Below are 213,048 nucleotides of genomic sequence, written 5' to 3' on the forward strand. Positions count from 1 at the left end.
TTAATTAAGGTATATGGTTTAGGGTGGGTTGGGGGTTGGGGTATGGTTTGATGTAAGGATTCAGACCCTTTTGGTCCTCGCCGGAGCAAAGCACACCGGCGATTGTAGTCATCTGAAACTATTGTGATATGATATGCACCGTGAAACAAAAGGGCAACAAGTTGATGTCCGCATATGACCCCGCGCGCCATTCCAGATCAGGCAACAAGTCTTTTTGTCGGGTGCTGTTCAATGACTAGCATAGGCCTGTGTTTTTGTCCGGCGGGAACCAAAAGGTCCGAACCCTTGGATCAGCAGCATAAACGTGCATTCGACCATGATAGACAATCAATTTTAAAAGCCATCATTTAAGCTTAAAGTACAGCAGAACAGCAATGATTCAAACTTCATGCTTTTGACTGTTCTCTCCACCAAAACGAAAAGGACAGCACATGGATGTTCTCTTCAGATGTGTCATTAACTAGATGGCTTAGGATCAGGTCAGCCTAAGCAGTGTTTGAATTTAATTCTTGAAGAGATTAATCAATGTCCGTTCAATCACTTGGTCAAAAGGTTTACTGATATGACACAGCGGCTGTTAGCAGTAAATTATAAATATTTGGGCTACTCTGTTTGGGCCTCTCAATTAGTGTTGATTTGTTAATTTTATGATCACCTCTCGCTCCCCGCAACAGTCATGGTGCTTATATCAATAAATTTTTTTAGACCATACACTTGAAGGAGTTCCAACCACGGTCCGAAGGGCATACATATGAGGGAGTTCTAACTAGGGTCCAAAGGGCATGCTGAGCCGGGTGATTTCTCGGTTAAAAAATTTTCCAAACACGGATATCAAAGATGTAAAACTCAATTTCACTCGTGTAAACAAAACCACGATCTCTTCTAAGGTCACGCTATTTCAAATGTATATGGTGAAGATTGCAAATTTGGTGACTGACGAGTGATCCAATCAATTTGTCCTCCAACTTAATAGGTAGTGAACCCAATTTACAAACTACATACATCACAAAACGATCAAGTTTGAGATTTTAGGAAATCGCAGTACACAAATGGCAGAAGAGATCATGATAGCTTGCACATTTAGTGGGTATACAAGATGACTGTTTTAAGTTTCCTTTTTCCTTCATCCTCCTTTCATCTCGATGCCAGTGACCAAAAGTTCAGGAGAAAAGATGGTAATGCAGAGAACCAGCTAATGAAAGCCATGGCAGTGGCAGTTTCAAACTGCACACAATGATTCTGGCCACAACTACCAAAATCGTTGTCAATAAGGACAGTGATGCCAGCAGAAGCACAAGCTGCCGCAAATGTAAGAGTAGATGTGATCTGCAGGAGAAAAAGGAGTACTTTGATTCATATTTAGTCATGCAGATTAAAAAGTTACTAAAACTTCGCTGAGAGAAAAAATTTTGCAACAAGAAGGAAGCATTGATAAAACAAGGTGGTTTCTTTTTCTTTCTTTTTTCCCCGCAACGAATCAAGTGCAAAATAACACAAGCACTACAATAAGCAAAGTTTCCGGGAGTATCCAGAGGATATTCAAGACTTAAGGAGTGCGAAATTAATATTCCTTGCAATAATACTTGCCAGAGAACTGGAGATGCTAGTCTTTTCCAGTTGTCAGCTGATCGATATTCTATCCAATTATGCAAATATATTGAAGACTATGCTTTGGCGCAAAACCTACGTTAAAACACAAAATAACAGATTCACACTTCTTAATTGTTCACAAAAACTGAATGGTCCTATGAAATTATTTGAAAGGAAAAAAATTCCAGAAAGTTTTAGAAGCATATCGACACAGTTCAGAATGTCCTATAAGCTGCATTCCAACATGCTTCTAAATCCAAGGACTGCCTCACAGACCACTTAAAATATAGAAATTCTAGCAACCAGTTGTAATGTTGTATGGCTGAATCGCTGAGGCAGCCAGCTGTGCAGGAAAATAAATTTGTGGGAATGAGGATCAAATAAAAAAGCAAAAATCAAGTTAACACCCAAGCAAAGGCTGATGCTGACATGCGTTAACACTGTTTAGATAGCATTACAAGTTGTCATTTTATCTTACCCCATCGCCAACAGTGAACAAACTAACAACTTGATAATTCTGCAGGGAACGCCTCACCAGAAGGGCATAGATGTCAACAATGGCTAAGGAAAGGCTCCACAAACTCTGCAAGGCCGCAGCTGCAACAAGGTAGCTGATGCAATACATATATCACAACAATATAAGTGTCATTACATGTAAATATCATGAATACATTAATCCATGACGTAAAATCACATTATTTTCTGCTAGTTATATATGTGTTCAAAAGTTGGCAGCATAGTACAAATTGCAAATACATGCTATTCTGTTGTTGCATGATAGACCAGCCTAGGCACCATCTCTTCTATCCTCTTACTCCTTCCCAAAGCATTTCCATGAACTCAATGATAGTACCATTTGCAGGTTTGCATCATATACAATATATGTCTAACAAACAAAGTTTGAGACAGAATGACACATCAAAAAGATTTAATTGCTCATATTGTCTATCCACATTCCACCGCAAGATAAATATGTGATTTACAACAACATTAAGTAGGGAGACATCAAGGATTCTAATCGGCAGATGCGCCGAGAGCTGGGATGGGAATGTCAAGGCCAGAGCACAAAGAGAACACTAACTGGAAAACAAGAATGTGGTACCCAAAGAACTCTGAATTAGTGTTTTAACATCTCACTAGTAACATTACAGGCTCATGATCTGCATCATATAAATGCTTGACATCTGAGTTTCCAGCATGAAATATAGGAGAGTCCAAACACTGAAGACAATTAGAACATCCAAACTATGGAAAACAACATTGAGGACTTCGAGAGACATGGATCAAACCGGAAAGTGTTTTACCTAATTCAGATAGTACATGGATCAATTAACAACTAATTTTGAAGCTGGCACACATATGTATTCTGGTTCAAGGATTGCTCCTTCACTAATCCACAAACAAAATAAGCAAGGAGACTATTCAATATAGCAATTCCAGCCTAAAGAATTACTCTCCTGGAGGTTTCGTTAGAAACCATGGTTAAAGCCCTGCACAATATTTTGCTGACATTGCAACTCAGCAGATAAGAACAAAACAGCAAAAGTTGTGAAACCCGCCTCCACAACCCAGCTCTAATAGTTAAACCTTTTCAGATCGAAATGGAAAGTGTTTTACCTAATTCAGATGGTACGTACTTTCACTAACACAACCGGCTCTTTTGGTTCTTGTATTGTTTTTCCTCCCGTACTTGAAAACACAAAATATGCAGCAAACTGGGTCGAAACAAAATAGCATATAAGTGGATAAAGCTAATGCATATGTACCAGAAAGCCGTGACGGAAGGAAAGTCGCTGGTGGTGGCCATGACGAGAAGGGCAGCAACCGCGAAAGCAAACTGAGAGAGGCGCAGGACGAGGCCGCCGTGCGTCCCTGGCATGCCCTGCAAATCTTTCATCCTGATTCTGGGAGGATTGTTCCCGCCGCCGCCGCCGTCAGTGGTCGGAGGATCTTCAACCGGATGAATCGACGAGTGGCTCACATTCATCTCTTCCGCCACAAGACGTTCACTACGCTTCAATTCATGGTCTCTTCGTCAGCTCCCTCAAATAATACACAATAATATAAATTCCGTAATGAAACAGGGCTTGAAATCCTAAATTCAGGGGAAGAATGTCTGGAGTTGCCAAGACGGAAAGGGATCTGCAATAGCCGTCGACGTCAAAAACGCAAGGCAATGAAGGAGAAATGAAACCTCTGCTCGGTCAACTGGAGAGCTTTTGGAATGTAATCGCCAAGGTATTTTGTTGATTAGTCTCCATTATAGTTTACTTGCAGTTGCAGGTTCCAGGTTTGGTGAGGGTGTTTTAGGTAACTTTGTCCATTCGGATTTATGTTTTTTTATGGCACAAAGCCCATTCGGATTCATTGTGTTCATATATTGCTATTGAATATTTCCATTAGGCTTAAAATCAAAAAGAAAAGTAGTTAAATGTCGGTTAATATGCAATCAAACCTCTTGGTTTTAGTTTAATTATTCCAATGTTGTAATTTGAAGAAAGAGAATAATAGGTGAGAAGTTAAAAAAAAAAATAGGTCAAACAGATTTTGGGCCTAATCCACATAAAGTATTGTTCACCCTCTGGATTGAAGTCCCGCGTAACTTTATCCTTCTAAAAGACACCTTAAGTATTTGGAAATGAGTTCAAACTTATAAATCTCATGGTTAGTCTTACCAAATTGATGTGAGACATTTTAAGTCTTATACTCCCACGTATTTATGAGATCGATTATGTGATGCCCAGTAAGTGGATTGTACGGGAGGTTTTCAAGATCGAACTTAGGCTCTAATTACATGTTTTAATTTGAAGAAAATTGAGAGGGATGAAAATAATGGGGTAAGAAGTAGAAGGAGATGAAAATATTTTGGCTTTCTAAGCTTAATCACTTAATCCACTTGAGGTATTGTTTATGTTATGGTCTTAAGGCTTGAATAGTTTTATCATTCTAAAAGGTGTTTCAAGTGTTTGGAGATGAACTCAATCTTTATAAACCACATGAGTGGTGATTATCAAACTAATATGGGATATTTTAACTTTTAAAAAGCACGAGTAAAACTAATATGTTATTTGAACCTAATTGGATTAACACATTTCCCCCCTTCACAATTAACATGTGATGAGCTCGATTTGAATTTTTCTTGGCTAATGTTTTTGTTGTTTTGTTCCCCTTTTTGTTTTTATAAATAAATGCGGGCAAATAAATTCAACCTTTAAAGATAGAGAGTTTACTTATATTGATTACGCATGGGTTACATAAATTTTAAAACTTATAACCCACATCGGTTATGTGGTTTATTAATAGATAATCTAATCAAATACTCATGAGAACATAGCATATTTGTGTCAAATCTCCATTCTCATCCCACAACAATAAATTATTGTTTATTGACACATGTATATCAGTATATATAGACAAATATGGAGGAGAATTATTACTAATACAATAAAACGCACATCTATAGTGACTTGCATACATTTTTTAATCTATTAAACAACTAAGCATATTGATTTAGACGTGAAAATTGACAAACAACATTTGATTATAGATACTAAATTGTGACCATACTTGTCCAACGTTTTGGCTGATTTGTCTTTTCTCTGGCTGCCTGCCTGGCCACAAATTTGAGTTCCTCATATTTGACTTTCTTTGCTTGACACGTCATTGGGTTGTTTCTCTCAACCTTTCATGGCCTGCAATTATTTACTGCTAACTCGACCTTTATCTAATTAAATTAATTAACTATTTTCCTGCTAATCCTTTTTATGTTACTTCTTTTCCTTCTGGTGCTCCATCACCAGACGCACCCACCACTGTGACTCACTCACTTGGTAAAGTTCTTACTTTCAAAACCTGGATTTTGTAAGATGCACGTGACGTAACCACCCTTAAAGAAAACAAAATATTGCTATTTATAAAAGGCCTACAGCCGGGGTATTGTCTGGAGGTTGCTTGTCAATTTTTTATCGCACGTGTCACATCACGTGCCAAGAGTGCGCATTTGTGTGATCCATGCGGACTAATGACACCACGCGAGTTTGTTATGCTATGTTAACTTGACCGTCACAGGTGAAAAGCGACACTGGGTCCGTTCTATTACACGTCGTGACAACGTAGACCGGTCATGAGGTTTTTGACGGTCAAGATTTTGCAGCCAAGGTATGAGTATTGAGTTGCACTTGCAAGCGCGATGTGTGGTTTGAGGGAAAAAAATGTGGTGAGTAGGGAGGGGCTAGGGATGGTCTCTAATGGGACCCATTTTCCATTTCAAATATATAAATTATTGTAATTTGGAATCGTTTTGATTTTTTTTTGGAAAATTTATATTGCAAAATATTATCATGAGAAATGTTATGAAATTTAATTATAAGTCCAATTTTTTTTAGAAAACCCTCATTAACCAATAAAATTACAAAATTCCAAATCATTCCCTCCTAACAAGGAAACCAATTTCAGACGGATAACAATTAAACCAAGAAGATAGAAGATTTATGGCTAACATGCCTAGCCATTCTTGTAAGGGTACGAGTGATCTCATTGGCCGAACGAGGAATATGTTGACATTGAGATACACCAAGGTAATACATAATAAATTTAGCCTCTCTTATAGAATGTCCCATTCTACTTTAAAAAATGTCTCATTCTATAGTCTAAATAATCATATGCTTTCAAAGCATAAACAACATTGGAGGAGTCTACCTCAAAGATAAATTCTTGATATCCGCTACCTAAAATATTGCGTAAAGAACAAATCATAACAAGAAGTTCAGCAAATGTTGGATGAACTCTGCCAACTATTCTCTCAAGCAAACATAACGTAAGTCTCCCTAGATGATACCTCAAAATGGCCCCAACCCCCCATCGCATCAATCTATTTGAAAATGGCTCTATCAACATTTAACATTAACCATCCTTAATTAAACATATAGTATTAGTTTATTTTATAATAAAGTGTAAAGTATAACTTACATATAAGCTCGCTCTTATTGTTTAAGGGTGATGAGATAATGTTCATTGTACCTTTTGATATATTTACAAATAATGTATCATCATTCTTTGCGAATTATATTCAAATGGATGCGACCCATTGTTAAAACGATTTTTAAAGAGGTTTATATGGTTCAAATGATAAAGTTATTCATCGAGTTAGAGCGATTGAATTGAATGATTAACTTTCGTGTCAAATCAAAGTTAGAATTGTCATATTAACACTTTACGACTTAGTTAATACTTGGAAGAAAATGAGTTGATTTAAAAACCTCGAGATATAATTAATAGTCAAAATTAGTTCATTAATTAGGGTTACAATAGATAATCCCATAACATATCTTATACTATTCAATGGGAAATTTGACCACTCCAACGAAAATATGATCATTTACAAATCATCCATCGATTCTTTAACATTTGATTAAATGTTCTACTTAATTAAAAATTTCTGATCATTAGTTAACATAAACATAAACATAAACATAAACTAGCCTGTCTTTGACCTCAGAAAGTTACGCTTTGCGGTAACACACTTCACTCTACAAAAGCTGTAGCGCAGTTTAGCACAGGTCACCTAAGATACACAGGAATATACATACATCCCATCAACACAACATAAACAAAATATTTTCGTTAATATTGTAAAATCCGGAGTACTTAATTTGTACTTTCGCATCTTGCTGACTCTCTCCATCATCAGCACACATTAGCCTACCTTGTTCGCTCTCGCAGCTGAGGCGATTTTTTTTGGTGCTGCTCCTCTCGATCTTCACGGCCTGCTTCTCTTTGATCTCCCTCTCTCCTTCTCTCTATTTCCAGGGAAGAATAATTAGGGTTTCGTTCCGAAAAAGGAACGAGCTAGCTCTCTCGAATCTCGGGGATTCAACGGGAAGACCTAGATTCGCTGGTCCTGTTAGGATTCACAGATCTACACGGTTATTTGCTTCGACCGTAGCTAAATCTTCGCCATGTTTTGGAAGCTCACGGCTCTCTCTGCCTCCTCTCCTGTAAGCCAATTTGTTCCCTACCTCTTTATTTTCAGCTTCTCCGCATGCCAATGGAGTGGTTATAATCGTGCTCTACAATATCTCTATCGGATGCTGCTGATTAGTTAGAAGATCAAAACTGTTCTGAATTCGTATCTGCAAATCATGTTCGCATCCAATTTTTATTGTTCAAGTGGCACTTGTTAGTCTCTTTGTAATTTTTTTTGGATTAATGTAATAATAACATTACTTGAAACTTGTTCTGGAGTTAGCAGCCGAGCTATTATTGTTTTTCTGCTGAGATTCACGTACTTAAAAAAAAAAATTAGTGAATTCTGTTTGTGACACAGGTGATGCGAAGAATGCTAGCGGTATATGTGATGTTTTGTTTAGTATCTATACACCTTTATCTTATGCGTCCAATTCGAAGGAGACTTTATGAGTTCCTTGAAATTCCTTTTGATATGCTGGACGTATGGATTTTGTTGCAGTGGTTAAATCTATATTGTAGCTTTGTAAAATAGCTTTATCTCGTTAACTGTTCCCCATAAGTATGCGTCCAATTTGAAGGAAGACTTTAAGAATTCCTTGAAATTCCTTTTGCTATACTGGACCGTCCATTGTTATGGACTTTGTTGCAGTGGTTAAATATATATTGTAAATTTGTAGCTTTGTAAAATAACTTTATCTTGTTAAGTGTTCCCCATAAGTCCGCACTAGACCTACTGGCTGCGTGTAATGTTGAAAACGGTGGAAGTGATATTTACAGTGGACATGCTGAATGTTATACTTTTGGAATTGATGCTTTAATGGAGTAAAAACAACCACACCACATCAAGCCTGTTTTTGTCTTCTGCATCTCATCATACTTTTCTTGTGTTGGCTTTTGTAATGTTAACGATGAGCATTTTAATCACAGATAGAGAGGAAATGCACATCATTGTTTACATTCTATGAATTCCCCCTCTTATGGTTTCCATTTTTGTAGGTGGAGTCACTATTAGACAAGGAAAATTTCACTCTGGAGGAGCTTCTTGATGAAGAAGAAATTATTCAAGAGTGCAAGGCTTTAAACAGTCGTCTCATTAATTTGTATTGTCTCGTCCTTTTCCTTCGTATTTTCTTTCCCTTTTCATTTGTGGATGCTATCAGCATTATTTGTCTATCAATTTATCAATCAGTATTTGAAGTGAATTGGGGTGCAAAGGAAAGTGCATTAGCTGTGCAATCAAGCTGGTGAACCCGTGAATCTAGAAATAATTTGTATTACGGTTGTCCTTCACTGGCGGTAAATGGGAAAAAGGTTTGGAGTCATATTGTTATGAGTGAAGAATAAGTATTGGAATATATAGCATAATTGGGTTGTCAATAAGTTCTCGCATGTAATTTGTTGTTGAAGCTACATAATTGAGCCTTGGCGTGTCAGTGATACCTCATATGGCTGGATGGAAGCCAAAGAGCTCATATGATCAAATAACTTGATTGCGTAGGATAACTAAAATTGATAACCAATGATGTTGGGCAGAAGGTAGTGTCTTTGAAATGAATTAAGATGCCTTCTAGAGTTTGGAGGATCAATTTTTTAATTTTTTCTTTTTTTAAGCTTGGGAGGAGGATTCGTGATGGTTGGGAGGGGAGGGTTCGGGAAGGTTCCAAATGTAAATTTCTATGGAAAGCCTCCCCAACCACCATGAACCTTCCTCCCAAGCTCAGCCTAAGAGTTCTTGTTTTCTTCATCTTTCTGTACCGCATGTGTTAATTTGCACCAGGTAGTACAAAAACTGACTTGAGAAGAGTGAGAAGTGGCCATACACTTGAATTTAATTTTTTTTTAATAGGGTCAAGTGTTTTCAATTTTTCTGGTTCTTTTTATTTAGTTCTCATCCATTTGATGAAAAAAGTGTAAGTTGTTTCTGATGGATGCTTATCTTTCTTGTTGTTCATAGTCTTCGGGACAGAGCTCAAGTGGAGGAATTGTTGCGTTACATTATAGAAGAGCCCCCAGAAGGTGCTGAAAGCAGACGGACATTCAAGTATGCTAGTTTGTGCCATTTCACCCCATTTCCTCCCGCCTCATTATTATGATAACTTTTCCTTGGTTCCATTTTTGATAAATTTGTTTCATTGTTCAGATTCCCTTTCATTTCATGTGAGATATTTACATGTGAAATTGATGTTATTCTCAAAACACTGGTGGAGGAAGAGGAGGTTTGTGCTCAAACTATTTTTTTTATGGCCATGCATCTATATTTTGGAAGTTAAGGTGGCATTGGTTCATCTCTTTAAGTTCATATTTTTCCTTTGTGACTGCAGCTGATGAACTTACTTTTCTCCTTTTTGGAACCAAACCGTCCCCATAGTGCCTTGCTGGCTGGTTATTTCAGCAAGGTATGTTGTGAGGATAGTTTACATGTAAATATGTACTGTACTAGTTTAATTTAAACTTCTTTCTTACTTCATGTTTGGTTAAAATTCCTTCTTTAATTATGTCTTCTGTGAAATGTTAGGTGGTTGTTTGCTTAATGATGCGCAAGACGGTTCCACTAATGAACTATGTTCAGGTAAGTAACTATGGGCATTCTATGAGTGTTTTTAGCCCTATGACAATTGGTATAATGTTTTTGAGGGATTATATGATCTACTGTACCTATAAAGGAAACCTTGTTTAGAAGGTTCCTGCCCTCCCCGGGGTTCGGATAAGGAGAATATCAATGAGTTTCCTCTTCCTCCCAATCCCTCCCTAAATCCTAGCCTAAACCCTATTGTGCATTGCCAACAGCATTGATTATTGAAGATTAGCGTGTAGAAGTTTAAGGATGTCATGAGCAGAAAACATTCTCATGACAGTTGGCTGTTTTATCGTGAAGTTTTGCAGATTACCTGAGGTCTGACCTCTTCGATTTTGTTACAGAAATTCTTTTAATTTCTTCTCTACTTGAGTTCATGCAGGCCCATCAGGATGTCTTTCGCCAACTGGTTGATTTAATAGGAATAACGTCCATTATGGAGGTAACTGAATGTTCCTTGGTTCCTCCCCGCTGCTTTCCATATGAGATATATTTTGTTTGTTACATTTTCTTTTGACTTTTGATACGACACGAGTTCTTTGAACAGGTGTTGGTTCGCCTGGTAGGTGCTGATGACCATGTGTATCCCAATTTTTTGGATGTGATGCAATGGCTGGCTGACAGCAATTTGCTGGAAATGATTGTGGATAAATTGGGTCCATTGGTAAGTGAATAGTTCAATCATAAGTCAATCGAGGAAACAATCTGGGTTATGATCAGTGGATCAGCTTGTGTTATCTAAAAATGTGTAGCTGTTTATTTACTCTTTTTCATGAGTTTTCCATGAGCTGGTTATATTTTCATTGCTTTTGTTGTTACTGATCAGATTCAGTGAAGATCCCTTTGACTTCAATTTATATGCATTTTTCTGAATGCGTATCATCCAGTTCTGATGATTTCGCGTTTTTTGTTTCCTTGTATTACATGAATCATTAAGGCTATGCTGAAGTTAGTTTTTCGATTTTAGTTTCATCATGCCTTTGCTATCTTTCATTTTATTCATATAAATTCTTAAATCGTTATTCCTCCATCAAAACCTTTAGAGAAAATTTAAACATACGTTTCTACAATTATATAAGTCTCTACGGTTATTTTTCTATTTAATAAAAAAAAGTTTCTATAGCTATTTGTTTTGGACACTTCATTTCTAGGTTCTCTAATTTTGTGAGTGGGGAATTATCATCATCTCAAGGATGACATGAGTAGACATTCATTTCACTTTAAAATCTCAAGAATATAGTAGGTTAAAATGTTCACGCACCAGTTCAGGGGTCATGCACTTTGATGGATTATAATCAACATGTATTAATCTTTTCTTTATAGATTCCAGTGTTGACCTCTGATTATTTGGAAAAAGCTGGAGGATAAACAGATAGTTTGTTCTAGAGAGGTAGAAAGAGAAGATGTAAGTCTGAGTAATGGGACCAACATCACTGGGAGATAATTGAACATGCAATTGTACAATCTACAGATCATGAGACTGAAATATTTTGGATTAAACTATTCATGACATTTTGTAGTCAAATATTTGACAACCTTCATTTCATGTTGATCAGAGCCCTCCTGAAGTCCACGCTAATGCAGCAGAAACGCTCAGTGCGATAACTCGAAATTACCCATCAGCCTTGGCAAATAAACTCTCTAGTCCAAGGTTTGTAGGGTTGACTTGCTCTTCAACTTTGAAATCACATATATTTTATTTGTACTACTATAATCTCCTTCCTTTCAGCTACCTCTTTACTCATTTATGCGAATTTTGTTCATTAATTTAAAATTTTTCGTGCAGTTTTGTTGTAAGGATATTTGATCATGCACTAGAAGATTCATGTTCAAAATCTGGTCTCGTCCACTCGCTTTCTGTGTGTATATCTTTACTTGATCCAAGAAGATATGCAGTATCTTCAGCCCTGATGCATTCTTTTCGAAGTCAAAATTTTTACGAGTCTCCAATCCCTGTCAATCCAGATACCATTAATGCAATGCTCCCTAAACTTGGTGAGTAGACTGCATTGCCAGCATCTTTCTTTTCTAGTGTAAAAGAAGTTTCCTTTGCCTTTGCCGTTGCTTGTTGCAAGATTCTTTCTTATATGCACGTTGATATTTCTTTCCACTATATTGTTATCAGTTATGTTTATAAACGTAAAATGTGCATCTATTTGGCATGAGCATTGTTGGAACTTATATTATCACACTTCAGTGCAGCTTGGCAGCTGGGTTCGGAGGGGTAGGGTTGGGATGGGTTTGGAGGAGTTGAGTCTATAAGTACTAACCCTTGTCTGGGAGAGTAGTGGGTTGAGAGGTGTTCGTTAAATTTGTAGTATATATTGCCTGAACCCCAGCCGAAATCCAGCACCGTTGGTTTTGAGGGGTTCAGAAAAGGCCTGTTGGGATGCTGCCAAGCGAGGGTATCAAGGACTCCGTCCAATATGGAGCATTGGACTCAATTGCTCTTCCTTTCTCTCTAGAATTCTCAACTCTTTGTGGTTTATCTTCAAATTTGGCAGTTGTTGATATTTTTGAGAAGTTATGTATTCCTTTTGCACAATATTTGTCCAAGTCGAATTTTCATTCCAAAACAGTGATTGCACAAAATGTATGATTGTGCAGTTCATGAAAGCATTTTGTATTGTTGGTATTTTATTGTGCATTTGTTTTGATGTTTGCAATTCTGTAACGGCTATAAAACCGAGACTCCTCTTCTTGTGGATAGGTGACTTGCTTAGGCTACTGAATGTGTCATCTGATGAGAAAATTTTATCTACAACATATGGGGAACTGAGACCGCCTCTAGGGAAGTATCGTCTAAAGGTGAATTTCATTTTGTTTGTTCTTTATTGAGCTAAGTATAATGTTATGTAAATCAAGATTTAGGGAAGAAGTAGACACCACTGAGATTTAATTCTATATTAAGCTAATGACCGCTCTTCATGTTTGGAGAAATTCGAACTCTGAACTATTCTCAATTCTGATATCCATTTTAGATTGTTGAGTTCATTGCGGTGCTATTAAGAACGGGCAATGAAGCTGCAGAAAAGGAATTGGTCAGCTCGGGAACTGTTCAACGTGTACTTGATCTTTTCTTCGAGTAAGAATTTGTTTCTTCATTGGATTAATGTATAAATTTGGAGTTACTAAAGTGACATCTAGAAAAACCTTGAGGAGATGTAATTTTCATTTTTATTACTTTGGTTTATAATCCGAGTACTTGGGATTAAGGATGATGATTGCATACAACACGTTACTAATTGCTGTAATAATTGCAGGTATCCATACAATAATGCGTTGCATCATCATGTAGAAAGTATTATATTGTCATGTTTAGAGACCAAGAGTGATACAATGGTAGTCCATCTTCTTCGAGAGTGTGATTTGATTGGTAAAATTCTCCAAACAGATAAACACCCCACTATCTCTGACAATACTAATCAGGTACATGCACCTTAATATATGCAATGTGTTCATTGCATGTATGCGTTATTTACTTCTTTTAATTGTGATTTTGCCTTGTGTATCAGCCAACTGTACCTGCTACTGGAAAAAGGGCCCCGCGGGTTGGAAATCTTGGACACATAACACGAATATCAAATAAACTTGTTCAGTTGGGAAGCAACAGCATCCGCATTCAGGAATATCTTCAGGTGGGTTCCTGGATGGATGTATTTTGTTGTATAAATTTTTGAGTGTGAGAAATTCAATCAAACCCGTTGATCTTAAGGTATGAGGTTTACTGTGATGTGTAGTGAGTGAAATTAATTGACTAGGTAGAATATATTCTTCAGATTCGTATTCCTATTAAAAAATGTTAAACGCTTGGTAATGAAATACCTTCTATTTATCTTGGAATTTGATAATGATTTCATTTATTGATTGGTGGATATTTTTATTTTCCTACAGAATATGGCCCATTTTTTGTAGCGTATGCTATCTTCGATGACACTGATGTCTCGTTGCCTTTTTTGTGACCTTGTTTTCTTGCCTTTTTCCTTTCCCATCTCTTCTTGAAGGCAATAACATAAAGGATCATAACAAGTAGTGCTGTACATGTCTAGAAACTAGGAGAGATGGTGAATATATTTTCTTAAGATCTTTGCTGGAATCAGACACCCTTGCAAACTGTTAGGCACATTTCACCCCTGCGCCTCCTTACGTGCTCCAGAGTGACGGTTTAGATGTGCTTTTCTTGTTTGCAATATCCATATGTTCTGATTTTAACTCATTCCTTATGTATTTGCTGTGAACTTTGATATTAACCATGGAACTTTGTCGAACTCTTTTTAGTCTTCAACAGCAATGATATTGTTATAAATGTTGTTTTGAAATTCTTAACCTCTTTGCTGACAAAGCTACTCTTGATTTGTTCATTCTAGGGAAATGCTGAATGGTTGGAATGGCAAACTACTGTTTTGCAAGAGCGGAATGCAGTCGAAAATGTTTCTCGATGGGCTTGTGGGTACGCCACTAGCTCATCTCCGTTATTCATTGTCTATAAATCTGACATTTAGTGACTATAGCCACACACTTTATAAAAAGTTTTTTTGGTTGTGCTTCAGCCTGTGGGTTACTCTATGTAAATTAAGGGGTTTATGTTTAACAGATGAGGTTTACATGGCTGAACGATGCTGACAAGCGATAACGTGTTCTGCTTTATGAACTCACTCATGTGCTTTGATAATCCCATTCTCTCTGTCTTGCTTCACCTCTGAATTAAACGGCATGTTGAGATATATGTATTCTCTTTTATGAGATATATTCTTTTTAGTAAATGTTCTATCTTTATAAGCTATTTTTGTACATTACCATTCACCTTTGTAGTTTATGATGTAATTTCTTTTTTTTTACTGGTGGGGTGGGGTGGTTTTAAGATTAATGTTTCTTTTGGTTGCAGACTTAGATCTGCTTATGGCAGACCACCGTTCTTTTTATCAAACAAATATAGCTGTGAAACTGATGTGCCATGGCTTCTCTCATGATTTCGACCTCCTGTTGTTCTTGTGGGTAAATGTTTTCCCTCTTTTTCTAATTCGCAGGCGCCCGACGGCACTGCAGGATAGGAGAGATAGCGATGAGGATGACCTTCATGACAGAGATTACGATGTAGCAGCTCTGGCTAATAACTTGAGCCAGGCTTTTAGATACAAAATATATGGAAACGAGGATGCTGAAGAGGTATTTATTCGGTCTCTTCTATTAATAGTTTTTTATGTTCCTTCCTGTGTAGAGTTTAGTTGATGAATAATCCTTAATTTACTGGTTACAGGACCATGGAGCTCTTGATAGAGATGATGAGGTAATTATATGAAATTATATTCCATCTTCATAGAAGTCTTAATGGGTAATGATTGTAATTTCTCAGAATGTTTATCATTCAAAATAAAATTGAAATTTTCAACTCTTTTTGTTTTGTATTTTTACATTGGTTGTATTGTTTTTATTGTACAGGATGTTTATTTTGATGATGAGTCTGCTGAAGTTGTTATATCGTCCCTGAGGCTTGGAGATGATAAAGGGAGGTGAGTTTCTTATCCATTATCTGGTGGTGTTGATTATTAATATGAAGTTTGTTGGAAGAATTTCATTGGCCTAGTTGAGTTGTTTGATATTATACATGTGATATGCACCCCTAATTTCCCCGAGCCACTGTTTAAGTGTAGGTGAACATATTATTTTGTTTAAGCTTGACTTAGATTTTTTATGCTCATTTTTTAGCCAGGACCAGAAGGGATGCATTTAGATTTTAGAGGAAATGGCCATGCCAGCCTGCAATATGCCACACTGTTCTCAAAAGCTCTTAAGAATTTAATGTATATCTGTTGGCCTGGTAGGATAGGTTGCTGATATGGTTAGACGTGGTTAGTACTTACTACTTAGTATTAAAGTTTGGAGACGGTTTTGTAGGTCTAGGACTTCCCAGGCTGCCTTACATCTTTTTGTCTGTATAAGGTGAGGAAGTACTAGGACTCAAGTTTGTGATTGATTGGGCAGGGGTTTGAATCCCCGTCCCCATTTAGCAATATAAAATAGGAAGTTTGTGATTGAGTGTGACTACAGGGCTTAGTTATTCTCTGGCCTACATGTTTTTTGTGTTGAATTTTTGGTCTAAGTTGCTTCTTAGCTAGTAGTTAGACTGGGTCGCTTATAAAATTTGCATGGCAGGTGTACTGCAAAATTCTAGAAGTCTTATCAAATTTCTTGACCTTTACTTTTCAAGTTTTTTTGGTAAGGCAAATTTGTTACATTACTTATGAAAGAAAATATTCAATCTTTGCTCAATGCAGCAGCCTCTTCACTAATTCCGACTGGTTTGCGTTCCAAGATGAGAGAATGGATGATTCCCCGGTGAGCACATCACCCTCAGAAACGATGGATGAGATAAATTTGAATGGAAATGCAAATGGTGGTAATAGCAGTAGTGACGATGAAGTAGTGGTTGGTGAGGATGATGAGCTGACTGAAAGCAAAGATTCCTCGAATGGCACATCTACTTCCACTGCAAACCTCCTCAATGGGTTCCCAGAAAGTGGTTCAGCTAACATTGGCGACTTGAATCCACAGAGTGAAAAGGTAAATGCTTCCCAAGATATGGGGGAATTCTTCAGGTTTGAGACACCAGAAAATGAGGACTTGTTTGGAGAGAGGCCTTTACCTGAATGGGTTGGATGGGGCGAATCATCAGATTTGCAAGTAGGTGGATCTAGTGTCAATCCTTTTGAAGATCATGGAAATCCTGATCACTCCCATAAAGTTGAGGCATTGGCAGCTGATGTTAATTCCACTTCAAGTGGGGAATCCTTGCTTCCCAATGGGTCTCCAACTAGCATGGGGTCTAGTGATGGATCAGGGAGCAGTGATTCTTGTCAGAAATCTGTAGCTGTGCCCTCACTTTTTGAAGAGGATGTTGAATTTGTAGGTGTCGAATTGGAAGGGACTGAGAAGGCGATGGAACAGGCTCTCAAGGAGGGAATAGTTGGGGAAGCAGGACCCCTAAAGAGAAACATGATTCCGAAGGTTCCAGAAAAAGATAATCCTGATGATGGTGGGGCTGGAATTAAGGAATTCAATGATGCAAACTACTGGAGAGTTGATCAAGAGGTAGCTGTTTTGGAGTGATGGTAGATCCTTATTGGGTTGGCTGAACCTGACGCTTGGATACCACAATCAGAGACACCCAGTTTTGGTTGGTGATGGCTTATGCAGCAGACTTATGTACAGTATATTTTTGTTTCAAAATGGGACTAGATGGTATGTTGTGATTAAGATTTTACGTTTTTCTAGTTATTATTACTCTCATTGCTTATTCAGGGTTTTGTTTCTTCCTGTTACTGACTTAGTAGGGTTTTGTACTCTCCATTCGTATTTCTGTTGTGCCGCATCAAGTATCATTCTTGTTTTTACTTGGTTACAATAATTTATTTTGGTCTACTCAATTTACTAGCTCCTTGCCTTCTGCCTGCCCTTACGTTCTAGGTCTGTAATCTATCTCCATTGTCTCCATCCATTGTCACTGTTGGGTGAGTGTAAGTTGATGATGTTCACCTTCATTTAATCCATGTGGTGATGTTGCATGATATGATGGTTTATGTTTTGCTTTCTGGAAAATCTCTAATCATGATTTGTGTTCACTTTCAGAGATCTTACCCTGCTTACTTAAGGGCTAGGGTCGTATCTTCTCAGGTATGAGCTTGAGATTTTTTTTTGGGCGGTGAATGTGGTCTGCTTAAGGATTTCCAGGATTTATTTATGGTGGCCAAACGGTCATCCACTTGAGCAAAGGTAGTCATCACATGTTATTGGAAATTTGTGAACAATAAGAAAAAAATGGAGATGGAGGAAGTGATGCGTCTTTGCACAATGTGCGTTTCTGAAATGGTAAGGTGATGGTTGGGAACTTGGGATGACGGAAATCTGGAGGGGAAATGATTGCAAGGGAAATTGGTTTCTCCCCGCCTTTTCTTTTTCCTTAATGTAGGTGTGTTGCAAGGGGTGTGCATAACGCTAGGCAAATGAGACTTGCAGCGTTTATGGGCTGGAGAAAGGTAAGCGTAAGCTGTATAGCATTCACACTGCTGTCATCCCCCCTTGATGATTTATTGGTCTTCTGCAATGCTTAATCCTTTTGATTTCGTTGGACTTATGTTATTTGTCATGTCTAGGTCAAGCTAAGGTGTAGCCCGCTGTTATTTTATGGTTTATGAGGGAGGCTATGTTGATTTAGAACTTGTGGGAGACTGGCCTCGAACTCAATTTCTGCTTGGTAGCCTATCATTGGGCAGAGTTTTTTTGGCCTTTTCTTCACCCCTACTCCATCCATCTTGATCCAGAATGAATGATATAAACGGTAATTAAGCTCAACTGCGACAGCGGCCCCGTCCTCCTTTCTGGTCCTGGTCCAAGTTTCCGGTGATGAGATGTTTGGAAAAATCTTTATAGTCGACATCATCTAAAGCCTTCGGGTCAAGTTCAGCCGAACAATATTCATAGTTGTGAACATAATCATGTATGTTTATGGGGTTGCGAAAAGACTACTTAAAAAAGGTTAAATGTCAGAGGAGAGGCCGATCAATTTACAGACTCACATTGTAGGATAAAATTACCGAAAGGACACAGCACAAAACACGTAAAAGATAAATTAACCACAAAGTTGGATCATTCAAGAACAATCAAATAGTGTACATAATTTTAAAGACTTGACAGCTCCCCTAAGCTCCTCTGCCTCACTTCCATGACTTCTCCAACTTGGTACTGCTCCCTTTTCCTAAAGGGTTAAAACAAGTTAAGCATCATAATAGGGTTAAGAAACAGTTACCCTAATTCGAACATATATCTTTAATTCTCTAGCTATTTCAAATAATTTCTGGACTTCTCCCTGCTGCCAAATATGGGGCCATCTAAGAATCCTAGCTCTTATTCGATTAATGTACATGAAACAAATCAACCTAAAATTGAATAGAAACTAAAACAGGAGAAACAAGAAAACTCCCAACTACAAAGCTCACAATCCTACTAAGAATTAAACAAAGTGCTATCCAGATGAAGCCATTGTAGTCGGTAGCTGACAAGCTTTAGTTCTCATCTGAACGACCTTTCTATGGGAGTTGGAGTGCAACGACGGGACAAAGGTTGGACTTGCAACAGGACGATACTCAGGAAGGAGGCTACCAGACCTGTAACGAACCCCACAAGCATTGCAAAGAGTTTTTGGCCCAAGTGGCCCCTCCCTCCATTGTGGGGTCTTTGTCACCTCACAATGAGTGCATTTTCTGGTTGGACCTGGTGGCTGAGAGGAAGGTCGTCGTGAAGAGGACTTCTCAAGCTCTATTGTACATGAAAGCAGAGTCAGGTTCTTCTTCTTCTTCTGTTTCTTCTTGGCAACATCCAATGTTTTCTCCACATGATAGGTTTCAGATTCTGACTCAGAAGCAGCCAAAGAATGAGATCTGGAAGCTAAGAAAGTGGAGGTGATAAAAGGGATCATACGACACGGATTGAAGGTTAAAGGCCGCGGACGCTTGTTTCGCGGACGCTTCACTGGGATAAATTTTGGGTGATAGGATATGGGATTCTCAACCAAGGAAGAGCTGCTGTTTTCAAGGACAGACACTGGACTGGAGGTCTGAAAAACGCGTGAATGTTTTTCATCAGAAGCATCACTTTGGAGGTCAATGCTTTGGCGGGAAGAGGATTCAGAAGTCCCCAACCATGGTTTTACCTTAGGTTCATTTCCCTGACCAGCCACATAAAGGAAATTAGATTAATGAGCAATATGAAACAGGCCCAACAGGAAAAAGAAAAAGTGAAAACAATATGATATGGGAAGCAAATATCCTATAATTGTTACAAGAAACTAGAACCTTTTTGTTTCACAGATTTTCCAGTGAAACATAGCAAGGTACTATTATGGTGACAAGTAAGCGTAAAACCAATTTAATAAGGAAACTTGAAAGAAGGTTTGCTGCAATTCACTAAATACAGAAAATAGTTTACCTTACAATATACATACCAACAAAAGGCGTAAAGGCCTTTGAGCCCTCGAAGCCAAATGTATGTATCAATCAACTTGCATTTTCATGTTTTTACAGTCAGAAACACAAGGTAACAAATTTCATTCGAGAGTTGCAAGAGGTTCTACAACTGAAAATATGACATCAAAAGACAAAAACCCAACAGCTAAGGCAAGATAACAAAGATAAGTAACTATAATGATCGTAAACAGTGGAAAAAAGATATAGACGAGACTAATAGAATGTTCATGGTGGAGGTGCAAGTGTTACACATATAACCAATGCTATGTTTCATTTGACCTATCGAGCACAAGTGCCATTCTGGAAGCAACCAAACATGCACCTCAATCCTACTTTGTTTTATCTTAGGACGATCAAGCAATTTAGTACCTATGTTATGTCCATGCTGTTTCAAGATACATATACTTTGATATTTCCTCCAATGCAACAATTCTCTCATAACGCAATATTTACAACCAAGGATATTTTCCGCTTATGCTTTGGTCAATAATAACACTTAAATGTCAACACACTAGGTGGCACAGAAACTTAAGTATGTTTCTAAGGTTTATTCCACATTGACCAAATAATAAGATTATAAACAATTGAACCTCCACAGTACATATTCAATTGATATAATTGTGGGTGTAGTGTAGATAGTTAATGGAAGGCAGAGCGCGTTGGACAACATATCACCTCTAAACCTACATGCACAGAATCAAGAACAGTGTCTTTATCAGGTCTTAACTCACCGATCTTTCTGAAACTTGAAAAGCATCCTCACAAAAACCATTGGACAAACTTGCCAAAATATTCGCAGGTGGGGGTTCAAGACTTTGGAATTCAACTTCCCAGTCTTCTCCTTCATTGTTTGGCTCCAGGCCTTCCAAGGGAAAATCAGTTTGTTTAATGAGGTCATCAAAGAACTCATCTGGAACACCATTGAAATTTTCGTCGAAGAACCAAGAACCATTCATAGTCTCTGAATGCTTTGGAGCCAAACCATATAAGAAACAAAGCAAGGTTAAGAAAGGTACAATTTTGGCAGGATAAAACGTCATAGCATTTAAGGACTGTTGTTTAAATGGGAAAAAGATCGAGAATACAGAGTAACTAAGGATTGAGTAATATTACATTTTCATAACAATCAACAACGATTTACTTATATATATAGCTGCTTTCAAAGCAACAGAATCCCCAGGAATAACTCTTCAAAGCAAAAATCCAAAACAGTCGAATGCAGAATCGAATTATCTGATAAGATTTTATTACTTATTTATTAAAAGATTAAATAATTAATATCCACACACGAGAAAAAAAAAATTCGCGCTTAAAATGAATACGCGTTTTCTCCACGTTTGGAATTAAATATCAACCAATGAAAAAGCAGAATGTGGTAGCCTTAACAACATAATCAACCTAACGTAGGCCTGTTTGGCAACTAAGAAAACGAAGGCAAACTGGCAAAATCCCAATGGTAAACGTTTCGAGTTAATTTTCAAAAAATAAAATAAATAAGGAAACCGAGCTGGAGGCGAGTATCTTCTGCTTTGACTACTTGAATTATTTCATTTTTAACAAAACGCCCAAACCTCTCGTCCATTTCCACATAGAACAACACTGAATGCAAGCAATGTAAGGAAATAAAAGCAAAACCAAACACAACCGTAAAGAGTACCAGAGCCATAGCACGAACCTTAGGCGTCATAAACCCTAATTGCGAGGAATCAACCCATACAACCCGTTTTCACATCAACTCCCAAAAGCGCACGAGAAACCACAGAGCTTGTCGCAGTACGAGAGAGGGGAGGAATAGAGAGAACGAGAGAGGAACGCGAAGAGAGAGATTGAGAGAAGACGAAGGTTGAGATCTTGTCCGAGCTAGGGATTTTACTTTTTCGGCGAGCGAGAGAGAAGGGAGAGAGTGAGGATTATTAATTATTATATGAAACCGTGGTGATTACGAAGGGATGGTGTGGGGTCTCACCATTTGTCACGCATTTGCAGACTGTATAATGCCAAATGCATGTGTGTTAAATAGGAAACTCCATTATTTTTCTACCCAAAACAGAGAAACACTGATTGATAAGAAGAAAGGATTTGATCAATTTGACGAAATCAGATTATATTAACTTTGTTAACAAAAAATAAAGGATACGTATTACCAACTAAATGAATGAAACTAGATATTAATTGAATCCTCCATGCTCTCTCTGATTTAAATTATCTAAAAAGGGAAAAAAAAATATAATTGGAAAATCAATATTGGATTTGGGGGTGGAAATTTTATAACAGTAACATATTATAGAACCATCACATCACATTAATTAGAATTTGATGCAGGCAGCTACGACAGAACAGTATTAATTAAGCTTTTGTGATGTTGCTATTGTTTAGGTGTGAGAAGGTAGATCCAGATTGAGATAGATCTGCATGAGCATGACTGACCATGTGATTCCGCTGCAGATGCTGAGAATTAAGAATGCACCGACGATCTGAAAGAGCTGTTCATGATTTTCTTTTGCTGCCTGGGTCCCAATTCTTCTTTCAGGGCTTCGGTGGTCAACAAGATATTATTTGCCACAGCCCCCACAACTAGAGATTCATAATTGCAAAATGAGAGATTCTTATAATCTTTGATTAACATGCATCATAGTCATTCAGAAATATATTTGCGGGCTTAATGAGCTGCAGCCATTCATGGCCGCATTCTCTTGTCCTTTTTGGAGTAAAAGAATAATAATATATTTACAGTGAGCAGCTTTAGAAATTCGATGTGCAGAAAAAGCACATTCACAGAGTCAGAGACTGGCTTTGTAACTAACATAATCCTAATTTTGCTTCCGCTGTTTCAAAGGACCCAGCACCAGTAGAAGAATGAAGCAACACGTATTAATAGGTTCAAATTGTAATCTACAATGCACATGGAAAACAGCACATATAGCCAGTCCAACCAAATGGCTTCTACCATATAATCTGTAATGAAACTTCATTCATATCTTAACTTTCAAAGTTGTTCTTCTTGCATTTACGAATACAATGCCGACTACAAAGATTATAACAATGGAAAAGGCGAAGGCGAGTTCCCAGAGTGTGAAGCCACCTGAATCACCGAACATGTTCTCCAACCTCTCCTGCAATTTAATAAATGAAACATGAATAAATCACTTTAGACAGTTCAAGCCTCTCCTAAGAGGAACCAAAAGTAGACAGGAAATATTAAGCAATCAAAATTTTCAAGCATCATCCAAATTCACACTTTTCTTTTCTTTTCTTTTTTCTCACGACTAAAAAGATGGAGCCTGCCTGGCAGCTTTTACATGGAATTTTAACCAGCTTTTTAGCTTCCATCAACTCAAGTCACATGTAAAAATCTAAAGTTCATTCTAACCAACTCACAGTCCCAGTTTGAATAAGTGCAGATGTCAGAAAATGTAGCTGCGTATGAGAAAGCTTTGGCATGGAATTTTAACCAGCATTTTAGCTTCCATCAAATCAAATGTAAAAAATCTCAAAGTTCTTCTCGACCAACTTCCAGTACTAGTTCGAATAAGAGGTGTCAAAAAAAGAAGCTGGATATGACAAAGAAAGAGAGGGACTTACTATGGAACTCAACTTTTGCAGGGAATTTTCATGCTGTTTTCTAAAAATAACTTGGGCATACTTGTAGAGCTCCAAGTCGAGGTTGTTAAGTGATCTTATTTGCTGGAGCACCACCTCAGGAACCTGACGACGAGCCTGGAAATTTTTTATGAACCACAAATTGGCATCAGGGGCAAGTAGACTGTAGAGACCGAGTTCATCTAAGCTACCATTATAAGGCATAGAAGCTTCCAATTCAAGTATAGCAAATGATAGCAAGAGTTCTATGTCAGTAACACATTGTGTTGCAGTGACTGCAAGTCAATACATAAGCCTCAAAGAAATGGCAAGGGGTCTACAATTTCCCTTTCTTTTATCTTCGATTAAAATAACCATTTAAGACGGGTAAAAAGTAACAAACAAAACAAAATGGTCAAAGCGGTCGAATATCCTTTCTGGCTGTCTACAAGAATGACTTAAATCCAGGCGTGGAATAGGAAAAAAAAAGGAATCAGACTGGTGTGAATCACTACCAGTCCACCTGATTGATGAACCAACTTGATGCATGGCGTACTAGCACAATATTCATACAGATCAGGAAATCTACATCTTACAACCCATTATACAACATTTAATAACGCATTATATTACAGGGGATGAAAAACAAGACTTTGTCAAACATAATAAGCTTAATAGAGAAAACTTCTAATTTCCAGAGCATACCTCTTTTGAAAATTTTACAGGGGAGATTCTCTTCAGAGAATTAGTTCGACGTTGTGATTGGGCCTTCCGTAGATTAGAAATGCAGGATTCATAAGCCCCCATAAGTTTCTCCACAGTCATCTAATATCGTGAAAGAGATAATTACTTTATTATCCCTTCAAATTAGGGAATGGTTCATTTCTACATGAAAATAAACAAAATATATGTCACTCAAAATAGCTTACATTTTCTTTATCTGCTTCGGCATCTGTAGAATTCTCCCTTCCAATATGCTCTATAGAGCCACTCTGTCTCTGTCACACAGGCAAAGGGGACAAGTTACCAGATGAGTAAAACCTCGTTACCAAGCCTCTCAATTAGCAGCCAAAAGGGTCCAAAGTCCAAACTGCTTACCTTATGACCATTAATACTAACGTCAGCAGCGGAAAAAGAAGAGATTTGTGCTGAAGAAGCAGTAAAATTAATCTTCCTTCAGAATTTCTATTCACCTCTAAAACACAAGTTTATAAAGGCCAAAGTTTCGGACAACATGAACCTGATTTCTTGTCAGTTATGCTCTCCATACTAGAGTTTGACGCTTCCAGCTGAGAAATTACCTGTGCACCAACAACATTTGCAAACATCGTTGCAGATTCTCTATGGTCTTCAGTAAGACCAACATACAACATATTGTCCAACCTCTTCTGCAAGATTTACAAGCATTTACCATGAAGAAAACCATAAAGTGCGAAAATAATATCACGGAATCAATTTACAACAAATGTCATTGACTATACTGAACACCTAAATTTGAGTACCTTTGCAACTTGAAGTACGTAGTCCCCAAGAATCCTATGTTTCTGCACACAATGGCGCACTTCATGTGACTCAGCAAAATAAGAGTTGTTTGTCAATCCTGCAACCTTATAAGCCAAAAAAATCAACCTGGAAGTTAATGATTCCACGTAAATCACGGACAATGACAAGTGCAGAAAGAAAATTTCCTGATTCAGTGATCCAAATTTACTGGGAGAACAGTTGCCTATATAATTAGATTCAGCAAGGCAGTCTAGGGACATCTTCACCAGCTGAAGGTTGCATCCATTTAGCTTATTGCCCAGTGAATTAACTAGGCATCACAGGTCAGCCACTTGGAAAAAGTAAGCAATCTCAATTACACACTATATCTTCTAGGATTAATTGGCTCGTGGCAGGAGTCAGTAAGATATCATGCTAAGAATACCTGGGACTTCCAGAAGAAGATGTCATTCTTTTGATGGGAAATAAGAAGGAATATCAAAGTAATAAAGGAAAAAATTGTTGCCCCAGAGGAATGGGTTTCCACAGTATAAAGGAGATTTGACTTCTGAAGATTGAGATTAGCAAGGATGAAAGGTCATGGTTATAGGCAAATTTTTCATATACACACTGAAACTCAGAAAAGAAGGGAAAAAATGATGAAAAAGAATGTTGCAACAACAATATGACAACACATTGGATAGGATATGGTTATTGCATACATCAAAAACCAATAAGAATAGAAAGAAAAACAGAAAGGAGGCGCAAGTTGAAAAGAGAAAACACAAGCAAATATATGGAGAATCACTCTATTGCGAACGACGTCAAAAAAGAAACCTAACATCAACTAGAATAGAAAGAATATAACCCACAAGAGCAGCAAGTTTAAAAGGTGAAAACATGTGCAAATACCTGGTACGTTGCTCCATTGTGAACAATGTCAAGTGCAGTAGGGTCAGTGATGTATTCATGCAATGGCATCACAACTTCCTTCATATCATAGGAATCATTACTCCTTACATCATTTGAACCTCTTTGCTTTCTAGCACCTCTCTACCCATAAAAAACACAAAAAATCATTCCATGCAGAATAGAATATAGTTACTCCAAGTACTGCATATCTAGTCACTCAAAGTACTGAATATCTAGTCATTCCATGCATTATTAAATCGCATGGACATAGGGATGACTTGAAACAATGTTGTACTTATCATCAAGAATAGAATCATACAGAATTGATCCCGTAGACCATAGTATGCATTTGATAATGTACAATGGATAAAAAGAACACAAATCTAAGAAGAGAGAGCATCTCACGGCTTTAGAATCCGAAAAAAGAAATAAAACATTCCAATGAAATTCATACCCGAGCAAACAGATCTTCTCTCATCCAAGGAATCAAATACTTCCAAGGCCATATGTCCAGTGTACTAATTCCATTAGTCTTAGGGCCCAAGCGTCCAAACATCCGGGTGGCGGAAGTTAAATTAGGATGCACCAAAAACCTTGCTGCTACCTCAACTGAAAATTCATAGGTACTAAATACACGGTCAACTGGATCTCTAAGTATTGTCACCACTGAAAGTTTTTCCCTTGGAAATTTAGACATCATGCTATAGTCATCATGAGTAACCAACAACCTGCACTTTGGTTTGCTGCACGAAAAGGCAATCACATAACCAATTAAAATGTCCTAAAGAAGTACATAAATTGACAAAGAGTCCTCCTCCATGCTTTGTTTAAAATTATATAAATAAGATAGTCTAAGCTAAGAATTTTTTTGAACACAACGCATATAACAGAATATTAATACATGAACTGCAATTCGATTAGTTTTACTTTACATTAAAAGAAGTTCTTTAAAAAACTAGTATGAAATATGGAAGTTCATCCTCCCCTGCATGTAACATAAAACTTCAATAATAATGAGCCAGTAATAGCTTAAATAAGATATCAAGAAAAAAGAAACGCTACCTAGGATCGAATCGTAGCTTATCGTAAGATCTGGGACATTCCTGAGAACTGGAGTACAACTTTCTCAAGAAACTGCAAATGAAAAATACAGCAGAGGAAGAAGCTTAAGTGGTTAAAAAAACTGCAGGAACTCAATCATTAGTTTACCGTATAGTGTATAGTACAAGTTAAAAAAAATTGAATGCAGGAGAAATTTTATTGAGGGCCACCTAGGAGGTGTGAAACCCAAAGAGAGAGAAATTACAAAGTCTATCAAAGAGAAACTTTAAGTGCCACCAAGTGAATTGTGTCTATGAAGTTGTTACAGATTCTAGAAAGCAGAAACCTGCTAGTAGAGAGTATATTATCTATAGAAAAAGTCTACAAAGCAGAAAACTGCGAGTATAGTACAAGTTAAATTACCAGTGGAAGTATGTGCGCCCTCCAGTTCTTGGGACATGGAGGAAAAACAAAAAATCTTGAAGTGTATGTTTGTCATCTTTAACTTCTAAATCAACAGCAGAAGAAGCCCACCTTTTGACAATTCTTTCACACCGCCCAAAATCACTATTGGTAGCAGAGGCACTTGCTGATACAGGTACCAAGGGAAGAGGCAGGAAAATCACAACCACAAACCAATTGAATAACACATTAAGTTCAAAAGGAAAAGAGCTGATCCAGATAACCAAGTTACATTCACAATGCATGAAGCTCATCTCCATACTATTTAGTACCCAATCACGACATGCCGTATCAATCAGCCTAGCTTCATATTTGACATTGACAACATAATAACATGCTGCCGACACAAAATCAACACAACTGGCTATCATCGAGTCTGATATAATATCATGGAGGTTACAGAAATATCATTCTTTCAATAGAAGAGAGATACCATTTCAAAAACGTAACCATTTTAAAAAAAGAAAAAAAAAAGCTGAAAAGAAGGATTCAGAAATGGTAGCACATACCAAACCTAAGAAACATCAGTATAACAGCACATTTTAGAGTGAGATCCATCCACTTAGTTGCGACTCCAACCATCGCTACAGAAAAAGAAAAAACAACGGAAAGGCAAATGCAAAATTTACTGATACCAGTATACAAAGGTAATAATAAGAACATGCTGAGGACATAATAGGTCGAAAGCACAAATACATGAAACTTTCTGCTAACCAAGTTAACTAGGGAAAGAACACAAAAAAGGATAGGGAACAGGCCAAAAAGCATGAAATGTGCAACTAAATATTGCAGACATATATATCGCATCGTTTTTGTAGGATGTCAAAAAGCAATCATCCTCTGGCCAAGAACTCAGTAAGTCCTTTGACCATCTTCCATTACAGCCCAATGTCAAGTCCTTACTGCAAAGATAAAAATTAAAACAACTGAACCAAAGGTGCATAACGAAAAAATTAAAGAAATTACCCGCACCAGAATTTTATTTCAAATCACTTACCAGAAGCCGAAGAGAAAGGTTTCAAAGCTCACAGAAATGTACCACCACCAACAAGGAAAGCACTAGCCAGGGAAAAGACAGGTTGGAACAAAAAAACACCAAGTTAAAGAAGAGAAACAGAGATTGTTACATGAATCGATTGCATTCAATTCCATTATAAACAAAATTACAACACTATCGAACTGAGTGCCCTACCTGTATCGGGTCCCGGGATCTCGTGCTCATAAACCTCTAACTGCTGTTGGAGTTCCACCCGACAGCCCTAGCGGTTAATTAGGTCCCACTACAAAGCCCGATCAGAACATTCCAGAAGCGGTCATTCGAAAATTTCCCGCACCGTCACAGTCCGCGGGTATCAATTTTCCCGGCAGAGAGTAAACCCTAGGTTCACTCGCTTGACCTGTGACGACTCTGTGCTCTCCAGACGAAAACAGAATCGAGAGGAACCGGCGGTTTAACGACCGCAAGACATGGTGGGAAATAGGAATTAGGAATTGGCGTTTTATCATTTATGTTGTAGTTAAAGGGGTAAAAGGGTAAAACTAGTTTTTGAAAAAAATAAATTGTCATTTCTATACTCCTTTTTTGAAAATAAAAAAGTGAAATGTGGAAATTTACTCAATGACGGAAATACCCTTAGACGATGTGGTCAGTGGACAGTGGCTCAGTGCCTCTTTTTGGACAAAATGTGGAATGTGGGCTTTTGAGTTTTTCGTTACTCTTCGACTTTGGAGGACTACTATACGGACAACTGACCCAACAATAAGTCACCAAATTCTGAGTCTAGACATGTGGTGGGCCCATAGGCCCACAAGCATAAAGCATTGTTCGTTCGTGCTTAGACATTGCTGGTTGGTTGCTACTTCCTACCCATTTTCTCCCGGATCCGGGTGAGGTCGGTTGGATCCGGTGTTTTTCAACACTCGAGTCCTTTTTCCCCTACTTGCTATTGCAAACTACAAAGATCTGGCATAACAGTCTGAATGAGGAGACCACGGCGTTGAAACTTGTGAGCCAGTCGCTCATTGAATTTTGACAAGTTATCAACGAAACCATGCATAAAGACCCAATAATATCCCCAGCAAAGTGAATTCTCAGAACTCAGAAGGCTCCCAATATCACGTGACTACCGAATGATAATTGATCACTAATTAACAACATCGTCTTTACAACAATGGGTCTTCTTCCATCCTAGTGATATATACAAGCCGTATATAAAAATATTAATCTGATTGAATAAAAGAATCGACCTTTCGCAAGTTGGAGCATACACATCCTACCATGACCCTCGATGTGATTTATCTTTGAAGACTATGCAAACCCAACTTCCGGTTGAGTCTTCACCAAGTGACACATGATTGAAAGATATCATGGTCTCAACAAAATTGATTTAGCGGCATCTAGATGATTAAGCCGGCAGGTTCCCAGTAGGTACTCTGGAAGTTCCTCTTGAGTATTAGCCTATGAAAAACAGTGACAAGTAAGCAAAGGCGCTGGGTTGATAATGAGTTGACATAGTTGGGGACATTATTTTGAGGTGAATATATTTGAGAAAGAGAAATTATAGAACCTATGTCATCATTTTAAACGATAAATGGCATACCTGAATCAAAAATGACATTTCAATAACCAAATTGTTGAGGTAACCAAGAACAAGACTAACCACACCCCTTGCAACTGTTGATGATCCAATATCAATCCCAAGCTGAAACAATAACCAGAAAATTTGAAATTAGCAACACTAAAACTCAAAAATATGCTGAAAACTTTGAAGAATTTTAACTCAATGGTTTCAGAATTAGATTCATAGCATGACTTTTCACCAACATGGTAATGACAATCTAGTAAGCTAAACCAGGTAAAGTTGAACGATCGATGAAAACAGAGACAAGCTAAATTTTGAAAAGGGCAGGCCAAAAACTTCTTTCTTTCTGACCATAACAGAGGTATCCCACACACCTTATGCAAGCTCCTTCCAGTAATATTTTCTGATTTTCTTCAATTAGCTTGTTATTAGTGAATTAACATTACCACGAGCTTAGTGATGCAAAAGCTAGATCACTAATGTATTGGTAATCTATGTTAAAACGAAATATATTACTATCCCTTGTTGATAAAATAGAGAAGACAACTGTAAAATTGAGGTATTTGTTCAGCCACTCTTGTTTCACTTTCATATACAGGAAGTTTTCGGCTCAATACTCAAAGGTTTCCCCTTTTTTCCTTTTCCAGAAAGTTTTCAGCTTAGGGAGCTTGCCACCAGGGCAACATATATAAGAGATGTGCATTAAAATGTCAATGCGTTATCTTAAGAGCTGATAGTGATCACAACAAACAGTAGTTGTTGGTCTCTTCAAGACATTTTCAACATTACCAATTCCCATAAAATGTTAAATTTAAATTTCCACTTAAGTTTACCTCCAGGTAGTTCTTTCCATGAAAATAATTAATTTCCAAAGCTTGACCTATCAGGCATGCTTTCTTGCCCACACTCTGCCTTACTATCCATGAGCCCTGAGAAAGTAAATGAATCACGCGAATACAATTAAGAACACAGCAGATTGCAAACTAGAAGACTCGCTGTCCAGAAACAGAGCCGGGAAAAAAAGCTGGTGAAAATTGAACATACCAGTGTGTGTACATATATATATATATATATATATTTCCCATGTTCTATATTTTACATCTTTTAGCAGTACTGTAAGAAGACTTAACCTATCAGTAGATGTAATAAATGCATAGCCATCCAAAATGCAGCAACAAGAGGTACCAACCTTAGATATGTAAGGTATGAGCTTAAACCTTGAATTTCTATAAGCATCATCTCCCTTGATAAAGCTCTCCAGCAATGGGGCATCTTCCACGGGTGAATTCATCATATAATATAGTGCAAGGCTATATGTTGTTGAACCTGGGACCTGATACATAATAGATTATCTTATGTTTACTGTTATCCACAAGCAAATTGTAGCAGTCAATGGGATCAAAGGTTGGTTGAGGAAAATCAAAAGACTTAATTTTACCTGTATGTTTATAATAAAGAAGAACTCTGGTCCACCCTGTGCTGCATATTTCTGAAGAAAAAGTTAAGGATTATTTTCAGCCACAACTCAAAAGTATTACCAGGATCTCCTTTATGATTAATGAACTTGATTACAGAAAAACATTGCAAGACACTATAAGAAGTTAACCTGAACAATGCTCCCAGGACGACCTCCAAGATCATCTTCTCGCTTGTCAGATCTAAGCCAGTCTGCAGCAACCATTTGCATCAACGTGCCCTTTGCCTTGACCTGGAGTGGACAAGGTAAAAGAACAGAGAGTTATACCACAACTGGAAATGGAAACAAAGTGACTTAAAATTAACAGGTGAGTTGGATTGAAAACTTCTGCCTGCCATTATAACAATATGGTCTTCGTTAAGTATTCACTTCCACAAATTAGTATAACTTAGAAGTTAGAAGTATAATCTTACTTTTACAGGACACAGCGGTAAGAGTTGTCTCATGCCTTCGTTTATTATTTAAGACATACTACATGGGCTGATAGAAGAAGAAACAACTTACAACAAACACTCATTATTGTTAAGTGAACAAAAGAGATAATATACATATCACAATTCCTCGTCGCGTTCTTAAGCAAAGTTGCCATCTAATTGTTTCTGGCTTCTTTGTTGGTGGGTATTTGCCATGGGGAAATATGGGGAAAAAACCCTGTAGAACCACAAGCAAATACAAAAAATGCAACTTTTAATTGCTAAGAATAGCCATTCACACCTTTAGACGGTCTTTAAGGTAAGTCTTTCCACGAATTAAAAAGCTGGAAGGATCAGCCATTGCCCAACTGGAAGGTACTGAACAGGTAGGATCTTTAGGAAGAGTGGTCCCATAGCAGTATGAAATACTGTCTTCCCTTGCCATATCTTGAACTAAGTCCATGTAACCTCTCTTCTGAACTGCAGCATGGGTAATTAAATCATTCAAGAAGACAGATTTCTATATTGCAGAAGTTATAATTGTTTTTTTGTTGATCATGTTTGCACTGATTAGCCAAATTATAGGTACCTGCAAGGTCATGCAACTTCTTGACAAAACCAGCAGCTGTCGATAACTTTGGTGGACGAGTATCCTGCAACTCACAGCGACACAATAATCAAGTGAAGAAAACAAATGCAAAGTTGCAAACAACATATGAAATGCAAAAACATTAATATAAGCAGAGAAATCACATCGCTTATAAAAGAACGAAGCAAAAGGCAAACCCAAGACATGTAAGATTGGTATTACGAATGCTGCCAAAGCGAGTGACAAGAGATAAACACCCGCAGACTTGCCTCGACACTGGACAATCAAAACCGTTGGTCGTATGGCATTTTAAACCCAACACCTAATCCAGGCTGTTCTGCAAAGAAAAACCAATTACCGTATCCATAAATAGCTGACATGTGCTCCTGGACTTTTTTTTTGTCCTATTTCCTTTATTTGGCTGTCTAAGATGTGATGTTTCACACACAACACTTCCAAACCCCAAAAGTCTAACTTCTGTCTTTCTTCTTGATGACTAACGACAGTTTAAAAACATCTGATTTTGTTTTAACGTGCATGGACTGAAATTTCACATCTTTACACAACCTACTAAGTGAAAAAGTAACCTATGGTTTCAGTTTCCGAGACAAAACCTGCATTAATCTGGTCTCAACTTAGACCGTGCTGGCAGTTTCAAAGGGGGGTATTATTTACATTTACAGAAACACCTATCAGTTCTGAGACAAACTGGTCGAAATTGCCCTATTATGCACTTGATGAGGCTTACCTGGTTCAAACCTTAAGTACAAAGGTTTAAATTGAGAAAGATTTCCACCAAACCTAATTTATATAAGCAGAACACTATCCGGCCCAATTTTGTAGATGAATACATCAAACAGACTAAAGGAGGGGACATGGAGAGAAAAGTGCCCAGCCACCCATAATCACTCATATGCTAGAAACTTAGAACGTCATATCAATGCCCACTGAGTTTCATGCCTTCCAAAGCAGTTCATATCATTGAGAATCACACAAATGCCCAACTGTCTTCAACAAGTAACAAGAACTCAAACCACTTATACCTGAGAGTGAATATCTGAAACATGCTCATAAGTCCAACCATCTTCTGAATGGTCATAGTCAGATGGTTCGGGAAAGTCAAAAAACTCATCAGCAGCATCATTTAAGCCAACAAGGCTTGCATGGTCTGAAGGCTTTCTATCCAACTCCACACTTACAGATTCCTTAGTGTTCCCCTCCGCAGGCAGTATTTGGCCATTAACCTTGCATGCCTCTTCACCTTGGTCCAACCTAAAACTTCTGGCCAACTCCCGTGATGGATCAGAGGAATGACAATTTCCTAGTTTTGCCTTAAACAACTCGCGCAATGCTGCAAAAAAAAAGGGTATTATTTCAGTTCACGAATCACAACCAGGAAGAACATACCAATCGAAAAAAAATATATGGTATTAGACACATCCATCTCTAATTAGCAGTTGTCAATTACCAGCTACTCTCCCAAGCATTCGGATAGTAATAGATCTAGCCGAGGAAGGTTTAAGATACGATTTCCAGCATTTCCAATCAATAGCAAGCATGTGCTTTACCACTGATTGTCTGCCTTGGCTCACAGGAGATATAACGTATCCGCCACCTGCAAAACCTTCCAATATGTTATGCAGTGCTACCCAAGTGCCACCCAGAAAAGGAAAATAAATGGTGTCTTTCCAATCACTATCACTTAAGTGATCATAGTGAACACACATAGCAATGATTGCATGCCACAACTCTTAGCAAGTCCGATGATGGTAAAAATAGCAGTAGTTAAATCGTGGTGTAGAAACAAAAGAAATACAAAGAAATGCTCTGGATTATACATGACACACGCGCACTGAGATATGTAAACAACATCAGATCAGTATTTATGCATGTGCTGGATATTTCTTTCAAGATGGCCCACAGAAAGACAGAAAAACAAAAGAAAGAAAAAAATTTATCTTGTACTTCTAACTGTTAAGCATTACTTTTAAGGCAGGCACGGACATAGCCTTTCTGCGGCAGACACTTCTTGTGAAACAGCGAATGGTAGAGGATAACTGGGACAGACAAAAGACACAGAAAACTAGAAAAGTTTAGTCTTCAGTTTTAATGGATTGTAGGCAAAATGATTGATAGGTATTTTCTCTAGATCAGTACTACCATATGTTCCATCATCTTCCCTTCGCCAATAGCGTCGCAAAAGAAGGTCTCTACGTTTCATTCCCCTGTAAAATACCACAGATGGGAACTCCTTGTAAGTTTAAACTTAAATTTTTCATTAGAAAGACAAGAATAAGTGTTTAAGGTCTAGAATCTAGATGTTACCATGGTAACCAATCACTATATAACTGTTTGTGAATAATATCCGTGTGACCATCAAGGTGCTCAACCACACTCCCTTTGAGAAAACAGAAGTCCCATCTGTAAGGACACAATTGTATTAGCCTCAAAATGCTCCTACTGTAAAACAACATAAATCATGAAATTTAAAGAACAGAAAAGCTTTGATGCATGCATGAATAATAGGTAAACTTACTCTGATCTTGAGGGACCAAGGGATATAAGTGTTCGAAAAATGGCTTCTGATGTTCCATCAACCACACCCACAGCCATTATTGCCGGATGATCATCCCACTGCCAAGGTAAAAACATATTAGTCAACATGTTCTCATTCTAAAACCAGTATATGGTAAACTAATAACTCTACTGACCTTCCCATGAGAATCCCTGTACTTCGCTTCTTTAAATAGACGAAGACCTGCAGACACTCATGATATGAGAAATGGAACATCAACCAAATCCCACAGCTCATTAGTAATTCTGTGCCTACCATTCTGACACCCAAAGATAGTCCATCGTGAAGGTGCAACAACATCAGATGTCAAGGGATCAATGCGAGTGGAAGAACAAAGAGTCCAATCTATTGAATTTGAGGGATTTTCCCTAGCGAAGCCACTCAATCTGTATTCATGGAAAACTAGTAAGAACTCAAAAAACATGGACACTACAAGAATAAATCACAATTCATGACCACCATTTTTTGCAAATAAATGCAAGACCTGTTTCTGTGGAAAGGCGTAGGGTTCAAATTGAAATATATTACACGAATGTTCCGAGAAATTGAAAATATATGTAACAAGAATGCTTATTAACGACACAGTATTATACCTAAAGGACTGCCAGCTGCTCTTCGAACAACCAGCATTATTTCCTGGGTTGGGAGCACCCTACGTATAACCTTAAGAGTCAGCCTCTTTGTTTAAAAAATAATGGTCATGCGGTTTATTAACAACAGAAAGAATTTGGAACCTTCAAGGCTGTTTCCTGAAAGGAATGAATCCACCTTGCTGCTTCTTCAGGACTGCTTGCTCCCAGCTATCATATTTAGATTTGATAACTCAAACATTAAAATTTATTCAAAGTCATTGATGCTTTATAAAATAGGCACCTCACCTTCAATTGATCATTGTGATTAGAAGTATTATAAAGCGTGAATATGAAGAAAACCTGCAAGTGCATAAGGATTGGTAAGAAAATATAATGCCGCAAACAGATAACAAAAATTAAATTTGAAAAATATAGCTATGACTTTCCATTTCTCATACTTTTCTATGAATGCTCTCTCTCCCATTGTCCATAACTCGAATGCAGGAATCTATAATTGCACTTCTGACAGGATCCTGAGAAGCACGAGAACCAAAAAAATTTCCATGATACTTTATCTACACAACATGTCTGAATCTATGAAACAAAGAGATAACAAAACTATGACAGCCTTCCTAAATAAAATAGGCTACGAACCTGACACAAACAGATTGCAATAAAGAAAAATGAACTTGCGAGCTCACTCATGATAGACATGATCAATTCTGGATAAGTTAGTACACTGATATCACTATAATCGTATCAAGAACTCCATTGATATCACTCCAACAAGAGAACACAATATCTGTATATCTACCAGATAACAGGAGTTAAGTTAAAATCAACCATGTCTTATAAACACTGTGACAGCAGATTCCTAACATAGTGCAGATAGTGGCAAATGGCAACATCAAAGCCTTTCCAAATTCAACAAACATGAAAATTACAATATCCTGCATCGTTAGATTATCAAAGATGTAAGTATAGTGACTGTAAACAACTACGAGAGGATCAAGGAAAATAATGGAGAAAAAGACTCTTCCGCATTTTATTTTTATAATCTTTGATAACTTCATCGAAAAAAAAAAATTTAAAAAAAAGATAAAATAACGATACATGTGAAAAAACTGATGCAATAAAACCTAACACCACTATTATAAGATCCAATAAAAAAATTTAAAAAAAAAAAACCAAGAAGAAGAAGAAGAAAATCAGAAGACAAGAAGCGAATTATATACATGGCCAAACAAGGTCGCAGGAAGCCAAACACAAACAAAAATTCACTACCGTCCGCAACAATGGAACGCATGCGAAGGGATTAATGTAGAGAACCTTATCATTAGAAACAGGCATTGATTTGAAGCTCCTGAGGACGTGATCTTGAAGAACGAAGTACCGTTTTCTCGAGTACTGCAATCCAATCCGGTTAGAACGAATCAAATACAGCCATCCCTCCATCCTCCCATCGTTCTCGTTCTCATACATCTTTCTCCTTCATATAAAAACAACAATCCAAATTTCTCAAGAATCTCCAACAACAATTTCACAGAAAAATTAGTGAATGCAAGTTAGTATGGGATACAGTGACGGTGATTAATCCTCTGATCCCTGTGAAAGGGATTCAGAGGAGTCGCGATCGCCTCTTCAAAAGCAAAATTAGCGACTCTTTGGTAATGGAGAAAGAAAACATACACTACTCTTCCTCTCCCACTCTGTTTATTCTCTGTTTGTTTCCCTCCCCCAAAGCAAACCATATTGGTGCGCGTACGAGACAAGGATTGGCGGACGATTGGTTACAAGTGTAATGACGGTATTGCCCCTCCTTTTGGGTTACTTTTTGTTTTTCTTTCTCTTGCATTTAATCAAAGTTTAATTCCGACCGTTGGCAAAATAAATGTGATCCATCATCTCAATTGCCTTTTTGGCATGTCTTCTTAAGCTGTCATCATTAATTAGTTTAATTGGATTTTAGAATTATAGAGAGTAGTTGCATTGCATGTATAGCTTTTAATATTGGGAAATCGGTGTTATCTATCCAAAGAGTAGTTATTAGGGGAAATGTTACTTACAAGTTACAATGACGCATATCAATTTAGCAGTAATAATATATTGCAAAATGCAGGTTATTGAGAAATTTTTTATACAATAAAAGCTAAACCAAACCATCCAGATAGGCATGGTGGGGGAGCTGCCTTCTATAGAGCCTTGTCAAACAAACTTTTCTACGTTGTCTTTCTAAGTTAATGAATAAAGCAATATGTGTGTGATGTAGGCAACACAAAACCACACTCATGTTTATAAAAAAACAAAACAAAACAAAACAAAACAAAACCACACTCATTAATCAAAGTGGTTAACAATTGTACTATTATATATAATCAACAATAGGGCGCCAATCCCAATTGACATGTCGCGGGGCATAATGGTAAATTCGGACGCTGTTTGAATTTAAGTATTTACAATTGCGCAAGACGTTGTTTTTCAGTGCATTTCTTCAATAAAAGATGGGATGGGATGGGATGGGTTGAGTTGAGTTGAGGTGAGGTGAGGTTCAACAATTATATATTTTTATTTTATTTTTCTATGACTTTTTAAAATCCATAATTTCGTATGAAGGGAGACGTAATTGCATTGGATAAGGAAAATATATTACAAATAAAGAAAAAAAAGAGTTATGAGTAATAATGGAGTGGTTAACAATTAATTAATTAATTTTATTTTGATAGAAATTGTTTTCGTGGTTGCTAAACTTGTGGGGACGTTATGATTGAGGCCCACGCACACTGAATCGTAGATTTACAAAGTAGTCGCGACATAAAAAGCGGTAGGATGTGCGCACAAGCAATGAATGCATGTGGTCTGTAGTATTGGGTTAGGCTGAGCTTCAAAGGAAACTACTTTCGGCTCTCAAACTTCTAAGTTGGCATTGTCTCTGCCCCATCAATCGTCACCTTAATTGTGATTTTTTTTTAATAATTGTCAACGAGACAAAATAAATTTGTCATTTGAATATTCGATATAAGTCTAAACTCTTGTTATCATGCACATTTAAATGGTAAATTGTGAATTTTATAAGTTTGCCCTTTAACACTCCTTTAATTAAAGTCTGAATTTTCTTTTATACATGTTCCCATGTAGTCTTATAGATATATAATATGTTGGACGACAGGACATGCATAACCCTCATTCGCGAATGCAAAGCAAGTGTGACATAGATTGGATAGTAAAAGGATTCAAGTTTCAGGAAGACGTTCCCAAAATACTACCTAATCTAGGTGGGTGTATATAGACTGGAATTAATATCCCTTCTAACAAACTATATTAAAATCTAAAAAATAGTATTTTTGAATGCCGCCTAACCACCAGTAACCAGACGACTTCTACAGAGTACTACTTGACCTGAATGGCAATAATAATTAGTTAATTAATTCACTTTTTCCCAAGTAATGAATAATTACATGTCAGCGAAAGTGCCGATGATGAATTAATTACGAATTACCATGTCATGAAATTGCCCACGTAGCCCAAGTTAGAAGATCCGGGCCAACGCCCAAAGGGTGCAATTGATGGGCCCGTCAGTGTGTCCATGTGTAATGGGCCCAACTCATAAGCTGTCGTCACTCTCTTTTAGGTTGAACGCTAAGGCCCATGGATGCAACTGACGGGCCCGGTAATGGTCCATTTGTAACCTGGCTCTATCCATAATCTATCTATCTAATCGAGCTCCGATATGGGATCGGCAAATTTACAAAGTTTAGTGAACTAAAAATGAGTATTTTTCTTATTTATAAAGAATGGAATCCATGTACACAAACAAAATGTCTTATGATAAAGATTACCAAAAAGCAACCTTAATCTGGCACAGCCAGTTCTTAAGCAAGAGATTTCTTTGGATCGTGACTTTCTACATCTTGATGTCCCAAAAGTGGTGAAGTGTCCTTATCTTTCACCTGAATTAAAAAGAAAAGAAGAACAATCGTACATATTAACATACCCATCTCAACTAAAAATTTTAATAAAAAATCAAGAAGAGAAAAAAGTAGTAATAGTACCTGAGGCCCAAGAGAAAGGTCAAGAGATTGTTTCTTTTTGTTATCTTGGGTGCAGAAATAGGAGTACAAGACCATTCCACCCATAGCAACAAGGATTCCAATAATGTTTCTTACAGTGAAAGGGTCATGCAGCAATGTGTATCCAAATCCAAGAACAAGGCATGTCTTGAGGTGTCCAAGCACTTGATATGTAACTGGAGATGTCTTCCCAATAACCATGAATGTGCTGAAGTTCACAAAAACGGATATAATGCATGATAGGATGATAAATGCCTGCACATTTGATTTCCACATACGTTGTATTATAAACAAAATTCATTGAATGAGAAGATCATTAATCAATGTTAGAGAGAAAATTAATGGAGGTGGTTGAGTAGGTACCAAGACTATAGTTGAATACTTGTAAGCAAAGACATTTTGTTTGGTGAGGAACTTATCTACTATAGGGCCAGAGACAAACAGAATTGCTGCTTGAAATGGGGCTGACTGGTAAAGCAGCTGCGTCGACGAGACGTTCAGCCTCTTTTGTATTGTGTTTGTCAGCTGAGTTAGGCATTCAAGTTAAGGAGTGACAGATAAATAAGCAATCATAGGAAGAGATCAGTTTTAATTCAAAAGAAAAAGTGAAATAATTTGATATGGTAGATGGTTTATATGAGAAGGATACAATTTGACCAACACAGGTGGTTATAATGGCCAGAATGGAAACAACTGTTCCAACAAAATTGAGCTGCAGATCAGTTATGGAGGCAATCCCTACTCCAATGAGCAAGATTAGGAGAGAAAACTTGATCTTCTCACTGCAAGAATCACAATAAGAACACACTATTATGAAAATTATGTTTGAAGTAGATTAATCTCAAGTACCATACTCAACCTGAACTGCTTCTTCAGGAAAAGAGTCTCCACTAATACAGTGAAGGGTATGATTGCAAGTTTGGTCATCTGCAACAACAGGCTGTTAAAACTGAGAGCCTATAAAGAGATGTCTGAATCTGTTCTTCCAAGTCTAAACTAGAACTTTTTCTGTAGTAAGAAAGCAACCAGAGAAAGTAATTTTCTGTCTATTATTTTCTTCTGTTCTCATTCACTTCTATATATCTTCAGTACAAAGCTAAGAGTTCTTACATAGATATTTCAAAAGAAGTCTCTGGAAGTTGTACTTCCAGTAGACTAGACAGTTCTAATAAACTTGGTCAACGATAGACAGCACCATTGACCAAGTCTAAACAAAAGTAAATCTTAACAAAATAAACCACATATCTTTACTCTAATAAAACTAATATGTAGCTAACCAGAAAGAGCATTACAACACTTCATCATTCTCAACACTCCTCCTTAAGGCACTTTCTGGTCACTCCAATTCTGGTTCTGAGCAATTCAAATTTCTTCTTTGGCAAGGCTTTAGTAAGGATGTCTGCAAACTGGTCCTCAGACCTGCAATACACCAATTTGATCTCTTCATTCTGGATTGCTTCTCTGATAGCATGAAACTTTACTCTCATATGCTTGGTTCTCCCATGTTGGACAGGATTCTCCCCAATTGCTATTGCTGATTTGTTATCACTAAAAATAACTGTGGCCTCCTCTTGCTTCTGCCCAACATCTTCTAATAATTTTCTAAGCCATAAGGCTTGATTTGAAGCTGAGGCTGCTGCCACATACTCAGCCTCAGCAGTAGATTGTGCTGTAATTTCTTGTTTCTTGGAACTCCAAGAAAACACACCTGATCCAAAAGAAAACAAGTAACCTGAGGTGCTTTTAGAATCATCAATATTACCAGCCCAGTCACTGTCTGTGTAGCCTTCAAGGTCACCACCTTCACATCTTCCATACCACATTCCATAGTCTGTTGTGCCCTTGAGGTACCTTAAAACCCTTTTTGCTGCCCCAAAGTGTATGCAACTAGGAGCTTTCATAAACCTGGACAACAAACTAACACAATACATCAGATCTGGTCTTGTTGCTGTTAAATACAGTAGACTTCCAATCAAGCTTCTGTACTTAGCAGCATCTGTAGGTTCAGCACCATCATCAACAGAAAGCTTCACATTCACTGCTAGGGGAAAGGCTGTACTCTTGCAATTATCCATATGAAATTTCTTGAGAATGTCTAAGGCAAATTTTCTTTGTGACAAGAAAATTCCTCCATTCATCTGACAGATCTCCATCCCTAAGAAATACGACATTTCCCCAAGGTCTGACATCTCAAACTCTGTCTTCATAACTTCTTTAAACTGCTGCACCTCTTCTGAATTGCTTCCTGTAATGAAAAAATCATCCACATACAATGAAACAATCAGTTTTTGCTTCCCTTCCTTGATATACAAGGTAGGTTCATTCATACTCCTCCTAAAGCCATGCTCCACCAAATAAGAATCAACTCTACTATACCAGGCTCTAGGAGCCTGTTTTAGGCCATAGAGGGCCTTGCTCAACCTGTACACAAAATTTTCTCTGCCAGGAACCACAAATCCTGGAGGTTGCTCTACATATATCTCTTCATCAAGAAAGCCATTCAAAAAAGCTGATTTGACATCCAAGTGATAAATTCTCCACCCTAGCCTTGCTGCCAATGCAATCAACATTGTAACTGTATCATGTCTGGCCACAGGTGAAAAAGTCTCTCCATAATCAGTTCCAGGCATTTGAGCATAACCCTTGACCACCAATCTTGCTTTATGTTTGTTCACTGACCCATCAGGGTTCAATTTGGTCCTATAGACCCATTTCAAACCTATAACATTCTGATTTTGTGGTCTAGCAACCAGCTGCCAAGTCTCATTCTTGTTAATCATCAGAATTTCGTCATTCATGGCTTGTTGCCACTCTTTGAATCTGCACGCATCTTCATAGGTTACTGGTTCTGCTAAAGCCACATTGCAGCTCTCATAAACATCAGCCACTGACTTGGACTTCTTTACAAAATTATCATCAGTTGTATCAACAACTCTTTGTTCATTCTCATCAGTAGTGTTTATGCTAGAGCTAGATGTTGTCAGAGACTGAGTAGTCCTCACCACCTGATTATTGTCCCAATCCCAGTGAGCACCTTCATCAATTTCTAAGTCTCTACTCACCATCACCTTCTTGTTTTTTAAGTTGTACACTCTATAGCCCTTTGATCTAGCTGAGTATCCCAGAAACACTCCAACCTCGGCCTTTTCATCAAGTTTACTTCTTTTTACATCTGGAATATGAGTGTAACAAACTGATCCAAAGATCTTTAGGTGTTTTGCTGATGGTTTAGTACCAAACCAGGCTTCTGTGGGTGTCACTCCATCAACAGCTCTAGTGGGAAGTCTGTTGAGGAGATATACAGCAGTGTAAACTGCTTCTGCCCAAAAAATCTTTGGCAGTTTCTTCTCCATAAGCAAACATCTTGCCATCTCCATTACTGTTCTGTTTTTCCTTTCTGAAACTCCATTTTGCTCAGGTGAGTAGCCAACAGTAAGCTGATGCACAATACCAACTTCTTCACAAAATTGATTAAAACTTGAAGAGGTATATTCCTTCCCATTGTCTGATCTAATAGTTTTGATCTGGCTGCCACATTGAGCTTCCACCATAGCCTTGAATTTTTTGAAAACATTGAAAACATGAGATTTACTGCTCAAAAAATACACCCAGGTCATCCTTGTATAATCATCTATAAACAATATAAAATATTTATTCTGACTGAATGATTCCACACTCATAGGTCCACAAAGGTCTGTGTGAACCAATTCTAGCTTCTCCTTGGCTCTCCAAGCAGAGTTTGAGGGGAATGCTTTTCTATGAAGTTTGCCTAGTTGACAAGCTTCACAAACAGCCTCACAAGCATCAAATTCTGTCAAATCCCTTACAAACCCTTTCTCCTTTGCCAACTTCAACCCTTTCAGATTAAAATGGCCATATCTTTTGTGCCATAACCAGGTATCATCCACCCTTACAGCATAAGTAGATTGACCTACTGATGTACATTTGAGTGGAAAAGAGTTGTCTGACATCTGCACCTTAACTATCTCCATTCCACCAGAATTAAAAATAGTACAACAGTAGTCTTTGAACACCAATTGGTATCCCCTCTTCAACATTTGTGGAACACTTAGTAAATTCTTATGCAAATGAGGAATATATAAAACATCATGGATTAGCTTCATACCTTTTCTGGTTGATACGGCAACAACACCCCTGCCTTGAGCCTGAACAACCTCCCCATTACCAAGTTTGACTTTTGTTTTCACTGATTCATCCAATGAAGCAAACAGTCCAATGTCCTTAGCCATATGACAAGTACACCCACTGTCAATGAGCCAGACATTAGATTCATTGGATTGTGCTGAGTGTTGTGCCATAAACAAATGATCTTCACTTTTCTGCTCATCAGTGCAATGTGCTTGCTGTGTAGTCTGTTTGCCAGACCCTTGCTGCTTCTGTCTACAATTTTTCTCTATATGCCCTATCTTATTGCAAAACCAACACTGCAATTGAGACTTGCCTTTGAATCTGCAGTCCTTCTCCAAATGGTTAGTCTTTTTACACACCCCACAAGGAGGATATTTTCCCTTCTTAGAGGCCTGCTCAGGATTCTCAGCAGATTTCCCTTTGCCTTTATCCTGATTTGAAGTCTTTCCTGCCTTTGAAGAAGGTCCCTGTTTCCAGTTCTTATGCTTGGCTTGAAATGCACCTTCAGAAACATCTTCACTTCTCATTGATGCCCTCTGCTCCTGTGCCTGCAACTTACTGCACAGTTCTGAGACAGTGAGCTTCTTGAGGTCACAAGATTCCTCAATGGCTGAAACCTTGGCCTCAAACCTCTCTGGTAGACTTATTAACACCTTTTCTACAACCTTTTGATCTGTAATCACCTCACCATACAACCTCATCTTATTAACTAACTCAACCAGCTTATCTGAGTACTCTTTTACAGTTTCATTTTCCTTCATTCTCTGAAGTTCAAATTCTCGCTTGAGAGTCAGTAATTTCACTGACCTCACTCTTTCACTGCCTTGGAACTCCTCCTTGAGCTTGTCCCAGGCCTCTTTGGCAGTCTTTAAACCAACTATTCTTGCAAAAATTACCTCAGATACAGCTGCATGTAAAAAAGAGAGGGCTTTAAAGTTCTTGGTGTGATTCTCCTTCTGCTGCTTGATCTGGTTCACTGTAGAATTTTCTGTAATTTCTATGGGTGTATACCCATTTTCAACTGTAGACCACAAGTCATGAGCTTGCAACAGTGCCTCCATCTTCACTAACCAAAAATCAAAGCCCTCACCAGAAAATACAGGAGGTGTAGGTAAGCCTGATGAACTTGTTGCCATCTTTCTCCTCTTCACAGGTCCTCCAAGATCTGATCTGCTCCGATACCAATGTTAAAACTGAGAGCCTATAAAGAGATGTCTGAATCTGTTCTTCCAAGTCTAAACTAGAACTTTTTCTGTAGTAAGAAAGCAACCAGAGAAAGTAATTTTCTGTCTATTATTTTCTTCTGTTCTCATTCACTTCTATATATCTTCAGTACAAAGCTAAGAGTTCTTACATAGATATTTCAAAAGAAGTCTCTGGAAGTTGTACTTCCAGTAGACTAGACAGTTCTAATAAACTTGGTCAACGATAGACAGCACCATTGACCAAGTCTAAACAAAAGTAAATCTTAACAAAATAAACCACATATCTTTACTCTAATAAAACTAATATGTAGCTAACCAGAAAGAGCATTACAACACTTCATCATTCTCAACACAGGCACCGTAAAACTGAATATACACAAACAGAAGGGGAAAAAAAAAACTGAGTAACTAATTATTGAGAAATGCAGTGTACCTGGTAGAATCCAACAGAGTTGAATCCAAGGCTCAGATTAAGAAGTCCAATGGACACGCCATTTAGGATGCCAAAGAGCATGACAGTCTTCATGTCAATGGATTTGGACTCAAACAAACTGAAGCGCTGAGCGGCATGAAGGGTGCAGAATGTCACCATAAGATGCCAACTGGTTAGAGTTGTGGCTGCACCCACATACGCAAGAGAAAATAACTAAAGCATCAACACATGACTAATTTAATTAATTGGCTCTTAAACAAATCAAAATTGCTAGCTACAGGGCATAAAATGTATCTATGTTAAATAGAACTATAATTAATCAAGGAGTCACCGAAAGGAAACCCAAGATTGCTCATCAAAGCTTTGTTGCAGATGACAATCGAGACAGATGATGCCACTGAAAGAAAGAGCGCGCCAATGACGCCAATCTGGAAGCTCGACATCTCCCCCATCTTCAACAGAAGCAGTTGAGGAAAAAGAAACATTTTTAGAGACAGATTATTAGAACTTAATTTAGCTGAGAAATTATGATTGGAATCGCATCCTTCATGCACAAATCCTCATTATCTAATTAATCAGGTAAGCAGGAACTCATACTGATATAATGCTAGTCAAATTGAATCTGAACTTTGCTTATATAGTTATATATACATACCTTTGATGGATGTACAAGTGTTTTGACTTCAAAGAGAGCTTGAATTCAATGCACAGACCTTAATATTGTACAAAGAGTTCTATAACAGGGTAGAGGAAAATTCCTACAGCTACATCCAACCACTGGAGTTGGCAAGACGAATCACTGCAGCAGAAGATGTTGGGGGGGAGAGAGAGAGAGGTTGTTATTGGGTTATATGAGAATGGAGTTTGAGGCACCCTTTTTTATTTGTGAGTGGCAAGAAGTTGGTGCCTAAGGCAGTTATATTTATTTAAGGAGCAACAGACAGTTTGGTCCTTGTTTAATTTAATGATGTGTGTTTTTCAGTCCTCACGTGTTTAAGCTCCCGAAAGCAGTTGACGATTAATTTAAGCAAGTATTTTAGATTGTCAAAGATGGTAGAATTTCCATCTCAACTGACAACCAACACAATTTTATACTCTGATTTGTGTACAGAGCAGTTCTAGATCTTACGACTTTCTAGTTTCTACTCTCTTGTTGTTTGTTCATGATTAATACATTATAAAACCTATGGATTGGAGACTGGCAGAAGAAGTTATGTCTTGTGTCTCCAGTACAATACAGAGATAGATATAGATGTTTTAGTTAGTAGCTTTCACCAACTCAAACTCAAAGGAGTCTTGACAAACAAGCCTGGAAGGTGAGATGAGTATTTCTATCATAGTCTAAGTGAGGGTGAGGGTATCTGCCATTGCAAGCAAAACACCTTGCCTTCCTCAAACTCAAATTAGTGTGTTTGGTGACAAGAAAGCCTTCAGTTCCACTCAAGAGAAGTCGTCCTTTTGTTTCTTGATATTCTCTGAAACATCACCATCCCCAGTAACCGGGCGTAGTCCAAATTACAACGAAAAAATATTATTTTTATTGAATGATAATCAATTCCAACTTACGAGATACCTTTAAAAACAAAATTATTTAATTCATTCTTATAATTAGTAACTTTTACCAGACTTCAAAAGTCCAAGGTTGTCCATCTCTGGTGGCCGTGATGGCTTACCTGAGCATCTACGATTTGACATCAAATGGGCAGCTGCAAAGTATGTTTTTAATTCAATACTTTAGTGCAACACCGTTTGGGGAGATGCGTAGAAATTGTAAAATCTCCTTTCTCATCTATAACTAATAATATTTATTTATAAAATACACAAAATGAGGCTTAGAAGATAATCACACCGCCTCGCGCAAACCCTCATGAAGAACCGGCCTCTAAAGACACACATCAAGGCTATGTTAAGATCAAATCGAGACGTAGAATACTCATTCAAGTCTAAGCCACAGATGTACAAAAATTGAGCCAACATTTGATCCATAGATTACCCCTTCCCAGTCTGAGACAGGTATGCACGGTCTGCATTGGCAAGTCGATTCTGGAATAAGGACCACTCGTTTCTGCACCGTTCTCTCACCTGAAATTTGGAAATAAATCATATAGACCTCAGGCATGTGCTCTGCTACCGCCTTTTTTTACCAGAAAATAAGAAATAAGAGAAATTAAAAAAACTAGAGAAAAACAAGTAACTAGACTTTTAGACATACCCCCTCCCATGGAGCTTTCCCCTTCTCTCCCTTCCCCTGAGAATTTTAGACGACAAGTAATCAGACTACGAACAACAAGTGAAAATTTTGAATATGACGGAGAAAGAAACATGTAATGAATCACAGCAATCCAAGTCTACTACTACCTATGATGGCAGCTGGGACCTTATAATATTGATCCCAAACTAGATCCTTTAACAAAGATCTTCACTGTAATGATATCCTAATAATTGTTATTACATTATTACCGAAAGTTGCCTCTCATCCGTCCATCAGATACACATGTAATAGTAAAAATGCAATTTGGAAAATCTTGCATTCAAAAATATACTTGCATGAGTACATGCAAGTGGGTGATGACTCACCTAAATAAGTCCAATGAAATTTCTCTCTCTACAAAGCTCTCTCATTTTCAATGGCAGTGTGGGGAGGAGTAAAGATCTGACCCTTCTCCTCCTCCCCAGATGTAGATCTACCACTCTGTCATATTTTTGTTGTATTTTTCTTTTTTAGGGCAACTATAGGTTTGCTAAACAATGCTTTGATGGTGGGTTTCTTAAACCAGTGGCCTCCTGTGGAGGTGAACTCTAGACCTCTTAGCGAGATGCTCTCCCCTGCGGAGATCTGTTGGTTCTAGGGGAAGCTTGGCCACCCACCATTGAGCTCCCGTCGTTGCTCTTCATACATGGTGCAAGAAGTAATCCTATCAGTCTTACAACAGATTATTTGATCTCTTGTTGCTTCAAGAATTGACCTGACTCTATATTCTATTTCTTTTTCTAGTTGTGTTTCGGCTGTGGTCATGCTGTATCTGCTTCAGTGGAACGGTGGCCATCTGAAACCCATTTCAATGGCCGGCCTATGTTTAGGTCAAAGGGCCCGCACTCCCAGTGAGTTACATTGTCCTTGTATTCCAATATTTTTCATATTTGGGGTTCCGCAATTCCTTAGCATCTACAATTCATATCCAATGGTAAAGAAAAAGTCATACAAATTTTAAAAATGAAAAAACAAAAATGTGATGTGATGTGGCACATCTCTCAAGCCATTGGATTTCAATTGTAGACTCTACAATTTAAAACTAATTGCGGAGACCCCTAATCCATATTTTTCGTTGGGTTTTATCTTGTATGTTCTCTCGTGGTTTGGGCAGCCCAATGGTGGACTGTATTCTTGTATCCTTTTATTTCCCATTGAATGAATCTCTATTTTCGTGCCAAAAGAAAAAGTAGGCGATGACTCACCTGACCACCTAGAGAAGGAATTACTTGATGAATGATCCACTGTGAATCAACTACTCCAATTTTCTCATGGGCAGGCTGCGAGGCAGGACAAGAACAATTAAGATTTTAAGGTTCAAATAGATAGAAGAAACATAAACCATCAGAAGTATGCAAGACTTTCAATCTAACGCATGAAGGTTTCACAAGAAAAGGGGAGAAAAATTTAAAAAAAAGAAGAAGAAGCCTACTACCAATATTAAAACATTGTCCAGAAACAAAGAAATTGCTAACCTCTACACATCTTCTAAGAGCAAAATCCAATCCCCATCCATGAACCAAATCATTCTGCAAGAATAGACCGTCAAAGCATTACGTTTAGTATCTTAAAAAATGAAAATTCCCGTAGAAGGTGAAAATATAATAGACCAGGCCAAATGCTCATTGTGTCAGTATCTCTCTTCCAAAAACTTTTGTTTAATGGAGAGGCACTGAATGGAGAAGATTTATATTAATACTGGTGGATGAACTGAAAGCATTCAATGTTACTCTTGCGTGGTGAACATGGAGATGGATATATCTCAACAACTACAACAAACAACAATCCCTGTACAAGACTCCTGCATTGAAAGAAGGGTCTAGGCATGACGAGATGTACACAGTCTTACCCTCACATTGTGAAGAGGCTGTTTCATTTTTGTTTGCACAAGAGACAATTTGGCTGGAGCGAAGCAACTAATTGAACTGTGAAACCCAGGTTTACCCTACACGCAAAGCCGAAAATTTCAACGCACCTGAATCATATGCCACACACAATGCCACGCATCCCGAGAAAATACAGAGGCCATAATTTCCACGAAGCTGAAAAGACCCAAGAAACATTATAAGCAAGAAAAGGAAATTATTTTATAGCATAAATGATTAAGCTTATTGTAGCATAAATGGTCATGTGCATCCACAAGAGAGAGAGAGAGAGAGAGCGGGGCGGGGGAAGACATACGCAGCACATGGAGGCAAAAGTGGGTCACTGCACCAGCCTGGTTTCTCTTCTGCAATCCTTTCCCAATTCAAACAGACAAATTAAAATATACACATAAATGAATTTTTATATATTCCACAATTAAGTACAGCACAAGAGGAATAATTCTTACTTGTGCACCTCCCTGTCACCTCTCCTCTTTGTCATCTGCCATGTCAGTCCATTATTGGGTTCAAGACCTGGTTGTGATATCTCCAGGCCATGTTTTTTAACCAATTCAATATACCTGTTAACATATATGAATCAGACTATAGCACGGGCTACTGTCAAAAATCTGGCTTGGATATAGTACTTTTTAAGAGATCTAACCTATCTCCATTAAAATGTTCCACGCCAAGATCTTCATCCCATATAAAAACATACTCATAAGCTGCCACAATATCAGGATGCAAAAACCTTTTTGCATACCACCTGACAAACAGACATGGATCAAACTATTATAGCAGGCTACAAAAGACTGCCAATACAGAAGAACACCACAAGAAACATTCTCCATTGAAAACAGTCTGCATTAGAAGGAGGCAAGGAGCCACCGAGGTTGGAACTTGGTACAACCAAAACATGCACTAACCACTTTGTTTGTCTCCTCGTGCTGATATGGATTGCACTCCTTGACCACTCAAATTCGTCCCATTCAGTTGTCCGACCATCATAGTGGAAGAGCAAAATCTGAAAATCTTCAGAAAACTACAGAAAGGCACAAAAAATACAAGCGTCAGTATTTACGGAAGGAAAACAAATAAGCCGCAGAATATCCATTTGGATACCTTTTTAACTGCTGCATTTATATTGTTCCTCTGATCATAACCTACAGTGAATGTTACTAAGTACTTTGGCTGCTTCTTCAGATCCTGCCAATATAAGGAAATCAAGTATTAGTGCACGCACAGAAATGCTTTTTTTTAATGTTGGGGGAGGGTGGACGAGACTTTCATCTAAACCTATATGATTTCAAGAGAGGGTAAGGTCATAAAAAAATTATACATCTGTTTTTGAAAATTAGGGTATGGTCATCACTTAAAACCTTATGCTCCCAAAAAGTAGGACAAGGATGCAAAACAAATATGACCTCAAACTGACAATAATGTCATTTTTCCCAAACTTGAAGAATAACAACAGCCATAATATGATGGTCAAAAGCCATCATTCCGGTGGTAACTCAAACAGTGAAGACATTGCTTTAGATATATGACATCAGAGAGAGAGGAAGATCAAAACATTCACCAGATAATACTCATAACATATGATTGTGATCAAAATTGAACCAACTAGAGAATTGCATGCCATACTTCACTGGGTTCACCCCAAAGTCTACGCAAGTAAAGGTCAGTTTCTGGGACTACAATCCCTGGAGGTAACAATTCTGCACCACGTGGATTTGTTGGGACATAAATCTGGACCAAATACACAATACCAAGTCAAATAATCAAACTGAGTCAACAATTGAGGAACGAAAAAACTAATTCAAGAGGCAGGAAGGAAATATTCATTGAAGGCAACCGGAGCAGGTTAACAAAATTTTGCATGTAACAAGCACATAAGCTAATAGGCTATAAACATACATTAAATAGGTTAGTAATCAGATCACACGTAATCTATGAAGATAATAAGTGCCATAGACACCTTGGGACCATTGCCTGATTCATCAGTGGCAAGAGAACTGCTTCTTGTAACTCTGCTTTTATTAGTTATGGCCAGATCAAAAGAGGGAATAATGCCTGAAGGTAAGTGAATCTGCAGAGTTGAAAACAAATCAAATAAGTTAAATGTTCCTATGGCAGTGTAGGCCAAAGTCACAAACTAGTGGAGGAAAATTTACCTTAGCAGAGGAAATTGATGGAAAGGATACACCAACAAAAAATCCAAAAACAACTCCAAGAATTGTCGCGAGAACAAGCCTGGCACCATCATGTGTTTTCCTACTACCTCCACTACAAAGAAAATATGACAAATAATCAAGTAATTTGAACAAACAAGCTCAAAATAGAGTACTACAAACTTACCCCAGACATAGTTTAAAATTGAAGATTCGGAATTTAGTGGAATGCAAAAAAAGATATAAGAAAATAATTTGTATCATTATTCCTGAAGAAAATGCTATTTGGCAGAGAATAAAAAAAAAACCAACCTGTGGTGTATTGTGCCCATCTTGTTATAGTTTCTACCAATTCAAATAGGCAGAAAATGTAATCACTTCTTCAAGCACCTTTGAGACCAAATTCGTTATTGTGAAGGCTTCAGGAGATCAGATGGAATCTTCAACAAAATCTGAGCCCATCACAAATATGATACCTCCAGCTTTAGGGTTGGCAACTAAATGCATTCAAAATCACAATTCTAACATAGATAAACATATTTACACCAAAAAAAATTATACCTTATTTTGACAATATTGAAGAAAAAAAAGACTCAGCAATTGTTGTATAACTCAAAAAGACAAAAGGAAGAAAAGACTCAAGTGAAGCAAACATAGATAATTGCAAACATAGTAGAGACAACTCCTTCAGGAAATATTCCAAACTGATGTTACTTTTTAGTTTTTATCATTCAACACAATAAATGCTATAGAAGTAAGTACTTGTGTGTGTGCTCGTTTGCCTTGAAAGAGGAAAGGACTTCATGGTTTTATGCCGGGAAGGAAATGGTTGCATCCATACCTAAAGCAAGAGCCTGTCAAAATAACTCAGATTCACATTTCTATCAAGTATCAACCAAATCGTCGTCACCTAAGCTAATTTTAATTCTTCTAGTAAGACTATAATTCACTTTCTATTTCAGAATCATACGGCAAAATAGTAATGGAATTTTATCACACATGTAAACCACTAAAAAAAAAGACATACCCAAAAAAATGCAGAAATTATCTTCTCTTCAGTGCTCTTCACATACAGCAAAGAATCCAAATCAGACGGGCGACGAAATTACGAGATTCAAAAACAAAGTTCAGATTCAACTACTGCATAATCCTCGATCTGAATGACAAACAAAAGTAAACAAAGAATAACAGAGCATCAATTTATATGATGACACGCACTGGATTAAATAAAGTAAACAAGCGAGAACAATTGAACACTAAAAAGTGAACTCATATTAAGAATCTTTTATTACAATGGAGTCGAAATCAATGTAAAGTTATATATATCTCTAAATACATTTATTACAATGGAGTCGACATCAATTTCAAGTTATGTATATCTCTAAATACACATAATTAGAAAGAATCGACAAATTATAATTGAAACACAAAATGAGAGCAGGAAACATGCAGATCCCATCCTTCACGAGCATTAACAAAAATCATAGAACAAAAATAATCGAATTAAGATTGAAAACGTTAGGTGTCGAAGCTTACAATGTTCGCGATCCTGTACAGAGAGCGAAAATTTTAAGGGACGGAGTAGGAGATGGAGAGAGAAATGTGAAGCAGCAAGGTACTTGTGTCGCGTTTTGTGCTCAAACTGTGAAAAATGAAAAATCAAGCTACCACAGAATTTCCACCCAAGATAAATGAAGGGTTCGTTCACGTTTTCCTGACATTGAATGATAGGAAGCCACGTCGTAGAAAATCTGGAAACCAATTGGGACTAAACGGAGCAGTTAAGTTAACGCCCTATTATATGGTTAAGTGATAATGATGGATTTTTAAATGATTGTTTATATAAGATTTGACTAAGTAATATAATACTTCATTCCCTGTCAGGCCGGCATTTATAGGGGTTTTTTTATTATACAAACGATTTCTCGTGCACCGTTTGCCGCATTTTGGCGGGTTAATAGCACTTTTAGATTCTGAATAACCCGTTTGTCGCATTTTGGTGGGTTAATAGCATTTTTGGATTTTGATTAACCTGACCCAGTTCACTTTTCAAATGTTTCAAATTGAGCATCAAAAAATTAAAATTGTTTCAAATTACTCACATGGACAGTTTTCTGGTTTTTTGGGCAGCAAAATTACTGATGTGGCTTTAAGAATTAATTTATTTATATTTGAACTGATGTGGCCATGGTGACTGGGATATTTCATAAAAAAACCCAAAAATCATAATTTCTCTTCATCTTCTTCTCACGATCGTGAGATCCAAATCCAAATCCTCTCTAAGAGCTGATGCTTTGCGAGATTCACTGTGATCGGAGGAGGTTAACGGATAGAAGACAGGTTGTCCCTCTTCCGGCTTACTCCCTCGCTTAGAACCCGATGGTGCTCCTTGGGATGTCTTTGCTTTATGGTGCCTCCCGGTCTGTAGCAACTGCATCAAACCCAGTAACTTTGAGGACCGGATATTGCGGGTATGGGTTTCGGTGCCGATGATATATACTATTTGAGGACCGGATTTCTGTGAGACATCAGACATAGGGTTTCGACAATGAAAGAGGGGTGGAGGAGTTGAGCACTGGTTTTTACGGTGTGGGGTCGGGTCCAGTTCTGTCCGGGGCTTCTTTGAGAAGAAAGCACAAGAGATTGAGTGGTTACTTTGGTCTTCTTCTCCATCGGAGAGGATGATTAGGTCTGACATTGTTGAATCGATTTGCAGAAGAGAGGGCCTGAATCGATTTGCAGATGATTTGGTCTTCTTCTCTTTGACATTTCATCGAACAGGTTTTGTTCTTATCTTTCTCTTTTTTTAGAGAAAAAGCATTGAGAAGCAAATTGAAGACTATAAACCACTGTTGGCTTCAATGGCTTCCACATAAGGTCGATTTACTAACTATTCTGAAGAAACAAAAGAAGAAGAACGAAGAATATGATGTCATGGGCCTAACTATGCACTAGAAAACCGGCTTACTAGTGATAGGTTTGCCCAATCTTATAAAGCACTCACCCTCACCACACTTAGGCGATGTACCCTCCCCACACTTAGGCGATGTGGGATGTATGACAAACCACCACGCTTCCAAGAGCCGACGTCCACGTCGGCTGCACTCTGCCTGAGGGTTTCACCCGGCTAGCACCCTCAACAGGGTACACACTCAACAGTGTACGGGGTCAACAGGTAGCCCTTTACGTGGCCCGGCCCACGTAACGCGGCCCAAGTGTGGGTTGGCTTCGATACCATTTGTCATGGGCCTAACTATGCACTAGAAAACCGGCTTACTAGTGATAGGTTTGCCCAATCTTATAAAGCACTCACCCTCCCCACACTTAGGCGATGTACCCTCCCCACACTTAGGCGATGTGGGATGTATGACATCTGAGCTCAGTTGTGTTGCTCGTGAAGGGAGAGGCCAAAGAAAAAGCAGCAGCCATGTTGTATTTGGTATTTTCGGTTTTGTTTTTGTTTTTTTTCCATGTGTCATTAAAGTTTATATGACAAATATCTAACTCATCAATTTGTCAGATCACATCAGTTATAAAATTAGTTTTTTTTACTTTTTAATGCCACCTTAGCTGGTTGACTGTCCGATTGGGGAGAAATCTGCTTGTGTGATGCCTTTGAAACAATTTTAATTTTTCGATACTCAACTTGAAACATTTGAAAAATAAATTCTCGAATTGAATTGAGTCAGATTATTCAGCATCCAAAAATGTTATTAGCCCTGCTGGCAGATTAGCGATTTACATTTACTCGCATTTTTAGGGAGGGCTCCATACTTGAAGTTGATCTACTGGGCGTTTGAGACCCAAACATACCATGCTAAAACTACAAATAGCTGTGGCACAGCCCAACAAATGGACCTACAAGCCCACATGCTTTACAATGATGACCAAGAATGGAGGCTGACGGCTGACCTGCTGTCAGATCATAAGAAATGCTAAGATCTTCTGCTGAGAACTGAGGGGTACCATTCTATCATCATATAATATTTAATAACGTAAAATCATAGTGTGCACAAAGAACTCTTCATCCCCTCTCTTAGATGGGGAATCCAATAATCATGAAAGAAATCAGTGATCAACTTTGTCTCTCACTATTTGTTCCACATAATTCCTTCACAAACCATATTTGAATAAGGAAAAATTATGAAAAATTTTACAGGAAAAAAAAAAGGATCAATAAAACAAATTTTCAAGAATTAGAATTTGGCGCAGCGTGAAGGCAAGCCAGTGCTATGATCAACAATCACAATCTCAGTTTTATTATCGCATCTGATCACATCCTGCCCCAGCTTAGCTCCTGATGCTTTAAGCCCTTTGAGTGAAACTGGCTGGTTGAACAAGTTCAGTGATGGCAATTTTGATGCTGGAGGCAATTTTCCATTTGGCAACAAGGTCCTAAAATCTTCCTTCAACAATGGCACCTCAAAATCTGTCTTGTCATGCTTAACAACGTTGTCTTTTGCACTAATATGTGCTCCTGGTTCCATATGATTAGTAGAGAAGCTAGCCTGGTTTGGGAAGTTTGGATAGAGACTAACATACCCTCTCAAGTACATCATGTCAATGAGAAACTTTTTCCATGAAGCTTGCCAACCATTAGTTCTGGATTTTGGAATTTGAACTGGGTTTGCCTTGGCATCTTCAGTGAATCTCATGTTCATGTACACATAGAATTCTCTCCATTGCTTGGGGAAGAAAACTGCACCCCAACTGCAAGGTAGTTGATGGAGATAAGGTGTGTTAGGGTGAATTCTCTTGAAGAATTCTGTCGGATTCCACTTAGGCCTCTCTTTAACCACCTCAACTACTCGTGGCGTATATAAAGAGATGGAAGAGATTTCGGGGAGTGACACTTGAGGATCATAGTGGTAGGCTAGGAGAGCATACTTGATCCATAGATAGTAGTAAGGAGAAACTTCGATATCGTCTTCGAGTAAGAGTCCGAAATCGTCATCAGATGATGGATACCAACTCTCACTAACTGCTCTAATTAGTCCTCCTTGGATGATTCTCCTTTTGAGTGTTTTAGGACCATGAGGCCACTCAAATGAGCCTACTAGTTTTATGGTTGCCTCATCTACTTTACTGTCCATATTGAAACTGATAGGAATCTCATCACCAACATAGTATGCATTGCTTAGAGATTTCAGAAGCCTTGTTAAGGAATGCACACGGTTTTGTGTGATTATGTTGATAGAAATACGCATCCGGTTCCAATCTGCATAGGTGGTTCTGTCATTAGAAAACAGAGGTTTTTTCGACGGTATAAAGAACGCAGAAATCATTTTATGTGTACATAAAAGTAGCATTGAAGAACAGAATAAGTGAGTATTCTTACTTGGCAATGCTGTTGTTCTTAGATCAGCCATCCAAAGAACCCTTGACACAGAAGACCTTGGTAGAAGGATCAACGTTGTTCCGTTTGAGTTAGTCTCCACAGCCATCTTCAAAGCTTTCTTCACATTAGTATCAATGTCAGCAACCACAATCACTACACTTGGGTTGTGAATTTGGATGAGCCCTTTCATGCTAGAGTATACTGCTTGCACCACAGGTACTTCCGAGTTCGATATTCCCGAAAGATGCCCAACTGCCAAATCAAATATCTTAAATCTTCGCTCTTTACAGACCAATTTAGGCCAATTCAGAGCAGTTGCAGCATCTTCGCAAGGGCAGAAATTGCCTCCTGGGACTGCAATGTAAGCCTTCTTGCCAAAAGCTGATCTGAACTTCTCAATGAGTGGTGCAAGTGCTTTGACTTCATCAGCAGAGTGAGCATAAAAGAGTGCATCAATTTTTTGAGGATTCATTGCAGCCCATTGTGTGATGTAGCCACTAGAGAGTGCCCTCCACCACTGTTCATCCCTAACTTGAACAATGTCTTTGAAGATTACTGTGGTTTCCGATACGTATGCGAGTCTGTGTTCACTATCACCCCAAGTTTCCTTGTCATTTGGATCAACTGGAAGAACAAATGATCCTGCATTTCTGTATTTCTGAAGCTGGTAGCTGCATTTTACAAGGTGAATTTTAATGGGGTTTGTAAAAACTATTTTTACATGCAATTATGTAGCAACAGATTCCACTTTCTATTGGTGGTAGTATCCTTTTGAATTTCCTCAACCAAATAAAGATGTAGGGTTTTGCAAATAGTGCTACAGGGAATCTTCAAAAGAGAATGTGCCATTCCTAACAAGCACATAGAAAATGTTTTATATGGTTCATGATTTACAAGAGACAAACAAGGGGATGCAGAAATCTAAGTAGTGGAACAGGGTACATGATACAGAGCACCCACCCATCCTGAAATGGAGATTATTATATATATCACTGTCTATTTAAATGAACTAATCACCAGCCCACTCTGGATTTTCAATTTTTTGTCTTGGTCAAATTTAAGTAATGAGCCAAGTCTTGAAGGCAAGAGAAGTCTAATTGAACTACTTATTGCTATGAAAAGGGTGAAACTTTAAGAGAATGAACAATAAAGATTTTGATGGATATTTAGCTTACCTGAGATGCAAATCTTCACCAGTAATGAAGGTAAACGGTGCCTCAATAAAAAGTGTCTTGACGAGCTCTGCAGATAAAAACCATGAACTTGAAAGAAAATCAACCTGAACAATCTTATCAATGGTGATATCATAGGCAGGGTCAGGTAGATAAAGCCCTGCCTCCTTTGATCTAAACTTTCTATAGCTTGGAAATGTGAAATCCTTTTGTCTGAAAGGCAAGATCCTCCCAATACTTCCCAAAACCGAGTTTTTATACTTGTTGGTCCCCGCTACGTGTGATAAAATTTGCAGCATTTTCTTGCCTGGAATCATGTCATCATCAAGAATGTACACAAGATCAGCTTCAGTCTGTAAAGCCATCTGGAACCTGCCATAGTACTTGAAGTCATAGCTTGAACTAATAAAACTGATTCTTGTATCATTATAACTGTCCACAATCCTCTTCAATAAGACCTCATTTGGGCTCCCAAATGCAATCACCCAAACATGGTGGAATGGAAGAGTCTGTTGAAGCAATGAATCAAGCTGTGCACAAAGTGTCTTTCTCTTGAAGTGGTTCAAGATCACTGTCACTTTTGGTCTATTCGGACCGCGCAAATCCCACTTTGATTTCATTGACATCAATTGTTTCAGAGTTTCTGCACCATATTTTTTGCTCTGGAAGTCTAATACCTCCTGATATAGCTCTGTCTTCAACTTGATCATTTGAGCGTCATTTGACTTCTTTTGCTGGAAATCAATCTTCTCATGCTCACAAACTTCCGTTGGATTGGCTGGGATTTCAGCGCCGATTAGGGAAGCAGATTCTTGGTATCGGCCAAGAACGTGTGGTGGGATTATGAACTGCTTCCATTGCTGTGCTATTCTTGTAGCCCATGTGAAGTCTGGTTTGGTTCTTAAATCTACAGATGGACTCATGTAGTAGAGCAGGAATGTTGCGTAAACTGCGAAAGCGAATTGCAGAAATGTGAGCGCAGTAACAACCTTTGTTGATGAAGAACTCCTTTGAGCTTTCAACTTGGACTTTACACCAACATAATCACTAAGCATTCCTTCCAAGTAATCCCCACTTCTCGCATTCTGATTCCGAAAGAAACCCATCTCTTCAATCCAATCAGAAAGAATTTCCACCTGAAAAATGAAAATCACAGAAACTAACAAGGCCGTCCAAATATATAGCACAAAATGTTACATAAGCTATGAGGCTTGAAACGTACCGAAGCCCACAACCCAAATGAACAAAAGATCACTAGTCCACAATGCAAAAACAGAGGAGACCAGCAAGATTTGAAGAGTTAACGGATCCTAATACGGTATTTATACAAATGAAAACGAGCTAAGAAGTATAAAGGAAGCAGCTCCCATGGGAAATGCTTCAAAGGGTCACATGGGGCTAAACGTATATATTAATAAAGTGCTCTATTATTCTCTATTATTCAAATGTATACATACATACAGAACGCGTTACCATCACTACAGTACTGTTATATGATCATCCTTAAGACACCATATCGTAAAGCCTGTTTCAAAGCCGTATGAAAGGGCTTCACCTGCGTTTTTGGCACCACCCCTGCCAGGCAGATTACTCCAAAAGCAATCTCTCTCTGTCTCTTTTAACACATTTTCATAACAAACTCAAGCAACCAATCAAGACTCTCGAATTCCGATAATATAAGGAATCTTTAATCATATATTTTGTCCAAAGCCCAAGAAACCCAAAAAATAAAGAACTAATTGTGGTCAAACCCAACACCAGACATTCAGGGTATATGTTTAGACAGTACCTTATGTATTTACAAAGAAATTAACGAATCAAATGGAGAGAGCAGAGTAGCCTTTCCGAATCAAGAGACGCTCGAAGCACATGCAGAAGCTGCAATTTCACACAATCAGTGCTGTGGGAATGGGCTTATGATTATTGGCAGGTCACGTATTGTTGCAGGAAAGGGGAGTAACGGGGCGTTATTAATTAACTTTTTGACATCATATAATATATATTGGGTTGGCTTTGTATGTGGATGCCTAATTGAACTTTTTTGACGCAAACCGTGTGTACATGTTTGTGCTTCTTTGCCGAAATTGGGCAAGAATTGAAATGAAGAAACCCATAAACTGGATTTGCCTTTTTCTATGGACTGAAATGTGGACCTTGACGGACTTTGTTCCACATCCTCTCCGAATCAGGTTGGTTTTTATGCATTAGTAGCAGAAACTTACAGTTCTTGCATTTGCATGTATTAGTTAGGGTCAAATTTGAAACTCTTAGAAGCATTAGTGAATAACTGAATATTACTGATCTGGACTTTGGAGTGATGCAGAGAGCATGCACGAATCCTAAAACACGTGCACGTGCACGTGCCCAGAAGCTTATAAATAAGAATCAATCACTGATCTTAAACATTCCCTTTTTTCTTGCATGGGTTCAAAGGTCAAAAAGTCAAACCCATGAAAAGTCAACGTTTATGCTTGTTTTACAAATCTTCTCTAAATCAATCGTATTTAGACGGGTTTGACTATACACGCCGTGGTAAAGCAGCAGTATTAAGGACATGAATACAGACTATACAGTGGAAGCCACATAAGCAAAGATGCAATTGGAGCTCATTTGGTATTTATATATTATCACCTACCAATCAAGAAAAAAAAAATACAGGTCAAAGTGTTCACAGGGGTCTTAAGAGGTCCTCATGTGCAGTTCCTCTTCCATTAAATTAATCCTGACCTAGTCAGTGGGAAATTTCTGATCCTATTTGGAATCCTCCCTTATATGTACGTGGATGTAGTTGGTTATATAGTGCTGCAATACCTAATAGACCTACACATTGGCAATGCAAGTGAATTATGAATGATTAAACGTCGAAAATAATGGAGTTACGAATTGCTTAACATTGTTGACAATTCATGTCTTTTGAATACATACCTAAATCAATTTAAGAGTCTATGATCTAAACCTTTTTTTTTTAAACTAAGAAATCAATAACGACACCATACAAGTTTATTCTTTGAACCTTTGATATGAGCTTAAACTCGGATCATTAAAACCACACGCGCAAAATTTTTCCATGTAAGGGTATTACTCGATGAACATTTTCAGTCATCTAAAATTACGCCTGCACTCCTACTTTCAGTTCTTCACCTTGAAATATCACATTTTGGGGTGCAGCAGCCTAGTTGCTCAATCTCCCAGCTTAATTTTGATGCAACTCTTTCATGCCGCGGAAAATAATCCTGAAATTACAGATTTCAGTATAAACCCTCCGTTCAATTATAAATTCCCATGTACCAGAATGCAAATGGTGTTTACAACATTGGGTACCTCCATTTTCTTGACCAATTCTTTTGGGGTAGGGGCAGAGATTATGATATGTCTTTCACTTGGACTGATGAAGCCTTCCTCTACTGCTTTGTCAATAAATGACAATAAGGAGTTGTAGTACCCATCAACATTCAATAATCCAACCTGTAAACACACAGTTAAGAGAAGCTTTGGTTATACAGTTTGTCAAAAAAAAATATACACGCAGAGTGCAAGAATCGTCCTTTACCGGCTTGTCGTGGATGCCTAGTTGAGCCCAGGTTATCACCTCTAGAAGTTCTTCAAGAGTCCCATAACCACCTTCATTTCCACACAGCATAAAACGTTTCAGGTGAGACATTAAGGAAAATCCAATAATGAATTTTAACTAAACAGCTTAAAGGGTTCCTCCCATATTCAAGAGCCAGTCAAGGGTTTAGATGTTTTCCTAATACTGAGCCCAACCCGGCCAAAATCAGCCCAGCCCATAAAACCCAGACAGCAAATCTGTTAAACTTGTTTCGGCCCATGATGGAACTTAAAATATGGCCGAATATTACTGTAGAAAGATTGAAAACCAGGCCCAACGTGGCCCATATTCACAATAAACCTGCATGTAAAGTGTAAACCATCTTCAGGTTTATAGCTGGCAAAAGGACCATATTTTATGGAAGACAAAAATTATGTCCTTTATTAATCATGATAATGAACTGAGGATTACAAGAATAGGGTATGAAGGGGAAGGGCGGTTCCCTAGTCAAGGGTCCCCTCTTTGGGTTTGCTTAGTCATGATTACAATCTTTACTTGTTGGTCATTTCTCTAGCCACATTAGACATGCAATGGCTGCCACTGCTTCACTTATGCTTGGCATATTTTGACATGAAAATCATATTGTTTGTTAGTACTGTGTGCAACTGTCCAGTTTGGCCCACTTTTGGTCTTTAAAAGGACCAGATTTGCAAGGTTAAGTCCAAATCTCCATGTGGATCAGACCTTATGTATGTATACTAACCAGGTAAAGCAATAAAGGCATCCGACTGTCTAGCCATCTCTGCCTTCCTTTGGTGCATATCCGCAACTGCCTTCACTTCCCCTACCGTTTCTCCTGTTATCTGCATCAAATGCAATTAACCTGGTCAATACACAGACAATGCAGGGGGAAAAAAATAACAGAAGTGATCCCAAGCAAGAAACCCAGAGGAGACAAGTATGAAATCCATAGCTAAAGATAACAAAAGTGAGGTAGAAATTCATGCAAATGAGGTACCACATGAATATGAAAGATCCACAATAAAAGGAAATTTAAAAAAAGCAAAAAGATGCAGATAATGAAAGTAACGATACCTCTCGTGGCATGAGTGTCTTGGGGATAACTCTGCAGACAATAACAAGACAAAAATTAGTATAGAAGAAGGACGAACAAACCAAATAATATCCAAAAAAATTCATTAGCTGATTCATTGTTTATCTATTCTGCAACAAAGATAGGATTGAAGAAAATATAAGGGAAATTGGGCTAAGATTCTCACCCAATAACATGGCGGCCACCAGCATATACAGCTTGAGAAATCAAACCCATCAAGCCTATGCTCCCTCCTCCGTAAACCAAATCAATATTTCTTGAAACCTGAAAGAGAAAGAGAAAAGGCCATATTAGCTCATTAAAGACAAATTGTTCAGTAAACCAAGTTCACTGAAAATGATTTCCAAGTTCTGTTTTCATTAAGGACCACTAAACCACATTTTACTTTCTCAAGAAATTCCCTGATAGTTCAAGAGATTGCGATTCTAAAATGCCCCATTTTTGCTATCTCTTGCTCCTAAATTTTGAATAAAAAGTTTTTTCCTTTAAGGTTTTCATGAACCAAAAGAAACAGAGCCAGTAATGAAAGGGAACCCACAAAGCAAAAGCACAATTAAACCAAATTAAAAGAAAACCCAAAACAATAAATCACTTGGAAAACACAAAAAGAAAAGTTAGATTTATTGAAAATACTTTGACAATTTGAAACAAAGCAAAAACAGAAAGGGAATAAGAGAGGCAATACCAACTCGTTTCCAAGCTCGACAGCAGCATCTTTATAGCTACTCTTCTTCCCCGGACTACTCCCACAAAACACACAAATCCTCTTAAACTTCGATTGCTCCATCTCCATCTCTCTCTCTGTTTCTGGCACACTTTTCTTAAAACATGTAAGCTAGTAGTATCCTCTGTTTCAGGCTCCAATGTTTACAATTGGAGAGTGGTTATAGTGCCGTTGGTTGGGTGTCCATGTTTATAACGGTAAGCACAGGCGTACGTTAGCATGCGTACTTTCCTCACTATGTAAATCCAAACCTTTTAAAACAGAGTACAGATAACGACAGTATATGAGTGCGTCACTCGTAGTTACACTTGGCCACCATTGGTCCATTACCCACCAACGAAATTGCTTCACAATTTATGCTCTCAATGCATGCCATGCTCCGTACTAGAGTTGCAGAAGTGTAATTTAGATGTCACATGTTCAATCCCTCAAAACAATACGTGAGAGTAAAATTTACGTATATCTTACCTATCCCGAATGGATAGAACTCTATCCATTGTGAAAGTATTGTACACGAAAATTATTTACTTATGCATGTCATGGTCAACGTTTTAATAAAATTGTGTGAAAGAAGTTGTGACTTTCCATACTTAAGACAATTAGTCCCCCAAATCTTAACTATTGTGAAATAAACTTAATTATGAGTACTTTCGGCCTGAAATAAACTTATAACCATGAAATCAACTCGATCATCAAATTATAAGTTCATAACCCTAGTCCATTCTTCCTATACATTCATAACCCTACTAATTCCTGGTATAGTCTTCTCAAAAAAAAATTCCTGGTATAGTAGATGATAATTAAAGTCGATCGGGACTGCTAGCTAGTTTTGGTACGGTAAGGAAAATATGAAAAAAAAGTCGTTGACTTTTCAATAACTTCTATAATGACTTGTAGTAAAATTGGTAAAAATAAGCTTTCACAAGCAGGAATTCTTAAACCTCATAGTGTTCATATTTGGTTACATACGAAAGTAAAATTCCAAGCTCTCTTTGTCAAGAAATCAAAAAGGAAAAAAAAAATGTATTTTTTTCCTTCTATTTCTTGCACTTTTTTTTTGTGTTCCCTCATCACTTTCTTCTTCATTACCAAAATTGCATGCTTTCATGCGTAGAATTTGTTTCCCAATGTACGATACCCATTTGATTGCAATCATGAATTTGGAACAATCTTTGAAGAATCATCTAACAAGACCTACTTCAATATTCATATATTAATTTTGGTCTTTTGGGATTAATATAATTAAAATTGCGATAAAAGAAAATGGCACGCGTCTTCTTTGACGGACACGTGCATAAGAGCTTCAGGAAAGCCAAAACATGTGCTGTTGGACCAAGACTTAGTGTCTAGTCAACATTGTGTTTTTGATGATTGTGTATGATTGTATACTAAAATGTGTGTGAGCATGCTTGACTTGAACATATCCTAAAATGCTAGAAAACATGCTTAAATGGTTATTTGGTTAATTGTTTAATATCTTAATTGTGCATATACACTTAAATGAAGGCTTATGCATATCTTTATGTGAATTTGATATCTATATATTTTTGAGATAGTGCTGGAAATTCAGTTTTGAAAACAAACATACATGGACTAAGTTAGGGCATTAATCTTCTAATGATCATAATTTATCTTAACCAACTTAGGTCAAATGACTTGAAACTTGAACCAATGCACATAAAGGTCTAATATATGTTCTAGGACTATAATCATGATAAATTAAGTACATCACATATATATTTGGTCATATGCTTAAATTCCGCCAAAACTAGGTTTTACCTAATTTTGTGCATATGTGTTCTTTGTGAACGTGGTGAACCAAATGAACTCCGATTTAAATGAAATTTCGTGTGCATCTTAGTTTCATCACTATGAACATATTTGACTTAGTAAAGTTCAAGAGAAAATGTCATTTACACTGAGTTTGCAAAATAACATTGAATTTACACTTAGAATTTATCGGTTTCACTATTAGTGACTTATTTGCTTGGTTGAGTGACCAAACGATTTCCGATTGTTATGAAATTTTATGTGGACATTCTAATATATATAAAATGATTTATCATGCAGTAATACGAATTTTCTGGGTTGTTTTTCTAATGTAATTAACCTATGCGCTCTATATGAAGCTCTTTGAGCTTACATGCAATTGGGGAGTTCTACCTCCTATTTCTTTGTAGGTTAATCATCATGAGGATGTTATATCACTCAAAATTCAGTTTGATCAAGTGAATTGAAGTTCGGTTTTCAAGTATGAGCTTGGATCTCTAGAAAACCAAGAAAAACCTATGTTCATCAACCTTCCACTAAGGCATTTTGATTGATGTTTGGAATTAGCCTTAGAGCTGTATAATATAGATATATTGGTGCTGTCAAATTCAGAGTTTGAAGTCAAGATTCAGACATGGACATTAAATGTTACACAAGGTGTCCGATTTAAGCAATATATGCCATATGAAGACATTTGTGCATGAAGGCTATATGGACCAAGTATATGAAGTCTAGAGCAGTTGAAATTAATTGATTTAATGTTCTAGAAGATGTCTCAAGCTTTGGAAAATGTCTCTACACATTTGAAATCAAGAGACCAAGCTTGCTTAAAGATTGCATGAAATGTTAAAGAGCTCATTTGAATTCAAGAGAGATACATGTTTAAATTTGCTTGGCTATGAAGTTGCCAAGAAGGACTTTTCAAGAATGTTATTGCAAGCACGTGTGAAGGGTCAGCCTTGCTATTGGGACATGTTTGGTCATGTGAAGGATCTCTTGTCTTCATCAAACAAGATCTTGCACGTGCTTCCTTTATTGAGGTCAATGATCAGATTTTTGTGAGAAGACAATTGATGAAGCTAAAGGACAAATGCAATGGTTGAAATTTGTAAGAGATGAGAAAGTATATTTTGCAACTAGACAAGACTTAGATTATGAAGATATTCTTGAAGACTACAAGCTCCAACGGTACACTAATCTATGGCAGAGATTGAATTGTTTTGAATTATGAATGGATCAGATTATAACAAGACTTGAAGGGTTAAGATGACCATTTAAAAGGTGAATCCAATGGTTGTGCATAAGACCATATTCTTGCTTGCAATTTTTGACTTAGAAGAAGATCTTACTTGATTTTTGGAGTCAAAGATGGTTGCAAGTTGCTACACATTTTGTAGGAAATCATTGAAGATACCAAGGCCAAGATTTGGTGGAAGTTTGATCAAATGGTCAAAGATGACAAAATTGTTGGAGATACCAAGGTCAAGATTTGGTGCAAGTTTGATCAAATTGTCAAAAATGGCTGCAAGTGCACATGACAACTCAAATCTTGGAAAGCTAGACTTGGAAAATAATGCAAGTGCAACGGCTACATATTGTAAGGTCAAGATTTAATGATCTATTCATTCAATGGCCGAGATTTGCACATGTAATTGAAGGTCGAGATTTGAAGATGGAAAAATATCCAATGGTGGAAATCACAAGAGCTTGATAAATTATAAAGAGGGGTTCTTCCTCATTCCAACTTGGAGAAGCCAAAATTACATTGAAGAAATTCTTGCTCTCAAAACTTTCAAGCTAGTTTGTGCCATTGAATCCAAGCTTCTACCCAAGCCACTCTAAAGGCTTCCTCACTATTTTGCTTTTGCAAAGAGGGAGTGCTTCTCATTTGGCTTCTTATTTTCAGATTCGAAAATCCTCATTATTCTTCATTTTCTATCCAACCCGTGAGGTGATATTGTGATTCTTGAGTGTTCCTCAACCCTATTTGCTTAGTGCAAACCTTGAGTGAACCATTTATACCAAACACTTGTAAAAGTCCCTTCATTGGGCAAAAACCTTGTTGAGGTTGAGTTTAAGGGAGTGCTTGAAACCCTTGGTTGTAAAGTTTGAAGATTATCTTGAAATCTTCAGTTTTAAGGGTGACCTAAAAACCCTTGTGAGTTTTGTGGAGTTCTTGAGAAAATCACATCCTTAGTGGAGGTTGAAAAATCCTAGGTTGGTGAACCTAGGTAGTAGATGTAGAAGAAGAGTCTCCGAACTACTATAAATTGCTGTGTGGACTTTCTTGATTGCATTGCTTGCTTGTTGATTGATTAAGTGTTTTGATTGCAGAATTTTCTGAACCACTAGTCTGTCCGTGCACTGTTCACATAGCTAAACTTTGAATTTTAATCTGAATTTTTGATATAGTATTCATTAGGGTGTTGTGATACTGCATACCAAATTTCATTGAATTCTGACTTGATTTGCTAGGTGAAATTTGAGTTGTAAAATCTGTGCGCAGTGTGTTGTTTAAAAAATCTGTTTTTGCAATTACTTGATTATTTGATAATTGATCATTTACCATATTGTATCACATCTTGCATTGAAATGAATATTGATTAAGATAATCATTAGAGTCCAAATTTGTGTGCTAATTGTTAATTGACATTGATTTCCTTTTAAATTTTAAAAAGAGATTTCTATCGGAATTTGGGGACACAATTCACCCCCCTCTTGTGTTAAGTACGATCCATCATGTGCCACTTTGTGCTTATGTTTGTGCATCGTAGCTCTCTTGCTATGTATCTTCTTTTAAGTGGGAGCATAATTGGAGTGCGACATAACTAATGGAAAGAGTGGCAAAGTTGGCTTCTCCAAACTTGGAAATTAGGGTCTCCATCACAAATATTTATCTTCCACTAGCTTGTAATAAGGTTGCAAAAAGGAGTATTTGACTTGGAAGATCCACGACAAAGACAGACCAGACCATTATAAGATTAAAACCTTCACGTGTGAGGGAAAAAAAAGGTCTTGCTGCCTTCTCCCCACTTAGATGTAAGAATCAACAAATCTCTTTGTACAAGTCAATTTAGCCAAGCAAATTAACTTTTATATACCCAGAAGAGTGTTCAATCTAAAATTTTAAGCATATATATGAAATATGAGGAAAATAACTAGTCAAGCCTATGTGTGTGTATATATATATATACCATAGAAGGAATTAAATTAGTGGTGATAACTTGATTATAAATTAAGTAAATATATTGTTTGTTTGGTGGAAGAGAATGATATATATTGAAATTCTAATTATTTGAAATTAATCAATAAAATGTATAGCCGATTTATTATTATTTCTCCCACTTAAAATATATTGGTGGAATTCCTAGTCATAAATGACAAGTATTTCAGTGCATAAATGGTTTCGTCCCACTATGTGTCCATATATATGTGCTAATGATGATAAATTAACAAGTCTTTATGGGGGTGTGTTTTATGTACATTATGGCCATTTTCGTTTTCCACTTGGACACTACTAAACCCCTTTGTAATCAGTAATCATATATTGTCCCTCCTCCTAGGAAACCTATCTACACACCTATTTAATTTGTTATTTTCCTCTTATATTTGTTGAATGTATGGCCGCAAGAGTGAATATAGTTGAAAGAAATGAGATTAGGTGAAAGATAATTAAGTTGTGATAAAACAATTTAAGATGGTATGCGCATGTATAATATAGAAGAAAATAATCAAGATAATTTATATAATAGACTATGAAGTGACAATTAAGACTTAAAAAAGACATATATAACTTGAAATTATAAGAAAGCATATGGATTCAAAAGTATGATCTTAGATTGAGCAAATGGCAAAGACGAATATACATATATAGTGGATTTGCATTAATTTTCTCATAAACGAATATAGCCGATCCCATATTTTTAAGACAAATGTTCGGATGATGATATGGCGACTACTTTAGAATATTCTTGAATGTAAAAGTATCACAACTAATTAAAGGTGTAACGATTAATTAGTTGAACCAAATCCCTAAAACCATTGAAAATTTTGATTGTAGAGAGCTATAGAGTAATTAATGAAATGTTGACCGAAGAGAGAGGAGTCAACTACTAACTCTAACATCATGTGAAGTAACGTCTAGTGATTTCCAAAGTTTTGACAATAAATAACAATGTCTGTTAATTAATAGGATCGGCACCGACTTCCAATTTGTTGTATCTTCAGAGTTCGGAGAGAATTGAGTGTTCTCGTTATTTTCCTTGTGACTTCTCACTTTTTCCTCCATCAACATCAGAGGAGGCAAATATATATACGTCATTTGCAATAAAAACATAACTATATATGGCTTATCGTCTGCATGTGATTCTCTGCCTTCGCCATCGTATATATACCTATATATATATATATAGAGAGAGAGAGAGAGATTATTTTCGGTAAAAAAGTGCCACGAAAATATGAAATATTAATATATGAACTTTTTTTCTCTTGATAAATTAAGAAACAACTTCTTTTGATAGAATCTCGCATTCGTTTCATTAATTCCATTGAAATAATAATTATTTTTGGGCTTAATTTTCCACGATGGTGTAAATATCAATGTGAGAGAGAATTTAGAATCACCTGTGACCTGTCAATTAGAATGTTAACGTTTAAATAATACTATATGATCATTCACAGAATCGATCAATCAAAGGGCACCTGATCACCTTGACTTAAATGCCCAAAATCTGATTTTCTATGCATGTGAATGAAAATGAAATGGCCTAAACTCTACCTGATCACATGCAACTTTCTGTTAGAGTTTATTATTAATTGGTCTTACATATATATGATAATTAATGTATGTATATATATATCTTGATATTCATATATTTTTAGAAAAATAAGAAGAAGAAGAAAATCAAGTAAGTGTTTGATTGAGCAGTAGATAATCAAGTACACATGCATACATTCTGCCTGTAGCAGCTTCAATAACAAATTTTAATCAATTAATCCAGTATATTCAGGGGTAATTCGATGATTAGTTAGGATTATTAGCTAGTTTGGTAACATGTTTTACTGTTTAATCGAAGATTAGGTCATCAACCCTCTTGTACTTTCCTTATAATTAATAAGCATATAGTTCCCACTTTAGGTGGGAAACTAATTTGTCATCGGTGTAGGACAGTATCATAGAATTCCCCAGAAATTTGTTCCAATTAATCAAGTTGCTTTATCCAACAGTGATACCATGACATAAGGAATACCATATAAAGTAGGCAGAATTTGAAAGAGAAGGGGCATTGCTAGGTCCGGGCCAGGGCATCGCCCTCGATTTTTTTTTGGATGTTTATATTTCATTTTTTTTTGGATGGTTATATTTCATTTATATAACTTAGCCTGCAAGATTAGAACGATTATAATTGAATTATATCAATTATTTTATATTACTAAAAAAATGACAAAATAAGCAACATAAAAACATCTTTTAGGATCACTAGTTTTAATGATTAATAGGCAATCATAAAATAGTCACAATTTAACTATAATTAGTTTAATACAATTAATTCAATTATATATTAGTAATACGTAACAATTAGTCCATTTTAAGGCTATTTATGTGACTTGTTAAAAGCACCTTGTACAATTACTTGTTTTGATGATTAAATGTGAAATAATAGAGTAAATAACTATATGGATTACTAGTTAATGAATGGAAATAACTACAATTAACATTCCATTGTAAATTAATAGACTAAGTTGATAAATATTAATATTGAAAATATCATTAATTTCTAGTACTTTTACACATGTATATGTATATTAAAAAAATTAAAGAATCACGAATAAACACTCATGTGTATAGTATCTCATAGATGTCTCGAGTTCAAGTCTCCCCTATAATAAAAGCCTAGAACAAGCCTTAAGTATTTTCCTTTATTTTGTTTATGTGTTTTCTCTTATTTATTTTTTTGTCTGGCACACAAGAACAAGTTAATTTACAAAGGACTTTTGGATCCATAGCCCAAGCAATGGTCAGGAGTTCATGACCTTCTATGCAGCCATAGCCCATAAGAACAAATCATGCGAGGACTGACTGAGAATGCAGCCCACGAGACGACGAACCGCGGCCCATTTGGTGTGTGCACCGCGCTTTTGCGTAAACCTTAAGCAGTCACCGACTCTCAAACCTTTCAGACATACCGTGTCGTGGTTCGTTTCGCTCCCCCGCCCCTTTTTCCCTCCAAATCTTCTTATTCTCTCTTCCACTCACATACGCGCCGTGCCCAAACCCTTATCTCCTTAAAAGGTAAAACCTAGAAATTGAACTCCGTCACTGCTTTCATCGCCACTATCCTTATAACGCGCTCCTTCACCTCCTGATTTTCTAATCTCCATCTCCCTACTCGGAGACGACGAAGCAGTTATATCTCTCGGCGCTTGCTCCGGAATGCTCTGGTTGAAGCCGGATTTCCGAGGAGACGATCATCCTGGCCTCTTAGAGGCCACCTAGGTACGTCTTCGGTTGCCGGATTCTTTATCGTGCGTTAGCGTCTTTTTCTCTTTCCATACTCCTCTTGTTTTATCTGCGTTTTATGTTTTCCTTTGTCTTTCAATTGTTTTTATTCAGGCAGGATCTGAATCGACGATCATCCGGGCCTTGTAGCCGCCTCCGAGTATCAGGCCGTGGTCCCCCCTACGTCTTTGATCGGCGGACTCTTTTTCGTGCGTATGTTTATTCAGCTTTGCCTTAGATTCCTCTTGTATTCTCTTATGTGTTTTTAGGTGTTTCTTTGTCTATCGTTCAATTGTTGTGTTCAAACAGGATCTCCGAGTCCACAATCATCAAGGCCTTGCAGCCGCCTCCGAGATTCAGATTGTGGTCCTCTCTATACTACTTCTGCTTTGTCTCCTAGATTCCTCTTTTTTCCTTATCTCGTAGGGTTTTAAGGTTTCTTTTATCGTTCAAGTGTTTTGAAATGTTTAACTAAATTAATGTGGAATCGAATGAGTCATTGAAATCAAAATGCCTTGTAATTTTAAATTTGGAAATTATCACTTCGAAAACAACTCAGTATCTCAAAATCTGAGCTGATACAGGCACACATGTGTGAAGCCAAAATTGAGTTGAGACACAGTAATGTCTTGTTATGCTTAGCCTATGATAATTTTGCAAGAATAGATTATTTTGATTTGCAAAATTTACTAGCAACTGCTTGGCAGGTTAATTTTCAAGCATTTATAAATGTAATAAGATTGCATATGGGAGCCAAAACATTGTTATGGCATGATATGGTGCAGAAAGAGTTGTATCTGGTGACTCTGATGTGATTTCTTATTTTTATTTGAAATTCATATCGACTGAATTTTCTGATAATTTCCATGGGCTATTCTGATGAAATAATAGAACTGCTTTGTACTTATCCTGATTTGATTGCCTAAAATTCTCCCTCACAAAGATAGGAAAAGAAAAGATTATGTCATGTCCTTTGCACCCTGCTTTGTATTTTCAGTTGAATTATGATTAGATTCTCGAAAAGACCAAATTGTTGTTAGTGATCGATAATTAGCTGAGAGAATATTTTTCGAAATGATGGATACTGAGTTGATCGGACTTGTGCAGGAGCAGGAGTTGAAAGTCCCATGATGAATTAGCTAGGATACAACAATAGTTAAAATCCTTCTCCTTGTTTAATTTTGAGATTCTCAGTTATTTGTGTGATATGTGTTGTAATTTGTTATGATTCAAACCACACGACCATTTAAACTTGAAAGTATCTTCATCATTGGTTTTGACTCTTTTTTAATCTTTACGTCCTTTTGTTTCGGGGAGGACGAGGAAAAAAAGGACGTTAATGGTGAAGGAACTTGAACACCTAACCTCAAAGTCAACGGGGCTGGTAATGACTTTGAGTTTTGACCAAAGTCGGTCTAGCAAGTCGGTTGTTCGCCCGTTAATTAACTGACCCAACCCATGCCATCCCTAATCCAAACCACTCCCACCTGTGACCAGATGTTTGTATACATCTTGAATTTTGATTCTGAATTTCTATTTGATTTAAAAGGATGAATCTTAGTATGAGGATGCAGGATTTGATGTAGCATTTATTGATATTTTGGTTAAATTTATAAGGAGATTTTCGGATGCTATTTGGAACTTAAGGCATGATGTGGGAGCCTTCCTAGTTAAATCTGGATGGAATGGGTGGAAATAATTTTTATACTTAAAAGAGCATATGAAAATCTGACATTGGCTAATTCAAGTAAGTTATTTTGGTAAAAGAACTGAAACTTCATTTTTTGTGATTAATATAAACTTGTCATTGATAAGTTTCATAACCTTCGAATAATTGATAAGTTTTACAAAATGTTCGAAAAGCATGAAATTTGATTTTATAGTAATGCATTATAGAATTTGAAGAACTGAAGTGGCAACTAATTGCACTGATATTGTTTAACATTTTTCCTTTGTTATTTGTATTGCCATCATTGAGTAATCATATTGCATGTTTCACTTTCATGACATGGCTATTACTGGTATTACAGGGGATGTCTAACCCTGAGTTGTAAGTCCAGTTGTGTATCAATTTCATTACTGTCTTCTAGAATTGATTAGCAGAGTAGGTCTGCATTTTTGTTTTTGATTGATGTAATATTTTTTGGCCCTTTCTCGATATTAGGCAAAGAGAAATCCAAAAGGACTTCCTTCCTCAAAAAGCAGAGCATTGCTATGAGCATAATCCCTTAACTTGATTTCGTGCTTCCTGAAAACAAAGCAATATGATGAGTACGTAAAAGAATTCTCTGAGTTTTGGACACTTTCCCTTGTAATTTGCTTGTATAAATTTTGGCTAGTGCATAATACCCTTCCTAGATACTATGCGAAGGTGATCAAAATCCTGAAATTTCAAGAGATTTTTTTGCTTATGCACATTATATTCTAATTGAAGCAACATATTTGTACTTCTCAGTTCGAGCTTATATGGACACTTGGAGTCTGGAGGTGACTTCATCTGGGCACATCCACTGGTCGCCGGTTGGTGAACTTATTTTTTATAATATTTTAAAACTTGTGCAATTATTAATCATCTTGTGCTGCCTCAAGAACTCTAAGATTTTCTTGGATGCTGTACTGTATTTTAGCAAGGCACGTGAAGTTTTCCAGATGACAGACCTTTTGCAGATGTCTGAAGGTAAATCTTTCCAAATTTCTTTTGCAGTTGAGGGCTTCTTTTTGGTTTTTGCAACATGCTTAACGCATCATTACTAAAATCAGGCAAGTAGAAAGTTTGTACCTGCAAAATGGTCTTACGGATTGGATTTTACGGATTGGATATAGCATGATTTTAAGAATTTTGAACTCACGAAACCGAAAATCTACCCTCTTAGGCTTTGTTTGGATTAGAAGGTAGATTTAGAGTGTGTTTGGATTGAGGGATTTGGGGGGAAGGGGAGAGAAATGTGGTTTTCTTTAAGGAGTGATTTGAGGGGATATGTGAGTTTGTGACTTTTAAAAAAAAAAAAGTTTTAAAGTAACACAGTTGAGGAAACCCTGTGGTCGGCTTGCATATTATTGTGAAAGCATGCCCCATTTTTTCAATAACCTATAGGTTGCACCATCAAATAACCATACTCATGCAATCATGTGATGTTTGTTATTTGTTTGGTGGCGGTGAAGACGGATTAGGGGGCTCCGTAATTAGTTTCAAATTGTAGAGTTTACAATTGGAATCCAATGGTTTGAGAGATGTGTCACATCACATCACATTTTTATTTTTTCATTTTTAAAATTTGTATGATTTTTTCTTCACCATTGGATATGAATTGTAGATTCTAAAAAATTGTAAAACCCCCAAATTCGTGAAGACTTGTTCAGTTGGCGTGTTTCTTTTGTTATTTATAGTCCCGGTTTTTGGGGATTCGGTAAGGTGTGGGTTATGGAAGATTGAAAGTATTGTGTTAGACAGTTATTATGTTGATGTGCCTAGATTGACTACCTTAATTATGGTTTGGTGATAATATACTTCGGACAAAGAACTGAAGAAACTCAAAATACTATTTTGAATTTTGAAAGGTTGGAAATGTTTTTGAAATGACCAAGATAAAGATGAAATCTGATACTACATAAGCTTTGTGATGTTATAATAATCGTTAGGGCTGGGCCATTATGTTACATAATGAAAGAAGTTGGTGAAAATTGCCTCATATTGGGCTATTTTCTTTAGTTGGACACTTGGACCTTTTCGGGAGATATTGAAACTAAGAACTTTTGCTTGGGTATGTTAAATCTGGGTCTAAGGCATACTTTAAAGGATTTCTGGCCCAATTGGGTCATGTTAGGCCTAACAAAATATTTAAGACAATGTAAGTTCAGACACTTATTTGTTTTGGGTATTGTGTCATAAAAAAAAGATTTTGACCATCCAATTATATTTGGGCACTATTCTAGTGGTAAAGATTCTGGGCACATTTTTCTAGGTTATAGTCTCACTTTATTTGGGCTTGATATGTTCGCTTAATTGGGCTTGGGCTGTTAACAATCAACCTATAATGGGCCAATGGCTACGCCAGGAAGGTAATAAAAAAAATTGGACTTGGGCCTATTAAAGTGCATTTTAAGTTCGACAATTTGTGTTCAGACATATGTTTTGGGCCTGAAGTCAAAAAAAGATCGACCATCCAATTATAACTGGACCCTAATCTGGTAGTAAAGATTCTGGGCCCATTTTTCTAGGATATAGTCCCACTTTATTTGGGCTGTGATCTATTTGTGCATTTAGGCTTGGGCTGTTAACAATCAACCTATTTGTGTATTTCGGATTAGGCCTGTTAAAGTGCATTTTAACGTGGGCCAATATGTCGGGCACTGCAGTACATTATTCGGACAATTGGCAGTAAGAGCACTTTAGACAACTTAATTGTAAAAAGGTCGTGGACATTTTTAAAATTGTAAAAAAGTGCAATTTAAGGGTAATTTGGTCATCTGACTTAAGATATTTTTTAGTTTATACCTATAATACCCTCCTCTTTCTTCTTCTTCTTCTTCTCCCTCCAACTATCCAACTCTAGTGTGTCCTCTCTTTCTCTCATTCTTCTCTACTAAAAGTTATCTCCTTCTTTCTCTCCTTCTTCTTCTTCTTCTGGTTCTCGATCTGGTTCTTCGTTGTCTTCTTCTCCGTTTTTGGCCGAGTTTCTCCTCTCTTCATCTCCTTCTTCGTCGTTGCTCAATCTGGACTGCGTCGAGTTGCTCTGCTTCGTTTTTGACAGATCTGGACTATGCTTCGTTGTTCAATCTGGGTAGTGCTTTGTTTTTTTGCAGATCTGGACTCTGGTTCGTTTTTTGCAGAGATGTATCGCTATAGTATCACTATAGTATCACCAACACCAAAAAACCACTAAAATGATGAAACTAGTATGCATACTTCATTTTCCTAACTACTTTTCCTTTCTTGATTTTCTTTTCTTGGTTACCTCTCTTGTTCGTTTTGAAAAAACATTTACAAGTGCAGAGATGTATCACTATAGTATCACGAACACAAAAAATTCATTAAAATGATACAATTGAACCAATATGCATACTTCTTCTTCCTAATTACTTTTCCTTTCTTGGTTTTCTTTTCTTGGTTTGTACATCTCTTGCTCGTTTTGGAAAAACATTTACAACTGCAGAGATGTATCATTATAGTATCACGAACATCAAAAATCCACTAAAATAACATAATTGAACCAGAAAGACATGCAATGCTATCAAATTTACATTCTAACATTTATATCATCATTTTATGAGCCAAAAATATAAATTGAACACTAAATTGGATCTTCTATTTAAAAGTATCACTATTGTATCACAATTTGTGGAGAGAGAAAATCAAAATTGAGGTTATTTTGGTAAAAGATGATCCCCAGTGTACTTTTTTAAAAGGATGTTTTAGTGATTGCACTTTTTCACAATTAAGTATAATCTAGTGTACCGACCTCTAAAAGTCCCTACATTATTTAGGTTTGGTCATTGGGTCATTGAATTGGACTTCGCCAAATTAGAGCCCAATTTTAACATGATCTTAGGCCCATTAAGCCAACTAATATTGGGCCGACACGTTACAAAAGTTTATAGAATTTATAGAACCCATTAAAATTGGGATAAAGTGGGCCCATTTAAGATCATTGTCCAATAATGGGGCAAAGACGACAAAAAAACCCTATTTTAAACTTAGCCCATTTAATTGCAGTGAAAAATATAGGCCAATTTGACTAGGACAATTATTAATTGGGCCTGAACCAATTATTATAGGCCCATTAGAGAAAAACTAGGGCCCATCAAAGCTACAAAACTAGGGCCCATTCTAGGAAGCGGATTGAATAGCCTTTTTGGGTTAGGCCTATTAAAAATCAACCCAGAGCCCAATTTCCAACATGAACTTAAGCCCATTAAAGCCCACTAATATTGGACCACAAACCATAAATGAATTTAAGGCCCATCACAATTGGGCAACATAATCTCAAATTGTAATGGGGCCTAACGTCTATTTCAAATGGGTCGAAATTCATTTGGCGGGTAACTTTTACCATAAATTGACCATAACGTGGGACTTAGAGAATTTCAGATTACTTCTCTAACATACCCGACTTACAGAATGTGGATACGCAAATGTGGAAGTCGGAACTATCTGCTAATAAACCGACAAAAAAATTGGAAATAAAGAAGGAAAATACACACATCAACGGCCCTTAGAACTGCTGATAATTTATAAACAAATTAGACCTATGATTATTCAAGCCGGGACATATTTCTCCCACCTTACCAAACGGCTGATACTTCACAGCCATCAGCTCAACTTACTAACTAGTAATTACCTGCAGCAGTAACATGACTCTCAAATGAAGATCACCTTACATGTTTTAACAGGCGTCGATTATCTTCAAATCTCTTTATTATTTCTCCACCTAAACCATCCCCTCTTCATTTTTTTCCATCTCTAATCAAAATTTTCACTTTTACACCGCCGATATCATTTTTTGGTTGAAGATATATTCTTTCTTATCGCACATCATGGCTTCAGTTCATCCAGATACATTATTATATCAGGAATTATCCCACCCTAGGAATACCTTATAAACCCATCCCTGAAATTATCCCACCGTCAGAATACCTTACAATCCTTTCCCGCACTAGATCATTCAATAATTCTTTCGCTCCTCCATGCATTTAAAATTTTGTTCTAAGGGCATTTCCTGTGGCATCCTCCTGGCACGGTTTTTGCAATATGCTCACAGCAAAGCATTAGTCATAAAAGTAGGTTCAATAACCTAATAGTGTCAAGCAAAAGTCATCTCAATGTTCAAGATACTTCCGCATGAGTTCTCATAAATATAAACATTTAACTCCAAAACTCAAGTAAATGCTGTTCTCACACCACAAGCATTTCCAGAAAACCAACATAGAGACGAAAAATTAAATAATAGTAATTCATAATCTGTAATTCTAAAGAAAACCACCCACAAAAGTATCTACTGCATTGGCCAGAGACTGCTTGCTTTGCTCAAACAATGGGAATCAATTAAATTACGGGAAAGAAATACATAAAACTGGGAATCATAAATAATTTAGGTTTGATATTCAGAACGATGGAGGGATTACGGAAAACATTGAATAGATTTTGAATGATGCACGACACTGAATGTTGGGACAGCAATATGAAGATAATAAGCATGAAACTTGGCTAAGACAGTCTGGGCATGTAGAACTATGAACAGGCATTCTGTAGAGTTGAAAATATTCAAGTAGGATATACTCTAAGGAGAAGAGGAGGGGCCCAGAAATACATAGATGGAAGTGATAACAAGAGATGGAGTTCATGGAATTGATTGAGATTCTGACTTTTGATCATGTGATTGCGATGCGGATAAAAAAGATGAAAATAGCGGGTGGTTTCAAAAAAATAGTTAAAAGAGTAGAGTACTATATTTTGATAATTTACAATGATTTCAAATTGTATTTTAAATTCATTTATAAAAATATTCTTCAATACATTCTAACTTGTGAATTTTTTCAATACAAAAGAAGTAATTTATTAGAGAATAGAGAAATAGTGCCGGTTTGGCACAGCAGTGCCCAAGCGGTACCGCTATGCCAGCCGAACACCCAACTTAAGCTAACGGTATGCCAGCTTAACCACTGCGGTACCGCTAGTGTCAGCTATGTTCATAATATTTATACTTCTAAATTTATAATTTAGATTCATACTTATCAATATTTATAAAAAAAATTAAAAATAAAACATACAATCCACAACCTATGAGCTAGTGTCAGCTATAAGTTTCACTAGACACCTAACTACTTATTTTACCGCTTATAATCTAGGCATCTAGCTTATATTTCACAGCTTCGAGGCTAACTTATTTTGAAAGCAAAAAAAGCTCTACCAAACGGAGCCGTAGAGGTTCTTTGTCAAGCTGCCACATCTTGAAAAAAGAATTTTAAAAGAAAAGTGTTGATTGCTGATCTAGGAAAATTTCTAGTGTGGAGAAGTCTCATAGTGTCTTGAGCAACATATCATTTTGCATTCCTTATTTGTCTTTCACCTCTAAACTAAAGAACTCGAGGCTTAAATTATACCTTCCTGTCAAACAAGCATAATCTAGACTTAAATTATACTTTTCAGTCAAACAAGTATAACATAGAAGTATAGAACCACAATGCATGATCATCATATTTTCATATCTAACCTGAGCGTGCTCATGGGGGGTGGCGATCAGCTTATCAAGAACTTTAAGGTTCCTGTGGGGAACAGAGTTTTCTTGCACATATACCATTTTCCCAACCTGAAAACAGAAAGAGAGGATGAAAAAAGAATATAATATTGAGCTAAATAGAAAAACACAAGAAACATCTCTCTCTTCCTCTCTGTGTACTTCAATAGAAGAATGACCTTTAGATTAGACAGGTAATAGGAAGGATATTTTGATCACCTTCACAAGGTATCTCTCAGGACCTTTAGATTAGACAGGTATAGGAAGAGTATTATGCACTAGCCAAAATTTATACAAGCAAATGACAAGGGATAAAAAAAAAAGTGTCCAAACCTCAGAGCATTCTTTAACGCACTCATCATATTGATTTGCTTTCAGGAAGCACGACATCAAGTTAAGGGATTATGCTCATAGCGGTGATCTGCTTTTTGAGGAAGGAATTCCTTTCAGATTTCTCTTTGCCTAAAATCAAGAAAGGGGCCAAAAAAATATTACATCAATCTAAAACAAAATGCAGACCTACTCTGCTAATCAATTCTAGAAGACAGTAATGAAATTGATACAGCAACTGAACTTACAACTCAGGGTTAGACATCCCCTGTAATACCAGTAACAGCAATGTCATGATTCATGAACATGCAAAATGCAGTATAACTACTCAATGAAACTGGCAATCCAAATAACACAGGAATATTTTAAACAATATCAGTGCAAGTTGCCACTTCAACTCTTCAAATTTAATATTCCATTACAATAAAATTAAATTTCATGCTGTTCGAACGTTTTGTAACCAAAATATCAATAAATGCTACATCGAATCCTGCATCCTCATACTAAGATTCATCCTTTAAAATCAAATAGAAATTCAAAATTGAAAATTCAAGATGTACAAAAATGTAGCCCATGAAGTGTCTCTGGCCATAGGTGAGAGTAGTTTGGATTAGGGCTGAGCATGGGTCGGATCGGTTGATTATTGGCCGAACAACCAACCCACCCGACCAAACAACTTTGGTCAAAACTCAAAATCATTACCAACCCCGTTGACTTTGAGGTTAGGTGTTCAAGTTCCTTCACCATTTATGTCTCTTTTTTTCCTCGTCCTCTCTGAAACAAAAGCCCATAACATTAAAAAAGAGAGTCAAAACCAATGATGAAGAAGATACTTACAAGGTTTCAATGGTCCTGTGATTTGAATCATAACAAATCCCAACACATATCACACAAATAACTGAGAATCTCAAAATTAAACAAGGAGAGGAGTTTGAACTATTGTTGTATCCTCGCTAATTCATCACGGGACTTTCAACTCTTGCTCCTGCACAAGTCTGATCAACTCAGGACCCATCATTTCGTAAAACACTCACACCTAATTATCAATCACTAACAACAATTTGGTGTTTTCGAGAATCTAGTCATCAGACCTAATTCAACTGAAAATACAAAGCAGGGCACAAAGGACATGACATAATCTTTTCTTTTCCTATCTTTGTGAGAGAGAATTTTAGACAATCAAATTAGGATAAGTACAAAGCAGTTCTATTATTTCATCAGAATAGCCCATGGAAATTATCAGAAAATTCAGTCAATATGAATTTCAAATTAAAACAAGAAATCACATCAGAGTCACCAGATACAACTCTTTTTGTACCATATCATCCCATATGTAATCTTATTACATTTATAAATGCTTGAAAATTAAACTGCCAAGCAGTTGCTCGTAAATTTTGCGAAGCACAATAATCTATTCTTGCAAAATTATCATAGGCTAAGCATATCAAGACATTAACGTGTCTCAACTCAATTTTGGCTTTACACATGTGTGCCTGTATCAGCTCAGATTTTGAGATACTGATTTGTTTTCGAGGTGATAATTTCCAAATTTAAAATTACAAGGCATTTTGATTTCAATGACTCATTAGATTCCACATTAATATAGTTAAACATTTCAAAACACTTGAACGATAAAAGAAACCTTAAAACCCTACGAGATAAGGAAAAAAGAGGAATGTAGGGGACAAAGCAGAAGAAGTATAGAGAGGACCACAATCTGAATTTCGGAGGCGGCTGCAAGGCCTTGATAATTGTGGACTCGGCGATCCTGTTTGAACCACAACAATTAAACGATAGACAAAGAAACACCGAAAAACACACAAGAGAAGACAAGAGGAATCTAAGACAAAGCTTACACACGAAAAAAGAGTCCGCTGATCAAAGACGTAGGGGGAACCACGGCCTGATACTTGGAGGCGGCTACAAGGCCCGGATGATCGTCGAGTCAGATCCTGCCTGAATAAAAACAACTGAAATACAAAGGAAAACCTAAAAACGCAGATAAAACAAGAAGAGTATGGAAAAAGAAAAAGATGCTTACGCACGTTAAAAAATCCGGCTACCGAAGACGTACCTAGGTGGCGGCTACGAGGCTCGGATGATCGTCTCCTCGGAAATCCGGCTTGAACCAGAGAATTACGCAAGAAGAGTATGGAAAGAGAAAAAGACGCTTACGCACGATAGAGAATGTCATGAGTCCCACATCGGTTAGGTGAGGAGTAAAGCGCTAGTTTATAAGCGCGGTCCCTTCTCACCCTATCAGCCAAGGTTTTCATGGGATTCAGCCCATGGGCCTTGGTTACAGCCGGCCCGTAAGGGCGTCGGTTGGGCTTTGGTTGGCAAGAGGGTTGGGCCGTGACAATTGGTATCGGAGCCCACACTTAACCGGCCCTTCGAGCCACGCTCAGGGACCCTGGAAAGGCCATGGAAAGGGTTACCTGTGGACCCCGTACACTGTTGAGTGTGTACCCTGTTGAGGGTGCTAGCCGGGTGAAAGGCCGCCATGGTGCTTGACCAACGTGGGCGTTGGTCTTGAAGGGGTGGGGTTTGTCATGAGTCCCACATCGGTTAGGTGAGGAGGAAAGTGCTAGTTTATAAGCGCGGTCCCTTCTCACCCTACCAGCCAAGGTTTTCATGGGATTCAGCCCATGGGCCTTGGTTACAGCCGGCCCGTAAGGGCGTCGGTTGGGCTTTGGTTGGCGAGAGGGTTGGGCCGTGACAGAGAATCCGGCGACCGAAGACGTACCTAGGTGGCGGCTACGAGGCCCGGATGATCGTCTCCTTGGAAATAACTGCTTCGTCTTCTCCGAGCAGGGAGATGGAGATTAGAAAATCAGGAGGAGGAGCGCGTTGTAAGGATATTGCTTATGAAAGCAGTGACGGAGTTCAATTTCTAGGTTTTAACAAGAGATTGGTTTGGCCGATTGGGCACAACGCGTCTTTGTGGACGAGAGAATAAGAAATTTTTTGAGGGAAAAAAAATGGGGGGAAAGGGCAGGGGAGCGAAACGAACCACGACACGGTATGACTTATGAGAATCTCTGAAAGGAATAAAGGATTGAGTCGGTGACTGCTTAAGGTTTAAGCAAAACGCGGTGCACACACCGAAAGGGCCACGGTGCACGGCTGAGTGTTTTTTTTTTTTTTTTTTCATAGATTTGCATAGTATATTCGAAAATAACTGGGGATTAAAATTTTTTGTAGGTTCTAGAATCATGAAAAGGGTTCCTCAATGCAATGGGCCTCGAAAGATACCCCAAAGATTTGGATTCGAAATTGGCCAATATTTGCTCCGGACACCCTTTTAAATGGGTTTTTATTGAATTCCCAATTGATAGCTACAAAACAAAAAAGGATCGGCTAACAATAGTACAGGTGAAACATGGGCCGCAAAGAGACGAACAACCCCGTTATATGTATTATTTTGCATTTGCTAATTGCTACGCTATCGTAGTATCGTGCCTTTAAAGAGGAAGCATGCCGCACAACTATATCCTTAAAAGGGATATGAACACCAAAAATGAAATGATAGCATTACGACATACTTGCTTCTATCTACTTAGGAGAAAGAAGAAAAAAAAGTAGTCTATTTACTCCTCGTCAATAGAAAAATCTGGTTCTTCCGGTTTCTGCAGTGAACTCACAACACCAGAACCTAACCCAGAATGACTACTTGCTCCCCTTCTAGTGCTTGCTGCCAACCTTGTTGCATATGTTAGCAAGCCTGACCCCGAAGATGGCGATTCAGGCTCAATAGCCATGGTGTTTTCATAAGCCTTTAATTCAACTGCTTCTTTTCGCCTTTTGAACCGACGCCACGCAGCTTGTATGAAACAAGCAGCCCACAATCTCCACTGGTGTGAGTGGAACCTGAACTTGTGTCTGAGTTGTTTACTATGTAATCTTCTAAATTGGGCCGCTACAAACTTCAAGTCATCTGCTTGTAAAGCAAATGCCTCTACTTCTGAAATGGCCTTGACTGTGCGAGTGGACGAAGCAAGGATGATGCTAGGACGGGGGTCCAAGGCCCATGTAAGCAATTCCTCACCACAGAAGCCTCCAGGAGCAATGCGGCATGAGTTGAAGAATCCAGTTCGTCCACCGTTGGTGGTGTAGGAATCAAGGTGTCCGCGGATTATGAAGAGCATCTCATTAACAGGATCACCTTCACGCACTAGAAATGTGCCTTCAGTGCATAAGGCCGGTTTAAGCCTTTCACATATTGCATCTAGCATCCTTTCATCCATTTGATCAAACAGCGGAACCTTTCAATTACAGAAGGAAAACAAAATCTTATATAAATTAACTGATGAAAGTATGAAACATAATCGTTTTTTGTTGTTTTGGAAGACTAACTGCAAAAGATATAATTGAAAGCATCGATAATGCATCATGTGTAACAGATGGAATCACGAAAATTGACACTCTTTTTCTATCTTCAATAGGTTTGACTCCTCCGAACTTGATTGAAGTTATTCAAGTATACTCTCGTGATTGGGTACATAACATCCATGGTGAGTTAAGAACACAAATAATAAGAATGTGGGATGGCTTACTCGTCGGACTAGGTCAAGGCATAGATGGCGCTTGATATCTCTTCTCAGATCCAAAGGAAGGCATTTAAGAACAGATTCTTCATCCACTCCTCGGGTGGCCGCCCACTTGTACTGATCATATTTCCGAACAGACTTCCTTAACTCTTGAGGTAGCTGCCTGTGATGCATCCATCGCTCTGTATCAGTTCTCTTGATCCTCCACTCTTCTAAATGAACAGTGGTCGACTGAAGATAGGTCTGGTAATTATAGAGCGATCATCAGTACTTCCATAACACATAAAAATTAAAAATCCCGTAAGGCAAATGCTTTAGATCATAAACACATGAAAATGACACTTCAGTGGACATATAGGTGCATAGCTAGGCATCTCTCTTTAGCCTTCCTTATTGAATCAGCTAGAAAGGCAAGCACCCCCGGATAACTGTCGGATATTTTAATCTGATAAACATGAATAGCAGTTACAATTGTACCAGTTTAAGAACGTACTTGCATATTGCCGATCAGCAGCGCGAAGAGAACCAGACCTAGCGTTGCGACTATGATGGTAAAAATTATTTCCCATGAATATGTGCTTGTGGAAAGACTTTGACCAAGAGAGCTGCAACATTAATGGAAAAGGACATTAAAGCTCAAATAGCTTTTGTATTGAGCTGGCTCACGGGCATACTTAATTAATCTCACGTAGAAATTTTCTTTAGTGTTTTATTCATAGAGAAAATTTTTGATAGAAAAATCAACAAAATGGCCAGAGTAATTTAGAAACTGGTTACCTCAGGTTCCTTAAGCCCCACCAAAGACAGTAGAAGTATTTGTTGAAGAATGGTGCAGTTGTAACATGAAAGGTCAATGCATCACCATAGATACCGAATGGATAAAACTTACTACCTGGATCACATTGGTCGGTAATATTGCTTGATTTGAACCAAGACTCCCTAAAAGAGCCATAACTACTGTGGCAGTCAAAGAATCCATGCTGACACGATGGCTTCTCACTATCACAGACACTTCTCCAGCATGCTTCTTGTCGCTCAATTGAGAGAAGATACCAGCAAGATCCTAAAACCTTTCAAAGGTATGGAAATTAAGATGTTTGAGTGTTAAAATCCAGCTAATCTGGAATAGAAAGGATAAAAACATTATTTGTTTTGATCAGCTCTTCATCCCTAATCCAAAATTCAAGAGGAAATATGAAGATTTTTTACTTACATGGCTTGCCAGCATGTAAAGTATGAGGTTATATGCAGCTCCTGCCCATGCCGTTTCAGTCACAACTCCCGCGGCATTGATAATTTGTGATGAGAGTGGAAATATAAGAAATAGTCTTGGGAGGAATTGGAAAATGATGAACAATCTCAAAAAGTTTTTGGTATTTGTCATTGTTGAACCCCTAAGATTGGGGATAATAACCCAAAGTAAGACCTGAAAAACAATAACAATTTCCATGGTTTAATCAAGGAATGACACTTAAAAGTCCATGCAACCACAACCTGAAACAAAAAATTCATATCAGTGTCCTACCTGAGGAAGGGGCAGGGCAGCGATGAGGTCAATCCAGAAATTCTTGTGTAGGTACCTCGTTGCAATCTTTGAAGAATCGATAACAAGCTCACCTCTCCCAAAAACACGGGAAGAAGGCGCAACGTAAGCTGTACGGAATCGAATAAAAATCTGAACCATGTAGAAGATATCAGCAATTGACCTAACAATTGTAAGAACGACTTCAAGAGGTATGTCAATATTTATACACGATTTATCCGATACTCCTGGCAGGAAAAAGAATAGAGGATCCACAAACAATGAAACTAAACTTGCTGCCAAAAATATCTTGTTCCATCGTTGAATAGTTTGTCCTCGAGGATCTAATATCTTGTTCTTAACTCTCTCGTAGTCCTCAGAGAAGACTCTCGACAGTACTTTGGCTTTCAATGATTTCCCTGATTTTTCATCTACCTCCTTCTCATACTTGTTGCTTGAATCTAATATTTGGTTTCCCTTAATATCAAATCTATATTTAAATACACCATTTCCAACGCTTGTTGGCAGCTTTGTTAATCGCATATCTTCTTGAAACCTGAAGTATAATTTATAAATCATGAATCTAAACAATCGACACCAAAATAATCAATGGAAAATATGAGGACGTCTCCAGTGTAATCAATTCTTTAAAGGACAAACCTTACTGATGTTGAATTACCATATCCCATTGCACTCTTTCGAATCTGCTGCTACGGCTTCAAACTAAAGGATTCAATCTGTGATGTAAGAAGGGATGAGATCAGTATATATACAAGCCAAAAATAAACTTTTCTTTCTCGTAGATTTTAGGCTCTGATTCTGAAACTGACTAGGCAAGAACTTAAAGCCACAGGTGCACGAAAAAAGCAGTGGAGGCTTTCAATCTTCAAGTATCATGTGAATAAATGACATAAAGATACATCAACTTGTATAAGAACCTTAGAGAACTTCCCCAAGTTTTGAGGCCACAAGTTCAAGTCAACATGTGAACTAGTTCTTTATTCAAACACTTTATCTGCATTAGTTATTGCAAACAACTCCACAAAATATAAACTTTCTATAAAGTCGACATCTGTTATCGCTAAAAGGTTTTCAAACCTGTAAATCTCTCTACCATGGTGTCGTTACATTAAAGACGTCAAGCTGCGACCAGGACCAGGACCAGGACCAAGAGTATGGGAACGAATCACTCAAAATATAATTGAAATTAAATAATAGCAGTTCAATGAAATTAAAAATTTAAAACTTTGAAGTGGGGAAGCGTCATTTCTTTCAGAAATCCCAAACACGGAGGACACTGTTGCCACACACACAGAGAGGTGGAGTGTGGACTTCCAAAAAATTTCCCGAACACCCACTCTCTTCACTTGGTTTTTTTTATCTGTCTCTGTCCCAATCTTGTAGACAGATTTCCATTACAACAGCCCAGAAGCCGAAAATTTAAGATTCATAATCATGGAAACTTTGTAATTTGTGATTGTGGATCTGTTTCCATCATTGTACACCGTGGAAACAGACTCCAACTTCTTGTTGCCGCCTCAAACATATGTACCTTGGTCCTTGGAATGGTATCGAATTGTTGAATAGACGCTTTTGGTATTTGAATTGGGTTTTAATTTATTGTCAACTCTTTTAAGGGAAATTAAATTTATGAAAAATCGAAGAAAGACAAAGACAGGATCATGTGAGTGTGCCCAAATTGGAAGATGGAAAAATATGCTTCTTCATGCGTCTTGCCAGTTAGTATAATATTTTATCTTTTCACTCTTTAAACTTGTTTTTTACCTCAACAATTTTCTCGTTTTCTTCCTTGAATTTTGTACTCTTAAATAAATAAGGTAGATGATTAAATTATAACATTATTGGCTACATCTTGTGCTCTAAATATGCGAATATGTGACCTAACGATGGAGTTATATTAGGGCAATTTGTTCAGTTCTTAAAACTCGCTCACGAAAGTTGTTTACATTTTACATGTTCATCACACTTTATCATGCTAATCATGTTTTCAAATCATGAGGCATGAACTGCATGCATGTATGTAAAGAACAAGTGGTCTTGTCTATGTCAAAAGCCTAACTGAATTAAATGAAGCAGAAGAGAATGAAGTGGCGACCGTTTAAGCAACATGAACCGGCATGTAGAAAGGATCCGTCTCTCTCCCACTTTATCATGCCTTCTTTGTCCCGACTCCCGTGCTTTGCATATGACGGTCGGTGGCAAAGAACAATTTGTTAAATAACAATGAAGGGTCAAGATTCAATATTAAACCATAAGGCCAGCGAGGTCCCGCCCGTACCAGCGTGCCTTATACTCCAATCCCGAACAAGAAAGGAACATTTAACTGTATAAGTCAAGGTGTTAAGACTTTTTCCATCTCTTTTTATTCTTTTATTATATATAGGGAAAGAATATATTTTAATGGTTCAATAAGCAGAAATATTAGAAAACTCGTGTCATAAATTGTTCAGGACGTGACACGTGAAACCATTAAATGAATGTATGGCACCAACTCTATCATGGATATGATTGTAAAGAAACATTAGACAAGCCATTTGTTTCAGCATTAATCCCGAGTCACAACCCTTCTTCAAACAGGCTGGATCAATCCGTCCATGGCCCACGTTATGGGAAACTAAAAGATTGACCTTGCCTTGTGCACGTGCAGATGCACTTCGTATGTATATGCATAATTAAACCTAAACCATGATTAGTCATAAAATATGTAATCTACATTTGGTGGACCAGCTGATCTGATGAGTCGATAACAATTCATTGATTTTGCAATTGATGTTTAATGTAGCATTTGTTTTCCACTGGTCTGGGCCTCTGCATAATATATGAAAGTGAATTGGTCCATTCCTAATAAAATTTGCTGAATTGAAACGACGCTCCAAGTAAGAAATCACAGCCCTGCACAACACAAGGCCCAAGAAAAGCCCAACATTTAGGAAGTTCCCGGCCCAAAATTTAAGAGTAAAGTATTGCCCTCGTACTGAGTTTTTGTAAGATTTTGAGTCGATTGACTGCATCATGCTGCCCAAGATCTGCTTAGGAGCTGGTCTCTGGTGATTTATTATGGTAGGCACAATGAGTCTGGCAGGTTGGAGTAGTTGCACAGTGCGTTTTTTTTTCTCCATGTGTTAAACCTAGAAGGGTGCTTTATTCAAATGTTAGTTGTAAGGGGTGACATTTGACAGCTTTCTCACCCCTTTGAACGGTAGATGGAGATCTGACTAGTGACTAGATGGAGAGGAAAATAAAAATTCCTACACATATATAAGCCACAGACTCCATCTACCTCCCTAAGGAAAAAGGTCCTCTGTTACCTGCCAAATAGAGGTAGTACTGCCAGTCTACTTCTTGGGTCAGTAATGGATCCACCTCCACCATCAAGTGCCCCACTGCTTGAGCAACCTCCGCCGCCTACACCACCACCAGCCCCAGGAGGAGGATGTTTTGAGTCATGGTAATCTCTCTTTAATCCCGTATGGTTTTTATGCATCTCCTAGTAAAACAAATGGTTAATTTGGCAAGAATATGACATTGTTTTAGTTGTGCAGTTTGTGGTTTCTGTGTTGCTGCGGTCTCTTTGGAAGCTGCTGCCCTCCACTGTTCGAGCCTGCAGGGCCCCCACCTCCATAAAGCTGCATGCGTTGATAACTTTAATACCTTCCTTGATCGATTTGAAATGTTTTTGTGTATGTGTTTGTGAAAGCAAAGTAGGAAAAGAGGTTATGACACTTATATTATTAAATTATGATCGAAGACCACTGAATCACTGATTGAAGGAACTGTCTTTGTGGAGTAACTACCATTCCAGCTTGCCTTAGCTAATTCTTCTTTCATTCTCATTCTTGTAATTAATGTTGTGCGTACAATATTTTGACATTCACACTAAGTTGTTCAAATTCTAATGAGAGAGAGAATTTGGTCAACTTTGCAAAAGTTGAGCATAACAGACCTTACAAGAGACGAAGCATAGCACAAGTTCTGTGAAACTAGTCTGGCTTGGAAATCAAAAGCAATAAAAAATTAAAACTTGAAGCCAAGAGACTTTCCCTAGATAATTACCAAACGTTTATTTTTCTGGGCTGAACTACAAGTTATTGATGTCCAAAAAAGAAGATCCGAAGCCCAAAATTCTGGTAATTCGGCCTAGAGGCCCAATATTAAAACGCACCGTCACTTGCAGCATAAAACCTGGGAAAGATGAGAAGGTCGCCGAGAAAAACAGAGAGGTCTCCAGCTGCGAAAGTGTCCGTTTGGGAAGAAGTAAAATAGGACGAAGATATAATGACGACGAAACATGGTGCAACTCCTACCACATACTCGCCGTCTCCGACCTCTAAATCAAGACCCCCGGTTACCAAAGACTCCGTTGTCGATTGGGTCCGACCCGACGGTCGCGGTCACCGCCAGTGCCGACCTGCATGTATGCCCTTTTATTCATATATGTACAGATCCTCATACGGGTTATGCTTCTTCTTTTTTCCTTTCCGCTTATCTTTTGCAAAGCCTTTTGGGTTTTTCTTGATGGGTGTCATTTGACATGTTGATTGCTAATCATTCTTTGATTATTATTAGTCTTTTGGTCTGTTTAGTCTTGAAACTTTGCTTCGTGGATGCAAAGTTTTGATATTTGTTTGTAGGCGCAAGGGTTCAAAGCCAATGTCTTTTTGTATTATGTATTCTCACCAGTTTGGCTGGTTCACTAGTTCATGGGACCCATGTGCATGTTTAAATTTGTGCCAACACATTGTTCAAATCCCTTCTTGCTTGGCTGTGCTGAATTATCTTATCTTTCGCCAATCTCGGATTTCGTATTCCTCGTCCAAGATATGCTACAATCTAGTATGAAAGATTAACATTCAGGTTTTAATCTTGACATAGCCGGAGTCTGATCCTAAATTTGATGAAAGTGTCTCAGTTATTGGATTGAAGGTGCTAAACCTTTTCAACTAGAAATCGCATTATAATTTATATATTCTTTCTTCTTGAGTGACAAGATGTGGATTTGGCATACAATTTCGGTTTTGGAATGTGGAAGTTGAGAAGATTGATACTCTTTCAATAAATAGAGCTTGTAAATTTTTAATGTGATCATGGTCTGATCTACATATAACATGAGCAAAAGTGTTTAATATATGCAGTTTTTAGGACTGGTGCTGTGAATGCTGCTTCAGGATCTGCATATGCAGAGTTTGGAAACACCAAGGTCATTGTGTCTGTGTAAGTGGGTCGTTTCCTTGTTAATTTCATTTCTCTTAGATGTCAAATTTTCCATCAATCCAAAGTTAAGGATTTCTGATATGGCTCCATGCCATGGGTTGGTTGTCCTTCAGCAAGTATTTGTGTGGGAATTTTCATTGCTGTTGACCTCACAATCTAAGCTCATTTTTCATTTTATTGTTCTCACATGCTTTTCATTTCATTGTTCCTTCTTGGTTCAGATTTGGGCCAAGGGAAAGTAAGAAAGCAATGATGTACAGCGACGTTGGGCGACTAAATTGTAATGTTGGCCATACAACTTTTGCCACACCGATTCGTAGGCAGGTAAATAACATTAAGATTTTGGAATTAGCTGCACTCTTAGTATTTTTTTATTTATTTACATTTACTGGTTGTAAGTTGTAACTAGTATTTGAACTCCAATTCATAGGGATCGGACCATACAGAGTTTTCTTCAATGCTACATAAAGCTTTGGAGGGTGCAATAATACTGGAAACTTTTCCCAAGACAACTGTAGACGTTTTTGCATTGGTGTTGGAATCTGGCGGCAGTAAGTTTACACTTTTGTATTCTATGTAGTTTGGACTTTGGGTGCGGGTATTCAAGTGTCAGATTCTTCGAGCTTTTGTGGTTTCTCCTATGATGGGATGCTTTGAAATATCATAAGCTAATTTGCATTCCAAGTTTTATGTGCATGTAATGTGGTACAGAGTGAAGTGTCTAAGCATCATAGTTTGTCATCAAACTAAAATATGATGAAAAAAAGAAGAACGACTAACAAAAGCTAATTGAGTTTTGTATTCCTTAGGATTAAAGAGAGATAGGTTAAGTTTACAGGGTAATTAGAATACTCATCTGGCAATGCTGTTTGTGTGTCATTTAGATTTTGAGTGTTGATGTGTTTCCAGCATTCCTTTAGCATATTTGGCCCTCTGAAAAATATATATTTTTCCTTGATATAGAGTTTTGGTGCTTGATAATAATAGTTCCACTCCCATTATGTGTTGGATGTGTAATGGCATCTCAAGAATTCCTTGCTTTTGAAAAGCTGTGGATAAAGGGATCTTGATAAGTTATATGCATTTATCAGAAAACTTACAAGCTACATAGATAAATAAAAATGAAAATAAGATCACGAAATAATCTTGCAGCTGTACTGAATTCTTTTTGTTCTCTCATATCAAGCATAATTATTCAATTAGACTTTATTGTCTGTCAGTAATTAATATTTTCTTATGAACATCTTGATCTCATGTACGGTTGCAGGCGATCTTCCTGTCATAATATCTTGTGCTAGTGTTGCCCTAGCAGATGCAGGGATTATGATGTACGATCTTGTTGCTGCAGTTTCTATGGTATGCATCTTGTACATAATTGTGCTTTCCTATTTACTTTTTGTATTTTGTAAGTGGCATTCAAGCATCATTTATATATAGACAATCAGTCCTTGTGAATATTGCTTGTCTATTTATCATATTTCATGGGGAGGACAGAAGGGGAAAAAGTCTATTTAGAAGAATCCAACACAGAATTGAGTGAGAACAAGTGTTATTTGAATAACCTTCTGTGTTCATGATTTTCCTTTTTTAATGGAAGAGATACAGTACGCTGACATGGAGATTCTTAAATTTCTAGGGTATTTGTAAACCTCCTGGAATTGATTTTAGCTTCGGGTGAAAAACTCAGGTCCACTGAATGGAATTGAAAGAAAATAGTGATTATGTAATTTAGCTATATTATAAATGAAAAAATATGCCTAAGAAGGCCTACCAATTGGAATTTTCGTTCCACATTGAATATATATGTGCTAAAATTGTACTCAACTTTTGTTCTGGTAAAATTTACATGATCCTAACAGTCTTTCTGTTATTCAGTCTTGCGTTGGTAAGAATCTTGTCATTGATCCAATTACGGAAGAGGAAAGCTACCAGGATGGCAGCCTCATGATTACTTGCATGCCTTCACGTTATGAGGTTACTCAGCTTACAGTTACAGGCGAATGGTCAACCCCTAAAATAAGCGAGGTATATAAGATTTGATCCATGCTTCGTTGCTTCTTTTATCATAGATTGGCCACCATAGTTATTTCGTAATCTAGTTGATCTTTTTCTTTGGCCTGTAAATGTGATTCAAAGGTACTATTTTCTAATTTTGCGAACATAATAATTTTTTTGAAATTAGAAAGGCGAAAATAAGGTCAGTTATCCACGTTATCTGAATAGTTGATGAAGTTTTGAGTATTCTTTTGTGATTCTCCAAACAGGCTATGGAGCTTTGTCTTGATGCTTCCTCAAAGCTTGCAGAGATCATGAGGTCATCTCTGAAAGAGGCTGTTTCTGGTTCACAAGAATAGGGAAAACAAAATACTGTAAAATTTTGCTAGTATAATGCTCTCACGGTTTTTGTAATTGATTTTTCTTGGCCATTGAAACAAATCTATATGTATTTTGTGACAATTCTTTAAATGGAATTGTAGAATTTTGCTCTATATCTATCATTCTCCATTTTGGCTGTGCTGACTGCATTGTCACATGTCCTATTTCCATTTCCAAATTAAAGCAGAGGAAAGCAATGGAACGACAAAATTTTGTTGAAAGAATCAGTGGCAGAAATAGCATATCACATCAAGAGAAGAATTACCCTCAATTATCCCCACCAATTACATAACTATACCATTCCTCCCATTCCATTGCGGGAAAAAAAAAAAAAAAAAAACAAATCTTGAAAACAAGACACCATTATGTACATAATGTGCGTCCATGTAAACCCCCCAAGTGCCGCCTTTTACATTTTATCCTCTTCTCTCTCGAAGATCTCCTTTTTCTCCAAACACTTATTCCTTCCCTTTACATAGCAAAACAAGAAAATATAGCCAATCCCCCAAGATAATACCCATTATGTGACAATAACCAATCTCCCAACCTCCACGGTTTACCCAACTTCCTAAAACATGGAATTAGAACGGATAGGAGTTCAAAGAAACAAGAGGTTTGTGGATATAGAATATACGAATGTTGGGCGAGGACAGGTTTCCAATGAACTGTTGCAGTTACCTTGGCTGTGATCGGGATGCTGGAAATGACATTGCCGCCCGGAGCGACCGTTTAGATGAGGGGTTCCCAAATGTCATGGTTTGTGAACGGGTTACCATGTCAACCATAGATGGCGTCTGATAGGCTCGTACAAGGCTTGAAATATCTGTGGAATCACCTCGTACTGTTGCCCGTTGCCATGAGTGTGAACTCAAACCTGATAGAACATAAGCCCGGCCAGATGCCTCGTATACACCACGGTTGGCCATCCTTTCTTGCATCTCCTTTAACTCCGCACACAGTGAAATGCATAACCTGTCACCAGCTCGTGCAGACGCAGATTCTGACAATGCCCTACGACAGCTCTGAAGGACCGATACTGCAGCATATAGATCCCCACGATCTGCTGCAACCCTAGCCTCAGACATTGCTTCTGCAGTACGTAGCCTGTTTAGCTGTCTATCTACTTCCAACGACACTACTGAGGGTCCAGTTGTTTCAGGTCTCAGGATCTTTACTTCACTAGACTCTGAAGTCACCATATCTTTTGTAAGGGGATCCCTATAAGCACATTTAACCTTCAGCAGTGACATCTCATCACTCGAATCCACAGCTGGGACATTAACTGTTACTAAAAAGTCCCTTTCTTCTTCAGCATACAAGTCTCCAACATCAATGGTACCAATTCTTGCATTTTCCAACACACTGGATCGATAACTTCCAGCCTTGATTGAACTAATTTGCAAGCTAAAGTGACTGCACTCAACAGTAAGCTTCAACTCCTGCACAACTACACTCAGAAGACCTCCCATGCATTGTGCAAATGCGTCCTGAATTACACTCTCAGCTTCAATGAATGAATATGTACCACCTGATATCTCAGAAATCGAATGCATAGAGGAAGCATCATGGTCTGATCCAAAACCAAATGCATGAACTGGAATCTGGAAGCCTGTACCACCATTGCGATGGATTGAGACAGGGAGAAGATGTTTGTAATCAATTCGAGGACCAGCCCCACCAGGACTGTTGACAGTGTATGTATCCTGCCCATCAGACAACAATATGATACTGCAAACTGGATTTTTCCACTTACGATCTACCAACACCTTGGCACCTTTCCTTAAACCATCGGCAATATTTGTCCCTCCATTAGAGACCAGAGAATTAATAGCCTGTAGTGACTCCTGCCGTACTGTCTCAGTCATCTGACGAAGAGGAAAGATACGGCGAGCTGTTGAAGAGAAGGCAATGACAGAGAGCCGGTCAGAGGGACCAAGATTTTGGATCACAAACCCCATAGCCCGTTTCAACAAAGCAAGCTTGGTTCCTGCCATACTACCACTAACATCAAGCACCGTAACAAGGTCCACGGAAGCACACAAATTTTCTGGTGTTGAAGGCAACTTAGTCTGGCTTTCGCCGCAATTTTTTACTCCACTTATAAAGGGAGCCTTAAAATGGATCAAAAGAGAGAAATTATCATGAGAGACGGCTCTTGGAACAGCGGAAATTTCTGGATATGTTTTGAGCTCTATTTTCCCAATAAAATTTTCAATTGAAGAAGTTTTAGAAGATGACCTCTTCCCACTAAACTCACTATGGGGATCTAAAACTTCATCATCATCAAAAATAGGTGGCTCAGGGGCACGGAAATGTAGATTGGTGTGCCTTCTTGCTTCTTGCTGAGGGGAGGGAAGCCGCCGTATGACAGTCATCCATGCATCATCCCGAGGAATTGGGTTGATCATTGCCTTTCCATGAGAATGATCAAAGGCAGGGCTCTGAAAGGGTATTTCTTTCCATTTTGCTCGGCAAACTGGGCAAACTTGGTTCCCATGTTTTACACTGGAAGTAATACAGTGAAAGTGGAAAGAATGTGAGCATTCAGCAGTGAAAATAGCATGGCCCTGGCCTGGTCTCATGGTGTTCAGGCATATCGCGCATGTGACCTGTATTTAAGAAGGATTACAAGGTGAGAAAACATAATTCAAATGGAACTGTACTAAATTGTAGTGGTAACTAGGATCAACGAAATTACATGAAATATGATCTATATAAAGGAAAAGAAACAAAATTGACCAAGTTAACTGCTACAAAGTGCAACATACTCCAGAAACCAGAGAGAAACATGCATCTTCATCAAGTCGATTAGGTATCTTCTGATTCTCTCTCTATGGTATCGTGTCCAGAAATGCATTTGAAAGTCTTTCAGATGATTCCAATCTAAATCACGATTCTGAATAGCATAACCATTGGTAATTTCAAATCACAAACTTAAAAATCCTCAATGCATTCTTTCAACATTTTAAGAATCATCCCATGATTAGGAATCCCTTGTATTCTTAACACCGACAAAACCTTCCAAGTTTTTTCTCTTCAGGATTCCTCGAAGAAGAAGAAAATTCAAATAACCAGTATGATGTCTAATGCTGGACCTAATGGTTCTCAACTGCTCATACAGGCTGGTCTATAAATATAATATAACCTATCAGCACAAGTCCCAAAATTAAGAACCGTTGTCAAGAGGTATAAATGGTCTACTCCCTAATTCATATTACTTAAAACTTCATCAAGAAGAAGGCTGTATTTGGAAAAATTTTGGCCCAATTAGATCCTTACGGGGCATTTGGTTGGCATTTTGAGGGAGGAATGAGGCGAGCCGAGGGTGAGAATCACTCATTCACTCGTTTGGTTGAGTTTGAGATGGTGGAATCACTCTTGATTTCATACCAAACATGATAATGTTCATCTCATACTCACCTCACACTCATTGGATTAGCAACCAAATGCCCAGTTAGAGCTTTAGACTTTGGCTTTTCTCATCTCTACTTTGGAATTAGATAATTACACTTTTCAGCAAGGCAAAAATGTAAAATTATCAAAATTGAAGGGCATAAGCTAATCATCATGGAGGGGGGGGGGTCAATATTAGGTAGTCAAATATCAAATATGGATGCAAAATTAAAATAGTCTACGGGACGGCTTTTCAAAATTAAGAACAATCAAAAACCCAAAGACAAACTAATGAGGGCATTCCAACACAATAACCTAACAAGGAAAAGTACCCGAAAGCGGGACAATGACAGGTTTGCGTAAAAAAAAATTCAACCTTGATATCTATTTGTTTAATCCTCCATTTTCTTTTATTTCTTGAAAGTTATTGCAGAGAGCTCACAATCAACGGTCCATAGGTTTTTCTACATTACCATCACAAGGAGAGAGATAGATCGTTCTGTATGCACTAGTGAAATTGTGCTGAACAGACAGATCACTTCTTTCCATGAAGAGAGGGAATGTGGCTTCTTTTCTAATAAGCCAGAGGACCACAACAAATGGTACTTTAAGGCAGACTAGTCCACTTTATCCCCACATGGACCTCCTTCACAGCAACTGTTGAAAACAACATATACCCCATTTTCACTATATTCAGATTCATCACAACCCCACCACCTCCACTACAACCAATACACACCCACTTGATAAGGAGATAGAGATTAAAACAAAAATTAGGCAGGCAAGGATAGCAACTAAAAATATCCTACTATTAATCACAAAAGTATAGATTAATCAAACTTAAAGGGGAAAAAAGAAGCTAGTAAGTGATCGGAACTGACATCAAGATCAATATGACCCTCTGTGCATACAATCCATCGTTAATGATAAAAAACATATAATAAACTCAACCATTACCTTGTACAAATTACAAATTATGGAGCTAAAAGTATATCATGGATTAATTCAAATGATACAAATAAGAAAACAAAAGGCATAGCGAATAACAGCGCCGGCATTACTTAAGAAAATTACGAAAAAAAATAAGGTCCATCAAATTCGAATCATTTTACCAAATTACGCTTAGGCTCCTACATATTGGTACATGAATGCATTAACATATAGTGTTGAAAAGAAATGCGCGAACCTTGCAGGATTTGGGTCCGGATTTGGACAAACGAAGGAGGCGGGAAGAAGAGGAGGAGGACGTCGATGGAGAGACCAAAACGGCGTCGGAGGACCGCAGCGCGGGTGAGGTCGTCGAGGTGGACGGTTCTTCGAGAGTTTGAGGCACATACATGCACGAATTCAAACCAAGAGCCAGCTTTGCTTTTCTCCATTTGCTTCCCATCTCCATCTCCCACAAACAATTTAGATCTCTATTAAAAATTTAAAAGGAAAAAAAAAAAACACTCAATTTATTGAATCCCGAAACATGATCCTGCCTGCGTAAAAGTACTTTGGATTGGGGTAAGACGTGCAATTTAGTGAAAAACAGAGGTTTATAAAACAAGAGGATAAAGGCAGCGAATGAGAGTTCAGAGAGAGGTTACAAAGGAAGGGAAGGTGAGAGCGGCTTTATGTCATTCACAGGTGTAGGCGTGGGCGTTTTTGACTTTTCGGCGGTTTTGAGTGGGATAGAGGTCAGAGGAGATCACGCCTTTTTTTAAAAAAGAAGTTCAAGTGCAATGGATTGATGGTTGTGAAATTGTCTACCATCGTCAAGGATAAATTATTGAATACTTACTACAGCCTCATTGTAGCTAGTGTAACATAATCAATGCAGTGTAAATTCACGACTAACATGAATCGTTGGAGAATGAAGATACGTATGTTATCATTCATATTTTATAAAATACATCAATTGTCTGTCTGTGAATTAATATCGTCCCATCGATTCTAACGCACTCATATGTGTAGTGTGAATAGTTTTGAAAATTGAAAATTCCATGTCCAACTGCCCCTTGGGTTAATAACTTATTTTCATTTATGCCACGCTACCAGCAGGACGTGGTGAAGGAAGATGTGTAGTAGTCAAATCTCGAATTTTCTAAGCTTGCGTTAGTATACGAGTACCAATATTAAGTTGCCGTCTAGGTTAGTATATGAATAATGTAAATGGTAGACCAAAGCATGCAGAGCAGTAGTTAAAATCAATTTATGCTGCGATTGCGAAATGCTGATTCATGTGTTGGTCCTGGTCGTACATTTAATGGTTCCAACCTCTTCGACGGCTCTTTAGTTTATAAGATTGATGAGAGAATTGAATAGTCTTCATTGGATGTCGTGAACAGATCAGGGTCGAGAAATATCAGTTTTGTTTGGTTGGTTGAAATCAAAATTGCAAGCCATGTGCCACATTCTTCTTTGCATATCTTGCCCCAACAAATAGGGATTCATTGATGAAATTAAAAGGTTGATAATCAAGCCACGTGTCAGATTCTTCTTTGCATATATATATTGCCCCAACAAATAGGGTATCTAAGCGTCTTTTAATTATTTACTTTATATTTGATTATCAACCTTTAATTTCATATTTACCCGAGATTAGGTATACAATACCAAAACCATGTGATCCCAGTTCATGCAGATGCAGTACACGACAAGCACCAATGACAAAAATAAAATGGTTTAGCTTTATCTGCTTAATTGGTTCCTTTTTGGCTAAAAGACGAAAAATATAATGCACTTTTTTGTAATTCTTTTTTTTTTCCTTTCCAAAGTTAACGAAATACTAGTTTAGTTTAAGGTTGATGTGGGTAAACTCTCAAGTCTCTTTCCAATAACTACAGTAGGATAAAGTATTCGAAAATCTAGCTAAAACACTAAACACTAATTACTAATATTATGTGTACGTTTTGGGTCAAGAGCGCACCTCCATAACTTTATTTTTATTACACCATTATAATTAGTTTTTACGACCTGAAAACATATACTCCCTCCGTCCCGTAAAGATAGTCCTACTTTATTTATTCGTTTGTCCTAAATTATAGTTTTATTTCATTTTTTAGAATGTAATTAGTTCATTAGTTTCCATAACTTTATTTTAATTACACCATTGTCATTGGTTCTTATGTCCTGAAAACATATACTTTGTAATATGTCACTCAGTTGGGTTATACAAATCTGATAGATAAATGCTTAACATAAAGTAACCACTTATATATATAGTAAGTACTTTAATTTGTTTGATCAGTTCAAAAGTAATACATAAATAGTTGAAAATTTTCTTGACAACGTTATAATTAAGGAGACGATCAAATTTAAGAAACAAATAGGGGCGAAGATGTCTATATATATATTTAAATCCTTTTGTTGTATATATTTGTTTGTCCAATGAAGTAGTGATCCTGATCTCATGAATCATGATCTTTTGGTCTGTAACCACATATTGTGGGGGTGAGTGAAACACACACAAAACCCACTTTAGCTTTGCACGCAGTGGTGCTAATTAGACACAATGATATCAATGGCAGATTGATGTTTAAGGAATATATCTCTCTCTTTCTATATATATATATATATATATATATATATATATATATATATATATATATATACACACACACACACACACACACACACACACACATATATATATACATATATTGTCAACCTTGACCCAAGTAAGCAATTATATAATTAGTGGCTTCAATGTTACACTGTTTAATTTGGTTGTCCTAACATTAATTATAAGAAAAAAGTGATAAGTGCGTGGTGTGATGATCGATTGAGAACAATATGGACAGGGTTGTTTCCCAAATAACGTGCACTAAGGGTAGCCCGGCCGGCCACTGGATCAGGGCTTGATCAATTACTACGTACTTTCACTTTTGCAACAACTGGCCTGGGGACGCCAGCTAGCTAGGGATTAGAATCCTATATAATTTATGAATTGTCAACTTCTTCTTCTTGTAAAGCTGTGTCGTCAATGGGTTTTCAGTTGAGGTATCAAACACATGCATATGCATGGTGGGCGTTTGTCAATTGTCAATTTCTTTTCACAGAGCTAGTAGCTAGATAGCTTTGTGTCAGATCCTCGTCATGAACAATGAACACTTGATAAATCTAGGCAGTGGGGAGTCCCCACATATATATAAAACCCAAGATATGCTGACCTTTAACGCAACCAGATTGAATTTTTAAAGATAATATTCATGAATATTTAGCTTTTTTGCGTGATTCGTGAAAGAGTGCACCCCACTTGTAGTTGAGGTGGATATATAATAATAATTGAGTTGGAGTTGAGAGTTTTGAGTTAGTTGGGAGGTAATGTATGTGTATACATGACATGGGGAGTGGGGACAGTGGATTGGTCAGTTTCACCGTTCGAATGTGTCTTATATATCTTAATTGCACAGTGAAAGGTATAGGTATATTTATATGCTTGAAGATGCATTTTAATACATACTTGGGAGGTTGGAGAGGTAGAGATGATGCATCATGCATGTACAGTGTGTACAGGGTGTCGAAAAGCATCAATCGACATGCGATATATGCAAGGTTGTGTTTGCCAAAAGAAAAAAGCAGGCTGAGAAAGTCAATTAATTGGAGTTAATGTCAATGGCAAGTTTGTTGTGAAGATGAACTGATCCACTCATTCCAACATCCATCACAAGACAACCTTTCCTACTCCCAACAATAACTCGTGATTTCAAATTTTCAATCAATAATATATATATGTCATTGATGCCATTCTGTATTGTTTCTGTTTATATATATATATATATATATATGTCCGAACTGTGGCTTGGTAAGTCGCTTTTTGGACTGCATATGCATGCGAGTCATTTTGACTTCTTTGTCTTTTTCCGCGAATTCCCTTATTGGGAATGCCATCATGCTTTACGTCAATGAAGGATTTAAAATTTGATGATTTATTTGTTTATAGCTTAAAAGTATACACAATAACTTCAAACTAATAAAAGAGTAGTCAAAATTATCAGACTAAGCATAATCGTCATCAGATAAATAACCACCCGCACCAGTGTCGCTCTTCATCCTCATCTGACTCATCGTCCGAGGCTTTATCCATAACAAGCGAACTCTTATCTATGTCTATGTCTCACTGATGGAGACGTCGATGCAACATATCACTTGCGGGATACCCTAGTATGCCCTAGGGCTGTGCAAATGAAACCGAAAACCGGATCAAAACCGGTAACCGGACCGGTCGGTCCGGTTTGGATCGGTTAGTTGACCGAGTTTGGTCAAACGGTTTCAAAAACCGAAACCAACCGAGTTAAGTCGGTCTGGATATGGTTTGGAATTTTTGTAATCACCGGTTAACCGGACCGGACCGGTATATATAATATATAATATTTAATACTATAATGTCTTTAAATATGGACCATTGAGATATAATATATAATTACTAATGTTATGTACCATTAGATTAAGACATTAAGTGATTAACTATGAAATATTAATATAATATATATCATTCCTTGAGATTTTTTTTGAAACATTTTTATCAATCATTTAAGATTTGCTTACAAAATAGATATTTTACGAAATACCATAACCGGACCGAAACCGAACCGGTTAGTCGGTTAACCGTAGTAACGGGTTTTGATGGTTTTGGATTGATTTTGGTTTCAGAAAATACAAATCCGTAATTTTCGGATTGGTGACGGTTTGGCCTCCACGGTCCGGTTAACCGGACCGTGCACAGCCCTAGTACGCCCCTTCTTATTTATTACTTCACTATGAATCCAATGTAACGTGTCACCATTGAGGTATGTCCGTGCCATCCCTTACTCATTTATCTCAGCATTAGGATTCCGATATAATACCTCGTGAGTAGAAATTGACTCAACAAATTACATATTTATACGGGGGCTGCAAAACTATCACAACCCTCTCTTTTTTAATTGGACTTCAGTCCAAAGGCAAACGCAGACGAAATTCACCAGTGCCATTATTGTAACTAAAAATACATCAACTTCGAAACTTCTATTCAAAATAATATTAAAATTGTCTAACATTAATTGTACTTTATTTTGTTATTCGTAATTTACCATGGTCGCCACCACAAAAAAGAAAAGTATTTGCAAAATACGGCGGTTGAGATTTCAGGATCAAAGGCTTATGAAGTGGATTAGGACTACCAAGTACATATACATTATTATGTAAACAAGAGACTATATATATATTTCTTTATTATTTATTTGTCACTAAATTTATTTATAAATCAATTATAGTGATTATGATCTAGATCAAATTTGATGACAATGTTGACTTGTCAAAGCTTCCATTCCATTTGTATTCATGATGATGTCAGGTTTAATTTTGACTACGCATTTATTTATTTATAGATAGATACTTCTTTTATTTAATTAGTGATTACAGAGGTTTGAATTCAAACTCCACTTTCTTTGTGGGAAAATATCAATCTATCAAAGCCTGCATATTTATCTATCCGTGTCATCTGCCCTTTAGAATCCCTAATTTTGTATTCAAATACCGGATATCTTATTATAGTTAAAATAATTGACAAAGAAAAACTAAATTAATAATTGTTTCTTGGGCCATAATAACTCCAAAAAATTGCTTACAAGTCGCCCTAATATGCCTAGCTAGCCAAAAGCTGAGGCCGGGCCTCAGCCTGTGCTACCGATGCCGGCCTCAATAGTAATGCCCCAACAGGCCCAGCTGACGGAGATGATTGTACTACGAAGGACGAACCACGCTCAGACTTCAGCGGATTCACTCAAATGGGCCTGGCTTTTACCATTTGTTCCTTGGGCCATAAGTTCAATGAAGGCCACTGACAATAGTTTCTGGGCCAGATGTGCGATGAGCCCATTAGGAAAAACTCTTGCACTCCTGTTTGGCAAAACTACACAAATTCCGTCCTAAAGACATTGATGACATATAGAGAGAACGTGGGAACATGGCGCTCCTACCGGTAATTTTATGGGACAAATATTCCAAGCTTGACCAGGCACTATGCTCCAGCTCAACAACAGTCAACAGTGCTAAAATGACAATAAACGAACTTGAAACAATTACTTTAGATTATTTACATGTACAAAACAATTCAACCCCTAGTGTAAAATAAGTAAATTTATCCACGAGTTGTTGAGATGAATGGTTCCCTGCAAAAAGACAACTCCGCCGAGCTTATACGAGTAACGAAGAACTACAGAGCACCGTCGTAGGTTGTTTTCCAACAGGGAGAAAAAAGATGAAGACTGTCTTCCTTGCCCTTTCGAGAGTGCAAGCACCAACTCCAGAGTTGTAGCCTTCAAAAAAGGCTACAACAAAATCTAATGCTGCAGCTATGCCACTTTGCAAGACCTCTCCCTACCCCTAAAATACCAAACATTGGAATGAACTTCAAAACTTCTCCCTAATAACATATTCTACGGTCCAGTCATCAATCATCATCTGATAGACATACTATGTCAGGAGGTCCACTTGAATGTGATGTGTTAGCTTGTGTACCCCTGATGGGGCCAGATTCAGGTGCGAGCAATGGGTCCAAGTATGAAAATTCTAGTGCAGGAGAAGCATAACTTGGTGGACATGGATTTACAATGGTCCGATTCTCAACATCCATAAGCAAACCAACCTCAGAAAGTGAAGAATTAGGAAGAGCTGGCAACCCTCCTGCTATCTCAGGCTGGGGCACACTATTATATGAACCAGACTGGTATGTAGGTGGTGGCCGCCATATCATAGGCTGCTGGGTGAGCAAGGAGGAAGCTGCCAAGGAGTATGAAGGTTCCGGCTGACTTGGCATCCCACGTGGTAAGGAGGAAAGACCGGTAACAGACAGAGATGACGAAGGTCTGAAAGGTCGCAGGTGTGGTGCACGAGCACGGATTTGACTTCCACCTTGGAGATTGCTTGGAGTGGGATTGGAGATACTGTGTGGTGGTCTTGCTGAAGTGCCTGAGAGAAGAGCAGTCGAATTGTGAACAGCCGGCAGGAATGTGGCTGCATTATGTGGACTGACTGGAGCAATGGAAGTAGTTGGTGGGCTGGGGGATAGGACAGCAGTCATCTGTGGGAAACCAGAATGAAGGCCAGCTGCAGAAAAACCAGCAAGATTATAAGGCATCTGTACAGTTTGTTGACATAATAGCTGAATCAGCTGCCTGCATGAAACTTCAAGTCATCTCTAGCAAGAGAACACTAGTGAGTTCACTGGATATGACAGTGTAATAGTACAACGCAAAGTGTCATATGCATGCAATGATTCGAAGTTTGTGGATGAAAATGATATTAAACAAAAACCGCATGGGAAGTGAAATAATTATGAGTATTAATTCTATTACCACCCTCAAATTATCGACATAATTATTTCAAAGATCGAAAATATTAAATACCTTGCGGTAATCCACGTGCAGTAGCCACCCTTGTATCCATGCATTTGGACCTAAAAGCCTCGGCCAAAATCTTGTTCATGAGGACTTTGTTGAGATTTTCATCCATATCCTTCTTCTTGGTGAGGAATTCAGCCTCTACCTCCTGAAGTTTGATCTCATACTTTTTACGAATTTGAGCTACAACTTCTTCAATCTCCTTGTCACAATCAGACTTCAGCAGCAGCTTCTGCTCAACAAAAAAAAAAGAAAAAAAAAGAAACAGAAACATAGATTTTAGCAGAAAGAAAACATTTAAGGCTTATGGCCACCAGAGAAAGCAGCCAAGTAAACAAGAAACTAACCGTTCCTTCATGGTTAATTATGCTTTGATCCCTCTCTTTATGTATTCTCTCCATTTCACTTTGGAGTGGATCGTGATAGGAGGGAGGCATCTGGGGCATAAATGAGGAAGCATTTTGTACAGGATGATTGCTATTTCTTGAAGTTATGGAGGTATTCCTTATATCTGAAACAGGCCTTCCCAATCCACCTGCTGGAGCATCAATAGGTAAATGTGGTGCCAAACATGTCGCAGATTGCAAAACAGGTTGATTGGAAATCTCAACACGATTCTCTGGCAGTCCTGGTGGCTGAGAAATCAGGTTAATGATATGCCGTTCACTGCAAGGATTACTCATCTCTCTAGTTGAAGGTAAATATTGCACCCTGACACTCGAAGGGCAACCAACAGATGATGTCAACTGCTGTTGAACTAGAGGATCTGTGACACGTGCATGGAAGTCAAATGAATCAGCCAGTGGAATCTCAACTTGCTGCAAAGTAGTCTGCTCTCCACTAATTGATGCATCTCTATTTGCCGGTGTAGTGGTTATTGCTGGTGGGGAACATTCATCATGGAGTGCCTGAACAGACGCCAATTAATCAGTTGCCAGAATATATTTTTTCTGAAGTTTAGCCCAACACAGACATGCGCAACTCATTTCAGAAATGACCTCAAGATATAATGAAAGACAGAGATATGGAAGTAAAATCAACAACTTAACATTAATTTATTCAGAAGATTCTTTAGGAATGTTAAAAGAAAATTCCCAGTAATTTATCAAGATTTTTAGAAGCCATTTCCTTTGCAACAACAATTTTATAATTACTTGCAAAACAACTCTTTGGAGTAATAATTTTCCATTGAGGTATAAATGCATAATAACATAGACATGATGCTACTATATAAATAATAAATAAGCACAAAACCTGATTCAATGGCATTGTACAGCTTTGAGCCCACGCAGTAGCAGGCTGCACCAACTGTGAATTCACCGAAGAAAGATCCTGGGAGAGAGAGTCTGGGATAGTGGTGAAAAGAACTCCATTCTCCAGGTTGACTCCATCAATATTATTATTTGAAGGCACAAAATCATCGTTCCTCATCCTTGTGTTAACATCTTCTATCAACTGAGAAGGTGCAGTTCCTTGAACTGTAGCTGTACCATTTCCCCCCTGCAGGTAAGAACCAGGAGTGTTCTCCAAGGAATTTAACATTTGGTTATTAATACAATCCAATCCATCTGGTCGATCGACTCCAGTAGCATAATCTGATGCTACATGGTTTGCACTATCATTCTCTTTGCTGGTGGAAACATTTTCATTCTGCTGCTCGACTCTATCAGAGATCACAGAATCATCATTACTTGTCCCTGTGCTAAAGCCTTCCATTAACTGAGAAGATACAGTCTCAGGCACTCCAGCTGCAACCTCTCCACCGTGCTCGTCAGAACCAGTAATGCTATCTAAGGAGTGCGACATTTGATTAACAATGCAAACCACTTCATCCGACAGGTTGACTCCAGTAGGGTATTGCAATGCCACAGGGTTTGCTCCATCATCATCCCTGCTGGTGAAGACAACTCCATTCTGCTGGTTCACTCCAGAAATATTGTTATCTGAGGAGGCAACATGATCTTCGTTCCTTGTAGGTGCAGTTTCAGGCACCATAAATGTGACCTCTTTGTCCTGCGGGTCAAAAGCAGTAATGTTATCAGAGAAATGGAATATGTGATTAATGTTACAACCCACTCCATCTGGCTGATTGACTCGAGCAGAATCTGATGCCACTCCATTCTCTCTGCTGGTGTCACCACCCATTGTAACATCAGCAGCAGAACCCGATGGAGAATTTCCATAAGACACGCACATTGAGCCCCCGTTAGAAATTTGTTCAGAGGATGAACATTGATTCCCAGAAATGACAACCCCCATGCCATTGATACAACTAGCAATCCCAGGCACTTCCAGCTGGATCTGCTCATCCGGCACACTGGACGTCGGTACATCAAGAGTTTGTCCTTCAAGTGGAAGTCTACTCACAAACACAGTGTTATCAGGGCCATCAGGGGAACAAAGAGTCTCAGACCCTTGAACTTCTTTATGAGAAAGTCCTTGTTCACACGAACATTCATTCTCAAAGACAGTGCTGCTTTCACCGTCTTCACAGTTGATGAGACATTGATTCCCAGAAACGACAATCCCCAAGCCATTGCTACAACTAGCAATCCCAGGCACTTGCAGCTGGACCTGCACATCAGGCACACTTGACGTTGGTACATCAGGATTTTGTCCTTCAAGTGGAAGTCTACTCACAAACACTGTGTTATCAGGGCCGTCAGGGGAACAAAGAGTCTCAGGTCCTTGAACTTCTTTATGAGAAAGTCCTTGTTCACACGAACGTTCATTCTCAAAGACAGCGCTCCTTTCATCATCTTCACAGTTGACGAGCATGGGAACTCCGATTGGAAAGACTCTTTCAGCTACGCTTGATATAGGCCCGACTGTCTGTCTTTCAGACGTACAGAGATTCACTGGGAGAACTTCCTCCTGACAATCACTTACACTGATAGTTTCATGGACTTCAGATTGAACCTCTCCATCTGGCATAGCAGCTAAGCTTGATATAGGCCCAACTGTATGTTTTTCAGACATACAGAGATTCACTGGGAGAACTTCCTCCTGACAATCACTTACACCGACAATTTCATGGACTTCGGATTGAACCTCTCCATCTGGCATAGCAGCTAAGCTTGATATAGGCCCAACTGTCTGTCTTTCAGACGTACACAGATTCACTGGGAGAACTTCCTCTTGACAATCACTTACACCGACAGTTTCATGGACTTCGGATTGAACCTCTCCATATGGCATAGCAGCTAAGCTTGATATAGGCCCAACTGTCTGTCTTTCAGACGTACAGAGAATCACTGGGAGAACTTCCTCCTGACAATCACTTACACCGACAGTTTCATGGACTTCGGATTGAACATCTCCATCTGGCATAACAGCTAAGCTTGATATAGGCCCAACTGTCTGTCTTTCAGACGTACAAAGATTCACTGGGAGAACTTCCTCCTGACAATCACTTACACCAACAGTTTCATGGACCTCTCCATCTAGCAAAACCACGTCGGGACTCAGTGCTTCAGAGCAAGGATTGACAATATTTCCTTGCTTAGAACAACCTTTATCTGAAGGTCGCACATTCAATAATTCAGCTTGTGCCCACGACTTCAATCCCTCCACCCAACGAACCCCCCTCTCTTGTAACTTGTTCCTCGCAGTCAGCTGCATTGCCTCAAGATCTTTAAGGCGAATGTCCATCTGACATTTAAGTTCTTCAAATTTTTTGGTATATTCATTATCCAATGACTTTAACTTATCTGCCAATATAGAATTACTTGCATAGGAACGTATAACAGCCAACTCCGTTCGTTTCCTGTTCTGCAGCTTTGCAATTTCTTCCCTGTACTTTCTGTCTAAGTCCTCTTTTTCTTCCTGTTGCTTTTCTAGCAGCTTCGACATCTGCTTCTCACATTTTTTACGGATTATTTTGATACTTCTTGATAAATCTTTCTGCGCTAGCTCAAATTCCAGCTCCAAACTGAGCTTGTTAACAACCTGTTTACTGTAGCATTCTTGGCCTTGTGGCAATTCCCTAACCTCTACTTCCCCCTCTTGCAGCTTAGATGTTGCTGATAGAGTAAAGTTTGGGCTTGAATTTTTCTGGCTAACATCTTTAGCTGACAGTTCAGATTCTTTACAGCAAGCTACGCTACATTTTTCTGTATGGTTCAAAAATGTTGTCTTCAGACACCTCAACATGGAGTAAATATAATCTGCCTCTTCTTTGCTGCAGCTAAACTTCAAATGTTGTTTCGCAAGAGCAAGTGATTCCTTGCGATCAATTCTTTGCTTTAACATGGATGCAGCAGTCCAACACTGGAAGTTGTACAGAAAACAAGCAAATGTCACTAGAAAGGTCGAGCAAGTATTATGTAATGATATACATCTATGCTATGGCTTAATTGAAGTGTTACGAGAAGACTCAGAAAACAAGAAATGAGACTGATAACTTTAGTTCTTTAAATTTTAAAGAAGTGTAGGAGTAGGTGGCTCATATGAAGACATAAAATTGGCCTCCCTAGATCATACTGTACAGTGCACGGGTACTATGTGAGGTTCTATATACTGTTGTTAGGGTTTCAATAGTAAGTTAGATGAGTAGATGTATCATAAGTTTGTATAAACTAACATAAGTAATTAAGGATCTTGTATTCTTTTTAGAAAGGATATGAATAAGAAAGAAAACTTCTGTTCTTTGGATGTAGGCATAATTCTGAACTATTTTAACCATGTCTTTTTGTATGCATGTTGATCTTTATGGCTTTTGTTATTTCCTAAATAAATAATGTTGGATCAGTTTCTAGAATCTAGAGTACATATAACTTGGACAAAATCAAGCAACCATAAATGAAAACTTTCAGGTCAATAAGCAAAAAAAATGTATATGCGGACAATTTAATTGCGACCTCTAACACAAAATAAAGGAATACATCAAGTTCATTCAGAACAAGAGCACTAAACAAATACTAAATAATGAAATAGAAGTAAAATTAAGTAAAATAAGTTTCTAACCAAGGATATCTGAAAAGCCTGCAAGATGGTCACTGGTTCTCTATTGACATGGTGATTATTCATTAAATACTCGAGAAACTTTTCAACCATGCCCTTGACGTCCTCCTGCAAATAAGGTTAAATATGTAAGCAGATATGAATAATGGAGAAAGCAGCAGGTAGCAGAAATCCACAGACCTGTATTCATCAAAGCAGAACATTTATGAAGATCCCTTTCTAGGATACCTTGAAGAAAATAATAGTCCATAGACAATAAGAAAAATTATGCTTCCTAGGCAGACCACAATCATTTGACAGGGTGAACCGTTGTGACCCCCATATCGCAATTAAGCAAACCTACCCCTAGCCAGCATTTGCCTATACAAAAGGGGAATTAATACATACCGGTAATTGCAGAACTTCGCAAATTTTTACAATCTCTGGCTTCATGGAAAGAGAGAGATTATTCTGTGATTCATCTAGTTTTGTACCGTCTTCGGGCCCAATCCAATAAGATACTTCTTTTTCTGAAAGCTTATTCACTAAATGAAGAGAGGTGGAAGCATAAATTTTATTATCCTCGCCACCAAATAGCCCTGAAAATGATTGAGACACATCATGCTCTGGATTTCCCAATGAACCTGCAGAAATATGAAGTTTTCAGAATGACAGATTTTGGACACCACAAAAGTTAATTGTATTGCATGAATACTCCACATAAATAAGACTTTGGTAGAAAAAAAACATAGTTGTAAGTATGATGGAAAATGAGCCACAAAATGAATCAACAGTCAGATGCAGAGTTTACCTTCCTTGTTCCCAGAACCTATTTCCCCATTTATCACAGGTCTTGGAGAGAGAGGCTCAATGTTATTATTGACCACTTTCTTGCGTTTCTTTACAACATTATCAACCCCAACCTCTGGTTTCTTCAGTAAATTTTCAAAATATTGAACCCGTTTCCGATTCCTCTTAGATGGCCCAGAAGAATATCTCCATCTTGGTTGCTTTCCATCCAGCAGTTTTTTCCAAAATATGTGGGGGTCCCCTTCATATGTCAATTGGATCTTCAGCTCACTGAACAATGGATAACTTGTCTCGTAATATCCTTGATTTTGTTTCACTTTCAAAATTAGAGAGCAGTCACTCGTATCACTCTCTTCACCATTCTGTGTAAGTACAGTCAGGAACTCCCGAATCACATCTTTCAAAAGTGATTTCTCCAGTGAGATATTAGCACCAAAGGCCTGGCCGTTGCCCTGATGGAACTCATCCAATCTATTGAATAAATATGAAGCCCCCCACATTAATAGCAAGTTGCTAGTATTCCGGTTTGTGTTCTGTAAATTACTATCAACAGCCTTATCTTCCTTTGCAAGGATCAGTGCTTTTTCTTCCACAGTATAAGATGAGTATAAGCGGAATAATTTTAAATGTTTGTACTGTGAATCAAAGGTTACCCTTTGCAACAATCTTACATCATTCACAGGATTCCAGTCACTACCAAATATGATAACAGAATCAACTGAGGAGAGTTTGATGCCGGGAGTACAAGCACGGGTCTCTAATAAAAACACAAACCTTCCTTTGTCATTGTTGAACTTGTTCAAGGCTGCTTGCCTTTTATGAGTTGCAACAACCAGATCAATACGTTCATAAGAATCTGGACCAAACCTTTGACGTAGAAAATCATCCAAATAATCTCCAATATTATCAGTTCCAGAACCACCACAAGACTGTCCACACCAAAGAAAAGAAGGTAAGAAAAATTTGATCATAAAAATTTGATAAATAATCCGTGCATTGTACTGGAGGAAAAGCAGAGACAGAGGCACGACGGTAACTTTTGGCACTACACACTTAACAAAACCAACTTGTCATGTGATGCGTTACATAGCATTACACCGGTACTAAAGTAAAATATCAAACAAAATAAACACAAATTCAAGTAATCCAGTTGAAGTTCTATACAATCACAATTCACACACAACGAGAGAGCATGAGAAGGTGAAAAAGGTGGCCTCAATTGGATAACGAGCCAAAAGGGAATCATATTCTTTGGTTTCTTATGGCTCAAACAAAAGCATTTTCTAATGTGAGCCAATATATCATCCATGCATTAGCACAAAGCAAGGCTTGGAAAGATCTATATATATATATATATATATATTGAGAGAAGCCAATACTCTAGCTGATGCAGAGGCACATTGGGCTCACAGATATGGCAAAGAAGGCTTACACCACCCAGGAATTCATGTTCTGATCATTTTAGTTTGTGAAGTGTTTTTGATGCCTCCTTATTTTGTTGTTTACTCAATAACTTTTCATAGATATTTCAGCAATATTAAAAATTGCCCATGGAGAAATTAATGGAAAAAGTGAACTTAAAATAATAGCTTCTGTAAATTGTTTAAATCACCAAGCCTGAGCATTCTTCCTCGAGTAATTGGCAGTTGAAATGATGTTTGGAGGAGGACAAAATTGTTTCAAACACTGACAAAATAGATTTTATGCTGCAAAGGGGACTACTAGTAAACTACTTTTGTGTTTATTTATGCTTAACTTGCTAGCAGAGAAGACTTGCTTCATTGCATAATTCATTTTTCCTTTGTTTTTTTAGACAGGAAAAAACAGAAATTAGATTAATGCGCACCACAGGGAGCCAACCCAATACCACACACATCACTAATTCAAGAATCAGCAAATTTTATTGGAATAGCATGATCTTTAACTCAAACAGGTACTCAAATGAGGAAATGAGAGCCACATAAAAAGGGAAAAATCAAGGATAATGTACCATAATCACCAAAGCATGTACCTGGAAGAGAATTAAAACCCTTAAACCACGTTTCTTGATCTCAAAAAGCATTGCTTCAAGAAGTTGTAGCTTGCCACTTGCTTTTATTCCAACGTCCAGAAACTCCTCCTCTTTAAACTCTTTATTCAGCCTTACTGGCAGCATTGAATCTGTAAGGTATGGATGATCACAGCACTGCAAAAAAAAAAAAAAAAATGCATAGAACCAGGACTTAAAACACAGAGACAGAATGCAAGTGTTTTTTCTTGATGAACTCATTAGTCAGTAGATTAAACAGTCACCCATTCACATACAAGAAATGCATAACACCAAGATTCAGAGAAAATAAAACTAGCCAGGGAAAAAAAGTCCCCCCCAAAAAGTTTCCTTAGACGTTGGACTTGCAGGAGATGGGAAGCCAGACCTTCCTCATTTCTTTTTTCTTTTTTTTTATATAAAAAGAAAAGTTCGGGAACTCAATGTCAGTTCTCTTCTCTGCAAGAAAAATTTAAGCATTCTTCTCTTGCCACAAAAATCACAAATAAGCAGAAAAAAGTAGCAGTATAATATAACATGCATTTGCTATCTCATAATTAAATCCAATCAAACTCCAGCAATATCTCCACAGTATAATATGCAATGCATTACCCAACAAACCTGGACTAAACTGAAATCAAGCACTAACAACATTTAACATATTGACAATGGAAGGATATAAGTTTTACCATCTTCTCGACATTCTTACACATGATGTAATACAATTAACCACTTACACTTAGTAAGATAACTGAAATCAAGCACCAACAACATTTAACATATTGACAATGGAAGGATATAAGTTTTACCATCTTCTCAACATTCTTACACATGATGTAATACAATTAACCACTTACACTTAGTAAGATTCATGTTAAGTTATGAAGCCAGGCTACAAACGACTCGAAAATAGATTATTTAGAGCTGATAATCGGCCTGGTAGCCCTCCTGGCCAAGCCCAGTAAAAGTGCAGGCCCGGATAGATTTACTAGGCCCGTGTGCAGGGCTTGGACAGAGAATGGCATGATCTGCGTTTTGGGGCGGGCTTGGGTTTGGGACATTAATTAAGCTTGAGCAGAGCTGGCTCAATAATTTTATAATTAAAATTTTAAAACACACTTATGTTCAGGCCAAACTTGGTCAAGGAAATAGACCTGAGTTACAGGGCCGGCCCACACCGCGAGCTCATAAAATTTGATCACCTCTGATTATTTTAAGTTTCACATTGCCCTCTATTCTAGATCGCTTCATGTGGAGAGTTGCAAGCAGAAAAATCAAAAGGATATAAGTTGACTCAAAGAACAGTGTATTCCACCCAACTTACATTGAACCTACAAAACAAGCTGGTTAACCTACTGGTTTCATTATGGAAGCACTAAATACATAACACTAAATAGCTATCTATCTTGTAACTCACAATTGCAATCAACATGAAATAATTTTAAAAATATATGAACAAGATGCAAACAAATACGAAATAACCCAAACTCAAGTTCATCTGTTCCTAGGAAAGCTCAGAACCATCCAAACATCTACATTTGAAAAGAAATGAAACAAAACATATATCAGAAAAACAACCAGATTGTCAAAAGTACCAGGATATGGACAACAGGTCGCAAATTGCTTATGGAAAAAATATAGATAGGTGAAGAAATTGATAAAGTACCAATTCGCAGACCTCCATGAATGTAACACAACAACATGCAGAGTGCACAAAATCAAAATGTCAATTACTCAATAACCTAACCTTCCGGATTGAATGGAGAATGTTGCGTAGTGCCCCAACTGGATCGCCCTTCGAAGATGAGCAAAGGGATAAAGAATTTGATAGCAGAGTAGAACAATACTGCTCAAGCTGCAGGTTGGATAGCTCTATAGGAAGCCAGAACTCTACAAACCTAGAAGAGTCTGACTTGCATCTGTCAACAATGTACCTCGATAGCCGGTCTTTTAAACTACTGTCATTGTCATGGGATCTACTTGTTAACCTATCACTAACATTAAACTCCTTACAGTAATCAAGTAAGCATAGGAGGTGCTCAGCAACGTCATCCTACAAAATCAAACAGCATTCCTTAAGCTCAATGGCAGGGAGGAAAAAACCAATAACGAAGCACCAGAAACAAACCTTTAGCTGACCACTGACAAGGAGAAGTATCATATCACTGCGCAGCATCTTAAAACAAACAAGGTGTGAAAAAATTCCAGGTAATTGGCACTCATCAACTACTATTGATTCCCATTTTATGCACTCAAAGAAACTTAGATCCTGCAGAACCAAAACAAGAAATCAACCAGACAACCATGAAGAGGAAATACAGAAAAACCTGTGACAGCAACAGAATAGAATTCATTTTTAAGTGATAATTGCGGTGATACCAAAGCCCCACAGTTAGAATATGCATGCATCAGAACAAGGAGGATCATGCCCCTATTGAGAACAAATGTAGCACACTCAAGTCCACAATCCATTTTAACATCTCGTCATTATGCATGCTATCAGACCTAAATTAGGAACATTAAAGCTAAGTTAATCATGGGGCATACCTCAACTATAACTTCAGGAGAAGTGATAAGTACTTGAAACATTACGCAACCTTCTTCATAAAATTCCAGTGTCCTAATGCTTTTCCGCACATCCTTGTCACCATGATAAACAACAACTTGGAGAGAGGGTGCCGAACGCATGAATTCATCGTCCCAAGAATAGAATATATCAGAAGTAGAAATGATGAGAAAAGGCTGACCCACGTAAGATGATAGAGATAAAATAAACAGGATGACCTTCGCAATATGTTCCTGCAAGCATAGAAGTCCTTCAGAACCACTTCACATGAAACTCTAAATCATTTGAATCAATGGAGAACCTTTTCTTCGCTAACACAAATTTATGTACTTTACACATGATATAATGGAGCTTACATAGTCACTGTGATGAAGATATCAGTAAAAATATCCTAATTATTCCTTTTTCTTTGGAACAACGATTCGGAAAAGGTACTTGAAAATGATAATATACATAGGGATAGCCATAGAAATTCTACCCACACCAATGTATACCCAACTCATTAGGGGCGGATACGAAGTCCGCAATAAGCTTGTGGACGCAGGTATGCACATTCAAAAGAATGCTCAAGCGGATACAAGTGTGGACTGTGGATACGGTTGAGATACCTCCATGCCTGCCCATGTACTTGTAACCATGCACAATATTTACATATATAAGTCGGAGTGTTCGAAAGTTCAGATTTCCTTATTATTTAAGTGTTGCAGTTCATTCCATTTAAATTTGAATTTGCCATGATTTGATCAGTTATTCCCCTTGGCAAGGGCGCGTATGAGGATAGTCTTCCATAATAGTATGTGTATGGGGTGTGTATATCAGTGGATATGTCCTTCCTGAACCCCTTGGCCTTACCCATTGTCATCCCTACACAGGACATTGATTAGTGGTAAACACCAGGACAGCAAGCAACATAACCTCTCACACATCAATCTCTCTGGTCCTTTGAAAGCAATTAAACACATCCTAAATCAAAGAATGCAATGACAGCAAAATGAAACATAAACAGGGATCATAAAATTGAAGTTGATAAATGATCATCTTCACCTGAGAATGTAAAACAGAAAAGATGACAATAGTGGATATCTATAAAACAAAGATGTAGAAACAAAACAAATTTTATGCATAGGAAACTATCAAACAATTCTATGTCATTATCAGATCTTTGTTACAATAGCTAAATGCAATCCATTGAACAGATCAACGGCAGTGTCATTTGTTAGCGATCACATGGTCAACAAAATTATAAATCAATACATTCATTGACAAAAACGTAAATCAAGTAAAATTTGTCAAGTTACCTGTTCATCAACAACAAGAGCATTCTGGCCCTTGTGCCAACACTCAGAAAGATTGTTAACAAAGTCCAGATGATTATTGTCAATCCTTGGACCAAATCCAGATGGGAATTGGGACAATTTGATATATGTTTCTTTTTTTGTCTCGAAAACCTGTAGTATGATCACCCCAAAGGTAAGTAAAACAGACGTTAAGGAACATGTATCATGTTGTAACTTTGACAATAAAAATTCTTTACTATAACTATAGATAGTGGCAAAATTTTCAAAGTACTAAGCATCAAAATGCAACATTAGATATAAACAAATATCTTGGGAACCTTGTCTAAGTTAGATGAAGCAACAGCTCTCATCTCTTTCTCATGACGACTTTGAAAATCTCTCACAAGTCTTACAGCTTCCTGTGATTTCATGAAAGAAGTATTATCCAACTCCCATGTAGAATGCTCATAATCAAGACCACACCATTTCACGAGCCACTCATATTGGCAATCTAGACGATCTACATGCCCACTGCAATCCTCTTCATACTGTTTTGGCACGGGCAACAATCTTTTCTGTAAAAAGCGACGTGGCACAGTCCACTCTTGCTTCCACTTTGCAACCTGAACATTTGGTTAAGCATTTTAGACAGGAAAACACTATTTTCAAACAAATAGGAATCCTCATAACTTCTTTTCAAATATTCATTCTCTGCTTGAAAACCAAGAAATCATAGAGAACAATAGATAGTACTCCAGAAATACCTGATCCTTTTTGTTGAATTCTTCAACAAGTAATGGAGCTTCAAGAATCAGCTGACTTTCTGGTACCCAACGGTTGTGAACATGAGCGAGACCTTTGTATTTAACAAAAAATTGCTTCTGCCTTGCAAGACCTAGAACAGTAAATACCACAATCCCAAAAAATTTATATTAAACTATACAACCATTCACAAGCTAGTTACACAGATATAGCTATATATGCATAGTTGAATAATTTATCAAAAACTTGATAGTGAACTGCTATCTCCACAATTATCAGGGGCTCATACACCATTTTTCCATACCATAATCATCTGGTAATTCCTTTTCTCTGACATCCCAAATTGACTCTATACCATCCGTCACCGAATGCACACCTAATTCAATCTTCTTCTTAACACAATCAAGGCAGAGCCATATTCCCAGCGGAACATCCACCAAAGGAGGACTTAGACAAGAAAGATGGTATCTTCTTTTGCAACCTCGACCAGCACAACACCTGAAGCCAATATAACATAAGAAATGATAGATGATAATTCAGTAACTCAAGATAGTGAGTGCAACAATGCATGAACATAAGACTATAAGAACCTATAAATAGACAAGAAATGAGATGCTGCATTCAACTATGTAACAAAGGAACAGCATTTTGCTTGGAAAACTTAGAGCACCAAACAACACACAAGTTAGTACAGTAATTTTGTTTTAAAATAACTTAAACTTCAGAATGCAATTTTTAGAACATACAAAAACTTTACAGAACAACCAGCGATGATAACAAACAACTTTCTCCAAAGAATGAATTACGGAATTCATAAAGCTAACTCATGAACATTGGGAAGGGGGAACAGGTCAACTAGTATAAACACTACGACTGCATATTTTGCCTGCAGTGGCTCAGCATATGGAAACACATTAATGGCATATAAAATCTAATATAAATGTGAAAACTGTCTTCACCTTCGACAGTAGACCAAAGATATATTGTTCGGTGTACTTCAAAACATTTTAAATATTAGAAGATGAGTTACCCACAATAGAGTTCCCCCAAGCTTGCAAACAAGACATGTGTGTTGGCCAAAGTCCAATCGAGATTCTACAAAAGATTCCCTTTCCGTATGGTTGTCACAACCTTCAACATGTACAGTTGTAACACCAGCTTCCGATTCCCTTCTATCCTAATTCAATGTACAAAAGAATTGATTACTTATTGGACAATAAATTATTAGAATAAATGTAAACAATTAATCAAAAGCTTCGAGCCCCATTTACCTCGCATGAAAAGATAAATACCAGTAATGCAAAAATTAAATAAAAGTTTTAAAAATATAATCCATGAAAAAACACAATTTCATGTTCAAAGAAGGGAGACAGAAAAACACCAATGATCCAACCAAAGGAATAAGTGAACAACAAAAATGCAATAGGAAGCCATTAAAAAAATTCCCATAACCCACAAGTTGTCTTTCACATGAGAGATTTTACAGATAAAGGGGTCTTCTAACTAAACGAATTCGGTAATTCCCAGAAATCAGAAATTAGGTTCTAACAACGTCAATAACATTACATAACAATTCCATGGTTGCAAAGGAAAATTCAAGTGACATTACAGAATCTCACCACCATTCATAATGAAAGACAATTTAATCTGCCAATTCCTAATCTCCTTACAAATAAAGTATCTATTCAACAAAGTTATTAAACTTTCTTAAAGGTTATCATATTTAATATTCCTTCACACGAAGCTTCCCAGGCAGTCATAGGTACTTTGTAGGCACTCTCAGTTTCCATAAGCTTTCCAACGAAACTCTTCTTCCCTCCCGCATTAAATTTGTAGGGAGCACGCTACAATAATTTTTAGCTCTGATCGTCACACCAGGTGCATCTTCCATTTGAGAATAATCTTCAACATACATAACATCTACAATTCCCATTCCATAAATTCCAGTGAAAAATCTTTACCCATAACTTTAGTGCTATCCCCACAAAAGCATCTGTACTTCTTGCCATCTAAAAAAGCACCACAACATGCAACTTCAGGAAACCATATCAAACCAAAAACCATGTCAACATTCCACCCTACTCCTATTCTCCACATTCGTCACACCAGGTGCATCTTTCATTTGAGAAAAATCTTCAACATACATAACATCTACAATTCCTATTCCATAATTCCAGTGAAAAATCTTTACCCATATGCCACCCCATTTGTAACTTTAGTACTATCCCCACAAAAGCATCCATATTTCTTGCCATCTAAAACGGCACCACAACATGGAACTTCAGGAAACCATATCAAACCAAAAACCATGACAACATTCCACCCTACTCCTATTCCCCACATAGAAGTGGCATGAGTAGACCACTCCTACCCCTTTTGCTTCCCACCGACTGTTAAATGCCCCATATTTTTGTAACAAAATTCTCTTCCAAAAACTAAAATTTCCACTTGTACTAGTATCAGTGTATCACATTGGCCCAAACAAGATCAAAGTGCAAACTCATCATTTTAAGAATTAGTACTCTAATTCTAATTTCTAAGGCTCTCCAGAAGAGTCAATGGAAACATAAGCACAAACAATTAACCAATAAGCTTCTCTCATGACTTTTGAAATGTCTTATACCTTGAATCATGAATCAAACACTACAAATCGGAGAAAAATGTTTTTAGAAAGCACGACACAGATTTCAAACAGAAACACGTGCTGCTAATTTGGGCAAAAGGTGGAAGTGTGGAAGCACCTCTGCAGATGAAAGTCAGCAGCAACGAGAATTCCCATCGAAAGGCAAATTCCAAAGACAATAGAATCCACACCATAGATACAAACACACCAAATCAGCAAACTTTCGATAAGACATCTATGGAGAAACGAAATCAGACTGGAAAAAGCCAAGAACCCAATATGAGGCAAAAATGGAACCAACCTTAGAAAGAGAAGGATTACACATCCATAGGAATGATTTCACTATGCAATAGCAAATATCTCCGCTATCCAAATCATGGTCAACCCTGAGAGGTTAACAAAGCAGTTTGTATAGAAAGTTGTCCAAAATATTTGGATTAAAGCTGTCATGTGATTATAGCAATAGCAACAAATCCATCTACAGAGGCCATGTTAAAGATCGACTGGAGTATACAATTGGACAGCCAAAACAAAATCATCTCAGTCTCTCAGACGTATCATGCATGAAGAGGATTAACACATTCACATCCCAGACAGCACAGAGCTCTACCAGAATCTAATTTACAAAAAAGTCAGGATGAACAAGCCAGGGTAAATGTTATGGGAACACAAAGAGTACATCCATAGACAATTGTCATTTGGAAACTCAACTAGACCTTTTCCTTGAGCCATTTATTTTCAATTTCAACCAAGTCAGTCAGAACTTATTCAAGGTACGGCCACAATGGGCCACAGATGTAGTGCAAACCAGATACTCACACAAGAATATATGCTCATACAAACTATGTAACTAGCATAGTGAAGGTAGAATGGTTGATCAATCTGTGATATTGGGTATGATAGATACTTTGGATTGTAAATGCCCAGAGAGGGTAGGTACCTTCTTGGTGTCTTACTGTGTTTCTGTCAATAATAATTGTAATATTTAGAAGAAAAAAAAATTCAAGCCTAAAGGATATAGATCCCCCAAATTGTCCCACCTACCTCCAACAAGATTCGGTATTCATCTAAAGTCTGCCTAGGTAGTAGATATTTGAATATGGTCAACTGTGTCAGAGGAAGCACAAGTCACAAAGCTTTTGGATGCTTGTTCTAATTTAAATTATACTATCATAATCAAAGGATACTCAAAAGGACTCTAAGATACCACAGTATCATGAAAACAAACCGGCACATAAATGGATAGAATCAGTGTTCACTTTTAACACTATACAGTCTTTTGACCCCATAAGATGAGACGGAGGGCAATATTTCTGGTTCAACTTCAATTGGGTTACGTGAGTAACCCAAATCTAAAAGAGAAAGAATTTCAAATAAATTGCCATAGAGCATTTGATAAGATATTGTCAAATAAATGAAAAAGGTTGCATGAATTTGTGTATCACACACCTTCGCCTCTTAGAACAGGAGACACATATCTCGTCACTTTTGCACCCAGATGGCGATGAAGCAGTGGCATTGGCTATTTCAGTATGCATATCTTCAAGTGCAACCGAAGCAACAATATCAAGATCCACATCCACAGAATTTCGTCTTCTTTTAAAAGAAATGCTTTCGTTACCCCTTTCCAATCCATTATCAACATCACCTGTAACCCAATTTATTACAGAATCTAACCTTTGTGTTTGTAATTTATTCTGTATTGCATAATCCAGTTCAGCCTTTCCAGCACCATCATTTCTCTGTATGGCGGCATGATCAGATGAAATCAACACACAATCAGTCTCTGAATCTTTTAAACCATCACTAACAGTATGAGCTTCCTCATCAGACACATGCTGCTGGTTTGAATCAGATCTTTCAACTTCAACTTCACTTTCTGTTCGTTCCTTAACATAATTGGATTCTTCAAAAGCTCCACTGACATGATCTTGTCCTAATTCCTCACCCCAACTTCGGTTGCACTCATCATCGCCGTCAACTTTCTCAGACATCCCACCCCTGCAATTGTTGTCATCTCCCTCGGTAGACTTATCATTATTACAAGTGAATTGTGCATGATCTACAAAATCAAGAACTTGGTGTCAGAATGATTTAGAGAGGCTGAGGGGAACTAAACTTGCACAATTTTCACTTGCTCTTTACATCCACAGCTGTAGCAGAACAGTATTTTATATTGCTGCAGCCTTGCAAGTGCAATTTTTCAAACAACAGCCAGAGAAAGGATAGTTTTAAGCAAATGAAATTGGGATAAGAAAAGCAGAAATAAATTGATCTACCTGAAGCATTAACTTTCTTTGGTAGCCGCTTGAACAAATCCCTATAAGTGCGAGCATCCATTCTCTTTTTGGCCACCTGAGCATTTTTCATACCCTTTTTCCCATTTTTGCCAACTTCTATAGTTTGTAATGGCAACTCCTCAACTGTCATCTCTTTCTTCCCACTTCTTCGTTTCACATCATAGGAGGCTGAGCTTTTACCTACCTTTTTTGATCCAGAAGAAATGGCCAAAGAATGGTTCCTACCCCGCTCAGACCTCCTCAAAGAACTCGATATGCTCTTATTATCAACTCCTTCATCCTTCATCTTAATTGGGGTATTTATCGGAATTTGCTTCTCCAGGCGCTTAGACTTGCGTGTACTTGAAGGACTAGGAGTCATATTTGTCTTTGATTGTGTTCCCCTGAGTGATCTTCTCAGACCAGATGTATCTACAATTGCAGCACCCGAACTATGTTTGGGTTTGCTATTTTGCTTCCCTCTACGACTATCACTTTCATCATTCTTTACTTTGCGAGTAGATCTAGCATCATTTGCCATCACTTTTGCTGCAAATCACACACAAAATGATCACCAATGCAATTAGATGAAGAAGAATGCAACAGCATAGGAACATTTAATCTAAGCTAAATGAAAAGATTGTAATCATTGAGGCATGAGAAAAAAAAAATAGGAAATATACTGGCTGATACTAAAATCAGCAAGCAACTATTCTGAAACTGCTGATACCCTATTTACATCAAGTAATATACAAAATAACCCCAAATGGTTATCCACCAAATAGATCATATCCAGTGATCAGCTTCAGTCACAAGCATCAAATAATAGTAATCATCTGTATCATAATATATCCCTTCATATAAAGTCTACTGTAATATCCAACATAAAGGTAATTACCAACTTGCACTATCGCCAACTAAAAATGGTGATAAATATTACAACCAACAGGTCCCTAAAAGAAAATCTGAAACTCTATCCAATGCATGGATAAACCCAATAAAAGAGCAACCTGTAAACAAACAGAAGTAGACATACCCGAAAAAATAAAACTAAAACAGAGAGAAACATCAAAAGAGACAGCAAAAAGAAAAGCCACTCTCTCCGCCGCAAGTTGTAAATAAACAACAATATATCTACGACAAACAAATAAGGAATTATGATTATGTGGCAGTTAAAACCCAAAAAACATAAATTATTCCACAGAAACAACAATTATTCGTACACCCACTACTTATTCAACTAATGTTTTAAGTTAAACCCTAATTTAGTAGCAAATTCAGAACTAACATCCAATTTAACCCTGAAGGTTATGAGCCGTGTGAAATCCAAGCCAATGATTGGCTTCAGTCACAAGCAGCAAATACTATCAATTATCTGTACTGTAATATCTGAAATCAAGGTAGCCAATAACTTAAATTCTCAACAATTACCTATGATGATGAATATTACAACCAAACAACCTGTACAGGAAATCAGAAACTCTATCCAACTCGCTCAAGAAAAAGTACGACCTGTGAACAACTGAAGAAAAAAACTGTTGACAAAGTCACAGGACAGAAAACGCACTTTCTCGGACGCAGATTGTCGAAGACAATCATACATCTCACAAAAAAAAGTTGGAAATTAAGATAATTATGATAATGCAGCAATTCTAAAACCCAAAACACTAAATTACTGTTCAGAAACAACAACTTAGTTGCGCATCCACCACTCATTCGACTAACGATCAAGGTTAAAACCCTAATTTAGTAAAAAAAAAACAGCAAAATCAATGCAGATTCTAACATTTTTTTTGTTAAGAAAAAAATTACTTACGATCATGGAGAGCCGAATTGGCCTTCGCTCAGATTCGAGAAGAATCCGCCGCTCATGCAAACAATTTCCCTGAGATAGAGTAGGGGGAAAAGGGCAAAAGAAATTTATTTAGCAGAGCATATTTTATTTTTTTTCCGTTCTAAATTTTTAGGACGAAAAGGCCCTTCTAGGCTTCTCAAACACGCGTCTTGTCGACGCTTGCGTCAAAGTGTGAGATTGACACGCCTAACGCCTTTAAGAGCATGTCCAATAGACACTTGATAACACATTTTCAAGTCTTGAAAAGTGAATTTTATGGAAAATTTAGAGTGTTGGAGTTCTACAATGGAAGAAAATGAACACTTGAAAACACACTTTCTTGATAATGACACTTGAAATATAGGTTGTTGTTAAAAATGACACTTGAAATATGAAGTATGTATATAGTTGATGAATAGTGAAGAGAGATGATGAAAAGGAATAAAGAGATGATAAAAAGGAAGAGAGAGGTGATGAAAATGAAGAAAGATGATGAAAAGTAAGAGAGATGATAAAAAGTAAGAGAGAGAAAATAAAGAAGATGAGTATGAAGTGTTGAAAAGTATGGAGTGTTGATGAATAGTGTATATTTTGGGACCCACTCACCCAATTAAGTTATGTCACGTTAGGAGAGAGTAGAACAGAAAGAATGATTTTGAAGTGCTTGATATAGTTTTTACCACTGGAGTTGCTCTAACCCTTTGCTTATTTCAACTTTCAAGTTTTTGCACTTCGGGAGTGGCGCGAATGACAAAAAAAACGCGGTTCCTGCATAATTTTGTTTTAGGGTTTTTGCCAAAAAAGCAAATCAAATTCTTTTTCCATTAAATAATTTTATTATCAGATATCCCAAAGGACCCAAACCAAATTATTATAAAGGTCAGGGTAAATATAATAAATAAATAAATAACTATCAATTTGGTCCTGTGAACAGCAAACTGAGAAAGTCACAATAATTAAACTTTAAATAGCTAAATTAAAACTTCAAAACTGGTTAACAATTGTGTTAAGTCTACATAAACATAGAAAGGATGAAGAAAAGGGAAAAGTTTTATGCAATAACATCCCAAAATTTTAATTAAAGGAAAGGAAAAAAGGATAAAATAAAGAATATAATTATTTTACAATTTTTTATGAGTTGGGGATAAAACATTAAAACCTTCCAATTAGACTAAAATTTAAACTTTTTTACTTAGAGACCATGCAATTTATCAAGCTTCTAACACATATGTGCTATAAAAAACCACATTGTCCATATATAGCATTAAAATAATTTATGTCCATATTATTTATATATATATAAGCATTATGTCCATACTCTTATACCATTGCACTGAGAAAGTTCAATAATTAAGGAACTCAATAATATTCTATGAAAAATGTTTGGGGTAAATAAAAGCTCCCACCTTAATTTTCCTCTTTTGTTAATTTTTTTAGATTATTTATTGTTATGTTTATGAGCCATCAATATTTATATTAAATATATAAATTTAGGGTAATTGAATTTGTTCGTACATGTGTTTGTATTTACATTAAATATACTGTTAAATTTTCTTAAGGGTTTTCTAAATAAATTTTAGGCTTCAACAAAAAAAAAAATCTGCAGTTTGGCTTTGGCATACTTTTTGTAAATTAGTGTCTTTATTTATTTATTTATTTTTATTTTGTAAATCTGCAATACCTTTGGAGTTTAGTGGACTGATGTGATGCATCCCATTAAAACAAATACAGACAATTGGCAGTAATAACACTTTAGACAACTTAATTATAAAAAGATCATGAACATTTTTAAAATTATAAAAAAGTGTAATTTAAGGGTAATTTGGTCATATGACTTAAGATATTTTTTAGTTTATACCTACAATACCCTCCTCCTCCTCCTTCCTCTTCTTCTTATTCTTCTTCTTCTCCCTCCAACCATCAAACTCTAGTGTGTCATCTCTTTCTCTCTTATTCTCTACTAAAAGTTATCTCCTTATTTCTTTCTCTCCTTCTCCTTCTTCTTCTTTTGGTTCTCGATCTAAATTTGTTATTCATTGCCTTCTTCTCCGTTTTTTGTCGAGGTTCTCCTTTCTTCATCGCATTCTTCGTCGTTGCTCAATCTGGACTGCGTCGAGTTGCTCTACTTCGTTTTTTATAGATCTGGACTATGCTTCGTTGTTCAATATGGGTTGCGCTTTGCTTTTTTGCAGATCTGGACTCTTATTCGTTTTTTGCTGAGATGTATCACTATAATATCACCAACACCAAAAAACCACTAAAATGATACAATGAAACTAGTATGCATACTTCATCTTCCTAGTGAGATAGCCCAGAAAATGGTCTGTGGGCTTTGACAGAACTGATGTGATGAAGCCCATTAAACCAAATATTGAGATAGCCCAGCAAATGGTCTGTGGACTTTGACAGGACTGACATGATGCAGCCCATTAAACCAAATATTGAGATAGCCCAGTAAATGGTATGTGGGCTTTCTCAGCCTGCAGAGAGTCGAGACCCTTGCAATCTGGTTGAGTGTAAAATCAGCCACACGATTTTAGCCTTTTTTTCATTGAAAAGGAAACTTTACCAACTTCGCTTTTCCTGGGAGTGAATGCCGAACAAGATCCCCGAAGTGGCTGCAAATTGCGAAACAATATGTTGATTTACACCCAAGTAGCCCCAAATCACATGCTAGGTTTCTTCTGCAACCTTACTCAAATTCCTGATCTTATTGATTGAATTGGGACAGATTACAGCCTTGAATCAGGATCGATACGATTAGAATCGGATTAATTTTGGTATTTTACTGTGTTTGGTAGTCAATTTTTGAAAATAATGAGAGAGTGACACATGCATGATATGCTGTCTGTATGTTAATTGTTAAGTTCTGTTCCTGTACATGACAAAGCAGAGAAGTCCAAGATTGCTGATGAATCGTATAGTTTAGAGTCAAAATTGACTACTAGTACGTTGGCCGGCTGTAAGTTTCAATCACTGTTTTTCCCATCACATTGTTTGGAAAAGATTGGTGGGAAAGGAATCTGATAAACAACATGGCTCCAAATGGAATCTGGAAATCCAAACATGTCATCCAAAATTGGTCTGGTGATCAATCTGGCTTGTTCTTTTGGTAAGTATTTTCATGGAATATCCATCATCTGTGCCATTCTTTCTCTCTAATCTTTCATTGGAGGGTTTAATAGAGTTAATGCAAAGTATTTGAACTCCAAGGCCATGAAGATTCATTTCTGGTTTGTCATCTGGGTCTGCTTCATTTCAAGCAATATTGCTCAACAATTCTATGACCCTTCAGATTGCTCTTCCCTTACCAATCAACTAGGTTCTAGATACACTTGTGAGAATTCTTTTCAGAATTCTTGCCATACATTTGTTGTCTACAGAGCTAACCAACGTTTTAATACTATATGCAATGTCTCTGATTTGTTCCACATAGAAGCTAATGAGTTACTTGGCTTGAACAATCCCAAATATCCTGCAGAGATGCTCCGATCGGGCAGAGATGTTCTTGTTCCAGTAAACTGTTCTTGCACAGGTCAGTTCTTCCGGGCCAATGTCAGTTACATTGTTTCTGAAATCACACCGCCCTCGGAGATTGCTTGCGGAGTTTTTGAAGGTTTGCTCAAATCACTCACTCTTATTCAGGAAAACCCTCCACAAGTTGATGTCCTCGAGGTGGGCTCAAAGCTTAATCTGCCATTGAGATGTGCTTGTCCGGACAATGTCAGTAGCAGCAATGGAGTGAAGTATCTGGTCACATACCCAATTGTGGAAGGAGATGAACCAATAGCATTAAGCAACAAGTTTGGCATCTCTGCTGAAGATATGTGGGCAGCTAATCACTTGGAACCTCGGGCAACAGTCTATCCAAATACAACTCTCTTGATTCCCCTGAAAGGAGAGCCAGTAATAGATTTCAGGATCCCGGATTCTCCACCTCCAGCTCCTGGTTTTCTTCCCACAGTTACTGTAGAAAAGGCCAGTAACAGAAAATTAAGGATTCTGTACATTGCAGGATCAGTAGTTGGGTTCCCTCTGGTACTTGTAGCAGTGATTGCTTGTGTCCTGTATTTGAAGACTACGAACAAATGGAAGGGAGAGAAGTTACAGTCCTTAAGTGGTAGAAGCACCCCACTTTCATGCTCAACCCCGATAAGCTCCCCTAGATCTGGTCGAACTGGTAGGACCTCGACAAATTCTTGTCTGTCTCCGGATCTTCTTGCCGGGATTAAATACTCTTTGCGGAATTACAGTATGGATGACATCAAGAGAGTAACTAAAGATTTCAGTGAAGAAAGAAGAATTGGCGACGAAGCTTATAAGGGATCGATCGATAACCTTCAAGTGATGATCAAGGAAATGAGATTTGAAGACACTCGCCACATTATCGATGTGCACTCGAAAATCAACCACATCAATATCTTGAATTTACATGGTGTTTGCTATGGAGAGAGTGACTTTTCATGGTCATACCTGTTGTTTGAACTTCCTAGCAATGGCTGTTTAAGGGACTGCTTGACTAATCCATTGAGTCCACTTAAATGGCATATACGGACCCAGATAGCTTTCGATATTGCAGAGGGTCTTCATTATTTGCATCACTGTATTTTCCCTTCATATGCTCACATGAAGGTTAATACTAAAAATATTTTTCTGACTGCAAATTGGAGGGCAAAGCTTGCGAATATCGGGACCCCAACGGCCATCGGATCATCAAGTACTGGACTTGAAAAATCAGTTGCCATCAAAGGATGGATTGCACCAGAGTACGTCTTAAACGATTCAGCTAGTGAGAAAGTAGACATTTTCGCGTTTGGAGTTGTTCTGTTTGAGCTGATCTCGGCCAGAAAGGATATGGACGGAAACTTGTTCAAAGACTCTATAGGATTTTTGGGTGGAGCTGGTAGCGAAGGTGGCTGCTTTGAGCAATTGAGGAGTTTCATGGATCCTTGTTTGAAGGATGAGTATCCCCTTGCAGAGGCTCTGTGTTTAGCAGTTTTAGCCAAAGCTTGTGTGGAAGATGACCCTCTGCATAGACCATCTATGGATGATATCATAAAAGTCCTCGCTAGAATGTTGGAACTTTCAAAGCAGTACATAACCAAGAATATCAAATTTCATCACAACGTCAGAACTGTGGACCAATGGGAGTAGAATTTGCAAACTTACACATTTGCAAGAAGTTATCACAATCAACTTCATCATTCCAACCAAAACATTTTTGTTAACTTTTCCTTCTCCCTTCTCCATTCGCCCTCTGGTATTGCAATACATTCATGTATGTATCATTGTTGTGCAACATATACATACATACATACATACATACATATATATATATCATATTGTGTGCATAAATTAGTAGTCGGTAGATTCAATCCCACACTTCCCACCATAGTATCTTTAACTTTTATGTTTTCTATTAGCACAGCATTAGTAGATTCGAATTAATGTAGAGTACTTATTTAATATGAATCTGGAATAAATTTCGTACTCATTACATGCATGATAACAAGCAGTACACAGTGTACTGGACAACAATAGAAACTAGTTATAGAAGTACATGATAGAGAAACACCCAGAAGGAGAATCTGAGACCATGTGTGACTGACATAATACATGGACACTGTAGAAGACTCGCTAATAGTCTTCTTGGACTGATCATATATATAAGTAATATTAGTCTAATTATAAGAGATCTCTGCGACATATTATTTTTTAAATTATAATAGCTTTCTATTCTTCTCGTTTTCCCTTGGCCTATAAAGCTGCACTGAACGCTTGTTTATAGGCTGTAGTGGTCTTGCATTTGTATCTGACTCCTGCAAAAGTTGAACATTCAATACACAACAAATCATTAATTAAATTCCCAATAAATTAATTAATTACGTAAAGATATGATTCAATTACAAGCATTTAATACTTACATCGTGAACAGCTACACGAAGCAATTTCACTTGTTCTCTAGTCACTGTCCTCACCTACATCAACAAAATATATGAGATTAATTGATAAAATCAAAAAAAAAATTACAAATTAAATAATTCACAACATATGTAACTGTTCTGATTTTACCTTTCTAACCATGGTCCAGATAACATTTTCAGTACAAGGAGGGATAGTGAGAGAGCCAATGTATCTGTAATACTTTCTGCTTCCAGACTTTATATCTCTTGGGTTAACCTCACCTATTACTTTCTCCTCATCTTCGTTATCAGTAACCACTGATAAATGATCGATGATCTACAGACATATATACACCACAGGCAAGTCATCAAGATCAAGAGAGAGTATATATATATATATGGTTAGAGAAAAATTAATTGATTTACACGTACAGATGACAAGAAAGTATCAGGCCTTCCGATTGTGTACATGATCCCAATTACGGCAACCTTGCCATCTTTGCTCTCATGAACCAGGTGAGCTTCTAAATCAAAACTATACACACATACATAAATAGATGGAATTAATTAGGGTTTCCCATATATATATATATATATAAGTTGTGTGGATTAATTATTGTTAATAATCATATATTATGGGATTAAATACCTCTTGCCGTCGATGGTATGCTCAGATGGTGAATGCCAGTGGCACTGTTGGAGTACGTATTCAGTTCCATTTATTTCAAGAGTTCCTGCTCCATCTACCCATTTCAACTGCACCCACAAATAATAATTCACACAAATTGAGTTAAAAAAAAATAATGCAATAATTAATTATTCAATTAAACGATGCACTAAGTTATGAATGATTTCACCTCCTTCATTTTGGGAAAAATATTTTATTTTAAAATACCTAACCAAAATAATTTAAACACTGCTTTCAGGTGACCTCATTAATTACGTAATGAAAATTATATTGCACCTAACATACACATTGGCTTTTAGTCTTTTACTTTAAACAAGGTGATAATATATATTACTATATAAGGTGGAGACATCAGAGCTAATATTAGATTAATAATGTGCTTTGACTAGTGCAACTAAAATAATAACATTTTCAGCAGAGCAATCATGTATAAAAAATAATGAATATAGTGATATATTGTTTGATTTCCCTCCAACTATTTTTCTTTCTTAATTAAGTAATTAATTAATTACCATAATATCATGGCCTCTGTTTTTTATGGTAGCGTTGGAAGGCTTGTATTCTCTGTGGATTCTCCCTAAATGAGAAACAACTTCAACTCTCTCATTCAAGAGATCTATGGGTGATTGCATCGATCCGTGATTGCATGCACTCCATTCGGGTTTAATTTCTCCCCATCGATGAGGTCCAATCTCTCCATGGTGGTTACAATCAAACTCTCTGTCATTTTCTGCACATATCACCATAAAATACATCGAATCAATCTCAATAATATCATGCTGTTTGTGCATGCAGTGTATATGTAGAAAATCCCACGATGGCACAACCCAGAGCCAGCCTCCCCACCATCTCAGCCCATTGGGCCGTGGCAGTTCCCAGCCCACCTTCCTGGAAAAGGCTGGACAATTGGTTGAAGACTTGGGCAAGCTTATAAACTAGACACCAAGCCCCTCAACAATCGATGTGGGATTTTTATCCCTTTAACACCTTTTCAACACTCCCCCGCACTCGTGGACTGGGTATCAAAGCCCAAGGTCCAACGAGTGGACTTTTTCATCGGGGACGAGCACACCTGCTCCGATACCATGTAGAAAATCCCAATTGATATCCTCAAATTATGGAACCTTTGTTCCATAATTTGCTCCTCAAATTATGGAACAAATTATGGTACTTTTGTCCCATAATTTGCTCCTCAAATTATGGAACAAATTATGGAACCTTTGTCCCACAATTTGCTCCTCAAATTATGGAACCTTTGTTCCATAAATTGCTCCTCAAATTATGGAACATTTGTCTTAGGGTGTAATGTTTGATCCCTATATATATGAGATTGTAATTGTAATGTTTTATCAATATACATACACATCAAATATTGCCTCTATTCTTCTCTACAATTGCTCCTATTTTTCTACATGGTATCGGAGCAGGTCATGCTGTAGAAACATTACAGGGAAATATGGTAAATTATACCTCAAATCCAATTTCCCTTATAAATGAGTTTGCAACCTATCTTCAGGAGAAGGGAAGAGTAAATTGCACCTCAAATTCAATACATGGAGCTTCTGGTATAGGAAACTCTAATTCCACAACCCTCCTTGGTAAGTTTGCTGGGTTCTTATCAAACTCGGGACATCAATCCAATGACAATTTTGAAGGTATTTTCAGTGCGTTCTCTACTGCTATAGAATTTAATACCGTGCATGATTTTTGGATTGTTGATTCTGGTGCCACCGATCATATGACAAATAAATTAACCAATTTGTCTGACTTCAAAAAATTTTCTACTCCATCCCATGTGTCAATTGCCAATGGGAATGGTGTTCCTGTTCTTGGTGAAGGTAAACTTAAATTGTTGTCTAAAGATGTGACTTCAATGGCTTTATATGTTCCATCTTTTCCAGTCAAGTTACTTTCGGTTAGAAAACTCACTCAAGCTTTAAATTGCTGTGTTATATTTCTTCCTCATGAGGTACTTTTTCAAGATCTTGTCACTAAGAAGATCATTGGTAGAGGATTTTTTCTACAAGGTCTTTACTACATCTCAGGAAATTTTCAACCTAGCAAAAGTACTCAAGTCTCGTTTTTTCCTTCTTCCTCGGCAAATCATGTTCTCTGGCATCAGCGTTTAGCACATCCTTCAGATAATATTCTCACTAAATTGTTGCCAAATGTTGATACCAATTATTTTTCTTGTGAAATTTGCCATTTGTCAAAATCTACTAGATTACCTTTTGTGTCTTCTTCTTCTAGAACTACTAGAATGTTTGAACTTGTTCACTCCGATGTTTGGGGACCTACTCTTGAATCAATTGATGGTTTTAAATACTTTGTTACATTTATTGATGATTTCTCACGTGTTACTTGGGTGTACTTGTTGAGATCAAAAAGTGAAGTTATGAATATCTTCAAAGATTTTCATATGCTTGTTCAGACTCAATTTTCCTCTAAAATTCAAACACTTCGTTCTGATAATGGCACAGAATTCATGTCTAAAAATATGACACAGTATTTATATTCTCATGGCATTGTGCATCAGACTAGTTGTGTTGGTACTCCTCAACAAAACGGAGTAGCAGAACGTAAAAATAGAGACTTGTTGGAAAAAACTCGTGCTTTGATGCTTCACATGCATGTTCCAAAAGTTTTTTGGTCTTATGGAGTATTAGCAGCAGTTTATATCATTAATCGGCTTCCGAGCCGAGTGCTGTCTTTTAAATCTCCCCTTGAAGTTTTGCAGGGGAAAACTATTGATGTGTCTCACTTGAAAGTATTTGGTTGCACTTGCTTTGTGCATATACAAGCAGCTCATCGTGATAAGCTTGATGCCCGAGCTGCTAAGTGTATTTTTCTGGGGTATTCTTCGACCCAGAAAGGGTATAAATGTTATCATCCTGATTCTCGAAGATTATTTGTCTCCAGAGATGTTATGTTTGAAGAAGCAACACCTTATTATACAAATTCTCAAGATGATTTAGAGGACGTGTTTCCCTTGCCTATATCCGAGATTATTTCTGAAGGGGTTCCTCACAAGCCTAATATTGCTGAGTTTGTTCCGCACCAGGCCACTGAAAATCCTCCAACTGGACAAGCTGAACTCCTTCCAAATGTGCTAGCTGAAAATTTGGTTGAAAATCCTCCAGTCGAACAGCCCGAGAATCTCCAAGATGTGCATGTGCTTGCTTCCACTAATAATCATGAGGTTTCACCGTCATTGGTTCGACGGAATCCTACTCGAAATCGCGTCCCTCCAACAAAACTTCAAGATTATGTCACTTTTTCTGCCTGCCATCCTCTCTCCAAGTATGTCACTTATCATCGTCTTTCCTCAGCTCATGTGGCATTTCTCACCGCTATTTCTACTGTTCATGAACCTAAGAATTTCAAGGAAGCAAATTCTCAGGAAATATGGCGACAAGCTATGGGTGAAGAGCTTCAAGCTCTTGCTGAAAATCAAACTTGGAGTGTTGTTAAACTTCCTCCTGGAAAACAACCAGTGGGGAGCCGCTGGGTATATAAAACTAAATTTCACTCGGATGGCACCATTGATAGACATAAAGCTCGCCTTGTGGCCCAGGGATTTACTCAAACCTTTGGTGTAGATTACAAAGAGACGTTTGCTCCTGTTGCTAAGATGAATACAGTGCGTACTCTCCTCTCAGTTGCCGTAAATTGTGGATGGTCTATGAGTCAAATGGACGTCAAAAATGCTTTCCTTCATGGGGATCTTGAAGAAGAAGTCTATATGAAACTACCTCCAGGACATCCACAGAGTTCAGATTCTTCCTTGGTTTGTCACCTACACAAATCAATCTATGGGTTGAAACAATCTCCGCGTGCTTGGCACGCCAAGTTAAGTACCGTTCTTCAAGAGGTTGGTTTCTCTCGCAGTACAGCTGATTCTTCCTTGTTCATTCGTCATTCTTCCAATACTATAGTGGTGGTCCTAATTTATGTTGATGATCTTATTATTGCTGGGAATAGTATTGATGCTATTTCTCAACTCAAAACCACTCTTCGATCTCGATTTCCTATTAAGGATCTTGGTTCCTTAAATTACTTTCTTGGCATTGAAATGGCAGTTTCCAGCAAAGGTTTATTTCTAAATCAAAGGAAGTATATTCTTGATTTGCTAGAGGAAACCGAAATGATGAATTCAAAGCCAGCATCCACTCCACTGGATAGCAAATTAAATCTTGATACAGCCAGTGAACCTTTACAAGGAGTTAGTGATTACCAACGGTTGGTTGGTAAGCTCATTTATCTGACTATTACTCGACCTGACATTGCTTATGGTGTAAGTCTTGTTAGCCAGTTCATGCACGCTCCTACTCTTTTCCATTTGGGCATTGTCAAACGAATCTTACGTTATCTCAAGGGTTCTATTGGTCGTGGCATAGTTCTAGCTAAGCACGGTCACTTACGGATTACAGGATATAGTGATTCTGATTGGGCTGGAAATGCCCTTGATCGAAAGTCCACTTCCGGCTATTGTATGTTTGTTGGTGGAAATCTTGTTTCTTGGCGTAGCAAAAAACAACATGTGGTTGCTCGTTCTAGTGCTGAAGCTGAATATCGTGCAATGGCATCCAGTGCATGTGAACTAATATGGCTTAAGAGTTTGCTCGCAGATTTGGGTTTTCCAAGTAGTCTTCCTATGACTCTCTTTTGTGATAATCAGGCTGCTATGCATATTGCTGCTAATCCCGTGTTTCATGAACGCACAAAACATATTGAAGTTGATTGTCATTTTATTCGTCATCAAGTTCAGAATCAAGTTATTCAAACAGTTTACACTCGAAGTCATGATCAACTTGCTGATGTTTTTACAAAGGTTTTGTCTTCTGGTCATTTTCACCGATTATTGTCCAAGCTTGGCTCAATCAATCCCCTTGATCCAGCTTGAGGGGGAGTATTGACCTTATTGATATCCTCAAATTATGGAACCTTTGTTCCATAATTTGCTCCTCAAATTATGGAACAAATTATGGTACTTTTGTCCCATAATTTGCTCCTCAAATTATGGAACAAATTATGGAACCTTTGTCCCACAATTTGCTCCTCAAATTATGGAACCTTTGTTCCATAAATTGCTCCTCAAATTATGGAACATTTGTCTTAGGGTGTAATGTTTGATCCCTATATATATGAGATTGTAATTGTAATGTTTTATCAATATACATACACATCAAATATTGCCTCTATTCTTCTCTACAATTGCTCCTATTTTTCTACAGTATACGTAGATAATATATAGATGGCATGGAAAACGCAGGCTTACCAACTTCTTGAGCGGCGGCCGGAAGTGAATAGTATTGGAGAAGAAGAAGAAGAACAACAATGAAAAGACGGCAAAAGAAGAGCTTCATTGTTGTCTTAGGCTATATGTAATAATATTGTGTAGTAGTTGTGTAGAACAATATGGAAGTGGGGTGGGTGAATATATATAGATTTCAAGCAAATGTGAAAACATGGAAAGTTACTTAACCATACGTGGCAAAGTCAAGAGTTTCTTGGGGTTTTGTCCATTTTTACCTCGCGAATTAGTTTGACCTTTCCGAAGGCTTAAGAGAAGTTGCTTTCCAATTTTATTATTTTTTTATTTGGTCACGTGGAAAAATGCGTGCATTCGTAAGGTTTATTAATACCAGGTGGTCTTTGAATGTTACTGTTATTATTATTTTATTTGGCTTGGGTTGGGTTGTCTTGTATTTTGTCCATATTTTCCGTGGAGCATGAAAATGGGTTTGAAGAAGAGTCCACTTATTAACGTCTTCGGTGACGAATCTTGGTATTAGCTGTAAGTACGATGAATCAAATTTGGTCCGACAATTATAAATTAATACGATAATTAACTATACAATAAAATGAGAGACAGATAGCGGCCAACACATCCCTTTAATTGTTTAATTCATATTCAACTCAGAAGATTTCTTCCTCTTTCATAAATTTAACAAAGCAAATATAAAAAATGACATGTAGCTCATTGCAGCCCAAGTTTAGATGGCATGTTCTGTCAGCAATCCTATGTGGATAAATTTTGAAAATTAAGCATAAATACTCTCTCTCATCTCAACAATGTAATTCAAATAAATCGCAATGGACCTCAAGTAAAATATAATGATTGACTTATTCCACTATTTCAAGTCAATGAAATAAGCATTGCTCTGGGACGAAATTGAGTGGAATAAGTTATTCCATTGTTTTAATGCAGTGAAATAATCATTGGTCTGAGACAAAATTGAAAGGAATAAGTTATTTCAATATTTTAATTCATGAAATAAACATAGGTCTAAGCAGAAACTCATTGTTTTTTTATAGCAAAATCCAGAATTCATTGTTTTTTAAAAGAATAATACATAATCCATTGTTTTTTTAAAACACAGTTCAAAATCAATTGGTTTTTTGAAATTACGGTTCAAAATTCTTTTTTTTTTTAAGAACAAGTTCATAATCCATTGTTTTAAATTCAGAATCAAATATTTTTTAAACTATAATTAATTTTTTTTAATCCAGAATATACTTTTTGAAATTCCATTCTTTTCCAAAACAATGGAATTAATATCCGTCCAATAAAACCCATCGACAATGAATCTTGTTAAAAAGAGGTTTATGCGTTGATTCTGAATATGTATTTTGAGAGTTAAAACGTTTAAAATTTTATTTAAGAAAGAAAAAAAAAAGTCCATATCACAAGATTATCATGTCACATGATGAGTCAATGTCACATGAGATTGGGTTACGTGTGCTACCACTATATGAGCTACCTAGCAATATTAAACAAATATTACGCGCATGTATTTTTAATCAATACCGATGCTTTTTAAAAAATATATTTGTTTTAGCTTATTTATATATGCATTGTTGTTCTTTAAAAAAGGAAAAAGAAAAAAGAGCATCGTGAGTTGTGTGGTAATTTAATTTGTAGAGTTAAAAAAGAATCCAGATATAAAGAAACTACAACATAAAAACATAGACTATTATACCGACCAAAATTTAGAGTCAAAAAAACGTCATATATGTTTGCGAATTGAAGTCAAAAGGTAATTAATTATTTAATTGGCTACTTCCTTCAACAAAACGTTTTCGAGGAGTGTGCCATTATTGTGAATCTCGAGCTAATAAATATCAACAGTTAAAATATGGTTGCCATTTGCAATTCTCTACAACTCCCAACGGAAAAGGATTTGCTGAAATTATTCCAGTAATTCCACCAGATCTACACCATTGAATGGTGTGGATGCAGTGTTGTCAAATCAATACATTATTGCATTGGATGGTGTAGATCTGGTGAAATTCCTGGAATAATTTCAGCCCCTATCCCACTCCCAACACATTAATAATGCTTTTCTGGTGTCCTATATGCTACTATTATATTTTTTTAGGAGGACGAAAATTAGGATTTATGATGGCCACCATATAAATTACATTACATTTCAATAATATATATATAAATTAAGATAACTAAAGTCATATTGCAGATCAAGGTGGAAGGGAACACCATCATTAATTATACATGTCGTCTTGAAAAATCTAGTGTCTTTTGACCATTTATCGTTCTTCACAAGTTTCATCTCTATTTGGGGTGTGTGTAGATATATATATATCAATATATATATATATATATAATGGAGGATCCAAAAGGCTTCTCCTTAGTGCCACGTGGATGCCTCTAAAAAAACCTACACAAAAAACAAAATAAAAAATTAAATATATTAAATAACTTTAAGACCCACAAGCACATACAATTAATAATATACAAATAATTTTAAAATGATATTTAATAACACAACAAATAGTCATATCAATTATCACTTATTAATTGCATATAAAAACAAAAAGATAAAAGCTTAAATGAAACATATTCACAATATAAATTTAAAATAACACACAAAAACATATAATATCACAATAAAGTTCTAAGACATACTACAAAAACTTCATGGGAAAAATGAACAATTTCAACCAAATTCCTAACGATATGTCCCTACAAATCATGGAATTAGTTGTCAAACAACAACCAATGATGATGGAAAAGATCCAGTTTAAGATGCATTCTTAGGAGATTTCATAGAGGATGATCCCAATGATCCCGTATAAGATAATCCCTTAGTGGATGATCATACAAATGAATAATTTAATCAAATGTGAGATACATAGTACAATAAATTATATATTATATATGCTTATTGACATAGCATGAAAAATTGTGGCTTGCTGACATAAAAAGCAATAATAAATGAGATGTAAAAATTAGGAGATAAAGAAGGGCGCTATATTTTCTATAGAATTTATAATTTATGAGATCTTTTTAGTTATTTTACAACTTTGTTAAAAAAACCAACGCAAAAAATAATTGTTAAACTCTGAGCATATTTTTTCTTTATGCATCAAATTTTTCGCTCATTCTTAGAAAATTATTTATTAACATATTGAGAAAAATGTATTGTAGTTATTTGTTCATCTCATAATTATTTTCATTTTCTATAATTCAAGCTTTGTTATTCATTATGGTAACAAAGTATCGAAAAATTATCAAAAATATTTATTTTTTAAATTAATTATGTGTCACGCGAAACGTGAGTATGAAACTAGTATATATATATATATATAAGCCCAACCTCATATCGTAATATGAACAAGATATATCAGTCGTACACAATTACATATGATGCATATTTATTCAACAAAAGTGAACTTATAATATTCAATTTTGGGCAGCTCTTTTGTTGTGGTTGATAATGAATAAGCCTTATAGTTTCCCTTGTTTCCAAAGATATCACACACACACACATTTAATTAATATTATAATTATAAGGTGTCGTAATGCAATGAGACATGGAAGCTTCTCTGTTGTGATGGTCCTAATCGTCATACAAAAATAGGTTCTGAAATCTACAGTGACGGGCGGATCTTTGAATTTGGACCCATAAAATCAATATTAGTGATGCAATACAAGACCATATGTAAGAAAATAAATTAATATTTAATTACCATTAAACAATATTTTATTGGGTCTAATGAAGTTTACAGTCAACTTAACTAATTAAGGTTTCGAAAACTTTGGGAAATGAAAATGAATTGGTCAAAACTTTTTATTAATTTCAAGAGGTAATTGAGGAATTCCCAGTTTTGCTGACAACATCGATCTTGAATTCGTCTGTCTAAATAATGACGGTAAAATGTGACTACCATGGCAATATTATTCTTTCATATTTGTTAAACACGTTTTTTAAAACTATAACGCTGCCCTACATGTTGATCATTTGAACATGCAATATGTGTCTAAATTTCAGTCATCAAGCCTTCGCACATGGAAGTTTCCCATACGAGGACATTATAAATAACATCAAAACCCAATGCATGACCACAAAAGTATTGTTTCGAATGAAAATCGAACTCAGAACATTATAATTCTATACGGTTTGCCCCAAAAGAGATTGATTCATCACTAAGTTATCACCCAAGTCATTCCATTAAACACGCTATTATGTTATAACTAATCCTGAAAGAAGGAGTCGTTAATTGACAATTTACATTGGAACGTAAACGTAATCAGGGGTTTAAATAAAAACTCTAATTTTAATTACTTGGTGTTATATGTTAGTCACCACCAGCTGCCACCAACCCATTGAACTTGTGGAGAAGTCCAGTACTCGTTTTTAATGGGTCGATAAACTATTTAATCGTGTAATTAAATATTTTTTAGATGTTGATTATTGTGACAATTAACATGAATCATGATGTTGGGAACTTGGCATGGTCTGATACGTAATCACGTGGGCGGTGGGTTTTGACTCGGGATGCCTACAACTGGGCCTAAAATCGCTTAAGTTCTTGACCGTCCAAGTTGACAAATGGTCCATCAGGTTACGGTCATACTAAAAATACGGCCCAATAAAAAACTGGGCCTCACCATGTGACTGAAGGAAGATCCAATAGAATTTGAGCCAGAGAGACTAAATAAGTGGGCCTGGTCGAAATTAGATCGTTAGAATGTCCAGTTAGTTCTAGGCCTGTACATCAGGCCGGCCCTGGTCATCAAACCGAGTTTGGCCTAACCCAATAATTTTTCACGGTGCGTCACCGCCCGATAACCCTGTTTAGTATGATCGGGTTAACTGGGTCTCGAGTTACCGGGTTCTGATTTCGGTTAACCCGCAAATGAGTTCATCTAAAACAATTCAACAATATGAAATATGGTTACGGAGCTAGGTATCCATTCTGCCATTAAAGAACTCTGAACACCAGCTCAGCAAATCATCATCAGAAATCTCTCTCTCCCTCGAGAAGTTTCGAGTCCAAAAGAGTGTGAAGGTGAGAGAAAGCTTTCATGGGTGTTAATTTCTCTTGATTACTGAGTAGGTGGTGGAATTAATGGACCAGAATAATTGCAATATGCGAAAGCTCAAATAGAAATCATAATTACAACATAGAATCCTTTAACCATGCACAGAATGTCTGAATGTGATAGATTAGCCATCAATCCATCGTGCTCCGTTGCATATATATATATATATATATATATAGCTGATTAATTGAAGTGGGAATTTCCTATTTGCAAAATATCGAGACAAAAAGAAGATTAATTTGGCATCATACGCATGATCAACCCACTTGTTCTGGCCTCATTTCAGTGGATTAATAGAGCTGTCACCATGTTTATATTATAATGAAAACGTCATATCGTGGAAAACCTCGCAAACTATTTAACTATATTAACAGCATATTTTAATTGTGCTATTCGATTAACCCTTCAAGCTCAAGCACACATCTCTCTCTCTCCTCGATCTGGTAAGTTATACAAATCAATACATAGGTAGAAGTGTTATATTTTGATTAATTAATCTCTTTCACTTGCAGGCTTGCATGCGCTCATTAATTATCAGTTTAATTAACACGTAATTAGTAGTAAATCCATATAAAAAAACTATGGCAAAAACGAGCAAGTACTACGTAGTGTTTGGTGTAGTGATGATGATGATGCTTCTTTAGTGAGTTAATAGTTGGAAATGAGGTCCTAAATCCTTATCTTACTTGTGCAAGATAATTTTCCTTATCTTACTTGGCATTAATGGTAAGTAGATTTAGATTAAACAATGAACGTCGCCAAATAGATGATTCAATCTCGTAGAATTGGTGCTCTGCACCAATCAAGTAGAAAATAGTGTTATGTTCGAATGGCAGGAGGATCATCCCAAATAAATGAAGTTTTTCTTTGTGCTAATTTGTTACTTGAATGGATTATTCATTATACTCATCCTATTCGTTCGTTGCTGCCAGGAGTGGGTTGTACTTTAACTTGGTCAAAGAGAATGAAGATTGCTCTGGATACAGCGAAAGGGCTAGCTTGCCTTCACGGTTCGGAGAGATCTATCATCTATCGTGACTTCAAGACGTCAAACATCTTGCTGGATGAGGTTTGTTTGTTGTCCATGGTTGATTTTTGGTTCTTTTTAACTTCAGTTGAGTGTATGAAATTGACAATTTTCCCAATCAAGAAACTACCTGTTTCTCCTTAGAACAAATTTCTTGGTTTCTGACGGCTGAATTTGAGGAACTGGCTTGCAGGATTTTAATGCCAAGCTTTCAGATTTTGGGCTTGCAAAGGATGGGCCAATGGGAGACCAGACCCATGTGTCAACACGAGTGATGGGCACATATGGATACGCTGCTCCTGAATATATCATGACAGGTAATTGCCGTAAACTAATTGCATTGAAAGATCCCATGTCTTCTGAAAAAGTAAATGTCTTTACATTTGAGAGAAAGAACAATGACTTTGACATGGAGATATGTTGCTCTTCTTTCTTTTGCGTAAATACCAGACTGTCTTAAATGAATGGAATATTACTCCTTGACGAGGAAGTAGAGTAACATAACTAATTAATGTCAGAGATCTATCTGCTATAATTCCACCTTAGTATCTTTAACTTTTATGTTTTCCATTAGCACTGCATTTAGTAAATTCGAATTAATGTAGAGTACTTATTTAATATGAATCTGGAATAAATTTCGTACTCATTACATGCATGATAACAAGCAGTACACAGTGTACTGGACAACAATAGAAACTAGTTATAGAAGTACATGATAGAGAAACACCCAGAAGGAGAATCTGAGACCATGTGTGACTGACAAAATACATGGGACACTGAAGAAGACTTGCTAATAGTCTTCTTGGACAGACCATGTATATAACTATATAAGTAATATTAATCTAATTATAAGAGATCTCTGCGACATATTCTTTTTTAAATTATAATAGCTTTCTATTCTTCTCGTTTTCCCTTGGCCTATAAAGCTGCACTGAACGCTTGTTTATAGGCTGTAGTGGTCTTGCATTTGTATCTGACTCCTGCAAAAGTTGAACATTCAATACACAACAAATCATTCATTAAATTCCCAATAAATTAATTAATTACGTAAAGATATGATTCAATTACAAGCATTTAATACTTACATCGTGAACAGCTACACGAAGCAATTTCACTTGTTCTCTAGTCACTGTCCTCACCTACATCAACAAAATATATGAGATTAATTGATAAAATCAAAAAAAAAATACAAATTAAATAATTCACAACATATGTAACTGTTCTGATTTTACCTTTCTAACCATGGTCCAGATAACATTTTCAGTACAAGGAGGGATTGTGAGAGAGCCAATGTATCTGTAATACTTTCTGCTTCCAAACTTTATATCTCTTGGGTTAACCTCACCTATTACCTTCTCCTCATCTTCGTTATCAGTAACCACTGATAAATGATCGATGATCTACAGACATATATACACCACAGGCAACTCATCAGATCAAGAGAGAGAATAACATATATATATATATATATATGGTTAGAGAAAAATTAATTGATTTACACGTACAGATGACAAGAAAGTATCAGGCCTTCCGATTGTGTACATGATCCCAATTACGGCAACCTTGCCATCTTTGCTCTCATGAACCAGGTGAGCTTCTAAATCAAAACTATACACACATATATAAATAGATGGAATTAATTAGGGTTTCCCATACATACATACATACATATATATGTAAGTTGTGTAGATTAATTATTGTTAATAATCATATATTATGGGATTAAATACCTCTTGCCGTCGATGGTATGCTCAGATGGTGAATGCCAGTGGCACTGTTGGAGTACGTATTCAGTTCCATTTATTTCAAGAGTTCCTGCTCCATCTACCCATTTCAACTGCACCCACAAATAATAATTCACACAAATTGAGTTTAAAAAAAATAATGCAATAATTAATTATTCAATTATACGAAGCACTAAGTTATGAATGATATCACCTCCTTCATTTTGGGAAAAATATTTTATTTTAAAATATCTAACCAAAATAATTTAAACACTGCTTTCAGGTGACCTAATTAATTACGTAATGAAAATTATATTGCACCTAACATACACATTGGCTTTTAGTCTTTTACTTTAAACAAGGTGATAATATATATTACTATATAAGGTGGAGACATCAGAGCTAATATTAGATTAATAATGTGCTTTGACTAGTGCAACTAAAATAATAACATTTTCAGCAGAGCAATCATGTATAAAAAATAATGAATATAGTGATATATTGTTTGATTTCTCTCCAACTATTTTTCTTTCTTAATTAAGTAATCAATTAATTACCATAATATCATGGCCTCTGTTTTTTATGGTAGCGTTGGAAGGCTTGTATTCTCTGTGGATTCTCCCTAAATGAGAAACAACTTCAACTCTCTCATTCAAGAGATCAATGGGTGATTGCATCGATCCGTGATTGCATGCACTCCATTCGGGTTTAATTTCTCCCCATCGATGAGGTCCAATCTCTCCATGGTGGTTATAATCAAACTCTCTTTCATTTTCTGCACATATCACCATAAAATACATCGAATCAATCTCAATAATATCATGCTGTTTGTGGATGCAGTGTATACGTAGATAATATATAGATGGCATGGAAAACGCAGGCTTACCAACTTCTTGAGCGGCGGCCGGAAATGAATAGTATTGGAGAAGAAGAAGAAGAACAACAATGAAAAGACGGCAAAAGAAGAGCTTCATTGTTGTCTTAGGCTATATGTAATAATATTGTGTAGTAGTTGTGTAGAACCATATGGAAGTGGGGTGGGTGTATATATATAGATTTCAAGCAAATGTGAAAACATGGAAAGTTACTTAACCATATGTGGCAAAGTCAAGAGTTTCTTGGGGTTTTGTCCATTTTTACCTCGCGAATTAGTTTGACCTTTCCGAAGGCTTAAGAGAAGTTGCTTTCCAATTTTATTATTTTTTTATTTGGTCACGTGGAAAAGTGCGTGCATTCGTAAGGCTTATTAATACCAGGTGGTCTTTGAATGTTACTGTTATTATTATTTTATTTGGCTTGGGTTGGGTTGTCTTGTATTTTGTCCATATTTTCCGTGGAGCATGAAAATGGGTTTGAAGAAGAGTCCACTTATTAACGTCTTCGGTGACGAATCTTGGTATTAGCTGTAAGTACGATGAATCAAATTTGGTCCGACAATTATAAATTAATACGATAATTAACTATACAATAAAATGAGAGACAGATAGCGGCCAACACATCCCTTTAATTGTTTAATTCATATTCAACTCAGAAGATTTCTTCCTCTTTCATGAATTTAACAAAGCAAATATAAAAAATGACATGTAGCTCATTGTAGCCCAAGTTTAGATGGCATGTTCTATCATCAATCCTATGTGGATAAATTTTGAAAATTAAGCATAAATACTTTCTCTCATCTCTTTTATTCTCACGTTTCTCTTTCTCTCCTTTTTCCGGTGACCATCCGACCACCGATCTGGGCCACTGACCTACCTATCTAAAGCCCCGGATCACCATAACTTATTTTCAACCTTCGTTTGCTGCTAATAGCCACCTATTTCGCCTGAATCTCGCCTTGAAATTGCGGTCAAAGAAACTTTTAGAGCTCGATCTAGCCATCATAGGCCACCTCTCCGTTAATCACCACCCTTGGCGAGCTCTACATGTTTCAGTGCTTGGATGACTGAAATAGTCATTGGAAAGTGAAAACTCATTTGTGACTTGATGGTGACCCAGTTTTGGACCATTAACTAGGTATATTTTTTATTTTGCTTTCATGTTCTGAATGTATAGATTATTTTATTTCAGAATCTATTAATTTTGGTGTCATTCTATTGGTTTTAATATGAGACAGATGGTTATTTCATTGTTTTTTATAGTTATTCTATTGGTTTTAATCTAAGACAGATGGTTATTCCATTATTTTTTATGGTTATTCCATTAGTTTTAATCTTAGACAGATTGCTATTTCATTGTTTTTAATATCAGACATATAGTTATTGCATTGTTTTTAATATTAGACAGATAGTTATTCCATTAATTCGATGTCATTCCACTATTTTTTCAATGATTTAAAACATTGATTTAGTTCTTTTTTGTTTTTAATTTCATTTCATTGATTTTTGAGTGTTGATAAATGATTTTTTTATGGATTTCAGTTATAATATGGTGGTTAATAATGAAGATATTATGTTAGTGGATGAATGAGATCGTTGATAGGTTAGAATAACAACAACACTTAAGTGGCTAAACGAATAAACAATGTAATTCAAATAAATCGCAATGGACTTCAAGTAAAAAATAATGATTTACTTATTCCACTATTTCAAGTCAATGAAATAAGCATTGCTCTGGGACGAAATTGAGTGGAATAAGTTATTCCATTGTTTTAATGCAGTGAAATAATGATTGGTCTGAGACAAAATTGAAAAAAACAAGTTATTTTAATATTTTAATTCATGGAATAAACATAGGTCTGAGCAGAAATTCATTGTTTTTTTATAGCAAAATCCAGAATTCATTGTTTTTTAAAAGAATAGTACATAATCCATTGTTTTTTTAAAACACAGTTCAAAATCAATTTTTTTTTGAAATTACGGTTCAAAATTCTTTTTTTTTTTAAGAACAAGTTCATAATCCATTGTTTTAAATTCAGAATCAAATATTTTTTAAACTAGAATTAATTGTTTTTAATCCAGAATATACTTTTTGAAATTCCATTCTTTTCAAAAACAATGGAATTAATATCCGTCTGATAAAACCCATCGACAATGGATTTTGTTAAAATGAGGTTTATGCGCGGATTCTGAATATGTATTTTGAGAGTTAAAACGTTTAAAATTTTATTTAAGAAAGAAAAAAAAAAGTCCATATTACAAGAATATCATGTCACATGATGAGTCAATGTCACATGAGATTGGGTTACGTGTGCTACCACTATATGAGCTACCTAGCAATATTAAAAAAATATTACATGCATGTATTTTTAATCAATACCGATGCTTTTTAAAAAATATATTTGTTTTGGCTTATTTATATTTGCATTGTTGTTCTTTAAAAAAGGAAGAAGAAAAAAGAGCATCGTGAGTTGTGTGGTAATTTAATTTGTAGAGTTAAAAAACAATCCAGATATAAAGAAACTACAACATAGAAACATAGACTATTATACCGACCAAAATTTAGAGTCAAAAAAACGTCATATATGTTTGCGAATTGAAGTCAAAAGGTGATTAATTATTTAATTGGCCACTTCCTTCAACAAAACGTTTTCGAGGAGTGTGCCATTATTGTGAATCTCGAGCTAATAAATATCAACATTTAAAATATGGTTGCGATTTGCAATTCTCTACAACTCCCAACACATTAATAATGCTTTTCTGGTGTCCTATATACTGAATATTATATTTTTTTAGGAGGACGAAAATTAGGATTTATGGTGGCCACCATATAAATTACAGTACATTTCAATAATATACATTTTGTCTTGAAAAATCTAGTGTCTTTTGACCAATTATCGTTCTTCACAAGTTTCATCTCTCATTGGTATGTGTGTGTATATATACGTATATATATATAAGCCCAACCTCATATCGTAATATGAACAAGACTATATATCAGTCGTACACAATTACATATGATGCATATTTATTCAACAAAAGTGAATTTATAATATTCAATTTTGGGCAGCTCTTTTGTTGTGGTTGATAATGAATAAGCCTTATAGTTTCCCTTGTTTCCAAAGATATCACACACACACATATTTAATTAATATTATAATTATAAGGTGTCGTAATGCAATGAGACATGGAAGCTTCTCTGTTGTGATGGTCCTGATAGTCATACAAAAATAGGTTCTGAAATCTACAGTGACGGGCGGATCTTTGAATTTCGACCCATAAAATCAATATTAGTGATGCAATACAAGACCATATGTAAGAAAATAAATTAACATTTAATTACCATTAAACAATATTTTATTGGGTCTAATGAAGTTTACAGTCAAATTAAGTAATTAAGGTTTCGAAAACTTTGGGAAATGAAAATGACGTGGTCAAAGCTTTTTATTAATTTCAAAAGGTAATTGTGGAATTCCCAGTTTTGCTGACAACATCGATCTTGAATTCGTCTGTCTAAATAATGACGGTAAAATGTGACTACCACGACGGTATTATTCTTTCATATTTCTTAAACACGTTTTTTAAAACTATAACGCTACCCTACAGGTTTACCCTTTGAACATGCGATATGTGTTTAAATTTCGATCGTCAAGCCTTCGCACACGGAAGTTTCCCACACGAGGACATGATAAATTATATCAAAACCCAACACATGACCACAAAAGTATTACTTCGAATGAAAATCGAACTCAAAACATTATAATTCTATACGGTTTGCCCCAAAAGAGATTGATTCATCACTAAGTTATCACCCAAGTCATTCCATTAAACACGCTATTATGTTATAACTAATCCTGAAAGAAGGAGTCGTTAATTGACAATTTACATTGGAACGTAAACGTAATCAAGGGTTTAAATAAGAACTCTAATTTTAATTACTTGGTGTTATATGTTAGTCACCACCAGCTGCCACCAACCCATTGAAATTGTCATTTCTGTTTTCATTGGAGAAGTCGAGTACTCGTTTTGCATGGGTCGATCAACTGTTTAATCTTGTAATCCTGTAATTAAATACTGTTTAGATGTTGATTATTGTGATAATTAACATGATGTTGGGAACTTGGCATGGTCTGACAACGTAATCACGTGGGCGGTGGGTTTTGACTCGGGATGCCTACAACTGGGCCTAAAATCGCTTAAGTTCTGACCGTCCAAGTTGACAAATGGTCCATCAGGTTACGGTCCTACTACAAATACGGCCCAATAAAAAACTGGGCCTCGCCATGTGACAGAAGGAAGATCCAACAGAATTTGAGCCGGAGAGACTATACAAGTGGGCCTGGTCGAAATGATATACTTAAAGTGTCCAGTTAGTTCTAGGCCTGTACATCAGGCCGGGCCTGGTCATCAAACCGGGTCGCCCAACCCAATAATTTTTCATGGTGCGTCACCGACCAATAATCCTATTTAGTATGATCGGGTTAACCGGGTTCTGGTTTCGGTTAGCCCGCAAATGAGTTCATCTAAAACAATTCAACAACATGAAGTGTGGTTACGGAGCTAGGTATCAGTTCTGCCATTAAATAACCCTGAACACAAGCTCAGCAAATCCTCATCAGAAATCTCTATCTCCCTCGGGAAGTTTCGAGTCCAAAAGAGTGTGAAGGTAAGAGAGAAAGCTTTCATGGGTGTTAATTTCTCTTGATTACTGTGTAGGTGGTGGAATTGATGGACCAGAATAATTGCATTATGCGAGAGCTCAAATAGAAATCATAATTACAACATAGAATCCTTTAACCATGCACAGAATGTCTCTGAATGTGATAGATTAGCCATCAATCCATCGTGCTCCGTTGACTTTTGCTAGCTGTGGATATGAATTAAACCAAAGCTATATATATATATATATAGCTGATTAATTGAAGTGGGAATTTCCTATTTGCAAAAGATCGAGACAAAAAGAAGATTAATTTGGCATCATACGCATGATCAACCCACTTGTTCTTGCCTCGTTTCAGTGGATTAATAGACCAGTCACCATGTTTATATTATAAACAAAGGTCATATCGTGGAAAACCTGGCAAACTAATTCACTATATTAACAGCATATTTTAATTGTGCTATTCAATTAACCCTTCAAGCTCAAGCACACACCTCTCTCTCTCCTCGATCTGGTGAGTTCTACAAATCAATACATGGTTAGAAGTGTTATATTTTGATTAATTAATATCTTAATTCACTTGCGTGCGCTCATTTATCAGTTTGATTAACAGGTAATTAGTAGTAAATCGAAATAAAGAAACTATGGCAAAAAGGCGCAAGTACTACGTAGTGTTTGGTGTAGTGATGATGATGATATTGAGCTCCCTTCTTGCTCGGCTGTGAAGAAAAGAGCATTAGTAGTGATTGAAAGGCATGAACAAGAGCAGCCACAGCCAGAGAATGCTGAAGATGACGATGCTGCCTACCCTGGAAGCAGCGTCAACAACCATCACTATATACCCAGACCCGACTTCGATAACAATTCTGGTGATAACACTGGAGCTACCGTTGACGGGTAATATTAGATCGAAAATGATAAACATCTCAAAAATTGATATCCTAGTTATATCAGTTTTTGAGTTGGATAAAGTGAATTCATGTACTCCATATATCCTATATGATACACATGAAATTATGTACATACAACTCAATACGTAACTGGGATACAAACTGTTGGGATCCCTCTCACTAATGATATTATATGCATGAGTCATGGTCGATATTAATTAGTGTTTTTATTGTTGATAATGATTTTAATTACTGTTTGTTTTGGGTTTTAATTTGAAGGTGTGGCAGAGCCTGTGGCTGATTATGGTGGCAGATCTCGCCAACTATCTGGTTTAGTCGAAGGTTTTCTTCAAATCTTTGATCCTAATTAAGACTTGGCGTTGCTTTCCTTTTGTGATATATCATCTTCCTTTTCTTTGCATGTTATCATACACGATTGCAATATAAATATGATCAAAATAAAATAAAAGGAAGGTGTTGCTGCTAGAATCACCCTCCATTTCTGTAAGAGCACCTTGTAAAATACTATCTTTTGTGAAGTTATGAAAAAAAAAGAAGGATGTTATGAATTATTAAGCAGGACTACATTAATTAAAGCGTAGTAACACCAATGCTGTGGGCTTGATCTTTCAAATAGGGCCCATCAGAACTAAGCCCCTTCGAGAAAAATAAGAAAAGCCCATGGACTTCTGCAGTCGCCTTATGCTCACAAGTGGGCCTAAAATAGCTACAATTCCTTGGGTTTAGCCCACAAACGATCCACATGATACAACTGGGCCTATTTGATTTAATTAGGATTCACCAGGCCGGGGTCTGGTAAAAAAAATCCCAGAGAACCCATGGCCACATGAATAGTAAAATGGAAGAAACTTCCCAAGGGAAAATAAGTGTGATGTTGTTGTAGTTAGAGATTGATTGCTAGCTTTGCCAATAGAGGAAGATAATCCATCCGTCTCTTCCCAATTAAGGCCACACACTAGCTATTTATGAGTTTTGATAATGAACACAAGATTGAGCTACTCATAATTACTTGCGCTTTGACATCACAAAGCAGAGCAACAGCCAATTCCTTGTTTATCAGTTTACCTTCGCCATATACAGCTACCAATTTGCACCATTCAGATGAATATCCTCCCACCAATGTCAACAACCACCATTTCATCCCCAGGAAAAAATATGGTGGTGATGCGGGAACTGATGGCTAAAAACCAGGTACATGAGATGCCATAGAATAGCTACTAGACAGTATGCTTATAGTATTGTGTATATTTATGGTATATAATGCCATGTTGATGAATGAATCAGTCAGTTATTAATTATTTATAAAGGACCAAATAAGGAGAAACTATTTTGTCTGGAATGACGTCTTTGCTTCCTTGAACCGTTGGAACTTTCCTGGCTGTCAAAAGTATCTTTATAGGAAAGAGGAAGAAGGAGAGGCATCGGCAGCCACTTTTATCATCCACCAACCCAATCATATCGCTTTTTGCACAGTGGCTATACGTTAGCAACGTAGGGATCCTACTTCTCCAAAGCTTCGACGACGACTACCCAATCGGCCCCCCACCGCGTCAATGATGGGTTTTAAGGTCAACAGTTTTCCCCAACAGAAATCTCTGGTGTCTCGCTGAATCAGCTCCCGTCTTATGTGCAAAACCAAAATGGCTGTTGAAGCTTCCGATCCCAACTCAGCCCGGTCTCGTCCGAGTCAGACCCCCCGAGCTCGACCCACTCCGTCCTCTCGCACGGCCACCAAAACCCCGAAATTCACCACCAGCTCCTCTTCAGATCCCTCAACTTCAAATTACCTACCTACTTCTTCTTATTCTTCTACAACAAGCACAACGCTATCCAGCCGAACCTCCCTCTCCAGCCTCCGAGACACACTACCGGAGAACCCTCACCTCTACGACTTATCCGAGATTCGCGCAGCTACCAACAATTTCCTCGCCAAGCGCCACTCCTCCTCCTCCACCCCATCCTGGCGCGGCTCCTTGCGGGGCCGAGACTGCATAATCTTCCAGCGCAAGTTCAGACGCAAAATCGAGATGCCACAGCTGAGAGAACGGTTGTCGGTGATATGCAGGAGCCACCATGCGAGTATAATTAAGCTCCTCGGGGCTTCAGTCTCAGGAGATTATATATACCTCGTGTATGACTTCGTTCACGGCGCTAATCTCGCCGAATGTTTGCGGAACCAAAAGAACCCGAATTTCACGGTCTTGTCTACCTGGATCTCCAGAATGCAGATCGCAACGGATATAGCACACGGCTTCGATTATATCCACAACAAAACTGGATTAAACATAACTTTTGCTCATAATCACTTGAAGAGCAGTAGCATTATGGTGACTGAACCGTCATTTAACGCCAAGATCTGTCACTTTGGTGCGGCGCAATTGTGTGGAGAGACGGACGATAATGAGGCCAAAACTGTCCGTTCTATTAGGGGTGAAATCGAGGAAATGCTTGAGGAGTCTTCTTCAACGCAACAATTGAAGAGATCTGATAGCAATAGAAAGCAATTCGAAGGCGTGAGAGGGTACATGTCTCCGGAATTCCAAAGCACAGGTATCGCAACTCGGAAGTCGGACGTGTACGCGTTTGGAGTCGTAGTCCTGGAGCTATTATCAGGTGATGAGCCTTTCAAGTACAAATTTGATAGAGGGAAAGGTGAGTTTATGAGGACTTCGTTGATCGAGACGGCAGCAGATGCGATCGACAGCGGGGGCGGGGACGGTGGTGGTGAAAGATTGAGGAGGTGGGTGGATAGGAGGCTGAAGGACTCGTTCCCGGTGGAAGTCGCCGTGAAGCTAACACGTGTAGCTCTTGATTGCGTCGACTTGGATCCAGATAAACGGCCAGACATGGGACACGTGGCTGGTAAAATTTCGAAGTTGTATTTACAATCGAAGAGCTGGTCGGATAAGATGAAGATACCGACAGAGATTTCAGTCTCGTTGGCTCCTAGATGAGCCGTGGCTGGTGAGTTTTGTTTTTTAAATGGTGTATTGAATGTGACGGAACTGGAAAAAAGAGGAAAATATTGTATAGTTTGTTCAACAAGCATAAACAATACATCAAACAAAAGTGATTGGAGGTGACCGAAGTTGATTCTGTCTTACCATCAAATTGACTATTCTCATTGTTAATTACTTCGAAAGGAACAAAGTCAGTAATGGATTATTATTACATGAGGATAAAATATGATTCATAACAAGCATATTTATATCATTTTCTTAGAACCCAGTAGCGGTATATCCCTATATAGTTTGTAATACACCACATATAATTCAGTATAGTCCAGAGTTCGTAATTTCTTAGTGTAGTCCGGAATTATCCAGCAGCGTTTGTAAATTCTTACGCTATTTTCCTCACCAGGTTTAAAGTTCAGTCTCTTAAAGACAAATGGTAGATTATAAGGACGAAAAGTAGACGATGAGAAGCATGACAGTGTAGGTCAATCGTTGGAAGGAAGACAGATCTTTCCACTTTCTGCATGCTAACTTGCATGATTAACGGACATTTGAAAGAAGAATTACAACTGACCTTGTCAAACTTCAAAGTGAAGTGCAAAATTTTCTTTAACACCACTGCATGCCATCTAGCCAACATTTCCCCACCAATGAGACACCCAAAAGTAAGCACTTCACCATACAAGCTAACAAAAGTTGTATACCTATATTTGCAATGTAATGCCATCATATTCAGTATTCAATTACTTGTTTTCTGCGATTTCTTTTTTCCTTCAATGAAAAGTTCTAACTGTACTGTACCGCACCAGGGTTATGGGGAAGATGGCAATTTCTTTCTCTCAACAAACAACTGATGGTTGGTAATGCTGGTGCTAAGAGTAGCTGCTCTTTTGATTTTAGACTTGGCTTCCATAGGACGTGACAAAACCAGCTCCCTGATTCGACGCAAAATAGGCTCTGATAATTGTGTTGATCCTAGCCTTTTCCTTTGCTCAACCTGCACAAGCTATTTTAGGTTTATAATGGTAAACTAACACAAAAATGAAACAAATTCCAACAACTAATATCTTTCATCTTCGAGGGTCAAAGTGCCTAGCAAAAAGTAAACAAACGAGAAACTAACATCTTCTCACATAAATTTACCTTCTAGGCTTCTATCAAAGAGAATCATATTTGTGGATGATGCTTATTCTTGACCATTAAAATGATACTGTTCATGCTACGCAACACAACAGAAGCAGGGAAATTTGCCTCAGAAGTTGGAAAAGACGGCTTAACAAGGTGTGTGTAAGATTGTATACAAAACCAGCATACGTCTTGGGGCAGAGATGGCTTACCAATGACTACATGCTCAAGAATTTCAAAAGAAGGTACATTCAGAAAGAATGTCTCAAGAGTACAAGTAAAATAAAGTTTGTTTTGAACAAAAAAAATCCAGGAGTTGCTTGAGTTTCTAAGTTACTTCTTATCTGGGAAAACTTGACTAACAATCAACAAACAGAATACCGATAATGATCCACATGCCTTTTATCTAGCACATCTCTTTCCCTCCTCCTCTACAGAAAAAGTAAGAAAGGGTGTGGTGGTGGACACAAATCTAGATGGGTTGATTGTGTCATGCTTTCCTAGATGAGAAAAATGAAAAGAAGTCTACCACCTTACCTTTCGTCCATTCTTCAAACTGGAACTAGCCTTTGAAAGATTTCGCCATTTGTCCTGAAATCCGAGTAGAATAAAGAATATGAGATCTCAATGTAGAATTTGCCAGGAATTTAGTAATACCCTGAAATACCTTGAGATCGATTGGAGTGCGGTGGGTTGATGAAAAAAGTAGCCTCTTTATACAACTCCATCTTCCAACTCCACATTGAGAAACACCTTGAATTAATCTTATAACCTCAGATTTGGTCCAGTAGTTATTGTGTGATCTTCTCTTTCTGCTCGTTTGGTTAGTAGTAATTGTGACACAATCATCTTTGTCAACATCTGGTTCCGCTGAAGACAGTTCCATTTCAAAATTGTCATTCAAAACTGACGCTCTACTGTCTGTGCAGTCTTCAGAATTATGACCCTAGACAGAGACAACATAACCTTAAGAAAAATCCTCAGTACACTGATGACACCGACTTTTGATATTGTCAAAATGCCAAGTGAAAGAGGAGCTATGTCAAAATTGTGACACTTTAATAAAAGATAGATCTTCTATGGAGGAAAAATGGGAAAAGACAATATTAAGCACAACTCAGTTAATGACATTAAAAAAGATAAACAATCCCGTGCACAAGACTCCCGCAGTGGGCGGGGTCAAGAACATACAAGATGTACGCGGACCTTACCCCACACAATATGTGAAAAGACTCTTTCCAAGAATTGAACTTATGATCTTTAGGTTGCACCCCTGCAACTCAGTTAATGGCATTGCTTACCAAAAATGAAGTATTGAAGTGCCGTTTCTGGACTGGTGAATCAGATGGAACCTGGTAACAAGCCTCTTCAAAAGATTTCCCTTGACAAATCAAGGATGTAGATCCAAGTCCCTGTTGGTGACACTGCTTGTAAGAACCAGTGTGCAAGACCTTCTCAGCTGAGTAGGAGAACTCATGTTTTGTGTTATGACATATATGGTGCTTTAAAGGTTCTAAATTATGTCTTCTACGAGGCTTATATGTTCTCCTTCCATTAACAAGTGCACCAGCTCTGAAACAAAATCCAGTTTCACCAACCTCAGTTAAGGCCATCAAAGATTCACATCCATGCGAAGCTATGGTGGACGATAAGATAGATTTCCTTTCATTTCCATCAGAAATTTTATCTTGCTTCAGAAGCTTTAAATTGTTCCCTATTGTAACCTTGTTCTCCAAACCAAATAAAAGGCGATGCTTTAACCAATGCTTGTCTGTAACTAGTGTTTCACGTCGAAACATTCTCTGAAAGGCCTCTTGAAGCTCTTCAACTGTCATCTGGTCAAGGAACAGTGGATTCCTTAAATATGAAGATTCAAGCAGCATAACACTTGTGGAAGAAGAATCTGATATTTCAGCTCTGTAATCTCCACCTTCAAAACCAGAGGATTGCCAATCTGAACTCACATTTCCTGGGGAGGATTCTTCATTTGCGCCATAGTCCAAATTGGAAGATTTATCAGCAGGTTCAGCATCTGCAGGAAATGGATGGAGGGGAGGAGGAAATCTCAGATGAAGATGCTATTCCATGAGAATTTCGTACCAGACTAGTAGAATATATTGTTCTTACAACTTACCATAGATTAATTCCTCACATGAAGCTTGAAGACTATAGTTTTCATGAAGAAAACCCTCATCAGTTCCTTGCCACCATTCATTTTGAAACTATGAAAGCGGAAAGCATCTACATTCAGTGTTAGGAAGAATGGAGATAATATCTACGCTAACAAACTGAAACATAAGTCTTTGTCTCTTTAAGTCTCATGTAATTCGACAAAACCCTAAGACTTATGTTTGTGCATACGGGGTCTGAGAGAAGAACAAGAATCACTAATTACAGAGCAGGTCAAATCAGTAAAAATATTTGAAGTCAAGAGAAAAATGACAGCATGTGTGCATCCAAGAAACAATGGAAATTTGGGAAGGGAAAGATCTGAAAGTTAAAACGCTTTTTAATCAAAATGTGTTACCACATGTTAGACGACAAGTATCAAACTACATATCCTGCCTTACAAGAGTGAGGAATATCCATAATACAAACTACAGAGAAACAATACACAGTCGAGGGCTATAATTGACCCAATATGATTAGTTTGAACACATCCGGATACAGTAGAACTAGAGGGAAACTATTTCAAGAATTAAAATGCCAAATACAGGACACAGTCATAATTATTTTCAGGAATTTCTATAATAAATAATAAAAAACATAGAAAATTAATGATCATGGCAGGGGCATACTCTTAGCTTTGTTTCGTCTCCCCCTTGTGTAAGGCTAAAACCCCATGCATCTAAAATATAGAAAAAAGATGAGTCATTAGCAAGTAGTAACCAAAACAAACATTACATGAACGATGAAATTTTAAACCTATCTCAGTCATAGTAAATGGCATCTAATACATTCACAAAGCAGCCTAATCTGAACCAGTTATGAAGTGTATTATGCAAACCACAATTCAAAACATCTATCATGGCTCATAAGCACTTTACCAGTCCACAAGCTGAGCTGGTTTTAGTAACTCAACCATTAGTCTAGGAAAAACCTCGATTTCCATCATTGGCCAATTAGCAAGTCAATTTACAGCAAGAAGTTTTGAATGCATCATTGGAATTCAAATGAAAATAATGCAAGGAAAAAAGTTTAATACAATTATAGGCTGAATTGTTTCTTACCATCATCCAAATTCATCTGATCATACTCGAGTTTACATGGAAAGCTATCAACATCATAGGATTTCCACAAGCTGAGCCTATCAAAAGCCTCAAAGTTAAGACTGCCACCAACATTATTATTCATATATTCAGGTTCCATCAGGATTTGTTCAAATCCTGAAGTTTCCTCTTCCAAGGCAGCAAAACTGAATACGTCTTTGTCAACCTACACAAAGGTAATTTGGACTAAAATGTATGGGCAAAGTACTTCGACTATTATGAGGAACAAAGAAAAAGAAAAAAAAGTCCAAAAAAAGTATTTTTGCTCCAAAACCTCATATAGTGGATCATAAATGTCAAGGAAGAAGTCATGACTATGAATGGTTTTTCCCTATGTTACCAATCATCAAAATTGAAAACATTTATATTGAAATTTCATAAATTCATAACTAAATTTAATAAAACTAAGTTTCTATTCAAAAGAAGTCGTGGTGAGAAATGAGAAGGAAAACTAAGGGTGCGTTTGGTATAAACGTTTTCCATATGTTTTCTGTTTTCCTTTTCCAGAAAATAGAAAAAATTAAGAAAACACGTTTGGTTATTAAATTTTGAGAAAACAGAAAATAAAAAAACAGAAAATATGTAGAAAATTGGAAAACGATAAAAAGTCGTTTTCTAAATAGAAAACACGGGCTTCCGTCGTCTTATTGCCCTTTCAGCTCTGATTTTCTATGTCCTCTGTGTCTTTGTTTCGTTTCATCGCCTTTCAAAAGAAACCGCCGTACCTCTCGTCGCCAAAAAGATCTAGCTATGCCCTCTCTCTCTCTCTCTTCCCTCTACACCCTCTTTTATCTTCTTCTTCGGCTTTACGTCTCCGTATCTACCTTGGTCTCGACCTCTTCTTTGATTCGGACTACAATGGCCGCCATTTCAACTCCGACCTTTACCGACGGACTATGTAGCCATCCCTGGATCGATAACTGCATTTTCTTGCAGGGGACTGCTTTGGGTACTATGGGTTGTCTAATTTTTGTTTGAGCAAAAATTGCAGAGATGGGTGGAGAAATTAATTGGTGGGTTGCGTCTAATTTCGGTTTGAGCAAAAATTGCAGAGATGGGTGGAGAAATTAATTGATGGTGTCAAAGATATCAACAAAATCTTTGATATCTTTGACAAATGAACAAAATCTTTGAATTTGTCAAAGATATCTACAAAATATCAATGATATCTTTGACAAATCAACAAAATCTTTGAATTTGTCAAAGATATCAACAACATCTTTTATTTACTTTATTGACATTATTTTTCTTACTTTTCCTTTATAACGCCTATATAAAGGCATGTTGTACACAATCAACATATAGTGAAATACAAATCTTTTATTTCTCTAACATATCCTTTCACTTCTCTAACATATCCTTTCACTTCTCTAACATGGTATCGGAGCCACTCCTGTTGAGGCACTCCAGAGTAGTGTACGTACTACCATTGATACAGCACATATTATTACAGCCTTGGTCCAACACTCCTTAGGTGGGATCTTGGTTTTGGGTCCGTCCCCAGTCGGTTGCGGTCTCCTTTGAGATGTTCTTCTCTTTTCTTGAGTTTTGGTGTCCTCCGTGGCGGTGCTCCTTCCGCCGTTAGTCGTGCTCTTCCAGGGGTACTCCTTTGCTCGGACCCCTAGCTAGACCCGATTGCTTCTTCTGCCTTTTCATCAGTTTGAGCATGCTTCCTCGCAGTTCGTTCCTTTGGCCTCCTGCTGCCGTATGGTGGTGTCCATGTTTCTGGCTGCTTTTCCCTGCTGTTTCTACCATCGCTCTTGGTGCTAAGATCTCGGTCCTCTCTTGGAGTCCTTTTACTGCGTTTTTAAGGCTTCTCTAGAGATGGGTCTCTTCTCGGAGTTTTGCTGCTGTTAATCTTACTATTTGCCCTCTTTGGTCCCATTCCGGATTTCTACGTGCAGTCTTGGTGTTCCTTTGTCTGCTCTCTTGGGTTCCCATGTGGATTTTTTCTTGCTTTTTGGTAGCCTCGATTCTCAGAGCTGGATCCCCATCCTTTTGTGTTTGGGTTTTGGTGCGTGTCGCCGGACTGCTCCTTTTTTGGCTTCTCGGTTTGTTGGTTTCTTTCTATTCAATTCTGTCAAAGATATCAACAAAATCTTTGATATCTTTGAAATTTATCTTTGACAATATCCACTCTTGACCAACCTGCTGATCTCTTCACCAAGTCACTCCTGCCAGGTCGTTTCAGAGACTTAGTTTCCAAACTCAAGCTTACTTCTACTGCACCAACTTGAGTTTGAGGGAGGATGTCAAAGATATCAACAAAATCTTTGATATCTTTGACAAATGAACAAAATCTTTGAATTTGTCAAAGATATCTACAAAATATCAATGATATCTTTGACAAATCAACAAAATCTTTGAATTTGTCAAAGATATCAACAACATCTTTTATTTACTTTATTGACATTATTTTTCTTACTTTTCCTTTATAACGCCTATATAAAGGCATGTTGTACACAATCAACATATAGTGAAATACAAATCTTTTATTTCTCTAACATATCCTTTCACTTCTCTAACATATCCTTTCACTTCTCTAACAGATGGGTTGCTTGAACAAACAACATTGGATGATTTGCTAGTCTCTGTCGAGCATGATAACATGGGTGTTTATGATGTTAATCTGATTTTAAGACTGATTAAAGTGTTTGCTCATAGTGAGAGAGCCTAAGGACAAAATACAAAGAAGGTTGGTGCATTGATTGACATGTATTTGAGGAAATAGTCCTGATCAAAACCTAGAGATGTCAAAGTTTCTTGGAGCTGTAGAGAGTTCTACAGATTGTGCAAGGGATTGTTTTGATGGGATAGGAGTACGATTGATGTCTATCTTGAGGTGATTACATGTCCTCGCAGGAAATTGAAAATTGAAAACCATTTTCAATACTTTAAACCAAACGCATTTTCTAGTTCTTAGAAAACAGAAAATAGAAAATAGAAAATAGAAAATGAAAATGAAAAATAGAGAATAGAAAACAAATAACAAAAAACAAACCAAACGCACTCTAAGTTATTCAATTCTAGATCCAACAACTATTCCGACCCTTCTTTCTTTTTTTTCTTTTCATGTACATGGATATAGCACAACTTAGACTCCAACTTTAATTCCTATAAAGAGAAAAAAGAAAAAAGTCAAATCCAATGAACAAGGCTAAACTTTACCTCAGTAAGACTATCACTGAACAAGTTTTCACCATCCTCTGAAGTTAGTAATGTGTTCTTTGATGCATCCATCATGGTCCCAAATTTCGACTTACCTTGCCTGTATTAAAATGCCAAAAGTACCAAATGTGAAATATCTGTCCATCGCCCCACTAAGCAGAATGCGTCAAAAGTTCATGATAACATCAAACACTAAGGTTCAATAGATGTAAAGTTGTAAACAAATGAAGCAACAATAAATGTGACCAAATTGAAATAAAGCTAGTAAACAAGTAATACATGAACTCAAGGCCAAAGTTTGTTTCGACTTTCGTGCTACCAAAAGAAGAAAAAGAACACACCTGAATTAATAAATTAAGGACGTTTTCATTTCCCAACAAAATGGAGAGTCCTCTTTTCATTCAATTAGAATGATACTCCTCATAGATAGTTCAAAACACGAAGGCACACATGGAAGATACAAATATCCATTGCTGGGATTTTCGCCAACAACGGGAACAAAAATTGTTTTCTTTGTTTTTTTTTTGTACCTCTTAAAGTTCTCATACTCTTATTCTTTCCAAGTTGCCTGAAGGCATGCAACTTACTTGAAATATATTTCAGTTTTAGATAAAAACCTCTATGTGCATAATCAATATGATTAAAAGATACAAAGAAAATATTCCTTTCTCCCACACAAGTATTAATAGCGAGTATGGAGTTTCCACTTAAGTATCATATATTCATATGGTATTTGAACACTTCAACGTTGTTGTAATAGGCATTTGAAGGTAAACAGCTATAACATTCCATTTCCATTATGAGAATAACCCAAAATTAAATCACTAAATCTAAGATTAAGTGTTCCAGCAATTTATTTTCCCTTTTTATGGTCATGTATAGAGTATGAAGGCAGACCTGTTGCTCTTCTACTACAACATTTTTAGACCCACATACACGAAAATGCCGAAATGGAATTCTCATTATTGCATTGTAGCTTCCTCTGCCGTTTTAGGGCCAAATAAAATTGTCAATGTCACCATTCCAACCGTAAGAGACAAACAGTCAGAACTCTGTTTTCTCAAATAAACAAATTATAAGACATTCAGTAGAAATCCCACCACTCACGATAACAAATTATAGGTGACATGGATAAAATGAACCAAATACAACACCGATTTTAAAGGCAGAAAGCTATCAGAAAACCTCTTTTTTCCTTCTAAAAAATCCAAAACGATGAAAAAGAGCCACAAGCATCCAATAACAAAGAAATTATTTCACATATATTTATGATAAGAAAAACAAACAGAGGAGCAAGAGGGTGTTCACTATTCAGTGACCGTAAGTTAACATAACAACGCAGGCAGATTAAGAGCCGAAAAGCGAGCATGCAGAGAACAATGCCGGAGGCCACTCTTCGTGGAGACTTTTTAGTGGGTATTTGCCACCCAAAAAAAAATACTAAAAAGAAATAGTGGTATTATGGAGAGGAAAGCTCACAGTTTCAGATAAGACTGCAATTAAAGAGGTAATGGAGAGAACGAAGACGCTCAAACCACCATTGAACCCTCGGCGATATAGTGCGACAAAGAGACGGAGCACAGGCGTACGGACGGGTTACTGAGAGGGAAGGGAAGTGGACCAGGCCGTTGTCCCGTACTGCACTGTAGCAGTGTGTCGTGGCTGTCTTTATTGTTTTGCGAGCGGACTTCAATTGCACTCGTCGTTTGGATTCCAGCGAGACTTTCATAAATATCATAAAGATAACACCCCATTTTTTTTTAAATACACCCCATCAATTGATTTTTACAAACCATTATCAACTTAGATTGGGGTGTCCGATCCACCCCATCCGTGTGGGTTTTCCCTATTCGAGACTTGTGCGGGGTGGGAATAGGGCAAATAATCTCAACCAATTTACGGGACAGGGCGAGGACTAGTTTGCCTCCCAACTTGCCCCGCACCTGATCCGCACCTCGTCCCGTAACCCGACCCGCTATACATGTATATATATATATATAAAATAATTATATATGTATATATATACATATTCCACATGCGTAAGATAATTTTATTTTTAGATCTCATTTTAATAGTAATGATTTTTTTAATACAATATATTAGATTATTGTGTTTATTCAATCAAGAAAACATTAAGTAGCTTAGTTGGTATGTGTACTGATCATATATGTGAGTGGAACGGGGGTTAAATATTGCTCCAACACGCTGGGTGAGGCGGGTATGGGGCACACCAGTGGAGATGAGGGGCGGGGGCGCGCCCCATTGCCATCCTAATCTGAAGTTGATTAATGTTGGCCCAGTTCTCATTTTTTTTTCTTTTTTTCCCTCACATTTTGATTGCGACGGTACAAGATTCATGGCAGGTCAAGTCGCTTCACTGGGCCCAGGTCTAGGCCCATCTAATTTTTCATCGGGACTATTCAAAACGAAAGAAAAGACTCATACGGTCTCCATCAACACTTAATTGCGAATTTGGGATCCAAGATTTTGAACTTTCCACATATTTTCCACAAAATCTTTAATATTCGGTTCATAACTTTCACATCAAATTATCTAAACATGACTCTTTCTATAAAAACCTTCAATTTTATCTAGATAAAGAAGATGTATTCTATCATAACATGTTCTCGTCACGAAAAATTACGCAGCACCGATGAATACATGAGATATTATTTATAAAAGAGCGCCGTTAATAGTAAAAAAAACACCTCCCTATGAACATGAATATTGATTACCTACATTTAGAGATAAATTTTTTTTGTCACTCTCGGCTCTCTTTTCAAATTAATTGATATTAATATAATAACAAAGGAAAGATAAAGAAATATTATTTTTAATGAAGTATAAAATATGATAAGTAATGTTGGTTGGATATGAAAATTTTAAAATATAAAACAGTCACATTTTATCTATATTTTAAATAATGAATCGCGCGGAATGGTATATCGTTAAAGAGAAAACCAGAACTTGGAATGTAATTAGGGTCCAAGAGCTACTACACTGTATCCACTAGCAGTATAGGGTTTAGTCATTTTTAATGTTATGGGCCTTCGTAGCTAATGAGAGGCTTCAGTGCCCTAACGTTTCCACCAAAAGACAATAATACCTAAAAGTCACAATGGGCCGAGCTGAGCTGGCCTGTTACATACGCAAAGGCACAATTTGTAAAACCCCTGCCCGAAGGCGGTTTGGAAATTACTGAACGGATATAACGAGCTGGGGCCGAGCTCAATCATAAAACCCTAAGCAAGACCACTTGCCGGCCCGTTTCATAAGCGAAGCCCAATCCTGAAAACATTTTCCTAAGACGGTTCGGAATTACTTTTGCCTTGTCAGGGCCTGGGGCCCGGGCCCAATAGTCTATGAAAGTGAAACCCTAACCAAGACCGCTCTTTACCCCCGACGGTTGTCTACATGTCTGTTACCAAAAACAGCGGGGCGCTTTTTTGTTTTCCCCACTCTCTCTAGTCTATTTTACACTATTCATCGTCGCTTCTTCCCATTCAAACAATCTCTGCACTGAAGAATTCCATAGCTATGGCGGCTGTGTTCCGTCGCTTTTCAAATACGAACCAAAAGTACCCTCTCCTTTGTACACTAACTACAAATTTCACTTCTCTTTCGACTCCAATCAATAGAAAATATATTAAAGCTCCTTTTCAAGGTGAGCCCGTTTTGTCGTCCATCCTTCACTCTCTTTCTTCTGAATGCATCGTCAAGCGTTTAAGTTTGTGGAAATTCCAATCTAAGGAATTCGAATTCAATGGTTTTTTGATTCTTACTGTCATGGATTGCTCTAGTGAAAATATTATAGGTGTGAAAACTTAGTCAATATGGAAAATATTTTCATGCAATAAAATCTTTTGTGCCATTTAATTTAGTCTTTTAAGGATTTCTACGTTTTGGGCTTCTGAACCTTGTAGTGGATCACTGAAGAGGAGTGCTGCAATAACAGACTCAAACTGCATTATACAGTTGTCTGCCATTCACCGGTTACTGTACAAGTAATGATATCTATGGTACTTTGACGGGTAAAAATTACCAGGTCTAATTGATATCTTCTGCTACTAGGTTATGACCTTAAGTACAATTTGATATTTATTCACTTACTATAGAGTGATCCTCTTGGTCCAGAGGCTTGATGACAGTGTAACTGTGTAAGGTTTATTATGAATTTTATAGCAAGCCAACTATGATATGCTGGGGCCGAGTCCCAGGATCTTGCAATATAATTGATTCTTTCTGCAAGTCTATTGAAATTTTTTTCAAGCTGCAAGTTATATTAGTGTAATTGTAATGAATGTTTCACTATAGTTAGAGGCGAAACAACTACTCCTGAAGTTGTTGCTGGGTTTGATGAGATGGCAGCTGGAAACAAGCGGAAGTATTACATGTTAGGTGGGAAGGGAGGTGTTGGAAAAACAAGCTGTGCTGCTTCCCTTGCTTTAAAATTTGCTAATAATGGCCACCCAACCATAGTAGTCTCAACTGATCCTGCTCACTCCTTAAGTGATTCTTTTGCGCAGGTATGAAATTTCATTTCCTTCTCTATCTCCGATTATGGAGCTTCTCTTTCTTTTTTTCCTGGTTTGTTAATTTAATTGGCTAAATTTTGATATGATACATGCATCAACCATCTCCAGGACTTGTCAGGAGGGAGGCTTGTTCCTGTTGAAGGAGTGGAGTCCCCTCTCTTTGCTCTTGAGGTTTTTAATCAAACATAGCATATGTGAAAAATGATTTTTCCATATAGGGTCTGTTATTTCATATCAACTTTCTTTGACATGTATATATAACACCTAAAATTTGACAGATAAATCCAGATAAAGCCAAAGAAGATTTCCGCAATAGGATTCAAAAGAGAGGTGGTAGTGGTGTCAAGGACATCATGGATGGCATGGGTCTTGGAATGCTTGCTGGCCAGGTGAGCATGTGCTTTTACTTATCTAGTACTGTCTTATCAATGTATGTTTATCCAAGTATTCAAGTTATTTCTGGGCATCGTGAAATTATCGTCCTTACTACCTCTTTCTGTTTATTTTGTATGTCCTCGAGAAGCTATATGGGCTGTTTTGATGTCGTCTTGTAGCTCTAGTAATAAAGGCATGGTCAGTCGCATAGAGAAACTGAATTTAGAGATCGAGTCAGTTCTCATTTCTTGATTACTAATCAGCCACTATGATTGAAGATCCAAAGAAGAGAATGAACAGGTCATTTAAGTAAAATAGGCACAAAAGCTCTTAGAAACTTGCAGAACTGTTTATGGATACTTGGGATTGATTTTTGAAAAAGTCCGAAACTTCCCATGGTAGAGTAATGGTTCCTCATGCTTATACCTTTTCTTCTTGTAGTTGGAGCAACTTAAACTGGAAGAGTTGCTGGACACTCCTCCGCCTGGCCTAGATGAAGCTTTAGCAGTTTCCAAGGCATGTGTTGTCTACTTGTCTTCTATTAACTTGTAAATAGTTTTATCACTTCTCTTTCTGAGATTTTTTTGAACTGTTATTTTTCTTTACTAAAAGATGATGCAGCCTTTCTGACTGGACACCGCTTTTCAGGTTATGCAATTTGTTGATTCACAAGAATATAGTAAATTTTCACGCATAGTGCTTGATACAGCACCAACGGTCAGTGAATCTACAAGTTCACTTCGAAGCTAGCATACTACATGGTTAGCCACTTATATAGAAATATTGGTATATAGGGTCATACACTTCGGCTTCTATCCCTACCTGATTTCCTGGATGGATCTATTGGCAAAATGATGAAGGTATGATTCTGAAACCTTGGATGGCATTGAGGGTTTCAATCATTCATATACAAATGTGTGTGCAAGAGAGATTTTAATGGGTCCAAAGCTGGTTGAGTGCCCTGTTTTCTAGCTCCATGTGCAACATTTTAGTCACACTGGGCTTCTTTTTCTAGCTTTAGCTATTGCCCATTATATGCTTTCTCTTTACCATGTGCTGGATATCTATTACATATTTTCATTTCCTTTATTACATAATCTAGCTGAAGAAGAAATTAGCTTCGGCCACTTCAGCCATCAAGTCTGTCTTTGGGAAAGAAGTACCACAGCAGGATACTGTGAGCTTACTAGAGTAGTGGTTTTTACCTCGTCCTTTTTTCTTAAATTTCTTTTGTTGTGTCTAGAACCTAAAATGTTTGTCTTCTAATATGTAGTCCACAGAACTGGAGCAACTGAAGGAGAGGATGGCCAAAGTCCGAGACCTTTTCCATAACCCGGATACAACTGAGTTTGTTGTAGTTACAATTCCTACGGTACGTTGGTACGCCTCAGCGTACACTTTTATATGGACCCATGGTGTCTATATTATGGTAATGAAATGCATAATTTTTGACCTAGTTGGGTTGTTGATCCTAATCAGTCTTTCCAAGTAGTATGTTTCCTTATAGGCTTTCTTGTTTCCCTGCTTTGTTTCTTTCATCGTCCAATGAGAACAGGGGAATTTGAACCCTTGACCTGAGGGCTGGGTGACGAGAAGGGTGCTCTTCCAGTTTCAAGGGAGATGTTTTGCCATGTCAAAAAATGTTGCAATCCATGCCTACGCTGAGACTGGGTAATTGTAAATGTGCATTACCTAAAACTTGTGTGGCTATGGAGAGTAATGAGTTGAGGCAGCCTTATTGTGACACAACTAGGAGCTTTATACAATATTTTGTAACTACAAGTTTCTAAAACTTTTAGCTGGAATTTTCACACTTCTGTACCATAAATCTGGTACAATACTTCTAATAACATTTATATTCTATGTTGTCACTTGAGATCGGCTTCTTAAACTGGAAACATTTCATAACTGCTTTGCTTGTTGTCACCTCCGTGATTTTTCAAAATACTTGATTGAATCTTTGTCAGCTAGAAAGCATATGATGAAACAAGCACACAAATTCTGCTAACAAAAGGCTTTCTACAATGGAGCGTAGTTTGCTAATCATGTTTTAAGGGCTATAGACTATAGTTATATTTCACGATTTTGTGGTTATTCATGCTTATGAAGGTTATGGCAATAAGTGAGTCATCAAGGTTGCATGCGTCATTGAGGAAAGAAAGTGTTCCAGTTCAGAGGCTTATTGTTAATCAGGTTCTACCGCCCTCTGGGTCGGATTGCAAATTTTGTGCTGTGAGGAGAAAGGTATAGCTAATGGGAAATCTTTTGAATGTTTTTTATGTCTTTGATGACTCAATGTCTTGTTTAGACTTTCTGAACTTATATATAGGACAGCATAACATTTTCATTAGGTTGCCCAATATCGTTTCAGTTTAATTTGATGTTCCTATGACCTTGTGGGCATTCTGACTGCAAATTATCATTTTACTCTTGTTTCTTTGAATAGACCAAGGACTTGAGTGCAAATCATTTTCGTAACTGCTTTCAAGAAAACCCTTTATACCCTTGAGTTTTTTTATTCAATCTTTGAAGTGATGTCTCGGTACACAATTTTGTCATGCATAAGCCATAATTTACATTGTTGTTGTGGTCCATGATTTGCCGGAAAACTTTAACCCTAATGATCCTAAAAACTGCTTAAAGAATGGCTTTAACAAGCAGCTTTAAATATTGCAGGATCAGATGCGTGCCCTTAATATGATCCGGAATGATCCAGAACTTGGAGGTTTGAAATTAATCCAGTCACCCCTCATTGAGATGGAGATAAGAGGTGTTCCTGCCCTTAAATTTATGGGGGACATGGTTTGGAGATGATTTCTTTGCTAATTTGTTCATGAATGATTAGGTAACCTACCTCATCTTTGAAATTTTCTTATTTTCTAAGAATTTCAGGGTTTTTTTTATGATCTCATATATCGTGCATATTATCAGGCATATAAGACTCGCAACGTTGGAAGGTGGATGATAAGCAAAAGGTGAGTCAGAGGGAACACTTTCAAGCTATGGCTTCTAGAATAAAAGAAAACGCATACTGGATTATTATGTCGAACATGCTTTCGTTCTCTGAGATTTAGATTTCAGAAGCAGGCATCAATACTAGAGATGTGCCTGGCTATGAATCAGTGCTGCAACAGTTAATTTTTCTCAGCTGGTGAATTCGAAAACCCTGCTTATGGGTGTGAATGGGGGATATTGCCGCTGGCTATGTAGCCTGAGCATTGGTCATTGAAGATCTCATCTTTATACCTTCTACATTGCTTTTTTAGTTGGGTGTCTTGGTGCCATTTCCCTGAGCTTTCTTTTTCAAAAATGAGAGAGAGAGAGAAGAAGAGGCAGTTTTGGCTAAATTTCTCCATGTGAGCTACACAAAATTGTTTTGTCAAAGAAGAAATCTTCTATGCACTACGGTAGAACATCTACCTCATACGTAACCAACTGTGCAGCCATCCTTTCCAGGTCTACTTCAATGCATCTGAATACGGTCATTCCTGAGACTGAGAGCTCCTCTATTATATTTGAATGTCATATCGACTTTTTCATGGTTGTGTTGAAGGCCGTATGAGTTAACCCTAGAAGCACGAGGATTTTGTTGGATCTTTAAATATGGTAAAAGAAGAATGGAGAAAAGCAAGTCTACATCTACTTCTTTTGGAAGGTCACCATTACGATGAAGGCAACAATACGACTGGCTAAACCAGTGAGGAGAAGGAAGACTAAGGAACGACTGTAATGACTCAGATCATATCCATTTGTCATAAGCGAACCGCATCTTGTGATGATCCACACTCCTGAATATCTGCGAGTAATAGAGTAAATCAACATGACAAAACTCAGTAAACATAAATTGGGAAAAAGCAGCACATAGAGAGGAAAAGTTTCGGCAAACCTTTTTGCATTTGATACAACAAATGCCTCCAAGGCCCACTTAGTGTAGCACAAGTTGGATATATTCTCCACAATTTTGCTGTTTTCGGTATGAGTGGCTATCAGAGTCAAAACGACCGGAAGAAGCACTGACCACTGCATTAAAAAAGAGAATAGTTCTCAATGTGTTATGTATTGTGAATGTGTGTGTGTATGCAGTCAACAACTTTCTGTGGCTTATGAGTTTTTGAATTGGTAGTTCCAGCGCTCACCAGTTGGGCTGGACCAGGTTCAAAGAAAAGGGCCAATGCGTATGCTATTCCTGTCACGCAGTACACCAGGCAGACTAAAACAATATAATTATCTCCGACTGATGATCTTGGATTATTGAAGAAATAGAACATCGAGAGATACACCAAGGGCTTGATAATTGTATTGAAATGGTCAACTGTATCTTTTGAAAGGAAGTAAGCCATGGAACTCATCCCAGAACCACTTTCTCTCCAGTAGTGTAGCTTGTCCATAGAAAATGATCTCAATGCCGCAATCTTGCATAGGAGAGCTGAAAGTTAATTAAAAAAAAATGGACGGGTGAGAATTTGGCACTTGCAGAAATATACACACCAAGCGTTCAATACAATACATTAGCAGATTCGAGGGAGTGAATGCACATGACAAATTGAACATCCGAGACTTTTGAAGATTTTAACTTACAAACTGCAATGACAGTGTAGGTATAACCAACTGCCCCAAAAGTTTCGTCGCTCACTTTAGCCAGTGTTCCTAAGCAGATTCCAGCCAGCAATAAAATCAAATAATCTACAGCTTGTGTCCTTGCTTCTCGTAGTCGCTGTTTACCAACCCTGGAGAGACGACAGTTTCAGAACAAATCAAGCCTGAATAATTTAAATAAAACAAACTAAATGGCAGTCCTTGAGCAGCAACAAAAAATGAAGTTTTACCAAGAGAGTCCTAATTTTATCAGTTTCCAAATACATCCATACTACCCAATACAAGTAACTTTTGATCATGTGAAGGGAATGCATCTAGAAAGTGATTGGGAGAGTAACAATCATTTAGCACAGTCTGAAAGATGAGATCCAAACTCACCTTCCAATGAAGTATTTGTATTGCTGAAAGACGCCAGGGACTTTCCGATCAGATAAGTCACCTGATTTTAGGAAATTATGCTGTAAAGTATCTTTCTTCATCTCAACATTACACTTCACATCCTGCCAAAAATCTCCAGCAAAAGACTGTCCATCTCCACCATTAACTGAACCTCCTCCATGAGCAGAGTTTTCACTGGCGGATGCTGCCAATCCATCAGCACTCTGTAACATGTCCATGGGAACTGGATAACCATTGTGTAGCATCCACCTAATTGGAAGTTGCTTGTAAGTAACGCCCGTGCTTGTGTTTGGTTTTAATATTCCTTCCAAAATGTCTATGAAATAATCTGGTGGATTAACACGATCTGGAACATTAATCCCGAGGCCAGTAAAATACTCTTCGACTTTTTTCACAGGTCCATGATATACTGTGAGACCACCCTTGGCTAGAAGGATTAAATCATCAAACATCCTGAACAAAGTGTAGCTGAGAGAGGAAAAAGAATTTATCACTTCATGATCATTGTAATCTTATGCAGGCGTGGATAATATTATGTTTGCCTAAAGATCTTTTGTTACATAGAATTGGAGGGATGCACAATTTAGATAAAGATGAATGAAAAGATATCATAGAAAATGAGGATTCTTACTATTTTAAAGAGTAATTTTACCTCGGTTGGTGGACAACCATGCAAATGTTCACTCCTTCAAGAGCTTCACGTCGAAGAGCTCTTAATAATAATTGGGAAGATGAACTATCCAAGCCAGATGTGGGTTCATCTAAAATCAGAAGTGAAGGTTCCATGACCATTTCCAGCCCAACATTTACACGTTTTCTCTGACCTCCTGAGATTCCTCGCTTTTCTATGGTCCCGACAAGACAATCCCGCACTGGCTGCAAGCCCAATGACTCAATGACTCTTTCAACAACCAGAACCTTTTCCGGTTTCGGCAAATCAGCTTCGAGTCTGCAACAATTTGATATCAGATAAGAAATGTGTAAGAAAGATAGGGAGAGGGGGGGGGGGGGGATCGCAACTCGACATTGTGACTTCAGGAGATCTAGTATATGTGTACATATATATATATATATATATATTTTTTTTTTTTATGTGTGCCACACATACATTTGCTTATGTGTGCATATGAGAGAAAAGTAAAAGAATCTAGAAGATAGATTAGATATGAAGAAAAGTGCACTGCGGTAACTAAAAAGAATGATTGAACCATCAGTGGTGCCTGATAAAGTGAGGCATACCTGCATCTTGCACTGAACCAGAGATTCTCCTCCACTGTCAAGTTTCCATGCACAATGTCATCTTGGGGGACAAAACCAATGATTCTTTTGTAGGATTGAATAGGTTCCATCTTCCCATTTACAAGAACCATACCGGACATGGTGCATCCAGCTGCTTTTCCAGTCAAAGCGGAAAGAAACGTTGTTTTACCAGCCCCAGATGGGCCCATGACGGCAGAAACTCGGCCAGGCATCAGTTTCCCAGTCACACATCTTAGCAAATGTTTGTTCTTCCCTTTCAAAGTGAGGGTTAAATCCTTGAAAGCAACCTCAACCATAAGCCTCTTTCTAATTTCAATATCATTAGCCATTGAGATTACTCCAGAGAAGGTTAAGTTTTTATTCTGCTCCTGCAAAGCTTTTTCCCTTTCAATTTGGCCATATGCATACCTGAACATTTGGCTTTGAGTATGCAACTGCTTACCCCTAGGTGCATTCTTTTTATAGTTTTTATCTCCTATCTCCAGATTGAACCCTTCATGACCCTCAGGATCGCTCTCAATTTCATGCAACATTTGTGTGAGGTTGCTCTTTTCCTTTTTCTTCCCTTTAGTTGCAGCAGATGACTGCCCTGTAAAACCCAATGGATTAGGAGGTAAGGCAGCATCTGATCCAGGTTTAGCTTGAGCCAGACCTCTCAGCTGGTCCGGTTGCCTTTGAGATTTCCTGCGAGAAAATGTACGTGATAACTGTGTTTGTAGTCCAATTGCATGCTTCTTAGCAATGTCTTTAGCAGATTTCCACTTCTCACGAGCTTGTGCAGTTTCTCTCACACTTTGAACTGCCTTTTCCCTGGTTTTCGCTTGTCTTCTCTCTCGAGTTGCGAGAACTTGGTCAGAGCAGTTATATATAATGATAAGCACAAAACTTAATCCAGCCTACAATGAATGATAAAAATCAGGTTAGACATATTGTATTCACATGATTACAAGTTTAGAGTATACAGAAGAACAATGGACTTGTTGAGGCCAACCCAGTTTATTGGAGTGGTTGATAAAATGATTTAATCAAGAATTGCCACCCGCAGAAAAGAGTGTCCATCATTTTTTTTCCTTTACATTATACACGTAAAAAAGAAAATAAGCAAAGTTATTTTTACATAAGATTCTGGAAGCATTGCGATGGATGCATTGCAATCAAGTTCAGGTCCATCTGGGTTAACCCAAGTACCTGTTCAATGTGGAGCAATATTGGCACCTGTATGCATTCTAGCAGCAAAAATTTTTGCTAAGAAAATCAAACACTTGTATTTGCTATATATACTTGAGCACAAATCAAACGATACTGAAGCAAAATAAATAATTCACAACCAAAAGCTCTTAAGAAATCAGGTAAGCATGGATGAACTTAGAAATTCACTGTGATGGAAATATCATAGAGGCCCTAATCTTTCATCATTTCAAGAATTAGAAGGCAATCCACTCACAAAAAGTAAGACGCCGTATGCAGTGATGTTCTGATTTTCCGATTTTAGCTCACATGTGGCCAACCGAAAGCAACCTGCATGTTCAATGGTAAATGTTATACTGAAACCAACGAGGCAAAGGAAATTACATTCAAATGTCATATAGATTTTCTAGACAAGTGTAGTCATGCCAAGTGCAAAAGTATGTTCCCAACTTGAATAATATACACGCACATGAGAACATAAAAAAATGGTCCTAAGTTAATTAAATGCGTGATTGTTAGTACTTAGATAAAACGCATTTAGAAACGCGATTTCCATTGTCCTAAATTCATTTCAAAAAGGCCGTGAAGGTTGTATTAGAAGAATAAAACAGTCTCTGAGGTCTATAAAGAAGAGATAAATCGTAGTGGCATTGTCCTAAATTCATTTAAAGAGGCTGTGAAACTTACTTTGTTGAGAAATAGAACCTGTCCTGCAAAAATGCCTGAAATATTATAAATGAAAACAAAAGTTATTAGTGACAAAGAAGAGAGAAAAAGATGACCACAACATTTTTTAGAGTTAAAAAACTTTATATATAACTAAGCTGAGCTATTGATAGCTAAATTTAAAACACAAACGAAATAGTGCCTTGCAATGCTATAGACAACAGCAGGAAGTTCCGGGATAGTTCTCAATACCCACTACTGCAAGGAATTTTCTGGACTGTAGATGGACAATATGATCCAGCTGAACAGAATAATTCACTACTACTCTCTATATCAGCCCAAACATCAGCTCCCCCACAGGTATGGTTTGGCTGTCCAGGAGGAAGTTGGTAATGGTATCTGCATGATATTTCTGTTGATAATTATTAATGCAAGCTAAAGCAGAAGAAACTACAGATGAACAAGGAATATCGGAAAAATAATAAACTTACGGGTCACATATGCCTGTTGTTTTATTTAGTTTTGCAAGTGGGCAGAAAGCACCCAATGGGCAAGCTTCATGCATTAAAAAAGAAAAGAAAAGAAGAGATTGTTAGGATTTGAGTCCAAAATATTTCTTAGAGATGACAGAAAAAGGAAACAACATCAGAAACTTTTGTAACCAAGTACGACCATTTGACAACCAATCCTACATTTGGTCAGACTGCATAGCATGATTCAAAATTCAAAAGAGCTCATAGGAATGGTACAATACTCCCAATTGAAAAACCAATCCATAATTACAAAAAGGCTATTCAGCAAGTGACTATACTAAACAATGAAACGTCATTCGTAATCACAATATCATCATTTGCAGGTTTTCAAGTTCTTACGGATCATGCAAGTAATACCATGAGGGCAGAAGAAACCCTCACAACAAGGTGCACAACTAGCAGTTCTAATAGGCATATCCTTTGAGTTTTTGAGATCTACTTTCTGACCACCAGCACTGCATGCCCATCCTGGCTCACATCCAGATACCCAAGAGCTCAAATTACAGTTCTTGTTAGGTTTCAAATAATTGGCTCTCTTTGATCCTCTTTCATAGAAACTAGAGAAGTAGAACTTTATTTCTGCCGCTGTGCACAGACGCTGTGACATATCTCCTATTGAATCACCAGAAAACAAAAATCAGATGTATGATTCATGTGCAGTCAGCAAGTAATTTAGCAGAAGTAGCATGATTTTTGACCACTTTTATTTTAGAACCCATGAACAAGAGAAATACACACTAGAATGCATTTCTGTCAACAATTTGGTCAATATGGATCTCATTACATAGTTTACTTGATTACTTCTGAACTAGTAAGTTCTAAAATGTTCAACACCATTGTGCACTTAAATTGATCCCAACAGCATATCCGTATTATGCCCCAATCCCAGGCCAATGACGTAATTGATTGTTGCCTTTGAAGCAGATATCGAGCCATTGCATGTTACCTTTGGTCTTTTTGGCGCAATTGGACAAGAACGCAGTATTTTTGGAGAAATTGAATGCTGCATCCCAATCTGCATCCCTGACAACCAAAACAAAAGAAGCCATAATGGACTCCAATTATTCGATAAAAGCTCAGCCAAAATACAAACAAGCATAACACAACAAACCAAAACAAAGCTGATAAAAGAGTGACATACACATCCTCTATGCAAAACCTAAACTGCTCTTTGATGTCATCTTTAAAGACGGAGGTCATATTAGAAATGCTTTTAAAAAACAATTCCGAGAAGATCTGTGCGGCGGCTGGATTGTTACTATAGCTGCTGCCATCTTGACACGCAGCCGGCCGTGGTAAACTCAGAACAATCATGAACAGTACGAAAACAGAGAGAAAACAAACGCGATCATCCGCATTAACGTTCTCTCTGCTGCTCATCGCTATCTCCAACAACAAAAAACCTAAAAAAAAAATTATTCTCCCTTATAATTCAGTCGAATAGTACATGTGTTCTTGAGGTGAAATGGGTTGTGTAATTGCAAAGGATCGAAATGACAAGCGCGTCGATGTGCGATTGATTGAAGAGACATTGAGAAGAAGGTTAGGGTCTAGAATAGGAGAGAGAGGTTGTGTGTATTGCTCGGAGGAAGAAACGGCGGGGAGAGAGAATTGCCGAAGTAAGAGGAAGCTTATTGATGGCGCCTCTCAGGGGATTTAGGCCGTTGTACATATGCGGCTACGCAACCGTCGCGTGCGTGTGTTAAGAAAATTACTATTCTGTGCACATAATGTAGATAATATTACAAGTAATCCCTGACTTTTTGCTGACGTGTTGTTTGGTTTTCCGTAAATATGCATCTACGCCTCACAAATTTTGTCTGGTTGCATAAACATCCCTGAATAAATTTTGCCAATTAAATTAAATTTCATAGATTTTGTTGCATGTTACCTTTTCCTTAAGGGAAAAGAAGAAGAAGATGGTCATGTCTGCCTTGTACAACCCACCGGACTTGTGTTAGTTAATTAGATTATTAACTTTTCATATTTAAATTTCTCCTGATCTATTTGTAAAATATAAACTTATATTAGAATTTAAGATATTGATTATTATTTTAATAATTAAAAATGTAATGACATACAAAAAGAAACTTTAAACCATCAATTGATAAAGCTCTAATAGTCATAATACATTATCCATGAGTAATGCATTAAATATAAAATGATCATTGACATACGAAAAATGCACTTTAAACCATCAATTGATAAAACTTTGATAGTCGTAATACATTATCCATGAGTAATGCATCGAATATAAAATGATCACTGTAGAAGAATAAAATCTCCTCTATAAAAATCAACTAGGGAAGGACCAATAATACTAGACAACTATGAATATTTTATTATAAGTGAGATCGACCAGCCAGGGCGATCCTCCTGATTTTATGACACAAAATCAACTATTAAGTATTAACGATTATTAGTGGATCAATCTTTGAAATCAAGGAAGATATCCATGATATAAAAAAACACATTATATAAATCTGAATAAGAGAAAAGGTAAAGGGATGATATTTGATTACCAAAATTAAACCACCTGAGATAGTAGACTGACTTGATTGTCGGAGTATGCTTGGCCATTACCACGAAGATCATCGGATCTGTTGACCAATTCTTATTTTAGGTAGGTACCCTAGAAATCAAAGTGAGACCGATCCTTCTTAGTTCCATTTATATTGGCCTAGAAAGGTATAATTTATTCACCACAGTTACAACTTTGTCAATACAATTGAGACAATCCAATAAATTATATGTCCACATGAAATTTAAATTTTAACTGATGAACTAATAATAAATATTGTTGTCAAGATTATTACAATTCCTATTTTATAATTCTAAAATTTAAACAATTTCTATGGCATTAGATTTTTGGGTAGAATTACCGAGACCATTGATAAAAATACTAACAGAGCGTCGATTGGGTCATCTATAAAATGGCAGGGGTATCCCTGTACAAATTGAATCTTAATGGGTCTACTCAGTTAAAATAAAAAGCGCAAGGGTCTTATTGTGTTTCAGCTAAACAAAAGGACCGAAAGAAATAACCTACTCAGTGCTGACGGAGCGAATGTCTTGTACTGGAGCTCACGGCCCCTGGAACTACTGTAGGGACGGAGTCACGGAAGCGGAGAGGGAAGGACGAATTTTCTGTACATTTTTTCGCCGTCAACTAACGTCGTTTCTCTCCCTCAAATTTTCCGTGAATAAGATGCTTCAACCGGCTTTGTATTCCATCACTGAAAGCTAAAAACGTAGTCCTCGTGACGTTCCGTCACTTACCATTTGTGGTCCTCTGTAGATTGTAAGTAAACCTTTTTTAAGTAAGCATTCGCATCTTCTCATTCTGTGGCGTCTCGAGCGCGCTTCATCAATAATCATCAGTTCCTTATAAAATGAATTCTCTGTTACTGTTTTCAATTTCGCCTGCTTTGAACGCAAGGTGTGTTTCGATCATTTTGTGTTCTTCTTTTTGATTTCATTTTAAATGCCAACAGGAGATCTGATTTGATTTATATTTGCGATTGCGAATATATTCTTCTCAAGAATGTTTTTCCATTTTCCTTTATCTTTTTGAGATTTTTTTACGGTTCTGTTTCGTTACCGAGAAAATCTAGCCAAATACTGGAATAGTGAAAAAGAAAATGTGTGTAGTTGTTACTTGAAATGCTATTCCACACCGAAATGATTTCTCCTTTGGCAATGCCGTGTTGTTGAGCTTAGAGAGGACTACTCTGGATATTTCCTTAAATTTAATTTTTATTGTTGTACTGATGTGTAGTAGAAATTTGTTTCCATCTTCTGTTTTCTCCCGCGTTGTCTGATTTTTGCTTTCATAGCTCATTTCTATTATTTATGTAGTTTCTAAGTGTGAGATTGAAGATGGACTCCGTTTCGATTTGCTATTGCTTAAATTGCAGAGAGAAATAGTTCCAGTTGAGACGATTTTTAAGATCTATTGATCTGCACTAGATATTGATGAACTTCTGTAACTGCATAGGTGTGCATTTGTAAGCTGCGTCTGGGGAGCATATGTGACTGAAGTAGGCTTGTTAAAGGCTCGAATAATCTATAATAGGTTTTTGCAAATCTGTTGCCTGAGTTTAATTATATTAAGTTTCTTGTACCATATGGATCTTAAAGTTCTTCTGATTTATTATCATCATATTATGTAGCTTTCCTAAAGGTGAGCATGTGGCTCGGTAGAGTTGTAGTGGTGCAACCTAGAGGCCACATGTTCAATTCCTAGAAACAACCTCTCCACATATTATGTAGGGTAAGGTTTGTGTACATTTTGCATGTCCCTGACCCCGCCGCTTCCTGAGTTTCCTCCTTAAGAAGCTCAGTTACTCATTTCTTCAATTTATATTGCTCAAATTTATTGAGTTTTGTCCACATTTTTGTTGATGCATATGTTTATGCATCAAAATAGATGCGAATTATGAAGTTGGTTATAAATCCATTTTGTTGTAGCGGTTAATCCAACACCTCCTCTTGCTGATTGATTTTCTTCTGAATCCAGATTTATTTTTGACTTGACAAGACATTTCTTAATGTGGAATATTCTAAATTCCTGCAGGTAAAATCCCACTCTTATTGCTCAAATGCGCTTAGAATAAAATAGACTGTTGGTTTCGACTTAGTTGTCGACGTTGCAAATGATAACACATGAGCAAGATCCTGACGTTGTTAGGTGGGGTCTCCAGTTGTTTGAAAGTGATCCATATTCTAATTGCGGGTATTGTGACACTAGTACACAAGATGATGCTGATTATTATACTGGACAATATTTGGAGGAAGATCAGTATGACCTGCAGTCTTACAATGTAGAAAGTGATGAGCTTATTGCACATGCTCTTCAAGCACAGCTTGCCATTTCAGACCTTCCTCAATCTTCACATGAAGGAGAAGAGCATTCAGAAGCATGTGCATTCCAACAAGATTGGCTGGAGCAATCCATTGGAAGCTATACTTCTGGTTGGTTTTTTTCCTTTACAAATGGCAATCTAGATGTTTGCTTTTTTAGACAGGTACGAACATTTGGGTTGTGAGGTGGGGGAATATCATTTGCAATTTGTAGGTCAGGAGGGCCAAGAGGAAGAGATAGATGAAATGGAACCTCCTAGTTCGTGTTCTAGCCCTCCAGAAATGGCATACAGTGGGGAGGAGTGGTCTTATCCACTGGAATTGGCAGATGAGTATGCTTTTGATGGCGAAGTGGAAAAATGGTTGAATCAGATGGTCCCTGTTCCAGTAAGTGCAGTAGCATAAAGATAGCCTCTAATCTCTGATGAATTTTTTGGGACATACAGCATGTTCTGTAGTTTTAGGTCTACTGGTTTTAATTTTATTCCTTGAGTTCATTGCAAGTTTAATTACCATGCCTGGGTGTCTTCTTGAATTTTGGATATCATGCTAAGGTTACTGCCATCTGTACCACCAACCTGAAATGATTTTTGAAATTTCTACTGTGAATGAATTTGATGGAGTTTCTCTCTCTCTCTCTCTCTCTAAAGTTCTCTCAACAAAATGATAATGGAAAATTTTGATTCACGTGCATACTAATGTAGGCTGGTTGATAAGTATTTTGGGTCTCTTGTAAGTTAATGTCATTAATGATGAATACAATATTTCATTTACTAACTGATAACTAAATGAGTGATTAGAGATAATATTTACACATCATTCTGATTTCTATCTGGCCATATTGCTTTGGCCACTTGCATTTGACATCCTCAAAAGTGCCTGCAATAAATTTAGTATTTGTTGCTGGTTTGGTGCAGCATGTTCCTAGAATAAATGGAGAAATACCCTCCATTGACGAAGCCACATTAGATCATCAAAGGTTATTGGACAGGTAACTTGTCTGTATTCTTTTATATGACTTATGTGAATGGGTTCTTCTTCTCTTTCTTTTCCCTTGTCCATCTTCGTCTTTCATTTTTCAGCTGTACCTGTTCTTATGTCTTGTAGCAAATCTTTCTATATCCATTAAGGGTGTGAAATATCATTGGTCGTATGCCTTTTCTTCTGTAGACTGCAGGTGTATGATTTGGTTGAGCGTAAAGTTGATGGTGATGGTAATTGTCAGGTTAGTTATTTCTGGCTCAATTAAGTTATTTTCCATCCCTTAGTTTTCATAGCGTCACATGGGCATAGTGTCATGGATTAATAAAGCCTTCCTCTGCACCATATGAGTGAACATTGTATTAGTTTTTGCTCCGCCTTCTTCTCTCTACTTGCCTTGTTCATCGCTTAGTTGATTGTCGTATCACTTTTCAGAATTGGTGTTTCACTCCCTTTTCTGCCGTGATATTTTGATATATAATTTAGAATATCAGTTTCCACCTCACAAAAGAAAATTATCATTGCCCTTCTTACGAATATGCCGTGTTAATGATGGATTTTTCTCCTCTCTCCATGTAATGTAAACTAACAGATTAGAAGTTTAGTTGTTATGCGTCACTTTTTGTTCCCTATCAAGTATGGTCTATGGGGTAAATTAGGGTTGATATACTTATGGCTCTTTTGTAAAGTACACTTAAGGTGTTATCTGAAAATTGATATCGGTATATCAACCGATAGAATTATTCACAATTCACATGAATATCATCAAAATGGATCTTGCAGATGCCTCATGTTGGGTATGATATTTGTGATTCTACATTGCTCAGTGTGTGCTTGGGTGCAGTGCATCTCCCCATGTAAGAGTAGCCTCCTTTCATGTCCATGATAGCACACAACTTGTTCTCCTATTATTGTTCAAGGTTGTACCTGAAAGTTTATAGATGTTCTTCATGGCTTAGACACACACATAAACACAAATACACTTATGATCTCCATTGCTCATTCTGTTTGTTTTATGGTAATTTGGTTGTCAACTCTCGGTGCCGTGATTAATTACTGGTGGTCATGAAAGTATGGTGTTTTGTATAATTCATACACCTGATTGCTCATTAAGTTGATAATGTTAGCAGTTTCGCGCTCTCTCAGATCAATTTTATCGAACTGCTGAGCATCATGAGTTTGTGAGACAGCAAGTTGTAAATCAGGTTGGCTATTATAGTTCAGCCTATATCTCCTTAAGTTAATTTTCAGGTGTATTTCTTTGTGAACCTTAACATGTATTTGTTCCTCATTTTGCAACATTCGGATGATCAGCTTAAGTCTTATCCGGAGATATACGAGGGATATGTTCCAATGGCTTATGGTGACTATTTGGAAAAGATGTCAAAGTATATGTCTGTTACTTTTGTTGACTTGATCATTATTCTTTTGGGTAAATCTTGACCTTCCTTTTGTCCTGATGGAGACAATAACAGGAATGGTGAATGGGGTGATCATGTCACTTTGCGGGCTGCTGCAGATTCGGTAGGCTTCTGTTGCTTTGATTTTGTTTTTTTGATGTGACTGAAACTATTGCTACCATTGATAACTCCTATAAGTATGCTAACTTTCAGCACATTGGTACTCTATTTTATTTCTTTTTATAGTGGATTAGTGGTGCAAAGTGGATATTGGAAATGGTTTCTCCAGATGCAAGGATAGCAAACATATACTGTTGATCCATTTTCAAATGTGCATCCTCTTTTGATTGTAATAGTCACTTTCAGTAAAGGAGCTTGTGGATTTTGCTATGACAAGCTAAAAAACTGTAGGGGTGAATGCGGGGAACCATCCACTCAATTTGCTCAATGTGCATAAAAGGTTTCAATTTTTTATATCCCCGTGCTTCAAAAATAGGATTCCCTTCATTGGGACTGACTTCAAGTACCTTGGGGTCTGATAAACAGCTAGTCGAAGAGGATCTTAAGATCATCCATATATAGTCACTTCAACTGAACATGCAATATGGTCTAGTGTAAGGCAAATATAAGTTTTCCTTTAAGACACTGTATCTTTTCCAAATGGGCCAGTTGTGTGATATTTTTTGATTGACATGGATATGTGTGTTCTTTATTATTGTCACTCTCCCTTAAACACAAGATCTTCGAATCATTACCTGAGGCTGGTTGTATGTCTTTTCTCTGTTTGCACATAGATCACCTCCTCTGCTTTCTGACACGTGTTAATTATTGGTTGCAGTATGGTGTTAAAATATTCGTCATAACATCTTTCAAGGACACTTGCTACATCGAGATTCTTCCAAATGTTCAAAGATCAAAACGAGGTATGCTTTATAGAGTCATTAATATATGACTAAATAAACTTTGCTTGGTTATTTTGATTTTTGTTTATGTACACACACCTCCCCACACCCACACCCACACCCACACACACACACATCGACATTGAAATGCTTAGTATGAGTCCCTCTTTAAAGATACTTTGTCATGAGACATTTTGTAACCCATTACTTTCATAGAGTGGTGTGTCTCTGTAGCCTTAAAAGGAGAGGGTGTGATTATGTGAGAGCTCTAAAACATGATAGCAAGCATGTTATGGTCACAGGCCTAGCCAGTCTGATGTCAAAAGTTCCAAAACTAACATGTCGAGCTGACATTTCAGAAATGAATAGCCTCATGCTGCTTATTTCACTGCTATACATGACAAACTAGAGAATGTGGGTCATTTTGTTGCTGACTTGTCCTGTGCAGTAATTCTTCTAAGCTTTTGGGCGGAGGTTCATTACAACCCGATATATCCACAAGGAGGTAAGCATCAACATATTAATATCAAAAATATTCTGACGCATATTCTTATGGGGCAGAGAAATAGAGAAATATATGATATCGTTTTCTTACTGATTTCCACTTAGTATGAGTAGCACGACTGCTCCTTTTCCAAATAATTGCAATTTGCTGTCATTGGATTGGGCTGGAATACAGTTTGATAGAGCATTGCATTTGGTGAACAATAGGTCATCTGTTGGTGCTATGATGAATCGATTGACAATAGTCTGTGTTTCTTGTCGTTTAGCGATGAAATCATGATTTACATGTTATATGAACGAGTTTGCTGTTGAGCCCTCCTTAATCGAGTTATTTTGTAACTGCAAAAAGCTCCATCCTTCTGTGCAAGTGCGGGTGAATGTTAGTTTTTTGCCAGTATGTTTGAGTATCATACGATTTCATTTAATTGTTTTAAATGACATCATCTTCTAGGACTACCTATTTTCAACTTTGTCTCGATCAAAACTATGAATTTATACATTAGATTCATCTTGACCTTGCCCCAGATTTGCCTGCATTTGGAACAAAAAGGAAGAAAAAATGGCGGATGCTTCAGAACGTACACTTGGAATCGCCAGATGAGTACCAATGACTTCATCCTGGTAGTGATGGGTTCTGCTGTATTAAGAACTTCATTGCTTACATGGGTTCTGTTGTATTAAAAACTTCATTGCTTACACTTCAAAAGTAGTTGCAGGCTTGCAGCTTGTAGCTTGCTCCTAGCTCTTTTAGGGAAAATTTCTTTAGGGCATGCATCACAAAGAAGTCAGCGACCACATTGCAATGTTATGGTTTCGTCGCCATTGTACATGCCCATTAATGCAAACCCCATTTGACATTCTTTCTTTTAAAAGAAGGAAGAAAATATTTATATTGCTGCAGAACTTCCCTAAAACTTTGCCGAGTTGCACTTCATTCGTCTGCCTTTTGTTCTCTAGAGTTTTCCGCTTTTGTGGTCAATTGCTTTCTGTTGGTGCATGCCAGTTTTTTTTGTTGCATGTGATTTTGAGCATTTTGGACTAATTTGGAGATAGCACAAATGTGTGTATTGTTTATTACGAGAGAAAGAGAGCTAGGAAGCCTTTTGAAATTTTAAGTATGTAACTCAGTGGCCTTCAATTGTTAAACATTTTAATATCTAGTCCTACGTAGCCTTTTTATCATGTCAGTCATTGTCGTTAGATTGAGATTTGAGACTGGAGAGTTTATGTCGAACTGCTCAACTCGTGCTGCGCTTGACTGGAGCCACTTGACTTGATCGCGGGTCCGTTTTTGTTGTAACTCTGGTCATTTCATCTAGCCTGTTCGCACATTTTGTTGTGTTAACGGGCGTATTGAACCCATCGCAGTTATTTGGGCCTTGGCCTGGTATGGCTTGGAAAAATATCCTCAATTAGCAGGCTGCGTAAATGGCGGCACGTGCAGAGATGTAACAGAAAGTATTCAAAACTTCATGACCAAGTAAGTAAATAATACCCAGTAGACAGTAATGATTCCTTGTCGTTATTCAGCATGTTTTTGTTTTTGAAGTTCTACTTCAATACTCTATCGAAAACAAGATACATGTGTTTAACCAGCCAACTTCAATATTAAAAAAGCTTTAAACGCATTCGCATTGTACCCAGTAATTGTATCAACTTAAGAACAGATGTAAAGTACCTATAGATTAAGAAGAAAAACATGACTTCCATTATTACAAAGAAGATCAGATATAAGATTTCCCCTCAGTACTCTTGCTTCAATTCCCTCTCTCCTCCCTGCTTATTATTCCCTGTAAGCACTTGTAACACGGAGATCTCATTAGCAGAAAACTCCAGGTTAAAGTTAGGAACCAAATGGTCCAAAGGTGGCAGTGACGCTTCAGCCCCTGAAACACCGCAATAATTCTTCAGCAAGCCCTGGTGTTGATCCACCAAGCCTGTAGGGTGGTTGACTGCAGGAGAAGTATTGGTAGGCATGACACCAGTCCCAGTGGCTTGAATGATTGATGGCTCGGCCGCATGCAGAAGCCACTCAATAGTCTGACCGTTGGTGGTGTTACCCAGCTCGCGAGTGAGCTGGAAGATGCGAGCTGCACTCATGGCTGACACTCTGATACGCCTATCACGGCCGTTTACCTTCCTGTGACGGTCTTTGGTGGATCTACTATTTCCGCCGTTATTGATAAGTCTGAGATGGAGATGATCACCGCCGTTTGGAGATATCTCTTCATTGATTTGGAATGGAGACATGGGTTTTGTGTATGTGTGTTGAAGTACTGAAGGATTGTGTATTTATTAATTATTTCAAAATGCCAGGGCTCATAGGGGTTTATATAAAGAGAGAGTCTGTAACGGCAGTTGGTGATGTAATCAAAGGCATGGTAGAAGGAGTTGTCCTTTCTTAGGCAGGAGAATTCTGAGACTTCATGGTTAGTGTGAATAAGAGTTGGGTTGTTGAGAATCAGGCTTGGATGTATCTGGTATACCATTGACGCATTTCAATTTGTCCTTCACAGAGTTTTGCATTAATTGATTCATAATAGCTGTAATTTCTAGTTGCCACGGCCATGCATGTTGATTTTGTTTTGAATGAACTGCAAGCTGGATGAACTCTTGGGAGGACCTGAATTCAATTATCATTCAATTGTGACCATACGCTGAATTTTAGACCAATTTACCATATCGTCAGATAAAAAACTTATGTGTGCGAACTTGAACGCAAAGTTGTAGTGTAGTTTTCGGTTAAAAAATAAAATTTACCTTGTTTTCTATCCAGCCTTTTAGGTTTTGTCCGCATGCTTATATCTTTGTTTGGTCAGCTTCAAAAGTTAATGGGTAATCTTACGTTTGGGCCGAAAAATTGGCGAAGGTGGGCCTGTATGGGCCTCACAACCCAAAGCATTCCCAGCTACTGTTGTTTCATTGTTTCATCCGAACTTGGCGAAAGGCAATAGTCAGACCATGGAAGCTCAACACTAAGAAGTAATAACTTCATCAAAGACAAAAGTTAATGTCCAGGGGGCAATGGCACAGCAACCGACCGCAAAACCTGACGATTAAACTGCTGCAAAGAAAAATGCTTCACAACATGAAAGCAATCTTCTTAGAAGATTCACACAATTCGAGGCAGTAAATAAATCATCAAAGGCTCTCGAACTTGTTCAAAGTCTGTGGCATCTCCCTATCTCCATGATGGGATGCAATATATTCAGGCACCACGTCAATATCCTCTTCAGGCTAAGGGAATATGCAAAGAACCGAAACACGTTACATAGAAAACAAAAATACAAGCAAACTAAAGTGGGAGTTTAGGAGGCATATGCATTTATGCAGATGTGTGCCAGACAGAAAGAGAGGGAGAGATTACCTGCAAAAGTTGCAGTAGTCGCCACAGCAAGAAATCGATTATCATAACCAAGAAGAAAAGCTTGCCTGCCCAAGCACCACATGAGAGATACCTAATACAACACAACATTGTCAGTTGCCCTAAACAATCTGTCAAGAAATATATCTGTGCTGTTTCACTCATTTTGACATGATCGATATTCAGAAACAGTAACAGCCACAGGAGACTGTCAATTGAATCCATCACAATGAAATAGCCACAGCAGATAATATATTAGCATCATTTACTCATACAAGCTTTTCTAATTCTAACCGTGAAAGTCTTTCAAGAAGATTTTGATTGGAGCATCGCAAAGCACGATCGTACACAATCTCAGTCCTCCTAGCAACATCATGCCAACTGTAGAGTTTCTTCATCTACCACGAAAAGGGGGAAAATGTTGGCAATTACTGAGGTTATCAAAAAGTTTTTTTAAACCACAGCTATTTTAATACTCACACGTTCATGCATTACTTGCGGATCAATTTTTGGAAGTAAATATATTGCCTTTTTAATTGCTTGTACCATATCACCTGGGTCTGGTTCTGCAAGTACAACCATGTCTTCAGGCAGAACCTACTTAAGGAATGGAAACATTAGCTGGGTAAACTACTGAAAATTTCTCACACACATCATTAGAAAGACAGAGTACAAGGACATATATCATCATATTAGCAAAGTAGAAAAAGATACTACTCAAAATACATGCCTCTGGGACACCTCCAACACGTGTACTGACTGTTAACAATCCACAACTGGCAGCTTCTAAAATGGCTATGCAGAATGCCTCCGTCAAAGAACTGTCAAATGGGGAAAAGTTATGGACAATTTATCAAAAAAAAAAGAGCACCAAGATGTAGGTTCAAACAAAATTATTGGCTTTTAGTACCCTCACACATAATGGCACACACGTTTCCATAGGCATGCACAACGGATTATCTTCTTAGTGGCTGGTGAATATTAATTCAGTATAAGAAAGGTGAATATTGCTAACAGCCCAGCGGATCCTGTCTCACTACTATTCCAACATAGGCCTTGCATCAATATTATCCACTAGACATAGAAGCATGCCAAAGGTACATTTCCTAGGCAATAGTATGAAAAGCTGGGAAATCCAGCAGTTTGCAATTCTGCATCATCAAGGAACTCAAGTCATAGAAGCAACAACCCTATTATGCAAATACAAATATTTGTTGAAGAGAGAATCTGGCAGTAAAGAGCTGTCAATTGGTTCATGGCTCACTTGAAAGAGAAAGTATCTGTAGTATTCTAAGCAATGAATGATTTCAAAATCCCAGAAAACAGGGCTAATGTCTTTTCTGGTATAATGTGTCAAGAGTATACAAACGGCCGAAATAAAAAATATCTGTGAAATAAAAGACGCCACTTGTCCTCTAACTTCTATCCTCTTCTGCAGCTTAGCTGATCATCCAAGCCAACACAACACCAACAACAAAAAGATCCAGGATCTAATTATTAGATAATCAAGAATGATATACCTCATCTTTTACACAAAAATCATGACATTAGGTGCGTTGATCAAAGCTTCTAATAGAATTAAAGATAGGAGAAATAAGAATTTCCAATCATATACAGATCTTTGTACCTGTTTAAAAAAATATGGCCAGAAATCAGGACAGACTGTACACGAGCATGGGGAACAGCACCCAGCATTTCAACTCGATCCTGGAGAGAGTGCTTCTCCCTCATCTCTTCTAACCGCACGCGTTTAGGTCCATCTCCTCCAACAATGAAACGAACCTTGATGCATATTCCATGTTAGACGACTGAATGCAAGTAAACGACCAAAATGCTGCGATTAAAGAAACAAGTTCAACCCGGAATCACAGCAATAGAGACTTCATAGTGATGGCTAGCCACACAAATTTTATTGCATAAGAGGAGTTCATGCAAGCAGGTGGCATAGACAGCATCAGGATTCATAGAATGGAACCCTTATGTCATGTCCAAATTTAAAAATCAGTGCCAAAACAAACTCTAATGTATATAGATTGATCTCTTTCACATTCCAAGCACATAAAGATAAGATTGTTTACCATATTCAGAAAACAAATCTAGTCAAGTAGAAATCAAGGAAACAAAACCATATTGCTAACAGACATGAACATGAACCAAAATTCAATAAGCAGCTCCAGGGTACTCACATTTGGACACAATTGGCAGACTTCTGGAATGACTTCAACTAGCAAATCAGCACCTTTCCGATAAACCAGTCTACTTAACACAACAATAACAATCTCTTTAGACTGAAGCCGCTCTGGTGCAGGCTTGAACATGGCAGTATCCACAGCATTAGGGATTACAAAGACCTTGTCTGGTGGTAAACCAGACCTGAGTACTGTGTTTTCCTTGCTTGTATGAGATACACAAATGGCCTGGCTCACATCTGCCAAAGTAAACTGCAATACTTTGTTCATGTGGATGCTTCCCACATCAGCAAAACCATAGAGCGAATGATCAGTGAACACAACCTTGTAACCCATAGTGCGTGCATGCATCAAAGCTTCATGACAAAGAGTTGAGAATGCTTGATGCCCATGTACCAATGATATTTTCTCCCTGATAAGGATAGTCCGTACAATTGGAAGGGTCCCATAGAAAGTTGGTAAGGTATTCTGCATCAGAAATGGTCTCCATGGTACATAGTAAACCTTCAGACCATTTGTCATGTATCTGACACCAGAGCGACTTCCATAAGCATGGGTCATCACCACAACCTAAAAGACAATTAAAAAATTAAAAAATTTAAACAAACAAACAGATAGTGAGCTCGTCTCAACCCTTACTTAGGTTAGGTTTATGCGAGATCTCTCGAAGGTTGGACCTCCTTGCAGAGTAAACAATGGATACATGAGTTGCTCATATTGACCAACTTCCACTAATTCTCTAACCACAAACAAAGTAACTACAAGTAAAAAAGAAGTGGAAGCAGGTAAAGCAGAAGCAATGCCAAACCCTTGCTTACAAGGAGAGCAACATAAAGATGAGAAGAGTCTATTATAAGCCCCCAAAAAAGACAATAAAAATCGGTCAATTTCATAAATACTATGATAGTTTTCCCGAACAACACGGAAAATTGTTTTGAAGCAATAGGAAAGAAATTTAAAAAATTATGAGATAGAGTGAGCAAAGTTTGTCAAAGATAGTCAGTCTTAGAGAGAATTTCTTCCATGAAAAGTAGAAAATTTAGGGAAAGAACATATAGTATTACGTTGAATCCCTCTCCAACTGCTTTTATTACATTCCCAAATGAAACAGGAGAAAGATACCAATTCCAAAGTTCTCTTTGCCAATATGGAAACTTATGCAGGGTACGCATGCAAGAACTAAACTATAAAGTGATTTATCTATAAAAAAGATACTATATATTGATTGACATGTTTCTGACCTTGTGACCAAGCTTTAGCAGGCATTGGGATAAATAATAGATGTGATTCTCCACTCCACCAAAGTTGGGATAAAAAAAGTCTGAAACCATCAGAATCCTGTGCTTCTCATTGGCCATGAAGTTGAATTTACCACCTGAAATAAAATTTTCACTTTGAGAAAGAAGTTTCTAAATGGTGATGCATGGACATGAGATTGATCAATTAACTAATGTGCTTCAGCATTATATTAACATGAGTAACTGTAATGAGTTTAAAATCAGACTAATAAACATGAATTAGACACATCTGTCAATGCTAGTACTTGAAGTTATAAAGATGGCAATATAAGAACATCAGTAGAGATAACAGCAATAGGAGTGAACCAAATATGCAGCTATTGCTAGCACCAAATATATATAGTACAATCATATTTAACAAAATACATAAATATTACACATAATACTCAACTGCTTTTCCCTTGTATCAAGCTCCCCATTACAATGTTCAATTGATTTAGACAAGGTATTCAACTTCTTTTCCCTTGAATCAATCTCCCTATTAGAATCAAAAGACAAATATTATCCAACTGATTCTCTCTTCTTTCCTGGTTCATTACATGGGATATCCGAAATTGAAGGACAGAAAAATTGGAGTGGGTATCCGAAATTGAGTGACAGAAAAACAGACGCCGCTAATCTAAAGTTGCTTCAATACGCTTCCTTAGAAAATATACCTAAAATTTTTATTTGATGCAGAAAAATATGATGTGCATTCTAAAAATCAAGTATGCGAGGTTACAAAGAACAAATTAATCAAATCAATACCAACAAGAAAAATCATCGACGCTGACTGAAGCTTTTAGAAGTCTAAGGATGGTAATGAAGACACAAAACATCCAAATTTCGATCATCAGAGTTCATAAACTCCAGGCTCTACAGAAAGTTATGACATACCGATAACGCAAACTAAAGAACTTGTTTCGGCTGTTCAATGGCAGTCCAACTAAGCGTCGCTGATTCAAGATCAATTACTCGACTAGTCGAGTTTGGAGCATAGTTCGCCTTTCGAATCTAGTAGCGATAGGTCGAGAGGGCGACAGAGATGGAGATGGTTGCGTTTTGCGCCGGCTAGAAAGCAAGAAATAATTTGAGGCCTAAACACGCAATTTACGACGGGAAACCCAACGGTCATATTCAAGTCCGGTACTAAAACTTTTGTTCTTATTTGGTATGGGCCCCAATGGGGTTTTGAGTTACACTTTAGGCCTGTAATGCCGCCTAGTAAGAATACTAGCCTAGCCCATAAAAAGTGAAATATCGCCCCCAAACGCGCTATGCTGTAGCGACTCTCGCTCGACGCTGCAAGTATGCGAGGTTACAAAGAACAAATTATGTCCGTTTAAGCGTACTGTGAATTGTTGTGAGGTTTAAAATTGTGGTACTGTGAAGTTAATTCAAACGTGAAGTTGTTTGGCGTATTATTTTTAAAATTATGATGCAGTGAGATCCGTTTAACGTATGTAAATTATGATTATATTAGATGAATAATAATATTAATATAAAATTATATATTTATATTGTATATTAATTTAAAATAAAATAATTGATATAATTTAATTAGGTGAGACAATGTATGGGCCGAACCAAGACAACAAGAAGGCGTAGTGTGACAGTGTGCCTCTCAGGTCTCAACGGTTCTCGAACTGAAAGGATCTTCTGGAAGGTCCTCTTCTCTTGTATAGTGGTGCTATTCTTATAACTAAACCCTAACCCCCATTTGCCTCTGCTGCCTTCGTTATCCAGTTATCCACACGAAGCTACCACTGTTGCACAATTAAAGCATAACAATACCAGTTTCTCATTCAGTCATTTGGAGAAATGGCTACCTCCAATGCTCTCTCAACAACGTCTATCCTCTGTTCCCCCAAACAGGTACCTCTCTGTTGTTTTTTTTTGGGTTTTTCTTCCGTTGGTCCGTTTCGTTGTTTATCGGTCTTAGTTTGATTGATTGTTGTATAGTGATTTTGATGACTTTGCATTCGGTTCTTGAAGTGAATGATGAGAAGAAAAGGAAATGCATAATTGTTCAATTGTTCTGGCTTTTTGGAGGGCTCTAAAGCTTTGCTCCTTGTTTTTGTTCTTGGGCTTATCAGAATTATTTTTTTTTTTTTTTTTTGCTTTGATTGACTATATCAGTGTATCTGTTTTTATTGTATGATTATATATGCGTGTGCATAGTGCATACGTTTGTATTGCCGTGCGTATGAATGTATGATAAGTGTTGTGGTGTGTTTAATGATTTTCTAGGGGAGTCTTGGTCGGAGGGGAAGTCAGCACCAAAGTCAAAAGCTAAACTTCCGACCACCAAACAGGCGTTTATCCGTCCAAGCTTCTGCAAAGGAAATTCTGTTTGATCAAAGCTCTAGGGCAGCACTTCAAGCTGGCATTGATAAGCTTGCTGATGCCGTCGGGCTCACTCTTGGTCCTAGGGGTAACTTCTTAATCTAACATGACGTCTGTATATAAATTTGATAGCTTTTTATGGCGTATTTTGAAATCGTTAGTAAGCACACATGAACTTGCCTAGGATTTTCTATTCACTCTTTTTTCTTCATTCTACTATCTTTGATAGTCCGGAGGATCTACTTCAGAAATCGTGCAGGCTGGATGGATTAAGATATTATGTATGCATGAATTAATTTTGTTTGATTCGGAGCACAATTGTAAACACATGTGTGAAGTAAACATAGCAACAGTTTCCACTATGTGACCTGTGGTTGATTTTTGGCACATCGGTTTTGGACATTGATTGTCTCGGGTGTCTATGTGTGTGAATATTTTTCCTTTCTCGGAATTTTCTCCAATTTATGTTGACTAATTTAATTTGTTTGCAATTCATTTAGAGCTCTTCATAGTCAGCTAATATACAAATAATTCTGTAGGACGCTTATGACTTCATTTCTGGTATTTGTAAGTTGCTTACATGTACTTTTTTGACTGTTAGATGGTACATGCTTCATTTTGTCGAGCTGTTCGTTTCTATGACTATTGTTGATTCCATTAAGTTTCAAAGAACAATGGTGCTAATAAACATGACATTTTTTTATTTTATGTAATGAAGGGAGGAATGTTGTCTTGGATCAATATGGAAATCCTAAAGTTGTTAATGATGGGGTAACGATTGCGCGAGCTATTGAGCTGCCTGATCCCATGGAAAATGCTGGAGCAGCTCTCATTAGGGAGGTCAGATCTCTCTGTCTGTCTGTCTCTCTCCCCCTGCTAGAACCACTGTAATGTGGTTACTATTGTTCAGTTGTGGATCTTGGCCATGTTGTGTGGGTTTGGTCAAATTTGTTGACTTTTCTGATTGTGGGATGAAGGTTGCCAGTAAAACAAATGATTCTGCTGGTGATGGAACGACAACTGCATCAATTCTAGCCCGAGAAATAATCAGACTTGGACTTTTGAGTGTCACCTCTGGTGCTAATCCAGTCTCACTAAAGAGGGGAATTGAGAAGACTGTACAGGGTTTGGTAGAAGAGCTAGAGAAGAGGGCTAGGCCTGTCAAGGGCTCTGATGAGATTAAAGGTAAGTTATGGTCATGTTCCTGGTTTTATTCACATTTCTCACACCAAGTTTGCATTTAGAGATACAGTTTATCTTGGTTGTATCATTGTTTTGTACTTCTAATTTTCCAGCTGTTGCTTCCATCTCGGCCGGAAATGACGAGCTAATTGGGACAATGATTGCTGATGCGATCGGCAAAGTTGGGCCTGATGGTGTTTTGTCTATTGAGTCCTCGTCGGCATTTGAGACTACAGTAGAGGTTGAAGAAGGAATGGAGGTGTGTATGGATTTGCATGTTGGAGATGTTCTACACAGCTGCCTGATATTATTTCTGTAACTCCTTGTGTGTTTTTCCGGTTTGTGTTGGCCTGCAGATTGATAGAGGTTATATTTCCCCTCAATTTGTTACAAATCCTGAAAAATTAATTTGTGAGTTTGAGAATGCTCGTGTGCTGGTCACCGATCAGAAGATTTCTGCTATCAAGGACATAATTCCCCTGTTAGAGAAGACTACTCAGTTGAGAGCTCCTTTGCTTATAATTGCAGAGGATGTCACTGGGGAGGCTTTGGCTACTCTTGTCGTGAACAAGCTGCGAGGAATCATTAATGTGGCTGCCATAAAAGCACCTGGCTTTGGGGACCGAAGGAAAGCTATGCTTCAGGATATTGCCATCCTTACTGGTAAACACATTTTTCCTCTGGTATTTTTTTAATAATTTTTTGTGCCTCTAAATGCATCAATCATTGCACTCTATATCAAGCATGTGTATTAAATTGATTTAACTTTCTGTGTTGTGAGACTTATTGTGAACTTATCTTCTTATGGTGCTAATTTTCTGTCTTCTGTCACTGACTATACTGTAGGGGCCGAGTTCCAAGCCAGTGATCTGGGTCTGCTTATTGAGAACACCTCAGTTGAGCAGCTTGGAACAGCTAGAAAGGTGACCATTAGCAAAGATTCCACTACAATTATAGCAGATGCAGCTTCCAAGGATGAGCTGCAAGCGAGGATTGCTCAGTTGAAAAGGGAGTTGGCTGAGACAGATTCTGTTTATGATTCAGAGAAACTGGCTGAAAGGATTGCAAAATTGTCTGGTGGGGTGGCTGTTATCAAAGTAGGAGCTGCAACAGAAACTGAGCTGGAGGACCGTAAGCTCCGAATCGAGGATGCTAAGAATGCAACTTTTGCAGCAATAGAGGAAGGAATTGTGCCTGGTGGAGGTGCTCCTTTGGTTCATCTCTCGACTGCAATTCCTGCAATTAAGGAAATGCTTGAGGAGGCAGATGAGCGATTAGGAGCTGACATTGTGCAGAAGGTAAGAAATACTTTTAAATTTAGCTTGTAGTCACGTTCTTTTTACATATTCCATTGGCTTGAAGGAAAATTGGTTTAAATTAGCATTTTGCATAGATTTTTTGTATGTAGTGACAATCTGTTTCATATGTTGGGCTGTAGGCACTGGTGGGGCCAGCAGCATTGATAGCTCAAAATGCTGGAATTGAAGGGGAGGTGGTTGTGGAGAGATTGAAGGAGAGTGAATGGGAGGTGGGTTACAATGCCATGACAGACAAGCATGAGAATCTGGTGGAAGCTGGAGTCATTGATCCTGCAAAGGTGACAAGATGTGCATTGCAAAATGCAGCATCTGTAGCGGGAATGGTCCTTACAACTCAGGCAATTGTTGTGGAGAAGCCCAAACCCAAGACTCCAGTAGCTGGTGCGCCTCAAGGTCTTGCTGTATGATATATAGGAATCTTACAATTATCTTTTAGGTTTTTAGAGGATGATAGGAGTGTTTCAACTGCAGGAGGAATGAAATAAATGCTCAGTTTTTCTGAATCTGAGGCTTTTTTTTTTCCCCTGAATTGGATCTTTTAAATTAAAATTTTGTGGCACTCAAGAGTAATCATGCGCTGTGTAGTCGTGTGTAATGTCTCTGCTGCCTCATTGACAACCCTTGTTCTGGAATCATTTTATCATCTTTATATGGAAAGCTGGTACTTACAAGGATTCCAAGGACACCCCACCTGCAGATGGAACACGGAATGAACTTGCAGACTCTGTAATCTGTATCTAATGATGCTTCTAGTCGCATGTTAATAAAGCGATTGCTATTTGATTTCATTGGCAAATATGTACTGTAATAAAGCGTTGGTTTTCAGTGTTTTTTTTTTTTTTTTTTTGGAAGAGACAAGAAGAACTCGATATCAAGGCAAGGGAAAATAATATGAACAAGGGGCTGAGCCAATATGCTAATAGAAATGTAGCTGGCCCATTGGACCCTTGTGGCCCATTTTTTGATGATGTGGGTTAGGGCTTAGTCCATTCTCAATTCCTTGAAATATGATCAAAATTTAGAAGTAACTTAATAATTGAAGGTAGTATGATCAATAAAAAAAAATTAAATATTTTGTTCTTAATGAAATCTTATTTATTTATAGACCTTATGGATCGAAAAAAATGAGAGTGAATTTATTGGGATAAAAGTTTGATTTGAGAGTGAATTTAACCCAAGAATGTTTGGTTTTAACTTTAAATTGGACACTAAAATTGTTTTTCCAAGAAAAGAAAAAGATTTTTCCCCTTTTCTGTATTTCCCAATTTGCACCTCTTCTTTTCCAAATGTCCGAAATGCCCCTCAAATTACAAAAACCCTTTTCCCCATACCGGTGCCCTAGGGCTTTTGGGTTTTGGGGTCGTAAATTCCTTCTTGTTAGAAAGACGGTGAACGAGCTAGCTCAACAGATGGGAAGGAGGATACTGAACGATGCGTTGAGGTCTATAGTGAATGCAGAAAAAAGGAGTAAAGCTTCGGTGGAGTTGCGACCCATCTCCACGGCGATGTCTTCTTTCCTCAAAATCATGAAGGAACGAGGTAAACCTAGCCACTCATATGCTGGTTTCCCTCCATTCACCGCTTTCGATTCAGCTTGGATTGGCTGATCGAGTTGAACCAATTCCCTAATCTGAAAAGTCTTAGGACTAGCAATTGTGTGCCTGTGCTTTTGCAGTGCTGTTGGATGCTACATATTAATCGTGCGTGCCTCCTATATGTATGATTGACACTCGAATTTCATTTTATTTGGCCTTTTGAGTTCGAAGTTGAAGGTGAAAACTGGATTTATAAACGAGACCTTTTCTCCCCGAGATGTGTGATGGGAAAAATGTATTGTCTCGATGAATATATCCCACAATTTATTTAGATAATGAATGTTTGGGATCCATTTCATTTACCAACATATATTGAGTGTCCAAGATTAAGTTCTCAAATTTTTTAGCCCATAGTAGTTTACCTTGTCAATGATTCTGACTCGTTTTCGTGAAAATTCTTTGCAAAATTTTCAATCCTCGTGCCACTTTTCTTTTACCTGCATTTGTGGATGATCTGAAGAACGTTTGGTGTTTTGTGTTCGACTGGAGGGGCTGAGGAGGAGAAGCAGAATTAGTGCAGTGACCGGCTATTGACAGTTCACTTTAAATGCTATAACTGGTAGATGTTTTTGTTTCGCAAAACTAAACCTCGAGTATTTCATAAATGTTTCCATTTTTGAAAGATATTGGAAAGCTTGAACATTATAATATATCGCCTACTTTTCCCATTTGCCATCTACTTGTTAGAATGAAGTTGCTCTGGACAGCCCAAACAAGTTGCCAAACAGCCCTCTGTTTTTTAAGGTGAAATTGAAATTAGAAGTCCCTTTCTTGCTTCATATGGTGTCATTCTACCAAATATTGATGACCTTGAGGGCCTACATAAATATCCCTCGTTATGGACTAAATTATTGCTTTCCCACTATAGGTGGCTCAATGTCATTTTTTGGAACTGTAAGTGATGGTATTGTGCATTTCTGGTTTGTCATTTTGCTGTGCTGTGCTATGCTTTTTTTAAACTCTTGTTTGCTCACAAATTCAGAATTGAGACCAACCCATAGCCCCTTTTTTGTTTCAGAATTTGTATAACATTGTTTTTGCGGTTCTTCTTTGTATGTATTTGGATTAAATGCTTTAAATTTGCAGTGGCATTGATCAAGTATAAAAAAACCTCACATGTGCTATTTCATTCAACAACTTCTTGTCTGTTGTTTGTTAAGACTACTAATCTTAAGTTTATCTGGAGTCAGGAATATAAGATTGACTCGTGTTATGTTTTTTTACTTTGAAGCTAACTGCGTTGACAATGTTTTAACTCGGTGATCATCTTGTTAGGATATATCAAGAATTTTCATGTTTATGATCCACATAGAGTGGGAAGGATTACAGTTGAGTTACAAGGCAGGGTAAAAGATTGCCGGGCTCTCACGTATAGGCAGGATATCAAGGCAAAAGAAATTGAAGCGTACCGCTTGCGTGTACTTCCAACTCGTCAGGTTTGTTCAAATCTATGAAATCCTTGTTGATTCCTCGTTACAGATGAAGGGCTTCAGACACTTTTGTTTGTGTCTTTACGCTCATTTGCTAAATGATGATGATGATTTACATTCGCCAAAGTAGTCTTTTCACTCGCCTTCTCTTATGTTTCTAAAATCTCAATCTTCCATGCAGTGGGGTTATGTTGTGATCAATACTCCAGATGGTGTTTTGGATCATGAAGAGGCAATGAAAAGAAATGTAGGTGGTCAGGTCCTCGGTTATTTTCACTAGGTGTCCACCTCATAACACCTGTTAGAAGGGAAAGCAGATTAAAAAGGTCGGGGCATTACCAGTATAGTAGGACTTTGATGATATGGTCAGACACCAGTTTTAGTTATGCATGTCTTCATCTGTGCTGTGGTTTCGCCTGGCAGTTTGAACTCAACTGACAGAATGAAGTAATCCTCGTGTGTTTTTGTCATTGCTTGCAACTTCTTTATGTGAGGCATTGGGGGTCTCAGAAGTTGAAATAAAGCAGGGTCGCTATTTGTGTGCTGATTCAATCCAGTACTTTGATATTTGCTACACTTAATTAAACAATTTTGAAGATCGCTCTCGGTTCTCTCTTCTTTTCTCGACACCTTATGATGCTTTCTTTAATGGGCCTTCCATTATTAAGAAAATGGCGTGCGTTCATACTTCATAGTCCAACTTTGACTAGCAGCACCAGGCTTCCCCGGTTCTTAGACTGGGCTATTGAAGGGTTGAGGAGGAGGCCCATAGCAAGTTAAATGTGGTTATGTCGTTGCGCTGTTGCTAAAATTCAGCCTTCAGATCACAAAACTGCCTACTTGCGGAAAGGTTTTACAAATGGGCCGCTCCTAGAAGGCTTTCTCTGGTGGTATTTTTCACTGCTTAGCAATATAATCAGATGGTGGCCTCAACCCAGCACTCGTTTTGGGCCTTAGCCCAGCCCATTGTAGTTCCACCTTCTTCGTATGTATTAAAAATTAATTTAAAATGGTTAAAAACCTACCACTAAATTATTTTGATGATTTTTATGGGTCAAAACTATATGGATGAATTAAAACCAAGTTAATTGATATCGCTGCTGTCTCATTCACGTATCACATCGGGTAATATTGCCACTTGGCACCTACTATATAAAAACGTTATTTTTGGGTTGGTCAGTCAACCTAAATCCACTAGAACTATTATGTGTCGTAATCATGTCTACACAATTTTGGTAGGAACATCTTTAGCAGAATCCTAAACGTCCTTATAATTGAAATTGGATTTTTAAATTCTCAATCGAAGACGTAAAAAATGTGTTACTATTGGATGATGGAGGACTAATCGACTTATTGAAGCAAAATGAGGTCTTTGGGCCCATCCCATGCCCCCACCCATGGGAGCTCTGTCCCATGAACCACGTTGACGTGTATGACAGGCTATGTCTCGGGACGAGATTCTTTCTTCGCTTCAACTGTATTGACTTGGACATTAAGACAAAAATATTCGACACAGAATCTCCTTTTTGCCCGACATGTTTTTGTATACGTGTCATGCCCGGGTTTATTTTCCTTTCATCTTTACAAAATGAGAATAAACAAACAACGGATACCGAATTCCAGAGTTAAAGTTTTAGACGTGAAGAAGTGTTTATTCCAGAGTTAGGGTTTGGTGGGTCTTTAACAATGGATGAGTCTTCCAAAATTGCCACAATTAATCGTCTAGCCATCTTAATTTTCAATTCTACGAGTGCTCCAGTCAATTGAGGGCATTTGACAATAATGTGTGGACGGTGCGGGTGTGGAAAAGTCTTGCAATATGAAGAAATTTTGAAAAAGACTAAAGTCATCGTCAAATTAAGACTTGGCACTTTAATTAGTTAATTGCAATAAATTTGAAAGCTCTCCACGAACGGCATGGATTTAATTTTCCACTTTCAAGATTCATCTTCACGTTTAAAACTTTAAATGCGTGAAAGTCCACATAGTGCTGTTTATATATTTGACATGAGATTGTCGTTTGGTTGCAACGTAAATTAGCAACCATTGAAGAGACCAAAGTCACCAAACTAATAATTGATACGAGGTCGGAGGACCCCTCAGGCCCTCACTCTTCTATAAGTAAATGATTTGACATGATGACCAATGCATGTTCAATAACCGTACAACACACGAGAGAGTTTGGGTCCGCTTGGAAGTGTATATTATATTGTATTGTGACCTATTGTTGTGTGGTGCTTATAAAATTGTGGTGATTTGAGGTGAGTTATGCTATTAAAAAAGTGTGGCGTATCATTTAAAAAACTTTGATGAGGTAAATTGACGTGTAGTGATCTGGCTATGAGACATGGCTTGTTTGTGCTTGCATGGTTCAATTAATCCTGGCACACTCACTCACAAAAGAAATTGGCCATGCAAGTTCTGCAAGAGAAAGTATGGTTCCCGCGTGATGGAACGACGGAATCAAGGGCCGGAGGCAAGCAGGTGTGCATGGTGGACGGGACTCTGCGTGATTTAGGTTAAATAAGCTTAGGATATAAACGTAATTATAAAATTTGTTCCGACCAAAATGGTATAAGGTCTGGTGTTTTGACACTGAAACCCACCCGAAGTCACCACACCACACGCCTAAACTGTTTTTGCTATGCTGCTGTGAGATGAGATAGAACGTAATATGTTTGTGTTGGGTCTCAAATGCAGTGCCAAACACTAACCGCACCTTTAAAATATCTAGTCTCTCACTTTTGAAATCTCAAATTGCAAGGGATAAATAATAGAGTCAGCGCCTAGAGTTGTGTGCCAACCCCCATCTCCCTCTGACTCTGTCTCTCCTTCGTTGTTTATGCTTCTTCGATTTTTTTTTTCTTCCTATTCCATGATTCCACGGGTTTGCAAGGCACAACAACAACTAGACCATTGACATGTTCGCGCACACCAATGCAGTCATAGCCATCAGCATCCATATATGACTACTCGGTTTATCTAGATGTTAATACAATACTCACTTATACGGGAAATTTAACATGAAAAACGTGTAGGCATTTGCATGATAAATGTAACAAATAATTATCCCAAATAAAGAGAAGTGTCGGTAACTTGTAACACGAAAATTGTGGAGTGCAACTGTGCAAGATTGATACAAAAGATATGATAGTTAATATTAATTAATTTTTAATGGACAGTTAATATATTTAATTTGATTGAATTAAATTTTGTTTAAGAACGAAGGAAAGACGCATATCAAATTAATTAAGAACACGTAAATGATGGTAATAGTTGGGAAAGTCATTTATCCCTCTCCTTTTCACTCGCCTTATCCCATTTGGAAATACATTGTCGAACAATAACCCTAAATTCATATACAAATTACTAATACTGCCACCGGTCCCGCGTGACCCGCCCCCTCTCCCTTTTCATATAAATTTGAGACGTGGAGAACCATTACCAACTACGAAATTTTCTTGCAAACACAAGGCGAAATAAGTAATTCGCGGCTTTTGCAGAGAGACGATAGAGAGAGAGATAGCGAAAGCCGTTTTAGAGAGAGACAAGAGCGTGAGAGGGAGACCCGTGGAGGGTTTCTTCGTGCGATGCGTGGAAGACATGTGACAGAATGTACATGGCCGATCGCAACAGCTCTCTCTCTGCGTATGAAACCTAGCATCACCACTTCTGTTTCTAAGTGACAACGAAATACGATCTTCTCGCCGACTTCTGTAGTTATTCAGGTTTGATTTCGATCTCTAGCTTCTTTATCACTGATCTATGGCACTGCATTACCTGCATTGCTTTCGAATTCTGTTTTTCTCTAATGATACCCTCTCGTTTTGAGGTTCGTTGTCGACTTGTCGGTTTCACGTTTTAAACGTACATTATCTGTCGCTTCAAGAAATTCTCGTGACTTAATCATGTAGAAATTTTGTGTTAAAGGCATGACTTGATTTTCTTTGTGTTGATGCAGAGATGGCTGAGGTGACGAAAGTACTGTATATAGTGGTTGTGGACGAACCAGATAAGAGACAGAAAGGGAAGGGGTCGTTTCCATATACGCGTCCCGTTTTGCAGAGCACTCTGCAACTTATGGGATGCAAGGCGCGACACGCTTTCAAAGTATAGTTTCTGAGCACATTCTGATTCTCTGTTTTAGTTTTTGCATCTGGATTTGTTTTGTTGATCGTTTTTCATTGTTATGTTATTTTTGTTTGATTCTGCTTTTAGTTATCATGGTTATAGAGGCTGCTATTTTTGGATGAAGACATATAACGTCGTTGTATTGTTTGTTGAAGATCTGCATTGAACGTTCTTTGAAACTCCTGAAATTCACTTTTTAAAGATGGTCAATGTACGTAATCTCATTGAATTCTAGCCATGCATTACAACAGTTTTATTCTTTTTTCTCTAATTTCATGCTTGAGTTATGTCTTAGAGCATCACGTATTCTCAAGAGGTTTATATTGTTTTTGTTCTTCTTGAATGCGTCTTTGATTCCTTCACCATATTTTTTCCCTATTGCCTCTTGGTACAACATTATGGTGTTTTTATAATCTGAACAAGTTTAAAGGATTTCTCTGTCGCCCTGGAATGTAGTTCTCCTTGTGACATGTCTGCTTTTCAAATTATTGAAAGCTGTGATTAAGTCCCCTTTCCCCATTTTTACTGTTTCCTTTTCTATTCAATTTCTTAACCATCCATTTCTGCCACTCTAGCTTGATATGGTCTAAATCCAACAACACTTGTCAGCATCTACGAGTTGATGTGATAATTTCGCTTATCTAGTTTCCTTTCATAGTCTAAATACTATGTTTATTAAGAGACAATTTAAAATAAACACATTCCTAGTTTTTCCCAATCCATGCTGAGCCTGCATGATGTTTGGTGGAGATTTGTGAGACTTGGTGCTCTGGTTGTGTTTCTATCGTGTATTATCATACCCATGGACTGACTTGAACACTGGGTTTATTTACCTACCACATGACATGTTTCTTTTCTTTGCATGAACTAATTGATTTATGCATAGCATTAAGAGCCAGAAATTGGTCACTGGTATGTTTATAATTCCCATTCCCTTGATGGGAGTTGATTTTTCTATTGTGAGATCGATGCCTATGTTTTAGCCAGCGAAAAATATCAAAGAAGGTGGGAACTCATGATTTATCATTTATGTTATGACCAGATTAGCCAAAGAGTTTTTGAAATGCTGAAAAATGGATATACAAGCGACACTGCACATCAAGAAGGAACAGAGATGTCAGGAAGAATCAACACTTCAACAACAAATTCTGAGATTCAAGATGGTAGTCTCACTGTTAGCACCTTGGGTAAAGTAGATGTGGGCAACCGTTTGGTTTCTGAGAAAGAAGATAGAAAGAAAACCATTCCATTTGAACTGTACAAAAGACGAACCACAATATTTGTTAGAAGAGAGGTTTTCTTAGATGTTGTTTGTGACACACTGGCGGCATACAAGTATGTTGGTCCCAATCAGAGGGCTGATTTGGCTTTGGCATGCAGGTATGCTGTAAATATCTAATATCTCGTACTTTTTTGATAAGTATCAATAAGATTCTATGAAAAGGATAGTGTGCAGAATCTGAATAAGATTCTTTTAATGGGATCCCTTTTTTTAACACAATGAAAATCCTTTGCAAGCGATTAGTACTTGTGATATACCTTTTTTCATTTGCTTTTTACACTTTCTTTTGTCGCATATGTAGTCACATTTGATGTGTCTTTCCAACAATTTATTTGGAAATTATGGACTCAAATGTAATGTGGCAACATTCATTCAAGATCTTTTCAACGCTATAGTATTTATTGTTCTATGGCTGGAAAGTTTTGTTGAGGTTGTATTAATATCTACTGGTTTGTGTGAACTTTTATTTAACCTGAGGTTGCTTGTTTGCTTAGCGGCTTTAATGAATTTCTATTAATAACAGTCACCTGAATGTGAAGCCTCTGCTTTACTTATCAGAAGTCTCATGGACCGTCTTTGTATTATTAGGAAACTTCATGATGTTGGTATTTCCTCTTTTGCCACGTTATGCAATTACTTTTGGTGAGTTTTAATATTTTTTGAGTGGCTGCTGAATGCTGATAAGATTTTTCGTTGAAGCAGGCTTATTGGTTTTCTGGTTTTGGTTAATGGTCAAACTTATTCTCTTCATTTTGGTAAACTTTGACGAACTACTTGGAAGAGTCGAGTAGAATGCGCATAGCTGACTAAAAAAGGCAGAAATGTAGTATACAAGGAAATGGGGTTGGTTCAGTGCATAACTTCTGGGGATATGGCTTTCTGCTAAATAATTTGTTTGAAGATTGTATAGACTATAAAGTAATTTTCAGGTAAAACTTTTGTTACTTAGGAAAAGAATTATCTCTATGTTGAAGAATCTTTGGTAATATTTGAGGGAATTTTGGAATTTCATGGATTTGATAACAGGGGGCTTAGATAATTCTGCCTCTTACTAATGGGGGTCACTCTTATTTATTTATTTATTTTTGGTGCATTCAACAAGAATTGTATGGTTTTGGTTCATGATCCTTTTTTTTTTGATAAGCATGATCCCAACTTTTCGAATAAAAGCTTTGCCTTGGTGAGGATTTTGTTCAGCTCATCTCATTCAGTTTAGCAGTTACCCAGACTGGGTTGTTACAAATTTGCTTTTTTGAATAGGATATTCGAATGATATTACCACATACTTAATGTTGTCATGATGAAATAAAAATTTGAATGCCTGATTACATCTCCTAAATTTTCTGTGAATTAGAAGCAAAATTATCAGTTTCTGTTCTTCATCTTACTATAGAATAAACAACATATTTCACCGAGAAAATTGGGTACAAAAATATGTACTAGCGCGCTGAATACTGTCATCTCAGCTAGATTACTTTATGGATCGTTTGTTTCTTTGGTCAGTTTGGTGTACCATTCTCAAGTTCTTGTATCTAACTCTCTCTTTTTTTCAGTAGTTGATGGACTGGTATAGTTACTTATTTTTTGAGGATAATAAACTTTGCTTTCTGTGCCCTTTTCAAGATCATATAGGACATTGATGATCAAGTTCATTCTGTTTGGAGTAGCTGCCCAATAATTATATTAGCGAACCAGCTCTTTTTCTTTTTTTTTTTGTATTGATTATCATTGGCGTGCTCCAAAGTTTCTTACTGTCAGAAAGGAAGCCATGATTTCACAGTGGTGTAAGAGTATCTTCTATGAACTATATTTTTATCTTTATTTTACTCCAACGAGACTTAATCTTTTGTTGCAGAATCCGAGAGAAAAAGGAATCTGTTACTGTACTGTTGTGTGGCACTAGTGGCTGTGGCAAGTCTACTTTATCTGCTTTGCTGGTATACTTCTGCTGAGTAGCTCATATGCTCTTGCCAAATTTATCATTTTGGGGGCTTTCATGGTTTTCGTCTTCTGTGTCTCGTCATCATCTTCTCATTTTGGGGAATTTAATCTGCTGAACATGTTGAAGCTAATACCAATTCATTTTTGTGGTTTTCAAGTTTGAATAACTTTGCATTCAAGTAATGATCGGAGCACTTTTGCGTGTTATGCAGGGTAGCAGGTTGGGAATTACTACGGTGATATCAACGGACTCTATCCGGCACATGATGAGGAGTTTTGTGGATGAGAAACAAAATCCTCTTCTTTGGGCTTCAACCTACCATGCAGGTGAGTTCTTGGATCCTGTAGCAGTTGCAAAAGCAAAAGCCAAAAGGAAAGCGAAAAAAATGGCAGGCATTGCACACTCACTGCCCAAGAACGAGGTATCTGCAGCTTCCAAAGGTGGGAAGCATGATACCCAATTATTTGAGGGGAGCGGTAGTGGTGCTGAGATGATCACTCCAAAACAAATGGCTGTTGAAGGATATAAAGCGCAGAGTGAGATGGTGATTGACAGCCTGGATCGGTTAATTACTGCATGGGAAGAGAGAAAAGAATCAGTGGTTGTCGAGGGTGTTCACTTAAGCCTTAATTTTGTGGTAATTCTGTCATCTCATTTGGGTTATATTTTTCTTTTACCATGCAACTTTTTGCCATTTTCTTATTATTTTATTCTGCGCTTGTCTTTTGATCTGCAGATGGGGCTTATGAGGAAGCATCCTTCAATCATACCATTCATGATTTACATTACAAATGAAGAAAAGCACTTGGAACGGTTTGCCGTGCGTGCAAAATACATGACATTGGATCCAGCAAAAAATAAGTATGTAAAATACATTCGAAACATTAGAACAATCCAAGAATACCTCTGCAAGCGTGCTGACAAACACCTGGTGCCAAAAATTAACAATACAAATGTTGACAAGAGTGTGGCTGCTATCCATGCAACAGTCTTCAGCTGCCTTCGCAGGCGAGAGACAGGGGAGCAGCTTTATGATTTGACCACAAACACAGTTTCTGTGGTTGACGAGGAGTACAGGAATCAGTGTGCTGCCAATTCGTTAAGCTCCAAGGGGATGTTTCAACTTATACAGAGAAAAGATTCTTCTAGGCATTTGATGGCTCTTCTAAATAATGATGGATCAGTGGCAAAAGCATGGCCTGTTCACTCAGTAGATAGAAAGGGTAAGTTTGAACTGCGAAAAGGAACTGAAAATGGAGTAGGGAATCCAATGTATGGACCATTGCAGATTGGTAGTGCTGAGCCTGTCAATCTTCAGTTCGGACACTTTGGAATCAGTGCTTGGCCCAGTGATGGTGGTACAAGTCATGCTGGAAGTGTTGATGAGTCGAGGGCTGATGGGACTGATACTGGTAGTAGATATTACTCGTCTGCCTGCAGCTCGCCAAGGATGTCTGATGGACCTGCTAAGGAGGTATTTTTCAAACACTTGCCAAATCAAATATCTATAATGCCATAATGGTCCCTATAATGTGAATTTCATTAAATAAGAGCTGGTTGGGTAATCTGAATTGGGAATGGAATTTTTTTTTGAGCCATTTTTAAAACTAATTAAGCTTCCTGTATTAGCATCAAGACAAAAGGCCAAGTTTTGGTGTTCTGCCATTTATGGCCTTTTCACCATTTTTGTGATCCTCTCAGCTCATGGAAGAACTATCGGTGCATGGCAGTGATGAAGAGGTTGATGATCCACCTGAGGCAGACAGTGATGATGATCTCAGCGACGACCATGACAAACATGTTCATGACGAGGTATTATATAAGATGGCATTCTTTGGATTTTGAAGGTAGTCAGTAACGCTTGTAAGAGGTAGTAGTTGGGGGGCGGACAGTACCAGTACATCTGGGACAGTTTGTTTTCGTGGTATTGATTATAAACTGGAGTAGTAGGTAGTCGGTGTTCTTTTACCATTTGCTATCCCCAGGGCTTTATCTGGGTGTCGCAGATATATGCATCACCTAGATTGATTGCATTGTGGATCAAATATTTACATTATCCCTTTTCTGGTGAAACAGGTAGGCTCAGTTGATGAGGAGTCTACAAAGTCAGATGAAGAGTATGATGATTTGGCAATGCAAGACATCCAGGAAAATGGTTACTGGTCAGATGATGATGACGACGAATCCAGAGATAGAGTAATACCAATTTCGGGGAATCAATCTTTCCAGAAGAAAGAAGATAAGTATTGCCAAAATCTCGAACTCTTCCTTAGAACTAGAAGCAAGGAATCTGAGCAATTGTGCTCTTATTCCTCTTTGCTTCTGGATAATGGAGTGAGAAGAGTGCCTCCTTTTGGCGATGTAAAAATTAGAAAACGCTCCCTTAGTATCAATGGCCCTATCCTTTCTGGAGCCCCCTGGGAGGTAGCAGAACAATTTTGGCTCAACTAGTGGTTCTCTTGCTCTCTTTTTTTTTGGTGGTTTTTAGTCACAGTACCGAGGCAGTTTATCTTTACCCTTTATGTGTACAGCAGGGCTAAACGTTATTGCATCGTTGTGAATGGTTCTTTATTATACTGTTGTTTTTAGCAGAGAATTTAGAGAGAAAAAAAAAAACAGAGAGAGAATTGCGCATTTGCGTCTTTTCTTTTTTCTTTTTTTTTATAAGTTGTTTTAAATATAAAATTGGTATTTAGTAACAAATTTTCTCGACTGACACTTCATTGCTACCAACAAGGATAGCGCAGTTGGTTAGAACTTTTCTTAACGGTGGTCACTGTTTCAAGTTTCGGACCTCTGCATAATTTCTATGAAGTCACTGATCAGGCTGAAATTTCTAAACTAGACGCTATCGTACCAAAGGCCTTCATTAACTGTGCAAGACTGTGGACAAGGGGTGAATACTCTTATGATCACACTCATAGGAGGGTTACTATATTGATCGCTCCTAACTATCCTTTTTCCGTATATATATATATATAAACGAAAGTCTTCATTGCTGCCTCAACTAGTGCTACAAATGGCCCGAGTTGGAGGTAAGCCAGATTAGGCTCAAATTTGACTTTTGTCGGTTTGAATTCTAAATTTTTTAGTTATAAGTATGAGCATAATTAGGAATTTGATTTGTGTTCAAATATATATGGTTTTTTTTTTGTTTGTCTCAATCTCGACAAATATGGTTGTAAATATTTTAAAAGATAATATATATTCGTAGTGCACAATAATATAGTCCAACTTTTAGTTTGAATTCCCTCAAATATCAGGACAAGTTAGTGCAATAAAACCAACAGTAGAGGTTAGACCTTTCTAACTCAAGTTTGATCTTCTCTTATGAAGTTATGATGGTCCTGGTCCACTCTGCCACGTTAAACCGAGTCGGGTGCGTGTGGGTTCCATGGGGACCACAACACGACAAAGAGGACCACCGTACGTTGCTCTGTTGGACTTGGCCCTTCCACTTTTTAACATCAAGATTCAATACAAAGCAAACGGATCTTAGGCTCTTGCATGTGACGTGGATTTATGTCCTTTCGCATTAATACGTGGTTTGTATAAATAAGCAAACAAACTGTCTGCAACAACAAACTGACTAGGGAACAAATCGTATCTTACTTCCGTATATAAAAATATATATAAAAATATATATATATATATATATTTCAGTACGTAGTTGAACAAGTGATATCTATCTTGCTCCCCGCCTCCCCTGCAATTCTACTACTTTTACTACTGATGTGTGTGTGTGTGTGTATATATATCATAGTATTAGTAATGTGGATCATTTCATATAAAGGAATCCCACAAAAAACATACATACAAGTATACATAATTGAAAAATTAATCAAAACCTGCTGAATTGGCTCTAAAACATGCCAGGCTCCATTAAACGATAATAGCTAGAGAAGTAAGAAAAAGGAAGTGAAAACCCTTGCAACAATATTAAGATACTTTCAAGAACATATAATAGTACATTGAAGTAGGCTAGCTAGCTAGCACCAGAAACATGATAGCAAATCAATCAAACAAAGAATATATTATATATAAAACAAGGCATGCATATATCTCTTCTTATCCTTTTAGGGCTAGATGTCGTTGTACGTACATGCATATCCCCTTGTAGCTTGAGCAGTAGTAGTGGAGTCCAAGTATAGGGAAATCCAAAACTAATTTAACCATCTTATCAAGATAACAATATATATATATATATATGGAAGTACTCTGTGACGGATCTTACATAATAATCTCAAAACGAAGAACCCCACCCAGCCTTGAATATTTTTTGTACAAGCTACTAGGCACTAATATTGACAAACAAAGAATTTATTTGAAAATGAAATTAAACGAAACAAGTCACAATAATTCATTCCTTTATTTCAACTTCTAAACTTAAAACTTCATATCTGCCACATTAGTGGTGGTGGGGGATGACAAAGAGATTAAGAGAGTCTACGGCAAATCCAAAGGTAGAGTAGACAAGTAATAAGTGATTTGAATCTATAACCTCGAGATGGGGTAGAATATGCATGATAGTTTAAATGAATAAATGTGAATATACGAATTTCATATCAAAGTAGGCAATTAATCACATTCCTATTTTAGATTATACATGGAATATTGAAGCTGGCAGACATTTTGAAAGTCCAAAGTTTGAGCATGTTTTAGCGTAGAGATATAATAAGTATTGGGGTGATTATCGTTTTATTATAAAAGAGAACGATAAAAATAAAATAAAATCTCATGCACACAGTTTTCGTAGTGAGCGGGATCAAACATGATGTATGCTACGCAGACCTTACACCCCGCGTAAAAGAGGATGATACCTCCTACAATTCTATTAAAGACCTCACTTAAGGAAGAGGAACACGGAAGTTACAATCCAAAAGAAAAGCTAGGAAACGCGACAAAGGAAAACACCACACATCACGAAATAAAAGCAAGCAACAAGTTTGTTGTTGTGCATAAATCAATCAAAATCACATTTTCTTCATATTTATATATCAACCACAAAAATATACATGTAATGATAGTAATGTTTGTATATACAGCTATACTATCTCTATAGGACATTATGCTTAATGTCTTCTTTTTTTGGTAAGAAGTCATTATGCTTAATGTCACTAGGTTGTAAATCTCACTTTTTAGTACAATCTTCAGCTTTATTTTTTTAAAAGAAACAAAAAAACACAACAAGATACATGGCCAAACATTAATTAACCTAATTAGAAGTTAAATAGGTGAATCAAGCAGGCAAAGAGAGTAATCTTGAAAAGTATATATATACATATAAAGGGAGGGACACAAAAAGATTTCCAAGATCTTTAGAAAGACGAGTTATCACCATCATGGATTATATTGATGCCTGGAAATCTTATTATTATCGAAGATGCCAGTGAAAAAAATAGTTGGACTGAATGTGTGGAGACAGAGGAGGAATAGTACAAGGCCAAGGGTCCATATCTTGCTACTTGTGCCTGGTGTCTGTAACTTGGTCCACTTAACAACAGCTAGCTAGCTAGGATGCCAAATCCAAACACTTGCGACAACATTTATTTTGCAAGACTCTAGCTGTTACTAATATCATCGTCACTTCCCACACATCAACCTAGCAATTCCAGTTTTTTTTTTCAAATTTATATACTTCCAAATAAGTAAATAAAATTCTAGTGAAGACAAAGGGTTGTGATAACTGATAAGGTTTGCAAGTTTGAAGTGCGAAGTTGATAGCATCATCAAAACTTTAAGCTATCCATATATACATACATATATATGTATGTATGTATATATATGTATGTATGTATGTATAGATATTAGGAATATATCCAAAATCTAAATCATTGGTTTCCTTCTACTTACCTTTCTCTCTCCCACTTGGGCAACTCCAGCAATATCCAATATTAGGAGACTATTTTTGGCTGTTGTGTACCTGAACATTGAATACCCACAAAGACAAACTTATCTTTCAAGAAGATCTATAGAGTCCATAAATAGATCCAATACAAACAAAACAAAATCCACAAAAGTAGAACACAAAAAGTAACTATATATCTACCAAAGAAAAAACAAAAAACAAGTGATTAATAACACTCACCCTTGCAAATTAAAATATATATATATATATACTCTGATGGCAAGCAATCATATATTCATCTCCAGATAGCAATCTTTCGTCAGAAGAACACTAAGAGCTATAGATAGATAGATCTGCAAGTGTCAGCTCGATCTAATGCATGTCACAGAACAAGAAGAAATGATGAAATGAAATTAAAAAACAGACGATCCGTACCCACCTGACACAAACAAAAAGCAAAAATGAGCCATTTTATTGCCGATGCAGCATCATCAAGATTCTCACTCTTTAGCAACTTTGGCAGGCAGAGGAATCGGATGAATGATTTGATTAATTAAAATTAAAATCACCCACCGTGGCATTTGCATGTGAATCTTGATGATGCTACTCCTGCAAACAACGGCTTTGAATCTATCAATCAAATCCTTCTTCTCACACAAATTAAGCTTCTTCAATATCCATGATCCATCTTGTGCGTTCTCTCTCAAACAAAACTCTCTTTTTCAACCTCAAAAAAAAAGTTTATAACAAACGGAATCTAATCTCAAAATCTATAGATTAGGCTAAATTTAATCGATCAAATTCGATCTGGAGATAGTACAATCTGATAGTGCAAAAAAGAGAGGAAGGAATAGAGAGACCAACAAAGTTTTTTTTTTAAAAAAAATTAAACCCATAAAAGAAAAGAAACAAGAAAACATTTGATTTTACGTTATTGATCAGAGAGGCAAATGAAGAGGAAGAACTGAACAACAGAGAGAGAGAGAGAGGACTCACTTTGGATGGTAAGAAAGTAGGAGGAA

General features: G+C 37.3%; 27 protein-coding genes and 1 long non-coding RNA gene across 70 annotated transcripts; 11 read left to right on the forward strand and 17 right to left on the reverse strand.

Moving 5' to 3' along the window:
- Positions 1–878: 878 nt before the first annotated feature.
- Positions 879–3,896, reverse strand: LOC120001294 (CASP-like protein 5A2). The gene is made up of 3 exons (XM_038849544.1): positions 3,357–3,896; positions 2,069–2,201; positions 879–1,326 (listed from the first exon to the last, which is right to left on the reverse strand). Exons 1-3 carry the CDS (start codon positions 3,575–3,577, stop codon positions 1,135–1,137), a joined length of 546 nt encoding a protein of 181 aa, XP_038705472.1. The 5' UTR covers positions 3,578–3,896; the 3' UTR covers positions 879–1,134.
- A 3,313-nt stretch (positions 3,897–7,209) lies between these two features.
- On the forward strand, positions 7,210–17,563 carry LOC120001717 (serine/threonine-protein phosphatase 6 regulatory subunit 3-like). Of its 2 annotated transcripts, none has more exons than XM_038850146.1 (19): positions 7,210–7,586; positions 8,554–8,657; positions 9,512–9,598; positions 9,698–9,773; positions 9,879–9,953; positions 10,073–10,126; positions 10,515–10,574; positions 10,680–10,796; positions 11,689–11,783; positions 11,919–12,127; positions 12,843–12,940; positions 13,114–13,217; positions 13,396–13,561; positions 13,648–13,770; positions 14,500–14,582; positions 15,160–15,298; positions 15,390–15,419; positions 15,572–15,642; positions 16,408–17,563. In XM_038850146.1, the coding sequence occupies exons 1-19, from the start codon at positions 7,548–7,550 to the stop codon at positions 17,237–17,239; spliced, it is 2,562 nt and encodes an 853-aa protein (XP_038706074.1). In that variant the 5' UTR covers positions 7,210–7,547; the 3' UTR covers positions 17,240–17,563. The 2 variants fall into 2 exon arrangements, with proteins under 2 accessions (XP_038706074.1, XP_038706075.1); XM_038850147.1 differs by having other exon boundaries at positions 16,411–17,563.
- Positions 17,564–18,735: 1,172 nt separating this feature from the next.
- On the reverse strand, positions 18,736–22,193 carry LOC120001718 (GATA transcription factor 11-like). 2 transcript variants are annotated; one of them, XM_038850150.1, is made up of 3 exons: positions 21,827–22,193; positions 20,883–21,112; positions 18,736–19,853 (listed from the first exon to the last, which is right to left on the reverse strand). In XM_038850150.1, the coding sequence occupies exons 2-3, from the start codon at positions 21,105–21,107 to the stop codon at positions 19,152–19,154; spliced, it is 927 nt and encodes a 308-aa protein (XP_038706078.1). In that variant the 5' UTR covers positions 21,108–21,112; positions 21,827–22,193; the 3' UTR covers positions 18,736–19,151. The 2 variants fall into 2 exon arrangements, with proteins under 2 accessions (XP_038706078.1, XP_038706077.1); XM_038850149.1 differs by having other exon boundaries at positions 20,883–21,119; positions 21,827–22,192.
- Positions 22,194–23,000: 807 nt separating this feature from the next.
- On the reverse strand, positions 23,001–29,110 carry LOC120001253 (protein-tyrosine sulfotransferase-like). 5 transcript variants are annotated; one of them, XM_038849487.1, is made up of 15 exons: positions 28,820–29,110; positions 28,625–28,686; positions 28,342–28,529; positions 28,137–28,211; positions 27,589–27,754; positions 27,187–27,258; positions 26,579–26,867; positions 26,125–26,265; positions 25,233–25,337; positions 24,971–25,118; positions 24,829–24,878; positions 24,660–24,728; positions 24,436–24,555; positions 23,734–23,868; positions 23,001–23,264 (listed from the first exon to the last, which is right to left on the reverse strand). In XM_038849487.1, the coding sequence occupies exons 4-15, from the start codon at positions 28,207–28,209 to the stop codon at positions 23,124–23,126; spliced, it is 1,509 nt and encodes a 502-aa protein (XP_038705415.1). In that variant the 5' UTR covers positions 28,210–28,211; positions 28,342–28,529; positions 28,625–28,686; positions 28,820–29,110; the 3' UTR covers positions 23,001–23,123. The 5 variants fall into 5 exon arrangements, with proteins under 5 accessions (XP_038705415.1, XP_038705414.1, XP_038705416.1 ...); XM_038849486.1 differs by lacking the exon at positions 28,342–28,529 and having other exon boundaries at positions 28,600–28,686; XM_038849488.1 differs by lacking the exon at positions 28,342–28,529 and having other exon boundaries at positions 28,594–28,686.
- A 641-nt stretch (positions 29,111–29,751) lies between these two features.
- Positions 29,752–37,599, reverse strand: LOC120001767 (protein ENHANCED DISEASE RESISTANCE 2-like). Its single transcript, XM_038850226.1, has 22 exons — positions 37,525–37,599; positions 37,165–37,324; positions 36,294–36,368; positions 36,142–36,195; positions 35,998–36,063; positions 35,857–35,915; positions 35,519–35,649; positions 35,400–35,446; positions 35,225–35,322; positions 35,014–35,109; positions 34,849–34,913; positions 34,674–34,745; positions 34,157–34,303; positions 33,732–34,039; positions 32,689–32,752; positions 32,401–32,579; positions 31,816–31,917; positions 31,648–31,698; positions 31,399–31,542; positions 31,043–31,138; positions 30,228–30,329; positions 29,752–30,085 (listed from the first exon to the last, which is right to left on the reverse strand). The coding sequence occupies exons 1-22, from the start codon at positions 37,584–37,586 to the stop codon at positions 29,993–29,995; spliced, it is 2,271 nt and encodes a 756-aa protein (XP_038706154.1). The 5' UTR covers positions 37,587–37,599; the 3' UTR covers positions 29,752–29,992.
- A 1,991-nt stretch (positions 37,600–39,590) lies between these two features.
- LOC120002776 (UDP-xylose transporter 1-like) lies at positions 39,591–47,656 on the reverse strand. The gene is made up of 8 exons (XM_038851588.1): positions 46,345–47,656; positions 46,021–46,141; positions 45,690–45,874; positions 40,762–40,829; positions 40,552–40,684; positions 40,266–40,427; positions 39,885–40,157; positions 39,591–39,782 (listed from the first exon to the last, which is right to left on the reverse strand). The coding sequence occupies exons 2-8, from the start codon at positions 46,139–46,141 to the stop codon at positions 39,705–39,707; spliced, it is 1,020 nt and encodes a 339-aa protein (XP_038707516.1). The 5' UTR covers positions 46,345–47,656; the 3' UTR covers positions 39,591–39,704.
- On the reverse strand, positions 47,482–53,724 carry LOC120002774. 4 transcript variants are annotated; one of them, XM_038851585.1, is made up of 17 exons: positions 53,513–53,724; positions 53,004–53,132; positions 52,739–52,830; positions 52,289–52,428; positions 51,980–52,091; positions 51,784–51,894; positions 51,450–51,554; positions 50,928–51,011; positions 50,732–50,847; positions 50,470–50,571; positions 50,273–50,386; positions 50,122–50,178; positions 49,916–49,982; positions 49,416–49,469; positions 49,146–49,220; positions 47,902–47,937; positions 47,482–47,771 (listed from the first exon to the last, which is right to left on the reverse strand). In XM_038851585.1, exons 4-17 carry the CDS (start codon positions 52,306–52,308, stop codon positions 47,679–47,681), a joined length of 1,146 nt encoding a protein of 381 aa, XP_038707513.1. In that variant the 5' UTR covers positions 52,309–52,428; positions 52,739–52,830; positions 53,004–53,132; positions 53,513–53,724; the 3' UTR covers positions 47,482–47,678. The 4 variants fall into 4 exon arrangements, with proteins under 4 accessions (XP_038707513.1, XP_038707514.1, XP_038707512.1 ...); XM_038851586.1 differs by lacking the exon at positions 53,004–53,132; XM_038851584.1 differs by lacking the exons at positions 52,739–52,830; positions 53,004–53,132.
- Positions 53,725–55,939: 2,215 nt separating this feature from the next.
- On the reverse strand, positions 55,940–60,442 carry LOC120001880. Of its 2 annotated transcripts, none has more exons than XM_038850389.1 (4): positions 60,276–60,442; positions 58,490–59,622; positions 57,315–57,985; positions 55,940–57,194 (listed from the first exon to the last, which is right to left on the reverse strand). In XM_038850389.1, the coding sequence occupies exons 2-4, from the start codon at positions 59,590–59,592 to the stop codon at positions 56,173–56,175; spliced, it is 2,796 nt and encodes a 931-aa protein (XP_038706317.1). In that variant the 5' UTR covers positions 59,593–59,622; positions 60,276–60,442; the 3' UTR covers positions 55,940–56,172. The 2 variants fall into 2 exon arrangements, with proteins under 2 accessions (XP_038706317.1, XP_038706318.1); XM_038850390.1 differs by lacking the exon at positions 60,276–60,442 and adding an exon at positions 59,709–59,770.
- A 919-nt stretch (positions 60,443–61,361) lies between these two features.
- Positions 61,362–64,023, reverse strand: LOC120002889 (cytokinin riboside 5'-monophosphate phosphoribohydrolase LOG1). Its single transcript, XM_038851749.1, has 7 exons — positions 63,836–64,023; positions 63,317–63,414; positions 63,132–63,162; positions 62,800–62,899; positions 62,037–62,107; positions 61,808–61,951; positions 61,362–61,719 (listed from the first exon to the last, which is right to left on the reverse strand). The coding sequence occupies exons 1-7, from the start codon at positions 63,941–63,943 to the stop codon at positions 61,624–61,626; spliced, it is 648 nt and encodes a 215-aa protein (XP_038707677.1). The 5' UTR covers positions 63,944–64,023; the 3' UTR covers positions 61,362–61,623.
- A 7,848-nt stretch (positions 64,024–71,871) lies between these two features.
- LOC120001370 lies at positions 71,872–73,004 on the forward strand. 2 transcript variants are annotated; one of them, XR_005468856.1, is made up of 3 exons: positions 71,872–72,140; positions 72,258–72,356; positions 72,453–73,004. It is a non-coding gene; the product is annotated as an uncharacterized LOC120001370 (long non-coding RNA). The 2 variants fall into 2 exon arrangements; XR_005468855.1 differs by having other exon boundaries at positions 71,875–72,140; positions 72,258–73,004.
- Positions 73,005–77,271: 4,267 nt separating this feature from the next.
- On the reverse strand, positions 77,272–82,902 carry LOC120001622. 12 transcript variants are annotated; one of them, XR_005469014.1, is made up of 6 exons: positions 82,782–82,902; positions 82,564–82,677; positions 81,268–82,475; positions 80,956–80,975; positions 80,711–80,839; positions 78,351–80,449 (listed from the first exon to the last, which is right to left on the reverse strand). XR_005469014.1 is itself a non-coding variant. In XM_038850015.1 (2 exons), exons 1-2 carry the CDS (start codon positions 80,765–80,767, stop codon positions 80,195–80,197), a joined length of 312 nt encoding a protein of 103 aa, XP_038705943.1. In that variant the 5' UTR covers positions 80,768–80,975; the 3' UTR covers positions 78,351–80,194. The 12 variants fall into 12 exon arrangements, 1 of the variants encoding a protein (XP_038705943.1); XR_005469012.1 differs by adding an exon at positions 77,272–77,290 and having other exon boundaries at positions 80,354–80,449; positions 80,711–82,475; XR_005469016.1 differs by lacking the exon at positions 80,956–80,975 and having other exon boundaries at positions 82,419–82,475; positions 82,568–82,677.
- Positions 82,903–84,277: 1,375 nt separating this feature from the next.
- On the reverse strand, positions 84,278–88,478 carry LOC120001621 (protein CNGC15b-like). The gene is made up of 7 exons (XM_038850014.1): positions 87,440–88,478; positions 86,783–87,335; positions 86,471–86,683; positions 86,035–86,327; positions 85,751–85,862; positions 85,264–85,500; positions 84,278–84,972 (listed from the first exon to the last, which is right to left on the reverse strand). The coding sequence occupies exons 1-7, from the start codon at positions 87,466–87,468 to the stop codon at positions 84,298–84,300; spliced, it is 2,112 nt and encodes a 703-aa protein (XP_038705942.1). The 5' UTR covers positions 87,469–88,478; the 3' UTR covers positions 84,278–84,297.
- Positions 88,479–90,995: 2,517 nt separating this feature from the next.
- LOC120001855 (exosome complex component RRP41-like) lies at positions 90,996–94,500 on the forward strand. Its single transcript, XM_038850356.1, has 7 exons — positions 90,996–91,214; positions 91,933–92,011; positions 92,233–92,335; positions 92,442–92,562; positions 93,279–93,367; positions 93,887–94,036; positions 94,276–94,500. The coding sequence occupies exons 1-7, from the start codon at positions 91,076–91,078 to the stop codon at positions 94,363–94,365; spliced, it is 771 nt and encodes a 256-aa protein (XP_038706284.1). The 5' UTR covers positions 90,996–91,075; the 3' UTR covers positions 94,366–94,500.
- Positions 94,501–94,658: 158 nt separating this feature from the next.
- Positions 94,659–99,452, reverse strand: LOC120001854 (E3 ubiquitin-protein ligase WAV3-like). The gene is made up of 2 exons (XM_038850355.1): positions 98,967–99,452; positions 94,659–96,996 (listed from the first exon to the last, which is right to left on the reverse strand). Exons 1-2 carry the CDS (start codon positions 99,174–99,176, stop codon positions 95,062–95,064), a joined length of 2,145 nt encoding a protein of 714 aa, XP_038706283.1. The 5' UTR covers positions 99,177–99,452; the 3' UTR covers positions 94,659–95,061.
- Positions 99,453–104,733: 5,281 nt separating this feature from the next.
- LOC120002211 (helicase protein MOM1-like) lies at positions 104,734–125,400 on the reverse strand. Of its 4 annotated transcripts, none has more exons than XM_038850875.1 (20): positions 125,250–125,400; positions 123,434–123,982; positions 122,604–123,216; positions 121,456–121,540; positions 119,566–119,708; positions 118,836–119,029; positions 118,534–118,664; positions 118,108–118,392; positions 117,791–117,940; positions 116,474–116,725; positions 116,055–116,195; positions 115,674–115,979; positions 113,912–114,085; positions 111,902–112,829; positions 111,499–111,734; positions 111,115–111,219; positions 107,404–110,418; positions 106,497–107,057; positions 106,156–106,381; positions 104,734–105,856 (listed from the first exon to the last, which is right to left on the reverse strand). In XM_038850875.1, the coding sequence occupies exons 2-20, from the start codon at positions 123,972–123,974 to the stop codon at positions 105,201–105,203; spliced, it is 8,742 nt and encodes a 2,913-aa protein (XP_038706803.1). In that variant the 5' UTR covers positions 123,975–123,982; positions 125,250–125,400; the 3' UTR covers positions 104,734–105,200. The 4 variants fall into 4 exon arrangements, with proteins under 4 accessions (XP_038706803.1, XP_038706804.1, XP_038706805.1 ...); XM_038850876.1 differs by lacking the exon at positions 125,250–125,400 and adding an exon at positions 124,865–124,883; XM_038850877.1 differs by lacking the exon at positions 121,456–121,540 and having other exon boundaries at positions 119,566–119,703.
- Positions 125,401–128,012: 2,612 nt separating this feature from the next.
- LOC120001848 (lysM domain receptor-like kinase 4) lies at positions 128,013–130,584 on the forward strand. Of its 2 annotated transcripts, XM_038850343.1 has the most exons (2): positions 128,013–128,379; positions 128,749–130,584. In XM_038850343.1, the coding sequence occupies exons 1-2, from the start codon at positions 128,313–128,315 to the stop codon at positions 130,419–130,421; spliced, it is 1,740 nt and encodes a 579-aa protein (XP_038706271.1). In that variant the 5' UTR covers positions 128,013–128,312; the 3' UTR covers positions 130,422–130,584. The 2 variants fall into 2 exon arrangements, with proteins under 2 accessions (XP_038706271.1, XP_038706270.1); XM_038850342.1 differs by lacking the exon at positions 128,013–128,379 and having other exon boundaries at positions 128,399–130,584.
- Positions 130,585–130,705: 121 nt separating this feature from the next.
- On the reverse strand, positions 130,706–132,613 carry LOC120002027 (alpha carbonic anhydrase 7-like). Its single transcript, XM_038850576.1, has 6 exons — positions 132,371–132,613; positions 131,820–131,926; positions 131,603–131,705; positions 131,340–131,507; positions 131,192–131,245; positions 130,706–131,086 (listed from the first exon to the last, which is right to left on the reverse strand). The coding sequence occupies exons 1-6, from the start codon at positions 132,611–132,613 to the stop codon at positions 130,988–130,990; spliced, it is 774 nt and encodes a 257-aa protein (XP_038706504.1). The 3' UTR covers positions 130,706–130,987.
- Positions 132,614–142,580: 9,967 nt separating this feature from the next.
- On the forward strand, positions 142,581–143,768 carry LOC120002895 (probable serine/threonine-protein kinase PBL17). Its single transcript, XM_038851754.1, has 3 exons — positions 142,581–142,649; positions 143,139–143,275; positions 143,427–143,768. The coding sequence occupies exons 2-3, from the start codon at positions 143,171–143,173 to the stop codon at positions 143,691–143,693; spliced, it is 372 nt and encodes a 123-aa protein (XP_038707682.1). The 5' UTR covers positions 142,581–142,649; positions 143,139–143,170; the 3' UTR covers positions 143,694–143,768.
- An 11-nt stretch (positions 143,769–143,779) lies between these two features.
- LOC120002893 (alpha carbonic anhydrase 7-like) lies at positions 143,780–146,075 on the reverse strand. The gene is made up of 7 exons (XM_038851753.1): positions 145,844–146,075; positions 145,515–145,732; positions 144,964–145,070; positions 144,739–144,841; positions 144,466–144,633; positions 144,319–144,372; positions 143,780–144,213 (listed from the first exon to the last, which is right to left on the reverse strand). The coding sequence occupies exons 1-7, from the start codon at positions 145,929–145,931 to the stop codon at positions 144,115–144,117; spliced, it is 837 nt and encodes a 278-aa protein (XP_038707681.1). The 5' UTR covers positions 145,932–146,075; the 3' UTR covers positions 143,780–144,114.
- A 6,389-nt stretch (positions 146,076–152,464) lies between these two features.
- On the forward strand, positions 152,465–155,330 carry LOC120002758 (lysM domain receptor-like kinase 3). 2 transcript variants are annotated; one of them, XM_038851558.1, is made up of 2 exons: positions 152,465–154,367; positions 155,167–155,330. In XM_038851558.1, exon 1 carries the CDS (start codon positions 153,029–153,031, stop codon positions 154,355–154,357), a length of 1,329 nt encoding a protein of 442 aa, XP_038707486.1. In that variant the 5' UTR covers positions 152,465–153,028; the 3' UTR covers positions 154,358–154,367; positions 155,167–155,330. The 2 variants fall into 2 exon arrangements, with proteins under 2 accessions (XP_038707486.1, XP_038707487.1); XM_038851559.1 differs by lacking the exon at positions 155,167–155,330 and adding an exon at positions 154,764–155,157.
- On the reverse strand, positions 155,167–163,601 carry LOC120002757. Of its 5 annotated transcripts, XM_038851553.1 has the most exons (10): positions 163,399–163,601; positions 162,817–162,901; positions 161,920–162,019; positions 158,713–158,917; positions 158,281–158,330; positions 157,617–157,704; positions 156,784–157,514; positions 156,150–156,428; positions 156,020–156,073; positions 155,167–155,363 (listed from the first exon to the last, which is right to left on the reverse strand). In XM_038851553.1, the coding sequence occupies exons 3-10, from the start codon at positions 161,992–161,994 to the stop codon at positions 155,169–155,171; spliced, it is 1,677 nt and encodes a 558-aa protein (XP_038707481.1). In that variant the 5' UTR covers positions 161,995–162,019; positions 162,817–162,901; positions 163,399–163,601; the 3' UTR covers positions 155,167–155,168. The 5 variants fall into 5 exon arrangements, with proteins under 5 accessions (XP_038707481.1, XP_038707484.1, XP_038707483.1 ...); XM_038851556.1 differs by lacking the exon at positions 162,817–162,901 and having other exon boundaries at positions 158,713–158,789; XM_038851555.1 differs by lacking the exon at positions 162,817–162,901 and having other exon boundaries at positions 155,167–155,354.
- A 1,732-nt stretch (positions 163,602–165,333) lies between these two features.
- LOC120003096 (ATPase GET3B-like) lies at positions 165,334–170,074 on the forward strand. 4 transcript variants are annotated; one of them, XM_038852006.1, is made up of 13 exons: positions 165,442–165,583; positions 165,843–165,964; positions 166,234–166,445; positions 166,563–166,625; positions 166,733–166,843; positions 167,271–167,345; positions 167,478–167,546; positions 167,624–167,689; positions 167,932–168,006; positions 168,103–168,201; positions 168,939–169,073; positions 169,506–169,674; positions 169,761–170,074. In XM_038852006.1, the coding sequence occupies exons 3-12, from the start codon at positions 166,281–166,283 to the stop codon at positions 169,641–169,643; spliced, it is 996 nt and encodes a 331-aa protein (XP_038707934.1). In that variant the 5' UTR covers positions 165,442–165,583; positions 165,843–165,964; positions 166,234–166,280; the 3' UTR covers positions 169,644–169,674; positions 169,761–170,074. The 4 variants fall into 4 exon arrangements, 3 of the variants coding, with proteins under 3 accessions (XP_038707933.1, XP_038707935.1, XP_038707934.1); XM_038852005.1 differs by lacking the exon at positions 165,843–165,964 and having other exon boundaries at positions 165,334–165,583; XR_005469255.1 differs by lacking the exons at positions 165,843–165,964; positions 169,506–169,674; positions 169,761–170,074 and adding an exon at positions 168,385–168,500 and having other exon boundaries at positions 165,334–165,583; positions 168,103–168,258; positions 168,939–169,074.
- Positions 170,075–170,155: 81 nt separating this feature from the next.
- On the reverse strand, positions 170,156–177,152 carry LOC120003095 (ABC transporter G family member 28-like). Of its 3 annotated transcripts, XM_038852004.1 has the most exons (14): positions 176,613–177,152; positions 176,418–176,494; positions 175,811–176,083; positions 175,430–175,493; positions 175,191–175,337; positions 174,960–174,994; positions 174,529–174,602; positions 173,064–173,980; positions 172,477–172,773; positions 171,804–172,292; positions 171,408–171,556; positions 170,966–171,255; positions 170,716–170,849; positions 170,156–170,625 (listed from the first exon to the last, which is right to left on the reverse strand). In XM_038852004.1, exons 1-14 carry the CDS (start codon positions 176,849–176,851, stop codon positions 170,469–170,471), a joined length of 3,342 nt encoding a protein of 1,113 aa, XP_038707932.1. In that variant the 5' UTR covers positions 176,852–177,152; the 3' UTR covers positions 170,156–170,468. The 3 variants fall into 3 exon arrangements, with proteins under 3 accessions (XP_038707932.1, XP_038707931.1, XP_038707929.1); XM_038852003.1 differs by having other exon boundaries at positions 170,156–170,849; positions 175,829–176,083; XM_038852001.1 differs by having other exon boundaries at positions 170,156–170,849.
- A 1,470-nt stretch (positions 177,153–178,622) lies between these two features.
- LOC120002216 (OVARIAN TUMOR DOMAIN-containing deubiquitinating enzyme 12-like) lies at positions 178,623–186,582 on the forward strand. Of its 5 annotated transcripts, XM_038850887.1 has the most exons (13): positions 178,779–178,910; positions 180,048–180,445; positions 180,549–180,721; positions 181,252–181,325; positions 181,505–181,559; positions 182,446–182,520; positions 182,630–182,703; positions 182,791–182,839; positions 183,554–183,638; positions 184,066–184,122; positions 184,647–184,783; positions 184,819–185,601; positions 185,948–186,582. In XM_038850887.1, exons 2-11 carry the CDS (start codon positions 180,127–180,129, stop codon positions 184,730–184,732), a joined length of 1,047 nt encoding a protein of 348 aa, XP_038706815.1. In that variant the 5' UTR covers positions 178,779–178,910; positions 180,048–180,126; the 3' UTR covers positions 184,733–184,783; positions 184,819–185,601; positions 185,948–186,582. The 5 variants fall into 5 exon arrangements, with proteins under 5 accessions (XP_038706813.1, XP_038706815.1, XP_038706810.1 ...); XM_038850885.1 differs by lacking the exon at positions 178,779–178,910 and adding an exon at positions 178,623–178,772 and having other exon boundaries at positions 184,647–185,601; XM_038850882.1 differs by having other exon boundaries at positions 184,647–185,601.
- Positions 186,583–187,085: 503 nt separating this feature from the next.
- On the reverse strand, positions 187,086–192,056 carry LOC120002215 (phosphatidylinositol N-acetylglucosaminyltransferase subunit A). Its single transcript, XM_038850881.1, has 9 exons — positions 191,849–192,056; positions 190,916–191,049; positions 189,672–190,244; positions 189,113–189,267; positions 188,216–188,306; positions 187,966–188,082; positions 187,780–187,883; positions 187,489–187,579; positions 187,086–187,358 (listed from the first exon to the last, which is right to left on the reverse strand). Exons 2-9 carry the CDS (start codon positions 191,030–191,032, stop codon positions 187,263–187,265), a joined length of 1,344 nt encoding a protein of 447 aa, XP_038706809.1. The 5' UTR covers positions 191,033–191,049; positions 191,849–192,056; the 3' UTR covers positions 187,086–187,262.
- A 515-nt stretch (positions 192,057–192,571) lies between these two features.
- On the forward strand, positions 192,572–196,371 carry LOC120001369 (ruBisCO large subunit-binding protein subunit alpha-like). Of its 3 annotated transcripts, XM_038849658.1 has the most exons (8): positions 192,572–192,826; positions 193,202–193,385; positions 194,016–194,137; positions 194,275–194,482; positions 194,593–194,738; positions 194,836–195,142; positions 195,326–195,777; positions 195,918–196,371. In XM_038849658.1, the coding sequence occupies exons 1-8, from the start codon at positions 192,773–192,775 to the stop codon at positions 196,203–196,205; spliced, it is 1,761 nt and encodes a 586-aa protein (XP_038705586.1). In that variant the 5' UTR covers positions 192,572–192,772; the 3' UTR covers positions 196,206–196,371. The 3 variants fall into 3 exon arrangements, with proteins under 3 accessions (XP_038705586.1, XP_038705587.1, XP_038705588.1); XM_038849659.1 differs by lacking the exon at positions 194,593–194,738 and having other exon boundaries at positions 195,008–195,142; XM_038849660.1 differs by lacking the exon at positions 193,202–193,385 and having other exon boundaries at positions 192,573–192,826.
- Positions 196,372–197,119: 748 nt separating this feature from the next.
- Positions 197,120–199,430, forward strand: LOC120001710 (40S ribosomal protein S15a-5). Its single transcript, XM_038850137.1, has 3 exons — positions 197,120–197,337; positions 198,669–198,829; positions 199,005–199,430. Exons 1-3 carry the CDS (start codon positions 197,208–197,210, stop codon positions 199,101–199,103), a joined length of 390 nt encoding a protein of 129 aa, XP_038706065.1. The 5' UTR covers positions 197,120–197,207; the 3' UTR covers positions 199,104–199,430.
- Positions 199,431–202,291: 2,861 nt separating this feature from the next.
- LOC120001375 (P-loop NTPase domain-containing protein LPA1 homolog 2-like) lies at positions 202,292–208,812 on the forward strand. The gene is made up of 8 exons (XM_038849670.1): positions 202,292–202,551; positions 202,785–202,933; positions 203,997–204,334; positions 206,092–206,173; positions 206,390–206,815; positions 206,915–207,652; positions 207,880–207,990; positions 208,255–208,812. The coding sequence occupies exons 2-8, from the start codon at positions 202,787–202,789 to the stop codon at positions 208,627–208,629; spliced, it is 2,217 nt and encodes a 738-aa protein (XP_038705598.1). The 5' UTR covers positions 202,292–202,551; positions 202,785–202,786; the 3' UTR covers positions 208,630–208,812.
- The last annotated feature ends 4,236 nt before the right edge of the window (positions 208,813–213,048 follow it).

This window comes from Tripterygium wilfordii, chromosome 7 (assembly GCF_013401445.1).
Source record: "Tripterygium wilfordii isolate XIE 37 chromosome 7, ASM1340144v1, whole genome shotgun sequence".
In the NCBI taxonomy this organism is placed as follows: Eukaryota; Viridiplantae; Streptophyta; class Magnoliopsida; order Celastrales; family Celastraceae; genus Tripterygium; species Tripterygium wilfordii.

What these genes read in the sequence shown, in the direction of transcription:
- LOC120001294 (XM_038849544.1), bottom strand. Translation starts at nt 3,577, where the DNA reads ATGAATGTGAGCCACTCGTCGATTCATCCGGTTGAAGATCCTCCGACC. An exon ending in CCTTCCGTCACGGCTTTCTG is followed by an intron (nt 2,202 to 3,356) that starts GTACATATGCAT and finishes GTATTGCATCAG; the next exon opens with CTACCTTGTTGCAGCTGCGG. An exon ending in TGTTCACTGTTGGCGATGGG is followed by an intron (nt 1,327 to 2,068) that starts GTAAGATAAAAT and finishes TTTCTCCTGCAG; the next exon opens with ATCACATCTACTCTTACATT.
- LOC120001717 (XM_038850146.1), top strand. Translation starts at nt 7,548, where the DNA reads ATGTTTTGGAAGCTCACGGCTCTCTCTGCCTCCTCTCCT. An exon ending in AATAAACTCTCTAGTCCAAG is followed by an intron (nt 11,784 to 11,918) that starts GTTTGTAGGGTT and finishes TTTTTCGTGCAG; the next exon opens with TTTTGTTGTAAGGATATTTG. An exon ending in CTTGGAGATGATAAAGGGAG is followed by an intron (nt 15,643 to 16,407) that starts GTGAGTTTCTTA and finishes TGCTCAATGCAG; the next exon opens with CAGCCTCTTCACTAATTCCG.
- LOC120001718 (XM_038850149.1), bottom strand. An exon ending in TTCAAGTTTCAGAAAGATCG is followed by an intron (nt 19,854 to 20,882) that starts GTGAGTTAAGAC and finishes GTGGCTGGTCAG; the next exon opens with GGAAATGAACCTAAGGTAAA.
- LOC120001253 (XM_038849485.1), bottom strand. Translation starts at nt 27,998, where the DNA reads ATGATAGCCAGTTGTGTTGATTTTGTGTCGGCAGCATGTTATTATGTT. An exon ending in GAGCTTCATGCATTGTGAAT is followed by an intron (nt 27,755 to 27,859) that starts GTAACTTGGTTA and finishes TACCTGTATCAG; the next exon opens with CAAGTGCCTCTGCTACCAAT. An exon ending in ACGTACTTCAAGTTGCAAAG is followed by an intron (nt 25,119 to 25,232) that starts GTACTCAAATTT and finishes TAAATCTTGCAG; the next exon opens with AAGAGGTTGGACAATATGTT.
- LOC120001767 (XM_038850226.1), bottom strand. Translation starts at nt 37,586, where the DNA reads ATGGTTTGCTTTGGGGGAGGGAAACAAACAGAGAATAAACAGAGTGGG. An exon ending in ACAGGGATTCTCATGGGAAG is followed by an intron (nt 35,323 to 35,399) that starts GTCAGTAGAGTT and finishes TTACCTTGGCAG; the next exon opens with TGGGATGATCATCCGGCAAT. An exon ending in AAATGTCATTTTTGATTCAG is followed by an intron (nt 30,086 to 30,227) that starts GTATGCCATTTA and finishes TGTTTTTCATAG; the next exon opens with GCTAATACTCAAGAGGAACT.
- LOC120002776 (XM_038851588.1), bottom strand. Translation starts at nt 46,141, where the DNA reads ATGGGGGAGATGTCGAGCTTCCAGATTGGCGTCATTGGCGCGCTCTTT. An exon ending in CCACCTGTGTTGGTCAAATT is followed by an intron (nt 40,428 to 40,551) that starts GTATCCTTCTCA and finishes TGCCTAACTCAG; the next exon opens with CTGACAAACACAATACAAAA. An exon ending in ACCTTTCTCTTGGGCCTCAG is followed by an intron (nt 39,783 to 39,884) that starts GTACTATTACTA and finishes TTTTTAATTCAG; the next exon opens with GTGAAAGATAAGGACACTTC.
- LOC120002774 (XM_038851584.1), bottom strand. Translation starts at nt 52,308, where the DNA reads ATGGGCACAATACACCACAG. An exon ending in AATCAGGCAATGGTCCCAAG is followed by an intron (nt 51,555 to 51,783) that starts GTGTCTATGGCA and finishes TATTTGGTCCAG; the next exon opens with ATTTATGTCCCAACAAATCC. An exon ending in GAACATTTTAATGGAGATAG is followed by an intron (nt 50,387 to 50,469) that starts GTTAGATCTCTT and finishes ATATGTTAACAG; the next exon opens with GTATATTGAATTGGTTAAAA.
- LOC120001880 (XM_038850389.1), bottom strand. Translation starts at nt 59,592, where the DNA reads ATGGGTTTCTTTCGGAATCAGAATGCGAGAAGTGGGGATTACTTGGAA. An exon ending in GGTGAAGATTTGCATCTCAG is followed by an intron (nt 57,986 to 58,489) that starts GTAAGCTAAATA and finishes TGTAAAATGCAG; the next exon opens with CTACCAGCTTCAGAAATACA. An exon ending in AAGAACAACAGCATTGCCAA is followed by an intron (nt 57,195 to 57,314) that starts GTAAGAATACTC and finishes CCACCTATGCAG; the next exon opens with ATTGGAACCGGATGCGTATT.
- LOC120002889 (XM_038851749.1), bottom strand. Translation starts at nt 63,943, where the DNA reads ATGGAGATGGAGCAATCGAAGTTTAAGAGGATTTGTGTGTTTTGTGGG. An exon ending in AGACACTCATGCCACGAGAG is followed by an intron (nt 62,900 to 63,131) that starts GTATCGTTACTT and finishes CATTTGATGCAG; the next exon opens with ATAACAGGAGAAACGGTAGG. An exon ending in TGCCTTTATTGCTTTACCTG is followed by an intron (nt 62,108 to 62,799) that starts GTTAGTATACAT and finishes GTGGAAATGAAG; the next exon opens with GTGGTTATGGGACTCTTGAA.
- LOC120001622 (XM_038850015.1), bottom strand. Translation starts at nt 80,767, where the DNA reads ATGTCGTGCTTCCTGAAAGCAAATCAATATGATGAGTGCGTTAAAGAA. An exon ending in GCGTTAAAGAATGCTCTGAG is followed by an intron (nt 80,450 to 80,710) that starts GTTTGGACACTT and finishes TTCTGTTTTCAG; the next exon opens with GTTGGGAAAATGGTATATGT.
- LOC120001621 (XM_038850014.1), bottom strand. Translation starts at nt 87,468, where the DNA reads ATGGGATATGGTAATTCAACATCAGTAAG. An exon ending in GGTAATTCAACATCAGTAAG is followed by an intron (nt 87,336 to 87,439) that starts GTTTGTCCTTTA and finishes ATTATACTTCAG; the next exon opens with GTTTCAAGAAGATATGCGAT. An exon ending in CTGCCCTGCCCCTTCCTCAG is followed by an intron (nt 86,684 to 86,782) that starts GTAGGACACTGA and finishes ATTGTTTTTCAG; the next exon opens with GTCTTACTTTGGGTTATTAT.
- LOC120001855 (XM_038850356.1), top strand. Translation starts at nt 91,076, where the DNA reads ATGACGACGAAACATGGTGCAACTCCTACCACATACTCGCCGTCTCCG. An exon ending in CCACACCGATTCGTAGGCAG is followed by an intron (nt 92,336 to 92,441) that starts GTAAATAACATT and finishes TCCAATTCATAG; the next exon opens with GGATCGGACCATACAGAGTT. An exon ending in TTGTTGCTGCAGTTTCTATG is followed by an intron (nt 93,368 to 93,886) that starts GTATGCATCTTG and finishes TCTGTTATTCAG; the next exon opens with TCTTGCGTTGGTAAGAATCT.
- LOC120001854 (XM_038850355.1), bottom strand. Translation starts at nt 99,176, where the DNA reads ATGGAGATGGGAAGCAAATGGAGAAAAGCAAAGCTGGCTCTTGGTTTG. An exon ending in CCGGACCCAAATCCTGCAAG is followed by an intron (nt 96,997 to 98,966) that starts GTTCGCGCATTT and finishes TCTTAAATACAG; the next exon opens with GTCACATGCGCGATATGCCT.
- LOC120002211 (XM_038850875.1), bottom strand. Translation starts at nt 123,974, where the DNA reads ATGGCAAATGATGCTAGATCTACTCGCAAAGTAAAGAATGATGAAAGT. An exon ending in TCCTGTTCTAAGAGGCGAAG is followed by an intron (nt 121,541 to 122,603) that starts GTGTGTGATACA and finishes TTAACCTCTCAG; the next exon opens with GGTTGACCATGATTTGGATA. An exon ending in CTCCTGAAGTTATAGTTGAG is followed by an intron (nt 116,196 to 116,473) that starts GTATGCCCCATG and finishes TTGGTTCTGCAG; the next exon opens with GATCTAAGTTTCTTTGAGTG.
- LOC120001848 (XM_038850342.1), top strand. Translation starts at nt 128,484, where the DNA reads ATGAAGATTCATTTCTGGTTTGTCATCTGGGTCTGCTTCATTTCAAGC.
- LOC120002027 (XM_038850576.1), bottom strand. Translation starts at nt 132,613, where the DNA reads ATGTATTTTATGGTGATATGTGCAGAAAATGACAGAGAGTTTGATTGT. An exon ending in CTGATACTTTCTTGTCATCT is followed by an intron (nt 131,508 to 131,602) that starts GTACGTGTAAAT and finishes ATATGTCTGTAG; the next exon opens with ATCATCGATCATTTATCAGT. An exon ending in TTCGTGTAGCTGTTCACGAT is followed by an intron (nt 131,087 to 131,191) that starts GTAAGTATTAAA and finishes CAACTTTTGCAG; the next exon opens with GAGTCAGATACAAATGCAAG.
- LOC120002895 (XM_038851754.1), top strand. Translation starts at nt 143,171, where the DNA reads ATGAAGATTGCTCTGGATACAGCGAAAGGGCTAGCTTGCCTTCACGGT. An exon ending in CAAACATCTTGCTGGATGAG is followed by an intron (nt 143,276 to 143,426) that starts GTTTGTTTGTTG and finishes ACTGGCTTGCAG; the next exon opens with GATTTTAATGCCAAGCTTTC.
- LOC120002893 (XM_038851753.1), bottom strand. Translation starts at nt 145,931, where the DNA reads ATGAAGCTCTTCTTTTGCCGTCTTTTCATTGTTGTTCTTCTTCTTCTT. An exon ending in GGCCGCCGCTCAAGAAGTTG is followed by an intron (nt 145,733 to 145,843) that starts GTAAGCCTGCGT and finishes TGATATGTGCAG; the next exon opens with AAAATGAAAGAGAGTTTGAT. An exon ending in ACAGAGGCCATGATATTATG is followed by an intron (nt 145,071 to 145,514) that starts GTAATTAATTGA and finishes TTGTGGGTGCAG; the next exon opens with TTGAAATGGGTAGATGGAGC.
- LOC120002758 (XM_038851558.1), top strand. Translation starts at nt 153,029, where the DNA reads ATGTGCAAAACCAAAATGGCTGTTGAAGCTTCCGATCCCAACTCAGCC.
- LOC120002757 (XM_038851552.1), bottom strand. Translation starts at nt 161,994, where the DNA reads ATGATGGATGCATCAAAGAACACATTACTAACTTCAGAGGATGGTGAA. An exon ending in TCAGTGATAGTCTTACTGAG is followed by an intron (nt 158,918 to 161,919) that starts GTAAAGTTTAGC and finishes ACCTTTGTGTAG; the next exon opens with GTTGACAAAGACGTATTCAG. An exon ending in TCAGATGAATTTGGATGATG is followed by an intron (nt 158,331 to 158,712) that starts GTAAGAAACAAT and finishes TCTATATTTTAG; the next exon opens with ATGCATGGGGTTTTAGCCTT.
- LOC120003096 (XM_038852005.1), top strand. Translation starts at nt 165,457, where the DNA reads ATGGCGGCTGTGTTCCGTCGCTTTTCAAATACGAACCAAAAGTACCCT. An exon ending in AAGCTTTAGCAGTTTCCAAG is followed by an intron (nt 167,346 to 167,477) that starts GCATGTGTTGTC and finishes ACCGCTTTTCAG; the next exon opens with GTTATGCAATTTGTTGATTC. An exon ending in TGCTTGATACAGCACCAACG is followed by an intron (nt 167,547 to 167,623) that starts GTCAGTGAATCT and finishes ATTGGTATATAG; the next exon opens with GGTCATACACTTCGGCTTCT.
- LOC120003095 (XM_038852001.1), bottom strand. Translation starts at nt 176,851, where the DNA reads ATGAGCAGCAGAGAGAACGTTAATGCGGATGATCGCGTTTGTTTTCTC. An exon ending in AGGTTTTGCATAGAGGATGT is followed by an intron (nt 176,495 to 176,612) that starts GTATGTCACTCT and finishes TTTGGTTGTCAG; the next exon opens with GGATGCAGATTGGGATGCAG. An exon ending in AGGTTCTATTTCTCAACAAA is followed by an intron (nt 174,603 to 174,959) that starts GTAAGTTTCACA and finishes TTGAACATGCAG; the next exon opens with GTTGCTTTCGGTTGGCCACA.
- LOC120002216 (XM_038850885.1), top strand. Translation starts at nt 180,127, where the DNA reads ATGATAACACATGAGCAAGATCCTGACGTTGTTAGGTGGGGTCTCCAG. An exon ending in CATCAAAGGTTATTGGACAG is followed by an intron (nt 181,326 to 181,504) that starts GTAACTTGTCTG and finishes TTTCTTCTGTAG; the next exon opens with ACTGCAGGTGTATGATTTGG. An exon ending in TGTTCAAAGATCAAAACGAG is followed by an intron (nt 183,639 to 184,065) that starts GTATGCTTTATA and finishes TGTCCTGTGCAG; the next exon opens with TAATTCTTCTAAGCTTTTGG.
- LOC120002215 (XM_038850881.1), bottom strand. Translation starts at nt 191,032, where the DNA reads ATGGCCAATGAGAAGCACAGGATTCTGATGGTTTCAGACTTTTTTTAT. An exon ending in TCTGCCAATTGTGTCCAAAT is followed by an intron (nt 189,268 to 189,671) that starts GTGAGTACCCTG and finishes ATATGCATCAAG; the next exon opens with GTTCGTTTCATTGTTGGAGG. An exon ending in CGCAAGTAATGCATGAACGT is followed by an intron (nt 187,884 to 187,965) that starts GTGAGTATTAAA and finishes TTTTCGTGGTAG; the next exon opens with ATGAAGAAACTCTACAGTTG.
- LOC120001369 (XM_038849658.1), top strand. Translation starts at nt 192,773, where the DNA reads ATGGCTACCTCCAATGCTCTCTCAACAACGTCTATCCTCTGTTCCCCC. An exon ending in GGGCTCTGATGAGATTAAAG is followed by an intron (nt 194,483 to 194,592) that starts GTAAGTTATGGT and finishes CTAATTTTCCAG; the next exon opens with CTGTTGCTTCCATCTCGGCC. An exon ending in AGGTTGAAGAAGGAATGGAG is followed by an intron (nt 194,739 to 194,835) that starts GTGTGTATGGAT and finishes GTTGGCCTGCAG; the next exon opens with ATTGATAGAGGTTATATTTC.
- LOC120001710 (XM_038850137.1), top strand. Translation starts at nt 197,208, where the DNA reads ATGGGAAGGAGGATACTGAACGATGCGTTGAGGTCTATAGTGAATGCA. An exon ending in CAAAATCATGAAGGAACGAG is followed by an intron (nt 197,338 to 198,668) that starts GTAAACCTAGCC and finishes TCATCTTGTTAG; the next exon opens with GATATATCAAGAATTTTCAT. An exon ending in GTGTACTTCCAACTCGTCAG is followed by an intron (nt 198,830 to 199,004) that starts GTTTGTTCAAAT and finishes TCTTCCATGCAG; the next exon opens with TGGGGTTATGTTGTGATCAA.
- LOC120001375 (XM_038849670.1), top strand. Translation starts at nt 202,787, where the DNA reads ATGGCTGAGGTGACGAAAGTACTGTATATAGTGGTTGTGGACGAACCA. An exon ending in AGGCGCGACACGCTTTCAAA is followed by an intron (nt 202,934 to 203,996) that starts GTATAGTTTCTG and finishes TGTTATGACCAG; the next exon opens with ATTAGCCAAAGAGTTTTTGA. An exon ending in CTACTTTATCTGCTTTGCTG is followed by an intron (nt 206,174 to 206,389) that starts GTATACTTCTGC and finishes CGTGTTATGCAG; the next exon opens with GGTAGCAGGTTGGGAATTAC.